We start from the raw sequence: 220,546 nt of genomic DNA, 5'->3' as shown, positions 1-220,546 counted from the left end.
TGCTGCCAACAAAGCTGCCTACTCACAACCAGATGGGCCTTGTCCGACTCTGATGCTGGGAGATGCCACTGACAGCAACACAACAGCAGGGAGCGAAAGACCCAGAGGCTCTGGGACCACACTGCCGCAGCATCTTACTTGCTCAAGAAAGCCTTCCTACCGATCAGGGCTTGCAAGCACAAGCGCCCTCATCAACAACACTCCTTGCTCCCAGGAACTCTTCACCAGGAACACACAATTCCTGGCCATCACTGACACAGCCTCACGGGGAAGACTTCTGCTCCAGCAGCTGCACGCCTCTTTCACAAAGGCAGACCCTCCACTGCTGCCTGCGGCTCACCTGCCAGCTTGACTGGAGACGTGTTCTTCAGCCTCATCTGGCAGTTCACTTGCCGTCCCGTCTTCCTCTTGGAACTCCTCTGCCGGGCCACCAGCTGAGCAATTGGCTCCGTCTCGCTGCAAGCAACAGCATGGCAAATGACCTGGGGGAGCAGCAAGGGCACAGAGGGAAAACAGTCAGTAAGGCCCAAGCTCATCCACAGCCTGCACAAGGATTTTCAGCCGCTTCCATGCCTCAGACTGCTGGATCATGCCAGCCAAGGCTTCAGCTGCCAACAAAGACTTGGAGACCTCCCTCTCCTTTTGCAGCAGAGATCAGCAGAGCAGCCAGCAGAGCCTCTCTGTCACCTTCCCACAAGAGCTTGGGCTCTACCAACAAACAGCCTGCTCTGTCACTCCCATCCCACAGGCTGACCATCTCCCTTTACAACACTGGCAAGCCACAGCCTTTCACCCTGCCATTGCCCCTCCTGCAAAGGCTCGCCAGGGCCCCGGCACCACCCTGACCCTGAGGAGCTGCCTCTGCCCCACTGACCCAAGAAACAGCACAGTACCCCTGGCTGCACAGATTGTCCTACAGTCACTGGGCTGGGCCCCAACAACAGCCCCACCTTGGGCAAGCCCACGGCCACCTCCCTGGCCTCCTTCATGTTCTCTTGCCTTGATCTCCCCTTAGCACAGCCCAGCGTTGCTGCCGCAGGCCATCCATTTACTGGGTGCAAGAACCTGGCAGTGGCAACCCCCCAAAACACACACACTGTGTGCGCTTTACCTCACAGAGGAGATGCGAGCCCAAGCTTTTGAGCCATTCAACTGCTGACAGCTTGAAGGGGCAGCTGGATGCATTCTCCTCCAGGACTCCAAGGACACAGGCAGACACCCAAAAAGCCCTGAGTAAAAAATGAGAGACTGTGGTCTCAGGAACTCTCTATGTGGGCCTCAGCCATGCTCCGTGGTAGTGGTACAGGCTGGAAAAGGGGTCCTCAGGCACAGCACTGTTACCCTCATCACCATGGACCCCAACAGGCACAAGGGTTGACAGCTGAGCACAGAAGAAAATCAGGCATTTGGCCAACACCAAACAGCAGCTCCAGAAATGATCTTTGCTCTCAGGGTAACCAAAGCAGAAAAACCAAATGCCAAGAAAAAAGCAAGCGATTGCTAAGCAGCAACAACTTGCTTCAGAGCTCTCCTCAGTCTCTCAGTCTCTCTGACCCAAACAGCCCCGGGAAATATTGGCAAGGGATGACAAACTTCAGCAACAAGACAACACTCTTGCCCTCCAGCAGTGGTCATCCTTCCCCTCCTCTTACTCCTCCTCTGCACACCCAGCATCTGCACTGGGCTGGCTCAACATACAGCCACTGGAGGGAGGCCCTCTCCTTGCAAGGGACAGCTCTGCCGCCTGAGGAGCTCCTGCTTAGGAATCAGACAGCATACCTGCTGTGCAGTCAACACCTATGCAAAAAGCCCACCAGTGGTGTCAGAGTTTGGATGGGCAGCTTTGTCTGTGCTTAAAGGCAAATCGGCACACAGCAGATATGCAACATCACCTGGGGAGCCAAGAACCCCTCTTCTGCCTCAGTGATTCACAGAGGCACTCCAGATGCCTAGGAGCAGTCCCGGGCTGAGACAGCCCATGTCAGTCCACAACTTCACTCACCAGCCCTGCTCAGCATCTGCCCCTGTGCACTCCTTCAGCATGTGTTTCAACAGGAAAAGGCCTTGGCATATCTGAGACTGTTGTCTAAAGATCCCCTCAGACAGGAAGATGCTGTGTGTGTGATCCTGTAGCACATCCTCAGACAAGGAGACATGGCTTGGTGTGACCTTCCTGTGTACAAACCACACTTGTCTGCCACGCAGCTCTTTTGCGCTACTCAGCAGTTCTGTATGTGTCAGAGCCCACACAGCCATACGCACCATGAGACTCCCAGCAAAATGCAGTGTCATCTCTATTATTCAAAACTAAAAGCTTTATCAGCCCTTTCATCACTGCCACCCTGCTGCTCTGGGCCCCAAAATAATTATGGTCTGAGCTGAAAACCTCTGCAACACCCATCACTCATACTGATCCACCTGCTCTTTCTGCAGGAGCTCTGACACCTCAGGGCACAGGGTTGCGGTCTGTCCCCAAAGCCTTGCAGTAATTGTTGTCTAACAGGACAGTCTTGATGTTGTTCCCATGCACATGCCTATGCCTTCTTTATGGTCATCTCAGAGAGTTCTGTAGTCCTGAGGTACATCCCAACTTCTCTGTGCCACCTTTTAGGTGCTCCCCAGACCCAACAGGTCAATACCTTTTGTGCAGCCATGCAAAGTGGAAGGCCTGAACCTGCATTTTACTTTTCTTAATTACATTTTATAGACTTTTAATTATCCATTCCATTACCTCAATGAAGTCTGGTCTCTATATTTTACACCTATTTTACAGTTATAAATATTTAATTTCTATACCTCTATACGAATATATCAACATATCTATATATAAATAAAAATGCATATTACTCTACCCCTTTACACACATATTTCTAACTATATACATATTGTGTGCATTGTACATAAATGTATATATTTTTGTATCTGACCACTTCTTGGTACCAAGAAAGAAAGGTTGCAACATTGAACAAAATGGCAGCTACCTCACACAAAATGAGGGCAGTTACCTGCCAGGAGGTGAACAGAGCTGCAGAGAGTGAGAGGAAGTGGTGGTTAGAAGAAAAAGACCCAGGAAGTCCACTGCACCTGTTTGGACCCACTCACTGTGGATACGTTATGTGCTGGACAAATGTATAAATCTCAACTCGGTATTAAAGGTTTGATACTAAAAGCATTCAAAGTCCTCTTCTGCATTTGCGTGCCCATCACCCATGCTGAAATAATGAGAGGACCTCACGAACACTGCAGCATTAAGGGAAGTGTGCCAACCAGCACTGCCCTGTGGCTGACAGCAGTGTTGGGTACCTGCCCTGCTCTAGGCATTGGGTTTAGCCCTGTGTGCTCCAGTGACCGGCAGGGGTTAGGGGGCTGGGAAAAGGAGCTGCTCCCACAGCTATGTCGAGTGCCCTTCCCACAGCAGGAACCTCCTATCAGTGGAAGGTGGTGTAGCTGATTACCAAGGTACCTAAGGTCAGTGTTACAAAACATGTTTTGTCTGGGTTTTTGTCTCAGTCCTGGAGATGCGAGAGACTGCTCCTTGGGTGAACTTGTACATCCACCTGCTCGCACTGACAGAGGGCCACTGCAGCCTTTGCAAACCAAACCCTACCTTAACCTGCAGGCATTTACTGATTTTCTTGTGTGTGTTTACTGAGAATTGTGAAAACATTTCAATGTTGGGGGCAAATACAGGACCCTGTATACTGTGTAGTAGTGCTTGATATTACCCAAGATAGTGAGATCTCCCCCAAGTTTCCACTGCTCTTCAGCTGTTTGCACAGGACTAAGGAACATGCAAAGTGTAACTAAATCATTGTGAACAAGTAACTGTATTTGTTCCTCGTGCTAGGCTTGGTCTCCAGCATGCTGCACAACCGAGGGACTTGCACAAAGAGATGTATTCCCAGAGTTCAGTAGAGCAAGACAGCTCACCAAGCTGTCCCTGCCTAGCCCTAATTATCCCAGCCACCAGACCATGGTTCAGGCGAGGCTGAAGGCAAGCTTTCCCAGCTCTGTGTCTCATTTACCAACAGCTGAGAAATGTCCAGGAACACTTTCCTGAGATGCCTCTCAGCTGTTGAGGTTTGTATACTACAAGCATCCTCTGCAGTTTGCCTGGGTTACTCTCCATCTCATGCTCATCTTCCAGGAAAGCACTAGAAACAGAAGGTGAAAGTGTTCAGTTTCTGCTTCATGCCCAGGGCTTTTACCACCATAACCGTGTGCACATGCCCAGAAGAAACAGAAACAATTACTGCACTGCCTGGTGTGACTCACAAAGCAGCAGCTCTGTTCCCAGCAGCGGTCCAGGTTTTAACTCCTCATGTTCATCAGGACAGCAAACTTCAGGAGAGTTGCTAGTATCCCATGGGCTCCAAAAAGGCTCTCAGTTCCTGCTGCAGTCATGGGGCTGTTACCAGTTCAAGGACCTCTTTGCCCCACCACCACACACATGCAGCGGAGTTATGTTCTGAGGAGTTAAGAAGAGGCTCCATGTGTTGGGGATAATAATGGAGTGACTGACCACAGCTGTTGCAAAGGAAGCCAAACTTATTTCAATACCAAAGGAACCAGAGGATGTCTTTGTTTCAGACAGACTGGCTGAATCAGCTCAGCTCAAAGAACAACCTTAAGCAGATCAGTATACCCCTAACTTACCCCTGTATTAAAATAATACAGCTTGTGAGCTTGTGCGTGCATTAGCTCTGTTTAATCCTATCACCGTATGATTTCTGTAACTGTAAAAGGTATTTAGCTTATTTTGCACTTTTCTGTAGAGCCATGTCATTCTCTTAGCACAGGACTTTGCTGTGGCTCCATCCACCTGGTGCAAACACCACAAACTCTGAGGCAAGCGACAGGAGCTGAGCTACCTGTCCTGCCAGAAGAACCTCTTTCCACAGTGGTTGTACCTTCAAGTTCCATGTATGTATGGCTCACTTCGCCAGACCCAGAAAGTGAGAAGGGAATAAAGAACTTCCCCACCATGGTGCCTGTTGGACAGGTCTCTTTAGCTGCACGTGTTTGCAGCTTGGCTGTACTCCTCATCATAGTAAATTTACAAGTATAAGAGTTCTGTTATTTAAATGATCTATGTGAAGCATTTAACAAGTGATGGCTCAGCTCTGTACTGACATTACAAGGCCTCAGGCTGGGGGCTGTGAAGGCTGCTCTGTGTGAACTTTTCTTGGCCTGCCTGCAAATGTATTTGTTTTTGCTGTGACAACTAGATGTATATGGTTGATACGGCTGCTTGTTTTATCTTTCCTTATCTTTGTCCAGTGTGACCATAATTTATAAACAGAACAGTTGGAACCACTTGTTCTATGTCAAATGTGATATTTGCAGCACTAGCACAATGATGTCATGAGAGAAGTACAGGCCTGGCATGATACTGAACCACTTGAGAAGTTACAGCAAGAAGCGTAGAGTACAGACAGGAGGTGGGAAGAGATGGGACACAGAGTTCACATTGCAGACTCCATGGCAATAAACTCAAGCAGACCAGCATAGGGAGTGTGTATGTGCCTTACTGCAACAGTAAGTACAAAAATACCAAAAGCAATGAACAAAGGACCGCTGTAAAGAGCTCCAGGCTTCAGCTGACTGCAACCCACAATTAGGAACAGCCAGTGTTGTGACAATTAACATATTCTACAGACCAGTGATGAGATTGACAACTGTACTGTAATTCCACAGTATACTGGGAATGCAATAGTCTGCAAAACGTAATGTGTATTTATACTATGATTACTGTATCACCCTACTAAATGAAACCCCCTGAAAATGCAAATAGTCTCAAAGAAGTAAACTCTGCATTAAACACTGGACCCTCCATGTATGGACCATCTTAAAAAGCCTGGTCAGAGAATACTGGACTTTTGACAGGTTGCTCTGGACCTTGGAGGCTGTCACAGCCTGTGGCTGTCACCAAGTCTTTGTGGCAGGCATCACTGGGAGCCTTTTGCAGGCACACCTGAAGTAAGGTTAGGCATCTCCACCTCAGCATGTGCCCTTATAGTCTCCCTTTGGCTTGTAGTCTTCCCTCCCCTTGTAGTCTCTTCTCTGGCTTGGCTTTAGCAGCCCTCCATCTATCCACAATCAGGCAGCTTGACCTGATGTTGCCTCCACTCTGGCCCTCAGAAGTGGACATCTGCAGAAGACAGAATGCTGCTGCAGGATGGCAGGGCACCCCGATGGCAGGATGGTGAGGGTCTTTCCATTGCTGGCAATGAGTAATGGAGCAGACTTCATAAGGCCTGATGGCATATGGCTGGTGACCATCTTCTGCCCCTGTGTGTGGAACACTCATCAGCCATGTGGAGCGCTGGAGGACACAACGGAGGCCAAACCTCTGGGATTTAAAGGTCTCGATTATGTAGCACTGCCTGAGGTACCCATGTAGATACTGTGCCTCTGCAGCTCCACAGCTGCCTGAGTACAGGCTGAGGCAGGCACAGCCCCACCAAGAGGCTGACATGGAGCCAGGGACACCTGCACACTCACAGCCCCTCCTCGACAGAGAGAGCACCTGTGTTCTGGTTTTGTAGAGGAGTCAATAGAGAGATCACAGAAGTAAATTCAGCTTTCTGTACTCAGAAATTGAGGGAATTAAGTGAATTAATTTAAAACCTGTGTTCTCTGCGGAAGAAACACATTTACCTGTCATTACTTACTCCGTCACTCAAGCAGGCGACTTTAGCTGCTGCCTTGCAGCAGGACCAAGGTCAGAGTATTGCCGCAAAAGACTCGAAGAAACTCTGTAAGACTCGGTTTGGTATTTTAGAAAGGAGGCATCCTTTATTGCAGTGCTGGGTGCACATGCAAATCATTTCACAAAGGTGAGCGCACCTCGAGTCTACAACAAACTTATGCCCATTTAGAATCATAGAATAGTTAGGGTTGGAAAGAACCTGAAGATCATCTAGTTCCAACCTCCCTGCCATGGATACGGACACCACACACTAAACCATGTCAGCCAAGGCTCTGTCCAACCTGGCCTTGAACACTGCCAGGGACGGAGCATTCACAACTTCCTTGGGCAACCCATTCCGGTGCCTCACCACCCTAACAGTAAAGAACTTCCTCCTTATATCTAACCTGAACTTCCCCTGTTTAAGTTTGAACCCGTTACCCCTTGTCCTGTCACTACAGTCCCTAATGAAGAGTCCCTCCCCAGCATCCTTATAGGCCCCCTTCAGATACTGGAAGGCTGCTATGAGGTCTCCACGCAGCCTTCTCTTCTCCAGGCTGAACAGCCCCAACTTTCTCAGCCTGTCTTCATACGGGAGGTGCTCCAGTCCCCTGATCATCCTCGTGGCCCTCCTCTGGACTTGTTCCAACAGTTCCATGTCCTTTTTATGTTGAGGACACCAGAACTGCACACAATACTCCAAGTGAGGTCTGACGAGAGCAGAGTAGAGGGGCAGGATCACCTCCTTCGACCTGCTGGTCACGCTCCTTTTGATGCAGCCCAGGATACAGTTGGCTTTCTGGGCTGCGAGCGCACACTGCCAGGTCATGTTCAGTTTCTCATCAACCAACACCCCTAAGTCCTTCTCTGCAGGGCTGCTCTGAATCTTTTCTCTGCCCAACCTGTAGCTGTGCCTGGGATTGCTACAACCCAGGTGTAGGACCTTGCACTTGGCATGGTTAAACTTCATAAGGTTGGCATCAGCCCACCTCACAAGCGTGTCAAGGTCCCTCTGGATGGCATCCCTTCCCTCCGGCGTATCAACCGAACCACACAGCTTGGTGTCATCGGCAAACTTGCTGAGGGTGCACTCAATCCCACTGTCCATGTCACCAACAAAGATGTTGAACAAGACCGGTCCCAACACCTATCCCTGAGGGACACCACTCGTTACCAGTCTCCAGCTGGACATCAAGCCATTGATCACAACTCTTTGTGTGCTGCCATCCAGCCAGTTCTTTATCTGCTGAGTGGTCCACCCATCAAATTGATGTCTCTCCAATTTAGAGACAAGGATATTGTGTGGGACAGTGTCGAACGCTTTGCACAAGTCCAGGTAGATGACGTCAACTGCTCTGCCCCTGTCCATCAGTTCTGTAGCCCCATCACAGAAGGCCACCAAATTGGTCAGGCAGGATTTCCCCTTAGTGAAGCCATGCTGGCTGTCACCAACCACCCTGTTGTTTTTCATGTGCCTTAGCATGCCTTCCAGGAGAATCTGCTCCAAGAGTTTGCCAGGCACAGAGGTGAGACTGACTGGTCTGTAATTCCCCGGGGCATCCATTTTCCCCTTCTTGAAAATGGGGGTTATATTTCCCTTTTTCCAGTCGTTGGGAACTTCACCTGACTGCCATGATTTTTCATGGATTTCATCAGGTCCCATGGACTTGTGCATGTTCAGGTTCTTAAGATGGTCTCAAACCAGATCCTCTCCTACAGTGGGCCTAAGGTCTTCATTCTCACAGTCCTTGCGTCTGCCTTCCAAGACGTGAGTGGTGTGGTCAGAGCATTTGCCAGTGAAGACTGAGGCAAAGAAGTCATTAAGAACCTCAGCCTTCTGCAAATCCAGGGTAGCCAGTTCTCCTGGTAGCTTCTGGAGGGGGCCCACATTGTCCCTAGTCTGTTTTTTATTTGCAATGTAACTATAGAATCCCTTCCTGTTATCTTTCACATCCCTAGCCAAGTTCAATTCTAACTGGGCCTTAGCCTTCCTCACCTGGTCCCTAGCTTCCCGGACAACATCCCTGTATTCTTCCCAGGCTGCCTGTCCTTGCTTCCACCTTTTCTAAGCTTCTTTTTTCCCCCTCTAAGTTTCCTCAGCAGCTCCTTATCTATCCAAAGAGGTCTCCTGGCCCTCCTGCTGCACTTCCTAAAATTTTCACAAGAGGAGCCGCACACACACTACTGCACCTTCAGGTCTTATCCCAGCTCTGAAGCACTGCAGTGGTGCCAGGAGAGCGTTCCTGCTCTTCCCATGGGTGAGGAAATGATGTTCTCCCACCCATCCCCTGTATCAACACCAAGAAACTTGAACAGAGACAGGCAGTGACTACCAGAGAAACAAGGGATTTACATTTACAGATAGAAAAACCCTCCCACAACTCTTAAAAAAAGAAGAAAAAGTGTATTTTAGGTTCTACAACTGAAGTTTCTTTAGGAAGTGAATGATCTGCGCTGTGAGGATGCTCTGGGCTATCTCCTGCTGCTATTTTAACCCCCAACAAAAAGATTAGAAGAAAATAAAATAAAAAATAAAATAAAAATATTAGAAGAAAATAAAGTTGTCCAGATGAGTTCTTCAGCTACACATCACCTGGTCCCTGCTCTTTACAACCTTTCTGTGAAATATTTCACATATTCATCAGATTTCCTACAACTAATTGCAGTATTTGTATTTTTAATTACACGTGCGCTTTCTGAGCGGTGGTCTCAAGGGGTCTCATGGTGGCTGATAGCCTTCCTCACTGTGTTCACTGACTGACCTCTGTGCTTGCGGATGTGCAAAAGACTCTTAACAACTGCTTAACAATTGTGTCTGCGGTTTAGGTCAGTTTGTTCTGATTTGCTCCTTATCTTGGAGAACCGGCCCAGTCTGTCATGGTCACTCCTTTCTTATCTTCACACCCGGTTGTCCACGGAGGGGTGAACCTCCCCATTTGTCACGGTTACTCCTGCCTTATCTCCAAAGGCTACCCTTGCGTTACACATACCCCAAGGCGGCACCAGCCCTCCTTGCTCTCAACAGAGCGGGCTCGTTACAACTCAGCATTTAGCTCATAGGAAAGCACGGCGACACCAGCCCGCGGGACTGCCCGCCACCCACCCCCGGAGCTCCGCCACACTCCCCACAGCCCCCACCGCCTCAAGCCCCCCCGTATCCCCCCGGCTTAGCCGCAAACCCGAACCTTGTGGGCGCGGCGCATGCGCCGCTGGCTGGCTCGGGCGGGGCGGCTCCGCGAGGCGCATGCGCGCGGAGCGCGGTGGGCGGCTGGCAGCGGGCGGGCGGGCGGTGCTGGGCGGGGCCGGGAGAGCAGTGAGTGTTGGTGCGGCACCCGCCGCTCACAGGGAAGCGGCGGTGGCGGCGCCTGGTTTGGCTTCGGCCCGTGGCGGCTGCGACGAGGTGTTGGTTGGTGTCTGAGAGCCCCCGGGGTGAGGTGGTGGTAAGGAAACAGGGCTTAAGCCGTCCCGTGCTGGGGGGAGAGGCAGTGCGGAGGCCCGGCTTTGCCTGTCAACGGGAGGCTGCTTCTCCTCGATGGCTCCCTTGTGAGAGAGAAAGTGTCCCGGCTTCAGTGGGTTAGTGACTGCTTTGTGCCTTCCGAGAGGACTTGTGTTCCAGAGGGTTGTGTTTGTAGCCTTTTAGAAGTATAACTATTAGGGAGTTCATCCTTGTCAGCAGGAAAACTGTCCTTGCTTTCTTTTCTGTCCGTTAGACGGAGTAATGATCTGCAGCACGGAGGCTGTTCTGGTCATCTGCTTTAACATACCGAAAAAAATTTGAGTTCTGATGCCGGAACAGACTGGTTGGATGTGCCTTGCATTATTGGTAGAGGCTGCCTGGGCTGTGTTTTCATTGCAGTGTCCTCTGGTCTGGAGGCAGCCAGCCGCTGGGTGCGAGCTGTAGCTTCTGAATGATCTAACCTTACATCAGCTGGCCACAAAAACGTGTAAAAAAGGCTTCATGAGCCACTCCGAGCTGTGAAGGTTTCTGCTAATGTATCAGTGACTTACTGTCACCGTTACTGCACTGCAAGCGTTGTGCGTTATTGCTAGCTGTAGGAATGGGAGTGTCATTCAGGTGTAAGCTGAAGACTGCATTCAGTTTAACCTTTGTACTGGAGTATTTGTCATCTCGTTTAACTGAGTGAATTGCCATCATGACTGTTCCTTGTTATGTAACTTAGGAGGATATATTTTATGGTATCCTGTTTGCTCTTTCTGATCTAACTCCGTTCTTTAGCATTAGTGTACTACAGAGCTATCTGATTGTGGGTTGATGTAATTCCCCCATGTTCCTACCTTCTTTTTTTATTAATGTTTCTTCTCTTGAATCAACTTTTTAAGTTGCCTTTCCAGGTTATTGTAAGTTTTCTTCATGGTCACTTTTGCCCAGCAGTAATGTCTATTGTGTTAAATTCTCCTGAGTAGTTAATTTCAGGTAGTTCAGGTAGGACTTTCAAGAGCAGTATTAAGTAAGAATTTAGGTATATTACTTAAAAGGAAGACAAGGGAAAAAGGTCCCCAAACTTGTTGTAATTGAATTTTCCATGTCTCTTGTATGTCTCCGTCTTGGAACACAACTGCAGACAAAACTGCATATTTTGGTTTGCTTCTCAGTATTCAAGTGTCTGTGTTTTTAACGTGATCAAAACTTTAAACCAATTACACATTTATTCAACAGATGATGTCCCATGACACTGAGTGGGTATGGGCTTCCTGGGTCTTTTTCTTCTGGCAGGTGACCACCAGCTCATCTCACTCTTTGCAGCTCTGTTCACCAGCTGATAAGTTTCTAAAAGGAAGAGGGAAGAATCCATATACACAGCATAGCTTCTGCCCATTGTTGTCTGGAGGTATGCAAGTACATGTGTTCAATGTGTGCTTCTCCTCCTGGGTGCAGTAACGATGTGGGCTGTAGTTGAGCAAGAGGTGCTGTGAAACTAGCTATGGTAAAGGTTGTTCCAAAGTCAGTCAGTGAAACACACAGCACTGGGAGGGCAAAAATTGCTGAGTCAATGTAACATGCATGTGTAAATACACGTATACGCAGTGCTGGGTGTACAGGTGTAGGTATGTGGGTGTACCTGTGGGAGACACACATGTACACACACAGAGATATGGTCAGGTTAGTAAAGTCCTGTGTGTGCATAAAGTAAAATTGCTCAAGGAACAGTGAAGAATAGGACTTAATGCTGTGCCTACTTGCCTGGCACCTGAGCTGGGCTCTTGTGAAGTTGGATGCAGGAAGGTAGAGACACTGTTACTGTATGTGTACGGACTGAAACATGTGGAATGGGTCTGAAATGGCTGGGATTGGAACTTCTATTCTTTTTGAACTTTGTGTGTTGCCCAGGGTGATTTCACTTAAAAAAAGGGAGGCAGATGGGAGGCAAATTCATCAGCAGAGAGCAGCAGAGGCTAACTTTATGTGGAGTCCGGCATAGCAGTCCTGCATTTCTAGGCAGCTCTCTGGTGCTGCTGCCATTTGGAGTGGCAGTTCCTGGCCTTCATGTGCTTGGTGGTGAGGGACTTTGCTGTTGTGTCTGAGCTAGAGAGGCTTGAGGAGAGCAAGGTCACGTTGTCCTGATCCACTGATTCCGCTCATGTTGCACACTACCTGCTGGAGTGTTCAGATGGGGTGTTTCAGGCACATGAGCATGCTCAGTGTTAGGACTTGCAGCACTCGTTTTGAGAGCAGCAGGGTTGGTCTCGCGTTGTCCGAGAACTGTCAGGCTTAGGTCTGCAGTCTTGGTGGGGAGGTTTCTCTGTTGGAACTGTCCCTGTGGTGAGTGGGCGCCTCTGAGAGGAACGCCTGCTCAGGAGCACAGAGGCTGCCTGCAGCGCTCCGGCTCCCAAGCGTTCTGTGAGCATAGCTGGCAGCCCCTGGAAAAACACTGAGTGTGCGCACACCTGTGAGCTGAGGAGGTGGGAGGGCTTTAGGTAGCTCTGGCACCCGCCTTGAAACCGCCTCCTGCCATGCGCTGCCTGGCTTTCCCAGGCAGGAGCCCTTGCTGCCAGCGCCCTGTCAGCCTGTGGCATTGTGGAAGGTGCTTTCAGGGATGAAGCAGCAGGCTGCTCGCACCTTTGCCGTGGTGGTGGGCAGCATTTCTCAGGATGGGGCAGTGTCAGCACTGGCTCTGTGGCGCTCCTGCTGTGTGCAGCCCCACTTCTCGGCAGTGGGTTTCACTTCTGTTGGGTTTTCTCTTTGAAGAGGCATCTGTGGAGGTGAGGCGTCATGCACCTGTGGTAAGATGTGGCATGGCCTGCGTGCATGTGGTTTCCATGGCAGAGCTGACATGCCCCCATGGTCACTGGTGCAGAGATGCTGGTTTGTGTGAGAGAAGGGCTCACCACCAGTTTCTGGTGGTGAGCCACCCAGCATCACTGTGGGGCACCAGTGGAGGGAACTGGGCACCAGGATGGGGTGGTGGGTCCCTGCCCCACTTCTGGTGGCAGTCCTGGCACTGCAGGCAGTGATGTTGGCTAGTTGCCTTGTAGCCCCGCTCCGCTTCTGGCCACATGATCTGTTTTGACTGACCAGCAGGGCCAGCCCATGCACAGGGACTGGTGCTCCTTCAGCTGCTTTTTCCACCCATGTCATGCCCTATATGTCTCATACAACCCTATGCTTGCATGGCAGGACCAGGATTCTGCAAGTCTACCCCAAAAGTATCAAAGCCTGCAAAGATGAGCCACTGAACTGCTGAACCCTTGCTTGTTTGGGAAGGGAGATTGTATAGTAAAAGCCAGTATTTTTAGCCTGTCTAAAAATGCCTTCTTTTTTTTCCTTTTGGGGTGGAGAGGGCTATAGGTGAAGATGCAGGAGCCTGAGCTTATTGCAAAAACACTGCGAGCTGTTCTTCATCCTTTTAAAAGTGGCGTGCCTTTGTCAGAGCTTCAGGGTGAATACAAATCCCTGACTGGTGAGTGGATTCCCTTCAGGCACCTAGGATATGGCACATTGGAAGGCTACTTGGAGAGCATCCCAGGAGTGGTCAGAATGGAAGGGAGCAAAGTGGGAGAGGTAAGAATCAGTTACAGTTCAGAAGTGGCTTTTGTGTTTGTAAAGTGTGCATGGTTCATAACTTTAGCTCTGCTGGTGCCATTTCTGGAAAAAAGTACTGTGGCATATGTGTGGTGCAGTCATCCTGGGGAAAGTGAAAGCTATGGCATAGACCAAGTGCCTCTTATTTTCCTGCTTTTCTATGCCAGCCGTGAAGTTGTGTTTGCAAAAGGTGGAAGGTTGTAAGGCATTTCCTGGAAACATGAATTCTTGCCTGAAAGATGGTTTTGGGATACTGTAGAACTCTGGTCCCTCTCTCAGCATTTCTAATTCTGGAGGGGATGTTAACTTGTATGTGTCTTGATCAGCTCTTCAGGGTGGGGTTTAGCATCACCTTTTTCTTACCGTGAAGCTGTTGTGAGTACGTTTTATAAGCCTGACAACTCTTGCTTTGGTTTTAGCAGTCTTGTTTGTCATGAGTTTCAGTGCCACAGAACTGAAGACTTGCTAGTGTGAGGAAGAGCCCGTGCAAGTGAAGTGCCTTGTTTCAAGAGTTGCAGTGCTGCAGCTTAGCAAGTGTGCAAGGGACAAGGACTCAGCACAGAGGTCAAGGAGAAGGTGCAGAAACTATTAGTGTGGGAGAGAGTTTTCTCTTATTTGTTGGCCTTGCTGCTGTAGCCTCTATCTCCTGGTGGCTGCCAGCTTGGAAGCAGCTTGCCAGGACCACGTTCTTCCTTGTCCAGTAGCGGTTTAGTTTCCTGGTTTTGAGTCAGAGGCATTCTCTTGATGGTTGGTGTAGCTGTGTGGCCTGTAGATGATCTGTCTGAGTAGAGAGCTTGGAGCCTCTCCTTCACTGGAACCATGTCTGGGTTCCTGAAGTCTATGTAGACTGTGAGAGAGGAGAAAGCTAGCAGATGTTTGGCACAATGTATTACTGTTAAAGCAGGTCTGGCGAGGCAGGACTTAAGGCTGAACTCCCTTGCTGGCTCAGCTGGATTGGGGTGGCTTCTGGGAACTCAGAACTAGGACTTCTGGTTAGCTGTAAGGAGCATGATGAGAGGTGTCCTGGGTTTTGTGCTGATGTCTGGAAGTGCGGCTGCTTTTAAGCAAGAGATTCCCGTGCTGCATTTCTACAACTGTCAAAATCTGCCCTTTTGCAGCAGGTGTGAAAGTTTGGGGTTCTTCTTCACTTTTCAGCTGCAGCTACACCAGTAACATGAATGCAGATATCTCTGGGAGCATTTGTGATGCTGCAATTTTATGCTTCCTCGTGCTGGTTCTGGCAGGTAGCCATCTCTTTCTAAGGCCCTGCAGGGTGTAATCTGGTATCCTATTGCCTTGAGAGCTTTGATTATCCTCTAATATGGTGTTTGCTGAGAGCCTTGAATGGCGGTAGAGATGGACTCTTGGATGGCAGTAGAGGTGGCAGTTTCTCTGTGGCAGGTATAAAGAGAGAGCAAAATGTGCCTTTAGGAGGTGGAAAAGGAGAGAGCTACTAAACAGGAGTTCTGAGGTAGTTGAGGAAGTCTTGCTTCGGTTTAGCAGTGCTGACTATGCTCTGTTTGACTGAAGCAACTGAGAGCAATCACCCAGCAAACCTCTGGGGGGCAGGAGAGTCTTAAAGATATTTTTAGTGATGGATTTGTCAGGGTTAGGTTAGCACTCGAACTTGATGATCTTAAAGTTTTTTTCCAACTTGGATGATTCTTTGCAAACAGCATTGCTGTTTGGTGACCCTCCTGTTGCCGCTGTTCAGAGCCCCCTGGGTAGACACTCAGCCAAGAGTGGCAGTATGGTTATGCACTGGTGTGGGCTGATAACTACCTGGGCTTTCCTTATTGCTAAGGCAGCCATCCAAAACATACCACAAAAAATACAGTCAAGAAGCAATCCTGTAAAGTGGCCAGTAAATAATACAAATTGATTCCAGAGTGCTACATGTTAGAGGCTCCTTGAAGGATTTGTGTGAGATGAGTATTGCCTGATGCTGAAGAGTCTGGTTGTCTTGGGAAGGCAATGATATAAATTGTCCCCTGTTCCTATGACTGCACACTAATTTAGCCTTCTTGAATATAGGAAAGATGAACATTGACAATTATTCCTTTACACAACAGATATGTTCTCTAGTTTCCACAAATGATAAGGATTAATTTAACTGTACAGAAAATACTGCAGGAGATCTAGAACTGAAACACTGTGCACCTGCAAGAGATGCTTGTGTCATTTCAAGGAACCCTGCTTTGCCTTGCTTCACAATCAGTTACTAGCAGCATACAGTTGCACCTTTCTCTAAGAAAACTTTGACTTCTGCTTGAATAACTAGGCCTCTGCAAAAAGAGGAGTTTGAAGACTCTCTTGCTGTGCTGCAAATGAATTCATCCACCTCATCTCTTTTTACATCTGAATTCCTTCAAACTCAAACCATCATTTCCACTAAAATCATTATGATGTGAAAACAATGGGGAAAAATGCTGCAAATAATTTACATTAGTGACAGGAAAAACCTGAAGTGCACGAAAGATGTTAAAATGTGCATTTATGAAACTGATAAACTGTATATGAACCAAAAATCTTTTATGTTGAGATCTTGAGAAGAGAGAAGGGCTGCAGGTAGTCCATCCTTCATGGATGTGCAACCATGTTATGATTAGGAAAATGCCAGTTAGCCAGGAAATATGAGGAAAAATATCATACCCTTCTCTGGAAATGAGCACAGCTAGGCACCTCTCTGTTGTGACAGCTTACACCACTGGTGTGCTGCTGTGGATAGATGGCTGCTGAGGAATGTTGGGCTGGAAAAGAAAGGGAGGGGGCAGTTTCTGTGAGCCCCTCCAAATGTGAGAGCAATGGTGACACTGAGAGCTCTGCCTTGGGATGGATGATGATACATCAAGAGCTTGCAGCTTATGGGTAGTGGACAGACCAGTGTATGGGCAGCATGGTGGCTGGCTCTTACACACACCCTTATCAGGAAGAAGTGGTAGATAAAGCAGATGATGCCTTCTTACAACAAGCCTCACATTTGCAAGCTTTGGTCCTCACGGAGGACTTGAGCAACTGTCAGATCTGCTGGAGGGACAAGACAGCCAAGCATGAGCAATCCAGGATGTTTCTGGAGTGTGCTGATGACAACGTCCTGACACAAGTGATGAGTTGATGAAGGGAGATGGTCTGCTGGACCAGATTATTACAAACAAGGAAGAACTGCTTGGGAATGTAAAGACTGGGGACAGCCATGGCTGCAGGGATCATGAGAAGGTGGTGTTCAGGAGCCTAAAAGGAGAAGAATAAAGCAAATAGCGGTATCAACAAGCCAGAACATCAGGAGAGCAGGCTTTGGTCTCTTCAGGAATCTGCTTGGAACTCTTATGGGATACAATCCTGGAGCGAAGAGTGGTCCAGGAGAGGTAGTGGATTTTCAAGGATTGCCTCCTCCAATCTCAAGAATGGACCATCTCAACGATTGGGTCTGGGGGGAAAGCAAGGTTGCAGAAGACACGCATGGATGAACAAGGAGTTCGTGGCTTACCTCTGCCATTAGAAGCTTGTGCACAAGAGGAAGAAGCAGAGTTGCGTGAGGTGGAAGCAATGTAGAGATGCTGTCCAAACATGCAGGAATGTGGTTAGGAAAGCTAAAGCCTGTCTGGACACAATTCTGGGAAGGGACATGAAGGGCAGTAGGGAAGGTTTCTACAAGTACATAATCAGCAAAAGGATGACTAGGGAAAATATATGTCTGCTGAGAAATGGCAATAGAGACCTGGTCTTAAAGGACATGGGGAAGGCTGAGGCACTGACTGCCTTCTTTGCCTTGGTCTTTACAGGTAAGACAAGCTGTGAGTAATCCCAAGGCCACTGAGATCAGTGGAGACGTGCTGGGCAAGGAAGATTGACCTACATGTGGAAAGATTAGTTTAGGGAACATTTCAAAGAACAGGAAGTGCACAAGTCCATGGGTCTCTTGCAGTGTGCTCACAGGTGATCAGTGAGCTGGCTGCTGTTGTTACAAGACGATTCTTGATTATCCTGGAAAGGTCATGGTGGTGTTTGGGAGGTTCCTGAGGACTGAAAGGGAGCAGATATCTCCCTTACTTGCCCAAGGTGGGGCTGTTGTTGGGGCCCAGCCCAGTGACTGTAGGACAATCTGTGCAGCCAGGGGTACTGTGCTGTTTCTTGGGTCAGTGAGGCAGAGGCAGCTCCTCAGGGTCAGGGTGGTGCCGGGGCCCTGGCGAGCCTTTGCAGGAGGGGCAATGGCAGGGTGAAAGGCTGTGGCTTGCCAGTGTTGTAAAGGGAGATGGTCAGCCTGTGGGATGGGAGTGACAGAGCAGGCTGTTTGTTGGTAGAGCCCAAGCTCTTGTGGGAAGGTGACAGAGAGGCTCTGCTGGCTGCTCTGCTGATCTCTGCTGCAAAAGGAGAGGGAGGTCTCCAAGTCTTTGTTGGCAGCTGAAGCCTTGGCTGGCATGATCCAGCAGTCTGAGGCATGGAAGCGGCTGAAAATCCTTGTGCAGGCTGTGGATGAGCTTGGGCCTTACTGACTGTTTTCCCTCTGTGCCCTTGCTGCTCCCCCAGGTCATTTGCCATGCTGTTGCTTGCAGCGAGACGGAGCCAATTGCTCAGCTGGTGGCCCGGCAGAGGAGTTCCAAGAGGAAGACGGGACGGCAAGTGAACTGCCAGATGAGGCTGAAGAACACGTCTCCAGTCAAGCTGGCAGGTGAGCCGCAGGCAGCAGTGGAGGGTCTGCCTTTGTGAAAGAGGCGTGCAGCTGCTGGAGCAGAAGTCTTCCCCGTGAGGCTGTGTCAGTGATGGCCAGGAATTGTGTGTTCCTGGTGAAGAGTTCCTGGGAGCAAGGAGTGTTGTTGATGAGGGCGCTTGTGCTTGCAAGCCCTGATCGGTAGGAAGGCTTTCTTGAGCAAGTAAGATGCTGCGGCAGTGTGGTCCCAGAGCCTCTGGGTCTTTCGCTCCCTGCTGTTGTGTTGCTGTCAGTGGCATCTCCCAGCATCAGAGTCGGACAAGGCCCATCTGGTTGTGAGTAGGCAGCTTTGTTGGCAGCAATAGTGGGCCTCATAGTTTGCTTGTGTTCCCCTGTTCTTGCGTGTAAGGAGGGGTTTGCTTCCTTACAGAAGGAAAGGGGGGGAAAGAGCAGCCTGACCATGGGTCCCACCTGAAAGGTGAAAGGATGTGGCATCTCACAGTAAGTGTCTTTTCTGGGAGTGTCAGGGGAGATGAGTCTCCAGCCTGTTTCCATGCTGCAGTGCAGTGGTGGAGATTGTGGCTTGTGAGTCCTTGGGTGCGAGCCACAGTGCTGAAGCAAGGAGACCCACAACTGTGCTTGGGGTCATCCTTTCTGACTGTGTTTTGGAGAAGTATGGATTCTGTGGGGAGAGTTACCTGCTGTGCTTGAAGTCTGTTTGGATGGGTGGAGGAGAGCATGAACTCACAGCTACATCTGCAAACTCCTTAGGAAAGCCCAAAGGAACCTTGAGACAGCCCAGGTCTTTCAGCGTGCCGGAAGAAGGCAGCAAGAGGCCTGTTCCTCGGTTGCCACGAGGCAGAGGAGTGGCGGGTGGCATGGTGAAGCCCGCTGTGGAGAGTGGCCGTCTCGCCTTGTCACCAGCTGCTGGGAGTGGACCACCTAAAGAGATGCCCATGCAGAGGCACGTCACTGTGGTCAACAGGTCAGTGTATGTGTGTGTGTGAGGTGAAATGAAGTGTGGTGGACTCTGGCTGGTGCCATGCCGGCAGTGTGTTTTGGGACATGGGAATCGAGGCACCTGCCTTGCAGAAGTTGGAGTGTGGGTCAGAAGCCAGGAGGGAGGCGGGTGCCCTTTGCCTTTTGGATGCTGCCGTAGCCACCCTGTGCCCTCGGCTGCTCCCCTGTCTTCCGGGGAGCAGCGTGGCCAAAGGTGGCCCTCCAAGGGAAGGGGGAGGTTGCTGTTCCCCAGGCTCAGGAGGGGGCTGCTGTGGCCAGTGTGATGGAGCACGGGAGGAGGTTTGTGTGAAGTGACGGTCGATGCTGTGTGTTGAGGGTTGGGGCTGTCTGCAGGTGGCTGCTCTTTATGTCTCTGCTTCTCGGTGGCAGCACTGGTGTTTGAGACCCTTCTTGGGGCGCTGGAAGGCAGCAGCTGCCTGCGGGTGTCTGGGTGAAAGAGGCGAGGGCTGGAGCTGTCATTGTGCTGGGTTAGCGGTACATGGTGCTTCCAGCCCCTTTGAGCCTCTGTAATCCCGGGGGCTTACCAAGTGCTGCCCCATCAGCTCTCTGCTGTGTTGTTCTGTGCTGCCCAGGGCCATCAGCTGATGGTGGTGAGAAAGCGTTTGCTGTTCCCCCATTGTGGCTGTGCTGAGCGTGCTGGAGCCGTGATTGTGGCAGTAATCCTGTGCCGGTCACCGGGCTGGGTTGGGAGCCAGCCTCCAGCTTTGCCTTGAATGGGAACCACGGCGGAGCTCACGGGGCAGAGGGATGGGTTAATCCTGCCGCGATGCCGCTTGTTCTGGAACACCCCCAAAAAGCAGACGTGTCCTGTGCCCGTTGCCTGCATGTGCCCGGTGTGCGCCAGGGCTCTGGGTGCCCGGGGGGCAGATGAGGATGTGCTCAGAGCTCTCATGGGAGCAGCAGCCACGTCAGGTTTTGGTTTATTGTTGACTGGTAGCACTGCCTCATATCCTCCTGCTGCTCCCCAAAGTGCCCTTTGCTGTGGCTGTTCTCTGCTGGTGGTGCTCTTTGGGCAGTTCCCGGTGGTGCTGGTGAAGTTGGCCGGTGCCTTGGGGATGAGGAGCAGCCTTGGGGCTGCCAGGAGGATCTTCAGAGCAGGGCTGCTCTCGAGGGCAGGAGACGCTCCTGTGTCGGTGGGTACTTGGACTGTGGCTGTGGCAGACGCTCTTTGGACTTGCCCAGGCAGAAATCTGGAGGAGTTAAGAGGCGGGTGGTGTTGGCAGCCTGAGCCAGAGGCTGTGGAGCTGAGATGGGCGAGAGGGGAGGAAGCCAGAGGAGCCGGCAGTGGCCCTATGAAGAGCGGAGAGTTTGGAGGTAGGGGCCAGGGAAGAGCGCTGTGCTGCATGTGGCAGGTGAGGGGAGCGAGGGACCCGGGAGTTGTTGCGAGGCTCCAGATGGGCCTCTCTGTGTGCAGCAGAGCTCTAATGACGCGAGTGTGGACCAAGCTGCCCCCCTTCTGTTGCTCCTGGGTGAGGCTGCAGGGCAGAAACTTGTCAGCAGCTGTGTGCCCTGCTTGGTTGAGGAGGCTGCTGTGCAGAGGGAAGAAAGGCCAATCTGTCCAGCTGTGCAGGAGAGATTTGTTCCACAGGTCCTTCTGCCTCAGGTCCCCTTCGAGCCAAGCAGTATGAGACTAATTGCTGAGATGGTGCTGACCCTGCCCCACTTAATTCCCCATGTCTGAGCACCCTGGGGCCTTGCCCTTTGTCTGTTGAGGTCTTTGTTCCCCACTGCTGACTGCTAGGCTTGGTCCTCATGCTGTGACACGCCATGATCTCCATGTGCTGAGTGCTGTGGAGTCTGGACCTTTTTGCTGTGTGAGACATTGTTCCTCCAGCTCACCTCAAGCTCAGCACCATGGCCCTGGCTGCTGGGCCATGCCTTGGGTTGCCCTGTGTCCCTTTGCAGGCAAGTTTCAGAGCCAAATTCCCCGTGGCCCACCAGGGACTGTGTTCCTTGTGCCCTTTTCTGTGTGGCCACATGGACAGGTGGGTCACCCCCAGGGCACAGCTTGCCAATGCTTCTCCAGTATGTGTGCCCCCTTCCAGAGGGGAATGGCACCCACACCTTCCTGCGGCTTCTGCAGCAGCGGTCCTTGGCAGGGCAGGACAAAGCAGGAGCCTCTGGGGACACTGCTGGGAAGAGGCTCAGCTTTCTCTCTCAGTCAGGGACAGCCCTGTTGCCTGCTTCCTTCTCGTGTAGGAGCAGAAGCAGCTGGCTGCCCCACACTCTCCACACATGGCGTGGCACCACTGCTGCTCCCAGCATGTGTGGTGGGTGTCTGGGTTCAACAACATGTCCTGGTGTAGGGAAACACCCTGTGGTGGGGATGGAGAAAGGTACCGTGGCAGAAGGCAGCATGAGGGGCCATCAAAGAAAGCTTTGGAGACATTGGGAGAGTTGCTACAGAAACCTGTGCCCTCAGCACCCCACATTACTGCCTTTCTTGTCCTCCCAGAGCTGATGATAGTTTTGGAGGAGGATGACTTTAAGGAAACAGAGCAAGGTTTTTTGTCTGTGAACCAGTTATGGCATAAGCATTTTTGCATAACTACAGCACACCATTTCTCTTACAATAATTTTTAACCTGCAGCAATAGCACATCGAGCAACTGGGCAGCGGGGTTCCTGAAAGCCTTTCCTGATTCAGAGGCTAGGCTTGGCCCTGACTGAGACTTCAGTGGCTTTGTGGCAACAATGACTTGATTAAGTTCATGTCATGATCGTGTTCTCTTATTGCTGCTGTGGACAGGATGTCTTCTGCTGGGAGCCATTTCTAGGAGCTGAGAAATTTGAGGCAGCTGAGTTGTCATACCTTCTTAATGGGGAGAATTGTGTTGGCTGGGCCACTGTCTGACTGTGTTCCATCCCATCTTTGGAGGAATAAGACCACATGGTCTGTGTGAGCGAGCAGCGTGTTACAGGATTCTTGTCTGATTGTAGGGCTCAAAACTGATGATAACTGAGCTCACTGGTAATATATCACTGCTTTGTTCCATGGGGAGCTGTTGAGACACAGCAGGAAGCATAGGAAGATAGTCTGTTAATACTGAAAGTATCCCAAATCCAATTAGGTTTCACATTCACCATAAAAGAATCATCAGTCCTCTGCTATAAGTTCCTTTCTGAGGTGTTCCAGATAGCTCGAGAGGGAACATTTGCCCTCTTCCTCACTGAAACCTTCCTGCAGTTGCTGCTGGCTTACCTTGCACTCATGGCATCCACATCACGAGTGGTAAGGTGGTATAAATGGTGTGTGGACACTGAGGACTAGAACACCGCTATGGATTCCTACTGGGAAGCAGCAGTAGCAGGACAGTCTCCATTAGCTAGCTTATGGGATTGTTTTGTTTGCTGCTTAGCAAACAAAACTGGTGGTAGTCTCTTTTGAGTCTGCTTCCCTTAAGGGGACTTTCTTGTTGGGTACCTGTCCAGCTTAGAGCTGTCCATACTGGTAAATAGATGTATAGGGAGGTGAGATCCTGGGTTTCTTATGGGGTCTGCATGGCAGTCATACTTTCAAAGAGGAGATTGTTATGCTGCTTTGTGTGGGGATCTGAGTTGTGCCCAGGAGGTAGAGGGTTTTCCTGTGAGGCAGGTGGAAGAGTCTTTTCAGATACCCAACAAGTGCAAGGTGTGAATGAGTATTTGGGGTTTGTGTGGATGAGTTTTGTACTTTTTGGGTCTCATCCCATTTGTGTTTCATAAATGTGCTTGTGTTTATCTTCTGCTCAGTATTTCTGTGCATGCTTTTCCTGCTTTAGAAGATGCTGTCCTGGGTAGTGGCTGTCATCGCTGCTAAGGCAGTGGGACACAACACAGATAAGAAGTATGATTTTTGGTACATGTGGTGCCCCATAGCTGATGGAGAAGCAGTAGTTTCTTCTTACAGCGACAGTAAAAAAGCAAGGGAGACAAGTTCACAGCAACCTGCCATGCTTCTGTGGAGAGCTGTTCTTGAGCATTTGCCACCCTGACTTCTCCACTGCAGTTCTTCCTTGAGTGTGTCTTTGGGAGGTGCTTTGTCCTGGTCTTTGAACTCTTCTCTCCGACTCTTGTTCCCTTACGCTTGCAGTGTATGTAATTATTCCACAGCTTGTTGTTTCACTTGCCATGTACGTAATTATTCCATAGCTTACTGTTTCCAAAACTGTTGTAGTGAGCTACACACTGCTGTGACTTCTTCATTGTCAGGAGCTAACTGTGCTGCATGTGCTCCTTGCATAAGCTACTCCTCTCTGAGGGAGCTCAAAAGAACACCTGTGAACGTGAGATTTGTGTCCTTTCTATGGGTGACCATTTAAGAGGGGAATCTGTTGAACAGTGTAGCAACAGCATCCACAAAAAGACCTTGGGTTCCTGTGTAGTTTTAGGTGTTCCTCTGACTTCTGAAGCCGGGTACTTTCAGAAGACTCTGTCATGATGCCCAAGAAGGTGAGCATTGTCATGTTCAACAGCAAGACTGAGTTGCCATCCAGACTAACAACCAGAAGTGAGGCTGAATGTATCAACTGTAAGACTTCAACTGTCCTATTAGACCTAGGTGCTTTCCTTTTGCTAATGTCTCTTTACTGTGTGTTTTGTTTCTTGCAATAATTGGGATAATAAAAAATTAGAAACCACCTGTTGATCTGTCTTGTTACTTCTAGTCATCTTGTCTTCTAAGCCAGGACATTGTGAGTACTGATCTTGCGCAGGCAGCCTGCTAGAAGCTTGTGAAATAAATTTTATTTCATGTACAGGTCTTGGAAGCAAATGGAATGCCATTCAGAGCCAGGAAAATGATTTAAAGCAACTTTATTTCCAATTGTAGGCCTGAGAAAAGACTAACTGTCCCACCACGGTTTCAAAAGGAGTTGCAAGTCCACCTGTCCAGAAGCTCTTCTGTAGATTCAAATGGTATGTTTGCCCATTAAGAAATTTTTTGTCACCTATTCACATTAGATTGGGTGCCATCTTAAGAAAAAAATCCATCTTGGTACTTACGCTTGAGTGAGAAACCAAGTTCTGTGAGTGAACTTTCTCACTCTGGATTTCATGGTGCTGGGGAAATGTGTGTGTTCACTTGTCTGCCTCTGTCTTCTAGGAAAATCCTTGTGTATTGAGTATCAAAGCTAATCATAAAACTAGTGTGAGTAGATTGGAAACAGGAGGAATATGCTTAACTTCACTGCCAGGGTAGGGATCTGGTATAGAAGAGTGAAATCCTGGCTTTTAGGTGTAAGCAACACACTTTTGGACCTACCTGTCCAGAAGATACTCTTCTGTGTGCCTGGTTCCTAGAAGTTGTGCAGTTGCTTTCTTTGATACCTGTCAGACTGATCTGTGAAGCTTCAAGTCTGGTAGCAATTATATGCCTCAAAAGGGAGGAGAGGAGTACTGATGAGGGAGCAGTGATACGAACTTCCAGCTGGGATAATGACTGCCCTGCTCCTACACACAATGTTATACAGCTGTCCAAAGCAGCTGAATAGTTGCTGTCTCTTTCCTTGCTCCACTGGCAGGTTTCCTTGGATGCAGTAGCACAGGAGGTCTGGATCCTGAGTTCAAACTTTTCTTCAGGACATATATCTTGGAATGAAAGCCAAGTCTTTGGTCTGTTTTGTATCTGTCTGCATTTAGAACAACATCCTTGGATGTTTGCCTGTGTCTTTGCTGTGGTGTTTGTACTTGTAATGATATTATCTTAATTCCCTCTTGGGAAGATGCCTCAGTGCAATCTCTCAGCAGCAGCATAAATGAGAGTTCTGTAACCTCTTCCAGGATCCCATTAGAAGAAAGTAACTACAGGAATTGAAAATTCAGCTTCAGGTCAGTTACTAAATGTCTCAGGTTTCCATGGCTCTTTCCAATAGAAAGTGACTGAAACAGGCATGCTGGGCAGGAGAGATATGTTTTGGTGTGATGCTGGGAGCTCCCATGTTTTATTTTTAAGTAGGTAGGTAATCATCTGTATTTCTCCCTGCTGATGAGCCTGTGTTTACTTCAAGGCTGTATTTTTGTTTATCAGATAGCTTGAATACATCCAATGTGGAGACACATACTGTTGCCTCTGGCCCTTCTGCTGCTTCTGTCAATGAAGTTCAAGGTCGCATTAAGGAGATTCTGAGCAAGTGCAGCAGTGGTGTCTGGGTGTCAAAGATGCCACAGATCTACCGGGAAACGTACTGGGAGGAGCTCAGCACAGCAGTGCTCCGTCAGCTTGAGAACTGGCCTCATGTGTGCACAGTAAGTATTGGTAGTTTCTCCTTCCCATGCCATTGTGTTTTGTGCTTTTCATTGTTAGTGGGTTTATCTCCTCTTAAATCTATAAGCTACCAGTAAATCCTGCATGAAAAATCTTATGTCTGTCTGCATATAGACTTTTCCACAGGTTTTTATCACATCTGAGGTGAAGGTTATGGAATTTGCTGTGCAAGTTAGGCTTATAGTATAATAATAGATGAAATATGATAATGCTGGGGAGAGAGATTACAGCTCCAGAACCTCCTGGCCACCCCCACCCTGATGTCTGTTACCCCTTGATCATCAGAAGTGGTTTTGTCCTTCGTATTAGGAGCTGTGCTTTTACATCTTTTTCTGCATTTAAGGCATAATGCAACTTTGCATCAAGGCTTTGTTTAGCCTTATTTTAACAGGACAGTCGTATCAATGAACACGTAACTTCATCAGCATCTGTCAAACTGTGGCAACTGAAGGATACTGAAGTAATGAGAGTATCTATCTTCTTGAAGTGACTTTTTGTGTACATAAAAATACTTGTAATATTATGTAATAACTTTAAACGCAAAAAAAATTCACTGTGATTGAATAATTGCTCTTCAGCAATAACGCCATTTGCATGTGTGTATGGTATTGTGCATGTGTATGGTATTCAATGCATACATAAAATGTACCAGTGACATGTGACATCTTACTACAAATATCAGTAATGTGTGCAGACAGCAGTAATTTGTTTTGATGGTTGATGAGCAGTCCCTGTGTTATCCCCAAAGTAAGCTATTATGTTCTCAGTTACTTAATTCATGCAGCAAATTTTAGTCTTTTTTGTAGCTCATGTTGCAGACAAAATGTTGCTGTTAATCCAGAATCTTTGGTCTGTGTTCATTGTCCATTTGATTATTATCTGTTGGGTCTACCTCTTCTTTCTAGCAAGCAAATAGTCATTTTAGTGCAAATAAGCAGGCCTTAAACCTGTGTAAACATTGTAATAGAGCAGGCACAGCACAACAGTAATCAGAATGATCAAGTTGTCTTGGCACAGCCAATCTTATTATAGAGAGCTGTTAATGAGCCTGTAAGGGCCACCATCGTTTTCTGACTTATGTAAACTATAGTCATGGGTCTGGCATTGAGAAGTTTGAACAGGGACCCAGGCCTTCTCATATGAAGGCTATCATATGTCTCTTAAATACAATCAGTGTTTATTCCAGGTTCAAACATATTGTCTGCAGGTGCACAGCTCTGTAGATCCTTTGAAATGCCAGAGGGCAGACTACTGATACTTTCAGTATCAGTAAAGATGCTTCCATGATTAATATTTGAATTAGTTCTGTCTTGCTGGGTACTTACATGGGAGTGGCTGCCAGCCTCAAAACAGGAAAAATGCCTGGTGTTTCTCTCAGTACCTTCTCAACGAGACAGCATTGAATGCATGCTCATCAGTAGTAGCTTAGTGGCAAGCCAGCAGTCAGTAAACCTTGCAATATGCCTTCAGCATCACCAAGCCCATCATTTGAGGATTTTCCTTTGGACAGTCATGTCTTGAATGACTTGCATCCCTAAAATTTGATTATTTTACATCTGAGAAATTATAATCTCTGAGTTTAGGTTACAATCACCAGCAATTGAAACTTCTATCTACTCAGCTGGAGGGAAAGAGAATATTACAGCAGAGATATGAGAGTTGAGAGGAATGCAGACTTGTAAACAAACAAGGTTTTTGGGTGAGGATGTTAAGGGGTTTGTTTTTGTTTTGGAAGTCACAAATAACCCAAAAGCCATGATAAATTTACTTTCATTACTGGCAACGTATATGGTGGTTCCCTTTGCAGTCTAATTATAAACTCCCTTACTGAATTGTATGTATGTTTAAGACTTTTTCCTTGTACGTGCTCAGGTTTTCTCTTTTTGATAACTTGAACTCTGTGAGTGATTCAGGAGATGGTGATTCAGATATGGCAATTCAGAAGAACACTAAATTCCTACTTCTTTTCTCAAAACATTTACTTGAATTTCCAGACTTCTTTTTGACAAGCTTTTAGAGAATTAGGCAGTCCTAGTCCTGGGACATCAGGGAAGGTGCTTGAATGGATGGGTTAAAAGATCGGAAATGGAGCAAGACTAAAATGATTTAGAAATGCCTTCAGACAGGCAAAAGTCAGGGTGCTATTCCACAGGGGGGATATTTGGGCAGCTGCTGATCAGGATTGTACTAAATATACTAACACCACTGCCATGGTCAGGGACACCTCCACACTAAACCATGTGTCCAGCCTGGCCTTGAACACCGCCAAGGATGGAGGAGTATTCACAACTTCCCTGGGCAACCCATTCCAGTGTCTCACCACCCTTACAATAAAGAACTTCCTCCTTATATCTAACCTGAACTTCCCCTGTTTAAGTTTGAACCCGTTACCCCTTGTCCTGTCACTACAGTCCCTAATGAAGAGTCCCTCCCCAGCATCCTTATAGGCCCCCTTCAGATACTGGAAGGCTGCTATGAGGTCTCCACGCAGCCTTCTCTTCTCCAGGCTGAACAGCCCCAACTTTCTCAGCCTGTCTTCATACGGGAGGTGCTCCAGTCCCCTGATCATCCTCGTGGCCCTCCTCTGGACTTGTTCCAACAGTTCCATGTCCTTTTTATGTTGAGGACACCAGAACTGCACAAAATACTCCAAGTGAGGTCTCACGAGAGCAGAGTAGAGGGGCAGGATCACCACCTTCGACCTGCTGGTTACTCTCCTTTTGATGCAGCCCAGGATACGGTTGGCTTTCAGGTCTGTGAGCATGCACTGCTGGCTCATGGTAAGTTTCTCATCGATCAACACCCGCAGGTCCTTCTCTGCAGGGCTGCTCTGAATCTCTTCTCTGCCCAACCTGTAGCTGTGCCTGGGATTGCTCTGACCCAGGTGTAGGACCTTGCACTTGGCTTGGTTGAGCTTCATGAGGTTGGCATCAGCCCACCTCACAAGCGTGTCAAGGTCCCTCTGAATGGCATTCCTTCCCTCCAGCGTATCAACCGAACCACACAACTTGGTCTCATCGGCAAACTTGCTGAGGGCACACTCAATCCCACTGTCCATGTCACCAGTAAAGGTGTTGAACAAGACCTGTCCCAACACCTATCCCTGAGGGACACCACTCATTGCTGGTCTCCAGCTGGACATCAAGCCCTTGACCACAACTCTGTGTGCGGCCATCCAGCCAGTTCTTTATCCACCAAGTGGTCCATCTATCAAACTGTTGTCTTTCCAATTTAGAGACAAGGATGTCATGCGGGACGTCCTAAAGGCTCTTAACTACATCATCGCTAACTGTAAGGGCTGTTCAGCCAAACCTCTCCTTACATACTGTGCAACTCCTCCACCTTGCCTGCTCTGCCTGTCCCTCCTGAACAGCCTGTAGCCTTTCATCCCAGCACTCATGGGACTCATTGCACCAAGTCTCATTAATACCATTGGCATCATAGCTCTGTGAACTGACCAGCACATCCAGTTCACCCCACTTGTTTGTCATATTGTGTGTGTTGGTGTATGAGCATTTGAGATGTACTCCTGAGCCCTCCATGCTCCCAAGAGCAGTATAAATACTCCTGCTAGCATGGCCACCCTTGGGCAATGCCGTGACAACCCTTGGCTTACTTTCAGCTCTCCTGTTGGCATCCCCTTCCCTCAGTGATTCTAGTTTAAAGCCCACTGTCAGTCCAGCCAACTTATAGCCAAAGATACATTTCCCCTACTGGGACAGATGGATCCTGTCAGGCTCCATCATACCTTGTACCTCAGAGCACAAGGTTATAAACCCTGAAGTTCTGATGGAAACACTAGACCTAGGGCCAGCTATCTGTATCTTTGGCTTGTCTGTTTCTTCCAAAGTCTCGCCATTACTAGGAGGATCGAGGAAAACACTACCTGTGCTCCTGAATTTTTTAGCATTCTTCCCAGGGCCCTGAAATCTCTTTTGATCAACTCCAGACTTTTTCTTGCAACGTCAGGAGTATCCACATGAAAGAGCATGGGTGGATAACAGTGCGAAAGCTGTACTAAGCTACTCAAGTCATCTGGTGACATGTCTAATTTGGGCCCAGATAGGCAGCAGACTTCCCTGAAAAGACAGTCCAATCTATTCTTATTAATAGAGGAGAAGAGGACAAACACTGCGCTACTGGAGAAACATGTCAAAATTGGGTGTGCTCCTCCCATCTCTATTCAGAAAGTACACAAACAAAAACCGAGAGATCAAGCAGAGTGAAATGGTGATTCAGAAGGTGATGGGTAAAGATGAGTAATGGATTCTGTATGGGCCACAGTTAAGTTAAATTATTTAAGTGGGGAAAGATACGGTTTATAAAATAATAGAGACCTGGGGAACGTAAATGGAGAATTATCATCATCTTGAATTGAAAAGAAATACTGACGAATGGATGATCCCTGGCTTCAGTCATCAGGATCTTCTTCTTTACCAAGAAACTGTCACTAACTGATAGTGCCTGAAGTATGGAGTGTCCAGCACGGGAGGAAGAGGTATCACTACGTTTGTCTTACCCACCAGGCTTTTTCCTAGGCACCTGCTGTTGTCAAAGAGGATGTTAGGCTAGGAACATCTATGTTCTGACCAAGTACAGCTCTTCTAATGTGCTGATTCAAGCTGCCTTGTGTAATTATTCCACAGGTGATCCTTTCTGACCAGTCTTGGTACTAGCTTCCTTCTAATAGTAGCCTTTTAAATGCTTGTACATCAATATGGGAAGACGACAAAATACATCAGTCCTGTGTTGTTTGTCAGGTGAAGCTGTCTGCTATTATCTTTTTCTCCGTTTGTCTTCCCAAGTTCCTTCTGTAGTTGGAGAAAATAAGAGGCAGATATCTTTTAAGTGGCAGAAAGAATGGATGCATTCTTCTAGAGTTTTCTTGTAGTAATGTCTGTCTTGGTCCTTCTGGTTTCTCAAGGAGATGGTAGAAAAATGACACTCCCACTCTGAATTAGGAAATTAGTTATGCTGGAAGAAATATACTAGCTTTTCAGCAGTTCTAGAACAAATAGGTTCTCTTTTATAAAACATCCTACTGCCTCTGGCTGTCAGTCAGCTTAGACATTATCTGGTGTTATCAGAGGCCACTTTCATCTCCAGTAATCCACTATTCCTCAGTCGGTTGTCTTAATGCTTTTTAATAAGCATATGGCTGAAAAATATGTAATACCTGAGCATATTCTTTATCAGTCAGGGTCACCATGAGCAGCTTGCCCAGAGCTGTATCCAGTTATGTTTTAAAAACAAACACTCTACAGCCTTTCTGGGCAACATATTCCAGTCCTGTTCCTGTCCTGTTCCAGCTTCCCAGATGGCAGGAGGTTTGGCTGAAGGCAAGCCTTTTAGCGTGTCGTTTTGGCATTTGGGGTAAGAAGCTGGGTGTTTTAGCTTCCCATGCAAAACAGCTGATTGTGTATTGGACTAGAAGCTGTAAAAGCTGAAGTGTGAAGGATAAGATTGGCAAAAACAGTGGGACTGGGAGTTCTAGTGGTCACCTCTGACAGAGAAAAGACAGTCAGCCAAATTTATAGAGCAAGATTCTGCTGATCAAGGCCAGGAATGCCTTTCTTGCTGGTTTTAGCTCCAGCTTGCTGGGAGTTGAACTTCAGGTACTATTGAGGAAAGTCAGAAAGATGAGAGCTGCCTTCACACTGAAGCATTTGTCTAAGGTACCTCAGCAAAAAATGTGCCTGTATGCAGTCTATGTATGTATGCCAAGGTAGCTAGCTTCTGTGTTGCGTATTTAAATCAGATCTGAAAGAGTTAATGCATTACACATCTGGTGAATTATTCTTACTGAATCAGAGTGATAGTTCTGATCAGTGTGTTCTAGAGCAGTTGTTGAAGACCCATTTGGTACCAAGAATCCTGAAGCCAAACTTCTGCTGTTTGCCACGTATGGTGACTCTGCCATTGACATTCAATACCAACTTCCACTGTGTGTTTCCTTTCCCTACCTTGCTGAAGAATGGCAGAAAATAGCTGCATGTGTTAGTTGTGAATGTAACAGCAAAAATGAAGGACACCTTTTCTGACTAGAAACTCTAATTTCAAGGAGTTGTCTTCTCTACCTCCTTCCTGGAAGATACTGATGCTGTAGGAATTTTCCAGTGTATCTGCTCTTTCATCATCACTGTACACACAGTTAGACAGGACTTGCTGTTATCTTGCTCATTCTGGCATCACAGAGTGGATCCTCTCTTTTGATTATATGTATTAGTGTAGTGGTTTACTTGTAAGTTGTCAAGCACACGTATACAAAACTTTGTCTTAACAACACACACAGGATCATGTCTGCCTTTGTCCTCTCCGTATATGTATGCCAAAAAGAGAAAACTTGCTCTCTTTTTGCTTCCCACTGGATTTAATCAGTTGCAGCATCAGTATTTATCTTGGAAGTATTTTTTCACTTGAAGCTTTACCTTTTTGGGCTCCACATTTTTAAGAGCTCATTCTGTTACTCAGGCCCAGAACAAATGTGTTTTCCTTCTGTGTAGAACAACATAAGTCTGTATTGCCTTGGTAATACATTCTGACAGCTGTGGACTTTGCTTTGTCCTCTCTAATGAAGAGGTGACAGTAGGCGTGTTGTGCTTGCAAAGCAGACATGCCAGCCACACTAATAGGAAGTACCTTGCAGGCAAATCTGGAAACCCAACTGGAATCCAAGTTGAGATATTTGTACTAAAAAAAGGGCATCTGCTTTGAAGTGCTGCTCACAAGTGAAACTGTTTGCTTCTAATTAAAAGTTTCTGTAGTGTTGTGCATCTGTGAAGGTGTCTTGGCCATAGCACTGTTTGGAGGAGTCTGTTGCATCTTGAACATTAACTTGTATGGAAGAAACAGTAGCTTAATGATGTACATCTGAATTTATTTGTACTTAAGCAAAATGTACTGAAACCATGTACTGAAATAGCATTTTGCTGTCTCTTAATGGTTTGCTCAGTCAGCGTCTACAGTCTCTTCTAAACAGAGCTTCAGTGCCTAAAAACCCTCAGAGCTATTATTGGAATTAAGAGGCTTAAAGTCTGTAAGAATCTTCTCTCTTTATTCTGCTGATAGTCTTTAGTGTGTAAGGTTTAATACTCCTGTCAGCTAAAATTTATTCATCTCTGTTGCAGCACTAGTTAAAAGGAGCTATGTAAGAGAAAAGATACATAAAGGTAGGCCTCTGCTTGTTTCAGGATGAACTGTGATACATTCCAGCACAGCCTTCTCAAACAGATTTTTGTCCTTATAATGCCAGTATTTTCTGAAGCTATACGTTTCCTTGGCTGATCATTTAAACAAGTTCCTCAGTCTTGTGTATGGACACCTGGGACATCCTTATCAGTTCCTCTGTATCTAGCATGTCATTACCTGCCGAGGAGTTGTGCCTTGATTTTTTCTCTGGGCCAAGTGGTATGCTTTGGTCTCTTGACTGTGTATCAAAGCACATGTAAGGCCTTGATAAGTTTTTGTTTGTTTGTTTTTACCAAGCTCCTCTGTCTGTGGTTCAGGAGGCACAGTAATATTTCTTACAACACAGGGTACAAATGTAGGTTCTTCCTGTCATGAATCATTGAAGACTTTTTGGTCCTTCTAAGTTGAATGGCCAGACATGTTTTGTCACCTCTTATATCGAACTGATCAGCAGAGGTGCTTGAGAACTTGGTGAATGTACATTGAAATCCTTTATATGATTTATTTATATTTTGTCCTATAGTAGATATGTATCCTCAGTAGGTGGATGTCTATAATGCACTATCTCTCCCCTCTCCCCAGTTAAGAGGAATGTCTCCTTGGTTTAGTGAGCCTACCTGGAAAAACTCAGTCTTAAAGCTTGTGAACTCTTTCACATGAATTCAGGGAGTTGAGGGTTGTTAGATATGTTTGTTTGCTTTCTAATGTCTTATTCTTGCAAAAAATATTACTACTTTGTTTTTCGTTGATAAAGAAAGATTCAGACATGCCACCATGAATATATGAGAATTCTCTAATGTGGTTAAAATTTTTTTATCTATGAAAACTGTTCCCTTTGTGTCAATTTTAGATAGCACACATGGCTAATGTTCGTGGCAGTTGACCAAGACCTGTTGCCAAGAACCATTTGATAGTCTTCTTTTGCACCAGTAGACGATGTAATGAACAACAAGGGTATGGATGTGCACTTGTGTGGTAACACTTAGGTGGTTTTGCCAACTCTAAACTCAGATCATCATGTGGCAATTTGGGATGAGTGTGAAGAGATGCACATAGGAAAAAGTACACGGTTCTTGACACAATAGTGACCTTCCCCCCTCCCATTTTTTTCAATGTATTGTAACTAAATATATTTGTCTCGTTTGTGTTATCTTGATAATGAGTTATATGTATTATTCTTGTTATGTAAGGTAATAGTCTTCTTTGTTACACTTCCATTGTATGCTGCTAAGACAGAACAGCATAGAATGGCTTTAGCAACCTTTATAAAGTTCTAATGGGTATGGACATCAATATCATAAGGTAAATGCTACCCTTGAGCAGTAGCAAGTATTTCAGCTAGTCAGTGTTTTGTTCAGTGGTCTGCCTTGGAGAAGGCCTTTGGTGTGATGTACATCCAGGAAACTGATGAGAATTGTTTCTTCTGAGGAACATCAAGGTGGAGGTACATAAACCTTAATAACTTTATTGTAAGACTTGTTCTTGCTTTGAAACCAATGTGGAAACACTGAGAGCTTTTGTTATCTCAATTCTACATAGATATTCCTGCTAAGCTACAAGTAGGTTGATCTAGGTTGAAACTGCATAGCTGTAGGAATTTGAATTTATTGTAAGTTTATTTCTACAGTTCTCAAGTGGTGCTTTTAAGGATGTAAAGAAGTTAAGGATGACTTCTGATCATGTGAGATGCCTATAATTGAACTTTGCGAAGGGTAGAAACATAGACTGGCAAAACATAGGGGCCTGAAAGGAGGACGTGGGTATAGTTTAAAGTGGCCTAATCGAATTTATAACAAAATTTATTATGAAATTTATTCGTTAATTTCAGAACCATTTTAAAGAAAATAAATTCCTTGAGCATGTCAGCAGATAGGCTTTCAACACTGCCTGACAGGTATCCTCTTGTTTTGGAAGTATACCATCAAACCCCCTTTCCCTGAGTAAGCTGAGACAGAAACTTTCATTTATGATCTGCTTACCTGTATGGATGACCATGACAGGGAGGTGCTAACATGCAAAAGACCTAACTTTGTGGAGTGTGTCGTCATCTTCTTGTCCTTCTAGGAGGAAAGAGAGATGAGACATCTTTGGAAGCAAGTCTGAGTTGTATTATATAGATCAGATATTTGCCCTGTACTGATGTGGTCATATGCGTTTGGTATCCTTCAAAACGGAGGTGAAAGCATTGCAAGAAATACTACTCTGTAGTAACTACCTCAAGCTTACTTTCCCCATGGATACCCACTTCAAAGTCTGTGTTATAAAATGTAACTGGCAAAATGGATTACACTTAGAGATGCAACTGATTATTGACTATACTTTTTGTTTCCAAGGTGGAGAAAGTACACAGAGGTGATCAGGTGGATGGGCTTCTTTATCCTGCTGAGAAAATAACACCGATAGCAAAAAGTGATACAGAGCAGCACAAGGCATCTCAGAATGTTACTTCTTCAAAAGCAGACCCTTTGTTAAAACCAAGTATGGAAAGCACGCCTGCATCACTTAGTAGTGACTTCAAGCAGAAAATTGTCAACATTTTACTGAAGTATTCTAGCGGTCTTTGGGCTAATGCACTTCCCAAATTGTACCAGGACACCTACCAAGTAAAATTTCCAGAAGACATTCTAAATAATCTAGAGCTGCTCTCAGATATATGTATAGTGGACTATGTATCTGAAGTCCCCAAAAAGGCCATCCTCTATGCAAAACCCCAAAGATTCATTGACGCAAATCTGAATGTCACTGAGAGAGTCCAGAGGCATGGTGGTATGAAAGCTACAGCTGAACAACAGTATGAAGAATCCAAGGACCATTATCCAGAAAACATAACTGTTCCTCCTTTAACCATTCCATCGGAAGGATCTGTGTCCATCATGGTGTTGGAACTCAAAAACACAAATGAGGTCCTAATTAGGCAAGTCTGTACTTCAGAAACTCTTTTTTCTTTATTTATGAATTCACATATTAATATTGTGCAGGTCTGCTGTAAGAGGACAGATGAACAGGAGGTTGCAGGACTTTATTTACTTATTTTGATAATGCAAATTAATCCTTTTGTTTGGGTGCTTAAATGAAAATTTTCTGTAACTTTTTCTCTGCTGATCTGATCTGTTCTATCATTTGCTTGTCTGAGAATCAAAGCAGATTTGACTTGCCATTGGAGACGACTTAAAATAACCCTATTATAACACATAGTAGTATTCAGATATTGCTGCAATACTCATATTTTTTATTTCAATAACTAACTTACTACTGACTAAGCATGACTTGAATGTATTCAGATTACACTACAGTTTTCACTTCTGGGGACAGATGAGCTTCCATTCAGCAATAAACTACTAGTGATTTTTGGTTTGGTTGCTAATCAGCCCAGTCTTGGAGGACTATATAAAAGTAAGTTGTAGTGGCTGTCTTATGTTATTGTACTGTTTAAGGAAATACTACGATAAGCTTTCTATGCATCATTGCTGGGATAAAACACACAAGTCCTAGCAGTTATTTAAAACTAAAAAAACCCAAGCAATCAAACAAGAAAAAATCCCACAAAGGTTTTTTCATAGAAAATACTCCTTTTTGAAAATCGTTTACATTGGGCCTAATCTTAAAAAGTTCTATATGTCACCTCAAAGATGAACTGAGCAACTGTGGGGTAATACACTATATTGACAGCAGTCTGTTTTTTCCTGCTAGTCTCTGCAGTTTCAGCTTTCATTAGGTAGTTTCAGTCATTCAGAGGTCCTAGTTAGGATCAAAATAAGTATGTGTGGTGTTTAGTTACAGATCCTTTCACTATGAAACTAATACCCTGTTGTTTATTACTTGTTGACAGTATTCAACGCACTGGCCTTGAGGCTGAAATTTAGATATCCTTTTTCTCTCTAGCTATGAGTAATGTATTGGAATACTCAACCTTGAACTTTCTTTATGTGCTATTCCATTGTTCTAGTTCCCAATGGTGATAACCTGTAATGAAAATCCCCATATTTGGGGGTTATGAGAGACATTCTCATTTGAGAATGTTGCCATCTTTGTTTCAGCTGCTAACAGTATTCCTATTTTGTGCTTTTTCTCAGATAAGCTTTTTTTGTACATTACTTATACACTGATTTTGTATACTGGTCTTAAAAAAACCATAATTTAAGGCAAGGTTCCTCATCCATCATTAACATGTGTACTGTCTCTGGCTGGATAAGTGAATCATTTTAACAAAGAAGACGCAACTGAAGTTTGTGAGTGAGCCTAAGCTTAAAAAGAGAAATCACAGGAAGAACTACATCAAAGAAAAGAGAGGCTTTATGTTTTATGTTGTTCCTGTGAGAGTTCTGTTTGAATTTAGTCAAAGACATGGAACATGATGAAGATTAATAGTGCCAGGAAAGGCAGCCACTTTAAAACATGTAGTTATCTATACTTACAGACAGTGAAGTAGACAGGATGCATATTGCATGTTTTGTGTTGGGAAGAGCAGAAACAAATTATCTGGGTATTAATTCTGCAAAACTTTTTCCTTCTTACTATACACCTTTTAATTCTGGCAGCTTTGATGACTTGCTCTATATGTGAAGTAACGAATCTTAGCTTTATGATGCTATTTTAAGGATGTTTCCGCTAATTATTTGGGGAAATGCCTCAAGTCTCATGGATTAAAATACCAAATGACACAGATCAGATGAGGTTGATTATGTTAAAATTTCTCTAAATCAGCAGTTCCCAAATTTTGGACCAAGGTTCTTGGACAATATTAAAGTTTCTGTATTTGTCAGTTCTGTGTAGGTATGTGTTGGTGATTACTGGTTTCTTGGCACTAGATACAGAAGTGACTCCTTAGGGTTATGTATGTACTACATGAGCAAGGTCATTTATCTTCAAGATGAAACTATCCCTGAACTGAGTAGTTCACAAGAAAATGTTCATGTGGATGGATGTATAGGAAGGAAACAATGCATGGACTCGTCTTTCCTGTGCATGAAAGGTCCTGAAGGTGACCTGCAGTCACCTTCTCGTGATCCGCACAAGAACGGTGTAGCTGTTTTTCTGTAGGATCAGTAAACTCAAGATTGTTCTTTTTGTCTTGGGGATGGAGCAATATCTCTTGATTTTTTTTGGTATGTGGCTAAGCATCGTTTGGCTGAAACCTTTCAACTGCAGCACTAATTAAGACAAAGCTGGAAGATTTGGTGCTATTTCAATTCTGAGACAGTACAATTGTATAAGAATTCTGATGTAGTCAGAATGAAAGAGAGGAAATGAAACACTTCTAGATATGTGCTGTACATCTACAACAGTGTGATTGGAGAAAAAGATAATCTAGGTGCTACATTTGAATTCTCACAGGAATTTACTATAAGCTTTTATTCTCAACTACCTTGAGCTTCTGTGCTACAGGTCAGATGCTTTTTTTCCTCTTTTTACCTTTTTGAATAGACAGAATTTTATAGCTTGTTTCACTATGGAAGCATACCCCTCTGTTCCCTTCACAGTGAAGCTGCAAGCCTTACTTGACATGTGAATTGGTTCCAGCTAAGGGTAAGAGTGGTGCTGAATGCACACTTGCAGTGTCTGGCCACCTGCACATAGGTTAGTCTCTAACATATTTTTTTTTATGTTGCTTTTGAAGATTATTTTCTAAAGAATCTGAACAATATTTTTTCAGTTGGTTTTGAGAGGCTGAAAGCTTCTTCAATGCAATGCTCAGCTATTATCAGAAAATAGCTAGTGAGGCAGGAAATTTTGAACGATTATACTACTTTCTGTTAAGATACTCCTACTGTGTGTTAAGTACATCTATAAAACAAATGTTAGGAAATAAATTTTTAAGTAGCACACAAGTGATTGTTGCCCCACTCCATGTCCATTGAGAAGTAGATGAGTGCTTACATAGAAGCGAAAGGGTTGTTATTCTGAAAAGCGATATATAGTTGGATGGTGAGGTAGTAGGCTGTCTTTAGGAGAATGAAGATTCCCTTGAATATGATCAGATTTAAGTTAATCTTTATAAAAAAGTTAGCATAGTATGTCATAGTACAGTATCTGCACTAATTTTGGGCATATATCAAACCTTCAGAATAAACCCAGATTTTTATAGGATGATAATCTGTGTGGGAGACATGAGCAGTATTAATCACTCTATGAACAATTTAAAATAGTAGCTACTAATACAAATTTGGGATTAAGTTTTCCTTTTGTCTGCTTTAATCAGACTTGTTTCTGAAGCATTCATCTTCCCAGTTGGAGTTTTCAGTAAGTTTATATACTTTATTAAAGAAGATCTATGCAACACAAACTGCTTCATTATGAACCATTAGGTAGCTTAGTATCAGGATTGTTCTGAAGGTGAAGAGTAAATAGCACATGGTTTGACAGCTGGTGGTAAAGTTATTTTAGATACCTTGGTTTTGATCAACCTTAGTGAAAATCAGATTAAGCTGGAGTTTGTATATGACAGAGTTACTTCAGAGATGACATATTAGTCCTCTTTTATACTTGGTCCCAGGTACTACTGTGCTCTTGTGGTCAAGTTGCTCTATATGATTGTAATAATCAAGTAAGATGTCTTAGTAGAAATCTAGTGTAGCATGTTGGATTCTGAAGTGCTGAACCACATTTACCTGTCAACAAAAGTACTGAATTTTATATCAGTTACTTTTCAATAGCCCTGTTAATGGAAAAAGAGTTTGGATACCTCTGTGTTTAGAAAATATATATATCTCCATAATTTACTCATATTCAAATATGCATATATATGTTCTTAGGTTTTTATTCAGCTTTTTGAAGTTGCTTCCTAACTCTTGTGGTGGTTTGTTTTGGTTTTTTTGTTTTGTAAAATACTGTAGGTATGTGGGCAAAGATTATTCTTCTGCCCAGGAGCAAATGGAAGATGACATGAAAGCATACTATAGTCAGAATAGTAAAGTGTCACTAGCTCAATCTTTGAGCATTGGGCAACTTGTTGCAGTACATGCTGAAGAAGATGCCTGGTTGCGTGCTCGGATAATTTCTCTAGAAGACAACAGAATAAAGGCAAGCAATTACTTCTTTTGGCACTTGGAGAAAGACTTGGAACAATCTTGGCTTTTAGATATACAGTCAATTCCTAAATTTGCTGCACTAGGGTTTTAATATGGGGCTTAGCCTTAGAGCACTTGTGTGCTGAAATGTACCTTTAATAGTCTTGCAGGGAATGGATGTAATAGCACTATTTGGAGTGGGACAGAGGAAGGAAAAGGAAAGAACAGAATCCACTTGCTGGTAGATGTTGTTTGAAGTCTTATACTGAAGTATCTATTACATACACTAGATAGCAAGACAATTAGAAACATACTTGTGTTCCCTTCCATGTAGATCTTGCAGCTCTGGGAGTTATATGTAGATTATTTAACTCCTGTGTTACACTTTCCTGGGCCAAATAGACTTTACTTGCCATTTGCAATGAAACTTGACCATAGGATAGAACTTTCAAACTCATCAATTATTTCTTGCTAGTCAAACATTTAATGATATCTTTTCATATTTTGTTTCTTCCTCAAGTTACGTGACTTTTGACTCAGGTCTGCTTAACATACTTCTAAAGTTGCTCCAGTTCATAAATACTTAAATAGCACATGTATTAGAATTGAGAATTTTCTGAAAATTAGTGTGATAGCCTTCAGCTAGAACTTGAAGGGGAGTGTCAGAACTCAGTTTTGTGAAACATTGTTGGATTTAGAGGAGTATCAAGGACAATTGGTAGTAAGTTTACCTCTAATTTCTCTCTAGCTAGAGCTATCAGCCAAAAGAAAGCCACTGCTTTATTGCAGCATTTGCTGATTATCCTCTGATGCAGTGTTCAGGCTCCCTTTTCAAGTTTGTTATGCATGATACAGTTTAGAAAAAAAGTTAAAAATCCCTGTCAAAGCCTTCTTTCACTTTAGCTCAAATTATTTGCTGCCAATCAGCTGTTTCCTTACTGGTTTGCTGCATTGGCTGTGGTATTTGTATCAAAGTTAGTATAAGCATAAATCAAAATTATTGTCTTTACAGTGTAAAAACAAAATGCAAAACATAGAATGGCACTTAAGTGGTGTTTGACTTTTCAACACTTTCAACACTTTACAAATAAAAATCGCTGCTCTATTACCTTTCTTCATGTAGTTGAGGTAATTTGTGCTGTTCCACTACTGTTCCTATTAAAAACTGAGATTCCGTGGAGCGGTTGGAGAGGATGATTTTACAGAGATCTTGAGAACAGAGATCCCTGAAAATACAAAACATTCAAGCGGTGAAATAAACATGAGCTAAATGGTGTTGCGTAGTAACAAAGTGATTTGTTTGTGGCTGCAGAGAGAATGTGGTAACTGAGTACATTTTCCCTGGACTCAGGAAAATATATCTTCAATTATAATCGTGATCTTATGCTTTTATTCCCTTTTTCATTACCAGGTATGCTATGTTGATCATGGCTTCAGTGACTTTGTTGAAAGCAACAGTGTGTACGAACTACAGAAACAGTTCCATTCACTTCCATTTCAAGCTGCAAAATGTAAACTGGCAGGTAAGAGAAAGCCAGTGTTGACTATACAGCTTGCTTTTGCACAGTTTACAGATTGAAATAGCTGGGAGTTATGATCCTTGTTCGTAATACCTGTATATATGTTAGATTTTGTTCAAGACAGCTAGTCTAAACAGATGTAGGTTGGCATGGAAAGAAAGGAAGGAAGGGAAAAGAAAGAAGGAAGGAAGGAAAATTAGAAAGAAAGGAAGGAAGGAAGGGAAAGTAAGAAAGGAAGGGAGGGAAAGTAAGGAAGGAAGAAAGGAGGAAAGGAAGAAAGAAGGAAGGTAGGTTTTATAAAGAAACCTTGATATTAGAAGACATGTATTTCTGTAATAGAGCTTAGTTGTTTCTGTATTTGGCTTGAATGTCTTTTGTCCCTTTAATATATGTGAGAAAAATAAGGAAATGGTTGCTGTTGTGTGAAGCAATATATTAGCACAACTCCTTTTTCCACAGATGAGGCATATCTGTTGTAGCCAGGTCAGGCAATATTCCTAAATATGATCCTGTTGTAAAGTGATCCTTCTCCTTTTAGTACTTTAGTATTTGCAGACTTCCTAGACTCTACCGGAAATTATTTAGCTTCCTAAAGCTGCTAAGTGTTTCTGATTTTTTAGAAATACTTTATTTTAAATATATAAAATTGCCATGAATTAACTTCGATTTTGATTGGTTTAATACTTGGATGCATTCCTTTTTTCTCTACCCATTTGCCTTGACTCTTTCTGAAGAGGGTCGTCTTTTTTTTTTTTTTTTTTTGATTCCCTGAAGATGGCTTTCTGTCTTAAAAAGGTGGAAATTGAGCAGAATACAAGTAATGGTGCAGTACAACTATCCTGTTACATCCTGATTCTTGGAAAGATTCCTGTTGCGAACACAGACCTGATCATTATTTTTCCTTTTGAATAAAGTGATACATAAAAAGTACTGTGTGTCTTACAGGACTGGAAGTCTTCTGTGATGATCCTGTCCTAGTGAAGGCTGTGGAATTGCAGACATGCTCCAAGATATTTGCTGTGGAAATACTGGAAAAGAGTGACGTTCCTCTTCTTGTACTCTATGACACTTCAGGAGAAGATGATATCAACATCAATGCTACTTGTCTGAAGTCATTGTATGACAAGTCTCTTGAGTTGCACCTACAGGTACCATTTTCCTGTTTCCTTCTAAATTCATTAAAAATCGTTGACTGGTAAGGTCTTGAACGGACAAAACACAGTACTCAGAAATTTGCTAAGTCTGTGTATGTGGTTTGCCCCCCAACTTTCTTGTCAAAATCTTACCATTGCAGGTAGATGCACTATATACACATGTCAGAGTAACCAGCGTTTTCTCTGACGGAAGCCTGTATTGCCAAGTGCCATCTAAAGGCATGTCTAGACTTTCTGAAATCTTGCAGAAACTGGAAGACTATTTCCGTTACAAGGTAGGTTCTATGGTGGGAGAAGTGGCGAAGTCATGTAGCCTTTCTTCAGAGTGTACCAGTAATTTTCATTGCACGTAAGTTGTACTGAGGTAGCAATGGACTATTCTAAAAGGATACAGATTCTCTCTATATTTTTTGGGAGGGCATCCGTCAGTTTAAAAAGTGTCTTTTGATAATTTCTTGTTCACAAGCTGTCTTTAAGGCTTGAGTAACTTTATGACTTCCCCTGAATACTTAGAACAATAACTATATGGCTCATAATGGGAAACTCCCAATGGAAACTGCATCAGATTGCTACAAAGCCTGTGGAGATCCTGCTATATTTTTTTCTGGAAGTTTTACTTAATGCGGTAGATTTAAGGCACATAAGCATCCTGTCCCACAGCACACTGTGCAAAGTGACAATAAAAGCAATGTAACCACGATCTGTCCTCTTTAGCCTGGCTTCCTTGGAAATTCAGTGGCTTTGATCTGATCTGTCGCATATCTTGTCCTTGTACCTTAGCTTTTGAATGTTCTGATTAATTTCAACTAGAACAGATGCATAGGAGTCATTTTTAAAAGTCTTAAGTTGCTTTAAGATAGGCATGCGGCAGAGAAGTATGACATTCTACCAGCCATTTACAGACGCATACAACAAACCTTAGTGGACTCAAGAGAATTTATGCAAAAGAGAAGAGAATCTGATTTGTTCAACATGCAGCTGAGCCATGAAACGCAGATCTTTAAAGGTCTGTTAGAACTGCTGCTTGTGAAACTACTCTGTCAAAGTGGTTTTAGGTATAGAAGTTGAGCTTTAGACCTGTTGTGGAACACACACCATCTGGAAATACTTTGTTGAACGTGCCTCAGTTATCAAGATAACAGTTTCAAGCAAGCTAAACACTTAAGGAGGGTGTATAGAGTTCTGGTTGTGTTAAACAACACAAAGGTAGGCAGCCAAGTAAGTATTTCAAAAGCTCAGTTTTTCTGGACAGGGTGTATGTTAGGCTCTATTAAAGAGAGATCTTGACTCAGAATCTTTAATATCAATCTCTCTATGAGGGTGAAAAAAGCAATCTTGACATTGCAGCTTATCATGAGGGTTTTTATTTTGCCTGAGAATTTAAGCAAAGTAAGGTATTCATGGGTCTTCATATGGAGTTTATTCATGTTTTGTGTAGTGTAACCATTCTCATGTTATTTAGGAACATTGTGGTGAATGTCACCTCCATAAGACTTTCATTTGAGTCGGTATTAAATTTGGTTTGTTAAATATCTCAACAAATGTGTTCTAGAATATAAGGTAGGAGTTTCTCCTGTTGTCTATCACAGCTCTGAACTGCTCTGCATTTTTGAAACACTGAAGTCATGGTCAGTAATTTTGTATTTTGTGTTTCCAAATGTGGCTTTTTTTCCCTGCCAGTTTATATTTTCTTAGTTTCTCAGTGTAAGACATGCTTGGAATGAAAACTTTACCGACTGGGGAAGCTTAAAACATGGTAAGAAATGCTTCTGAGGCTGGAAGGAGACTCTATATTTGAAACAATTTTTGCTTTACAGAACAGTTTATTCCATGTGTGGCTTTAGAAATGGTTAGTGGAATGTCAGGTAGTAATAGCTCCATGCTTTTTATCTTCTGTTTTTATATTTGCAGCAGGCATCTGAGTTTAATGTATCGCTGCCTTTCTGTGGCAAAATCTGCTTGTTTCCTTCTAAAGGAAAATGGGCACGTGTAGAGGTAAGAAGTATTCAAAGAACAGCTACAGTTTTCTCACATACAGGTGGCTCTTCTTTTCGTTCAGTTAAATCTGAACCCTTAGTTTCCATGAAACTTGCTATTGTGTATGTGTCCTTGTGTTTTTAGCCTCAAAATTATACTCTTGCTTTCTTCTTTCAGATAAGAATTATCCACACTAGACGGGCACTTGATGTGCAGTTCATGGATACTGGAACAGTTGCAACTGTAAAAGTATCAGAGCTTAGAGAAATACCACCACAATTCCTGAGAGAAGTAATTGCAATACCTCCTCAGGTATAAAGACATGATAAAGCTAACCTATGCTGGATCTCTTGGCAATGTTTGTAGTGCAGCTGCTTCAAGGTTTATGAAATTAAATTTTGTTTTGTTTAATAGCATTCAACATTGGGGTGTATTTAATTGTGCATCTTTGCCTGAAATAAATCATAATGTAGTCCTGTGTATCGACAGAGTGCTGTGTATGAGTAATGGTAATGGTTTTGCATGTTCCTCTGTCTCTTTATGTTTGTCATATATTATTGAATCTGTCAGAATTAATGAAGTTTTTGTGAAAAAAAAATGTGTGGACTAGTTTCCTATTACTAAATTATACTTTGTGTACTTAAATCTGTTCTTAGGCTTTAAAATGCTGCCTAGCAGATTTACCTCCTAACACTGGCATGTGGACTCCAGATGCTGTACTGTGGCTGAGAGACACTGTAATGAATTGTCCTGAATTTAGCATGAAGGTAAACAGTCAAAGTGCCTGTGTGACTTGAAATCCATAGGCATGTGGAAAGAGAATTGAAAGAACAACTCTAGAAGTTTAACCAGTTATCAAATTTAATTTTGTTATAGAGGTTAAAAAGTTTATAGCGGGCTCCTGGACATAAATTCTATACCAAGTCCTTTTCTTAGGACATTTGGAAGAAAATTTACTTGCTTAAGCCTGTTAAAAGCTTTTCTTTCCCCTCTTTTCACATTAGCCTTTCACATTTTGCTGTCCCAGTCCAAATATGCAGCTACAGTTATTTTGCCAGCTGGTAAGAAGGAAACACATTTGTTAATGTTTCACCACAGAAAAAGATACAACTGTTGAGTTAATCTTAAATTACTTTTATGCCTCCTGTGACATAGCTTTTTCTCCTTCTGGTCTTGGAAAGCAGGTTTTTTTTTTGTTTGCTTTTTTCTAATCCAGTGTGATTTAGTATATGCTATTGAATACATAGAATTCCTGAAATTATCCTTGAGATAAAATTGTTTCTGCTTGCAATGTATCCTATCCAGTTTAATTAACTGTAAACACTTTTCTGAAGGAAATCTGTTCCTAGCTACAGACTAAAGAAAGCTAATTTCCTCTTAAAAATCTGATTCTAGATACTGTCACAGCACTTTGAAAAAGTGTTTTGTAGCTCTCACTACCTTTTTCCTTGCTTTAACACTGGAGACAATGTAGTTAAAACATTGCTCCTCTAATCTGGGACTTAACAACTGTTTCATCTGGCTTTTCTAAACATACTCTTCCAAGATAGTTTGAGTTTGTTACTAATTTTTGCTTGATTAAATAATAGACAACAGTTGTATGGTTAAATTGTGGAAAGTTTTTATTCCTAGCTGGGAAAATCAACAAAATAATCTGTATAGCTGCAAATGCTCTTTTTAGCTGTTGTGAGTTGCTTACTATCCTACAGCTTCATTAACATACTTAAGACAACCTTGAAAATACTTCTGTGCATGTAGAATGCAATGAACTGTTGCCACTTTTCTGTTGAAGGCTTTAGTCTTCTGTACAAAATCAGAGATGCATTTAATAGTTATTAACTGGAAGTTAAACTGTATTTTGTTTTCCAGGTGGTTAAACAGGATGGTTCAAAGGGAATTGCACATGTTTACTTGTTTGCTCCGGAGGATTTCCCAGACGTGGATCATAGCATCAATCGACAGATCAAAAATGCAGATTTGTGGAGACATCAGAAAGATGTTTTCTTGAGTGTTACACCCAGTGGCACTAGCTCCCCAAAAGTGACAAGTGATGCTGTGTCAGCTCTACGGGTAACTAGTGGAAGGCTGGAGAAGAGTTTCTCAGATTCACCCAGAGAACCCAGTAGTGCAGTGTCCATGACTGATATGCCCCCACCTCTACCTTTGTTAAAGACTGGTGAGCTCATGGATGTCTATGTCTCAGTGGCCTGCCATCCAGGTCACTTTATTATCCAGCCTTGGAAGGAACTACATAATCTGGAAGCCCTAATGGAAGAAATGCTCTTGTACTACAGCCGGGCAGAAGAGAAACCTGTGAACATTGAAAAAAACAAGCTGTATGCAGCTAAGATTGAAAATCAGTAAGTAGATACTTACATTAAAAACAAAATCTTTGAAGGAAAGCTTACCTCTGCTAAGCTACACAAGCCTAGCTCTGCTTTGTCCACACTGTTAACAAGATGACCGATGTTCAGTGATACCTGAGGGATTATGGGAGTAAATGAGGTTGCAGTCTCTTCCATGCTTCCAGATTTTAACTGGAAGGGTTGACTTTGATTCAGATTATACCAGATCTGGGAAGCCTCAGACATATTGGTTAAGATCTTTTGGTCATGTATTATTTTTTCTGGTGCCTTGATAGTGTGTGAATATGAATTCAAATTGTCTGTTCTTGTTCTCCCCCCTTTTAGATGGTACAGGATCGTAATAAAAGGAATTCTTAGGAATGGGTTTTTGTCAGTGTATGAGCTGGACTATGGTAAACTTGAGTTTGTCAGCATAGAGAAAGTACGACCACTTGTGGATACATTCAGAAAGCTACCTTTCCAAGCTATAACAGCTCAGCTTGCAGGTAAGTAGTAAGCATTGACAATTATTTTTTTTTATTAAAGTCTTACATCAGTGGGGATACCGAATGAACAGAAATGTTCACGTGGACAAAGCCAAAGGTTAGTGATGCAACTGGGTTTTTTTGCTGAAGTAAGAATGTACCTGCTTTCAAAAACATGCTTAACAAATTCATGTTTGTCATTAAAGTAGCTCTACTTTTCTTCTTGACATGTGTGGTGATGATAGTTTTACTACTTGCTTATTTAAATGCAGCAGTTTTAGTTACCATGTATAAAACTGAAGATTTCTTAAACAGCAGCTGCTTTTCATTGTCATAAATACCACTTAATGTGTGTGATGTCTAATGTGCAAAGGACACAGGGACATCAAAACTAAATGGTTTTTGGATCCTTAAACATAACCTATTACAAAGTGTGAAAGTTATGATACACCTATAGATAAGAACTTAGGTTCTTATTGTCTTAATCTACATAAATTTAGGAACAAGATGCTGAGTTTCTGGAGAAGTTTTTCCTATATATCTTGCCCCTGTTGTAATTCACTGTTTTCCAGTGCATATTTGGAATCCAAAGTTGCCCAAAATATGTTGGTGTTCTCAAACAAACAAGCAAAAAGTTCCACATGGGGGTGAGGGTCTTCAACAGACTTAAGTGAGATTAATTTCCTTGAGAATGTAGGGCACAGAGAGTGTGCAGACATCTGATAGAATTAAAAAACCAAAACTTGATCTCTGCTTGATTTCCTTTCTTTCTTTTTCCAAATTTTTCTCTCATTTCTGCATTGCTTTCAGTTGTATTTCAGAATGTCTCTCATTGCTGCTTTCTGCCACTGTTTGGTCAGCACTAGTTTAGTCTTCAGTTACAGAATAAGCTTGCCTGAAGTGATAGGCCACAGAGCTGATGCTCTGATCTAGGTTCTTTTCTGTGGATCTGCTCTCCTGCATAGCCTTTGGTGTGACCTTGGGGGGTTTTTAAACTAGTGATGATGGATGTGTTACCAACAGGCTGGGGTCGTAGGAATGCATTGCTGAAATGAAGCTGATTTCTAGCTATATCTGTCTACTGAGGTAGTACAGGATCCAGCTGAGCAAGCCTGCAGGTCATCCAGTTTACCTGCTTCACAGAATTCCAGGTAGCTAGTTAAGTTGGCCTCTGAGCTACTTCATATTATCAAAGCACGCCAGCTAAGTCTGTAAGACTGGTAACTATTATCTTGCTATTCTTCCACTTTTTTCTCTTTTTTTTTTTTTTTTTTCATGTCTGCTACTTCTCAGTCTCTGGTCAGTTTCCTTGTAAAATACCATATGCTTCTTCACCAGCCTCTTCCAGCACTAATTACACTTACTTAACTGTTGACTTCTCATTCCTCCTGTGACCTGCAAGGAGCTCTGTTCCTGTGTTGTCCTGTCCTATCAGCTGCAAGCTGCTGCTAACAGTAAAAGCAAAGTGGTGTCACTTTGCTATTTTGCCTGTTTTATCCTTAAGTTAATGCTTGGGTATCCATGCACAATATTTGAGCGCCTTTGTGTCTAGATGCTGCACACCAGCAGTGGTCTGGGTAGACTGAATTTCATGTCTGCAGGAGCCACTTCTTTCATGGTAGATTTCAGCCCTATTAAAAAACCTGTTTGGGTTCTAACATTACATTCCTCAGCAGAACTGACCGTGTGAAATACTGCTTTAAAAAAAATAGCAGCATTTGTGAGGCATTTAGGTGGCATTTCTCTTTGTTTCTGCTCTCTTCAGATCTAGTTTGGGACTTTATGGTTTGGCAGATGTTTTTGTACCTGATGCTTTGAGATAAAGAAAACTTCATCTAAAGCAAGGCTAACAGAACAAATAATTTCAACACTCTCAGGCAGAAGTCAAATTGTTTGTTTTGAAAGGACCTTTAGTTTCCTTTGTGTCCTATTTCCTGATATGCCTTGATCGTGAATGACAGCTGATATACGTTGGATTACTCAGTGCATCAGTTCATTTGCCTTTCACTTCTGCAAACCTGTCCATATCTTCAAACTTCAAGAAAAAATTCTAGTCTGTGTAATAGATCAACTTGTTTGTGCGGGAGATGAGTGAGCTTGTGTTTCTTTTTTGGAGCTAAGCTGCATTTTGTAGCACTTGAACACCTGTTTTCTCAAGTATTTAAACTCCCTCCACTTACTTATAATCGTTCAGATTGGTCCGGTTCATAAACAGTCTCTTTTGCTTTATGTTTGTCTTAGGAGTGAAAAGCCAGCAGTGGTCAGAAGAGGCATCAATAGTGTTTCGGAATCTTGTAGAGAAGAAACCCTTGGTGGCACAAATACAGGCAGTTAACGAAAGCACTAACTCTTGGGATCGAAAGATAGTGACTTTTCTCGTGGACACATCTCTTCCAGATACTGATATTTGGATTCATGATTTTGTGTCTGAAAGTCTTGTGGAATTTTCGAAGGATGATTAATCATCACTTCTGAAATGTAGCAGCTCAGATTCTTTAGCAATAAAATAAATAACAGGCTTTGAAGAGAAGTATAACTATTGTATGGCCTTGAAGACATGAAGGTGATGAAAATTAAAAATCTGTGTTCTGTGAAAAGGGTTTAACAAGTTTAGGTTCTGTTGACTTCAGCTGACTTTCTGACAATTTGCACTTTGTTTACCATTGTAACGCTAGAATGTTTGGGTGAAAATATTAAAGAGTTATTTATCAATAAAATAATGTTGACTTTTGTTCTTGTGAACTTTCCCTAAATGGGGGGAGAGAGACTTTTTTTATCTCATAGCTATTACTTAGAGCCATTACTCGAGTAATTACAGGGTACTCCTCCCTTTAACTAGCTTTTTTATTACTTGGCAAACATGGAAGCAGTTCTTGGTATTTCTAAATTTAGTGTCAGAGGCATGCATTATTGGTGTATTTCTCACCCTTCCTTAACTTTTCATAAGAGCTGAACAGTTGAAAGTGTCTTGTTTGCTAGACCACATTAGTGGGGCTTAACTTCCACAGAAGGGTATGCAACTTTGTGTGTTTACTAATCTGCTTGTTGTTCTTTAGCAATGATGCCACTTTTCTGAATTCTTCGCTTCCTTCCTCACGCCACTCCCCCAACCAGGTGCTAAATTAAGGCATTCCTTTCCTTCTTTTTTGATAGCTCATTTTCATGTATGCTTCTGAGAAAACTTTCCAGGACCATTGCTCCCTGGAGACAGGAGCAAGCAATGTCCGTTAACCATGTGGATCGGTGCTTAAAGTGCTCTGAACATGGTATTTTCAGCCTACTTTAGAGCCTGCTTTATTTTTGGCCTTAGAAAAGTTTAGAGGAGGTGTAGACATGATTATGTTTCATAGTCTGCTGCCTAGATTTGAGTTTGTTTGCCATAGTCCCTTAAAATTGTTAGAGTATTAAAGGTTTACACAGTGAATGCCAGCAGAAGGAATTTTTCTTCACATCTATATGATCATAGCTATATGATCTTTCCAGGAATACATAAGCTGAGCTAAGAAATTCTGCTGGCATGCTGTCTGCATGGGTAAAGGGGGCTAGGTAGAAAGGGAACCATGACTGGAAGGTGCAGACCATATGTAACATTAGAATGAGAGAAATTCATGCAAATACTCTGAGTAAACAAGCTGTGTAAGCACGGAAGACTTAGATTCGCACCCTCATGGACTAATTCTGATGTAGTTCTGGAGACGCTCTGAGGTCATCAGCAAGGAGTCCTTCTGGAAGCCTGGCAGGTGTCTCTCTGCCTGGACTGTACGCAGGATATAGCAGACAGAGCCCTTGTGAATATACCAGTCGGTGATAAACTAAGAACGGCTAATCTAAAGGAATTTGCTGGTTAACGTGGTCCTGTCCACATTTAAGTATGCTGAGGTGAGACATTCAAATGTACTTTTTGAGAGAGAAGTTACATTAATGCCCAAAATTTTTTCCAATTTAATAAATTTCTCCTTCCTCAGCAGCCAGTGCAGAGAAGGTGAAGAATGAAGGTGAAGGAGTCAATGTGATGACAAACTGCTGTACTGTAGGATAAATTTCCATGCAGAAGCTTTCCTTCTGTGTAGGACTGCTTCAGAGCCTGAAGATCTGAATAGTGCAGGCCATTAGGATGAAGTAATCTGGAAACGGAGCAGGCTTTGGGACCCTACACCTCCAGTGTTAGGGAAAAGACCCTCGCAGATGCTCAGGGTGCTTTTTGAGCTTGTCTGCTCCTTTTGAAGTATGACTCACCCTCCCCTTGGTTGTCCGTGGCTGCTCCAGAGTCTAAAAAGCCCCACTGAGAAGCAAAGACAATGTTCATACAGTCTCAGGCATTTGCACAGCTCAGTACTGGAGTTCACGTAGGCAGCTTTGTGTGGGGGTAAAACAGTGCACCATCTCCATGTGATGAGTCATTTTCTGCACGCATTGAGCATACATCCAACCCAAAGTTAGTAACACAAGGCTGCGTTCAGTTGACATGCTGTATCCAGAGGCTGCATTGTCTCCCTGTCCTCACACCCACTACCCCCTACCGCCCCTGTCCTAGCTAGCTCCATTACTAGTGCATTACACTACAGGTGCTGTGCTGCTAGTTACTGATTGTCCTGGTTCAAGCTAGGATATTGTTAACTGTTTCAGCCAAAACCAGCACATTTAGCTACTGTCTCCTTACACCCTCTGGGATTTTAGTTGCAGAGCTATGCTTTTACAGTGGCTTTTAATGTTAGTTTGTTAGCTGGCTGACCAGCCTGTAAGTTTTTGATAGATTGTTACCTGCTAGGGCTGTTTGAGTATATTTTGTGCTCTGGCTTTGAAAAACGTGCAGAAAGTGTTGGCTGCACACCAGTATTGAACACTTTGAGTTTGCTGAGGTTCATGATCCATGAAGTAGTTAGTATAATTAGCAGTGCTAGGAGGCATTAGACCTGCCTGCTCTGTGCAAGTTGTGAATTCACACAGAATGCTGTGTGGTTATTAACTTCAGTTTTAATGTATTTGGAGTTGGTTGTGAATGGTTTCTCTGCTGTCATGAATGCATGGCACCTCACCAGGGGTGCTGCCAGTGTCTGAGTTACGGCTTCATGTGATCTTTCCATTTCAACAGCTGTTAGAAAGGCCTCCCCAGGAACCCTGCATGCAGTTCCGGGTGCTGTCATACAAGAAAGATACGGATTAATTTTAGAGAGTCCAAATGAAAGCAAGAACAATGAAATTCTAGAAAACCTGGCTTAAATTAAATGATTCTGGGTAGGAGAAGGCTAAGGAGGGGAACGCTTTCAAAAGTTTTCACTGATAGAGAATCTGGGTCTGTATGTAAGGAAAACAGGACACCTAAGGGTTTGAGTTACCTGGAAATTCACTGGAACTCCAGTTTCATGATAAATGCCAAAACCAGGTAGGATGTATCTGCAGAAACCCACCTAATCCTCCCTTGGATGTGGAGATGGAATGTGTAATTCTTGGAACCCCATCCAAGATAGGAGAAGGCAGCATTGTTAGATGTGTCTTGTGGATCACTGTGAATTTTATGAACTGCAAAATGAGCATTTGTTACCTAGGGGAAACAGACAACACTGACATAGTTGAAAAAACTAAGCGGATCTCTTACATTCCCAAGGCTGTGAACAACAGACTCTTTCAAACCATCTCTTCTCTGTTTATTCTGTCTCAGCTGTATTTGTTACGCTTACAAAGTTCAAGTTTACCTGTTTTAATCCCCAGTGTTTTTATGCCGCATCGTTTTGAAGAACTTTGTCAGAGAACACAGAATCACAGAATTGTTGTGGTTGGAAGGGACCTCTGGAGAAATGCAAGAATGCTCTTTTCCATCCCAAAACGAGTTCCTATCTCCAACATTTCCACTCCTGGACTACTCTTTTCCCATTTTGGTAGACTTTAGTTGCAAAGCTCTCTTGTATGTGTGTCCTCTGTTCTCACAGTTGCTGTGCATCAGGCAAAACTTCGAGAGCCTAGATTCTCATGTAGTGATTGTGTTAGACAAGGGAAGTCAAAAAGAATCATGCAATAAAACCCCCTTACTTTAAATGTTCATAATGCCTGAAAGCTTCCTTCTGTGTTCGTTTGTTCATTGTGGGTATTTTTGGACTGGAAGTCTTGAACAGAAGTTGTCCTGCTCTGTGAGGTTAGAACTTGGCATGGGCAGGTAGAGGCTTCTGACCTGAGCGCTCATGTTTCCAGTGTGCCGAGCTGATGCACTCTCAAAGGCGTCTTGAGAGCTGTTTTGAAGAGAGGCTTAGGTGTAGTTGGAGTTAGCAATACTAAGTGTCTTGTGAACAGTGCTGCGAGGTATGTTACTTGCAGCATTCATAACTACCATGTGTTATGGTAGGCAGCTAGAAAAGAAGCATCACTGATACTTACACTGAAAACGAATGTGCTGAGAAGCTGGGTTAATGTCTTGCCTGATGGAGACAGGCTCAGTGCATCCTAAGGGGAGTGCAGCACTCACCTTGGATGAGACTGTGGTGCCCCCAAAGCTAGACCTGATCAGCAGACAGATGGGATAAAAATGAAGTGTCTTGTGCATATCTCAGGGAGCAATGCCAACATGGGCACGTAGGGAAGCTTGGTGGTGCTGGTGGAACCCTTCTAGAGCTGGTCACAGCTTCCACACGCTTAAGAAAGACAGTTAGCAAGCAGGTAGTGTAGATAGTGGCATCTGGGTTTGTCTGATCTGGTATCCATCAGGCTTCTTCAGCCTTAAAAGACTTAGACATTTGTGCCAGTCAGTGGGTGAACTAGGTGGCTCCAGGTGCCCTTTTCACTCCTGCTAGAAGCTGGGATGATGCCAGTGTCCAGGGCCGTAATCCTGCTCGTATCTGCCAGGCATGCACAGAATCCGGTGCTCAGCAGTGTCCCCATTTGTATCCTTCATTTGACCCAGCCGTGAGTGGTATTTCCAGGGTTAACCACATAATGTTCTCCAAACACCACGGACAAGGAATGTCAGTGCCAGGCAGGTCAGGGGTATGACAAGCTGTGGAAAAAAAGCCAGGTACCATCTCACGGAGACTGGGGCCATTTCAGATGAAGGGCATTACTGGGCCTGCAAAGTGAGAAGTGTTCATGTGGGCTGACAGACCTGGGGCCCTCTCTGCTATTGGTGTGTGGCTGCTGATGGAGAACAGGCAGCAGAGAGAAGGAGAAGCTTGGGATTGACACTTTATGGGGGAGTTATTAAAACAGATTACAGGACAAATCCAGGAGGGTTTATGGTGACTCAAAGGTGAGAGGGGGACAGGAGATTTAGCAGCAACAGTTAAAACTGTTAACTGTTAAAACCGTTGACACCATGAGGTTGAAAGGCTGATGGCAGGCTTGGAGTTGCCCTAGGGTGTGGCTGTCACTGGATGTATGGGGCAAATTGATAGGGAATAAAGTAAGATGTGGAATTAGCAGGTGCATTGATACAGATGGCATCTGTGGGCAAGGAACTTTTTATAAAGTGCCCATGCAGCTTCAGTGCCCCAGCAGCGCGGGTGGCTGGGCTTGGTGCGGCTGAGTCCCGAGACCCCAGTGGTGCGAGGAAGGAGCCTCGGGGTGCTCGCAGCGGCCTGTGTCCCCACGAACCGAGGCGCGCACGCCTTAAGGCGCTTGGCCGGGGTACCTGGCTCTGCGCTCTGAAGGAAGCTGCTGCGGGACAAGGGGCAGGCTGCGGCGTTAGCACCGTTAGCAGCAGGGCAGACCCTCTGGAGGATAACGGTGCCTGCGCCGTGCGGAGTCGTCTGCGCGCACCGCGCCCTGCGCCGGTCCCTCCGAGCGCGCTGTGCAGGCGCGGGGTCAGCACCCGCGGCGGGGGCCGAGACGGGCACAGCTGTTGGCGGTCGGGAGGGGCGGCGGGGCCGGGCCCCGCTGAGTGACGGCCGGGACGGGGCTGGGGCAGCGGCCGGCCCCCCGCCCCCCGCAGCGGCGCAGCCGGCGCGGGCAGGACGCGCCGCCCGGGCTCGGCTCGGCTCGGCTCGGCTCACGGGTGCGGTAAGCGGGCGGAGGGGTGGCGGGCCCGGCCCGGCCCTTATCTGGGCACAATTATTTGGCCGGCACCGGGCTGCACCGGCTCGACATAAATAGCGGCCGCCTCCGCGCTGCGAGCGACCGGCAGCGCGCACGGTGCCCGGCTGCCCTGCCTGCCTGTCCGTCTAGCTATGTATCTGTCTGTCTGCCTGCCGGGTGGCCGTGCCTGCAGGGTCTGGGCGCCGCGCTGCGCCGGCATGCGCGGAGCCGCCAGTGCGGTTGTGCCCCGGTGCAGCCGCTGGCACCCCAGCGGGACGCGATCACTTGTATCCGCGGCCGAGCAGCGCCGGGAGGTGCGCGACGGCCCGGAGCGTGTTGCTGAGGGCGCCGATAGTTGCATTTTGTTGCTGTTGCGTTTGTAACCCTGTGAGCCCTGGTGGGAAGTAGTTCTCCAGGGCATGGATCAGTAGAAAGCTGTGCTGCTTTTGCACGGGAAAAGTGGAAATTAGCGGGGAGGGGGCAAGATTCCTTCAGTCCTTCCGGCGTGTTTTGCATGGGTCGGGCTCTGTCTATCTTGCGTTAGTCACTGACTTGCTTTGGAAGGTGCTGCCTATCTCAAAGATAACTTTCCTTCACTCTGCTGGACGCAGTCTCTGCCCCCACTCGCGAGCCATCCTGATGTACTCATCTGCTGGCTTCTGCTTCTGAAGCCTATCCGGCATGATTTGTGAGGCAGAATCCATTGCCCACTGCCCCCTGCCCCCTGCTCTGGACCCCTAAGGAGAGGTCCTGTCCTTGTTGCTTTATATCTTTTCTTGAGAATTGGGCTTTGAGCCAGAAAGGTGCTCAGACACGTGACTGCAGCTATTTTTAGGCCTCTATAAAATCCCTTCTTAGTGTGTGACTCGGCAGCTCACGTGGGAATGAATTCTTCACTTCTCATCAAAGAGACAAGACCTGCGCCAAGAGGTGGCACCTTCTGTCAGTCTGTCTGATAGAGGGAAAAATAGTGAACAACCTTCTGAGCAAGCCAGCCCTGCTTCAGGTTATGGTAGTGAGCCCTTCCTCTTTTGTCTGCTTGGAAGGACGAGCTGGCACACAACATTAAAGCCAAGCACTGTCTCGCCAGCACCGTGGTGCCCAGAGCCGAATGCCTTTAGCAGTGGTGTAGAAGAGCCTGCGCTGTTGGCTCTTGCACACTTTCTACCTGTTAGTTCCCTAGCGTACATGTGTTTGGGCATTCTGACAGGCATGCTGTGTTGTATGCTCACTGTTGCTCATTTCAAGGTCTCTGTTTTCCTCCTGTCAGGGATCTCTTTTTTTACTGCTGCTACTTTTCCCCTTTCAGGATTGCTTTGTTTTGCAGCCTGTCTCATCTTGTTCTCTTCTCCACGTTTCTCAGCTGTGATAGTAGAGTCTGCTGGCTTTTCTCCAGATATCGTTTTTGCACAATATTAGGCATATATTGCTGCCTCCACTCCTGCTCGTTGATTTGGGAGGATCCAACAGATGTGGAGATAGCCTGGTCTGTCTCGTTACTGATTTCCTTTGCTCATGTTTTACTTTCATTCACCATAAGGATAGTTTGATTTACCTTTTCAGGAGATCCTGAATGATCCCTTTGTAAGAAGCATCTGTCCCCTGTTGCTTGGTGTGTAACTACATCCCGCAGAGCGATGTGCTGCTGAACGTGATGTTTGCAGATGAATTGTTTTTACTTTCCTGTTTGCTGCTTCACTGTTTTCCAAGCATGTGGAGTTGTTGTGAAAGCCCAGTGCAGCCCAAGGCTGGGATCTGCTTTCTGACTTTTTTCCTCTGTAGTTGATGACCACTTGTGAATTGTGAGCGAGGAAGACTCTGCCTTCACCTCTCTATTCCAGGAGGGGCCTTGTAGTCAAAGTTTACTTTGACTCTTGGTAGAAACAGGAGATAAAGATTGTGTTCCATAGCTCCGTGTTCCTAAGCCGCCACATGTGTTGTGTCACAGAACCGCATCACTGCTGGTGGCTCAGTGGTTCTCAGTCCATCCGCGGCTCACGGTAGATCTCTCCTCACCCATGGAGGTTGTGGCTTCATATGGCCTATGTTTAGAAACCTACAGAGGTGGAAACCCCCACTTCCCCAGTGCCCCGTCTCAGAGCTGCATTGCCCTCCTGGGAGGGAGTTCTTCCTACTTGTTGATGGTGAATGAGATAAACACATATCAGAGGCTGTCCTGGGTCGGACCAAAGTGGGTCCAGTCCAGGATACTCTCTGGCTGGCAGAAGTGGGTAGCAGATGTGCTGGGAGAAGTGTGGAAAAGCAGGAACGCCTTCCCAGAGCTCTTCCCCAAATCAGCAGTGGCTGTTTATTACCTCTCATAGCTGGAGGTGGTGTCTTTGTTTCTTCAAGCCTTGGAGGGCTGAGTAAGGGTCCCACCTCTGTTAAATGTCTCATTCAGATTTGGTGCTTAGTGTACACCACATGCACATTGCTGCTGGAATGGTACTTGTTTTGTTCCAGCGTTCATTAAGCGTCAACGTATCTAGGGCTTATTAGTGGCACCTTGAGGGAGCATTTTGCTTTCAATTCCCCCGCCTCAGCTGCACTAGCAGTAAGGTGGGATCAGGAATATGCAGATGTAAGTGTGTTACTAACAGCTCATTGTGCTTTGCTTCGGGCTGTCTGACAGGGCCTTTGATTTACAGGACATTGCCATTGCCTGTGGAAGTGTCCAAGTGCCTGCTCAGTGCAAGACAGAAGCCTTTCTGCTCCTGTGTTCACGTGGCATCCTTAGGTTCAGCTGCTCTCTTCAGCTGGAGTGTGCCAAAGGGGCAGGAGTCCATCTGAGGAGTAACAGAAGTTCAGGCAAGGAACCCAAGGATCCCTTTTCAGAGAAGGCTGGCTGTGAAATTTCCAAGTGGAAGGGATCAGTTACAGAGCAGGAACTGGTGTCACTAATGACTCAAATGTACCCACACGCCTTTCATAGGGATTAGTAGTTAACCGAATAAGTACACGCCAGGTGCATCAGAGAACCTCACCCCGAAGAGGAGAACCCGTAACTGTGTTTACAAGTGTGTGCCTTAAAAGTATGCACGCGTTTCTATACGGAAGGTGCAGCTGGGATGGCTTGTGTTTGTGCTTGGGCAGGGTTTGATGCCGTTATGTGTGGCCTGCTCACTAGACAACCAGGTGATTTTCTGGATGGCCCTGATAAGAAAGACCATGTGGTAAGAGTAGCATTGAGTTTTGTGACTTGCAGGCTGCAGGAGTGTTGAGGAGAGGAGGGCCAGGAGAGTGCAACCAGTGTTAAGACTTCCCACGGCACCAGAGAGTGAAGGGAGAGGTCACAGAATCATTAGGGTTGGAAGGGACCTCTGGAGATCATTTAAGTCCAATCCCCACCAAGGCAGTGCCAGGCCACTTTGGTCAAGCACAGGGAGCTTTCCCTACTGCATGCATGACCTCGAAGAACGATCTATTTGCTGTGGGACTGCCAAGTACAAGGATGGGAATGTCCACACTGGCATGGGAATGAAGCTGCAGCATCAGTAAGTGTTGTCTACAGCATATTGATCTTCACTGTTTTAGGCTTCTGGGTGGTGACAGTGACTCCAGATAGCGTTACGTGTTTTGCGTGCCTGACACGTCATCTAGAGAGGCAGAAGTCACAGTGTGCTTTGATACATCCAAGATGTCTCCTTTGAGACGTTTCTTTTCAAATGGAAATTCCACTGTGTCTTAGGTTGCTGGTTGTGAGGTTTTTAACAAAACAGAGGAAATCCAGATCTTCCTTGGAAAAGTCCTGAGTTCCTGAAGGAACAGCGGATTCCCTGTTAGAATTCATTAGACAGGAGCCTCTTGCAAGGAGCTGAGATGGCCTCAGTCTTTCTAGTTGATGGCTGGCTTGCCTGGCACAATGAGGGTGAGTGCTGAGCTCTGTTTTCTGCATCTGATGTCAGAGCTTCTCATTGTTTGGAGCATTCTTTTCTCTGTCCACTCTTCTCATCCAGGGCATGAATGTGCTGGCACTCCCCAGCTCTGGAGAGGAAAGGCTAAGGGACAAAGGTACGCCTGATGGGCACTGCTTGCTGAGCAGGGGATGGGGATATCAGCCACCTCCTGTGCTCTGTTGTATTGATGCTTGTCTATTCTGCAAGCTGCACAAGGGCTTCTCAGTGTGAGAAAACTGCAGAGCAAGGTACTATCATGGTCTGGAGGTTGAGCGACTCACTCTCATGCTGCAAAAGCAAGGGGCTTAGCCAAGGTGACCTTCAACCGTGCCTGAGCTCATGATGGTTTAACAACAGTTTGCTTCAGGGGAAGGCAGTTAAACCCCCTTGTGTTGGACTAGAATCAGCAGTGAGGACTTTGCTTCAGTTGGGTAAGTGAAGTGAGTGTGGAAACCAAGCGTTTGAGAAATGCAGGGGATCAGGTTGGAGCCAGTTCCCATCCTGGGAAATCACCTCTGGGCATTCAGAGGAGGAGCCTGCCAGTTGAACAGACCTGTGCATTCTTCTGGGACCACATCACAGAAGGTTTAGATGGGCAAGGGACCTCTGGAAGTTTGTGGTCCAGTGCTTTCCTCTGAGCAGGAGGAGAACCTGACCCAGCCCCACAGCTAGGTTGGGTTGCCCGGTGCCTTGCCCAGTTGAGCATCAAATACGAAGGATGGAGATTCCACCACCTCTGTGGTACCTGTACCAGGGTCACACCACTCCCGCAGAAGGCAGTTTTCCTCTTGCCGCAGCTCGCTCCCATTGCCCATTCCCCTCCCCGGTGCACCTCTGAGGAAAGCCTGGTTCTGTCTTCTCTCAAAATCCTTTCCCTTTAGGCGGTGGATGACTGCAATTACATCCCACTGCATCCTTCTTCAGGCTGAAGAAGTCCAGTTGCCTCCATTTCTCCTTGCAACTTCTGTGTCTCTTCTTCCTTGCCCATCCTGACAGCCCTGCACTGGAGCCTCTTCAGCTTTATCAAGACCTGTCTTCTTCTGGAGGGCATTAAGCTGGACTTCAGTGGTGCTAATCAGAGGGGCATGCCCTATGTGAACCTCCTGGCTATATGCTTTCTAGTTCAGCTTGGACTGCAAATCCAGTGCAGAGTCTGTAGGATGTCTCTTGTAGCTTTAACAAGACATTTCAACATCTCGTACGTTCAAGGTGGTGATGTAGGGTGCAAGCTTGACACTTCAGCCTGGTCTGTGTTTATGGCTTGTTAAAAAGACTGTTTCCCCTCTGGCTGACAAAATGAGATCAGCCTAACAAATAATCTACAAAAAATGAGCAGGAGACCATTCCCTTAAAAGGGCTGTGTTTAGGTATCTATCTTCCTTTTATTTCTCCATGCCGAAGACTCGACATTTAGCGAGAGCAAAGTGTGTTCATTTGCAGTGGGGTAAACTTCTGAATGCCTGTACTGCAGGTATGGGGCACATGGTTACCTGCGAGGCTGCTGCTGGGCTCTGGTTGTGTCTTCAGAGAAGGGACCATTGGCTCCAGTGTGATGCTTGTGCCTGTGTGCTGGGAGGGGAGCATTCCTGTACCAGCACACCTGCGTTCGCTTCCCCTGTGACCAGGGGAGCTAGTGGTAAGAAGCACTTAGCAGTTAAGCCTTTGGATGTGTAAGGCTGTGTGATGACACCGGGGACAGATTTAGCTCTTCCTGTACCCTGCTCTGGTTTCCTACTGGGTTTTGCAGAATTGGCGTAGACTCACATGTTTAGATATGGTCGCAGAAGGAGCCAATGTGCAGCTTTCCCTCTGTTGTGATTGGATCTGGCTGTAGTTTGTTGTTCCCTTCTTGGAACTCCTGAGAGCTGGGGATGTTGGAGTGCTCAAATATGCTGGGGTGCGAGCCCAGGGTTTGCAAGTTGTCCCATGAGCAGCAGAAGCATCAGAGACTCACTTTTTGGTGTATTAATGTCCTTCATCCCTACATCCCCACTGTATCTGCCCCAGCACTAACACTTGTAATGGATCTCCCTTCCCCAGGTGCTTCTCGTACTCCCTGCCCATACAGCTCCCTGCAAATGGCCCAGCTCTTACCATTCGCTGTCAGATGAAGGAGATGCTTAGGCTTGCTCCAGATCACACCTCTGCTGATGGACCCTTTGCACACATGTGCACCTTGACAAGGAATCAGGGTTTGAGTCCTGCATCAGATTTTATTGGAGTTAGCTGATGGCTTTGAGGTTTATCAGAGGACTGGGAGGCCATGTGAAAATACAGTCATCGTCCAGGAAACCGGCTGCACCTGATTTGCTCCCCTTACCCACACAGCATGCATCTTGGATTTACACCTGGGTGAATCACGGCGGTCTAAGTGTACGCACAGAAAGCACTTAACTTCTCTTGAGCTAATAGGAGATGGTCACTTGAGGGATGTGCAGTTTCTCAAAAAAAGCCCTGGTGTTTGTCTTAGAAGTAAAAATAAAGAAAAAAAAAAAGAAAAATAAGTTGTGCAACTGCAGAGGGGCTGGTAGAAATCAGTTTGTTATTTTTATACTGTAGAATAATCGCTCTGAACTTTGAGATTTATACTTCAGCTATGAAAAAATCTCAGATATAAATCTCATAAGTCAAAACCCTGCATGAGTCAAATAAGAGCTCTTCTTGAGCCAGGATACTCTCACGAGGTTGACTCCTGCATCTGAGGATGCTGAAAGACAGCTTCCATCCTGAATACCCTTTTGTCTTCAGACTTGGCAGAAGAATCATCGATACCTGTGCTGGTGACGCTGCTTGGCTGCCTCCTTGTCTGAGACACCAACCCCTCAGCAAATTCAAAGCACTTTAAACGTTTCCTGGTGGATTTGAGGGTTGTCTGGGGTGGGGGATGTGCATTTCTTTAGCTGTGGCTTTCACTGGGGGCAGAGTACACAGAGTTCCTGTCCTTTATGCCTTTTGCTGGCGATTCAGTGTGGCTGGTGTCTTGGGATGCACCAAGCCCTCCTGATGCTGAAGCCTGCTGCAAAACACTGAAATTGGGGGTTGGCTTGGACTGATAACAGAATTTATCGCCAAAAAGCCCTGTATCTTGGCTGAGATTTGTTGCTCTTCCTCCCTGTGCGTGTATGGAAAGGGCTTTCTGTAGTTTCCATGCTGGTGCACATGGGAGGTTGTGCAGGTAGAGGCTGGGCTTCCCAGCAGGAACATGTGTGAGCCCACCATCCCCACATTACACAGCACCCAGGGGAAATCAGCCTTCATACTTGCTCTGTGACACCTTCGTGTTTTCTTGGACTCTTGTCTTGCTCGCTGCTGTTCCTGTCGCTTTACCCAGTTCTGCTTTCTCATTTGTTCTTTTGCCCGGGGTTGTCAGAGGACTGGGGGATGATCCTGCCTATCTCCCGACTTGGCGGTACCTGTGCAGCTCTGCAGCCTCCCCAGGCAGCCTCTTGCAGCCCGAGCCCATTGCTGCCCCGTGCTGGCCCTCCCTGCGTGCACACCTGAGAGCCATGAGCATGGACATGAGGAAAAATTCCTTACAACGAGGGTGGTGAACCGCTATCGCAGGCTGCCCAGAGACGTGGTGGATGCACCATCCCTGGGGACATTCAAGGCCGGGCTGGATGTGGTTCTGAGCAACCTGTTCTAGTTGAAGATGTCCCTGCTCGTTGCAGGGGAGTTGGACTAGATGAGCTTCGAAGGTCTCTTCCAGACCAAACCATTCCATGATTCTATGGCCGTGTCCCTGTGCCTGCTCTGTGCTGTGGATGGGACACTCTGATCCCATGTGGATCACCTTCCCAGATCTCCACTGGTTCCCTGCAGGCGGGTCGGTGCTACTCTCAGTGTCCCAGAAAGGCATAGTGCTGTAGGGGGCTGTACAGCTGTAGAGCAGTGAAAGGAGTATTTCCAGTGTCACATGGGATGCTTTTCATTTTCACTTGTTCTACAACACCCATTTGTTCAGTGGGTTTGGATCCTTCAGAAAGAAAGTGACCGATCCCCATCATAATCCCAAATGTTGTCTTTTTTTTTTTGCTGTTGTCGATTTATTTTGTCTTCCTATATTCATGATAGCAACAGTCTTCCGTGTAGATGACTTATGGTGTATGTTCATCTCCCACATGATTTAATTTCCCTCCTTGAACCTTCTTGTTGGTCTTCATGTGTACCAACTTGTGTGCTCTTCAGTCTCACCAAGTGCAAGTGTTTGGGCTGTCTTCTCACATGTCTGATGAATACTTTGGACAATGAGACCTAATACCTTGCTGTCTTTGTAGTCAATATGAATTTCAATTTTTGGAGGAGTTAAAGTTGTAATAACATCAGTCCTGTGCAGCTCCTGTATACTACATATATATTTTGCTGTGATGCTTCCTTCATTGATTGAATTAAAAGTGTAGTGGTAGGTTTAATGAAAATAGCAAGAAATACAAGCTGCTGTCTTAGGAAGGCATTGATAGTAGACTTGATGGAACAGATTTGTGGTGACTTAGGGTTAACTCTTTTGTGAATGTCCTGGATTTCAAATTTGGATATGATATTGAGTTGTGCTGGAGGTTTTGGGTTGCTTTGGAGTGCAGGTGTGGGGCAACCTGTGTTAAACCCTAGCAGGGGTCAGGAAGAGCTGTTTGTGGCAGTGGCTGTTCCAGCACGTTGTATAAGTGAAAACAGTTATGCTTAGGCAGAAGTTACCCGCTTTATTATTTCTGGCAGTACAAAGCTGTCTGGCCATTTACAGCAGATCATAGAATTGTAGAATACCAAGTTGGAAGGGACCTCAAGGATCATCTAGTCCAAGCTTTCCTGGCAAAAGCACAGCCTGGACAAGATAGCCCAGCACCCTTTCCTGCTAAATCTTAGAAGCACGCAGCAATGAGGAATCCACCACTTCCCTGTGGAGATTATTCCAATGGCTGATTGTTCTCATTGTGACAAATTTCCAAGATAAAAGAGTCTGGACTATTTTGATGACAAAAACTAGAAGAGGAATAAAACTTCCACATGAAAGATGGTCTATTTCGTGTTTTCTCCCAGACTCCTTAGCACGAGAGTGTAGGAGAGGCTGGGGATGTGGAGATAAGAGGGAGCAAGTGAACATGCTGATGCTGGAGGCTGCAGTGCTGAGCCAGCAGGGTTGGTCCGGTGGCGTGGAGTGGTACCCGGTACCCTGCACCATGGCATGATGTGCTCGCTGCGGCAGCTCTGGGGTTGTTGGCACTGTGTGGCTGCACCAGTGAGGCTGCGAACCCTGTCGCATCCCAGCAGCTCTGCTTGGGGTACATAGGGAACAAAACTCTCCCCTTGGGGATTTGGGCCATGCTTCAGCAGGCTCTGCACCTGTCCTCACCCCTCAGGGCCTTTGCTATATGCAGCCCCGGGTTCATATCTCTGCAGGATGCTTTGAAACCCGAAGCGCTTTCCAGAAGCGTTCCCTGTGCACCCTGACATCCGACGTCCGTCCTGCCTTTCGCCTCTCGGTGCTGACAGTCTCCGTCCTTCTGGCAGGAGGCAACAAGGTCAGCGCTGCCGAGCTCCGTCCCAGCTGAGCCGCCATGGCTAGAAAGGGGCTGGGACTTCCTCAGGAGTGGTTGTCCACACATCACCAAGATGGAGGTTGCCATGTGCATGGCAGCTGTGGGTATTTTAAGCCATTACAGGGAATTTATCAGCCCAGGGTAGGTAATTCGCTGCTGTCCTGCCTGCTCTTAGCTCCTCCGGCTGCTTCCACAGCAAGGGAGACAAAACTAAGACTTGACTATGCAATACAGGCTAGTAGTGGTTTGTGTGCTTTAAGCTAAGGTTGCAGTGCGATGGCACATCTCCAGATCCAGGTCCAGGCTGCTTTTCTAGGATCTCTCACATCAGAATAATAAATTGCTGTAATGACAAGCATTTGTTCTTCATAGAATCATGGAATGGTTTGGGTTGGAAAGGACCTTAAGATCATCCAGTTCCAACCCCCCTGCCACTGGCAGAGGCACCTTCCACTCAACCGTCTTGCTCAAAGCCCCATCTAACCTGGCCTGGCCTGGCCTCACTGGGTAATCGTGATAAAGGCTTTGCTTTTCTCTATGCCAACCAGAAGGGCAGCCCTGCTGGGGTTGAGCTGCTGGACGTGGCTCCTAGCCTGACCCATGCACTGTTGCATGGCTGCTGTGCATCAGCCTCGCAGCTCGAGGTGCCTTGCGCTGACTGCTGCAGGGATTGGTAAAGCGCAGGAGTGCTGGAGTCCCCACTGCCTTGCTTATCGAAACCCACCATAGCTCCTGCTTCCTCCTTCACCCTCTGCTACCCTTGACCCTGCTGCCTGCAGGTTGACTGTATGGAGCAAACCATCCACAAAAAGCTGGTTTTTACCCTCTGCAGGAGCCTCGGAGGCTGTTCCTCCCATCGAGGAGGCAATGTTTCCTGGCACTCCACCTCCTAAGTGGTGAGTGGTAGGAATGTGAGTGATGCAAGAATTGCCATCACACCAGCGGGACACCAAAGGTCTGACCAGATGACAGCTCTAAATTTAAGGGCTTGCTGGCAGGCCATGTGTGTGTTAGTGTGCCCTTTTGTGACCAAGCTAAAGATAATTCTCCTATCTTGACCAGCAGCTGCGCTGTAAGTGGCGTAAAGAGACTTCTCCGCTAATGAAGAGCGATCATGAAAACATGATCTGCCCTAAGAGTATGGGCAAAGCTGGAGAGATGTGCCTTGGGGTAGGGCCCTGACACTCTGCAGAAGCTGAAAAGAGGCCATTTATTGAAACTCAATTTGGCTCCTTGAAAAAGTGAGCAGGCCTTGCTGTATTTTAATGTGAATGCCACTTGAGAGAATAACAGGACTTCTTTAACCTGTAGGAAAAGGCAGTTTAAATTACTCAGAGTTCAATACCCTCTGCAAAAATGGAGCCAAAGACCCCTATATGTGCAGACTGTTCAAAGCAAATTTCAGCAAAAAAGCGGAATTGAACACGTTTTTGTGTGTTGTAGTGAGTGTATGTTTAACCCACTCGCATATTTTAAACACATTGACCTTCGTAGGTCTACTACAGTCTTTTAGAGCTGGCAGAGGTCCAGTTACGTGCGTGTGATTTTGTATGGCATTCTATAGTAGGAGGCACGGGGTGAACCCCTGGGTCAGAAGGGCTTATCCAGATAGGTCAGTTAGTACATTACTCCTGCTGCTGGTCTTGAAGGGTTGGTTTAGATGTGCAGTAACGCTCGGGTCAGCTGCTTAGCTTACAGCAGCACAAACACGTGTTCTCTTGGGGAAGGTGGGTCACTAAACAGCACGTTCAACTGGCAGCTTCCTGAACACAAGTGGATAATACTTCCTGATCTCCTTCTGGCCTTAAAACATGAGGAGGAGTGCTGCACTGCAGCCTTGTGGAGGCTTGCAGGGCTCAGAGGTACTCAGTGATGCCACAAATCTGTTTTCCCATCTGGTGACTATGTTATCTGGAGTGCCATGTGCAGAGAGGTGTTACTGGGGGCTTGTAAGAGCATGACAGCTGCAGTCTATGGTTTCTCATTTATTGTCTTTCAAGGAAATAAATGCCCAGGACACTTTGTTAATACCTCGTATCATTTGACATCTGTAGCCAGGGTCCTGTACGAAGTACTTCTCCAGTGCTGCCCTGTAAGCCTGTGTTGGGGCAATGTGCTAGTGAAGTTGTGCCACTCTCAAGAGCATGGGCTGTTACTTGCATGTAGGGTATGGATGGGGGGGTCTGAGCAATCCTGGCTTTGAAGTCAGCCACGCTTTAGGCATAAATCTTCTGCAACTCTGTGGTATTTGGCATTCCCCAGCCAGACGGGCCACCGAGTCACGTTTCATGCACTCAGTGTTATGTTTCTTGTTTTCTTTTCAGGTCCTCTTTCAGCATAAAAGTGAGATTCACGAGACTCCTCTAAGATGTCTTACAGAAAGGAGCTAGAAAAATACCGAGACCTGGATGAAGACAAGATCCTTGGAGCTCTGACAGAGGAGGAGCTCAGGAAGTTAGAGGATGAACTGGAAGAGCTGGATCCCGATGTAAGTAATTTTTACATGGGATTTCTAGGTGATGCATCTCTGTATTTGTAGGGGAATGGGCTGAACTAGTAATCTGTATCTAAGAGGGATCCTTTGCAGAGCCTGTACTCAGTGCAAGGATGGAGGAGACTGGCCACAGGTGAGCAGCAGTTTTGCTATCACAAGCACAGGCTACACGTGGGACTTTGTTTCTGTGATACTCCTCTGCCCTTGCCCCAGTGTGCACACTCCGCTGTGATTTACAGCATCAGTGTAAGCCAGTACTGGTGCAGCGTGTTAAACCTGCAGAAACAGGATCTCTTGTTTCTGATCAGGCCACCCTGGAAGGAATGTTTTGGGACTTGTGGATTGTTTGGAGGTCGTTTTCATAGAAAACTTCAAACAGTCCGTATTTTTATCCATTTAGGCAGAAATCCAAATTCCAGAGTTTTGCGAAAAGGGACAATTGCTTTTTAGCAATCTCCCAACATTAGCAAGAGCTGCACATGTGCAAACACTGGGCCTGCTGGTGCCAAGCAATGAAAGCTGCTTGGAGGTCCTGTGGCCCCAGCAGGGGTTGCGCAGAGCCAACTGGCAGGCCCCTGCATTACGGCAACGTTAGATGACGAGGCTGGGCACTGCCAAGTGAGAGATTGTTCCTGCCACAAGCAGTTAGTGTTCCTGGGGGAAATGATGGGCAGTGGTGATTGCATCATCAGTATTTTTAATTGCAATGCAGGAAAATAATTAAGAGGAGCAGGCTGCCTCCCGGGACTCAGTGTATGTATGGGCTGATGGGTTGGTTACAGCTAACTCGGAAGACGCAGAGTCAGGCAGTGTGCAGTGAAGGGTGCGTAAAGGTAAAAACATCTGCCACTGGAGGTGTAGCCTGAGTACAGGAGTTAAAGCACAGATACTGCATGCTCATCCCTCGCAGCATGAAGCCTGAGGAAACAAGCTGTTTCCTACACCTCCTTCCTTGTGCATTAGCGCAGTTCTCCTCTCTTGCCTCCCAAGGTTGTGCAAGCCTAATTGCTTCCTATTAGTCATTGTCCTTCCCAGGATTTTCACTGATAAAAATTTTAATTATAATGAATTACTTTTATTAGGCAGGCTTGGAAAGATCAGTGTGGTGTTCAAAATCACCTTGGATGTCTTAAAAAGTAAATGTTGACTTCTATCCAGTAAAGCTTTAAAGAACATGCTTAGTGCCAAATCTGGGAATAGTCTTACTTACCGCATTAAGGCTGTTCTATATTTACACATAAGCAGGTGCTTACGTGCCGCATGTGTCAAGCACAAAGCAACTTCCCATGGTGGCTCATGTGACTGAATAATGAGGCAGTTTGCAGAAGGGCTGAGGTTTGCAGGGGTTTTATTCTGCATGGAGTGACCTTCTCTGTAGTTTTGTGATGGACATGAAGGAGAGGAGACCACCTCAGCTGTCTGCTTTGCTCTGTGAAAGACCATGGATTTCCCTGAACCGTTTTTTGTTTGGACGCATGGGGCATGTGGGCCCTCCGGCGTGCATGTATAGGGAGAAGATCGCTTGAGTTCAGCAGCTCGGTTCTGATGCTGTAACTGTTGTGAAGAGGCAGCAGAAATGGTGAGGGTGGGGAAGAGGATAGGAATAGCAGGAGGTGATGACTGAGAGCTCCCAGAGAAAGCTGCTGTTGTGGAGGAACGCCCACTTGGCAGCATGGAGATCTTGCAGTGGAGCCAGAATTTGAAGTCGTAGGGGGGAAGGAGCATTGCATGTCTTAAATTATGTGATAATTGGTTAGATCAAGATAACCTTCCACGGAAGGACAAGGAAACTGGAGAGGGGAGAGGGTTTGATGGATGAGGCCTGCAGAGATAACCTGTGTTTCTCCCCTCTCTGCCCAGAACGCACTGCTGCCGGCAGGGCTCAGGCAGCGGGATCAGACACGAAAGCCACCAACTGGCCCATTCAAAAGGGAGGAACTCATGGCCCACCTAGAAAAGCAGGCAAAGGACGTTAAAGACAGAGAAGACTTGGTTCCTTTCACTGGTGAAAAGAGAGGTATGGTCGTCCTTTACACCACACTCTGTGTGTTGTGATGGAGGGACAGCGTGTGCACAAGAAAAGGGCTGTGTCTGACTGGCATTGCTAAACACGACTTCATTTTGACACCACTGGGATGGTGGGTCTGCTGTGTACCTTCAGCCCACATTGGCTGATAAACTGGGGTGTGCCCAAGAGGTTGATGTACTTGCTGATTTGGGTACCATCTGGTAAGTGATGGACAGAGGCTGTACCACTGTGCAGCCTCTTTCCATCCCCGTCCCACTGCAGCTGTATCAAGCTCTGGGGTAGACATCATCTTCTGTCCTCTCTTGTTCCTCCTCTGCCCTGTGAGCTCTGGAGGCTGCACTCCATCTCCCAACACTACCTTTCATCCCCCATTCTTATGTTCTGAACTTCATCTTGTTATAGAGAAACCCCACAGCTCCCCTCAGCTGTGATGATTCCAACAGTTCCTATCTAGTCTTCATCACCTCTTGACAACCCCAGCCCCATTTCCCAGTCTTCTGCAGTTTGCTTGTTTCTGTCTCCCTGCACCATACTCTGCACCTCTACCCTGTGGTCCTGGGGCTTTTGAGAAAATGGTTTTCTCTGCCTCTTCTCTTGCTTCTCCTTCTGGCATCTTTTTCTGTTCTCCTGGGACATGTTGCATTATCCAAAGGACTTTCCTGCTCTCGTTAGCCCTGTGGATACCATCTGATGTGAGACATGGTCCAGTCTAATCCTTGCCTCTGGGTTCCTCAGCAGCTTTTTTCTGGTGTTGTCTCCCCCTGTACCATGATCCCCCTGCAGCAGATTTGGTTGCGTGCTGCTCTCACTACTGGTTGCCCCATTTCAAAAAAGAGGTGCATGAAAATTTAAGCATGTGAGCATGCTTCCCAGTTGTGGTGTTTCTCAAAGCTGCCTCCTTACTGATCCACATAGCTTGCTGTGAAAGAGCTTGTGTTAAATCTGTCCATTTAAATAAAACTGGATGTAGTAATTGTAGGAAAAAAAGGCAAGAATAAGAAAAAAAAAAAAAAGAAAAGTGCTTTCCTTGAAAGAAGTAATTGAAAAGAGTAAATAGAGTGCTATCAGGAAGAGTGATTTAGCAACTTCAAGCGTACCCTAGCCCAGCAGGTAACAGCAGCGCTCAGCAGGAGGTGAAGGTATTTCAGGCATTTTCAGCCTTCAGCTCCTGGTCTGAGCTAATCATATTTCAATCTGATGTGATCTCGAACACATTAAATATATTTTACTTGTAACACACAGTTGAGTGAAGACGTTACTTACAGTGACTGTGAGACAGAGGTAGTAAATTATATGTTCACAGCTGTGGAAATAAATCACCACATTTGCAGTTCATAGGGTAATTTACTAGCTTGCCGTGGGAGGTGCTCTCCCTGGCCATGCTGCTGGACAGGGTAGGAGCTGGCGCGAGCATACGTGCTGCAATATGATATATAATGCCGTGTTTGAAAGCGCCTATTAATTTAAAGTTCAAACTTGTAATGAAGCATGACTGAGATACGAAACTTTCCACAATTAAACCCCGTAAGTTTCAATGGCGCTGAGACGTCAAGAGGAGTTGCTGTGTGATGGCAGAATTAAGCTGCCCTGTTTTTCCTGTTCCCTGCTGAACTGACCAGATGGTGTGCAGTTTGCTGAGCCACATGTCTGGTGGGACAGTGGCTCCGGGTCCCCACACCACGGCAGAGCTGAGGGTAACAGCCCTTCACAGGCAGGGTACCAAGAAGGTGCCTGGCGGTGCAGGCACACATGACACTGCCTATTTTTGTGAGAGCAGCTATGTCCCAGGAGTCAGATTCCTGCCCTCTTCATCAGGGCGGCAGTGCGCAGGCAGGAGATGGGCTGTTTTGGATAAGGCTGTTTATAGCAGCCTCTATTTCAAACCGGGGGAGCCTGAAGCACAGTTGCTTCTTCCTTGAGGCTAAATTTAGCCCCTTCTGTTTCTGCACATTCCTGAGTAGCAGGATCTTTTTTTTCTCCCCTTTGGCGCTGCTGACTCTGGTTTCAGAGGGTGACAAAAATAGTCCTGGCTGGTATGCCAGGCTGAGTGCTTTGCACTCGCTATCTCCCTGCAGTGATCCTGGATTATCTCACGGGAGGGAACCGCTCTGGGATCCCTCCTCCCACCTGGCAGCAGCGCTGGGTTTACCCAACAGACTGCTCCCTGCTGTGGTGGTATGAAACACCACAAGCTTCATCCTGTGCGTTCTTCAGTGGCAGCACGGGCAGGCACAGATAGGTGCCTTGCTGTGAAATCTCAGACCTTCACAAATAGATCTGCCCACCCGCTGGCACTGCGAGCAGTGAGAACTGGGAGCATTGCATGCAGTGCTGTGAACCATTCCCACTGCCCCACGACTCCTTGGGATGCAGCCAGCTTTGGCAGAGAAAGCGTTGTGGCTTGCCTGGTGATCATCCTGGGCACGGGATCTGCCAGGAGCCCACGGCATTCAGAGTTGGGCTGGAGCTGTGCCACTTGCTGCACAGCCCCTTATCCAGATGGGCAGGCCCTCATAGGAAAGGTCCTCAAACAAGCATCTGAGATGGCAGCTTTATGTTAAAAGCTGTACCTGTTGCTTTGCACCTCTGACCTGTTACTGTCCAAGGAGATAGAGCATGGAGGTCTTCATCTGGCATGCCCTCTGTGTCTCTCTCCCCCCTGCCCTAATGTCCTCTGCAGCAATGTTGAGCTCAATGAGCTGACCCAAGCCTGCTTCTCTTTGCACCCCATGTGCTTGCCCGGCTGCCATCCCTGCCTGCTGCCAGGCGCCCTCCACTACCTCCTTTCCATCCTCTTCTGACTGATGTACCATCTGCCCAGTCACCATGCGTTTGGAGTTAGCAGCAGGAGCTGTCTCCCTGGCAGGACTGACGCTGCACAGTGCTGGACCCAGGCCCCTGGCGTCTCTGGTCCATGTGAGTGCTGGCAAATCTCCATCCCTTTCATGCAGCCTTCAAAGAAGTGAAGGCCAGGGTAGGGCTGTGTGTGGCTTTCTGACTGCTGTGTGTTGAGCCATCATTGTCCTGTACAAACGGACTACTGGGCTTTTGTAGGTGCAGCCTCTGTGCTGGTGAAAGAGTCCAGCTCCACAGTTGGAGGTGCCTGGCACGTGCCTCCTGGCTAACACCACAGCACGACTCAGGCCAACCTAATGGGAAGGGATTCAGTGTTTGCTCCAGTTTTTCTCTAGGTCTTTGTGCCTCCCCTGTCCTTTCCACTGTGCAGATCTCACCCACGGAAATACATCTGCACAGCTAATTGTAAGACAGGTGCTATAGCTATACTGAGAGTGACCTTGTCTTGCGTTTACAGGAAAAGCTTGGATTCCCAAGCAGAAGCCGATGGATCCTGTTTTGGAAAGCGTGACCCTGGAGCCGGAACTGGAGGAAGCCCTTGCTAATGCCTCTGATGCAGAGCTCTGTGACATTGCTGGTAAAATAGTTTCGCATGAATTGAAGATCTGTTTGAGTACTAGTTTCTTTTTGTTTGTTCTTTCGTGGTAAATGAGCCATTGAACGTTTTGCCATTAATCTGAATGCTGGCAAGTTCAGACAGGATTTATTTCTTCGTTAAAAAGGAGAAGTGTATGTTTAAAGTTGCTCTCAGCTCTTGTAATTTAATCAGGAGCATAGACCAAAGCTGAGGAGAGAGAAGAATTGCAGAATCAGCTAGGTTGGAAGAGACCTTTAATGTCATCCAGTCCAACCGTTACCCCAGGACTGCCAAGACCACCACTAAACCAAGTCACTGAGGGCCTCATCTACACTGTTTTTGAACATTTCCAGGGATGGTGACTCCACCCCTGCCCTGGGCAGCCTGTTCCAATGCCTGATCAACCTCTCTGTGAAGAGATCTTTCCTAATATCCAGTCTAAACCTCCCCTGGCATGGCTTGAGGCTGTTACCTCTTGTCCTACCACTTGTTACCTGGGAGAAGAGACCAACCTCCACCTCAACTACAACCTCCCTTCAGGCAGTTGTAGAGAGCAATAATGTCCTCCGTGAGTCTTCTCTAGACAGGCCATACAACCAGTTTCCAGCCCAGTAAAGACTGGAAAGAGTCCTCCTATCCGGGCCACGAGCAGCCAGTTTCTCCAGGAGAACGCTGTGGGAGACAGTGTCAAATGTGTTACTAAAGTCCAGACAATGTCCTCAGCCCTCCCCTCATCAACCAGGGATTTATCACAGGAACAGAGTGTGCTCTTTGATCTCTTTTCCTGACTCTGCCACTGAATCTTGCAAATTGCAGCCTGTCACCTTCAGGAGCATAGCTTTTTTCGAGCCAAATCTCTGGGAAACAATCAAGCAGACCCAGTGAGAATGTGGATTTCTTGTGTAACCTATTACAAGAGCTGTCTGGTTAGAGTCGACTTGCAATGGATGTGCGGGGATGTGACTTATTAAGAAGCTTTTCCAGCTCATTGTAAAGCCATGGTTTTATTGTGATTTGTGTGCTCAGTCAGTTTTGTGTTAGTTCACAGGTGGGAGAATCCAGCATTGAAAGGTTGGTGCACTTGACAACTGAGAAGCAGGTTGAAATGCATAGTAAAGCTGGAGATGGTGGCAAAGCAATTTCAGGTGCCCCATTCAAGCCCTGACAGTGAGCTCTCCACCAAGAGGCTCAATGAGCCGAGGCTGGGCATGGTCCCTACCTACCTGAGGGGCTTACACCTCCATGCTAGGCAGGTTCAAGCAGTGTCGCATTGCTGCTTTTCTGGCACTGTTGTCTCAATGGAGGTGACCTCCTGCAAGCCTCTTTGCTTTGCCACTTCAGAGATGACAGTATTGGTATCTTGCTGAAGCCAGTAGCGTGGACTTAGCTCTGTGACTGGGATCGTATATGTTTTGGCCAAAGGAGCACGTGAACACCCCTGTCGTGGTTCAACGTTATTCTCAGGCTAAAGCCGGCACTGTACCAGCTGCTAGGGAGAAAATCTACTCTGTCTCCACCGAAACCAGGACAACCTCTTCGTGCTTTACTGAGCTCACACGTCCCTGCTGGTGTAGCAGCCAATGAGTATTTCGGTGCTACTGGTTCTTCTTCCAGTTCCATTTCCCAGGTTTCCATACTCTCTAGCAGTATCCTCCTTGCCAGAAGTCTGTAAGATAGCCTGTAGAGTAACCACCCCAACTAGACATCTTCTACGTAATAACACCACATTCTGCCTTAGAAATGCGTTCCTGCATTAAGGCGTCCAACACATACCCTGGCCACGCACTGCATCTCTGGGTTTTGCTCTGTACTTCTAGAGCCCTATGAAGCCCTGTCCTATAAAATCTGCCTTTCTAAACTCCAGATCTGTGCAGCACTTATTTTCACAGAGAAATGCTGTTTTAGGGCACCTTGTTCTACGGTTGTTGGGAGAATGCACTTGAAGTGGCAGCAGGAGAACTGATGAGATATAAGCTGTGCTGAAACCTCAGTATTGACAGTGGCAGTGTTGCTTCTGCCTGTTTAGCAAGGCTCACTTATAGGAGGTTGTTTTGCTCCTGCCCATTTAGCAGGGCTCATTGTCAGCCATGATGTATTGGATCCCTTCCTTGGCAAGGCCAGTCGGATAGCTTTTGTGGGTGGCTCCCATTAGGACCTGGAAGGCCTCCCGGGTCTTTGGTCAGCTGGGGGAGGCAGAAATTCTCCCTGAGTTCTTTCGGATAATACACAGCAAGCACCAGACTTCAAACAGCAGGTCCCTTTTGTCTACCAACACGAGCTCTAGCCCACAAAACCCTGCATGGTCATAACAGCAGATCCTTCCCTCTGTTCACAGTCCTGGCTGGTGGAGAGATTCTGTTGTCAGAGTAAGCTATGTTTGGGGCATATGTGTGTCCCCAAAATGCTGAGCCTGCAGATTACTTCTGTGGGCTGTTTTGCACTCTTGAAAGCTTCATCTGTGAGTACATGGCAGAGAAGGGGTCCAGCTAAAATACAAACAGCAAACCCAAAGTGCCCAGCCTCACTCAGACTTTGAGACGGAGGCTGCTGGGCTCTGTGAAATCCAGTCAGGGTTGTGCTAGGGAGTGAATGGTGGTGTTTGTTCACATCCTTTGCAGCCGACTGTTCTGCTTGTGCAACCCAGCCCTGGAGTTACAGTGAGCTGACGCTATCCCAGATGTCATTCATGTTATGGGCCTCACGAATGGCCTTCTCCTGCGACTCCTGGCCCTTCTTGGCCAAGCATGGAGGAAACGGTGATGGACTGATGCCAACCAAGCATAAGAGGCGCAGCTCATGGGAAAGCAAAGTGCCTTTGTGGTGGCATGTTTGAATTTTAGGGAGTTATGTCCTTTATTTATTTTAGCCACTGTGCACATCTGGAGGCCAAGATTTCTTCAAATGTGTTTGTTTATAGCAAGTGTTCACAAGTCTGCATTTTTCTTTAGAAAGTCATATAGTTGTAAAAGAAAGGTTGATTAAAAAGCCAGTTTATTTTCAAACATGAGCTTCCTGTGAGTAGCAGAATTATTTTTAAAACAGAACCTTTGCCCAAATGTTTCTAAGCCATTGGCTTCCCACTGCTCATTTGCAGGTGGCACGAATGTCAGCAGATCCCCTTGGGCATGTTTCAATGTGCATTTGCATATTGGTTTTGCAGCTATGAGACCAAGGTACACAAACTGGCAGAAGTTCAGCTTTTGGTCTCCTACAGTCTTCGACTTTTGTTCATACCATCACTTTCTTCATTTTGTCTGAGCCAGCAGAGCTTCAGCTTCTCACACTGTCAACTTCCAAGCTTACACAGATCAATTCAAAGCACACTACCACCACTGCCCCGCTCATTGTTGAGTAAAAACCTAGCGTGCATTGCCGTGCTTCAGGTGGCAGTCACCACCTCGTATGTTGCTGCCTGAGGGGTCGGTTTGGCTCTGCATGGGAAGCAGCACATCTCACACACTGACTGTCACAGTGAGTGGCACGTGCCCAAGGGGGATGAGGATGCGCGGGCTCCTGCTGGACTGGACCCCTTAGGCTAAATCCTACCAATGGCAATTTTAGTGTTTTATTGTCTTCCCCTCACTATTTTTGTGTGATGCTGAATCTAGTTGGCTGCTCAGAAGCCTTGGCTGTTTGTCTGTTTGTTGTTCACAAGACGATGGTCCTCTTCTCCTATGAATTGTGCTACATTAGAATAAAAAAGGGAGCATATCTGAGCCCTGTTGTGTATTTATGACAGCTGGAAGGCTTGGTCCCTCCTTTGTATGTTGTTCTGTGCTTGTCCAGGGAAAGGTAATGTGCTACAGACCCTCATCCCAGGAAGCACAGCGTGTATGCATCTTTTCCTGGCTTTGGAGCCTGTAGTAACTCATGTTCTCCTTGTCTTTTTCTGTAGCCATCCTTGGTATGCACACCTTGATGAGTAATCAGCAGTACTATGAGGCACTGGGGAGCACCACCATCGTGAACAAAGAGGGGCTCAACAGTAAGTGTTTTAGAGTGTCAGCAGGCTGCAGCATTTGGCTTTGAAGCTGCTAGCAGAGGCAAAGTGGGAATGATTTTTAGGCTGAACGCCCTCCATCACCCGGGTTTGGACCCGGAGAGCACTTAGCAGCAGGCACCCTGTCCTGTGCCAGTTGGCCTCAGGGATAGGCAGCGTTGGTGTATATACGTGAGCACAGGTGGAGCTGATGAATGCTTGTTCAGGCTCTCATTTTGCATCTGTGTGTCCAGTCATGCTTCCCTCTCCCAGCACTGCTTCTGGAAGAGACCATGCTGCTGCTCAGAGTGCTTTCTGTTTCACGTCTTGCTTGTCACTTGCAGGTGTGATTAAGCCCACACAGTACAAACCAGTTCCTGATGAGGAACCAAACTCAACGGATGTGGAAGAAACTCTGAAACGAATACAAAGCAATGATCCTGACCTTGAGGAAGTCAACCTTAACAATATTATGGTATTTGCTCCTTTCTAGTCTCCTTAGTAGCAGAACCAAATATTTGATGCACAGAAGGCAGAAACCAAGTGTATTTTGCTGCACAGTGATACTGTAACACTGTGTGTAGCCAGACAAGGAACGCCAGTGCTTCCTATCTCTGTTTTGGGCAACAGGGATTGTTACCTGCTGTGGGGCAATGGTGTGGGGTTGGTAGCAGGAGGATTCCTGTAGGTGCCTGAAAGCATGGAGCTGTGTTTACGGTAGTCTGGGAGACCCATCTCCAGCCTGTCTGGTTAAAGGCATTCTAGGTTGCTTTAACGGTTTAGTCAGGCACATTTTGAGGGCAAGGGGCTCTTTCTGTTGAGATAAAATGGCGTGAGGAAGAAGGAAAAATCCCGACACTTGCAATAATATGAAGAAACCTCCTTTCTTGCAGATAGCCCTGTCCATCTCCTACCCATCCCTTCTCTGGGACACCTTTACTACTTGTAGAAGGCAAATCAGGGCACAGCACCAATTCTTAGTTGGCTCTGGGACACATACACATACTAAAAAATAGTTCCCATCTGTCCCCCCTGACTCCAGGACCCCCATCCCGTGAGCAATGTTGAACGGTGATGACGTATTCAAATAGCAAGAATGTGGTTAATTGCACAGGTACATTAAAAACACTTGTGCCATGCCACCTGCACCTTTCTGTAAGGAAAAGATTTTTACTTTCGTGTACTTGATTCTGGCTAGTGACCCTGAAGGTCCCTTGAGGACAGCAGGTTGAGGATCTGGCAGGCAGGCACTTTTGTGTATGCTGGACTCATGACTGTGGGACACGGTTTAGAGAACTGGGGAGCAGTGGAGATGGTAAACTGCTGGCCCCTGTGTTACAGCTTTGACTGTGGGTGATTCCACACAGTGAGATCCAGAGGGTGTGGCAGGAACTCCAAGGTGAGGATACCACTTAAAATTTTAGACAGGGAAAAATTTGTGCATCTGAAAAGGGCATCTGGAGCACTGGGTAAGTGAAAAATACTCACTTCGCAGGAACCACAATAAGCAGCGTAGGTATATTAGCCTGAAAGAAGTTGTATAAAGCAATCAGTCAGAGGTGTCTGTGGTCTGTACTACAAGGAGATGGTTTCATATCTTTCTGGATCAAGCCCCGTAAGTGGAAATTTTCCAGAACATGACGTTAATATTGCTCAGTGCTGTCATTTGTATTAAAAAGTGCAGGAGCAGCACTTTGTAGGCTCATGGATCTTAGTTACATACAACCCCGCAGCACCTGTGCTCCTAAGTAGATGAGTTTCTGGGAAATTAAATTAAACAGCAGGGCCACTGTAGCTTCAAATCAAAGCAGTGAGCTATCAGCAGAGTGGGAAATTGAACTGTAGAATCACAGAATGGTTTGGGTTGGAAGGGACCTTAAAGCTCACCCAGCTCCAACCCCCTGCCATGGGCAGGGACACCTTCCACTAGAGCAGGTTGCTCCAAGCCCCATCCAATCTGGCCTTGAACACTGCAAGGGATGGGGCAGCCACAGCTTTGCTGGGCAACCTCTGCCAGGGCCTCACCACCCTCACAGGGAAGTACTTCTGCCTAAGATCTCATCTCAATCTCCCCTCTGTCAGGTTAAAGCCATCCCCCCTTGTCCTGTCACTATATGCCCTTGTAAAAAGTCCCTCGTCAGATTTCTTGTCAGCCCCTTTAGGCACTGGGAGCTACTCTAAGGTATCCCTGGAGCCTTCTCCTCTCCTTGGCTGAACAAGCCCATCTCTCTCAGCCTTTTTTCGTTGGAGAGGGGAAGAAATTGCCGTGCTCCTCAGGCAATCCTGATTATAGCAATAGAACTTGTAAGAACATTTATCAGCCCCTTCTTAAATTACTTCCTTGCATTTGGTGATTTGACTTGGGTAAGAAATTTAAAGTATGATCTAAGGGTATCACATGTTTCTTCATATGGCTAATGGCCTAACAGGTTTTCTGCACTTCTTTTCACAGAATATTCCCATACCAACTCTAAAGGCTTTTGCGGAAGCTCTGAAAAATAACACCTATGTGAAGAAGTTCAGTATAGTTGGGACACGGAGCAATGATCCTGTTGCTTTCGTAAGTACTGTTGGCTCATCGTCTTAAAGTTGTGACAGAAGCTGTTTCAGGGTAAGGTATTTTTGAGTTACTGAGTGACTGCTTTTGCACCTCATGGCACGTTTGGCATGTTCCACGCGCCTCTGGTGTTTGGTGCTAGTGGAAGCCAGTGACAGACAGGACATTTGTGGAGATTTGGGACAGACCTGTGGAGGTTTCAGGACACAATTCTTTAATCCCATTCGGTCTCATATTTGTCCTCAAGGATCTCCCAGGAGGCAGGTGGGAGACAAGAACTGATTTCCTACCGGCACTTTGTAAAAGCAGTGTGTCTCTTATCCTACCACACCAGGGCCACCCCTATGGTTTCTGTTGGTACAAAGCCGTACACTGCTGTGTGCACACCATCTGTCCAGCTACTCCAGCTCTTTCATATATACCTTTGTGCAGACCTGTGCAGAAGCAGGACTGCATTTCTTCTGTGGGTGATAAAGGGTCTTCCTGGCTGCTGCAAGTGGTCTTTCTTAAATAGTAGGGATGCAGGGAGGTGCTCAGCTTTCTGCCTGTCCCTTTTGCTGCCTTCCAAGCTGCATCCTTGCACACACCTCCAGCACCATTGCAACTGATTTTTGCTCTTCTTCACCCTACCTACCTCCACAGACACATGTGCACACAAGTTGCCTGTTAGGAAAAACCCTTCTTTTTGGAGGGCAAGTGTAGCCCTCACAGTATTTCAGGCACTCTGGACTGGGGAAGGAGCTTGCGCAGGCAGCACTGGTGCTGTTTGAGGGCCCTTGGAACACTGTGCAGGAGCCAAGTGCTGTGTGAATAAGTACAGGCCAGCCCAGCTACTTGGACATTACCTGCTGGTCCTTCTGCTTCATGGCATAGATGGGTGCTCCCATGCAGCTTATGAAATGAGATTGTCAGAACAGGGGTTTGGGAGTGTGCCAGCCCTCTTCTGGTCTTACCTGCTGAGGGAAGCAGAAGCGGTTAATATGATTTTGATGCTATTGGGAAGATACCTTGGATGTGGGGAATCCCTTGTTGTTCAAGACAGATGCTCTTTACTCCGCCTGCTGTGATAGGAAGTGTCTCAGCCCCACACAGAAGGAGCAGTGCAGAGAAAGGAGGCAGGGATGAAGCTGGACAGCATCCCTGCCATCACCATGCTGGCTACAGAGAGGTGAAGCTGTCACAGGGCATTCACAGGTGTGGACTGTTGCTTTTTGGGGTGGCCCTAAGGGTTTGTCCATACAAGGTTTGGCTGTGGCCTCCCACATGCTCATGTTCAGGAATCCCTTTCACCCTACACAGAGCTCTCCCATCTGATGGCGGTGAAAATGCACAGCACATGGGGTCCTCACAATGCCCTCTGGAGGCAAGGTGAGCTGAACCCCTGCTGCTGAACCCCTGAACTCTCACTGCCAGCTCTTCCTGCTCCCCTCTGCCCGCAGGCACTGGCAGAAATGCTGAAGGTGAACAACACGCTGAAGAGCCTTAACGTGGAATCAAACTTCATTTCTGGGTCTGGGATCCTGGCTGTTGTGGAAGCGCTCCAGGGCAACACCTCTCTGGTAGAGCTGCGCATCGACAACCAGGTAAAGCCTGCGCCAGCAGGAGCTGTGAACAAGTGAACGTGTCCTGGGTGCAGGAAACTGAGTGGCTGGTCAAGGTGGAGGGTGGCAGCCCACCACCACTGCCAGGCTGCACTGAAGATGTTTCAGCCCCTTGTTCCTGCTCCAGTGCCTGGGCAGCATCTGCTACTACACACAGTTATCAGCTTCCCATGGTGCTTGCGTTGCCCTGGAGAGCGGTAATGCAGCTGTCCACACCTCTCCAGTATCACACCTTGCTCTGAGCTCTTGCAGAGACTTAATAATGTCTGTTTAGTAAAACTGAAATGTACAATGGAAGAGAAAGAGAGCTCCAGTGTATGCAGTGAGCAGGTGCTGTGGCATGTTTAGGTCCCCCAGGGACTATGGGGTGGTAGTAAACCCATGGGGTGGTAGTCAAGCAGCTGAGCTACAGGGAGCTCAGGGGCAGGTGCCAGAGTTCAAAATCAGTTTCTCCAGACATCTCTTAGCTGCAGATCTGTCCAAGTGTTTGGGCAAGAGGACTTAAGGGAACGCCTGCTGCGGCAGTTGGAGCCACTTGCTTGCACAAGGAATAGGCCAGTGGTTTGTTTCACCAGCTCCAAGTCAGGAATGCCAGATGGACCAACAGGTCTAAAGAGGGAGGGAAAAGATGGAGATGGCAGATAAAAGTGCTCGCTGTGAATTGCCCTCTGACCTGACCAGCTTGCTTTTCTGTTTTCTAAAGAGCCAGCCCTTGGGCAACAAAGTAGAAATGGAGATTGCAAGCATGTTGGAAAAGAACACCTCCCTGCTGAAGTTTGGGTACCATTTCACTCAGCAAGGTCCCCGGCTCCGCGCCTCCAATGCCATGATGAATAACAATGACCTAGGTGAGTCGGGCTGCAAGCCAGGGGGCACAGGAAGGTCCTGTGGGCAGTTCCAGGCGGGAGAAGGGCAGAACTGCTTGCTTGAAAGCTCTGGAGAATGCGCTTGAATTAGGAACCACCTCCTGAGGGGTGTGACGATGCCTTGCCTCTCGAGAAGGAAAGCAGCCTTCACTGACTGGTTCTCTAATGCAGCTGCTGTTGGAAAGGGTTGTGGTCCAAACCTGGAGATACTGGACAGCTAGATTTCCCAGAGGCAGCGTTTTTGGCAGTAACAGTGAGTCTGGTTGGGAAGGAGTGAGAGCTGCTAACGTGCTTTGGCATAGCACATGATACAGCATATGGCACACGGATTATGAGCTGCCAGCACTTGTGATTCCTGCCAACTGCTTGTCTTCCTGTAGCTTCATTCCCACTTTAACAAGGAGATGAAAAGTAGTAGAGTTGAACTTTGAAGGTAGCGAGCCTTGCCCCATCCCCTTCGGCAAAAAAAATTGGAAGTGTTTCTAAGGAGAGGTGGGAAGCCACATGGCTTTGAGTTATCTTTATACCCTCAATGAAGTGATGGGAACTGCTTATGAAGCAAAATGTGGGCAAGTCTGCAAGCTGCCATTTCAGCCGATGCATGCAGCAGGGCCTTTCCACTGCTTGGCTACAAGCTGCTGTAGAGCACTGGGAATCAGTCCCGCAGAGCAGTACTGAATGCAGCCAACATTCAGTACCAGCCATGCTGCTTACAGACTTGACAGCACCAAACTCCTTCTCAGCAGCAGCAGACAATGTATCTGGGAGAAATAAGAAGTTTGCAGATATTCTTTTTCTACATGAGGAAGAATTGTGCTCCTAGGAAGCATGGCCAAACATAGGAGTATGTGCCAGTTCTTCAGGGACCACACTGAATACTCAGTATTATGGTTCACTGCACATTTATTCTGCCTGTGGCTGCATTCCTGGTCACTAGAGAGCTGCACCAGGAAAGGCTGGCTATTTTTTGTCCTTTTGAAGAGAGCAAGGTTTTTAACGACTGTGCAGCACCTGGCATTCAAAGTAATCAGATGGAAGATTTGAATCCAGTTCCTGCTGTTTATTTATTGTTCCTGCTGTTAAAGGGAAGAATTCAGAAGTTGCCTTCCAGGTAACAGTTGTGAAATTTGCCTTTATTTCTATTAAGATCTGCATTTTTTTGTCTGATCTGGTTCTTGTTTGCAGCTCGTACTCATTGGTCTGATGGTCTCTGGCAATAGCATCTCAGCTCTACACCTGGACAATGTATAAGTATAGAAAAACTTTATTTTCCTCCCTGTCATCAATAGCTCTCTGCTTGCGCTCCACTCCAGTGCTCTTGCCTACCGTCACCTGATGCTGGCAGAACTTGGTTTTGGTCTCACAGCTTCTGTTCTCTAAGATGCTCTGTATGAACCAACTGTGAAGGCTTTTACATTCATCCTCATGAGCTAACTCCTCCATTCCTTTATACCTTTTTTTCCCCTTTTTTCCTTACACATTTCTTGAAAAGTTGTTAGTGTAGCTGTTAGAGCTGTACATCAGCTTTAGAAGTAGATATGAGGCTGCTGTGACTGTGTTAACTGTGATCAGAGGGCTGGAGGCTGAAGGCTTAGGATAAGAAAAGAAGATTTTTTTTTTTTTTTAATTTGAAAGGGCAATCGAGAAAAACTAGCAAAGCAAAAACTGTGACATCCATCTCTTGCTTTTACATCAGTTAGCATCAGGTGATGCTTTGGCCAAAGTCACATTACAAACTGTGTGAACTATAGTTGACTGTAGAATAAGGGAAGTAAGGCTGAAAGTAGCTTCTGGCCCTAAAAATTCATTGGGATGGAAACTTCATCTTACCTTCCTTGATTTTAAACTGTGTAAGGCTGTGTTTGCTGCTTAATGTAGGAATTCAGAAGCTGATGCTATCCTGTTTCTTTCCTGGCAGAAAGTAGGTCTCTCGGCTCCTTTCCACAGCGGGTAAGCCAAGCCTGCCATCCACGTCTTCCCATTGCCATGACTCATTCCCCTTCTTCTTTTTCAGTGAGGAAAAGAAGACTTGCAGAGTTGAACGGGCCTATTTTTCCCAAGTGCAGAACTGGAGTGTAAGTCCTGGCTGTGGAGGTCATTATCGGTAATCTGTTCTACACTGTGGAAATCTAAAGGCAATAAGTGCCTTGACAGAGTATTTGTGGTGCCTCGGTCCTGTTTTATGCACTATCAATCAGTTTAAATTAACTAGTGGCTGTAGTTGAAGATTTTACCCAATAGGACTGTTGATGTTTTCTGTAGAGTTGGAAACTATTCAAGCCAATTTTATGCAATCTCAGTTTAGAGTACATCCCAGTGTAAAAGTGATTCTTGATTAACCTGGGACCTAATTTTTCTATAAACTTCCTGCACAATGTTTCATACAGTCAGGATGTGGTATGCATGAGTGAAAGAAACAACTGCTCCACACAAATTACAGAAGTGTTAAAAAAATACTTTATTTTTTTTCCCCCAAATTGATCTCAAGCAACTATGGAGGAACAATTAGTTTAACAAGCACTTCTACTACCTGGAAACATGGCTAATTTAAAGAATTGTGAGTTACAGGTTTTTACTGACCTTTGCTGAGGCAATTTGTTGGAGGTGCTGTTTCAAGCACATCCTCATGTTTCATTTTCTCCACCCCCTAATTATAAGGAAATTAAGGCCACCAATTATTAAACAAAAGTCTCAAAAATTGAGTGGTTTAGGATTGGCTAATGACTCTTCTACCCTATCCATGCCTGAAGAAAACAGTCACCTTTAGAGAAGTGACGCAAATCCTAAACCCACAGAGATGGCCAGACTATCTAATCCTTACTCTTTCAGTTTCCTAATGTTAAAAGTGTGTGTCCAAATACTCACTGGAAACAAGTCACATTCTTTCCCTTTGCTGTTTTGTCTGGATGACCATGTCCACTAATTAAATTTTGTTCTGATGGGGATTTTCTTTTACTGCCATTCCTAATGTCTGCATAAGTGCAACAATAAATGTGCCCTAGAAAAGCTGGTCAGTGAAACAGCCCAACTCTGAACTTACACTGCATACACTCTGATAGCTTTCTGTCAGACAGTCTACCGCCCACCATCTAGCCTGGGAGGAATTCCCCACAGGCTTGTGTAGCTCCCAGAGATGCAGTGGACTCAGCCCTATCCCATCCAAAACTCCTGCTATTAACCTGGGTGGGATCCTGCTCTGTAGGAAGAGTCTCCTGTTAGAAGCACTGCCATACTAAAGCCTTACTCCTGGTCTGATGACATGTCCTAGAAAATGTTTTCACTTGCTAGATATCTGTCTGTACGCATCTGTTAAGAGTGAAGTTTTGCAGCCTTTGACGCATACCCCTGCAAAGTCCCACAGATTCCTTTAGAGCTTGTGGACAAATACCGCCTGTGATTTAGCTCTGACCAGTGAAACAGAGCAACACTGTACTTTCAGCAGTGTGGGAAACGTGTGTGTTGCTCTTCAAAGCTTAATAAATTCACCCATGGTGTCAAATAAAGTGCTTCACTGTAGCTTATTCCCCCTACCCTGAAAGTTCCTATGAGAAAATGAAAAGAATACAGCAGAAAAATACTTGAAAACATATTTAAGAAGAAAAAAAAAAAAAAGAAAGAAACTGGCAGACAGCCTCTTTCTTCCATATGCACTGCAAAGACTTCAAAATGGTCAACTAAATCATCAAACCCAAGCCACAGTTTCAGTGGAGCCATCCACTCAGATCTGCATGGTACAGGCTCAGCTCTTTCGACAAATGTAAATACATCTTATCCTGGGAAATCCTGACAGTGCTAAGATATGCAAGGAGACTCATCTGCAGAGCAAAGAGCACTACATGGATACCACAATGGCATTTTTTCCTAAGTGAAAAAACCCTTGAGAAGGAAAAAAAAAAAGGCAAAAAAAAAAGCAAGAACCTTGTCCTGTGTTTCACTATAGCAGCACCTAAATTAACCATGCAGCCCAAACCTATAGTAAGGTGGAAGGATTCCTCAAACTGATTGATTCTTATAGAGCCGCTTTGCTGAAAAATGCATGTGAGAGTTGTGCGGAGATGGGCTGTGCTGAGAGGCATCAGGTTTTGTGGTGAAAGGCATCAAGCTGTGCAGTGATGGAGCTACAAAATGGTGATGCTTGGGAGCAAATGGGTCACTGAGCCGGGAGCTCTCCAAGAAAAGGGATAAGCAGCATCTTGCTGACTGCAGTATCTGGCAGTCACACCCAATGCTGCTTAACTCTCACCTCTCCTGGAGCTAATGTGCCTTCTCTCAGGCACTACCCCTGAGTTGCCTGGAATCCACCACAGAGCATTTCACATGGCAAATTCTTATTTGTTTTAATCTGACGAAACTAACTGATCCAGAAGCATGGTAGAGAAGCTGCTCATGGGCTAACTCGCAAGAGGGAAGCTAGGGATTTCTCTTATCCCACTTCTCCCCTCTCTGCAGCAGAGGGCACCTGGCTTTACGAGCCTCCATTTGTACACCTCAAACACTTCTCCTCCCTTGCCTTAGTGCAGCAAGGACCAGAAGAGGTCCCATGGTTCCCCTCTGACTTTGAGGTAGAATCTCCAGCTGTCAGGAACTCTCAGAATTGTACCTTATAGCCAGGTCTACCACATGGCAGACAGCTAGCTAGGCTGCAGCATTTATTTCTGCAAAATTAAGCACCTCCAACATACCAGTTGAAATATACTTGTGCAGTACTTTAAAAATTACAGTGGAAGCACTGAAGGTTATTTAGCATCATAGGAGTTTACATATAAAACATAGTTGTTGCCATTCTGTACTGACAAGTGGTATACAAACAGCCTTCCAAATAGATTACAGTGTTCCAGCCTTGCTGACAGACTGAGTTATAATCTTGTGTTCTTTTCAGCCTACTACATAAAGAGGGTACAGTATGCAAGCTGGGCACTCCCAGCAGCGCTCTAGACCAGGCCTGCATGTACAGTTTGCATATTTTTCCAAAAGTATTCCAGTCCTCAAAGACACAGAGGTTAACTGGCCAGCAAAGCTTGGCAAGGAAGATCCAAGGGGACCTGCTTAGACTTCTGCTGAAGGTGTCTACTGATGGGAATTTTCCACTTTCTTCTCCAGTATAGCTTGTGCACACATTTACTATTAAATACCATCCTAGAAAGCTCTCCAAAGGAGATATTCATAAGTTTCAACTTTGCTTCATGAAAGGAAGGGTCATAAAAACAGTTGCTGAACCACTGATTTCATGGTAACAATACCGGAAGTCAGAAGAAATGCTTGCTATGGCTTTAATGGAACCAATGCCCCTGTCTGTAAGTTGCCAGTTGAGCCAACAATGAGGCTGAATTAATAGCACTGAGGGAAAGGTTACAATCTGCATGAAAATAACCTTGCCCTAATTGTCATTAAAGAACTGCAGAAACCTGAGTAAACTGTTTTCTTGCTTTGAAAAGCAGTTGCAAGTAAAAAAAAACCCAAAAAAACCCCAGCAGTGTGATTTCGCTTCCTAATGACTAACTGCTATTCAGTACCATGAATGACAGTAAGTTTCTAAGAAATTTTTCAGTCTGGATGTATCTTCTGAACTATTAATAAAACCTTTCTGTACATTCTACGGCATGAGGCACACAAAGCAGCAGGTGGACAAGTACTCTGAGCTCATATGCTGTGGATCCCTTGAAGGACAATTTCTTCACTCACAGGAGCTAGAAATCGCGGACATCTCTATGGGTTGAGTTTTTCAAAAGCTTAATTACAAAGCACAGATGCTCCCCAAATCTTGAATTATTTAACTTGAATAAAGGATCCTGTATTCTCCTTATAGTCGCTACTGACATTTATGCACACGTCAGCATCACTTCCAGTGCCACAGTGTGTCTCGGTTCCAACATGCTTCAAGCTGTCATTTTTTTCTAGTGCAAGCAGAGCTGAGCCCTGGATATTTGATGTACAGACAAGTTGAGGAAAACAACAGTTCCCGGGGAGACAGAACACTGGAATGAGGATTCCTTTTGCTGCTCATCCTATAGGTCACACCCAAGAAGTATGATGGGACAAGACACGCGGGCCTTTGCTCCAGTTACCGGAAGGATCCTTACTCTTGCCTTCAGCCAGTTTTAGGCAGGAGTCAAGTCAGACTTCATGTAACTACTTCTTGCTTCTCACTGGTATAAACCAAGGGAGGCAGGCAGATGGCATGTACATGGAAATATCTTCAGCTCCAATCCAGTCACGCACCCACACCAAACTGACACCAAACTGACACATCTGCTGTTTTCACACCCTAACTACTGAAGCAAATGCACGATCAATGGAGAGGCTTGGACAGATAGATCTCCATGCAGGAGGGAAAGAATGGAATTCTTCTTATGTTCTTTCAGTTTCTTTTGAATTGTGAGCATCTGTGTCCCATCACACAAACTCTGCTCCAAAATCCCCATGATAGAGGCCACACTACAAGACCCACGAAAGGGAATCCTGTAGTGCTAGTGGTGGGTTGGGCACACTGGTAATTTATGGTCAAGTAATGGATGGTTTCAGCACATACTCTAGGTTTAAAGGCAGCACATGAACAAGACTTTCAAAGCCAACACATTTTCATGATTTCCAAACCTAACTGAGGAGCAGGGATCTGGTTATAGAAGCCCTTTGCATTAACACGTGTCAGATTAGATAATGAAATGGCTTAATTTTTTCCTGCCACCAGCGTCCTTTGTGAGACATCTTCAATAGGTATCCTTAGCCTTCTCCTTGTACAATCACATTCCTCCTTAAGTATCTGTCTTGAAGCCCTTGAAGTCAATTTGAGCTCTTTCTCTTGACAAACAGGACAGCAGGCTGTAAGACCTTTGTTGCGACAACTTGGACATGCCAAGACAAGCTGCCGGCAGTGCTGGCTGGAACAAAGTTCATACTGGTCCCACAGCTCCCCACAATATCTGCATGCTGGAGGGAGGAGGAAAAGAAGAGGTTAACACCCACACTGCCCTATCTGTTCCCCTTGCAGAGGGTTCTCCGTGGCACATGGGGCTGCCAACTGTCATTTCAGTGGTTATCTATTGTCTTCCAGGCTTTTAATTCCTAGTTAGCTTGATCTTCTAGAACCTAGCTCATTTTTAGACTTCTGATTTTGTTGTAAGGTCTTTGTTGCCAAGAAGAAGAAAAATATACTGGTGGTAATTAAGCCAGCATGCAGGAATGTTGACTGCTTGGGAAGGCAGTGCCATGGGACCTTCTTCCACCTAAAAGCAATGGCTTGTGCAAATGTGGTGTCATTTGCAGTCCTGGTAGTATCCTTCCAAAACATCACAGGTTTTAAGCCTTTCACTGAAAGCTACAGCCCAGTTTAGCTGTACCATCAAGAAGGTGCCTACCCCAACACTTCCCCTTGAAATTTCCACAGGGATGGCTGTGATGTATGCAGAGAGCATTCTGTTTCTACACCAAGACAGGCACCTTCAAGATATATATGGTAACTGCAGAGGAGGAATGGGAGGTTAGGCTCAAGAAGCTACCCACTCAAAGGAAAAACAGCCCTGCTTTATAAAAGGGGTTGGGGCAAATTCCATCTACTTGTAAGTGGCAACTGAGAAGAAAAAAAAACCCAGGTAATTCATTTGCAGTATCTGAAAAGTGACCCCAGCCAGAAGTCCACGCAAAGATCTTAACAGCTTCAACTAGAGGTCCCTGAAATTCTACAGGCTACAGGAACTTTTAAAACATGAAAATAAAGTGCTGTAGAGCTTAGTGCCCCAACTCTTGAAGTGCCTGGCAATCAGTGCTGATGTTCAGTAAGATTACAGACAACAGAGGAGCAGGAACAGCTGACACCAGGAGAACTATTTAATGCTTCAGTCACTCAGCCAACCACAGGCTGATCAGCACTGTGGGCAACAAGTGGGTAACAACAGTAGTAGTGCTTGATGTATGCCTCCATTGCTGCAGACAGCTTGTTACAGCAGCTGTTCTGCAGAGGATGCTTCCTTTTACTGCTCGTTTTAGGGAACTCTGTTTAGTGACCCCCTTTTCTCTCATTTCTGTTTTACGTATTAAAGCCATAGAGCTGGTAATTATCATGAAAAGAGATAGTACTAAAATGAGAAAGCAAGTATCAAGAAGAACACAGGCTACTACTACAGGCTGTCCCATCCTGCACATCTCTGTGGGAACCACTGACATAGCTTCCCCACCTTCTGCACTTACGTTATCTAGTCCTACCTGAGATGATATCTTCATTGGAACAAATGGCATAACGATCATCAAATACAAACAGCTTCCCCCTGTAGAATCCATCTGGGAACTCTTCCAGGTATTTGTGAATTCCACCTTTTAGCTGGTAAACCTCTCTGCACACTGCCTGTTTAAAGCATATTAGAAGAAAAGCTGAAGGACAGATCACTGGTGGTGTGCCACCATTCCCAAAACAAATGTTTTAAATGCCACGGATCAACCAAAAGCAGCAGCTTCTCAGTGATCATCAGATGATCTGTACCACGTGCACTCACAGCTCCAGGCAGTGCCACCAGAGATTACATGGCAGCTCCACAATGCTGAACTGTTCACATGAACCCAAATGTGCATTTAACGTTACAGTCAAAAAAAAGGCTTGTAACCTCCTCAGCTGAGGGAGGTTTAATGCATCACAGATCAAATGCTTTTGAAACTCTGTGAACCTCTGCTTATTTTGCTTTTATGTGACAAGCTGTCAGCTGGAGCAGCATTTCTCAGAGTTCATACTAATGCAGCATAATAAAAAAAAACTTAAAAAAAAAAAAATAAAAAAAATCAAGGTTTAAATCTCCAGAGAACATTGAACAATCTCTGGAGCTGTTCCCTTGCACCTTGAAGGAAGGATCCAGAAAAGTGGGACGTAAAGCGCAATTAGAACAATGTAATGTGCTGGATTTAGTTCCACAGCACTGCAAAAGCACTGACTGGCCGATTTTCACCACGCTGAGGTGCTCAAGCTGTGCAGTAATGACTATAGAGCATAACCGCATAAGACAGAGCTTGTGGAAGCACTGTAGAATGCTCTCAAGCTCTCCTAAAACACTGCTACAATAGTTAGGGCAGACTTAACGTCTTCTCACCAAATGGGTTATATAATTATTTTCACAGAGCAATCACTGCTGTGACACTAGTCCATGCAAATCATCCTGAGCTGCATTAAGCTACCCATGTCCTTGACAGACAGCATGAAGCAAGTGTGCGTCAGAGACATTTATCTCCCCACCTGCTCACTGAGCAGTTTGTGCTCATTAAGAATTTACCAGCAAAAGAAAAGACAGCTGCTCTTAAAGCAGTCTCAACTACTTGACACTTGTGCCCTCAGAACGGCTTCTCACCTTGCTCCGTAGATAAGCAGAGCCTCTTTCACAACGAATCCCTCCCGTGCAGTACATCAGGACACGCTTGTCTTTAAAAAGCTCCAGGTTTTCATCTACATAGCTGGGAAAATAGCTGAACTTCCTGATATCTGGAGCCAAGCAGCCCTGGAAATGTCCCTGCAATAACAAGATGGCCATGTGACTGGTTATAAAGCAGACTTGCATGGTAAGGTCTATGCCTTGAACTAGAAGAAGTAACAAACATTTGGGCCACAACACTTTGTTTACTGCAGGTGCTTTAGGCTGCATTCATGCATAAAAATACCTGTTGAATCTGTAAGAGGATTCCAGGGACAGCGTGTCTCCTCATTCAAACATAAAAGAGGGTGCTAAGCAGAGCAGATCTCTCTGGAGGATAAGCCACACACTGCAAGAGGATTGGTGGGTGTGACAGCAGGATGCCCCTATTCTTTTTGACATATGGGGCAAGACAAAAATGCTGGGAAGCATCTTTACATGTTATTCTACTTTTAGTTCAAACTATATGGTATTCACTGCTAATGTTGTATATACTGCTTTGTCTTCTTCCAGCCCCAAGCTGTACAAGCACTTAGCCAGGCAATCGCCATAATGAGTTGCAGAGCAGGTCCTCTGCTGCTTGTCTCAAATATTCATTACTGAACTGAACTTTGCACATATTACAGTCAATCTGGAATCCAGTAGGGTTACATCCCCACAATGTAAAATGCTTCTCACCAGCCCCTGTAACGCACTGCAAGAAGCAGGCAAACAACACTTACTATTTTACTTTCATAGAAGTTCCTACAGTCCAGCAAGATGGTATCGCTTTGTCCTAGACTGGCCTGAGACAAATAATGTTCAACTTCTTTATGAAATTCCTGAGGGGATAAATGGATTCCTTAAAAAAGGAAAAGGAAAAAAAGGGGGAGGAAGGAAGGAAGAGAAAAGGATGTGAGAAGCGGAACTACAAAACACTGTTATGTATGATCTTGCTGATACAGATTCTCCTCAGATTTCCAAACAAAAATTTTCTATGACAGTTCACAGGCTTTTCATCCCAACTCAACCAGCCAAGTTTATCCATGTTTGGCTTCCTATTGGCAAAAGAAAGAAAACACAACCCTGTTCCACATTACAGAAGCAGCAGCAGACAGGCGCCTGTCTTTATGATCTTTGTTATATCCCCTTAGCAACTCTTACGGTTGCAAGAGTGAAAAATGTCTCCCTTCCCTTTGCTCATCTTTCATTACATTTGGAGGCACAGAAGCATACAGAAATGCAATTTTTTTGAAGAAACTCTGTTGATAAAAATAGAAAATTTCCATAAGAATGTATTAAAGTTTCTCAGCTTTCAGGATGCTTAGACTTAAAACTCCCAACTTACTGAAAACCAAAAAACCGGACCCACCAAATCCTTCATTAAAAAATAACCCTACAAGCAACCTGACAGAGTAAAGGGAACCATCTCCATAAACCACTCTAAAATAGAAGGAAAAAAGGGGGGGGAAGAAATATCCAAACATACCTCCCGCAAACTGCCAAGAAAAAGGGGAAAAAATAATCCTCTGCTAAAAACACAGAAAGATATTGTAGAAATTTACCACCAACAAAACCTGTTGGTGGAAAAAAGGCCAAAACTGCTCGTTAATTGCTACTTGCTGTGCTCCCGCTTACCACCTACGTAAGTGCCCTCATAGCATAGCCAGTAACATCTTACTCGGCATAATCCATACTAAGTAGCTACAGGTAACAGAAAACGTATGTGGCTTGTGTTAGGGTGATGGCATGAACCTGACACGGGAGGTCAAGTTCCTTTTTACTCTGAAAGGCAGGAGCATGGCTCTTAATTCCAACACAAGTAAAGTAGTCAAGTCAGCCATAAAATAACATATGTTATGTCCCTAACGTATGAACACGGATCCACTATAAGACTCCAGGGAAAGCACTTCCTATCCAACTTGGTTCTCACTACAACCTAACTACAATGAAAGAGCATTGAGGCTCTTTATATGGTGTCACTTCCGAGCAGTCTAAGCACACACAGAATGTTTAGAATAAATATAAATATATTCAAGCATTGAAATATCTTTCCTAAGCATCACACAGTTTTCACTTTACATCTTGCCTTTAGCAAGAGCCCAATGACTTCTCCCTGACTAAAGTACAAGGTATTTCTCTACCCCAAAATGAAGTAACTGCTTGACATACATTAAAACTATTACTGTTTTCCACAAAACAGAAAGTTAATCCCAACATTTTTCATGGCAGCTCACTTGGCAAACCAAAACCTGGGCCAGCAAACTCCCTGCACCAGTAACTTTTGACTACTAGTAAGAAAACCATTTCTGTATCTGCTTCTCCTGTGTCCTGACCACTGCAGAAGGCAATGTCTCTGATGAAGGTACTTTATTCTTCATTTACCTCTCACTTGGATGAGAGGCTTTATTTTTCATTAAATGAACTTACCAGTTTCTTTATAAGACACTATCTTTGGATCAATGCCCATAGGTACAATTTCTTTGAATACTCCAACTCGAAGGTCTGTGAAACAGTGAGCTCCTCCTGCACTGCTCTAGGAAATCAAACACAAAAATAATCCACCAAACTTTGTCAGGTGTTAAGATTAAAATTACCCATTCATTTAACTTCTACAGTTCACTAGAATATGAGTGTGTCTTGGTGGGTGAGGGCAAGAAATGTCTCTCCTGCTGAAATCCACACTCTAAATCCTGAGATTTAGGGAATGGACCCCTACCATGCACTGCAGGCAGGTGCTTTAGGCTACAGCGCAGGTGAGACAGGCACCATTTGGCATGAGGTGCAGACTCACTGTGGAGTAGGAAGGAGAAGAGATCTTAGTCAGAAACAATGTCACAAGCACTGTCACAAGACAGTCAAGGCCCCTGAAGAGCATGCTGCAAATAGAACTGTGTGGAGAAGAAAAATGCTGTAAGAGCAGAGACCAGTACCTACAGTGCTGAGGCAGCAAAAGCCTACCAGAATGCCGTATGGTGTCAGCCACAGCTGCCATCACCATCTGAAGACAGCAGTATGCACATATGCTTAGGCTTAAGCAAAAGTTAGCACTTCTCCCTCCAGTCAGGCACTGAGAAACTCTTGACTCTGCCTGTGTATTTTCTCTAGAAGACATCCAATTCATGGAACACCTAAGTGTACACCAAGGCCTGCGTGAACGTAAAGCAGTAGACTTCTAGGCAAGCATCTCAAAATAGGGCTAAGAGGAAAGTGTGGAAATACTTTGTGCAGGTAAGCATACATTGTGATGGTTTTGGTAGTCAAGCTGGAGTAAATGCTTGTTGAAGAATGATGGAGATGCAGAACACCCCCTCATTCACCTGTATGGGGGCTTTGCAGCTGCACCCATAGCAGCCAAAGCTTGTAGCTGGTGCTATCACTGCTCATGCTAACTGCTACTGCTGGTGAAAACTGGCAGAGATACCTAAACTAAGCAAGGTTAGGAACCCTAGACTTAGATCAGTGCTGGGAGATCAAAGTAGAAGTAAGGCTATCGTGAAGCAATGTGCTTATTTATCAAAAATTAAATGTCCTACATTAACAGTGCCTAGGTAGGAATTATATTTTCGTACCTTGAAATCCTCTTGGCACAAAATGTCTTTGAACAGAGGATGGGAAAGCATAGCTTCAACGTAGAGATTAGTAGCTGCTTTGCTTCCACCAACTGTCCCATTAATCCCTTCTGAAGCAACTCGTACCTGGGAGGCAAGAGGAGAAGCTGAGGCTAAGGCTTGGTAACAGCAAAAAGAGATCACAGTGAAATTAGCAAAATATGCCTGGGTGATGAAAGGCAGACACAGAAGTATGCTCCAAAAAGAGACTACTGAGGAGGGGAGAATAAAAGATCGTTATACTGGAGCTGAACATAAAAAAAAGACAGTAAATAAAACAGGAATAGAAACTTAGCAATCACTTTTGAGCAGTTTCAAAAGAATCACGTTAAGACAGCCAGAAGACCTTGTGCAATAAACAGCTAAATGCTAACCAGTTGACAGGCAAATCCTGCAGTCAGCATTAAAATCCCCACTGGAGGTCTGCCTCAGGAAGAACAATAAGATTGTGCCCAATGACTCACACAGCTCACAGCAAAATGTGAATACGCATAATATTGCATGTAATATTAAATTTCAGTGAGTCATTTTATCTCCTGCACTGACAAATGAACAAAAACTCTGAAGTGGTAAAAAACCCAAAAAGCTTTAATATAAAATGCAAGCTAAAAACCAACTGGTTGATAAGGCAAATGCTGTACCAGTCTTGGAGATGAGAAAAAAACCATTGAAACTGAGAAAAATACCAACCACCAGACAATACAGCTGAGCAAAAATTCAGAAGTGACTGAGTCAAGACACTTCACCCTCAGACCTGTGCTGGTATAGAACAGGGTATGTGCCTACTGTTGGCAGAGAATAAAAAAAACTACTTAGGAAGACAAGTCAAAGATAAAACTAATCTCCTGCTTTGAGTTGCCCCTGAAAAAAAAAATCCTCCTTTCCACAGACAGCTTTGTGAGGCTGAAATTCACCTTTGCACACATCTTCAAAATGCCAGCTAGATGGAGCCAACTACCTTCTCTAGACTAGTCTGCCAGAAAAGAACAGACTGTGAGGGATGAGCACTGCTATTCTACAGTATGGTCTTCGGTGTCAGCTGCTTTTCTCTCGCTCCTGAAGAGTACAGATTACATCTTGGTGTAGTGATTCTGACTGGAAGACGCATTTAGGAGTTAGTGATACACATAACACATAACAGTTAATCACAGCCAGCCTAGACCTGTGCTGTATGGCACTGCACCTTCAGCTTGACCTTCAGGATGCATTGTGCTGCACGTATCCTTTAGCCACAGGACAAACCCAGCCCAATAATCCTAACAAAGACACACATGCAGCTCCCTGTTGATACACTGGTGATTATGCCACCTGTGCGTCCTTGCTTTTATCTGAAGCGCATCAAGAAGTTCTCTTGTGTATGTCCTTTCTGTTTTGACAGTACGAGTGATGTATAAAAAGTAAGTCTTTGACTTATTTGACTCATAGTTTGAGCTATGGAAATGGGATAACACTTGCAAGGAGAGGTCTGCACGATGTCCTGTATGTGGATCAGAGGTTCACTCAGTGCTGCACAACCTGGGGCTCCCAGCATCAAAAGGGATCATAGAATCATAGAATGATTTGCCTTGTTAAAAAGCTCATCCAGTTCCAGCCCTCCTGCCACAGGCATGGACACCTTCCACTAGACCAGGCTGCTCCAAGCCCCATCCAACCTGGCCTTGAACACTGCCACGGATGGGGGAGCCACAGCTTCTCTGGGCAACCTCTGCCAGCGCCTCACCACCCTCACAGGGAAGAATTTTTTCCTAACGCCTCATCTAAATCTCCCCTGTCAGTTTAAAGCCATTCCCCCTTGTCCTGTCACTACAAGCTTTTGTAAAAAAATCCCTCTGCAGATTTCCTGTAGCCCCCTTTAGGCACTGGGAGCTGCTCTAAGGTCTCACTGGAGCCTTTTCTTCTCCAGGCTGAACAAGCCCAACTCCCTCAGCCTGTCTCCATAGGAGACATGCTTCAGTCCCCTGATCACCTTCATGGTCCCCCTCTGGGATCGCTCTTACAGGTCCACGTCCCTCTTGTGCTGGGGACCCCAGACCTAGACACAATAAGACTGTCTGTATTACTTTCTTTATCTTTGTAGCATTAGCTCTTCAATAGTTAATAATAGTATAATTTTAAATTATACTTTACAGAGCGTGAGTGCCTTTCTTAATGGATCATAACAGACCAATACCTTCTACTGCAAAATACTTGGTTCTACACGTCACATTGCCCTGCACTCAGCAAAGAAGATGTTTCTTTAATAAGAACATAACTGTTGCTTAAAACTTTACCTTGCCAGTGAGATGCAGATGCTGGCACAGAGCCTTTTGCCAAGCACAGAGTTCCTCTGGATCCTTCACCTCACAGTAACAGTAGTACAGAAGTACTTCTCCCACCTTCCTGTCCATAGCATGGCAAAGATGAACAAATAGAAAAAAGGATGTTAGGGCTGAAAACCATGAAAATATACTATTAGCAGTAACCATTCAAAAAGCCAGTTTTCTTCTAGCAGACGGAGGGAGAAAAACAAAGCACTAAGTAAACGTTAGACGAATTAGCTCTGCTGGGTTTGATTTCGGGACTGGCTACAAAATTAACTCATCATGGCCAGCGGCCTACTCAAGTTTCTCTCAACACAGGACACAAGAACTGCTTGTTTTTGTGTACACAAGTGTCCCATTAAATGCTTAATTTGACAAACTTGCAACTGACAATTTAAGCACTTGCACTACCTGACTTTAAAACCCCAAAACTGATTCTGAGCAGCACAAACTGAATTCTCTCACAGTCAGAAACATCTTTGTGAACCTACTCATAAGTAACAAATGAGCTCTTAAAGCACTTTGATGAGGGACCTGCAATTCCACTCTTTTCTGTTACGGTCCTTCCTTACCAGTAGACCCTAAGCCATCAAGTAACCTGCACAAGTCTGCTTTAACAACAGGGGATGATACGGCTCTGATAACTCATTCCTCTGAAGTTCCCGCCTTTACCCCTTTCCCATGAAAAGACAAACGCAGGGTATCTACTTCTTTGTGAGAAAAGCAGTAATTTGTATGTTTTGTACAGGACTGAGCAGTTGTCACGGTTTAAGCCCATCTGGTAACTCAGCACCACGCTGCCGCTCCCTCCCCTATCCCCCTATACTCCAGGTGGTATGTGGAGGAGAATCAAAAGAATGTAAACTCCACAGGTTGAGATAAGAACAGTCCAGTAGCTAAAGTATAATACAAAACTACTACTGCTACTACTACTAAGGGAAATAACAAGGGGAGAGAATATAAAACTGAAAAAGGAAAGGAAAAAAAACCCCAATAAACACAAGTGATGAATACACAATACATTTGGTCGCCACCCACTGACTGATCCCCAGCCCGACCCAAGCAGCCATCTGCCCTTCTGGGTGACTCCCCTCATTTTATATACTGGGCATGACGTGCTGTGGTATGGAATACCCCTTTGGCTAGTTCAGGTCAGGGGTCCTGTCTCTGCTCCCTCCCGGCTTCTCGTGCTCCTCCTTACTGGCAGAGCTCGAGAGACTGGAAGGTCTTTGGTTAGAGTAAACATCACTTAGCAAAAACCAAAACATCCGCATGTTATCAGCATTATTCTCAGACTGAAGCCAACACACTGTGCCAGCTACTAGGAAGGAGAAAAATTACTGTTACAGCTGAATCCAGGACAGCACTTGTGAAATGAATTCAAATAAGCTAAGTGACTCCTTGAGTCACCTACACCTGCTGATCTAAAGAAGTATCTCAGGAAGGTATCTAAAACATATGCTGATCTAAAGGGGTATCAGGGAAGACTCTGTATCTTAAACTGAACTTCCTAAAAAGTAGTACTGGCAGAAGATCACATAGAGGTCTCTACAACTGCCTGAAAGGAGGTTGTAGTGAGATGGGGACTGTTCTCTTCTCCCAGGTAACAAGCGACAGAACAAGAGGTAACAACCTCAAGCTGCTCCACGGGAGGTTTAGATTGGAGATTAGGCACAACCTCTTCACAGAGAGGGGATCAGGCACTGGAACACGCTGCTTGGGGAAGTGGTGGAGTCACCGTCCCTGGAAGTGCTTCAAATCCCGTGTAGATGAGGCCCTCAGTGACATGGTTTAGTGGTGCTCTCGGCAGTTCTGGGTTGGACTTGATCATCTTAAAGCTCTTTTCCAACCTAGCCGATTCTACGACTGACGCTCTGATTTTAAAGCGTAAGCAGCCCAATACCCCGTACCCGACTCCAAACGGCGGAGGGCTTTTTTACCTTGTCAGATCATCGTGGCCAACGTGGCTGGTGTCTGGCAGCACCCAGGCGATCTCGGGCGGTCCCTGGCAGTGCCCCTGTGTCCCGTCCGCGCTGCTCGCGGGGTCGGCGGGGCTCCCTTCAGCCGCTGCGCTCTGCCCGACGTCCCCGCCATGCTGCAGAGCCACATGCCGGTGAATACCGGACAGCTCCTCAAAGCCCTGCCGGCAGCACCGCCACCGCACGCCCTCTCCGCCAGCGGCACACCGGGCTGCGACCGGCACCTCCTTCGCTCTGACGAACAGGGAGAACGCCTGGAAGGCACCGCAAGCGGAAACCACCCGTTAACAGTGCCGCCTGACGGCCCCCCTCCGCCGCGGCTGCCCCAGAGCCAGGCCCCCAGCCTGGCTGGGTCCCGCGGGTCCCTCGGGAGATGACCCACCTTCCTGCGGGCGAGCGCGCGCTGCTTCCTGGCGGCGGCGGCGGCGCCGTCGGGCGGAGCTGCAGACCCGGCCGCCGGGGCCTCGAGCGGCACCATCTCCGCCTCGGGACGGGGGGGGGGGGGAGGGGACGACACCCCCGCCGAACGGGAGGCGCCCGCGAAGTTTCTGGTTCGCACCGCCCCAACCCCCCCCGGAAGTCCCGCGGCCTAGCGCGCGCACCGCCGCGCGGCCCTGGTCCCGGAAGAAGAGGGGCGGTGGGCCGGAAGCGGGCGGTGCGAGGGGAGTGTGCTGGAAGCCGCCCGCGCGTGGTGTCCCGCGCCGCTCATCCCGTCCCGTCCGGTCTCCTCGCGTCCCCCGCCAGCCGCCATGTCGCGGCGGCGGCACAGCGATGATAGCGATGGTGAGCGCCGCCGCAGTGCCGCCAGCCCCATTTGAGGCGGCGGGGGCGGCGCGGGTTGGGCAGGGCCGTCCCGCCTTGGGAGCGGGCTTTTGGGCGGGATGGAGGGCGGCTGGGAACGGGGGCTCTCCGACCATAATGGTGTGCTCGGTGTATTGGAGCAGGGCAGCCGCACAAAAGGCGGAGGACGTCTGAGCCGTCAGAGATCGAGGAGAGGCTCGAGTCACTCATCTGCAGGGTCGGGGAGAAGGTAGGTGGGCCGGGTAGGGGCCAGGAGGCAGGCAGAGTTAAAGTGGCTTTCGGGTGGGTATTTCGGCGGGGAGGTACGGCTAGTGGTGTGCCGTAGTCGTCGTCATGCCGTGTGTCTGTTCTTCTTCCCCCTCCGCCCCGTGTGTTCCATGCGAGCGGTTTGAGTACTCACGGCCCAGAATTTAAAGGGTTGCTTTATAGTATCGTTGGAACGTTATCAACTCTTGCAAAAACGTGCGTTAGAGCGGACACTTTTGTAGTCTTATCTGCCGAACAGCGATGAACGGCCAGCGAATAGTTATTGTTTCGCATCTGCGGTATATTGGAGCTCCTTCTAGAGTACCAGAGACATGGAGGAGTTAAACTTAGACTGCATGCTCTTCGCGGTTCAGGCGCTGGCGGGATCTGAGGCTAGTACAAAGAGCATTAAATGCATGATGACAAAAATGATGGAGTGCTGAAAAACAAACGGCAAAAGTGCTTTGTTTCGTGCTGTATTGTTCATTGAGTCTCGGTCACCTTACCGTGGTGACCCTAAGGTATTGTTAGATCTTTAATCCCGGGAGCGCACTGGGAGCGTGGGCAGCTGGGTGATCGGGTGCAGCTCGTCACAGGAGTGGCTGTTCCTTCTTTCCGGCAAGCCAGCACGGTTCTTCCCTGCTAACAGAACTGAATCGTCGCTCTGAAAAAGGTGACATAAAAGGATGCTCTTGCTCAACTCCCTTGTTGTCCACTTGAGAGTCAGGGGCTGTTTTTTATTGCTTGGGGGGTGATGAAAATTCGTTTTAATATTTTTTATTTTATTATTTTAGAGTAATTCATCTTTGGAGAGCAACTTGGAGGGTCTAGCTGGTGTTTTGGAAGCTGATCTGCCAAATTACAAAAGCAAGATACTAAGAATACTATGTACTGTGTACGTATGCAGGGTCTGGGCATGTGGGAGGTGTTTTTTTTCTCTGTGCGTAAGTTTGAGCTTTTAAGGTAGTTTAAATTCCAGGAACGGCCTTAGTTCCTGAGTGTTATTATAGGGTTACTACAGACAAAAAAAAAAATAGAGGAAAAAGGTTTATTACGTAGCAGATGTAATTGAAGAAAATACCTGTTTGCATAATTTTCACTTGAAATGTGTACAAAGGCTCAAAGCAGGTAGAAGAAATTTAGAGCTGCTCTTCAGTAGCAGTGAGAGTGCAGTTGATGCTGGGCAATATCCTGTTTCCCAATGCAATGCATAAGAACACCAAAGCTATTGCTGCTAACACTTACTTAGTCTTATCTGTGCTATTTTCCTCTTCTCTGTTGCCTGTTCCCCTTCTCTGGCATTGAGATGACCTTGTCTTATGAGCCCACTGGCTCAGGGAGGGGAGCTGGGAACACAAAGAGCTGAAAGCAGGCTCTCTGGCAGCTGACAGCTTTCTTTCCTCCCTAGCAAAGTGCAGGAGCAGAGGTGCCCTGTGTTGAGGTCACTGAGCGGTGTCTGAGGGAGGGATTGTGCAGGTAGTAGGGAAGAGAGGTATGAAGGAGTGGTGTGGTGAGGAGGGAGAGTGTTCCAGCCCTATCCTGTGCTATGGTTTTGCCCATTCTTTAAATCTGTTTTGTAGCAATGTTTAATATAACACAAAGAGTATGGGTTTTTTTTTCCTGTTACAGTAAGACACTTCTGAAATTTTAGGGTTAGCTTATATGCATGCAGAAATGGTAGTGGAATATTAAGTGTTTATAGCAGGACCTGGCCTTTCCTATGCTGTGCTTAAAATCAGTTACTTTGACTTGAGACTTGGAATAAAAATTAGTAGTCTAAAATGTATGTGCTTTTTGTGTAATTTGCTGATGCTGTATAATAAATGTATTTCTAAATTATGGACTTAAAGCAACTTTTTACATCCTTGCCTAAGTTCTGTCAGTTACTATTTGGTCAGTCCTCTGAAATACTCAGCAATTAGGTATAAATAAAAAGCAAATACCTTAAATGTTCTTGAAAGTGGCACCTGCCACTTCTAAGTTACTGTAGTTAGCAAAAAAAATTGTCTGTAAAATTTTAACCATGGGGCAGAGTTTTAAGATCCCATTAGCGATTTTTTTCTTAACTTCCTCCTGAGGCAGTTTTAACTTACTAGAATTGTAGAATGGTTTGGGTTGGAAGGGACCTTAAAGCTCATCCAGTTCCAACCCCTGCCACAGGCAGGAACGCCTTCCACTGGACCGGGTTGCTCCAAGCCCCATCCAACCTGGCCTTGAGCGCTGCCAGGGATGGGGCAGCCACAGCTTCGCTGGGCAACCTGTGCCAGTGCCTCAACACCCTCACAGGGAAGAATTTCTTCTTCATATCTGATCTAAATCTATCCTTTTTCAGCTTAAAGGCATTCCCCCATGTCCTGTCATTCCATGCTCTTGTAAAAAGTCCGTCTCCAGATCTCTTGTAGCCCACCTTTAGGTACTGGTGGCTGCTCTAAGGTCTCCCTGGAGCCTTCTATTCTCCAGGTTAAACAGTCCCAGATATCTCAGCCTGCCTTCATAGCAGAGGTGCTGCAGCTCTCTGACCCTCTTTGTGCCTGTTTATGTATATACTTTTGCTATATATATGTATATGTATATGCTGTGTGAACTAACACATTCCTTGCTCTCCTCTCCTGCAAAGTAAATTCTTCTGATTCTGAAAGTAAATTCTCTCAAAGTAAATTCTCAGATGCTAGTTATGCTGTCATTTATTATGACCTAGGGATTTTCCTTAAAAAACTGGCAATTTGGGCCACTACACTGTTACAGCAACTGTCTTGCTGTTCAATTTCATTAAGACTTACCAACAGAAACACGATTGCTCCCTGGCTGAAGTACACCCCACACCCCCCTCCAATGCAGCACAGGCTTCATTCCCCAACTTAGGGGATTCTTTTTTCCTTAAATAGTTTACACACTTTTAATATGGCCTTCGTATCACTAAAACTCCTTATTGCAGATTTTTTCAGCAAAGTTAATACAAGCTGCCTCATAATCTAGAAATATTGCCTATTCACTGCGTTTGCATTGTAGTTGGGATTTTTTCTGGTTGGGGAGATGAGGTGTGGAATATTGAATTTATTTGAAAAATTAAACCATTCCCTTGGTTCCTTGTCAGTCTGGCTTTTACCACAAAAAAAAAAATACCCTCTTTTTCCTTACTTCTTTTCGTTTTCTTTTTTTTTTTTTTTTTTTTTTTTTTAACAAAAGATGTTACTGGGTTTGCTACTGGTACTGCTGTCTCCCTAAAATGATTTAAAACAGCACTGTGTTAGTTCAGCTCTATTACAAATCATAGAATAGAGTCGCAGAATGGTTTAGCTTGGAAAGGACCTTAAGATCATCAAGTTCCAACCCTCCTGCCATGGCCAGGGACACCTCACACTATAAACCATGTCACCGAAGGCTCTGTCCAACCTGGCCGTGAACACCGCCAGGGTTGGCGCATTCACAGCTTCCCTGGGCAACCCATTCCAGTGCCTCACCACCCTCACAGTAAAGAACTTCCTCCTTATATCCAGTCTAAACTTCCCCTGTTTAAGTTTGAACCCGTTACCCCTTGTCCTGTCACTACAGTCCCTGATGAAGAGTCCCTCCCCAGCATCCTTATAGGCCCCCTTCAGATACTGGAAGGCTGCTGTGAGGTCTCCACGCAGCCTTCTCTTCTCCAGGCTGAACAGCCCCAACTTTCTCAGCCTGTCTTCATACGGGAGGTGCTCCAGTCCCCTGGTCATCCTCGTGGCCCTCCTCTGGACTTACTCCAACAACTCCATGTCCTTTGTTGAGGACACCAGAACTGCACACAATACTCCAAGTGAGGTCTGACGAGAGCAGAGAGGCAGGATCACCTCCCTCGACCTGCTGGTCACGCTCCTTTTGATGCAGCCCAGGATACGTTTGGCTTTCTGGGCTGTGAGCGCACACTGAAGCCAGCTCATGTTCATTTTCTCATCAACCAACACCCCCAAGTCCTTCTCCTCAGGGCTGCTCTGAATCTCTTCTCCACCCAACCTATAGCCGTGCCTGGGATTGCCGCAACCTGGGTTGCAGGACCTTGCACTTGGCTTGGTTGAACTTAAAGTACGCAGATTCAAAGATGCCAAATAATGTGATGAAAAAACTAACACCGTGTCTTTTTCTTTCTGCGTCAGCGCACGTCTCTTACCAGAAAAGCTTACTGTTTACACGACACTGGTTGGGTTGCTGAATGCCAGGAACTACAATTTTGGTGGAGAGTTTGTAGAAGCCATGATTCGTCAGCTTAAAGAATGTCTGAAAGTCAATATGTATAACCAAGCTGTGCATTTAGTAAGTGGCATTTGTTTCTTTGGTTGTTTTGCATTTTTCCTTTTTTTCCTCTCTCTTACTACTTTCATCACTTGTTTTATCTTTTTGTTCTGGAAGAGCTGGGCCTGTCAGTATGTATTACAGCCCCTTTTGGCATCAACTTGCAGTGCACTGAAGATATACCAAGAGGAAATGTGTGTTATGTGAGCAGTATTTATTTCCTCAGGGGAGAGAAAGCATATTAGAGTTGCAAAATTGACTTCCAATGGTGTATTTTCCCAATGATGAATTAAATCTGCAGTAAACTGACTGTCCTGCTGTCATGTAAAAGACAGACAAAAGTCATGCACTTCTATTGTGTTCAGAGGTGTATGATCTTCCGGCTCCCTTGGGGGGAAAATATAAAATAATAATAAAAAAAGAACAGTCTGGTTCTTAAAAGCTATTTTTGATGGCTGTTATCAGGCCTGTGTTTTCAGTCTGCTAAGGAGGGATGGAGATCAAGCAGGCGGTTTTAAGTGCTGTCTTTGAAACCATTTTTGCAGCTCTTGCTGCTTACAGATTTTGTTTGTAAAAAGGTATTAGGGCTTCAGAGATGTCTGATTTGGAAGCCCAGTGCCAACCTCCCCAGCTTCTTTTGAAGCCCACTGATGAAAATTAAGATTGTAAAATTTCAGTGTATTTTGTCAAGAGAATGCTGTTCAGCTGTGGGATGCTATACTATTAAAATCCTCAGCAGAACTCTTGAGTGTGCTGTTTCTTGTCTTTAGTTTCACCTTTGGTCACGATTATATACACATGACTTGTGAGAGTAACAGCTAAGGGAGTGGCAGTGGAAATCGTTCCTCAGTTTTGTCAAAGACTTTTCAAAGGCTCTTCACAGCAATGAACATCTGGAGTTTTTTGCTTTTCTCTACTACAGTTGCTCTTCGAGTACTGAGCTGGCTGCTTAGCCCAAATTGCTTTCCCAAGACTTCTTCCCAATGATCTGCCTTCAGATCAAAATACCTTTGTTGGCTTTTTGGAATACTTTTGGTGAATGTGCCCTTAAAAAGAAAAGAGCTTTTAAGAAAAAATATGCAATATTTTAATTGCTTAAATTTTTGTCTATATTGTCTGTTAAGGCTGTGGTGATACTGGGAAAGCTTCGGTCCTACTAGTGCCTTGTCTAAGTCTGAAGGCAGAATATAAATCAAAACAGAGGGGAGAGGCATAAAGAAAAAAAGGGCACCTACTTTTCGCCAGGTGTTTTCTACTTAAATTCCCATTTCTGTCAGTCTGCATTTCTTACTAGAGTGCAGCCAAATCGAAGATATATTCCTGTCATGGAGATTTCTTTCTTCCCAGGCTAATAAGGCCATTTGATTCCCAGCATACCATCAGTCTGTCACATTTCTGAAACCTGGAAAAGCCAGCAGTTTTTAGATAAGCTCTCTGTATAAATAAGTATTTATGAATAAATAATTACAGAAATTAATCATCTGTAATTGCATACAGATTTGGCACTGCTGTTTCCTGGTGCACATCTGGACTCATGGCGCAATGGATCAGTCCATCTTCACCTTTTACGAAGTTTTTTCCACCCACTTCTGTACTTTCAGTGTAGATAGAAGCACAAGGGTTTTTTCTGTAGTATCAGTTTGCACGTCTTTAAATCCATACTGGTGTTTCCCACCCTTCCTTAATTAGATATATTATCCTTGCAGTGTTAATGCAGGGAAACAGACTACAGACATTATAATTAATATGTTAAGCAGCACTTGTGACACTTGTTTCCCAGGGTTGGAAAGTGGATCTGTACCAGTGTGCAGTATTTCTCCCCTTGTAGTACTGAATGAATATCATGTTTATACTGATGATTAGTTTTAGTTATTAAAGTAATGCTTATTTGTTCATGTCCGGTCAGTTTAAAAAGTTTTCATTTAAACTTTTTTTCTTGTCCTTTTTAGGTTCGTTTTCTATCTGATCTTGTGAATTGTCATGTAATAGCTGCACCTTCAATGGTGGCTATGTTTGAGAACTTTGTGGGTGTGACACAGGAGGAAGATGTACCCCAAGTAAGCCGAAGATCTGTAGACTTTTCTAGTGCTGTTTTCACCATTGTTCTGTACTGTTACTCCTGTATTTATGCTTAGAACAGGAAAGCTTTAGAGAGAGCCAACTAAATGGACTGTCATGTGTGGTTTCCTTAAGTAGTGAAGTTTCCTTAAGTGAGTAGAAGTAGCCTGTGGCAGTTAGAAAAAAACATACATACACCAAGAAAATGCCATCTTTTTATATTGAGGTAGCTGAAGTGGATATATTTTACTTTACTTTGGCAAGTGCGTAGTGCCTGGTTTGTTCTGCTGTATCAATAATCTGCAGAAGGACTGTGAAAATGATACTGTTATCTAAGTCTGCTTGTCACTGTCCAAGTTAAAAATGGTACATTTCAAGCAAGAATTTTTTTTTCATGGCTTGTCAATCTAGTCTTTAACTTTTGGTATTTAGATCCCCCAAAATAATAATTTTGCTAATGTTATAATTTAAATTAAAATGGGGTCTATGTTCAAAAACTTTAGGAACTTTCTTGTCTACTTAGATTTCAGTGTATTTCTTCCCTGTAGGTACGATGTGACTGGTACATATTTGCATTTCTGTCATCTTTGCCATGGGTTGGAAAGGAGTTATATGAGAAAAAGGATGCTGAAATGGATCGTCTCTTGTCTCAGACTGAAAGCTATTTGAAGTAAGCTGTAATCCGTTAAAAATACTCTGAGTGGTATCTGTTCAATTAGGGATTAATAGATTTTATTATTGCTCACTTAAAAGTATTCTAAAGTCTTAGGACTGAACCATCCTGTGGGGGTAAAAGCCCTTGAAAATAGAATAGTTGGAGAGAGTTTTGAAAAGTTTTATTGACTTGTCTAGTTCTAGGGTATGTTGAAGGTCTTGTTCAGCTCACACTGGAGCAGGTGCAGTTGTAAGTGTGCTGTGAATACAGATAGGTAGTTGCATCAGTGCTCTGCAGTGTGACTGCTTTCTATCTAGATGCTTCAGTTTAACATGGCTGTCAAGATACGATAATAGATATATTTCAAGTAATCACAAACCTGGTTTTTCTATACTGTCGTCTTCATCAGCTGAAGAGATCAAATAGTAGTATGCTTGTAGTAAATTTAAAAAAAAAATAATGCTGCCCTAAATTAGTCTTTTAAAAGTCATTAACAGTCAGATTTTCTTTCCTGTGTAAACAGACGCCGGCTGAAGACTCACGTACCCATGCTACAAGTTTGGACTGCTGATAAGCCACATCCACAAGAGGAAGTGAGTGAACTTTGCATTCTTTATGGAAATTTTAAAGTTTTTGTTAAGATGTTCTTTTATCATGAAATTAAAAGGAAGTCCTACATGAGAAATTCTGTTTTTAACTTTTGGGTCTAAATATAAGGTTGTATGGGGTGAGTATTTTGTTGTTTGGTGAAAGACCCTTGAGGAAATCTTATGACGTGAGGAATGGTTGTAGATTGTACTGTTTGTTTTGGAACTGCAAATACAGGGCTTCATGTTAAAAGGACCTTTGTGAGAAGCAAAATGTAATTCCTTACTTATCCCTCAGTGTTCTCCCTCTTCAAGAAAGAAAGCTTTGTAGTGGCTTTGGTTTCTCTGCTCTGGGAAGTGCTAAACAAACACATAGAAACTGTGTGCAGTAGTCACTGTACCACTGTTCACAACTGAGCCAAAAATACTGGAGGGGAGAGGTGGCATCTAGCTGGTTTGGGGGGGAATTTGCCTTTTCAGATATTCCTGGGTTGTTTTTTTTTCTTTCCCCTAAGTTTGAGGACAAGCTTAGTTGCAAAGAGAGATATAAATTGATCTGGAAGTTTTGGAACATGGCCCTTTTACGTGTTGTTCACTGTTCACATTAAATCACAGTCTTAATAATTGTCCTGTTAATCATAATTTGGGGAGATAGGCTGCCTGATTTTGACTGATTTGTCAACATGGGTATTCTGCCTGCCCAGTATCTGAATTTCCTTATTTGGTTTAGTAGAAGAGAGATTAGCAGAGTGCATTTGAGACCATGTGTTACCCAGAGTACTGCAAGTATGACTGTTCACTTCAGGTGCCAGTTGTGACTAGTTTTATTCCCATCTTGTACAGCGATAATTTCAGTAAATGCAAAGCACTTCGTGCGTCAGTTATAACTTGAAACTTGTGTTCAGTAAGGCCACAGGCCTCTAGAGTTCTTTGACTGCTTTTAGCGAGAGAGTAATTAAACAGAGCAAGACCATTGCCTGTTTTCACAGGTGTCTGTGCCATCTCTGGGAGAATGCTGGGACTCAGAATTGTGTTGAAAACCATGGCAAATATATTTCATATTTGATAGCATTATATGTGGCTTGAATATGCTGATAGTTTTGTTTGTTCTGGGAAAAGCATGGCAGTCCTATGGAATAACTTTCCAATGTAAATGTTGGTATTATGTCTGGTTTAATACCACCAATGAGCAGTGATGGAAGTGATGTTCACTGCTGCAGTTTCGCCGACAGATTCAAAGGATGCCCATCACGCTAGGACTCCTGGGTGCTTGGTGTTTAAAAACCTGCCAGTGGTTGAGTGGAACTAGAAGCAGCTCTAGTGTTTAGAGTTCTTAAATTATTCTTGGTTTACTGAATCAGCAGTTTAAGACTTGAGTTTTTTTCTGAGTAGAATACTGAATTTAAGAAACACGTTTCTGACAGTTCATGGGGCTCCCAGCTTGGTTACATGATTTCTCACATCTGATGTTTCTCACCTTTCTCCTTCAGTATTTAGACTGCCTTTGGTCTCAGATCCAGAAGTTGAAGAAAGACCGCTGGCAAGAGCGACACATTCTGAGGCCCTACTTGGCTTTTGACAGTATTCTTTGTGAAGCGCTGCAGCACAATCTGCCTCCGTTTACCCCTCCACCTCACACTGAAGATTCGGTGTATCCCATGCCAAGGGTTATTTTTAGAATGTTTGACTACACAGATGACCCTGAGGTATATGATTGCTGTGGGGTTGGTGAGTGGATCTCACAGCTGGGTTCCTAGGCCAATATTGGTCAAAATGTGATGTCCTGTCTCCCAGCATAGTGAGTTGTTTGAAGACATGCAGCTGTTCTGCTTTGATACTTCTGCGGAAGTGAACTAAGAGACCAAGTTACTGTACAAAGTAAATCTGTGAGGAGCAGAATTTAGGGAGTGGGGTGTTTTGATGCTTTCATTTAGAATGACAATGTTGATTGATTTCTCTAATGTCTGTAGTAAAACTATTGAGAGAGTCTTTCCTTCCATACAAGTTGCTGACTTTTCCAGGCTAGGTGTTTATTGTAATGTTTAAAGATTGTTGTTTACTCATCTGTTAAAATTTGTTGATGCATATTGTGGAGCAAAGGAGTGCTTAATTGAGGTGGGTGAAAGATCTGTCTATCTTGGCATTCTGTCTCCAGCATTGTTCGACAGCAGATATATGGACAGAAGTGTATAGGAACAGGAAAAGAATATATGCTGCTTTCCCCGAGTGCTTTTATACCTCCCTTTAAGTCTGTTGCCTTTTACCTTCATTTATTTGCCCCTGTTTTTTGGTTTTGGGTTTTTTTTTTTGCAATGAACAAAACCATGACTGTTTATTCTTTCCACTCTGTTCTGGCCATTCCTGGCTTTATTTCATCATCATACTCAACTGTGATTTTGTTTCTTTTCCAGGCTGCATTGTGGTAGCCTTCCTGATGGCTCCACAGAGCAAAGGAAAGAGTGGATTATCCATGAACTTACGTTCTCTAATTTTGACACATTCCTTTTTGTAATGAGTCCTAGTATTCATTTTGTTTTAAACAACAATCTGAGCTTTGTGTAGAACTGTGTCACACCAGCTTTTCAGTCCTCAGCTGAGACCTCACTGTATTTATGTGGAAGTTGGGCTATTTTTAATATCTTTAGATGTATGTAGGATAGCTTGTTACCTGTACTACCACTGTATTTGCAGTGATCTTCCTTGAGTTTTAATTCTTTCTTACCAGGGCCCTGTCATGCCTGGCAGCCACTCTGTTGAGCGATTTGTGATAGAAGAGAACCTTCACTGCATCATCAAATCCCACTGGAAAGAGAGAAAGACTTGGTAAGAACAGCTTAGCACTATGGGGCTTTGGCACTTTTCATATGCTACCATGGATTTGGTGCCATCAGGGATATGCAGAATCCTGCACTGGTTAGATAGGGGCTGGAGAGTAAACGTTTTCTAGAACATTTGATGAATCTTGATTTACTGCATTTAACTATCTTAAAAATGTTATCTGGAATATCCAGTAATATCCAGATAATAGAAAGTTTATATGATGACAGTGGCTGCTTGAGAAGGGGTTCCTTGACAATACAGGTTGTGCTGAAAAAAATACACAGACATACCTTATTCATGGGAGCACTGTGGAGAGTGTGGCTGTGTTATGCTTCATGGAATTGTGAATCAGCTCATCTGTTGGGGCACAGCAAGCCTTGAGGTGGTGCCTTGCAGCTGACTGCACCAGTGTTTATGAGCACACTTCTGCTTCCTACTCTTCCTCTTGCATTCATCAGTTTGGGGTTACACAGCAGACATAATTGAGCGCTCTCTAGGGAGTCATTGCAGGACCAGCAGATTTCGTTAGTTTAAATTCAGCCGTGTCAGGGAACAGTCAGGGCACTTCATTTCTGCCTCAGCAATATCTGGTTTGGGTAATCAATAACTGAGGTGGTTTGCCACAGGTAGTTGGCTGAGTCATGCTTCCAAATAAAACCCACCAAACTTCTTGCAGTATGACAAAAAATTGGCAGAAACAATGATTTTGGTTGCGGCATATGATAGATTTTTTGTTATAGCTGGCTGATTTGGCGGAAATGAGAAGTTGAGGATTGTTGAAGTTACTGGGATAGCCTTTGTTAGTTCTCAGAAGAGAGTAGAAGTCTAGAAGAAGATAGAAGATTTGCCAGAGGTAGCAGTAAAATCAAGGAAGTAACATTTGTTTGCTTTGTAATAACGATAGGTGATAATGAGCTGATTAAAAAGGTGAATCACTTGAAGCCTGTGAGTTTCTTTTATAATCTATTAGCTTAATTGTGCTTTCAAGTCATTCAGAGCATCAGTTATTTGGGGTTTGTTTTATTTTTCCTTTTAATATATCCATGTCATAATTGCAGATCACCATGACAATGCAAAACTATTTTGCATAGCAGAACAGTGTTCAAGTGATGTAACTGCATAGAGATAAAATACATCATTACGAATCATACTTCAGGCGATGCTCATTGTGCTGCTTGCGGTGTTCTTGTGTTGCTTCTAAATGTTCTGTGGATTGATGAATAGACTTCAGAAAGATTTGAATTTGTGCTGCTTTTGTCTCAACTTTTGCCCAGAATTATGCATTTTATGTAACTTTGTTACTCCATCTTTGCATCACATTGCTGCTTTATGTTCTGAGCTAACTTAGTATCTATGGTTTTGCAGTGCTGCACAGCTGTTGAGCTATCCAGGCAATAACAAGATCCCCTTGAACTACCACATTGTAGAGGTATGGATTTTATACATAACCTTTTCTGTAGCTCAGTTATTTCACAAGTAATATGTCCCAGTTAGTTCCTTGATAAGTCCCTTAAATTGCAGTTTGACTTGGGAGTCAATAGAAGCTTTGTTAAATTCAACAAATGGCTTTTAAATGAGTGGGTTATGTACAGTTGAAAGTTGGAAGCTTTTTGCTGCAGCTTTAATTCAGTGCATGGGAGGTTTGGTCAAGTACAAGGTTGTGGCATTTCTCATCCTTTTAAAAATTTACATGTGATGGTTCTAATATATGGTGCAGTCTACAAGATGGCTACATTTAATTCACTTTTTGTTAAAAAAAAAAAAAAAAAAGAAACAGGAATACAGTTAAAATACAAAAGAAAATGGACACAAATCAAAATACATAAAACTCCATTTAAACCTAGTGTCGTGGTTTAAGCCCAGCCGGTAACTCAGAACCACGCAGCTGCTCACTCACTCCCCCACTTTTTTACCCCCAGCCCCTGGGGGGATGGTGAGGAGAATCAAAAGAATGTAAACCCCATGGGTTGAGATAAGAGCTGTCCAGTAACTAAGGTATAACACAAAACCACTACTGCTACCACCAATAATAATAATGATAAGGGGAATAACAAGGGAAAAGTTAAAAAAACCAATAACCAGCAGTGATGCACAATGCAGTTGCTCACCACCCTCCAATCGATACCAAGCGTGGCCCATGCAGTGATCTAGGCCTTCTGGGTAACTCCCCCCAGTTTATATACTGGGCATGACATGCTGTGGTATGGAGTACCCTTTGGCTAGTTTGGGTCAGGTGTTGTGTCTGTGCTTCCTCCCAGCTTGCCATGCTCCTTCTCACTGACAGAGCATGAGAGACTGAAAAGTCCTTGATTGGGGTAAGCATTATTTAGCAACAACTAGAGCATTGGTGCATTATCAGCGTTGTTCTCAAACTAAAGCCAAAGCACAGCACTGCACTAGCTACTAGGAAGGAGGAGAGTAACTGTTACAGCTGAACCCAGGACACACAGGAAAAATCTTTTTTTAGTGAGATGATAAAACACTGGAAGAGTTTTGCTGGAGAAGTTGTGGAGACTCTATCCTTGGAGAAGTTCAAAACTTCAAAGAACACAGCCCTGAACAACCTGCTTTTGGTGATGCTGCTTTATGTAGGAGCTGTTGACTAAATGATCTCCAGCCAGACTCAGCAGTTCTGCATGGTTTTATGTTTGGATTTTCTAAATGATATTGTTCTGCTGGCCCTGGAAAGAACTTGCTGTGAAATAATGGTGTTTCCTCTGGGGCATCTTCCATATTAGAGAGTTTTAAATACCTGTAATGTGTATCAGAATTGCAGCATAGGTTTTTTTTTTGCTGCCTCCTTTGAAGGGGCTTGTTTCCAGCATGCAGAGCTGTACAAAATTTCATTAATTTCCATCAAAAGTTGAAAGGGATAAGAGATTTCAGTAATAATGACAACTTGTCATATAAAGCCTTTTTGAAGAAGTAACTAAGTAGGTATTTCAGAGCTAATTATAACAAGAAATAACCTTATGTGGAAGATTTATCTTGATAAAAGTGGAATTGAGAATTCCTGTTGGCACCAAAGTGTCAAATATTCTGAGTGCTGTAAAGTTTTGTTACCTTGGATCAACTTGTTCTTTTTGTGCTTTCAGAGCAGAGGAATCTTAAATTAACAGAAAAAAATCTGCTCTAAGATCGAAGTATATTCATTGGTCTTATCTTCAGTATCTTAAGGTGCTGTATATGCCTATGTGTCTGTGTGCTTTACGCTCAGCTGTACACTAATGCCAACAAACAGTTGCTGCAATTCCTGATGAAATAAATTACCTGGGGCCCCTGGAAATTCTTTAGAAACTTGAAGGATGTGAAATAGCAAAGGTTTGTGTAGGTGAAATTACTGTAAAGAAGGGCAAGATGGTCTCTGCCTATGGCAAGGGGGTTGGAACTAGATGGTCTTAAAGTCCTTTCCAACCCAAACCCTTCTATGATTCTATGGCTGAACTTGAACATTGTACATTGACTATTAATGCAATTATTTCCCTTTTCTTGCAATTTTGAGGTATTTTAGAATATTAATTTCATTACTTGTCTATGACTGTTTACTTTTAATGAAACTCCAGAGTTTTTCAGACTTAGCATGCTTTTTTCAGGCTTCTGTTCATGTTACTTCTCTTAACAGTCAAGTTGGTGATACGTTGCTTTCAACCAGATTTTATCAGTTTAATCTGAAATTTCATGAACTTGTCAGTAAGTCTGTAGAACTGTGGAAATAATATGGTCTAACAAATAAATGATAGTGTTACATAAGGTTCACACCACTTAGGTGGAAGTAAATGTAGCCTGTAAGTGGTTGTCAGTCCCTTCCCAAGGGTGCCTACTTCTGAGGTCCCTGAGGCTCCACGTTGTAGTTTGTCAAGCTGAGCACAGAATACTCCATGCAACCTGGAATCTGTGTGAAACACTAAAATGCGGTGCCTTCCTCTCAGTTGCTTCTTATCGATGGAACGTAGGTATTTCTGGTAGCTGTGAACAAAGAATATCTGAGCAGCACCATTGGCTTGTTGTGCTCCTACAGCTTTTGGTACAACTTGCATTTATCAGAGCTCAGACATTCAGCTCACCAGGGTTCTAGTCTTTCTTTGGCCTTGTTATTTTCATAAACTATGGTGTGCCAGTTTGAAACACGTGTTCATTATCTAATGTTCAGACTATGTGATGAATATCATAAATACACTTTTATGATATACATAAATACATTTTTATGTATCTCAAACAGATAATGACTGCTCAACCAGTTGTTATTTCCTATCTTGAGAAAAGGAGCAGGTTTCTACCTAGTATTTTACTTAAAGAGGGCCTCCCCTATTTGTCTTAACAGTATGTCCAAGTCATACTGTCATGGAAAGGTTCTCCAGCTTCTTATAGTCTCTTCATGCTTGTAAGTCCTTCCTTAAAATAACAACTTCCAGTCAATGTGTTTTCATGTGCTGTTTGTCGAGTCTATAAATGCCAAGTAATACTGTCATGGAAAGGTTCTCCAGCTTCTTATAGTCTCTTCATGCTCGTAAGTCTTTCCTTAAAATAACAACTTCCAGTCAATGTGTTTTCATGTGCTGTTTGTGGAGTCTATAAATGGATGTTGATTTCTTACAGTAAGATCTTCTAAAGCTTACTTATTTAAACTTCAGTTCTTCTGTGTTTATTTAGAAGTTTAAGGAGAAAATTGACCAACCATAATGAAATCCTTTGTTGTATTTTAAATCTAGTTAAGAATGGCATGCAATATAAAATGAACTCAGTGATGGATGTTGTACAATGATATTGAGGGCTATTTCCATAGACCTCAAAGGCTGGCATGCTTTTATTATAGGCAAACTCAAAAATAAAACCACGAATGCTGACTGCGGGATTGTTTTCAGTTTTCTTGGAAGGATCCTCTACCAAGGGGTACTGAGCATGAATTTTTGTTGTGTGAAATGCTGGTTGAAGTTTATGGTTGAGAGTTGTGGCTTTATTTATGTAAGGTTTTATGTAGGAGGAAAGAGAATATGATGGAAAAGGTAGAGATGTAATTTTAATGTAAACAATCTTTCATACTACATGCTTAGCTTCATTTGATATGCTTGTATTTATTACTTAATGAGATCAGATGTTTTCTGCTTTTCTCAGATAGTGGTAGCACTGCAGTAGGTTGTATTGTAACTATGCCCATTTCTACAGTTACATGGTGCATTTGTTAGACATATGTATAATGCTAGTGTTGTGTTAGTATGAAATGATAAGGGTCGTTAGAGTGGATGGTGTTAGTACAGTGAAGGGTTACCACTACGTTTACAAGTTTCTCTCCCTTCTTCCTGGAACATGCATTGGACAGAATATTTTGGGGGTATGTAATTATTTAAGATTGATGGCCAATGTTGATGATTGTGCAGGCCACATTGGGCCATGCTATGATTCTGTGCCTTTCTCTCCTGCAGGTAATATTTGCAGAGTTGTTTCAACTTCCATCTCCACCACACATTGAAGTCATGTACACAACGCTCCTGATTGAACTCTGCAAGCTTCAGCCTGGCTCTTTGCCACAGGTTGTATCCTTTCTGTGCTGCTGGAGAGCATTTATAAAATGCAGTCTTTATTTTGTTTGTTCTGTAGATGATGGGATAGCAACAAATATTGGCAGTGGTAGTATTTTACAGTAGCAGCTTGAAACTCTGCCTGTAACACCTATGTGAAAGAATAGCACATCCCGCTTAGCATAGGACTAGACTTGCCAAGTGGGCAAGACTCTTCAGCTTTCTGATTGGTGTTCTGATACTTCTTCTGAGATTTCTAAGAAGTGCTGTCTTGGTGGGGGGATAAAATACAATACTCCTGTTCGTCCCTGCAGCCTAGATAGGTCTGGGCAGTGTATGGCATGGTCACAGACACATGAAAAGCTGAGAAAGAAAGGAAGTGACCAGCTTTATCTTTTGTTCTAAAAACTGTGTGAGTATTCCTCTTTTAGTAAGAAGTGTAGCAGGTGATTTAGAGGAACTTGTCGAGTTCCCACTCAGTGTTCTCGCTAGGGAGTATTCAAAAGGTCAGTAATCATCTCTCAGCTTAGGGTGGCCAAATGCTGAGGAAGGAGGCATGACTCCCATCTATTTCTGGCTATTACATTGTCCCTACTTTGCTGCCATTTTAGAACATGTTAGATCATTGTCTTGGATCAAGTGACAGATTGAGAATGAAGGGCAGTTAACAGATGCCTCTCCACTGGTAATTTCATGCCCAAATTTCATTCTACTTCATAATACCACTCACAAAATCTCAGTGATTAGAGTAAGTCTCTTTGTAGAATTGGGCAGACATCCATGCAGAAAGTTTTTTATCTTAATAGGGACACCATAAGAAAGATAAAGGCCTTGTGGAGTAAAGTCATTTAGACATACTCTCTCAAGCCTTTAGTGATGATCACAGGTTGTCTGTGGATAAGCATCAACAGCAGCCCGTAAAGGTGAGATCACGGAAGTGCTCCATAAGGACATCGGTGTCTTTTCATATCTGTGCAATTTTGCTTGTTGTGTGGTGCAAATTCTGGCTTTCTGTGGAAAAAGCCAACAGTCTCATTGCAACAATGGAAGAAAAGCAGACTGGGATTAGAGGGTGGCACTCACAATATGCTGCTTCCCTCATTCCCCACCACTGTGGATTTACTGTGATTTACCTGATTTTGGAGTTGACAAAGGGAGCTTTCAGTAACATAAAAAAAAAAATTGTATTCTATTAAAAAAATGAACGTCTGTCTCATCTAGTTCTTCTCTGTGAACCTTAATAAGATACTTCCAGCTTGCACAAGCCACTGAAATGCTGTATATGCGTTTGGATACGATGAATACAACATGCGTGGACAGGTAAGTGTGTTCTGGAGACAACGGAATGAATATCCAGTGTTCAGGGTATTGAAAGGCTGGGAAAAGAGTAGTCAGAAATCCTTGTTAGATTGGTCCTATTCAGAATGATCTCCAGGCTCTGGCTTTAAGAAATCTGAAGAGAAGGGTGGAGGACTGACTGTTTGCCTCTCCTTCCCAGCATCACACCCCCAAGAGGCTGCAAGTCTAGCTGTCTGTACAGGACAGTTTTGACTAGTGACACCTTCTCTCTGTTCAAGGTGGTTCATAGTTCCATAGTAGTCCTATCTGGTACTATGCCTGCTCCCTAGTGATCTGGGGAGAAGACTTGGAGTGCAGTTAATGGTGCATGTGCCACTAGAAGAGGAGAGTAGTGATAATTTTTCCCTTTAAGTGAGGTCTGCATTGTGTAGGAGGGCTGTTAATTACTCATTGAAAAAATGAAAGTAATATATTCACAGTAAGTTTACGCTTTAATTGTTAGTTTAATAGGTCATATTTTTGTATGAAACAGGACATGAGAGGCTATTTACCCATAAAAGCTTCTTCCTGAATCTCTGAACCCAATCTTTTGATTCTGTCAATATAAATGCTTGTTTAATGCTGTAATAGCTTTAGAGTTTATGTTTGCCTTTAAAAAGTAGAATGCATTTGTAAGAAAATCTTGGAAGACTTTCTTGCTCTTCTTACATTTAATGGAGCTTTTTTCTTTTTGTTTTAATGAAGATTTATTAACTGGTTTTCTCACCACCTGAGCAACTTTCAGTTCCGTTGGAGCTGGGAAGATTGGTAAGTTTCTCTTCTTTTGGTTCGAACCTGATACTGCAAAAACCTTGAAATGTTAAGCTTATTCAGGAAGTGTCACAGCATAGTGGCCCTATTGCTTTCCTACAGCTCTTCAGCAGATACCTTCTTAATCTGTTCATCACTGCTCAGTGGTAGATTATCTTGATAATGTCTTTAGGCACTGTATTGTCCCTGGTGAACTTTGTGATAGATCTTGTAAAAGTTCCCTAAATAGGGGAGGCAGGAACGTTATTTCTCTTAATTTGTCCCACACCCTTAGTCAGTTGCCAGCAATTCTAAAATGACTCCGCAGTTTACGTTCAATAGTGTGCCCTGACTCTTGTTTCCTATATTCATAGTGAAATCGTGCTCCCTGTCCTACCCTAAACCTTCATTATAATCTTTATCCTTGAGACCTTGTGATCTCTTTCCCTCCTGCCAAATCCTAGCACCTGAAATTCTGTCAGAGCTGGTCCTACCATCCATTCTTACCATGCCAAATCATGGACTTGCATCTTTAGCAGGAGCTCCTTGGACTCCCTCAGTGTCTAACCAGAGGTTCCCCTGAGCTTTCCATTCCAGGCACCATGTAGAAAGGAACATCACCTTGGAGTTAAGTCCTCCCTACTTCCACAGCCTGCTACCATTTATGCTTTCTGTAGCTGATCTGCCAAAGTATCCTGCTGGAGGGGGAGTGTAACTCTTTTTCATGATAATATTTTTGTGGCTTTACTTCAGTTTCTTGTCTTGTCCTCTTGTGCAGTTTAGTGCTTGCTGGCTGTCCTAGTATATATCCATGTTGGCTGACCAGGCAGCAGTTCAAAGAACTGAATTTTCTTTGCCTGGATGTTCCTGGATGGCAGTGCTTTGGTGGGTTTCGCTCGCTCACAAGCTGCCGTTTTCCACAAATCTCACACGTTACTGTATTTGAGACTTCTCTTCATCCGAAATGTGTTTGTAATCATCCGTAAGTTCAAAAACTTATGGAGGGAGGAACAGGGTATGAAATCACATGAGGTTTCTTTCCTAAGAAGAGGGAAAGCCAGGTAACCAAAAGTGCAAATTATTTTTAATCTGGTCAGGGAAGGGAAGCCACTTGAAAATACTTCCGCAGAGATGAGATTCCAGGAATGCTAATGGCCAGTAAGAAAATATTGATAAACTTACCTCATTGTCTTAAAATTGCCTACGCTTTAAAACTGTCAAGCACTGCAGTTGGCCTTACACCATGATTGGTTTGTACCTATTAGAAAATTATTAGCCAAAAAGAAGCTAAAGCAGAATTGTTTTGCTAAAAGCGATCACATTCTGTCTTTCAATAGGTCAGATTGTCTTACTCAGGACCTTGAGAAGCCCAAACCCAAATTTGTGAGAGAGGTTTTGGAAAAATGCATGCGGTAAGTAAGATGTTTTGATAGTTGGATTCAAGGCGGTTTGATTTTTATTGTTTGTTTATTTGTGAATAGTGATAGGACAAGGGGTAATGGGTTCAAGCTTAAACAGGGGAAGTTCAGGTTAGATATAAGGAAGAAGTTCTTAACTGTGAGGGTGGTGAGGCACTAGAACAGGTTGCCCAAAGAAGTGGTAAATGCGCCATGCCTGGCAGTGTTCAAGATCAGGCTGGACAGAGCCTTGGACAACATCGTCTAGGGTAAGGTGTCCCTGCCCGTGGCAAGGAGGTTGGAACCAGATGATCTTAAGGTCCTTTCCAGCCCAAACTATTCTGTGATTCTGTGTGTCCTGTCAGATTCCTTTTAATTTGGCTTGTTTTAGGTACATCTGTTCTTGCAATTCAGTTTGTTATGAGGTGGGTGTGTTCCTGGCATGATTTTAGTCTGGTTTGCCTGCTGTAGGACACTTAGGACAGTACTTCAGAGAGAGGGATAAACAGGTGGAGCAGACAATAGGGAGCTGCATATTCAAGGTATGCACACCTATAGTTACGTAAAGACATGCTTCAGCATAGGCGTGGAAAGAAATAAGAGTTTAGGCAATGTTCTTGGAAAGTATTCAGCATTCACAGAAATGGAGGGAACTGATCATAGGTTATACTAAAAACTGATAATCTTGATTTTTCTAGGTGCCTCTGATGTTCATTGACCTTAAAACAAACAACTAACCCACTCTCCAAGCAAGGAAAACAAACCCCCAGCCACAACAAGAGTAGGCAGTCAGGGCTGGACTTAAATTTGTTGAGATAGATTGATACAGGAAAGAGAGTAAAATGTTCAAAAAACCTGTGTTCAGGATTGTACATGAAAACATTCCTCCAGTTCTCAGTGAATTCAGCATAGAAAGTGTGAAAGTCTTGTGCTGCAAAACAAATGCATTTTTTCTGTGGCACTCTTCCATTAAAAACTCTGGTAGCAAAATTAAGCCTTTGTGGAAGTGAAATAAGCTGAAAAGTAAAATGAAGATACCCAGTTTAGTATTTTTTCTACTTTGAATACCAATGTCTTACTAGTTTTCTGCATCGCATCTTCAACTCTTGCATAAAGCATCCTACCAAGCAGCCTCTAAATCTTTTCACAAGCTAAATTAACTGTATTAGGTTGAAACTCTAGCATCACAGGCTTAAAATAGAAAGCATCTAGTCATAAGTTTGGTTTACCTAAGCTCCTGCTACCCAGCAGAAACTATCATTCTGTTACTGATGTATGAAAGTTAGATACAGGGAAAACATTGTAACACAGTCACTTTAGAATTAGCCCTGATGTTATTCCCATTTTAACTGTACTGCTGTGGAACTTGTTATTTCCAGACTCTCCTACCACCAGCGAATAATAGACCTTGTTCCTGCAAGTTTTTCTGTCCTCAGTCCTGCTAATCCAGTGTGCATGTACAAATATGCAGATGAAAGTAATAGTAAGTATGAAGGTTACTGAGGGATCAAGTTGAAAATAGTGTTTCAGAGCAAGATAGCACACTGTATTGACACTAATATCAGTTGCCATAAAGAAGGATACGGCTGAAATAAATATGCATGATTTCTATATGGGTAAATATGCTTCACGTGAGCAATTAATATATATTAAGCCTGAATCTCTGTAATAAAATCATCTTGGTTACTTTGTGAAGAAAAGAAAATCCAGATACATGAAGTTACTGTTGCTGAGGTGGTTGTGTTGGTGTACAGCTTTGTTTGTGAGAAGTCTAAAACTGGAAAATCGATCTGTTTCCCCTGTTTGGGCACAATGCAAAAGTAAGCATATGAAGTGATAATGTGAGTTTATTTTTTGAACTTTGTGTAACAGTGGAAGATTTTACCAGTAAACTTGGTTTAATGAAGTGTACAGAGGCAGCAGATGATGTTAAGCTTGAGGTAGATACCTTATTATTCCTTTTATTACTCAGTGTAAAGACAATCCTAAGCATAAAAGTGTTATCAAAGATTCAGTGAGAACAACCAAGAAAGTATTGTATTTTTAGGAAATAGGTGGCATATGGAGTAGAGGTTTAGAGTGATTAGCTGAGCTCAGCTGTAAATACTCTGCTCAAGGTTATGTATTAAATGTGGATTAAATTGTGCAAACAAGGAAACGTGTTGAGTGATGTGGACAATGATACTGAACACAGCTAATCTTAGGTGTAGGTGGGAAGTGCGCTTGTTTCTCTGAGGCGCAAGCTGATGTTAGAAACAGTCGCTTGCCTTCTACATGTTTTTGACCTCTTTGCTTTTGTTTAGGGTCTCTTCCTGGATATACTGTGGCGCTCTGTCTAACAATTGCCATAAAAAATAAGGCCAGTAATGATGAAATCTTCGGCATTTTAAAAGATGTGCCTAATCCAAACCAGGAGGATGATGATGGTAAGGTATATGCTGCTAGGCTTTGGCAGGTTGTGATTTGTTTTGTGTGTAGACTGTCTGCCATCCTTTGGAGAGCTATGTATGTGGTGGTTAACAGAACTGTATGCTTTTCCTTCTAATAGTTGGTTTCAATTTGTCAGTAAATGGAAATAATACACCATTGTTAGGGGGTTTTGTAAAAATATTGCATCCAGAGTCAGCCCTGGTTTTCTTAACATAAGCAACGCAATGACATGCTGTTACCCCAGATTCAGTGCTTGTATACCCCATCCTAAGAGCTTCCTTCCCTTGGTGTAGACCCACAATGGATAAGATAGCCAACCTGCTGGCTGTAGCCTTCTGTGGATATAAACTTGCGATGGGACTCCACTCACGTCCTTTCTAACTTTGCAGCCACAGACAGCATTGATTCCTAAAACCCATGTGGTTTAGGGAGTGAGGAGTGCAGGACAGAGAATTAGGAAGTGACTGGAACAGTTTCCCAAAGAAGTGGTAAATTCTCCATCCCTGGTAGTGTTCAAAGCCAGGTGGGACAGAGCCTTGGTCTAGAGTGAGGTATCCCTGCCCATAGCGGGGGGGTTGGAACTGGATGATCTTAAGGTCCTTTCCAAGCCAAACCATTCTATGATTCTGTGGTCTACATAATGGGGATGGCTTCGATATTTGTGTAATATTTGCACATGTTCTGTTATGCAAGCAGAAAGCAGCAACAGTCTGGGTTTGTTTTTTTTTCCGTGGGATCCACCGTCATGTTTCCTGATTTGCTTTAGACATCACCCACTAAAGCGTGCTCTCCCTCCTGCCAGGTAGCTGCTGCTATGAAAGGGGACTTGGTACCACTCACCCTAGTATCCATATTTGCTATTCACACTTGCTGGACCCTTCTCCGATGTCATAAATAGCCAAACCTCTGTATTCTAATTATCCTTACCTTCCCCTCTCCTCATCCACTCTCCCTTTTATATGATTTGCTAGGCCTTCAGCTTGATGCAGAACTCTGCAGTTTCCTTCTCTGTCTTTCTCTGCTGCTGTCCATCAGCGCTGTTACACCTTGATAGGCTAGCTGTGTCTCTGATAGTTTCTTCACTGACCTGGAATTCTTTCTGTGCATTTTCTCCATGGCAAAATGGGAGCCTGAAGATCTGCACATTTTGGAATCTCTGTACTAGCCTGCTGCTCAGGCTTGCAAAACCCTGCTGATGAAACTTTTTTGTAAAATGAGTTAAAACCATAAGTTATCTCTACAGCTAACTTATGCTTTCTTTGGAGTACTTAAAGTTTTAATTTTAACTTGCAGATGAAGGATTTTCCTTCAACCCTCTGAAAATAGAAGTATTCGTTCAGACTCTGCTCCATCTAGCTGCAAAGTCTTTCAGCCATTCTTTCAGTGCCCTGGCAAAGTAAGTGTAATATGTGCTTTATTTTGGGGCTGTTTAATTCCGACAGCATGAGCGAAGAACTGGAATGCAGGCTTCAGCAATGTTTTAGGTGCTCCACAATGCAAATGATTAGGAGAAGAATGATACTGCTTACTGAAGGAATGGTAGTATAGCTCCTAAGTTGTAGATGTGAATGGAATCAACAGAAATGCGTACCTTACAGACACATGATGTAAATCAAACAAATGAGACGGGTTTGGAACATTACTTCATTTTAGAATTACTCATTTGCTGATCATGGTGAGGAACAAGGGTTTCTCCTTACATTCAGATGACTGGGTAGCTCCCACCACAATACCTTGTACTGTAAATATGACTCTACAACAGTTATGTCTGTATAAAAAGTGAAGAAAGAAAAAGGAAACATGAAACTTCAAAGCAGTCTGCTGTAAAGTTCTGTCTACTAAAGCACAGAGAGTGCGTCCCTTAAAGCGTATCTTTAACTTCTAAAGAATTTACTGCAAGAATTTTGCTACCTTTTAGCAAAATGAGATAAAATAACTGGTTGTTAATCCTCTGTGTTTTGGTGTTGCTTTTAAATGGCCTTAATACGTGAAAGGTAGTCACATGCATCTTAATTATTTTTCTGTCTGTCCTTAAAGATACATAAACTATTACAAAACTTGTATCTGGGAGCTTTAGAGAGGCAATGTTGATAAAAAGCTGTAGGTAGTAACCTTCAATCAGTAGTATAAGAGGCAGGGTAATATGAATACTTAAAGCCACAGTATTTTCACTGTTGCATGCCAGCAGTGGCAGCCGTGAGATCAAAAAGAGCCTCTTGCACTTTGTATGACAGTAATCTGGGTTATGAATGCTGTGTAGCAGTCAGTATAACTGCTAAAATAGAGGCTTTTAGAAGCATTTCCTTCAGAAAGAGGCAGACTGGATAAGTGTACAAAGTTACAGAAACACATATCAAGAGGAAGGTCTAAGGCTGAAAAGGCAGCAAATTTTGCTCCAGCTGTGTATAGATAAGCACACAGAGCATTGAAAGTGCCTCCTGCTTCTAAGAGTATGAGAAATGTAGCCCAGCCTCAGGGAGTAGGTTCACCACTAAGATTTATTTAAGTTGCCTTTAGGAGTGGAGCTGTCACGTCTTTGTAGCCTATTTTAGCTCATGATAGTTATATTTTCCAAGGAATACTTGTTCAAGAATTGCTGCAGGTAGCCCAGAAGAATTTTTGTTTGCTATCTGAACCACTTGGGTTGTGTCTGCTGCTCTTGTGACCTGATCCCAACCCCTCCACTGACTACTTGCATCTATTAAAAGGTTTCATGAAGTCTTCAAAACACTTGCAGAAAGTGATGAGGGCAAACTCCATGTTCTGAGGGTTGTATATGAGGTTTGGAAGAATCATCCACAGGTAAGAGGTTACAGTGTCAAGAATCTTTGTAAGTTCCAACTGACAGTGGTTGTATTTAATAAAACCCATTATATTTTGCTTAATAGCCTTTAAAAGTAAGTTGTCTGTTGGCACCTTATTTGAGGGAAAGTTCAGATTTTATTTAAATAAATAAACTGGGTTTCCCAAGGAAGTTGTGAATGCTCCATCCCTCGCGGTGTTCAAGGCCAGGTTGGACAGAGCCTTGGGTGACATGGTTTAGTGTGAGGTGTCCCTGCCCATGGCAGGGGAGTTGGAACTTGATGACCTTAAGGTCATTTCCAACCCTAACTATTCTATGATTCTATGAGCTGTATTTACTGTTGTTTCTGGTGCCTGAAATGAAGGATGGACATGAAATATACCCATCACTGAGGCCACCTCGTCCTCAGAGTTCATTGTGAGAGGGCAAAGGCTGTCATTCTAACTTGGATTTGTATTGAACTGTTTGTCATACAAGAGCATAACTTCTGCTAAAATCATGTTTCTGTTCAAGATTGGAAAGCAGTGTAGATTTGTAGATCGAAATAGGATGTAGATCTCTTATCAAAAGTAGGTGACATTCTTAGAAATGTGGAAAGCTGGGGAGGGTTTAGGGATTTTATGGTGGGGTTTTTTTGGCCTTTTAATTGCTGGTGAAAGCCATACAGTTATTGCACAAAGCTCATGTTGGAGTCACTGTGTTGTGTGTGAGCAGGGGGAGTGGAGCTGCAGTCATTTGCTGTTCAGAACAGATCTGTCTGACAGTGCCATGATTATGTTCATTCTTGAGCCAGGAGAAATAATGCCCTGAAAGGCTGGTGAAAAATGCGTCAATTGTTTAAGCTGTTCGGTTTCTTCACAGCATTTGTTTTCTGCCTCAGCTGTCATTCTTCTATAAATAGAAATCGATAAGGAACTCAGGATGAATTTGCCTGCATTAATTATTTCATGTGTTCCTTGCTGGTGTGTTGTGTTGCACTTCATTGTGCTTGAAAGTGGACTGTACCTCACAGATGCATAGGCCAGGCTTTTGGAGGTCATGCTGCTGAGGACAGGGGGTAGTCCGTGCATCTGCTACTGGACCTATGATCCGTTCCGTATGGGAAAAACTGAGCACTTAGAAGATAGCTATATAGATGTCACCTCTCTTCTAAGTACACTGAAAATATTGAAAAAGCAGGATTTTTTTAAATATATTAAGCTTTCTGCCCAATTTACTGACCTTGAAAATGTGACAGTTACAGTCTGGCCTACTTTTTACTGCCATTTAACTGGATCAGAAGAAATTACATTACTGCAATCAGATATCCATATCCTCTTCCTTTCTGTTCCTTTGTATTGCAGCATGACCAAACTGAGATGGAGGTTTCAGACTCAGATAAACAGCCATATTAGATTTTTATGAATAAATGAAGATAGCTTTAAAGAATACCAAGTGCAGAAGTTGTGAAGGCTGTTCCACTTGATCATGGAACTTAAAATTTTCCTCTCTTGCATTTATTGCAGTTCAGTCTTTTGCTTCTGCTCAAGCCTTTTATTTTTGAGTCCACAACCTCCCTATCACACTGAAGAAATGGTGCCTGGACAGCAGGACACTTGTCCAGAGTCTGCTTTCATGCTGCTCATCCTGCTGCCATGTCTATGGGAATGTCCTCTGATGTGGTTCAGAGTATCAGAAGTATTCACATGGCATATAGTGCTAACGCATGATGTATGCTGCAGGTAGTGATTTAGCAATAGGAATTGGTAGTCCCTGGACCAGCAAGGTTGTGAGGGTGACTTCATAAAGAGAAGCTTTTAACATTGAGGTGAAGTGTTTTCTCAAAATCCTGGGTCTGTGTGTGTTGGAAGATAAGGATAGGTAATCAGAAAATCTTCCTGGCAATACAGAAAGAAAAATAGAGCATAGGATGCTATCCTGGGACTTGAAAGTCAAGTGCTGAGTCTTCTGTATGATTCATTCAGTTATTTTAATTTTCTTTCCTTAAAAGGAGCTTTGTTACACTTCCTTATTTGACAATGGGTGGTTGTAAGGATAAATACAGGGCAGGCTGTGATTCTTAGATACCGTGGCATTCAATCCCATCAGTAACCAAGATAAGCCTTTTTTCTGAACAGCTTGCAACAGCTTTAGTCAGTAACTCCCCTCTGCAGTTGCCTTCTACATTGCTTGCAACCCCCAGCATCACGACAGTACCTGCACCAAGTGAGAGCTTCCATTGACTGCACAGCGCTGGCTCTGTGCTGAAATGAATGGGTCCTGTAGAGAAGAGCTTACTGTTACATTTGAAGGCTGTTGCACTTCAAGGAGAGCAGGCTAACAGTAGCTCCTTCTATACCATTATCTGACAGGTAGATATGCTCTGGTTTGAGTACTTTGTTGTCAAGGACTAGGACTGTGTCTCTAAGACCTCACTTCCATTGATGCTTGTACGTGGCTTCTGTATGGAAGTATGTATGTTAACAAAAAGTGATCCATAACTTTCACAAGAAGTAGAAGAGGTTGTTAAATCAGAATGCTTTATGTAAATTGGTAGAGATTCCCTAATACAAGCAGTTTCAGGCTAGACTGTCCAGCTTCCTAAAGTATTTGAAATCACCCAGTAATATTACCTATGTAGAGTTGCATCAAACTATCTCTGGTTTTATCAGAGGCTGGAATATTGTCCATAGATTGTATGTGTGATGTCTTTCTCAAAATATAGATGATTGCTGTGCTTGTGGACAAGATGATTCGGACACAAATTGTTGACTGCGCTGCAGTTGCAAACTGGATCTTCTCTTCGGAGCTTGCACATGATTTCACTAGGTAACAAGAATTTGTCTTAGATTGTTACTTGTCTCTGAATTAGTATTTTAAGTGGCCAGTACATAGTTTAATCTATGAAAGCTGAGCAGTAGAAGGAAAAGGTACAATTAAAGCTTTTGCTCCTTCTACAAGATACATACTTTAGCATTTTCCTTTCTGAGTTGGGATATGCATGTTTATATGACAGTTCCAGGGTTGTTCTGCTTTGGCAGGCTTAGAGACTACTTGCAAAATCACATGCTAGCAACATTTTTGCACTATTTCTAGACAAAATCTGTTGCTGTGTGTTACAGAGCTGCTAGCTTAGTGTGGTGTCCTGGTCTTTGGTGGAGGTGTGTAGCTCGTACCACCATTGAGAATGGCAGAATTTGATGTTAATAGTCTTGCAGCGTATGAAATATAATGCTGGTTTGGAAGTGTACTGCAAAAAATGGATAAAGAAATTACAGCTAAGCTTTCTTACATTGCACACGTTCCTGTGTGTTCAGTGTTCGCTCAGTGCAATAGATGTTCAAGTATCATCTGAATTTTTTAAATTGAGTGTAGTGTTTTGAGCTTTATGTCTTTCCTAGGTTTTATATCTGGGAGATCTTGCATTCCACGATTCGTAAGATGAATAAGCATGTTCTGAAGATTCACAAAGAACTGGAGGACACTAAGGCAAGATTGGCCAGGCAGCACAAAAGAGTGAGTAATTTGTTTGTAATTTTTAATTGTGTAAAGCTATCTTACACAAACCTGCCTGCTGTCAGACTGATGAATATAGTTGGGTTTGGGAAGGATTGAACGTACATGTTTATCAGGAAGCATCTTGGCGGACACAGTCACCTGTAGCCCTAAGAGATCAAAAACTGGATGCATTTTGTGATGGTAGTAATAACCTGGCAAAATCTTCAGTGGAATTCATTTGCTCTGCTCAAGTGCTCTCTTGCAAGTGGCTCTCTGAATACAAGCATGTTTTCCACTTGCCTTATAATCTCAATTCCAATTACCCTATTAGATAACAATAAGAACAGTTACAAATAATAGTTGAAGAGTACTCTCATGGCTTCTGTGCAGAAGGGCACTGAAATAGCTATTTGCTATTGAAAAGTTGGCTGTTCCTGTGCTTCTCAGGGATGCTGCTGTATTCTGACACTGGCAACTGTCACTTCCTTCTTACACCTTAATTTTCTGAATACCGTTGAGTGATCTCGTTTACTATATACAATAAATAGATGATCAAGCAGCTGCTGTGGTGTGCTGTTCTCCCAGGCAGGGCAGTAGAATGGGGTGAGAGAGTACCTTCTGTGGCAGCTGCAAAAGGCAGGGCTGAAGGAAGCTTGGCTGAATGCACTGCTTAGTTGTGATAGAAGGAAGTCAGTTTACAAACATGTCGAGATTTGCAGAGAGCGGGAGAGGATTTCCATGTTTGTATGTGGTCTGTGAGAATGATCGCCTGCATAAAACCCTCAGCTAGCTCCAGAACTTTGAACAGAGACGCTGGCACATGGCATTGAGTGAGGCTGCTGATGGTTTTTGAAGAAACGTGCACAGAAGTCAGTCTTTTTCCCAGACGTTCCTGTTGAGAGGTCACTAATACCTCAAAGTTTGCCAGTGCCGGTTCATCCCAGCCCCTTCATTCCTTCACTCCCAGCAACAGCCATCCTAGTTGCTTGCATCCTCAGTCCACACTGATCAGCAGTTAATAAATGGCTGTGATTATTGAAGACCTAGATGCAGTCATTGATCTTACAGTGAGGCAAAATGCTTCCCTGGCATCTCTAAACAAATACACCAGTGTTTTCATTTCTGTACTTGTGTCTTGCTGCAGCTCTTTATTACTCAGTACTCTAAATTACTGTCGTGCCAGGAAGAAGCATTTGTATGCAACAGTGAGTAGTTCTGCAGCATGACCATTCCTTCTAGAGGAAGTAAGCCGTCAAGTTTTGATGTCCCCAGCATGAATTGGATTGCTCTACTATGGAATGAGTCCAAGGCTTTCTCTTAGGTCCTATTGATCCTTTAACATTTTGAGTTTAGGAAATCCTTGTAGATGGGGAAAAAGCAAGTTTCTATAGAGAGAATGCAATTAAATTCTCACTTGCTCTGGTAGGTCATTTCTATTTTTCATGCTGATTCAGAGCTGTAACTAGGTTTTGATAGTTTTATGTGCTGTGCATAGGCAAGTGAAGATGTGGCCATATATTTGTCAGATGTTACACATGTGACAAATATTTGAACTTTTGAGCTGCTAATTTATGGGGATTTTTGCACAGAAACAATTCTATGAGACTGAATCACTATACGTACCATAATTCGTAAGATTCTGCCTTTCCTCCTGTATCCCTTATAATCTTGTGTAAGACTTTTTTACCTGAGCTCCCAAGTCTGGTACCGCTGTGTATTTTGTATTTTTGTTGTAGTTTTGCTTTGGTTTCGAGGCCATGAGAACATGGCCATGTTCCTAGTTAGTAGTTCGGTTTCCATGCTGACCCTTTGTAGTCTGAGAGCATCTCTTTTGATCATGCGTATAGAGGGTCCCCACTTGAACACAATGCTCTGCATTTTCTCATCTTCCTTCTGTGCTAACCAGCCAGATTCATCTGAGTTCTTCGACAGAGTGTTTTACTTTTTGGAGCCCTGAGATCTCAGAACTGTTCATTGAATGAATTATCTGCCCTGCTGCAGTAGACACAATTTTAAAAATCTATGCCAGATTTCTTTTTTAAAGCTGTTCATTATCTGGTAATGATGAAGTCAGCAGGGGTATTATTACCTTTTACTGTGTTTCCACTAAATAAAGGACTGATCAATCTTTTAAGCTTTGTTACTGCTAGTTTTTTTTCCCAGGGCTTTCCCAAATTGGCATTTTTTCCTTCCAGATTTCTTCCCTGAATTATGTTCAAAGTACATGTCCTTCAAAATACAGTACTTTCCCAAGATACAGAGCAGCTTCAGATGCTGCTCTTAAGTTGCTTTGCAGACCTCTTCCGCATTCCGCATGGAACCATAGGGCATTAACAGTTCCCATAGGTAGCCAGGTTGCTTAGTTAGTCCTGTGTTGTTGTCCGTTACAGCGAGACAGTGATGATGACGATGATGATGATGACCGCAGCACTGATCGGGAGGATGGGCCACTGGAAGAACAAATAGAGCGCCTGCAGGAAAAAGTAGAGTCAGCGCAGAGCGAGCAGAAGAATCTCTTCCTTGTTATCTTCCAGGTGATGGGTGGTCTTGTTCTCCCTCTCAAGCTTTAGTGTGATGGGATTTATAAGCTTTCAGTGTCACTGGTATCTCTTGCATCTTCTTGGAGTAAAAACATGGGAAAGGGTTGAAGGGTTTACTATGGGTTAGAATCAGTCCAGATCATCCCCTTGCAAAGACTGCTTCTGAGCAGGACCTGCTCAGTTTCGAGTGCTGGGGACCAGGTGAGTTCTACTAGTGTACAGTTTCTGGAACAATCAGAAGGTAACTGGATTGTAGTTGCTTACTAAATTCGGTGTTATCCAAACAAAATAATTAAAGATAATTTTTCTCACATTGATGTCAAAGCTGCTATCGCCCGTATCCTCTTAGCTGAGTTTAGGGTCCCTCATTTTACAGGACTTAAGGTTTGTTTTTCTTTTCTTTTTCCTCTGCTGCAGCGTTTCATTATGCTGTTAACTGAGCACTTGGTGCGCTGCGAGACGGGTGGAATTGATGTATTCACACCCTGGTACAAGAGCTGTATAGAGAGGTTGCAGCAGATCTTCCTACAGGTAGGTGTGTGGAGGGCTGCGGGCAGGGGATGCCGACGGAGAGCGCCGTGCCTGGAGCAGTGCGCGGCGCCTGGGAGCTGCAGCAGGTGGCAGTAGCACGCTGCTGTGAGGGCTGGTGTGGGGTAAGGACGTGGCTCTGCCTCTGGCCACGTCTCTGACACAGATTGGTGGAGAAACTGATTCTTGATCCGTTCCCACACTGTGAGCGTGCTGCAAAAAGGTACCGACGTGTGATTAGGAATTTTGCCGAGCTCCTCTTAACTGTGTGTTCATAGTACGGATAAAATGGAGAGTAACCTAGGATGCCAAAATAGATGTCTTTAAAATAAGTGGATTAAAGTATTGCAGAATTCCTTCTAGTAAGATGCATAAATATCTATTAAAGGTCATTTTTGAATTCTTGGCTCTGTATTAAATCAGGTAACAAGCACAGGTGGCTGCATGAAAGTGACAGGAATGTAAAATTGCACCTGTATGAGCAGTGGAACGGTAGAGGAGTGGGACTGGTAGTGTAGTCCCCCTCTGAGCTGAACCCTTCATGGGTAGTAGGTCTGTCTCCAGAGGAAAGCAAGCATCGTGATTCTCTTAGGAATCTCTGCAGTTGCATGGGATCCTGTGCACAATTCAGGATCCAGGAGTGAGGAGCTACAGGGAGCTCTTCAAACAGGACTTCCACACTTGCTTGCTTCTTGCAGTCAGTGTGGCTCATTGTCACACTTGCCTTGTGGCTACTGTGCTGTGGAAACGAGATGTGCTTAACAACTTCAACGAAAACATTTGACTTGTGATTGTCTTGACCTCTCTGCATGTTCTTACACAAATACAAATGAAATGTGTTTTGTTTGTTTTATCTGCCAGCATCACCAGATCATCCAGCAATACATGGTTACCCTAGAGAACCTCCTGTTTACAGCTGAACTGGACCACCATATACTGGCCGTGTTTCAGCAATTCTGTGCTCTGCAGGCTTGAGGATTATTCACGGGCAAAGTCTTGCCTGCAGGACTTTAGTGAATTTAATGTTTGGTTTTTTTACATTATAAAACTTGATATGGGGATAGAAAAATTTTTTGACTAAAACTGGCTTTCGTGTGCTCCAATATAAAACAATACAATACTCTAACCAACAGCAAACTGTGTAAGCATCATAAGCCTTATAAGAGATGGCTGATAGGGGATAGACGTGAAGTAAGAACTATTTTCTTCATCTTTTAACTTGGTTTGACTTCTGACTTTATGATAGTATTTTCGTTTCTTGGTTTTTATTTGTATAAAAATCATGAGAAAAAGAAAAGCCAAAAAAAAAAAAGCCCCGACATAAAAGCCCACGAACAATGGAATTTGTTAGCCTGGCCCTTAAATCATAGGAACTACAGAAATGAGAAACAGTTGATTACTGGTTTGTGAGTATGAAAGGGATGCACCTTCTCGGTGAAGTGTGGTAACTTCTCTAGTATGGCATAGAAAAAGTGTCTTAACTTTGGGGATGTGAAACACTTGAGTTTAAGCTTTCAAAGTAGTATAGAGCATTTGGCTTTGTTACCAAGCCAGCTAGATTTTCAGTTTGGAAGAACATGGTTGTAATACAGTTGGAATATGTGTTTTTAAATTTATTATGTAGTGTCTTGTTACAGCAGCTACAAAGAAGTGGTAGAGGAACTTCATGGGCAGCATCTGAAAAACTCAGCCCTCCTCACAGTGTGGTCGAAGAGTCATAAACTGCTCCTGTCAGGAGTCTTTACTGGTACACAGAGACAGCAAACCAGGGCTGGAGTGGAACAGACCAGGGAACTTCCATGCTTCAGGCCCTACCTGGGTGCTGGGAGCTCCAGCATCTGGTGCCAGGGCAGCTTCTGGCAGGACCTGCTTCAGCTTCTTCCTGTATTTCAGCCTCTTGGGCTGCCACACTTGCACTAGGCTGGACCGCAGGGATGCCAGAAATCTTCCCAGTAATGGTGCTGGATGAACCAAGTACTCTCCCTTTATCTAGCTCAGTAACCGCAACTTTGCAGTATCTGCATCTGCTGCCGTGCCCTTGGTTTAGACATGCGATAACAGCACGCAGTTCCTGTGTCTTCAGAAAACATTTTAGTGCTGAATTAGGTGGTATCTCACAGTGGAGGCAAAACAACCCGAGAATAGAGTAGCCTCAGTTTTGAGTTACACAGATAACATTACGTACATAAACAGCAAGCCAGCGTGGTGTCTATTAGGGTAAGCAGTGACAGATGGTAAGGCGCTGCCTTAGGTGCTCCAGTTTGCTAGCATACAGGGCATTTCCAGGCTGCTCTTAGCCTCTTGATTTTTCAGGTGAATATTGAAAGGGTTGCATAGCCATTGCTGTTTAGTTTAAGCTTAGAAAGAGATGAGCTTTGAGCAGGTCTGTTCCTGTATGATTTATTTGCTTTCTAAGCACTGTACCTATTAAGGTATTTCAGCAATACTTCAGGATCAGCTGATCTCCTGATCAACCAAGGGGGTTAGAAACGGAGCTTCCTATTTTTACCTAAGTTTGTAAGTGGCCAATAGCATTCTCATATATCCTCATAGACTTAGATTTGTTACTTCTTTCTCTGCTTTACCTTTTCTGGTTTGGTTCTTCCTTCCATTACTTCAGGGTATACTGTTACTTCTTGTAAATTTGCTTTATGCAAGGGTTTTGCCAGCCATGCACAGACTAATACTTCAGATATTTTTTTGTTACTGTTCTTGAATAATCAAATAGTTGTTTGGGTCTTTTTTAAAGAAACATTTAATACTGTAGAGATTTTAATTGGGTTTTGATAGTTTTTTCACTGGCTTGGACCAGTGTCAGAGTTCTGATACTAGCTAATGGTGGGGGTCTGACTATAAATGTGACTTCCATAAAACTGATAATGCAGTTAGTTAAAACTTGCGAACCTGTAACTTCCTCTGAGCCTTGACAAATACGGGTGCTTGAGATCCAGTTGCACATGCCTGAGCGCATAATCCTACAATTTAAAACCACCTAGCACTGTCTTTCAGAATCGATTTGATTTACATTGGCGTTCATGGGCTGTGATGACATTTCCTGCCACCTTCCCCTCACTATGGGTCCAGCGCTGTACACCTGACTTGGCCGGCACACTGGGGACGCTCACAAAGCAATACCAGCAGCTGACTGGACAACCCCGCAACTGCCGAAGCATGGGGGGTGGTGGGTAGTGTAAAGATGCTGTAGAAATGTGGTGCGGTTGGGGGAAAAAATGCACAATTAAAAATAAATGAAGGTGAACCAGGTTGTTACTGCAGTGTCTGTCCTGCTTCTTCTGGGGGCTCTGACACAACGATGATGGGGGGGGTGGGTTCTGGTTTGGGGTTCATGAGGCCGGGGTGGAGCAGTTTCGTTTCCGCGGGGCCGTGGCTGGTCCCCTGACTAATACACCGCCAGCGCTTCTCCTCCTGGCACCACGGGCTGCTCCAGCAGCCTCCCTTGTCCTCCTGCGGGCCGGGCGAGGCAAGTGTGGTGCTGCCAGTGCCGCGGGGGCTGGCGGGGAACCCTCCTCTGCTTTCCGCCTCCCGGCTGCAGGGCGGACGGGCCGGGCCGGGCCGGGCGCCGGTGCTGCGGCATGCCCGGCGGCCGTGAGTCAGCGCCCAGCACATACCGGCCCTGCAGAGGAGATACACGCGGCCCAGCGCAGCGCCGGGACCGGCCTTCTGCCGAGGTGCCCCGGTCCCAGTGGTGGGGGAGGCGCTGCCTGCCCGGAGAGGGCAGTGAAGGCTCGTTCAGGGACCACCGCCGCCTGCCCACCCCCCACTCCGGCACCTCTGCCTTTGGCGTTTCAGTTCACAGCAGCAGGGGCCCGGGCCCCCGAGCCTCCGGAGACTTCGCAGGTTTTTGCTATGTGCATAATGGCAAACAAACGCAGAGCGTGTTCCCTCATTTCCGTCACTTCCACCAGCATTCCACGACAGCTGTTAAGATCCGAAATTTGCACCTGAAAGCAAATCCACCCCCTATTGAAAGCAAACGGTTGGGTGCGCTTAAGAGATCTACCTTGGAATGCCACTTCCCTCCTGCCCCCGAGGAAAGGCATTTACCCTTTTCAGTTGCAAATTTCGGACAGAGCAGCGGTGTGAGAGTAGCCTTGGTCTCCGGCCCGAAACTTAGGGGGGGCTGAAACGCTGCAGAGGATACTGCTAACAACCCTCCCTTATGAATCACGCCGAGACGTGTCAGAACCTCCCCAGAGCAGGCGCCGTTCCTCTTGGGAACGCTCTCCTTCAATGGAGCCGAATCTCCCAGCTCAGGTCTCCCACCAGCAGGGAAGTTGCTGTATCAGCCAGATGCCCCCTCCCCCAGTAACAGCAAACCGGACCAGCCAGATCGAGCGTAAAACCCAACGCTTATTGTTCTGTACTGAGCTTCTCACAACCAATGAACCCCATTCCTCACAGAATTCGGCAACAGCTTGTTCATAATTAGCATTTATTTGACTTCGATACAAAATACCATTAAAAAGATAATTAAAGGGTGTGTGGGGGGAATGATTATCACTACATCTTCTCGTAAGTTAATTCATGGCCACATACAGTACATGTCTTTTTATAGGTAGATTCGTCAATGCTTTCTTCTGGTCCATACTCATGTTCGTGGATACTGGTTTTTTTCTTCCACAGACTACTCCTCACGGCACGGCGGAGTTCTGATGGGAAATACAAGAAAATTTTAAGGTTTTGGTAAATCTTTAGCAATAGTTAATAACACTCGAGCTAACCAGGGCTACAGATGCCAATCTGTCTGTTGCCTGTCTTCCATGCATTCTGGTGAGAATCTGCTACTGCAGGAACAAGCTATGACTTGCCTGGCAACCTTTGCCTTGCTTGCATCTTTTAAAGGAGGAGAACTAGCCTAACAACGCTGTCTCACACGGAAAAATTTTCCATACGAAGTACATATACATTGCCCACTGCCTTTTTACACAGAGCCATTCCAAGGTATCCAAGAGGGGTCAGTGCAATGCAGAGTTTTCGCAAGAACACCCCATTTGTTTTACCCGGGCAGGGCAGAGCACATCTCATTCTGGTCACAGCAAGCCTCTTGGATGAGCTGGCACTCTCAGCTCCAGGCCCAGTGCTGCGAGTTGCACCACAGCAGCCACAGTGAAGCCGGTGGGTTCCAGGCGAGCAGGGCCTGCCGAGCCCGGGATGCTTCTCCGGACGTTGCTAGCACACGGAGCAGCACAACGCCGCCACGTCGGAGCCAAGCTGCTCAGGCTGCGCATCCCGTCGCGTTTAGGCCTGTGCTTGTACTCTGCTCCGGCATCTTGGCTACACCCGGGCCCGGTCGCCCCATGCGCCACAGCCAGCACCGCACAGCACAGCACGGCACGGCATGGCACAGCACAGCATAGCCGGGTTATTTGCTCAGCCTCATGCTGGGCCGCTGCCAGACAATACCAGTACAGCCAGTCTGAGCTCTGCCCTCAGACTGCCGACCCAGAGGGAAGCACAGATGGGTGGCACAGACACCATGGTAAGCCACAGCTCTTATGAAGGAGCACGTGGTCTTCCTTAAGATTTCAGCATGTCTGTGCTCAAAGTATTTTTAAAAAGTTCCACTCTCCTAAATAATAATTTTTCAGGAAAAAACAAGGATAATGAGCAGTAAAACCAGCAGCTGGGGATGCTGTTAACAGTGGGAAAAGGCATTTTCTACTTTTACATTTACTCCACCTGAAAGCACATGCATGACAGAATTATAACCCATTGCCACAAAAATCCACAGTCTCCCCAAGTCAGAAAACATAACAGAAACAATCTATGGCACATTCCGGCTCATAAGAAAAAAACATTTAAAGCATCATAGTGAACCATTGTAGTTGATTTCTCTCACACCATGTCCACAGGACAACAGGCTAATTCAGGTTGGAAAGGACCTCAGCTCCCTACCAGAGGTCCAACCCTCTGCCCAAAATAGTCAGCTATGAGGTCAGACCAGGCTGCTCTGGGCTTACCCACACAGCTCCTGAAAGCCTCCATTTTGCCACACTGAAAGTATTCTGAATACTTTCATCAGATGCAGAAACAAATTCAAGCAGAACTGTACTTCACTTCAGGTACTGCAGTATGTAAGTTTAACTCTTTACCTTTAACTTTCTTATCAAACTTCTTCTGTTTCATCTTCTCTCTGTTACCACGGCGCAGTTCCTTTGCTTCTTGCAATGATTCTTCACTACCCCAGACCTCAAGGGAACGCTCGATGACCTACAGGATGGACAGACATATGTTTCTTTTTGCCCTGAAATTATAAAAGTAAACTATTCTAACTCACAAATGTAATTCTTTTCCCCTACACAAGCCAATCCAATCTTGCCTCAGCCTCCCATCTGTCTCTCAGCTTTTGACTGCAAACATGCATTCCTTCCACAGTAAAAGGCAACACTGATTTTTAGTATTAGTAGATGCAACAAGTCAAACCCATCTCTAATTCTGCACATATTCAACTAAAGCAGAAGCACACCTACAAAAGTAGCAAACAAGACAAGTGCCCTAGAAAACCTACTTGCCTTTCCTGCTGCCTCTGAGGGGAGAGCAGCAAACACGAGGCCACAGCTACAAAGGACTGCGCACAGCAGCAGCTGCCCCACACCATTTCAGTGTCACTGAAAGGCCATGTGCTTCATGACCTGCAGCTGTGCACACCGAGCTGTGGGCCATGAACATCTTTACAACGCTCCCAAATCATGGACACTTCCATGAGTTTGCACCACAGCTCTTTAACGATACAGAAAATTTACCCCAGCTACCCAGAATATACTTGGATTTGACAAAGTCATTCAGAAATCAGAACCAAAGCGCCAATATTTTGGCTAACAAAGTTGTAAGGAGGTAAAAAGAGTTCTGGAATATACTAAGTTTCGGTACCTGTGGTTTTAAATAAAGTTTCATGTCACCCCATCGTGAATTATGAGGGTTTTTCTTCACAATGAATCTGAGCACTGGTTCCCTCTTATCCAAATCACAGTCTTTAAGAAGATACTCTTCTTTCGCTTCTGTCCTTGTTATAAGCTTATGCTTATCTTCTGTGTCTCTGGAAGACAAAAAGCTGCACCTAAAAGTCCTGTTATTAACATCTAAGTCCCCACCATTTCTAACATTCCTGAAATACAGGCTGCCCTCATCCTCTCAGTTTTTTATGTATGCAAATAACTTTGGATTCTGACCATCTACAGCTAAACTCCAGGCTGGGTTTACAGAAATTAAGTTCAAAAGTTCTCCCATTTGAGCACACGTAGGCCGAGAAGCCTGTTTTTCTAGAAGTGCTTTTCTTACATATTCTTACAAGAGGGAGTAGCTGAAACTTAAAAAGCATGAATAATTTTAGGTATTCGCCTAACCCAGATGCAACTCGAAAGGAAAAAAGCACAAGCCTGACACATGGTCAAAAGAGAAAGAATACGTAATGCAAGACAGGTCAGATCACCTGAGAATATACACACTCCATATGCTTCTAGATCCCAGAATCAGATTAGCAACACGGGCAGTGCACTCGCTTCCAAATGAAAATAGGTGGAGGAACCGTGCAATAAGGACTTTAGATTTTACCAGTCAGTGAAAAGCTCTGCAGCCACAGCAGCGTTTGTGAGTTAATGAAAAAAACCCTACATTTACGCAATCCTGACTGAAGTGTAACTTGAATTGCGAGCCGGAACAATCTGCCAAACAGTAATTGCTAGCAACGGCCATCAAGGAAGCGCTGCTGCCAATGCAGCTTTACTAGAATTCAAAGTTCACCGTAAAAGCTAATGCAGCAACGAATCGGTAGTGCTCAGCTGCAAGACCTCCGACAGAAAACCACTCCTCAGCCTCGGAGCCCTCTGCTTGACAAGCTCCATCCACCCACTTTATCTTGGAGACAGCACTTTGCCTCTAATGACTGAGCTGCCCACACCATGTGCACACCCTGGCCACTCCCTGTAGTAAGCAGGGAAGCTCTCAGAACAAACTCCCAGCTGCTATCTTTGTTTTTTTTTTTTTTCCTCCCCCATTCATTCTGACACTAATGGCTGGCTGGCTGCTGCTTCAGAGTCCGTTTCACTACCCCGGTTATCTCTGCAGCTTTTGGAGCGTTTTCTGTTTGAGATAAGTGCCTTCTGCCCAAGGTCGAACTCCTGCTTACCATGCAGCTCAACCCGTTAACATCACACGGGGATTCTGCCCTTTGGCTCCCTGCTCTCTTGTGCTGATCAAAGTACTAACTTTGCTCAGGTTAATTCCCGAGGACTGCAAATACTCTCTTAATCCCCGCACTGCTTCAGAAAGCGGGTACTCTGCGTTCTATCAGCATTTTGCGTAGCCGTGGTCTGCCACACCGAACACACTTCCATGCCGACAAGCACACTTTATCGCCCTCTAAGCCACCATGTTTCCACCACGTTAACGCCAAAACCCCACTGATGTTCCTTAATCCCGACACAGACTCACGAAACAATGCGCTGTTCTTCACTCCCATAAGGGGAAATACAGGTAATCCCACAACCCCGTTTACTTTTTCAGTAAGTATTTACTGATAAAGGTCTCTCTGCCGACAGCTTCTTTGAGTAATCAGCACATTTATAATTAACTCTAGCATAGCCAGCAATCTTTAAAGCTTTCTTCTGCTGATTATTTGCAATACCTGCAATTATCACATGTTGCCCAATCAAAGTGCTGCATAAGGTACGAATCCATGAATTCTTTGCCACAGTCTCCACAGATGAGATAGTCAAATTCTAGCACAGGTGCTAATGGAAAAAGAAATTTTTGTTGTTTTTTAGGGAACTGCAACATTAAAAGCCAAACATCTGGAATTGGTATTACAGGAGACTTTACTAAAATTCACATTATAGAGGTATTTGTTACAGACTAGTTTCACTCCTCTACTGAAGTTGTCCCCAACAGATACAAGTACAAATTCAAACCCATTATCATTTAATCCCATCTCTGCCCCTGTATTTTTTTTCTTGCTGGAAAGTTAACTGTACAAAGTATTCGATTTCAGCATTGAAATGCACACATTTGTTTCGACTTAGCCATTGTTAAAAAAAAATAAAACAAACAAAAAAACCCCAACAAAACACACACACACAAAAAAAAACAAACCAAGAAAAACTCTCTCAATTTCCTCATGAAGTGCTTCATATCCCCTCCTCCTACAGCTTCCTCCATTCTGGCCCTCCAAAATACGCCCCGATTTAGAGAGGACGTGCAGGCAGTAACAGGAGGAAGCAGAGAAGGGGATGCAGTTTGAAGAGGGTGGCGTGAGCAGGAAGTGGCACTGGAGCAGCACTGGTATCATAGTCCTCTCAGTCTGCTCCAGTTTTTTTCCTAGCTCAGCCACACCTGCCTCTCCCCTAAACGAGCTCAATGGAGGCATGAGATGGTTGCAAAAGCTCTTTCTTGTCTGTTCCAGGTGGCAGAAACGGAGGAGGATGGCCAGAGAGCTGCTAGGAGTGGAATGGGGATGGAGCTCCACTACAATCCTCTCCCCAAGCCCTCTCAGCACTGCTCCAAGCCCAGACTCATCTCACTGCCGGCTACCGCTGCTGGACGCATCCTCGCCGGGCAGATCACCTCCAGCGTCATCGCCATCCGCTTTACGTTCCGTGGGACACCGAGAAACACCGCAGCTATGAGAATCGCTCCTCTAGCAGTAACATTGCAATTCTAACAAAAATTCTAACATTTTTATACAGTTTCACGCGCTAGAAGTGAGGCAATGCCGCAGAATTTTAACAATACCTGAAAGATAAGATTAATGCTTGATATGCAGCACCATACATTTTTAATTACGGTTGCATTTATAGCAGATTCGATCTAGCAAACGCGACATTTTATGCCAATTCAGCCCCGCAAGCGACAGGGGGGGATGCTCAGTACTTCACATAGTCATGCTCTTACATCACGTTTCATCATTTCAGGCAGTACTCCCGACCGTAGAGGCATTTTATTAAGACAATGACATCAAGAATTACACAGCAAAAACCACCTCCCCCCGTGCAAACGCATCCCAGATCCACTTAATTTATTGTTAAACATTTATACCTCAAAAGAAGTAAAACTGCTCATAATTTACAAGCCTAATGAATCTGGTGGCGATTTCTAACAAAGAGATACTGCACCAATAGCCCCGCAGCCGATTCAGAGCAGAACAAAGCAAGACAAAGGCAATCCCAGAGAAGAAATTGGATCTATTTTGGGATCCTTACTTCTCCATTTGCTTTTTGGAGGGAGAATATCACTAGACAATGTGTTGAAATCCTCCACCAACGGATCAGCAATTTGGCGTCAGAGTACGTTTTATAACGCTAAAAGCTGGCACTGCAGCAGTGCTCTCATCTCAGCACAAACGCCATCAACCTCTAAATTCCCAAAACCAACGAAATCCCGCGGATTCACACTTACTTTGCTCTTAAAATTCCAATTCCCGAAAGAAATCGTAGAAATAAGGTTTATCGAAGGAAGAAAAAAAAAAAAAAAAAAAAAAAGAAGAAACGTGCTATATATACCCAAGGGCACTGGCTGTGTCCCACTTCCGCGGCTTAAAATTCTCCATTTTTAATTACCGCGTGCTTAATGCTGAAAGAATTCGGACGCGCCAGGAATTCAGCACATCCAGAAAGGGGAAACGAAAAGAAGGAAAATGGAGGGGAGGGAAAGAAGCGAAAAAGAAAAAAAAGGGAAAAAAAAAGAGGGGGAGAAGAAAGGGTGGGAAAAAGCCCGGGAAAAAGAGAAAGGCGCCCTCTCTCCCGCGCCCTCCCGCCCATGCCGCCGCTCGCTGCTGCCCCCGCTCCTTCCTGCCCTCCCGCGCCAGCCCCGCGCACTCGGCGCCGCCTCTTTCCTGCTCCGCTCCCTCCCCCGAGGGTCTCTGGCTTTTTTTACCGGGGGGATGCACGATTTTCCCGGCGCCGCCGCCGGGCCCTTCCTCCAGCTCCTCCTCCTCCTCCTCCTCCAGGAAGAAGCCCCCTCCCGTATCCACGACCTTGGCGGGGGCCCTCACCCGCTGGCCGCCTGCGGAAGACAAACGAGGCGCCGCGTTAAGTGCCGCGGCTGGAGCCGCCGCCAGCAGGGGGCGCGCCTGCGCACCCCCCATCTTCCCCCACACCATTCCTCTCTTCTCCCCCCCCCCCCCCCCTTCCCTCCCAACCCCCCCCCCCCGGGCGCGCGCGCGAAGCCGGGGGCCCGGCGCGCGCGCGCGATGGACCTCCTTTTCCCCCCCTCCCCCCCATCCAGCAGCGTGGGGGAAGGGAGGGGGCCCTCGCGCCTCGTGGTTTACCCCCCTTCCCCCCCCCACCTCCTGCGCTCCCCTTCCCCCCCCCCCGCTCCTTCTCCCGCCGCCTCGAGGAGCTCCCACCCCCCCCCCCCCGCCCCCCAAGAAAAGAAAGAAGGGCGCGGGGAGCTGCCCGGCGAAGCCGGGACACTCCAGCGCCGTCCGACCTGCGGCAGGATAGGGCCGAGCCGCCAGCCGCGCCTGCCGCAGTGCCAGCGCTCGTTGCCGGTTCCGCTCCATCTTCGCCAGCGCTGCCGTCGAAAGTGACGGTCGCTCGCCCGATGCCGCCGAGGTCTCCACTTTCTCAGCCGCCGGGACGGGTGCTGGTGCTGGTGCCGGTGCCGCACCCGCCATGGCGGCGGCGGAGGAGGCGCGGAGCGCCGCGGATGCCCCCCTTGCTCCGACAGCCGCGACTCGCCCTTCCCCTCGCACGAGTCGCGCCGCACTGCGCCGGCGCACAGCGCGAGGCGGGGGAGGGGGCGATAGGGGCGAGGCCCCCACGCATGCGCGCAACCGCCGCCTCGCCTCCCCGCACCGCCACGGCGGACCCCGCCTCTCCGCCGCGCGGGGCGTGCCGGGATCCGCGGCGGGTGGGGGGGGTTGCAAGGGGGGGGGGGGGAAGGGGTGCGCGGGGTCTGGCGGGGCGGGGGCCTGCGTGGCGTGAGGCCACGAGGGGCTGGGGGGTGGGGGTGTCCGGGAAACGGACGGGGCGTTCGAGAGAAGGGGACGAAGAGCGGGGGTCGCCGCAGCGGCGGACCCGGTTTTGGGTCCCGCTGCGGGTATCGGGGTGGGGTAGGGAGGGGGAGGGGAGCCATGACCCTGCGATTTCCGCGCTGGGCCGCGTGTGCCGCTTCGAGCGCTTTCTGCAGCACCCCCCGCTGCGGGCTTGGGCAACCCTGTGGAGAGAAAAAAAGCAGACACCGCACCGCCCGTTCCTCCCTTCCCCTTCCCCCCCGCCCGGCGCGGCGGCAGGAATTCCTGAGCAGCGTCACCCGCCAGATCCCCCCCTTTGTCCGCCTCCCCGCGCCCGCCGCAGCGCCGCGCCGGCCGGGACGCCCCGGTTTTCCACACGCGCGCCATTCCCCGTTCCTCCGCCCGCAGAGAGCGCGGCCCCGGTTCCCCCGGGCGCGGCCGCGGCAGCGCCTCGCCGGGCCTGCCCGAGCAGCTCCCGAGCACGTTTTTCCGCCCCGAAAAAAAAAAAAAAAAAAAGACACTGAACTGGTTCGGCGGCTGCTCGGGGCACCGGGTGACCCGCGCCGCGCTCAGCATGGCACCGGAGCACTCGCTTACCGACATTCCCGCCGCTACCTTTAATGGTTGCGCGTGATGCGAGAGCCCGGAGAGAACAAATGCAGCCTGTAGCCTTCCTTATTGATGAGATACACGTAAATGGCTTTGTCATGCAAATGTGGCTCTAAGCCACTTTCATATAAAGCCAGCTTAATGCCCAACAGCCAGTGACCCTCCCTCGTCCGTTAGGCAGCGCCTGCCCCGTCCTTGAAGAAACAGGGACGGCTGCGCTGGGGCAGATGTTGGCTCCGGCCACCATGCCGAAGTGGTGTGACCTTACAGCGCTGAAAGGAGTCGTGTCCCCGTAGTCTAGTCCTCCCCACCCCATCCCCCAAAATAAGGCCTCTCTCTTCCACGAAACGAGATTTCCTGCCAATCCGTCCCCGCTGCCCTCAGAAAACATCCCCAGTGCTTCTCGGTCCCTTTTCTCCCTGCTCGCAGCGACTAGCCGGCATAAGCCGGGCTTCTGCTGTGCCGAAAAACACATTTTGATTTCCTTTGCAGGCTGGTACTAACTTTAGGCAGCAGCCGGCAGAGTGTGCTGTGAACGCTGCGGAAAGGACACCCCGCTTCTGGGAATTTTTTAAATATACGTACATATATATATATATATATATATTTAAACGCGGATGAAGACATCTTAAGTGGTTCAAATATCTGCATGAGCAGTTGGTAGTTCCTCCTGTCAATTACAATACTGGTCTCGTCACAGATCACAGAACCTCCTCCTTAAAAATTAATAGCCGAGTCATACTAAACTGCCCGCTTCCAGCAAGATTGCTTTTCAGTGTTTGTGCAAAGTTGGAAACTCGCCACAATGAGCATGTCCGGACACCTTTCACGGTCACAGAGAAGGGTCTGCAGCACGAGGTGTTTAATAGATGAAAATTCAAATTGTAATCCTGGCCTACCGGAAGCAGCTTACGAAACGGAGCAGCATGAGCATACATTTCTGCAGCCTCATTACACTCTCCTTTGGAATTACCGACGGTAGAGTTACAGAGAGATTAATAAATGCGTTAGAAGTAAGTAAAATAGCAGTAGTTTTAAGCAAAATGTTTACTACGTGGCTTGGAAAGTTTCTGCTTGAAAAGTAAACACAACTTATCTGTGGATTCCTGATTTTATTCGGGTGTCAGTCTTTTCTCCCTGGCTCTCTATGAGTGGAAATTTCGGGAATAATGAACTTTCGAGTTGTGCTTGGGGATTAACAAGCAGTTCATTCACAAACCAAAAACCGAAACTGCGTTAAATTGAAGTCAAGTTTGGGACACTCTGTGAGCGGTTTAAGTGCAGAAGGTCATTATTAATTACGCAAACAAACTGAAAATGAGAATTAGAAGGAAATCAGAAGACACAAACAAAAGCAGATTCAGAGGCAAGGCACTCAGACAGAGCTGGCGGTGGGCAGCAGCTATCTGTGCAGTGCACTAGCGCTTTATTGAGTGAAACCGTTTTAGAAACGTATGCTGAAGGGCCTCTTTTTTTTTTTTTTTTTTTGGCTTTTTCTCAGGGTCAGTATGACTGGGCAATCACAGCAGAATATTCTCCCCACCTCTGCTGCAACCAGAATGAATCAAATACAGCGCTTTTAATTTTCATGGTCATGAAAAGGTAATAAAATAATAATTATGCGTTAGCAAGGGGTAACAGACTATCTTCCATGTGCTCCTCTGCTCATGGAATAATACCCATATTTAATACTAAACACACATCGCTCAGTGGGTGCACATGATTTAATAATCATAATGTTACCTGTGTTTTCGGTAGTTTTTCAGGTGCTGCATGCCAAGTAATACTCGATATTACTTGGCTGCTGGTAGCCATGAATTAAAATGTAGCTTTCATTAATTGGCAAGTGGAGACATGCATTATTTCATAGCCACAGAGAACAGCATCAGTGTGAGTAGTTGGGTGCAGGGAGGCAGCTTAGCAGTGCTTGGCAACTCATCCCTCCCTTGGAGAAAATGGCGAGCAGCAAGACGAGAATGTTTGCTGACTACACAAAACTTTCTCAAGTTAGCAGGGGTGAGGGTCATCTTTAAAGAATGTGGGTGACTCGGCATAGATTAAATACAGGGTAGATGAACGCAAGATGACGTATGTGCAGAAACCTAGACCTAACTTTACAGAAACAACAGCGATATCTGAAATGGCTCCTTGCTCCTCAGGAGGGGGACCCTCTGTGGCCCGCAGAAACACTAGCTTGGTGTTTGGAAAAGCAAGGCACGTTTTAAGGAAGGGGACAGAGAACAAAACAGGGAGCATATTTATGGCATTCTACAGATCTGTGGTGAGCTTGCACCATTAGCGCTGTGCCTGGTTGTGCTTCCTGCTTCTTATAAAGGAAACACTGGAACAGGATAACAAGGATGCTAGGCTATCTGGCTTTGTGTCCCTTAAAGGGAACAATTAAGCAGGCTCAGAGTTTTCACTCAAAAGAAATTGCTGAGGCAGGATATGCCTAAGTAACTTGGAGAGGGTGGGCAGCAACTGGCTTTTTTGAGTACAAACCATCAGATTTGTGGTAGTGGGAGAACAAGAGGTGATGGTTCTTCGAGCAGTCGCATGGGAGTGGATGTGAACGGTGCCTTTCCAAATGGCACGCGGGGTACAGGGTGTTTCTCTGGGGTGCAGGGGAGATTGGCCATGTATTTGGGAGAGGGCTGTGTTGAGAGTTAGGGAGCCAACACCCCCCTCAGGCTCAGGAAATACCCAGAGCTAAGAGCAGTTGGAGGCTGTGGGAGTGTTGCAGAGGAGGTATCTCATGTATTTCCCTTGTATTCCTTCTTCCCTTGGTGTTCCCTTGTGAAGGAAACAGGAAGTTGGACTGAACCAGTTTGCCATCCCAGGCAGTACACCTCTTCCTCTGTATTCACACGGGGTCACACTGCAACTGATACTTAAACACCTGGAACCACATAATAGGAAGTAGGCATGTGTGATGGGGTCTTTCAAACCAGATTCAATGTTCATCTGTACCAGGAGTTACTTACAGAGCAGCTGCAGGGCTGTGTGTTTTTCCATTTGGCCTCATGATACACTTACTTCCCTGCGTCCGCAAAGTCTTAACAGCAATCTGCATACAGTTGCATTGCCTACAAACAAACCGTCTTTGGCCTCCCTCAGTAAAAGTATTTGTTCCATGAGAAACAGATCTAACAAAGTCTTACTTTTCTATAGGTTTGTCTTCTGCAGGGAGTGGCCATGGAGAAAAATCTCTTTACTGCTCTCCTTCCCCACCCACCTCCTCCCTCTCCTTTTCCCTCTCCTTCTCCCCCTGATGGCTCAGATGGTAGCATCAATTTTAGCCGCATTTGAATTCTGTAGCCAGCAACTGACCATCCAATACACTCAGGCTGTTGGCTGCTGCCTCTCAGCATGACTAAGACATTGGATTTTGCCCAGTGATTTCAAATGCTTTTATGGGAGAGAAGAGTTCAGTTGCATCCTTAGAGATGCAAAGCAAAAGACACCGTGTCCTTTGTGATTGTATTCCCATCAGGTTTTTAGTTTGATACACCCATTTCTTACATTACCTTAAACAAATAAATTGCAAAGTACTGCTGGCTTCATGGTGAAAAAGAAGCATGTGACCTGGGAAAGATGAAGGAAACTTGTTAAAACCAGAGAGTGCACCTGCTTGGATTTGTATGTCCTCCTCCTAAATTCACCTATGCTGTAGCTCATGGATCAGAGATACACATGAGTCATCCTGTTGGGCAGAATGGGACATGCAGAGTAAATTAAGTTTGCCATCTCTGTGGGATTTTCTCTTTTGCTTACTACCTGTAGGAGGGGATTTTCATGGTAATGTGACCTGTCTTCACGCTCCATTTATGATCTCCCAATTGATGTATATAATCTTGGTTGAGCAGGTAGATAATGGAGAAAACACGTGAAGTGTTGAATGCTTGAGCAACAGATCTGAAAAGAACAGGTAGGCAAGAATTGAAGTGCAAATGATAAAGACAAAAAATTGGCATTCTTCCGTGGCAGAAGGTCTTAATGCAAGTTTGTTATTGTTTTCTTGTTATAGGAGATGTCAGAATGTGAAATTACAATGTAAATATCTTTTATTTGCTAGCATCATATATGACTTTTGTGTTTTATTGCTTTTACTGAATAGTACTTTAATATGTTTGCTTTTAATATAAATAGAAAACAGTGGTTTCACATCTGCGAACAGGAAAATGTCAAGGCATGATGAAAAAAATGCTGCTTTTTACTGTTTCAGAGATCGCCACAAAGCTGCAGGCTTTTGTTGTTGACTGCCAACCCAAAAAGAGAAATCCTCTTTCACTGTTTTACCAGGAAAATAATCTTCCTCTTCCTTGTGCATAAAGGGTGGCAAACTGTGGCAAAATGACAAACATGTTCTGTAACTGTGGCGTAGCAGCCTTTGACGGTTCAGTATCTTCAATGCAAGGAATAAGAACACTGTAGGAAAGTAGGAATGTATGTATTTTTTTTCTGAAACTAATATGGGGGGTAGAGGGGGGAGGGGAGTAGCCTTCTTGCCCCACTGGTGGCTGGTAGAGGAGGTGTTACAGAAATGAGTTTGAAGACTTGTCTCAATTGTCATGAAGCTGAGCTCTTCAAGCTTTGGGGCTTTTTCTTCCAAATGTGCTAGGCTTGTCATGTGTAGGGATGTTTGCATATCAATAAAAGGGATGTGTGTATTGGCATTTTTTTCTTCAATATTCGTGTCTGGCCAGTTACTTAACCCATGCAAGAACCTTTCCTGTAGCAACTTAGAAACATTAAGAAACTGACTAATGCTTTAGTGAGTATTTTTTCTATTAAGAGGATCTTGGGCATTTCTGAGACAGAAAACTCGTACATCATAGAATCACAGAATGGTTTGGGTTGCAAAGGACCTTGAGATCATCTAGTTCCAGTCCCCTGCCATGGGCAGGGACACCTCACACTAAACCATGTCATCCAAGGCTCTGTCCCGCCTGGCCTTGAACACTGCCAGGGATGTTGTATTCACTGCTTTTCTGGACAACCCATTCCAGCGCCTCACCATCCTCACAGTAAAGAACTTCTTCCTTATATCCAATCTAAACTTCCCCTGTTTAAGTTTTACCTCTTGTCTTACCACTAGTCCCTGATGAAGAGTCTCTCTCCAGCATCCTTGTATGCCCCCTTCAGATATTGGAAGGCTGCTGTGAGTATTTATTATACTAATCTCCAAGACATGAGATATAGCTGCTATTGATGGTAAAAGGCTGAGCATCCTGGAGAAAAGTGTAAAATCCTGGTCTTCCTAAAGTATTTAAGGAGATAGGGAGTGTAGGTATTGAAAATAAATTCTTCTTATTTCTGCTTTACATCATTCAGTGTATTATACTTTTTTCTCTTTTTCTTCTTTTTTTTTTTTCTTTTTAATTTTGTTTAAGCAATACCATAAAGAGAGATTGCTTCCAAGTCAATCTGACTTGTTCCTATGTGCAGAGTAAGTGGGATGGAAAACTGTAAAACTGCTGACCAGGTCTGCTGTAGCAAGACAATCATGTCCCATTTACCAGCATTTAAGCGAGATGTATCTCTTCCAGTACTTGCAGATCTCTGCAAAACATTTTGGTGCCACTGTCCACAGGTTTGGTCAGATCTCTCTCCAGAATTTGTTTTCCTTATGTTAGCTGCAAACATGCGATGAGAAGTTCATCTCACAGTGCTGGCTATGTGCGCCTCCAGGCTCCAGTCCTGCTCTTCAGGGCCACCAGGAAGGGAACTGCATCTGGTTCAGTGCATTGAAGCACAGGAGAAGGAGGATGTGGAATTGATATTAATGACTGGACCATGCATTTTAGCTTCACACCATCCTACCTGTGAGAGAAATGCGGGGCAAACCTATGGCTTAAGCCTCCTAGGAATGCAGGAGCAGCAGGAGGTACTTCTGAGGCAAATGCCATCCACAGCATTTGAATCTTGTAGGTGATCTGAATGTATCCTCTCAGCATGACCAGAAAACAGTTTCTCATCAGGGTCTTCACTTACCTGGATTCCTTCAGTTAGCAGATTTTGTTGTCTGAGTTTCACGGGTTTTTTTCTCCCTAGGGAAAAACTTGGCTTTGCCGTGCCGGAAAGGTACCAGTGACCATAGCAATTTAACATACGATATGAATTAATTTCTCTCTTTGAACAGAAAAAAATGTGTTCCAAGGGTTTTAATACCCCCGATTTAGTTGAAACCGTTCATGAGAGAAGGAAAATGAAAAAAGTTCCTGATGTCCCTGTCTCTCACAGGTGTGAGACACGTACTAAATTCCTGTGTTACTACACCGTCATCCAAATGGTTAGTCTGTTCAAATCAAACTTCTTCATAGCAGCGGCAAGGTAAAGCCAGATCCGTTTAAGATTGGTTTGCTCTATCGGAACTGTTTTTCGTTGCGGTACACATATGCTGAGCTTTGCCGTTTGCTGAAACCCTTCTGAAGAGCATGGTGTGTCCAGTTACTGCCTAGAGCCTGATAAGTAATTTGTGAAGAAAAATTAGAAAGAAAGAGGGAAAAAAGTGTTTTCTTTTTGTGACCAGATTCAGGATCTAGTTAGCGAATGATTTAGTGACGCGGCGCTTTTGTTGCAGGAGACCGCGCTTCCTCAGGTTTTGCTCAGAGAGAGTTTTAATTACAAGGATGTCAAAGGCATTAGAAGGTAACGAAGTGGTTTTTAAGGAAAGCATCCTTACCCGTGTAGGAAGCGTCCTGTCCAGCATCTGTCCCTTCTCTGGTTGGAGCTCCGACACGTGCCGCACCAGTCACTGCAGCCGATCCACCGCGGATGCCTTCCCGTGCTGGGACGTCAGAGCTGCGTGTCTCCCGACTCTGGTCCTCCTCTGTCTCTCCAGGGGGTGTTGGCAAGGATAGTGTTAAACTTAACTGGCTTGGATTTTGACATGTCAAAATTTGGATCTTCCCGACGTCACTTTTTTTCCCCCGCATCTTGTTTTTCCCATTTTGGAAGAGTATTTGGTGGTTTGGGTTTTGTCGGTTGGCTGGTTTTTTTCCTTGTTTGTTTGTTTGTTTGTTTGTTGTTAGTTTGTTTTTCCTGGAGATTTTCGGGAAGCTCTGTATGTTGCACATTTTCCTGGGCTACGGTTGAGGTTTTTGTAGGAATTTCACCTCTCCTTTCTACCCCCCCACTTCCTCCGCGCTTTTCGGGGAAGGCAGGAAGAAAAAAAACCTGGTGGAGTTCCGATAATGTCTCATCAAATACATTAACATTTAGGTAGACTCGGTGTCTACCAAAGTCTGAAAGCACCTCAAACATCCATTGATGAGGACCATTTATCTGCAGTAGCCACTCCAGCTCTTCCCTGAGCAATGTAATTCCTCATGGACATTCAAAGGCACTGGAATGCTTTGTCCCAGCTTCTTTGTTTTCTGAGCCTGTCCCTCCTGTTGTCCATAGGAGTGGTCTCCAGGAACATTTAAGTGCTGTGATGTTGCAACCTGAGCTTCTGCCCTGATGCCATAGTAATTTAAATACTTCCCTTTTTTCTGTTGTAATTTCATTAATTCTCTTGATAGTGTGAAACTTGCTTTCTTGCCACTTCTTACCTTTCCTAAAGTGGTCGCTCAGGATTAGACACTGCAGTAAACCTCTCTACAGCACAAAATCGTCTTAATTTAGGCAGAATCCTGGTTGCAAAGTTCATCACACAGGACGTCAGTTCTCTTGATTCGTACGTTTACATGGCAAATCCCAGAGGACCCACCCGGTAAGTAGTATACTTTCATGGCAGCAGATAATAACAACTTTCTAATTTAATCATGCAATAGAATGATTAAATGAAGACCAGTGTGATACTAATATGATATGTCAAATTCTTGCGCTGTGGTACATGCCTAGGAGGTGCGATTGGAAATTTAATGCAGATAAAGCATGCTTGCTAGCTACTTGGCATTCAAGATATTCTTTCTAATCTTTTGCTTCTGGAAAGACTCAATTCATCTATCCCATACATTTGACGATTTCTGATGTTCTAACTCCTGCTTAGTCTAACTAAAGCTAACTTGATTGAAGCTGCCCGAAGTTATCATCCATTCCAACATGTACTTATGCTCTGATTCTGGTTTTTATGTTTAATGATAATCAGATACTAATTTCTTCATTATCTTACGGTAAATTCTATACTTATACATCCTTCAAAAGTTGTGATTAAATGTTTCATGATTGCTTGAGAGTACTGCAACGGATCTGTAAAGTAATGATTTGTAAATCATTACTCCCTCTTATGGTAGCCGCATTGCTTTCCTCTTAACAGATCATGTTTAGCCGGTGTACATTAATTCCGCTTTCTGTTATAATTTTTACTAAGGTTTCCTTCATACTAAGGTACAGAGACCAGACTTGCTGCTCTGTCAATTTTTTTAACCCTTCCTGAGGGTTTCCGTGACAGTTTTGAAAATTGCAAATAAAATAACTGGTTTTCACGAAGCTACGGAAAGTTTTAAAACGTTTTCATTAAATGCATAGCATTTTTGATGACCGAACAAGATAAAACCTTGTAGTTGTGTCTTTTGGACTGATATAGCGTGAATAACACACAGCGTATTCACTTGTAAATGTTAATAAACTTTCTGGGTACCTTGTTTGCATGAGAAAGTGGATATGCAAACGGCTTACTTAAAAAGGTTTAATTAGGATCTGCGATAATGACCACAAGAGGGTGCTCTTATTACTGTTCCACGAGCGCCGTTGGACTTTCCCTCCTCCCAGCTAATGGGACAACCTATTTTAGCACTGCAAAAATGCGAGTGGATTCTTAGTCGGTGGAATCGCGCTAAGTTATTTGAAATAAGCAACGATACTTGTCTGTATAATCCCCACCCAAATACGCACTCCTCCATCTTGATGCCGATCCAGACAGTATTTTCAGTTGCGCAGCTTCATTTAATGCACTGTGGTTTTTCACATTAACACAGCTGCAAGAATGGCAAGAATCTTTGTTTACCTTAGTGACAAGTGTCACACCTACAAAGCGCATATTAGAGAGTTTCATATTTGGTGCAAAAGTTAATACCTCTTTGCCTAAAAAAGAAGAATTTACATGCACGGCACTGCAAATACTGCAGTCAAATTTTTGCACTGCATAACCTACAGAAAAGGACTTGATTTTGCTTTCCATCTTGTTAGCAATTTGTCCAGTGGAGCTGGACAAGTAATTTACTGCCCTCTTGGCGAAGGCTCCTCATTTACTGCCTCCCAGAATTGACAACTTCGGGTGAGTTGTATGCTGCTCTGTGTGTAGAATGAGAGTGTGTCCATCTTGGTTTTACAGCGCCGCTTACATTCCTAGCAGAGAGTGGATGCTGTGTTCACGCGGCACTTCCCACTTGACTGCCAGTTGGTGAAGTATGTGTGCTAAACACGATTCCATTCGCGGGTAAGCCACTTGGCTAACCTGTTTTCAGATGCGGTGGTCAGACTGCTGTATTTGCACACACATCACTGATCTTTTGTGGTGGTTTGTGCTGACACCATAACAGCTTCCAAGCAGACCACCCACCCTGCAGTGCAGGAATGCTTTTTACACAATTGACAGACCTTTGGGTTCTTTCCTTTCTTTTCATTTTTTAAATCCCGTTCCTCTGAATCTGTCATTTATCAAACAACAGATGCAAACAGTGGTAGCAGCGTTCAGTTTTCTGTGCGCTCGCGCTGCTGACAAAAGAGCATCGAGACTAGAGGAGGGAATTTTGACTCTGTACAAGCTGAAGCCGATGAGATTTACTCCCTCTGTAAGTCACATTGTGCAGTTTTGAATGAAGCAGCCAGCTTCTGGCTGATTCTTTTTTCTCTTTCGGAAACTGAAGGGAGGTGGTCCTGAGAGATACAGCAACTGAGGCAAAAGCTGCTGAGCTGCTGAATCAACCCAAACCACAGCTATGCCACTCTGGAGTCAGAAGTCCAGAGGCTTGTCTGCATGCTAGGGCTGCCACCCGGCAGGGCAGTGCAGTGAAGCCCCTGTCCCATCCTTGCGAGAGGACCTGCAGCAGTACCAGGTTGGCTCTATAGGAACGGCCGTGCGTGTGCTAGGGCTAGCAGTGTGGAGTTACTCTGCTGTGTTAGAAATGGACCTGCTGTCCCCATGCTACCTCAAAATGTCTATTCACTGAAATCAGTACTTTCTGATCTTTTCAGCTGTAGTTGGTCTAAGTGCATTTCCTAAACTTTCCTAACTAATTTCCTATTTCCTAACTGCTTCCTGACTTCCCTAAACTAATGATTAAAGATACAGGTCTCTAAGACAAACAGCCAAGAAAAGTGCATCCTTTCCTTTGCCCAGGGCAAACAGTGGTGTACTTCTCTGTATTTAATATGACTTTCAGTCAGCATAAAGATCATATCTAAATCATGGGCACGTTACAGTGTCCTCAAGCCCCCAGTGGTATCTCTTCAATGGACTCTTCAGAGAGCATGACTGGTGAAGACAGCTGCTAGCAAGATGGTACAAGACCACATAAAAGATTAGGAGGACCGTTCTAGTAAAACCTCCTGGGCACTTACCAGAAGCAAGGAACCAGTGAATTAAACAGAGCCTGCTCCAGGTGTCCTCCTGCTGGCGCACAGGGTCTTACAGCACTTGGAATCCTTACATTAAAAATCATCTACAGAAAGAGGCTCCCTGGTGGACTGTCAGGCATGATTTGTTCCTCTTCGCACCCCAGCTCTGCTGATTGGCAGTGTGTAGTCCAGCTAGGGAGGAGAAGAGGAGAACCACTCAGGGTGAGCTAAGTACGTATAGCTGTTCTTCAGTTTCGGAGGCCTCAGTGTCAAGGGAGTGGCTCTGGAACCAGGATTCCTGAGCCATTTTTCCCCATGCAAAAATTTTGTCCAAGCCAAACAACAGAATCTGGGCTGTTTTTTCAGTGTTTCTCAAAGTCTGGTAAATCTACTCAGAATAGAGAGCCGTGCTGTATAACGCGGCAGTAAGCATCTCTGAATTCACAGTTACTATCCAGTCATCCTGAATGGCATCCCCAATACGTCTGCAGACCTATATTTTCTGTGTACAACCAGGGAGTCCAAAACAACCTGAAAGCTTCAAAACCTTGGTTTTCCGTGATTTCTATGGTAAGCCTGCTTGTGCCCAACCAATCCTGGGTGTTCCAGGCACACCTGTAGAATCATCCTCTGTGTGTGCTCAGCAGATCCAGCACATGTACGTAGTGCTCACTGTGGAACTCCTGTGCAACACACATTCGTTGAGATGTCATCTGGTAGAAATATGGGAGCCTGGTACAAAAGTGTTTGTGGTTATTATGTCATACTAACATATTATTATGCCATTACCCCAATTGAGAGTCTGATGCAGGGTGAGAACTCCTCTGTCAAATTACTGCTTGAGATCTTTTGGCTTCAGCCACAATGTGTGAAGAATCTTTCACAAGATAACATTTTATCACTGTTGTAAGACATTGCTGGGTAAGGTTTTATTACTTTTAGGCACTCCAGCTCACAAAAAGAGTGAATGATTTAGGTTCCTTGGTTGCAAAAGGGAGAAGGCAAATGTACATTAGAGTTTGCCTGCTTGAGTAGTTAGATCTGGCCCATCTCAGTGCATTCAGTACTAAACAATTGTGAATTTGCTCGGTAAATACTGAGATGTGTCAGAAACTGGAGAAACAAGTGAGATAAAAGAGGGACAGGGACATGCTTTGAATTGCTTTCATGCCTGTATTTTCAGCCAGTAAACAAACATGTGGAGAGTGTTTCCAGGTTCTGCAAAGTTCTTCTGTCAGATGCATGTTCTGCTTCCTAAGGTTTGCTGTTAGTGACAGAAGATGCTGTTCAGGCCTTGTGGGTGTTGCAATAATTTACACTTCCTTTCTCTTCCAACAGGAAGAGCAAATTACAGATAGAAGGGAGACAGAAAGAGATAAAACTGGTATTGTTGTTATTACTGAATTCTTATGAAGGAATTCAGCTAGGGCTGCAGATCTGAGCTCTCGTGTGTGTACTGTACCTCTTTTGTTAGTTCCAACAAGTGTCTCTCTGAGTGATGACCTTCTTCATCTCTTACAGCCATGAAACTGTCTGTGACATTAGCTGGGTCCATGGGAGACTGCTCCAGAGGACTTGGACTTTGAGTCTTAGGTCTCAAAGCGAACCACTCCCCAGTGTCCACCTGACCCCAGTTAGGACACCAAGGTGTAGTGCATTGCCTCTTCCCACCTTTTCTATCTGGGCAGTGGAGCTGGTGCTGTAGAACCTGGCGTGCTGGGCTAAAGGGAGCATTGAGCTTGGGTAGAGCCGGTAGGTGATACTTTGTTTAAAGAGTAATTAGGAACAAAAGAGATACTGCTTCTGTTTTCTTTAATACCTTCAAGTATTCCCCAGAGGGCACCACATGAAGGCTGCTGCATGCAGGATCATAAGGATGACTTTTGACGGCTTCCTACCCTTATCGGGAACAAGGCGACACTTGTGAGATTTGTGGGAATTGCTATTACACATAATCCTTCAATGAGATAGTCAGAGAAGTGGCTGAAGGTGCTTCAGCATGTGTACAGCTCCTCCCTCACGCAAATCCTTCCCAGTCCTGCAGGGCAGGTTGCAGTGCAGAGGTGTGGTGTGAGTCAGAGGGCTGGTGGCTGGGCACCGAACCACCCAAGAAGTCTGTGGGTTGGTGTCTGAATTGTGCATGGAGGATGTAGTTCCTCTGTCAAAAAGACGTATTTGTTTAAATGTGGATGATCAGTCCTGACTTGCAAGGCTGGTCACACCAGCTGTGATATGGTTCCCAGAATCTGACAAAGGTGTATGTCTGAAGGCATCTCTGGAAGTTTCTATTCCAACCCTGTGCACCCAGCAGGGCTCATCCCAGCGCTAGGTCAGGTAGCTCAGGCTTTCATCTGGCTGAGTGCTTGCTATCTTCAAGGCTAGAGATCCTAGCTCCTTTTGGTGCCTGTCCCAGGGCTGCACTGCTCTCACCACAAACATCCAATTCCTCTTGCAGCTTGTGCCCCCAAGCCTTCTGCCCTGTCACTGGGCACCTCAAGAAGAGTCTGGCCCAGTCTTCTCTGTAATGCTCTTTAGGCAGTGGGAGACTGCAGTTAGGACCCCCTCAGCTGTCTCCTCTCCACACTAAGCAAATCTTCCTTTGTACAAGGCATACCTTGCATTTTGCAGAATGGCTTCAGCCGAGAACGTCTAACACAGTCAAGAATACATTAATCTTCAGTCAGGAGCTGACAACGGGCAGCGTGAAGGCAGGGCATGTTTTCTTTAGATGGCATGAGGCAACACACTGGCAGTCAGGACAACACACCGTGGCCAGTTCCAAATGACAGTAGTAATAATTTAATGATGCGAGGGGATGAGGCAGGGCAATAGAGAGGTGCAATTCCCTCTGTGTGGCATGGTTCGCCAGACTTGGCTGCCCCTGGACAGGGTCTCATGCTCCTCCTTACTCTGCATCGCAGCTTGTCCGTGTTTGCTGGGTCAGGGTATGTTCCTGCTGACCACAGGACTATTTGCTTTGGTAGCTTTTCTCTTCTGCTGTTACTTTGTCCGTCCACTTCTGTGAGGGGTTGCCTTGTGGGGTTTTATGCCATGGAAACCTTCTGGGTCTACTGTAATGAACAGTAGTGGGTCACACAGCTGGATTGTGTATGGTAAGAAGAAATACCTCCTCTGGCTGAATGTGAAGCTGCTGTCTGCTAGTTTCATTCACTGCCTCTTTGTTCCTGTAGTTATTGCCTATGGACCTTCTTACCTCTCACCATTGATGTGATCTACTTTCTCCCTAGTCATCTCTTTTCTAGACCACTGTGCAGTGATATAGTTGGCTGATGAAGAAACTAATACTTACTTATCATCATCTTCCCAATATCTTTATCTCCTTTTCCAGTTCTTCTTTCTAAGCCAGGGAGATAAAGGTTAAATATCACTTTAGTGGCATTATAAGAGGTGTGTGAAAGAGGAGACTTAAAATGAGGTGTTTGGCTATGTTTAGCAAGGAGAGAATTGGCCGGTTGCTTGATGTTTATCTGTTGTTTTCTCTGGTTGCCTGGATGCTTCTCAGTGATGTAGGCAAAAATTATGACTGGACAAACTCTCAGCAGCATTATTGTTTGTCTTTTGTCCAGGCCTTGGTCCTTTAGGCATCTCCAGTAAAGGTCCCAGTGGTGGTGTAACCGTTTCCATGCTGCCTAATTTGCTGCCTGTCAAGAGACACTTGAAAACAGCGACAGTCCCTTCCCTTGCCCTGAAGGCAAGAACTGTATTGTTATGAGAGTACTTTTGGAAAAAAACCCAAAACTGCTCCTTTTATTCCTCTCCTTCCTGTCTACAGTGGTCAGATGGTACTGTTTCAAGATGGCACCTGAAAACATCCTCTCACTCCTTTGCTACTGGGAGGCTAACACAGATTGTAGCATGGCTGCCCCACTGATGTTATCTAGAGATGGTTTCCACATTTGTTTACTGGGCTGGTTTCAGAATCCAGACCAACCTGGTGTGTGGAAATGGCTTTGTCAGGTCCAGGCTGGAATGAGACAGGGCATTTCAGTGACAGCCTCTAAGGCAGAGGCACCTACAAGAGTGACTCTGTGATGGAACTAGGAAGACTGGAAAATGGTGATGAGAGATGATGTGACCTATGAAGTAAGGCCGGTGGAGAAACATCTGACAGGAGGGGAGAGTTCTTGCAGTGACCTGCAGTGGACCCTGGAGGCCCCTCAGCAGGTAACACTGCAGTTGTTCCCCCTGTTTCTTGTGTGACAGTCACAGCAGAATCATCAAGCTCTGAAAGCAATGCGGGTCAAGCTAATACCATAGTTATTAAAGCAGCTGAACCCATTGGTTTTACTGTGAGAAAATGGCTTCTCAGACAGGCCTGGAAGCAATGGAGGTATTTTCTGCTCTAGGTTGCCTTCTTCAGAGGAAATAGCCATGGGAGCAGGGTGTGTGTGTGTGTTTGGAGAGAGGAGTGTTAAAGCTCAACTCATGAAAAGCACTCGGGATTGCAGACGGGGTCAGGCTGGCAGGATTTTCTCTCTGCTTTCAGTCTTACTAAATATTTATAAATACATGGGTCTAGATTTGGCCTAGAAGTCAGCCCCCATTCTTGCTGGCACAGTTCAGTTCTCAGAAGCTTGTTGTGCAGGGTTTATGGCACTCGGAGCAAAAGCTGCTGTTTGTGCAAATGTGGCTGTCTTAAAGTAAGCAACGGGCACACAGGAGGGCAGCAGAAGAATGGATGAAGCGGTAGTCTGTAATTTTCTTCTAGGAATGATATGCTAGTTAGATACCCTTTGCTTTTTACAGGTATTGTCTCTTGCTGTTGGAATATAAAATACACTTGAAAAAAACAAAAAAAGGCTGCTTTAAGAATAGCCCGAAGAGCAGCAAAGAGTGGACTTTTGCAAAGCATTTTTTCAGACCATTTTTCCTCGTCTCCTTGCCCACAAGCCATCCCCACAGTTCAAGGCACAAGTTCTTATGTGGTAAGAGAAGACATGCATGCTGCTTTGGTCTTAAATCCCATGGCATCTGCCATTCCACATCCCCAGATCTTCGCCTAAGTACCACCTCTATGCGTTCCTTTAGCTTCCACCAAATCCTGCAGGGGATCTTGTACGTATGAGAGCTTCCTCCTCGGGGTGCGTACCCAAGAAAGGGTTTTAACATAGAAGATGGACAGAGGTATTGTTCCCACTTTTTATTCCTTACAGTAAATGCATGCCCACTAGGGGAATCAGGGTGTTTTCTTGTTCAAGAAGTCTTTAGAGATAATGGGAGTCCTGGCAGGACGAAGCTGCTTCTCCTGGCAGCAACTGAAACACATGCCATGAGGGAAACACTGGGGTATGTGACATCCAGACTCCCAGGGGTGGAGGAGAGCTGGTTGGTGCAGGGAGACACATACTCATGTTCATTGCAGCATTTGCATGGATGTCTATCTGACCATGTGTTGTAGCACCTCTGCCAGCTTTTTCCAGTCTGTGGAGATTGCTGGGGGTGGAGGAAGGAAGAAGAAGCCCCACTCTCCAGGGTATGGATGTTTTATGTTGTGGGTACAGTGCTGCTGGGGAAGTGTCATGGTTTAAGCCCAGCATTAAAGGACCATGCATCTGCTCGCTAACTCCTTCCCTTCTCTCCCTGCTCCCAGCGGGATAGGGAGGAGAATCAAAAGAATGTCAACTCCATGGGTTGAGATAAGCACAGTCCAGTAACTACAGTAAAATGTAAAACCAATACTGCTACAATTAATAATAATAATGATAAGGGAAATAACAAGGAGAGAATGTAAAACTAAAAAGGGAAGGAAAAAACCCAATAAGCGGTAGTGCTGCACAATTGCTCACCACCTGCCAACTGATCCCCAGCCCGACCCAAGCAGCGATCTGAGCCTTCAGGGTAACTCTCCCCAGTTTATATACTGGGCATGATGTGCTGTGGTATGGGATACCCCTTTGGGTCAGGTGTCCTGTCTCTGCTTCCTCCTGGCTTCTTGTGCCCCTCCTCCCTGGCAAAGCATGAGAGACTGAAAAGTCCTTGATTGGAGTAAGCATCACCTAGCAACAACTAAAATACCGGTGTGTTATCAGCATTGTTCTCAGACCGAAGCTGAAACACAGCCTTGTGCCAGCTAATAAGAAGGAGAAGAATAACTGTTACAGCTGAACCCAGGACAGGAAGATGGATAGGAAGATGCCCTGGCTGTGTCAAGGCCAAGCCATGTCTGCACTTGTCAGTGCAACAAGAGCTGGGTGCTGCTCTGAGCACAGTACCACCATCCCTTCTGTTCCTCACTGTCCTTGCTGCTGCTTTGGCTCAGGCACCCCCAAACAATGCACAGGCCTGGGAGAGCTCCCAGTCCGCGCTCGGGACCTGGCCATATGGTGTGGTGCAGGAAAAGGGGGATATAACCGCACAGACATAGGCAGAGCTGCACCAGCTGGCCCCCAAGGTGTGGAATGGTCCTCGATCCTTTGGGAAACTCCCATAACCATCCTCACCTGCATCCCGTCAAAGTCAGTCCAAGTTCAAGCACACAGGTGTCTCGTCACACTACCTGTACTTCTGGCCTTGGGCACCGTTTTTCCTTCACCCTTCATTCCACTGTCCGAAGGCAGTCCCAAGTTCCCAAGCAGCAACACTGGGAAAGCGGACAGTGTGAATGTCTATACATATTTAGGTGACACATCACTTGAAGGGGTGCCCTGCAGTCAGCATCACAAAGGAGCTAGGACATATTCCTGCCAGGGCTGTGGGGAGCAGACCTACACCAATTTGCAATAACATAGAAGAACATGGCCTGCTGCAGTGCATCCTCTGTGGGTATCCCCTGGAGCTGTCTGAGTGCCTCTTACCCTGCTGTCCATCAACAGGGGGTGCAGCCACCAAGGGGAAGGGAGTCTGGAGCCTCTATGCCCTTGCCCAGGTAGGGACAGCTTTGGTACCTTCTGTAGACATAAGAGTTGCCACACAAATGATCCAGCTCCCAAACGGCTTTAGCTCTTCTGCCATGTACCCCAGCTTTCGGAATACACAGGAAACTTGAGGATAAGTTAATGATATGAGAACAGGCTTGTTCTGCTGGGAGGCCCCAACAACCCCTTAAAATGCAGGAACAGTGCTGTGCAGAACTGGCCCAGGGCAGTTGCTGGCTGGCTGCTTGGGCAGGCAGAGATGCTCTTCAGCTGTGCCCAGCAAAGAGAATGCAGCTGGAAACCGAAGAGAGAGGGAGCTTGGGCCAGCAAGGGAGAAGAAGGGCCAAGGAGGATATGTATTTCCTTGATACTGTACTCTTTGCTCCTGGTGAGAAAAACAGTCATGGGAGTCCTGCCATGCTGGTGCAGCCGAGTCTGTCACAGCGTTCATGAAGGAGAAGCAGACAGTTCTCAACCTGTCTGATTGCTGCTGTGGGCATGGTTTGTACTTGCTTTATTTCTGCCTGTCTCACTGCTTCATGGTTCATTTGGCTGAATTCTCCATACAAAATAACGTCTTAGACGAGCTCTGTGCAGGGAACGTTGCAGGAAGACACTAGCTGTCCGGGGAAGAGATGGGCAAAGGGGCTCTGCTTTCAGCATCCGTACTGACCGCCTACCGAGCAGTTGTGCTTGTCTGCTTTGTCAACCCATCGAAAATAATAATAATAGTAATAATAATAGCAGTAGTAGTAATATGTTTCAAGTCAAAGAAACACACCTACAAAACTAAACCTTTCTGGCCAGTGGCTGTGCCCCCGAGTCTGCCGCAGTGCGTGCTACCAGCTTGTTCCAGCTCTTTGCTTTGTGTTAAGCAAGGAGGAGCGAGACTAGCACGTGCCTGGTGTTTCAGCTGAAAAAAGTTCAGCTGCAAATGAGTGGCAGAGGTATTTCCTTTCCAGGCCTTCAGTTTTGGTCCCCTTTCAGGGGTGCCCTTAAGTGGGTTAACAAGCTTACCAAACCAAAGGGTCAGTTGCTGCTTTGTTCGTTCCGAAAACAGCGTAAAGGGGTGCGTCTGCCGCAGCAGGGCACAGAAATACATGAGTGGGTTTGAGGGAAGAGAGAGAGTAAGGCCTGCGTAAAGGCATGGAGCACAAAGACTAGCAGAGATATGGGGAGGGATGGTGCTGCTTCGCGCTGCTGTGGTGCACCTTGTCCTGCCTCACTGCTGAGCATCTGGGCTGGGGGGCACTGGGGTCCCTGTCCTGGTCTGGGCAGAGGCTCTGGGTCTGATGGCAGGCTGAGGTGCAGACAGCCACTGCAGAAGGCAGGGACTGGAGCCAAAGATCAGAGGAGGGCAAACAACTTGGTTTTCTAGTGCTGTTAGAGGAAGGAGTGAGCTGAGGTCTTTTAAACTTGTGTCTCATGTCCGGTATCACTCATTAAGTTCTGGCTCTGAAAGCCTTAGGGCAAACAGGGATGATGGCTAAGTGAGAGGTACCTCACAAGGGATGCTTAGACCCTTACTGAGTTCAGGCATGTTAAAGCAAACCGTGTTTCAGTTACTCCAAAGGCTATGATGCTGAATACCTCCTTTCATCCCCAAATCCAACAACTGTAAAATCCACACCTGAGGGTCATAAAAATAATGGAAATCATTAGAAGAGGAACACATGGAAGCCCTTGGTCCAACCCCCTGCTCAAAGCAGATTCTCACCCAAGCTGGGCCAGGATGTTCAGTGCATTGTCCTGTGAAGTCTGGAATATCTCCTAGGCCCACATCCCACCGCCTCTTATCTGAACCTTATGTGCACCACTGATGGTAAGCAATTTTTTCCTTATATCCAACCAGAATTCCCGTCTTGCAACCTATGCCTGTTGTCTCACCCATGTGCATGTCAGAAAAGAGTCTATCTCTGTCTTCTGTCTTGCTCAAGTAGGCAATAGTGGGCTGCAAGTAGATCCCACTGCAGCCGTGTCTTCTTCAAGCTGAACCAGCCCAGTTCCCTCCACTTCTTCCCGAAACGCGCTGCGCTCACGTCTCCAGGCCACCTTTGTGATCCTGTGTTTGAACTCTTCAGTTTATCAACACCCCTCCTGTCCTGGGAAACCCAAAATCTGCCTTTTAAGGCACGTGCTGAGCAGAGCGGCACAGTCGCTATCCACAAGGTCTGGGTATGCTTCATGCTAGCCAGTTCTCAAGACGCGTGCTGACGTGGTCTTTTGTTGCTGGGTCTAGAAGCTGTGCAGAAGGAAGGTGATGGCACATCCACACAGTGCATGTATGCCTTTCGCTGCTGGGCACTGTCTAGATGACCTGGGGACAGTGGAGTATGCCTGAGACTGTGCACTAGCATGAGACTGTCTCAGAGCTCTCACTGTTTGCGGCCTAGCTGCAGAGGACTACATTGCTCTCCCTATTAATCTGTTCCATCCTACAGACTAATACATGAACTAATACTGTTTTTAAATACCCTCTGTGGAAGTTCAGTACGCCTGACATAATCCCTCTATCCTCGTGTTTAGAAGCATTCCTTAAAGGCTTTGTATCATTTGATATTTACATCATTTCACTCTCTGTTCCTGCAATTTCCAACCGGTGTTTATTTACAGAACAGAGTGCAAGAAGTACTTTTGACAAGCACATGTAGTGACTGGTTTCAGAGAGATGGGGCAGGGCTCACCTTACAGACATTTTTAGACTTAATTAGGAAAGGTTGTGGGGAAGAAATAGCTGCACCTACATTCTTTTGTTCCCCACTGGTTTTAGCTGCTCTAGTGTGGGATACACTTTCCTGTGCACACGGTCAGTTTGACTGACTCTTCACAGGCACAGAGGTCCAACACACTGGAGTCTGCTCCCAGCTTTCAGTTGGGCTGCTCTTCCTCAGAAGAGCACAGCGTGAGGAAGAGGAGCACCCCAAGCAGTTGTGTAGTCGCCGCACCGTTAAAGCAACAGATGCTGTACCAGAGCCAGCAATTTTAGCACCCAGATTTTACACAGGCACAGTGGCCTCCTTAACCTCTGCCTAGGAAAAATGGTCTTTCTGCTTCACTGTGTTGTGACAAATGGGTTGTATGAAGAGATAAAAACAGCCTTTGAACAGGGGTCTTGCCTTTTCATACAGCTTTCAGTTAATTTGCTCCTGTTCCTGCAGCAGTACAGGGCATGGAAAACACAAGGTTCCAAAAGATTCAGCTGTCTCTGAAAGGCGAAATGTTGTTCATCTGAGCAGAAACAAAAAAGAACAAAAAGGATCCAGTCACTTTTACAGCCTTCCTGCTCCCTTCATCTACCAGAAAGATTGTGTTGGTTTTTAATGCAGAAAACTATTTATTGTCTAGCAGAAACAGCGTAGAGATTTGACTCATCACTTGCACTCCTCCAAAACCAGAAGCTGCTCCTGTAAGCTGCTAGCTGACTGAACTCTGTGTGCTGCTAAGCGAGTTTGCATTTCCCCAGAGGTGATTGGAAGTGATCTTACTGAGCTCTCCAGTATTAGACTTGATGTGTACTTCCCTGCATCCAAGGTTTTTTCCAGGATTGCACAAAGAGGCAGAGTTTAGGAGCAGCTTTATTTCACCTTTTGGAAATGAATGACTTCTGGGTTATTTTTAAGCTCCTTGTTAGTCAGAATAGCACATTACTCATCTGTTCTCGTTAAACAGATTTCAGGAATGGCTGAAATCCCAGGAGCTCATGTACTAAGAATATATAACAAGTTGATTCTTTTACTTCCTTGTGCTTTGACACAGTGCATTGTATCACTGAATGGCTTTAAAATGGCAGAAACAGATCAGATGTCCAGAGGACAGGCATGTCAAGCTGTGCATGTGTGTCTGGGGTAGTTAATTTCTATAGAGGCAAGCTTCAGAAATAAGAAGCAAAGGCATTTAGGGTGAACTTCAGAGCTATGCATCTTCCCAGCAGAGTGGCCACTTACACATAATGTAATTGCTTGTAGTTAGATTGGATGTGTGTGTCTACTTTGTAACGTAATGCACAGGCATATCTGATTGTGGCATTATGCCCAGTAATGCCTTCTATGAAGTATTAACAAATTGAAAGGCAAGGTGTTGTCTTATAATAGTGAAATTTTAATGAATAATGAAAGTCAAATTCCTTTTCCCCAAAAACTTCGGGTTCAAATGTCACGTATTTTCCCTGCTGCCATTACTGCCATTGTTCTGGTTGACAGCTGAGATCCTCCTGTAATCTATATAATCTATATAACCCCATCTGTGGAAGCAGAGGTTTTTAGAAAAGAGTAGAGCAGATGTAAGCCTGAGATATCCAAGGGAGCCTGTGGCAGCACCACTTCCCCATGCTGGCTGCCCCAGTGCTGCAGCACATTTTGGTGGTTGGGTGCTAAAATGAGCTGATCCCCACTGAGAGTCACTCAACTCACTAGAGATGTGCCAGCGCACAAGGAGACATCATTTGCAAGTGATCTGGCTCAAGCCGTAACTATCAAGGTGCAGAAATCTCTCTGGGGAGGGAATGGACGCACACTGCTGGTGACTCTGTTCTCAGGTGTGCAGCAGGAAAGGAGCTGACCTGCAACCCCAATCTCTTACTGAGAAAGCAAAGGCGCTTCTTGTGCTGAGTTTTGCGTGTTGGGTGCTGCACACTAAACAAGACCTTGCTGCTGTTTGGATTGGACATTCCAGATCACTGTTAAAATCCCATGAGGCTTTATCTCAAAGACAATGGTTGCCTCAGGGTCAAGAAATTCCTTTCCTCATGCCTTTCTGCCACGGTGGTCCGGGGATAATACTCTAATGATATTACCAGGTGGACCTTAGTAGAGGCGTGTGAGCTCTTCGGGACCTAAAGATTACTTCTCAATCCAGGACCATGCCTCTGCCTCTGGGGTATGACGCTTGCACCTAGCAACATTGCAGGCACATTGTAAGAAAATATTCACCATGGGTTTTGTGTTAACTTTTGCCTGCAGACAGAGAGGAAGGTAGTGCTTGGCTCATGCCTATAACTATTCAATAATCGCTAGGTCTTTGTGACATTTTTGTGTCATCTTAATTCATTGTGAAAGTGCTCTCATCTACATGCCTGAGGAGACAGACAAAAAAAAAACAGGCAAAAGCTAATTTCCACCTGTCTGGTTACAAGTATTTAGCTCCTGGTGTTGCTCACTTGGCTCCTTTGCATTATGGTTGCAAAATTGAGTGAGGATTGAATCCCCTGATGCTTGAGATCCTCCCTCTGTGTGCACCCAAAAGAGCCTTCCCAGAATTGCTGAGCCTCAGAGCTATTGCTCATTTTGAGGAATGTGGGGTTTTTTTGGTGATACACCAAACCCCCCACATTTATTAGGCAGAAAAAGCATGGAGGAGTAAAACTCCTAGGCTCACAGACCATGTTAGCATCCTGTCCTGAAGACTGCCCAAGGGAAAACATCATTTCAGCTCAAACTTTGTTCACTTGAAGAATAGGTTTAGTTACTCCAGGGTGGGTTGTTTGTTTTTTAAATACATATCTATCTTAAATATCTGTTATTTTATGCATCTCTTAATAGAAGCGGGTTGTAGGTACACCAGAAAGGCACTAACACCTTTTCCATCATTGTTAATCCTGTTACAGAGTAAGATGGGCTACCTGCTGTTCTGGACTCACCAGGAGTGCAGGGCAAGTTGTAAGTGCCTGTCTGCCTAAGTAATCCTCTCTATTCTCTTATTTGATTGGTATGTTCTGGGCTGTTTTGTTTATGAGACATATATAGTATCGCAAATACAAAAGGCTGTCAAGAGGGAGTGGTAAAATTGCCACGGAATTACAGTCCTTCAAAATTCTAATAGTTAATGTGACTGCTCAATGCTTCGGAAATGGCTTGGGCGTGATAAAGCTTTATGTGCACATGTTAAGTGCATATAAAAGATAGAATCTGGATGAGAGGAAAAGGGTGCAGCTCCCTCGTTTTTGGCGTAGGGTGTCCAGGACAGGACAGGGCATGTCCTGCTATTTTCTGTTCTGATAGATGTGAACTTGAAATCAAAGCCTTCAAGCTGGGGGGAGGGAGGACAGGGGGAGGAGGAGGAGGAGGAGGAAGAGGAATGCTTCCAAAGATAAGCAAAAGAGATATTTCCACTACAACAATTAAATCTGTTGAATGTGGTAAGCTTAATGTACCCTTAAAAGTCATCACAGCCCAAGTGCAGGATCTGGCTGGGGTGTGAACTCCTCTGTGATCTCCGGCTGCTTTTGTGGCCATGCATCACTTCCCTGATAGAACCTCACACACAGAGGATCACTAAAGCCAGTAAGCTTTGCCTTTTATATCTTCAGTTCTTGACTGTCCGAGGTGGGATTCCTTGCTTCTAGTCATCAGGCACGTGGGAGAGCATACATCTCACCTGAAACCAGCAGGAGCTGCAGCCCATTGGTCTGCAAGGGGCCAACAACTGAATGACTTGTCTGTCCTTGGGCAGAGGAGCTGCCTACCTGTCTACCAGCAGGGCCAAGCAATACCACGGCTGCTGAGCACAGGCAGGGCAGTTCAGTGCTTTTCCCTGCAATAGGGTTGAGCTTGGGGCCTAGAAGAGAGAAACAAGTCGAAGCTTACTCCGGGATGTTGGCTGGCTCCTGGAAGATGGGGATAAAGCTTATCTGCTTTGTAGCCGAAGGGTGTCTGCCTTTGCAGCTGCAGCTCTCTCCAGGTGAAGGAGCTAGGTTCCTGGTAGCTCCTGGAGGACTGAGTAGCAGCAAGTCTGGAGAGACTTTCTTCTCCTTCCTGCTGGCCAGCATACCGCAGCCACAGCTTTTAGGTGCTTACACGGCTTTTCATCAGCAGTGCGGTTATCACCTGGAGATTCAGCATCACAGTCACTCCACATGAGCTCCACCTTAAATCAGCACAAAAGTTTAAGTTGGGGCAGGATATGGCAGCTCCTTGCTAAGTTGGGTATTTTCCTGTATGCACATGACACCATAGCGTGCTTCTGGTTTCAGGGTGGAGTTGGAAATGTGGCTTCTGATCATCAAAGCCTTTGCACCCTTCCCGTCTCAGATCTATTAAGTAAGTGTTCAACAGAGAGACAGGTCTTTTGGTTTGGTAGGGGTAAGCTGCTCAAGGTCTGTGTCCTGCAAACAGCTCGACTTCACACCTCTCACAGCTCTGGGATCTGAACCAGCAGAGCTCAAATCTGTGACCCCAAAAGCATGATACAGAATTGGGGTTGTGATGGCCTCACTGAAATGTGGGGTTGGCTGTGGGGCGAAGCAAGTCAGGAAGGCCCATCCACTGGCAGGTGCAATGTTCCTCCTGCATCCTTTCACCAATATGTTTTGCACTGGGATAACATATACGCTTCATTGATTTGATGGTAAAATAGATTCCATTTAAAATACATGCCTGAGCACTCCAGATTCTGTCCTGTACATGCCAGTAAGTGAATGATCCGAGCAATCCAGGTCCTGCCACTCCAGGCAGCGGAAGAAGCAGAGATCCAAAGTTGACTCTGCACTAGAATTACTTCTTTTCTGAGAGCGATTGCAAGGAAGTTCCCCATTTGCTATCAAGTGGATTTGAAATGTGTTCTACCCAAGCAGTGACTGAGCCAATGGTTTCATTTTGTCAGCCTGTGAGCACTTTTTCAAAATTAGAATGTGCTTCTTTTCTGAGCTGTGAGGATGGTATGACAGTACCGTATCTATGGTGACACAACTCGTTAAGTTCCCACAGGCAGGAGCTTACGTTTGGTGTTTAGCTTGCAGTGGAGTCATTCTAGGTATGATTAAATGTGTTTGTCTTTTAAAATAGGTGAAATTCACAGCCTTTAGCTACTAGCAGAGATTCCTAGCTATTAATGTCGCTCACACAGCGCTAACAGCTTGTTAAGGGAATAAAGGTGACAGAAGTGAGAAACTGGTAGGAAAAACCCAGCAGAAGGACCCCTCCAGGAGGGAGATGGTGCTGGATATTCTCAAGATCTCCTGCAAAGGATTCTTTGAATGCTGATGGGGAGGGTCCCCTGCCCAGTAAGCACCAGTGTGCACCAGTAAGCACCTAGAGAAAGAGCCAGGTGCAGAGGTAACCTCTTCTCTTAAGCTTTATTGTGCTGTAAGAACAATTCTGCATACATTTCCTTTAAAGCTGAAGTAAAATTTTCATATATCTCACTCGGAAAAGCATTTCTTGGTCCACATCTAATAACTTACAGTGCTCACTAGTTATTTGAGATACAAAGGGATTTGCCAGTGTAACGCTTTTTGCTCAGAAAACAGCAAAGCACTGAAACCTGAGCTTTTAAAGAAATGTGCACAGAAACAGTGTCTGAATTTCCCCCTTAATACTTCATCATTATGAAGAAGAGGGCAAAAAATCCCTCTTAGTAATACATGGAGGTGTGGGGTCCTTCTGAGAAAGATGAGTCAGTTTCTGTGCTGAAACTCTGTGGTGGGCAGTGAACTGCAAGTGCCCTGGGAGTTTAAGCATGTTAGTTTCTGTACCAGATCTTTAGCTAATCCCAAGCAAAGAGCAGCCACCTCTTTGTCTGCATGTGTGTGAGCTCCACACCTGTAGTAATAGGGAAGGAAGCATCAACTCTTCCCGACTGTAGCAGCCAGATGCAGCAGGCTGTGTGGTGCCCTAGGGATTAGTGTCCTGCTATTCATTTTGGGCCTCTTTGGAGTGACAGGTAGAGTTGTGCTTTGGCTGCAGAGCTTTGGCAGGCATACTCCAGGTATTACTCACCATACGGCTTTGTTAGGATGTCAGATTAAAGCACACCCAGACTAAGCACAAAACCAGGTTTCTTTGCTACGTGTAACTCATTCCAGTAGCTCACTTTTTGTCCCAAGATAAGAGCATCAATGGTTCTTTTTTCTAATTAGTAAGACTATGTTTACAAGACACTGTCAGTCCATTTCCTTCATGCTATCTGTTTTATTGTCTGATCAACAGTACATGAACTTTCTAACTCTGGGGGTTTACAAAAGATGGATTTCCCTGCTAGTTTTCACATATGACAAAACCTTTTTGCTGGTGCCAGTATGAAATTACAAGTGGATGTTCTTTCTTACAATAACAGGGTATTCAGAACTGCAGGCACAATACCAACGTGCTGATTCCCAGGTTGGGCCAACAGCAAAGCATCAAATTGGTAAAAAAGAAAAGTTCCTGTCTGCAAATTGTGATGTTTTAGGAAGGGAAATAATTTTGCAAGAGTTATTTTTGTTTTCAAGCACTACTTTTGCGGCTAAACTCATGAAATTACGGATTTCAAAGGTGAACTACAACGTGGGTGGAGAACTGGATGGGCCAACAGGTTCAATGGCAGTGGTCCATCAGCCACAGAGTAGCTGGCCTACAGTTACAACTGCCATTTCTCAATGGTCAATACCAGGCCATATCAAGAATGCAGAAGAGGAGATGTAGAGCACTGAGGATGGTACCACACAGGGGGAGCAGCTGGAGGGGAGCACAGTCTTTCAGAGGGGCCTCAGACAGGTTGCAGAAATGGGCTGCCAGGAGCCTCCCAGAGCACAGCTCAGGCAAATGAGCCCAGCAATGGTGCAGGATGAGACCCCAGTCTGAAGAGCAGCTCTGTAGACACAGAGGGACAGCAAGGGGCACAGGCATCAGCTAGAAGCCCTGTGGCCACAGTAGCTGACCAGGGCGTGGGTGGTCCTTGGAAGCCAGTGGAGGGAAGGGCTTCCCCACTGCTACATGGGACTGATGCTACATCAGGCAGCATCCAGAATTAAGACCAATTTTGGGACATCCAGTCCAAGAGAAGCTTTGAGAAAATAGAGGCAGAACTTCCCCACAAGCAAGGCGCAGCCCTGGGACAGGGCTTTTACTGTGAGGGTGGTGAGGCACTGGAAGAGGTTGCCCAAAGAAGTGGTAAATGCTCCACCCCTGGCAGTGTTCAAGGCCAGGTTGGACAGAGCCTTGGGTGACATGGTTTAGTGTGAGGTGTCCCTCCCTGCTCATGGCAGGGCCATGGAACTGGGTGATCTTAAGGTCCTTTCCAGTCCTAACTATTTTCTTCTGTGATTCTATGACAAGGCCTAGAGAGGAGATAGGATCTCCATCCTTAGAGATAACCTAATACAGCTTTGTGATGAGCCCTGCTTAGAGCAGGTCGTTGGACAAGGGACCTCCAGAGTTGCCTTCCATTCTTTGTTTTTCTGAGCTCCTTTAGTTACATTTCACAAGACTTTTGTAGCAGGACTGAAGTTGGGATGGAGAATTTGTTTCGACTGAATGCAGCTTCTTATGCTGTACCCAGGAAGCCTGTGCTTATACTAGATGGTGACTTACCAACAAGAGACTTATATGCTCTAAAAACAGGAGGATGGCAACAAGGTCCCACAACACACTTGTGCTTTTCCTCTTTCTGATACCTTAAGAATCCCAAACCAAGAAGAAGCGCTGAAGTAAGCAGAGTTCTGAGGCAAAACTATCAGCCTGTGTTTATCCCCAGATCCCAGAGAGTACACAAGACCTGCCCAGAAACCAGCTTACCATCAGCAATCAAGAGGGGCCCAGGAGGCTCAGTGGGAATTTGGTAGCTCGCGTCCCTCATTCACTGTGTCACCCCAAGTGATCCTGGCCAGATGACACCTCTCTGTGCCTGTGAACACATAGCTGTCAGGGGGTAGGGGAGATCTGTGAATGAGTAAGAGCAAGTGAAACCAGCTTTGCTTAAAGTGGCTTTCCTGCTCCTTAAGACCTGCGGCAGATCAACTGGTTGCAGAGGTGCTGAGAAGACCCACTCCCAAGAAACTGCAGAGCTGAACTGAGGATTCCACATCTTGATAATACAGGGATCTGCAGGAGGTCCGTGGTGTGAAACTTAATTTCCAGCACTCCTCTAACCTGGAAGAAGTGAAATGAAACTGAAACGCACACTGAAAATAGACCTGAAGACCTTTCTTCCTACAGAAACACATGGATAATTGCCTGCCTAATTGAATTGTTCTCATACATAGCTACACAGTGTTGGAGAAAGTGCTGTTTCAGAGCACTGTCTGAGAAAGAATGGATGGAAAGCGTGCATGCCCATCTGCCAGACACTGTTGCAGTCTGAATAATCCCGCTGGGCTGCTTCGTTTAGCTCTTCAGTTATGAGCAAGTCCAACACTTGGTACTCATGTGAGTAAGCCCCAGGGTCACATAAATAATCCTCAGGATTACTCAGAAATTAATTTTTAAGACGCGATTAACACATGACTGGGAGCTGCAGGCTTTGTGCACAGGATCACGGAAACACTCAGGTGGGAAGGCACATAGAATTGTAGAATCATAGAATAGTTAGGGTTGGAAAGGACCTTAAGATCATCTAGTTCCAACCCCCCTGCCATGGGCAGGGACACCCCACACTAAACCATGTCACCCAAGGCCTCATCCAACCTGGCCTTGAACACCGCCAAGGATGGAGCATTTACCACTTCTTTGGGCAACCCATTCCAGTGCCTCACCACCCTCACAGTAAAGGTCTTCTTCCTGATATCTAACCTGAACTTCCCCTGTTTAAGTTTAAACCCACTGCCCCTTGTCCTACCACTACAGTCCCTCATGAAGAGTCCATCTCCATCTGGAGGTCTTTGCTGCAACACCCCTCTACAGCAAACCTGACTTCAAAGCAGGATCAGGTTGGTCAGGGCCTTGTCCAGCTAAGTTTTGGACAAGTCCAGCAGTGGAGATCCAACCACCTGTCTTGGCCCTGTCCCAGGGCTGCCTTGCTGTCATGAGAAGGAGTTTTTCTCCTTATGTGCAACTGGAATTTCCCATGCTGCAATGTGTCCCTTTTGTTCCTTATGACAGGGGACTGAACAAGACACTTTAAGACAAGACGCCTCTGTGCACATCCAAGAGGAGGTTGGTAGCCACCTGTGAGGCAGTGGGTATCTGCAATCAGATCTACCCTGAGACACCTCTCCTACAGGCTAACAAAGCATGGTTCCCTCCATCTCTGCTCACTACATCAGGTGCTGCAGCCTCACCAGCCATCTCCATGGCTTCACACGGAGCTTTCTCCAATCTGCCAACAACTGATGTTTGCCTCTACTCCGACATATACATAGGAACTGTGGCTGGCCTGAGAAGACAAATGCTGTTTGCCACGCAAGGTTTTAAGAAACACAGTGTTGACAGCGCAGGACCTTTTGGTCAGCTGGTGATGGCCCTCTGGACTCTGGCTAGGTTAGAGGATGCTTAGGGGCAGGATTTCACCCAGCACTTTGGTATTATCTTTGGCTGAGAGCCCAGGCTTTTTCCATGTCAGTACTGAACAAATGTGTAAATAAAGCATGTTACATTTCTGTTACGCATGTCCTGCTATCTCCTTTATTTGGCTTTTTATCTTTTTGCTTTACTTTCTTTTTCCTTACAAAATGTCTTGCCTGTTTTTCTTTAGTAAGCATTGACTATTGGGGTCATGATGCTCTGGCTACAAGTACTGTTCAGCCACACAGAGACCTGTCTGGTTCAGACAAATGGCTATTTGCCTGCAGTACTGGTGTGTATCTGGGACTTTCCAGTTATAGGTACAAGCCGCAGACAATGACTGTTGAGCAATGCTGCAAAATCCGTGGGCCAGATCTCTCCCAGGGCCTACTCCAGCCATGCCAACAGCAACAGTCATCGTATCAGATACGAATCCACATTACCATTTGAGCAAGAGTACACTGTGACACTCTGAAATACCTTAATACCACTTAGTGTCTAAGGGATGAAATACTCTGAATTGCTAAGGGACAAAAACATTTAGCATCAGCCTTTGAAATGCCACATAAACTCTTGCCTATTCATGAAGCTCTTTGTGCTCATCACAGCGCATTCACTGCTCAGGGGTTCACTAGCTGGGGTATGGACAGTTTTAACCCTAACGTGCTGGTTTCAGCTCTCACTCTCAAAATCACAGTTTAAGTAAGCTCACCACACTGCAGCTGTGTGCTCCACACAGCACATAACTGCAAGTTATTTACTCCTGCTCAATGCTGCATCTTCAAGCCTTTTTGTTAGGCTCAGGGCATTGTGACTGGAGCTCTGCAGACCACCCTGGGGTTACGCTCCTTCCCCTGAGGCTATGACAGGAGCAGTCCACCCTGCAGGAGAAATGATTTGCACTTCACAGCACCTTTGTGACTTCCCGCTTAACCCAATGGCCTCTTGGAGAGATGCAGCTGGAGTTCTTTGGCCTTAGATATCTGCTGTTAAAGACGCGGGAGCTCACACAGTCTGATTTTGGGTTACAAGCAGCTCTTTGCAGTACTCAGCTGTGCTTTATGTAAAAGGACAAGCCTGAAGCAGGGTGTAACAGTAAGGCGAAGTACACGTTAAAAAACACACCAGCATTTCTGATTTCGACGTGAGGTGCTGGGGAGCGTGCGGGTGTTGGTGGTTAACCCAGAGTTTACAGGAATCAAACAGAAATGTACGTCGGAAAAACAGGGCTAGCATGGCTGAACCCCCAGGAATGCTCCGGCATTTGTTTCTCAGCCGTACTTGTTTAGGCAAACCAGACAAAAAGTACCTGGTTTAGTCTGAAGAGGGAAGCTGGAGTCCAAGGTAAACATGTATGGGCAGCGCTTCTGAGTAGCTTGACTTTCAAGTTTCCTGAGAGCAGTCATGCCCACGGAGTCAGTAATGAGAAGGAATGTGTTTGCTGAAGGATCTCTGGGGCTCAGTGCTTCTTTTCTAGGTGGGGGCATTCAGACAATTGATGAATGAAGCGTTTTCTGTCTGGGACAGCAAATATTTAACTGGAAAGTTTAGAAAGATCTGTGCTTCTGTGTTTTCAAGGCCTCCTATAGAAGGTGTCTTCCCTGCAGTCACAAAACAAAAAACACAAACAGGAGGACAAGGGCTGGGAAATGCAGGGAAATCGAAGAGCTGTGCCCCTCTGTAGTGCACTGAAGTCCTGCATCACATTCTCTGCAAGCATGTGCAAGAAACCTGCTGCAGATGCTCCTCTTGGAAGTCTGCAGCGTGCTGCAGAGCATTTCTGCCTCCCTATTCGTTTTATTTAAGCACCCCCAAATCCCATTCATCATATTATATCTAATCACTGACTGTTCAGTGCTTTTCTTTCCTTGGACATAAAACGTGACTTGCCTAGAAATCCCAAAGTGATGAGAAAAGTTTTTGCATAGAAGTGTCTTTCTCAGGTTTTTCCAGTGTTGTATTTGGCAGCTTTTGGACATGAGAGAGGCATCAGCAAGTGCCCAGAACTTTTTGGCACGCAACCTTTAGTGGCAACGTAGCCAGGCTGCCAGGATGCATCCGGATGGTTTGGTATCGCATCTTAGCATGGAAAACAGCAGGCTGTGTGTGGAGGCCTGATCCAGGTGACAGCCCAGTTCCAATGATTTCAGCAGAAACCGGAGTTGGTCTCCAACATCAAACCCAGATAAATCTTCCCATTTGCTACCTAGGTTATATCTTATGGTTCACCCTGGAAACGTAGCTCCAGACAAAGGGTCTTAAGAGTTGCTCTGTGACTGACTTCACTGGCTTCAGAAAGACTTCACTTCAGAAAGAGCTGGGTCTGCCGTTGCATTCTGAGATGTCGCAGACGTGAGCTGTGCACGCTTGAGGCTGCGGCACATTTGGCAGTCAAGCACAGAGTAAAAAAGTGGTCCCTGAGCTCTGCACGCTCCAGAGCTGCAACCGGCACAAGGGCTTCTCCTCTCCAGCAGGATGCACACGACGTGGCGGGTGAAATGCCTGCCCAGCAGAGCTATGACAAGGAGGCTTGAATCCACACTTAACCACTCCACGGCTCGCCCAGGTGGAGACTGCAAAGAGCATCTGCTGGGGACAAAGTGTTCTTGGCCTGCAATCCAGCCGGCTGCCCTCAGAGCAGCGCGTCTTGTCAGAGCTAAGCACCGGCAAGAAGAGTGTGGGAACGGCAGGAATAAAGGAGCAGAGAAGAGGTCTAACAGGGAGGTGAAACGGGCTTTCTCTTGGGATTAGCACTTCTCTGGAGCACATCTCTGCCAGTCTTGACGGCAGGATGTTAGCTGGTTCTCTGAGCTGCTTCTGCAAGGTGATACACTTTCTCATTGAAAGTGGTCAGAAGTGGTTTTCTGCACCACCAGATCTTGAGTGGCCCATGGTGGGAGAGACATTCAGGAGAAAGCTGTACAAGGAAGTGGTGGCAAAAAAAAGAGAATACTTTGGTGTAACAGAGGGTATGCCCAACTTAGTAAGGGGCAGAAGAGAAGGATGCTGGGCTTACTCAGCCTGGGGATAAGAAAGTTGAAGGGGCACTTCGCTGCTGTCATCCACTGCCGCACAGAGTTACAGGGAGAGAGACTCAGACTATTCTCACTTGACCACAGGGAAAAGACAAGAGGCAATGAGTGCAGGTTGCAAGAGGGAAAATTTTGGTTGGATCTGTGGAAAAATTCCTTCCACGAAAGTGATGCAAGTGATGCACCAGAAAGGTGGTGAGATCTTTGTCCTTGGGGATTCTCCAGACTGACAGGACAAGGCCCTAAGCAACATGGCCTAGCTTTGGTGAGCCTAGCTTTGAGCAAGGAATAGGGCTGAAGACCATCAGATGTAAATCTTTCTGTGATTCATAGAATCACAGAATCACAGAACAGTTAGGGTTGGAAAGGACCTTAAGATCATCAAGTTCCAACCCCCCTGCCATGGGCAGGGACACCCCACACTAAACCATGACACCCAAGGCTCCGTCCAACCTGGCCTTGAACACCGCCAAGGATGGAGCATTTACCACTTCTTTGGGCAACCCATTCCAGTGCCTCACCACCCTCACAGTGAAGAATTTCTTCCTTATATCCAATCTAAACTTCCCCTGTTTAAGTTTTAACCCGTTACCCCTTGTCCTGTCACTGCAGTCCCTGATGAAGAGTCCCCCCCCAGCATCCCTGTAGCCCCCCTTCAGATACTGGAAGGCTGCCATGAGGTCTCCACGCAGCCTTCTCTTCTCCAGGCTGAATAGACCCAACTTTCTCAGCCTTTCTTCATACAGGAGGTGCTCCAGCCCCATTTCTTCAGGAAGCTCCACAGTCATCCTTCTGAAACACAATTATGTCATGTATGCTAATGGTGTTTGATTTCTGTAGGGTGAAGCCTGTCACATCTCTGATCTTTGGAGAAAAGGCCATGCCATTGCTAAAGTAGCCCTAGATCTCAGCTGCTGGCAATTTCTCCATGCTCTGCAGCAGCAGGCGGGGAGAGGCATGAAGGACACAGGTAAAGCAGGCGCAGACAGGGGCTCAGCAGAGTGGGAAGGGCAGTAATGAAGTTGGAGAGCATGGATTGGCTGGAGGTGCCCATAGACTTGGGAAGGATCTGCTGAGCTATCAGTGGGATGCTGCACCAAAATCTGCATGGAGATGACAAAGGAAAAGCTCAGGAAGCCTAGATGGGTTTTGGCTCTGCTCAGAGACCCCAGAGAGAAGTTGCTCTCTGAGCTAACCGGCTAAATGGAAAACCTGGTGGTAGGCATGTGCTTGTGCCCCTCCACTCCCTGAAAAGGCCTTGAGTCCACAGACTGCTTCTGAGCAGAGGAGAGCCCTTCCCGGGCTCATGTGGTATGAGAGGAGCTGGTGGAGGGGCCAAGCTTGTCCCTCCTCAAGAGGGAACTGTGTGAAGTGCTCTTTCCTGGAAAGACCCTTGGAGACCAGATGTTTAAGTGATGGGGCTTTAGCAGCAGACAGGGCAGCAGGGCCATCACTGCACACCACTGGAAGGATGGAGGCAAGCTGAGAAGTGGAACTGGGAGATCTCAAGCGTGGCTGGGAGCATAGGTGGGCTCTGGAGACCTGAGGAGATGGTCTGGAGGTGAAAGGGGCTACCACCGGCTGAGTATTCCTCAGTACTTCTGCTCCTGTGGCTGTGAGTCACCAGTAACTCACAGGAATCCCTGCACCAGGAATCCCCCCATGCAGCAGTGTGCGAGCAGTCCCTGTGCAGTGCAGAGCACGGCTCCATCGGGATGTCATTGGCAGTACCTGGTTGCAGCTGGCTCTGCCCACCAGGAAGCAGCTCTCTGTGGGTGTGTGAGCCTGCTTCCGAGCTCCACATTTTTCAGTGGAAAATTGCTTCTTTTTTCTTAGTCTTTATACGTTTGTCTTTCAGCCATAAATGGCTTTTAACAAATCCCGCACAAAATATCTCCATTATTTTTCAACAAAAAACCCCAACCCATATCCCCAAATTTTCTCACCTTTTAACAAAGGATTTGCTATTTTTGAGAGGAGCTCCCCTCTTGCCGAAGTGACAGGTTTCTCTCCCCACCCCCCCGAGCTTTTCCTAGACCTATCTGAATCTCTGTTCCTTCCTCGTCCTAGCAAGGGAAGCCAGGCAGAGCTGTGGGATGTTAATCTGAAACATGTTATGATCTCAGCCTTATGAGACAAAAAGGGGAAGTAGTTTTGGGGGTCATTTTGTGGTGTCCTGGTGCAGCAGAAAAATGGGATACAACACCACTGGAGATGGAGAATGGGACATGTGGAGACCTTGCCAGGGAGGCCCAGCACATACAGCAGAGCCTGTGCCTTGCCCGAGTGAGCTGGTACCCCCATCCGTTATGCGGATATAATATTATATCCGTATTATAATGGAGGACTCTGCGCTTGCTCTTGGTGCACCGCAGTGATGCCAGCAAAGGCCAGATTGTAGGACTGGTGATGTATGCTGGCTTCAGTATCCACTCAGAGGCTCAGGGAAATTAAACTCAAAAGTTTTTATGGCACTGTGTCCCAGAAAACACAAAGGAATTGGACAGCAGAGAGACAAGACAAAATGAGTATCCGCTAGTCCTGGGATCAGCTGTAACAGTTGTTTTTCCTAGTATCTGGCACATTACTATGTTTTTGCTTCAGTCTGAAAATATTGCTGATAAGACACGGATGTTTTGGTTGTTTCTAAGTGATGTTTACTCTGACCAAGGACCTTTCAGTCTCTCATGCTCTGCCACTGGGGAGGAGCACAAGAAGCCGGGAGGGAGCGGAGACAGGAAGACAGGACCCCTGACCCAAACTAGCCAAAGGGGTATTCCATACCACAGCACGACATGCCCAGTATATAAACTGTGGGGAGTCACTCGGAAGGCCAGATCGCTGCTTAGGTCGGGCTGGGTGTCTGTTGGTGGGTGGTGAGCAACTGTATTGTGCAGCACTTGTGTTTATTGTTTGCTTTTCCTTTTCCCCTTTTAGGTTTATATTCTCTCCCCTTGTAGTTTCCCTTATCATCATAATTATTACTATTATTAGCAGCAGCAGCAGTAGTCTTGTGTTATATTTTAGTTACTGAACTGTTGTTATCTCAACTTGAGGTTTCTACATTTTTTTGATTCTCCTCCGTATCCTGCTGGGAGCTCGGGGATGGAAGGAGGAGGTGAGCGAGCGGCTGCATGATGTTTTGTTACTGGCTGCACTTAAACCACAGCACCAGTCCTCTCCTGAAGTTTAATAACTCCAGTTCTTGTCACCTGCTTCTCCCGACTCCTTGGGGCAGGATGCTGTTGCATCCCCAGTTGCTGCTCTGGCTGGTCATTGCAGATTTGCTGCTGGTTTCTTTTCTGCAGCTCTGGCACAGGGGCACACACAGTAGTCATTACCACTACAAAGGGTGCATTGAATAGATTATTTCACTTCTTTTGTTTTTTAAATGTAGGGAGTTTGCACCCAAGGCAAAGGTTAGGGGGGCGACCCACCGAGAAGTGCTTCAGTATATCTAGCAGGCTTTAACTTCTACATGTTATCACAAGCACAAGCTCCCTTCTGCTTCCCAAGATATCTCCCCTCGTAACAGAAATGCCCCCAAAATTACGATGACAAGCTAAATATACTGCATGTGTTTGAGGCCTGCCCACCAGCTCGTTTCTCTTCTCTCCAGCATACATCATCTGAGCTTTTGAGCCTCGCTCTTTTTAAAGCCCAGAGAGCTTTTGCCAGCAGTCCTTATGTAAATGGAAAATGTATGCACACACCCCCGTGGATGTGCAGTCAGTCCTTCTGCTTGCTCACATACCCTCACTCTCTCAAAAAGGCCGTCAGGCACCTCAGTTTTCCCAGTCAAGGCCTCTCTTTCCAGATGCAAACTTTACTGGACAAATTCTAAGGACTCATACATCTATCTGCTAAACCCACCTCTAACAAGGCCTAGGTGGAGCTTGGCACCAGTCTTGTGCTGTTCTTATCCCTGCTGTATGTCCACTGATTTTAAGAACTGCCTCCCAGACTATATCCCGTTGCTGTACACCCACACAGTACCCTTAGGATGGTAGAACGGGGACTACATCCATGCGCTACAACACCATCTCCTTTTAAGCTGAACTGTGTCTTAGCATGAAAGATATTGGAAGCTATAATTTAGTCTCAGTGTGCCATTTTCCATCTCCTCACCCTGTCATATCATCTGACGTCTCTGTTAGAGTGGGCTGACTCTGAAGAAAATTGTATTCAATATCTGTTATGCCATGATGAGTGATGTTTTACTCACGTAGATTGAGCCAGGCAAGTGCTACCTGAGGTTATTCGCAAAGCACACTCTTCAGTGGGGTATGAGATCCCCATCCTTTGAAAAGAAACTGCAGCTTTCATACTGCAGTGAAGGCAGCCAGCAGGTCACATTTGAAGACGGACAACAACCCCAATGACATATAAGCTGCCCGGAAAGTGCTGAAACATCTTGCCTATATAAGAGGGGCTGGGTTGGAGGAAGCAGTGCTAAGCTTCCTCCCCTTTCTGCCTGGCTCCCATGTGAGACCTGCAGCAGCCATACAGGAAACCAGGGAAATGTGACTAACCCTAATTTACACCCATGAGCGATCCTGGATTCTCACCAGTCCTGCCCAAACTCCAGCTAAAGGCACAGCGTAAACAGGAGAATGGTAATTATAGCAGTCAGATGGCTTTGCCAGCATCTTCCACTTTATCTCAGTTTAGGTGCCTAATTAGTATCCCTTGAAGATCTGTGATGTACTTGTCACGTGGATTAAAAAGCAAGCAGCTGATAAAAAATAGCTCTCTGTGGAAAGTCCTATTTCTGACTATTCCTGACACAGATCCAGCAGGCATCTGTTCTCAGCACATCACTCCAAAGCAAAGCAGAATCACAGAATCAAGTAGGTTGTGAAAGACCTTTAAGATGAGTAAGTCCAAACTGATGGATAACCCAGGATTGCCAAGACCACCACTAAACCATATCACTGAGGGCCTCATATACATGTTTTTTGAACACTTCAACGGACGGTGACTCCACCACTGCCCTGGGCAGCCTGTTCCAATGCCTGACCACCCTCTCTGTGAAGAAATCGTTCCTAACATCTAATCTAAACCTCCCCTGGTGCAGCTTGAGGCCTTTACCTCTTGTCCTATCACTTGTTACCTGGCAGAAGAGACCCACCACACCTCACTACAACCTCCTGTCAGGTAGCTGTACAGCAATAAGTACCCAAAGATCTGGAAGATGCCCCGAAGATCTAGAAGATGCCGTTTCTTGTGAGGTTTACAGCCAACAGAGGCACAAGTGAAGCGGTACCTCCCCAAGCACACAGTGCTGTGCCCCATCTCCCACTTGCACATGGGGCATGCATGGCTGTCAGCAATTTTTAGAGAGTGGGGGACTCACTGAAACGCATAAGAAAGACTCAGTGAAACTACCTGAGCACCCCACAGGGGATCAGTGACTGGGAGAGTTAATCACCACAGGCAGCCATGGGAATGGGTGGTCCTCTCTGTGCAGCTGCAGTTAAGAAGGCATCATGGTTTGGCTCTTTAGTGCAGATAGGCCAGCCCACTTGTAACAACAAGGGATTGCAACCAGAAACTGCATCCCTCCAAGCCTTAAAGAAATTAGCAGTTAAATGGGTTTTAAAGAACCATTTCTACAAGCCCCTGCCTGAGGGGTGGTGCACCCATCACCCTGCTTCTCTGGAGCTCCGTCCTCACTGTGAAGAGAAGACCCATTCACCCCAAATACCCAGCGAGGCCAATTTTGTGGCCATGCGTAGCAGCTGCAAGCCAGAGCATTCGTTCCACTTCACCTGGACCAGAGGGAAACCTCCCTCTTTCTTCTTTTTAAAGAGTTTTCATCCAAACTGAAAGCTCCTCATGAAACAAGAAAGCAAAGGAATTCACTTGGAAAATGTGAAAACGCGCTGTTTCCGCTTTCAGGAACTTCTGCTACCCTCTTGTCAATTAAAGCTGCTTGTCAGTTTGGATCAAATTCAAGAAATAATTCAGTTTGCTACCAAAGCACACCTTTACCGGCCAAAGTGTGCACCTGGGAACTCCAGCCACAGTGCTAACCCTGTCTGTCTGCCACCATGGTGTTCCTGTGTGCAACAAAGGGGTTTGTGTAGGAGCATCACTGTATGTGAAACTGTACAGTACAGTACTACCTTTACCAAACCCATCCACTTCAGCTAGAGCAGATCTTTCAGAAGAATCTGAAGGCTGCATAATGACATTACTGACGAACTGGTAACCAAGTCATCCATGGCATGATTCCTTGCTGACAGACTTCTGTCTCAAAAATGCAAGAAATCCTTAAGTAAACAGTGCAGAGCTGTCGTCAGATTTGGAGATGTGTAACTTTGAAAGTTACAAGGAATTCTTTTGCTTGTGTGCAAAGGCTGTAACAAGTCACTTAAGCCTCCAGTGTGAAAGCCAAATCTGGATAGCACTTACCAGCAAAGCAGAGGTCCCACCAACACTGGCATTGGTGTTTATCACCAACTGGGCTTAGTGTAGGTGCATGAAGTCAAAAATCCTGGGGTCCTTTATGCAGTCTGTTGAGCTGAGAGCATGGATCCCACCCACTGGGCCTCCCCTGCACGCATCCTTTCCCCTGTGGCTAGGGATCCTGAGGGATGCCCTGCTCCATGTAAGGTTGGTTTAGAGCAGTACCAGATTCATCACTAGCATCTTCTTCATCCCCAGAAAAATAAACTGAGTTCTTTTCAGTGGCAGAATCACATCATGTAAACATCAGCCTGTTTTTTTACTTTCTGCTTTTATAATGCTCTCAGCGTTTGCCTTCTCAAGAGATAGCTGACTGCCAGCACAAGGCAGCAGGTATTCTGTATTTATTCCAATCAAATCACAACAGATGTGTTTTGCCCTTCTGGGTAGGAAGGAGAAGCCCTGAATGGTGTCAGTGCTGAGCTACAAGCGCTGCTCTCACTGGTGAGCCCTCCCAGGCTGTTTCTGGGGATACCCTTCTGCAGGAAGTGTTGCTGCTGGAATTATGTGCCTGCAAAAACAAGGTAACTAGAAAGGACATGGCAGTCAGTCACTTTCTGAATGGAAACGGGGGAAAGGAACAGCCCTGCTTCCCTTCTAAGGCACCGTTTCGTTTTTATTTGCTGTGTTCAGCTCCTGCATAGAGATGTTGACAATGCTGATGAGACCTGTGATTAATTATTAATACAACACTTAAAAGGCTGAGCTGAGAGGTCTGTCCAGGGAACAAACACAGAAGAGAAAGGTGGAACAAGCACTGGGCACAAGGAGAAAGCAGCCAGAGAGCTTTGCTGAATTGATAACTCTCAACTACTGTTCATGGATTTTCACAGGTACTTCGCACATCAAAGCTCTAAAGGGAAATCAGGAGGAGAATGATAACCTGTGAATAAAGCATTGAAAAGGGAGAACGATGCTTAGCCAGTATAACAGACGGAGATGTGGAATATGTTTGTTTCCTTTTCTCAAGTGTATCTCCTAAAAGGGAACCCTATTTCAGCTTGATAGAGTCAGACATTTTAGAGTTTGCATAGGAAAACTACCTCTGCAGCCCTGGACATGTCTGCAGAAACATCCTGCAAGGGTGGCTGGGCTGCTTTTAAAGGTTTGGCCTTAAATTTTTTACTTTGTGAAAATCACGAAGTTGAGCGAAGCCAAAATTCACAGATGGGAGTGAAAATGGCAGCAGTCTGTTCTTCAGGGAGGATTACTCTGTCATGCAGGACACAATAGAGACCTCTTCTTTTACTACTTTTAACAAGTTTTGGTTCATGCTGGCATTCCTGCTTCAGAAAGGCACTGTCATGGGAAACAGATTCTGGCCAGAGACCAGACATTGTTCAGGATATCCCTTCCACCTCCGCGTGCTATTCAGCATTAAAAACCCTGAGACTATTGAAATTTCTTTCTTCGTCCGCCCCTTTCTCTTTGACAAATGTGTGACAAGGATGCAATTGTTTGAGAGCCCAGTGATGGAGAAAACAGAGCGCGAAGCCTTCAGACGTGCCTCGGTAATTTAGAATCCTGCCCCCAAGACTTGTGAAAAAGGTCACCAGAGGTCTTCCACAGGGTTCAGCTTCCCAGCAGGTCTCTGGATACCAATGTAAAGGCACTTAAATGCCTCTAACAGCTGACCCTTTTGCGGATGTTTCCACCTAGGATTATCCTGGCTCTTGGGTTTAAGAATAGCCCTTAGCCAGCTAATGGATCGCAGGCTCTTCTCTTCGAATATCTGCAGCTTGTGTTGGGCAATCGCACATCCAGCCAGCAGGAAGTTGTTTCTTCATTAAAATTGCTAAAGCTTTTGAAACATGAAGATAAGGGCTCTTCTGATGAATCACTGCAGGGCCGCATTTGGGGAACAGTATTTCTTGTTACCCAGAAGTTACTCAGCAGCTGGCTGGTAATGGAGCATGAAAACAGCGATGACGCTCAGGCATTGATCGGTGAATACATTCCCCTGTCAGAGTGCAGCCTAGCCCCAAAGCCAGGCCTTTTTTCCTGCAGCTGCTAGGTCACATTGTGCACGATGTGCATGCTGGACCTTTGGCCCTTCTGGGTGTGAGCAGACATGCTTGGACCCAGCCTCTGGGGAGCACTGGGAGCACATCCCAAGTGGAAACATGCATTTACCCTGCCACATGGATGCCATGCCCCTCTCTCCTGAGGGCACTTTTGCTCTGCCTCCTAAACACAGAGCACTCTGTCTCCTGATGTCAGCTGTCAGTGAACTGGGCTCCCCATACCAACCCCTTCTCTGTCTGAGGGATCACTCCTCCTCCCTCTACAGAGTAACTCCTGCTCCTCCAGGCTACACGCTTGCCCTGTGATTGCGAGGGTATGGGGAGAAGGTGTCCGAGTCCATTCTGCTGTTATTTGAAGATCAGTAGGGCAGAAAGAGGCATCGAGGGTCAGCATCACTTGTGTTCCTGCTCAGAGGAGTTTTAATGTGCTCACATATTTTACGCATTGGCTGTTCCATGTAACAGCCCTCCAGAAGCCCATGGAGCAGGACAGGCACAACGGACTCCTTCCACCAGGTGACCCTCTCAGAGTCCTGTCCTGTTTTGGCTGGCACCTGGAGCCCCTCCAGGCTTAGAGCCACAGGCAGCACAGCCCGTGATGGGGTGGCCTAACTCTTGTGCCTCTGTGAACACTTGCACCGCTCAGGAAGATGCTGCTGGCTCATCCAGGCGAGTCACTGATGTACCCCACCAGCACCATAAGGGACTTAACACCTCCCAGCAGTGCTGCTGTGGTCAGTGAGCACACAGAGCAGTGCTGGCTGCTGTCCCCATGCCTGCTTAATGCCAACAGCTGAACGTGTTGCCGGGCTCATCTTTATGCATATGGGTATGTATTTCCTGCTGCTGCCCTGGATCTATGTGGACCCCAGGGGCCATGGAACCTGCCGGCCATCCATCCTACCTACAGTCTGTGCATAGGGTCAGAAGCCCCAGTTAGCCCAAGCGTCTTGTCTTCTAGTCCTTGTTCCTGCAGGTTCAGGGCCGGGGGCTGCTGGCACCAGGCACCCCCAGTAGACTCAGTCGGAGCACTAGGAGCAGAAGGTCTTTCCTGGCTCATCTGTAGTTCAGTGAGCAGTGGTGACTTGCCCTTCATCTGCCTGAGAACTGCCCTGAACGGTCATACAGATACAGATACAGCCCAGAAGTGAAATGCCTATAAGCTTCAGGTGCCTCCATCACTGGGCCAAGAGTGGTGTTTGGGCAGCAGACATAAGATCCCAAGTCCTTTCATGATGTCTGCACCAAGCCTCCTACTCTGACTCAGAATAAAACCAGAAATGTGTTTGTGCTGCCTCTCTCCCTAAGTGACCCCTCCTGAAAGCTTTCCAGGCTTCTAGAACAAACAAGCAAACAAACAAACAAACAATATCGAAGAAGTGGAGTATGATGAAAACCAAAAAAAAAAAATGAAGAACCTCAGGCATCACTTAGGAAACACGCAGTGTCTTGCACCATCTATGCTCAATGCCTAGGAGGCTGGGAAAGGTTCTGGGAGAGAAGTCCACTGCACTGGAACACTTCAAGGGCCTGGGTGGTAATGAATCAGTGCTAAGGCCTGGATTCAGGTGTTTCCTATCTAGTACCTGCCAATGTGCCACACCTTGCTGGGGAGGACACAGAATATCATTATCCCTGGTTCGCAGAGAGGAAACAGGAGGTGAACAGAGGGAATATGCGCCCAGGATAATCCCAGGAATCAGCCGAAGGTCTGGGATGACAACCATATGGATTTCAGGCTCCCTGGGGCATACGATGCAGGAGATAGAAGACCATTCCCCTCAACCCCATAGCTGTTGCTGTTCTGTTGGTTTGCAGGATAGGCAAGGTAGGGTGAAGAAGGGAAGTGACAGCATGCTTCTGATGCAGAACCAGTTCCTAATGGTGAAGGAACAAGGGCAGAGCAAAAGAGCAATGCTGGGCCCCTGAGGTCAGTCCACACCCTTGGGGACCATCCTAGTCCCTTGCTCAGCCTCTCTGTGGCCTTGCCCCAGCCCTACCAGGCTTTCTTCTGCATGTTGGTATGAATCAGCCTCTCTTTGGCAGTGCTTGTCAGGCTCGAGGGCCAGGGACTTCAGTCCAGCCTCTTCTGTCACCAACAGGTCTCAGGGACACCTCTGATGGCGGGTGCTTCAACACAGCAGTTGCCCTGTGTTACCAGGAAGGGAGAAGGACCGCACAGTGTTCCTCCCATCAACCAGCGATGGGAATGGGAGTCCCTGGTCTGCTGCGGCTTTTTGGTGGTGCCTTCAGACCATCCTTCCTTCTTTTCCCACCTCCTTCTCAACAGGTTCACCTGCCCCCAACGAACTCTTTGTGGTGAACAAAGAGCTGGTGATGGTCTCAGCCAGATCATGAGCCACATGTGCAGGTTTCCATCTCACAGGGTCTCCAGGCTATTAGCTGAGACTCTGCCTTAGTGTTCAGCCACCCAGACAGAAGCTGGGCAACTGAGCCAGATCTCATCTGGCCCCATCAAGCAGGACGACAAGTAAGCTGAAAGCCTCCGGTTCCCAGAACATTTAATGCTGGACTAACTCCTGTGTCTCTGCTTTATATAAGCTGCAGGACAAGCTATAAGCTTGGTTAGCCCCATGCAAAGCTGGGTGCTGCCAGGAATACACCTGCTGAACGGCCAGCGATAAGGGGAGAGCATCTCTAGTCATTGTAGTTGGGCCTGGCTGCCCTTCCAGACAAGGAGCAGGAGCAAACCCCAAAGAGCTGCTCCTCAAGAAGGCATTGCCTGGTAGCTGGACCGGGACAAATGCTACACCTGCCACATATGGCGGCTGCCCCTACAAGGAGGTTGAGCAATAATCCAACAGGAATTTGATCAGGAGTTAAATCCCAGTTACCACATATGGGTTGCATCGGGCCAGCATGTGGGCGCAAACCCTTTTTACGCTCCGTTTGCCCTTGTTCTGGCGCTGACCCCACCATGAGCTCATCGGAAAACAGCTTCGTGCACGGCAGCCCCACGGGATGCACTTCCCTCCACACCCAGGCACAGCCCCGGAGGCTCACGCAGTGCCGAAACACCCGTCACTCAGCGGGGAGGCGAGGCAGCACCTCTGACTGCCATGCGAGCTGCACGGCGCCTGCGGCTAGGCAAAGGTTTGGGATCAGAAAGCCGGCTGTAGTCATTTCCCTGAGCCAGCACCATGGGAAGAGGATGAACTCTGCGATGGAAGCAGTAAGGACAAGCATCAAAGCTTGACCGAGTTTTACTCTGGACTCCCTAGCAGTGACATGAGCTAACATTGCTTTCCTGGCCACGGTGATGGCCCTCTTTGTGCAAGGGGTGTTGTAGGAAAGGGCACACGGCAGACACACACCTCTTGATGCCACACGCTGGTGACTTCAGAGCTTGGTCAGCATCTACACTGACAGCTGTGCCAAGCAGCTGGATGTAAGAGGGAGCGAGGAGGGCCCTCAAGCCCAGAGTGCCAGAATGAAAACCCATTTCCCCATAACCAACTCTCCAGCTCACTCTGCAGAGGCAGTGAGCCTTGGTGACACAGACGTACCAGGAAATGAACCCCAGCCTGCCAGCAGTGCACTCACCTGGGATCCCTCATCCCTGGGGGATGCTCCCTCCAGCCCAGCCACACAGCAGTGCAAGGCCACCACTGTGGTCCAGGTCCCTTGGAGTCTGGATGCCTGGACAGCATCCCCTGTGACACAGCCCCATCCCAGCACCGAGGGGTCGTGGTGCTGCTGGAGATCCTTTTGCAGGTCAGATCGGCCCACCATGAGGTCTGAAGAGTGGTGAGACACCAACTGTGTCTGCCGAAGCCCTGCTGCAGGGACTTCAGCGTTCCACTGCCTGCCAGGTGTACGCACCAAGAGATGTATGAGATCTCAGCTCATCCGTAAAGGCTGGCTGGTTTTCCCCTCTCCTGGCTTACAGAACGCAACCTGCATCTACTGAAAGGCTGCAGCACTTCTGCTAATGTTCTGGCCATTTAGCATCATAGAAGCACAGAATAGTTTGGGTTGGAAAAGACCTTAAGGTCATCGAGTTCCAATCCCCTGCCATGGGCATGAACACCTCACACTAAACCATGCAACCCAAGGCTCTGTCCAACCTGGCCTTGAACACTGCCAGGGATGTAGCATTTACCACTTCCTTGGGCAACCCGTTCCAGTGCCTCACCATCCTTATGGTAAAGAACTTCTTCCTGATATCTAACCTGAACTCCCCCTGTCTGAGTTTTAACCCGTTACCCCTTGTCCTATCACTACAGTCCCTGATGAAGAGTCCCTCCCCAGCATCCTTATAGGCCCCCCTTCAGATACTGGAAGGCTGCTATGAGGTCTCCAAGCAGCCTTCTCTTCTCCAGGCTGAACAGTCACAACTTGCTCAGCCTGTCTTCATACCAGTCCCCTGATTATCCTCGTGGCCCTCCTCTGGACTTGTTATTTTGAAGTAATTTCCTTTAAAACTTCTTAATGTTTTATGCCTCGTAGCATATGATCTTTTTTAAGTGATCGCTTCATCTGAGCTCAACTTTTCAGCAAGTGCCACATCTCTTTTAACAAAGAGGTGTGGGAAACGGTGGGATGGAAAAGCATCCTCTTCCCTGTGACTCCATGATGCTTTTGCTTTTTGCTGTTACCACACCAATGTCCTTATCTTACAGTGTGAAAAGTTTTAAATCATAATAACATAATGACCTTTAATCCACACTCCGGAGGTGAGCTCTCTTTAGCTGCTCTGCAGCCAGCTGGGTGTCTTTGCAAACATTTCAGGTGAAGAAAGCAAGGTAAGTGGTTAAAAGATCTCCCAAAGGATGCAGAGAGAAATTGTTTTTAAGTCTGCAGCAGCTTCCAGAAATCCAGCCTCCCTTTCCCCAGCCCTGATGTTTAGACTGAGCTTGTGCTTTCCCCCAACTACCAGGTTGTCACCACGGGTTGCAAATAGCCTTAAACCCTTGTCAGAGCTCCAGTGCTGCTCTGTTTCGACTTGGCCAGTGTAATCCCCGCTAAAAAATGCAGTGAATATTTCAAAGTCAAACTTTAAAGGGACAGCCATTGTTTTATTTGTGTTTAATTAAAAATAATAATAATTGTTTTCCAGTCCCATGGTAATTAGCAATCCAATCTGCAGCTCCCATGGGAAAGAGCCTCTGCTTCTGGAGCAAGTATGCTCGAACATTGACTTGCTGTAGACATTGCCAAGGTTTTGAGTACAGCAATTTGTTGGGAGGGGGTTTCCAACTTTGACTCCATAGCAGTTAAACTGTCATTCTCCAAACCGCAGAGTTTTACTATGGCCTCCATTTCCCTTTGTTTTACCTGAACTTCTCGTCCCGCTCTGCAAATCCTATGCCAGAATGAGTCATTCCTGCAGGATTAGCTCTCATTTTTCAACTCCTCTGTCAGTGTTGCCCGGACTAGTTCTGAGGAGAAAAAATTGACACTCCCCATTCAATAAAGCTGTGTAACAAGTGACTGAAATAAATTACCTCCAGTGCTCAGCTATTTACACTGAACTGGCAAGGACCACCCCGTCTTACTGGGGTAACCAAGCCCTCCGCACAGCACAGCGTTGCTGGCAGTGAAGGGGATGCAGCAGCTCCCCACTCCTGTGAGCCATCCCTCTTGCTGCTAATGGTCCACGCAGGAACTGTTGGCTTGCTTCTCACCCCAGAGGGAGGATCACCTGCAAGGACCACCAAGGAGGATCAGGGCCACCACGTGCTGTCCACATTGGCTTTGCTGTCTGAGCACCGCGGGGCTGGGCTGAGCCCATCTCTGGTCCTCCTGCCTTTGAGGTAGACATACCTCCTGGAGGCACCCTCTCTCTGCTCATTGCCAAGGTCAGTCCTGTGCCTCTTGTATTAGCATGTACCTCAGGCCAGAGAGTCTTCTGCTCTGGGACTTACTTGCTGGAAGCGGATCTTGGCCTGTCCATGTCCTATGGACCTTTGCTTGTGTTCACATCCAAATAAACACTTGTTACAGGAAAAAGCAACCTTTTTTTTTTTTTTTTAAATTTATTTTCACAGTTCATTTTCCACCTTTCCCTTGTTCTCTATTTTTTAAAGTAATAAAGATGCTCTCTGCCATGGTTTAACTCCAGCCAGCAACTTAGAACCTCACAGAGCCACTTGCTTACTCCCTTTGCAGTGGGATGGGGGAGAAAACTTGAAGAGTAAAAGTGAGAAAACTCGTGGGTTGATATAAAGACAGTGTAATGGGTAGAGCAAAAGCCATGTGCGCCAGCAGAGCAGAACAAGGAATTCATTCACCACTTCCCATGGCCAGGCAGGCGTTCAGCCATCCAGGACACCAAGGATCTGTCACACTTAGTGCTGGCTTGGGAAGGCAAACGCCATCCCTCCCAATGTCCCCCTTCCTTCCTCTTCCCCAGCTTCTTACGCTGAGCATGATGCCGTGTGGTGTGGGATACCCCTTTGGTCAGTTGGGGTCAGCTGTCCTGGCTGTGTTCCCCCCAACTTCTTGTGCACCCCCCAGCCTGCTCACTGGTGGGGTGAGGCGCGGAGCAGGCCTTGGCTCCGTGTAAGCACTGCTCAGCAATAAGGAAAACATCCCTGTACCATCAGCACTGTTTCCAGCACAAATCCAGAACCCCATACTAGGTACTGTGAAGAAAATTAACTCTATCTAAGCCAAAACCAGCACACATTCACATAGCTAAATTGCATTGTCTTGCAGCAGAATAAAGAAGAGGGACACCTGAATGTCTCAAAAAGATGCCTCTCTCCTTCCCTTTTCCTGTCCAACACGTGGGCCCAGAAGTGATTGTTTAAATAACTTCCAGAAGATCTGTTTTCCGGTAAATGGCCCAGCATGGTGGCAAATCTCTGATTTGCATATGAAGACCTGAACTGCATAAGCAAAACTATCAGAGCCAGCTGGGAGAAACAAGATCTGAGCACCTGGCATTTTGAGAAGGCATTTTGCTTGTTGTTCATGGGTCATTTTCCTACAGTATCGACAGGACTTGAGCTGACTTGACAGAAACTCCTGGAAATCATGTTGCCCCCACAATACCAGACAGAACTGCAGAAATGATGAGGTTTCTGGCCCAGCAAAAGCTCAAAGCAGGGTAGTGTCACAAGTTAGATCAGCTTCCTCAGGACCACAGACAGCCCAGTTTTAAAAAGCCCAAAGGAAAGAAACCCCACCATCCCTTTGGGAAACCTGCCCCATAGCACAGATTCACGCTTGAAATGCGCACTGATCACAGCACAATTAAAACCAGTCCAAAATGGAAAGAGATTGCTGAGACTTCCTGCTGTCCCTGGAAATACAAACAGCACCTTGTGCAGTTTTAATAGCACCGTGGAACTTAAAAACAGTTCTTTCTATCCACACTACCATGAGCTGCACGCTTCTGGGAACACGTATGGCTTCAGGTAAACCCTGGGCAGATGCTTGTCTAGTGTAAATCCCCACAAGTCTGTCAACCTCATCAGCACTCCAGCTATTCACAGCCTTTGCAGTCTTGTTAAAGAAAAGTTCAGAATTTAGAGAAATAACCTGTTTCTTCATGCGGGCCTAGACATTTTGCTATGGGATGTCAAGCAAAACTCCAGTAGATTTCTGTAGGCACTTCTAAATAGGGCATTACGTGGTAATTATCATGGTGATTGCTGAAGGATCTGAGAGAACAATGAGCAATGAGAACAAAAAGGCCAAGGGAAAAAAAAGGGAGCTTTCTGTGAAAGCACTCAGATTTTATCTGCCAGTGCAAATAAGCTTAAACTACCCTCACCTTTCATTTTGTTTTTAAATAAAAGCTATTTACACCCTTCACACATGGTATTACAGCAGCTGGTAGCCTGGATGTCACCAGTCCCTCATCAGTGTCTACCCAACAGCTGAATTCACCGATGGCAGTGGTGCTCTCCATGCAGCCTGTGCCCCTCCTCACAACCCCTGCTGTGGACCCTGATCTGCCTCATCGCTGCGGACTTCCCCAGGAAACTTCAAAGCATCAGAAATCTGACACGAAAGTGCTGGGTGCCCGGACCTACCCACTATAAGAAACACCTTATTTTTGTTAATCAAGTTGTGCGAAGTGTGCGGAAAGCTATGGATTCCAGGGTAGGAAAGACAACATCTGCTGTGTTTAATAATGCTCAGTAATGCAGTTTAATCAGTGATTTTCCTTGGTCTAAAGAAAAAAAAAAACAAAAAGAACCCAGCAGAGCAACTCACAGCACTAAACTGCTTTCATGATCTGTGTAGGCCAGTCCTAGAAATCTGTGACATTACTTTTCATGTTTATTGGATTGTACCAAAGTGATGCTGACAGTAAAATTCTTTGATTCCAGGCTGAGACCTGGAGGAGAACACACTGCGGTGGGCACAGGTATTTTGTCCATCCCTTCAAGATGATTCTCCTGCATAAAGCAAACCTCCCAACCAGCCTTCCAGAAAGGCTCTTCATCTCCTTCCAGCTCCAGCCCAAATCCTTCCTCTCCCCATTGCCTGCTTTTCTGTGGTGCTTTTCCTCCTCTTTCTTCTCCTGCTTCACATGTTCCCAATCTCCCTCTGCCGCTCCCATCTACTCGCTCCCCAACCCTTTTCTTTCTTTGGCCTCCCTCCTTGGCTGACCTACTCTCTGTAACCATGGAGAAAGTCCTCTGCAAGGACTACAGTGCAGAACATGTAATGGGACAGGAAATTGGTTAATAAATTATAGGACAACTCCACTGCAATCTGTTGAAGGACTTTGCAATATCCATATTCGGGTGTAGCAACATGAAGAACATTACCAATATGAACACCACCAAGAAATTTTTGTGGCTGCGTTGGGAAATTAATCTCCTAACACTAAGGTTTGGCCAAAATGACCTGTCGCCTCTCCCTTCCATGCTGAAGTGCTGGTCAGAAAAAGACAGCGTCTAGGACAATGTGGTTCTGTCTGCAACAAAGGAAAAAGAAAACAAATAGCATTTCTTTCAAATAACTTACTGAATTAAAGCAGGATATTTGCAAAGGTGTTTTGTTCACAGTAAGCCAATTAATTAACTTAAATAATTCTTCTTGGATTAAATTCCCAGCTTCCAAAGCAAGCAATAAACCATTCTCCCTAAACTTAATGCTGTGTCCTCCTGTTGTCCACCAACCATCAGTTTCACCACTAGCTGCAGAGGGATAAACCAGTGCTGCAGCAAGCAAAATCTGGCTTCAGATAACAAATGCTCCCCTGCCAGAAGCCTCAGGGTCTTTATGGCCCTGTGGGCTCCTGTCAGACACCAGTGATGCCAGCTGTGAGCCAGCAGAGCAGACCGATCCTAGCAGGGCACCTGAGAGGCACGGAGTAGATGATGCTCATCCCGCAAGTCCTGAGCCACCACTATGTCCCGCATGTTTGTCTTTCACCTGCCCTACCAAAGTTACGGCATGGACCAACACGGATGACAGTGGCCCTGCATGCGGAAGTTCTTGCAGCTGGCTGGCTTTCCTACCCCTGCCTTCTGAAACAGCCTTGCTTCTGCTACCAACCAGGACACAAACAGTGGAAACTAGACCCAAAGCTGCCTGCTGTGACCACGGAGGCTGCGGGTGGCAGGGAAGACTCAGAGGGGAAAACTGAACCTCACTACAGGGAGTGTGAACACCAAAGAGGTAGGCCACCCCTAGAGGGGATTAAACCTCTCGAAACTGTTGAATGAGTGGCCAAATAGGGCATTTGATAGGCAAAACAGAAAGAACTTATTTCCATGCCAACAGAGCCTGATGGCTATTCAAAGATACCCATCCGGAAGATTTTCATGAGCTCCTGAAATGCATAGGCTCTGGGGGGGGGGGCAAGAGCCATGCAAACCTCGCAACACCTGCAGGAGAAAAAAAGGCATAGCAAGTGATTTTTGGCTTACAGAAGACAGCCTGACTCTGCTTTGCATGTTCCCAGAAAAAGCCAGCTCCTCCTTTTACAGCATCTGACAGATCTGCTCAACTCCCAGTGATTTCTTGGCAGTGCAAAGGCAAGAATGGGCAGCTTATCCTCTTGCAAACCACCTCTAAAAACTGCCTGAGCAGGAGGACAAATTAATGTGTCATGGCCCACCCAGCTCAGGCTGGATTTGCTCCGCTTCCACTGTGGAGGCGTCTGCTCCTCGCTGCCTACATCACATGCAGTGTTTTCTACTGCTTTGGCTTGTGGCTCTGTATCTTAGCTAAATAAGTCTCCCGTTGCCAGTTTGCACAGCAAGGTTGCATGTCTAACCTGCTGTTTAGGCAGTGCTGGCACAGACCTAGGTGTGCATGACAAGCTGTGCTCCTCCTCATGAGACACAGGACAGAGTGTGCCTTACCCACAGCAAGAGTCACTCCTGGCGTATGTTCAGTCTCATGCACACTGTGCCCCAGCTCCACTGCAGCAGGGCCCCGGCTCTGCTGGTTGCTTCCCAGTTGGGACCAATGCATAGGGTTATCTTGCGCCATGTCCTGCCCCACCAGCACATTTGCTGGGCTTCCTGAGCTTCCTGCACTGCTCCCATTTCTGGTGTCCCTCCAGGTTGGGGCTCTGCTCTTGTTATGTCAGCCACTCCCTCAGTGCATCACCCTACGGCACCAAACTACATCTACAATACCTACATCCCCCCCATGCTGTATGCCAATTGCTCTGCTACTGCACTCACACCGAATTCCCCACCATGGGGCAGGGGATCCCAAGAGAGCAGGCAGAGGTGATGCCCTGCTCTGAGAAAGCCTGTCACAGCACGCCCTCTGCAGATGCTGCTCGCCCTCCATCAGTCAGGAGACACGCTGGGCTGTCAGACGGGCATGCTGTGTGGCATCTCTTGCTGCCCTCCAGACCAGCCCACGTGAAGCCATGCTGGATAGAGAATGAGGTTCCCAGACCTCTCTCCCCAGTTGCATTTTGTCTTCCAAAGCCCGTGGTCATGGCCTGTTTTAAAACCACCATGGGTTTTCTTTTGATCTACAGAAGAATGACCACAACAGCTAACTCAAATGTCTCTCGTGAACCTGGCTATATCCATGGGATGCTCTCAACAAGCAATTCTCTCTCTTGCAGCCCCAAGTTCCCATAGAAAACTCAACCAGGGCATGAAAAGCAGCACTAATTTGGAAAACCAGGATGGATGATAAACAACCATCCTGTTGATTAGGTGAAACATTGCTCTCACAAGACAAGGCATGTGAACATCTGACGCAAATATGCAATGGACACATCTGCTGCTTTCCAGCCCCTCTTCTGCCACATGACAGGACTCCATGCGGCAGCTGCACACCGTTTCTCCCCTCAAAAGTTTCATCCGGGTCCCCATGCCACACTCTGGGTATAAAGCGTTTCCAAAATCCATGCAATCCCCTCTCTGCTTTTGCCTCGCACTAACTCCAGTCAGGTGTGAGATGTCTTAAGTTAAGTAGCTTGGGACATTTTTTTGCAGACACATGCTCTGAAAGTGAATGAATGATGTCCCCATCATCTGTCTTGTTCCAAGACTCAGGCTTGTGGTCCCCTCCCAGATCTCAATCTTGAGCTGCAGGGAAGGCTCCTTTGTCACAAAGCAGCATGATGGGGTGGAGACCATCTGTCCTTGATGGTCCTGACACATGAACAGCAAAGTCCTTGCACCAAACACAGAGCCAATAAAAAATAGTAAACAAACAAACAAAATAAACAAAGCCCCAAACAAAAAAAGCCCTTGCCATCCCACTGCAGGGGCAATGAGCCTGCGGTGAAGGCTGTGCTATGGGGTGTGTGCTCTCACTTCATTTGCATTCACCCAATCTCATCTCAAATTTTGGCTCTACTTAGCCTTCGACTTGGAGCACATTAAAGACAGCTCTGGTCTTCCTGGGACACAGAGGTAAAGCAAAATGTTTCCTCTCTTCAAAGAGGAGAGGAGTCCTGGTGGTGGAACCAAAACTATGAGTGTGCTACACTTAATGTGCAGTGTGATGTGTCCACACATTTAATGTCCACTTCCCTCTGTTTGGTTGATGTGGGAGAAGCAACTCAGGTCACAGGGCCAAAGGAGAGCAGAGCTTTCGAGTAGTGTACTCTCAAGGAATCTCAATGGTGCAGTTTGTAATATGGGAACAACTGTGCAGGGAATGAAGCCTAAAGGACTGGATTTTTTTCCATGAGTGGAAATTGCTCTTGGAGATCCAAGCAGATGGGGTTTTGGCTGGGCTAACTCTCTAGCACCTACTGGTGCTCACTCCAGTCTTGAGAGGCCAAGGCACAGTGCTCTCATGCAGGGTACATTCTGCAGTGCCTGGTCTCAGAATCAGTGACCATTCTGGTCAGCTGAAGGCTGCAGAGCTCAGTGAAGGCAGCATCTGAGCTGGGAAATATACACAGGAAAAAATGCTGACTCTGGACTTCATCCCAGAGACCGAAAGAAAGTCTGAGCTACAAAAGAAGTAGCTTTTATATTTTTAACACTCCTGTAGATACCATACATTTTCTGTTGCATTATGACCTCAAAATATTTAGTCAATGCATGGCATTTTCTATTTTACTTACCTTTGTTTCCCCTCCACTCTGACTGAATCAAAAGAGAAAACAAAATGTTCACAAGCATGGAAAGCACCAACTCTTCTGCTCCAGCAGCAGGCAACACTTTGATTTACAGGTGGAAGAGATTTGCAGTCTAAGATCCACCTGGGTGAGTCTGAGTTTCACATTTCCCATAGTTCTTTCCCCACAGGAGATGGTATTCAAGAGAAACATGAGTGCTTAAAAAGGGATGTATTCCTGCTTCCAGAGTGCAGAGATGAGAATGTTTTTAAACAGGCTGATGATGTCAGCTTGAGGACTGTCTCCAGGCCACCACAGTATACAAGTCCCACTTCACTCACAAACACTGGCATTACAGTTTTACAGTTTAACCTGCCTGATGAGGAAATGAGAAGGCACAAGAGCCAGCACTTGCTGCTTGGATATCCATTTCACTCTGCTTACACGCTGGGGTCTGCCAAGGAAAGCGTTTTCCTGGAAAAGGATTCTCATCCCCAGCAGGGAGGGCAAATGCAGCCGCTCGGCACACCATCCCGCTCCAGCGCGCACCTCGCTCATTCTCATCCTTCTGCAAGCGCGAAGTGAAGCACGATCTGACTTTGCCCTCTGGAGGCACGGAACTGGCATGGCGCAGGCAGGCACACAGCGCCGGAGGCGACTGAACCACCGCGCTGCTTCTTGGAAAATCTGATAGGAAAACCCATCTCCGGCTGCCGCGTCCCGGGAGCCAGAGGGCAGAGCGCTGCCTCTGAGGCAGCTCCGCTGCTCACCTTTCACGCTGAAGGAGGCGGTTTCTTGGTTCCTCCAGGGTATCGCTATCCTGGTGTTGAATGTACTTCAGGAGCAGCAGCGTCAGAACGGGAGGCTGATTTTCCTTTCGGCACAAACTGTGCAGCCTGCGATCTGAAATCTGCATCCAGCTACTGGGACTGCAAGGACGGGTCCTCAAGAGTGCCGCTTCATGGCTTATTCTGCTAGCTCCACGGTTTGCTCGATCGCTGGGAAGTTGCACAAATAAGCAAGTGGCAAATACAGTTCTGCGGTCCCCTTATTTTAGGTAGAAACCAGGGCTGGGGTTTGTTTGCTGCATGCAAATAGATCCTCACACCCCCACCCCCCAATTTTTTTCCAAGCAGAGAGAAAACTTTGTTGGGAACCCTCAAGGGAGCCCTGTTTCACTTGGATAAACATCTCCCACCTCCCTTTACTCCCTTAAACATCCATTGTGCAATAGGCAAGGGGGCTTTGGGAAAGCTTTGCCCGCAGAGAGACTCAGACCCAAGCTCTGGGAGAACTGACAGAAGGCACTAAGACACGGGCAGAACTGGCTGTACAGCCACGCACAGAAGCTGCACACGCATGCACATCCACCTTGCGCACGCAGCTGCCCATAGCCGTTCCTGCACACCCGTGGACACTCATGCCGTGGATCCAGCACACTGGCACATGTTTGTACACACGCTCACGTGTCAATGCACGGCCACAAGCTCTAATGCACATCCTCAACCCCACACTGCCCCTGTACACCCATGTACCTGTGCATGCTCACCTTGCCTGTGTGCTCACCCTGCCATGCACACACATCCCCGTGCACACCTGCATGCACTGACCCTTTTCATCCCACTTCTAGGACCTCCTGCTGCTCCCTTTATCCCGGGGCTCCCAAGGATGACCATGACAGTAGGTAAGGAGGTTGTGCTGCCTCCAGCCCCGCGGGTGGGTGCTGCAGGGATATAAGCCCTGGCCAAGCTTTCCTCACCAACTGTGTGCACTTACAGCACTTGTTCTAACCCACAGACCGAGGATCTAACCCTCAGCCCCAACTATCTGAGCAAGCAGCAGAGCTGGCAGGCAGGTAATGTCCCAGCCACAGCCGGTGGAAGGATCCTTCCTAGTTGGAAGGATCATGTACCTGGAGATCCTGTGACACAAGAATCAAGTACAAGGAGGTCTGACCAGGGGTAAAACAAGGCACGAGAGTCCAGCTGTGTGCGAATTGCTGTAGGGGACCGGAGGTGAGAGCCCCATTCTGACCGAATCTTACATAGCAACTCAGTACTCCAATTGTGCTGTGTAAGCCCACACTTACTGTCTCTCCCCACACACATCTGTCACCGGGTTGAGCGGGTAGCAACGTTTAATTCGTTTCTGCCTCTTCACTACCGTGAAGAAGCGCAGGGCTGCGCGGGCGACCCTTTCCAGTGCCGCGAACCGTCAGCATCCCCGCGGAGAGCGGCGGCCGCGCACCGCTCCGCACCTCGCCTCGCCTCAGCCGCCGGCCGAACCGTTCGGAGCCGCCCAGGAGAGGGTCTAGAAATGCCCGTGCCGAGACACCGCACCGGGACACCGGAGACCCTCCCGCTCCGCCCGCTGCTTGCCGCTCCGCCAGAGCTGAGCGCTCCTAACGACAGCGGGAGGGATAGCGGCGCCCCGATGGCGCTGGGGATGGGGACCGCGGGAGGGGAACGGGGACCGCGGGAGGGGGGGCTGGCGCTGCCCCTGCCCGTGCCCGCGGCGGCGGCGGCACGCCCGGCCCTGCCCGCGCCTCCCGGGCTGCGGGGCGTTGCAGGGGGAGTGCCGGCCGTCCGGGCGCGGAGCAGCCGGACACGGCCGCATAAAAGCCGCAGCGGCGCCGAGCTGCACCTCTTCGGCTCGGCCCGGCGCGGGGCCGCCCCGACGGCCGCATGACCGCAGAGACCCGGCTGCCGCCGGGCCCCCCGCCGCTGCCGCCGCTGCCGCCGCTGCCCCCGCCGCTGAAGGCGGACGCTGCGCCGCCGGGGCAGGAGGCGGCGGCGGCGGCGTTGGGGGCGCGGGGCGGCCGACGGCGGCGCAAGCGCCCCGCGGAGCGGGGCAAACCGCCCTACAGCTACATCGCCCTTATCGCTATGGCCATCGGGCAAGCGCCCGAGCGGCGCCTGACGCTGGGAGGCATCTATCGCTTCATCACCGAGCGCTTCCCTTTCTACCGCGACAGCCCCCGCAAGTGGCAGAACAGCATCCGTCACAACCTCACCCTCAACGACTGCTTCGTCAAGGTGCCGCGGGAGCCCGGCCGCCCTGGCAAGGGCAACTACTGGACGCTGGACCCTCACGCCCGCGACATGTTCGAGAGCGGCTCCTTCCTCCGTCGCAGGAAGCGCTTCAAGCGCAGCGATCTCACCACCTACCCGGCCTTCCTCGCCGAGCGCCCCGACGAGTCCTGCCGCCTCTTCCCGCTTCCCGCCCCGCCGCCCGCCGCCGACCTGCCCCCGGCACCCGCCGCTGCCTCCTGTTCCTTCGCCGCCGCCGCCGTTGCCTTCCCGGCGCAGAGCTGCGCCGCCGCCCTGCCGCACGGATACGCACCGCTGCCTCCCGGCCCCGCGTCCTACGCGCCGGGAGGCCCCGGTCAGCTGTACGCGCCGTCGGGGCGCATCGTGCTGCCCCCCTCGCCGCCAGCCCCCGCCGGGCTCTACGGCCGCCGTTCTCCCGTGCCATACCCGCCGCTGCCACACGTCTACGGAGCCAGCGGACAGCTGGGCGCCACCGATCCCGGGCCGCGGCACGGAGCCTACCCCGGCGGCCACGACAGGTTCGTCCCACCGCTTTGACGCAGCGCCGGAGAGGCCGGGCGGCCCGACGGCGGGGACCGGAGCCCGGGAGAGAGCCGGCTGCGGGGTTCGTCTGGCGCTGCTGGACCCGCGGCCGTCCGGGAAGATGCTGGAGGACTTTGGTCTGCGGCTCTGTGTCACGCCACCTGCCCGAGACTCCCGGCGAGGAGCGCTGCCGCCAGCAGTGCGGACCTGCGGGACCATGTTCAGCCCTGTTTGCTCTCTCCAGAGAAGCCCTAGGGGCTCCCAAGTGCCTGGATGTGGCAAACAGCCCTTTCCTTTTCTACTGCCTTTTCTGGGGCAGGTGCCCAATGCTTCCTGACAGGTTCGCACCCTTCCAGCACACCCAGCTGGGCTCCCTGATCTGTCCAAGAAGATCTCACTTTTACCAGCCTCTCCGCTGTTAATGATTTTCTTTACAGAACTAAATGTCTGCTGTAGTGGGGGACGAGGGAGGCAGGAGGAAGCATTCCCCAGCCTTGCATAGCCAGAGTTGTAAAAGCGGGATGTGTGGCACTAACGTGGTGGCTTGTCCCTGATGGTGTGCAGGGCTATTGTGGTAATGCCAGGCTCTGCACCAACAACCAACAGAACCAGGGCTGGGAGAGGTTTGGGTGCTGGGGTTGCAGCCAAACACAGGACGTAAAATCCTGACGGGAGTCATGCTCTGTGCTGCAGTGGTGGGACAATGTGGGACTGGAAGTATAAAAGCTTTCACCATGAGCATGTTCAGACCCTGGGAAGAGGGACCCAGTGAGGTCCTGGGCTCTCTCTCCTTCAGGGTCTTCCCAATGTGATTACACAGAGCCTGAGTGACCTGACCTGTCTTTGGAGTTGGATCCAGCATTGAACTTGGACCTGCTTTGGAGTGGAGACCTAGTCCACAGGTCTGTGGAGGTCCATACATCCTAAATTACTTTGATATTAAGGTCAGCCTAGCTCTATCTGTAACCTAGAGAAATCAGCACCCAGGGGGAAACCCTTCCTTCCTGAAACAAGCGAGAGAGGCAGGACCTGGTGCCTTTTTGTCTTTGGTTGCTCCCTTGTCAAGGGATAGCTGGAAAAAAGGCTAGGGGAAAACATGGAGAGGGGACAACTGATAGGAACAGCTGTGAAGGGCTTGAAAATAGATCCATGGGGAAGCTCATGAAAATCCCTCTCAACAGATCCTGCCACCCTGAGAGGTTCTGGCGAGATGGTGGATGCCCCGAGGCTCTGTCAGAGCCTGTGAGCGGAGAGGGGCAGATACAGTGCTGCTAGCGTCCAAATCTCTTTAGACAGCTACTTTTTCCTGTGGAGGTGGGACCACGTGTGATTGGGGCCAGGAGAAGGTTGGTGAGGGGTGCTGCAGAGTGGTGGGATCAGGAATGAAGAGAGGTAGGTGGAAAGTGCAGCCAGAGCCTCAGCAGGGGCTTTGGAAGAGCAGTGAGGGTGCCCATACACCAGGGTCTCTTCCCAACACAAAAGGCTACAGATCATATTTAACTCGGATTGGGAGAGGCGTTGGTTATTTTCTGTTCCATGCTTGTGTTCAAAGGACGGTCAGCTATAACCTGTATAGTTTGCTCAAGCCCATCGAGGTGCGTCCTGAAAACATCCAGGGATGGAGACAGAACTGTTTCTTCAGGCAACCTGACTGCCCTCATGGGGGAGAAGTTTCTCCTTTTATCCACTCAGCACCTCTCTAGTCTGTTTTCCTGTCCACTGTCTCGTTCTGCTGCTATGCACTGCTGCAAAGAGCTCCGATCCCATGAAGACACCTGTACTTTCTGCTCCATGGAGAATTTTTCACATGAGCTCATCAGCAGGATGAAATCTCTGTAGACGGAGGTTCTTTGCGTGCTGTACTCCAGGTATCCACGTGGGACATGAGAGGGAGGAAACGGCGTGGGGTGGGAAGGTGTTTGGGTGTTCCCTCAGAACAGTTTGGGGTGGGGGAGGCTAAATTCCTCTGCAGTAGGCGGACAGGAGCAGTTGTCTCTCTGCCTTCCCTGGGGTTCTGAAGTAGGAAATGAGGTTTGGATTCAGGGCACCCACCCCTCTCTGAGAGAGACAGGCACGGCACAGTCTGGGTGAGCTACCTCACGGGCTGGGAGGCTGAGGCTGGGCTGGTGCTGCTGACCCTAGTCCATCTGGACCTTTTCTGTGGTACTGCAGGAAACTGCAGCCTGTACACAGAGCTGGGGAGGTCGTGTTGCATTGCATTGCTGCCGGGGGGGGGGGGGGGGGGGCCACAAAGCGGCAAGCACAGGCATTATTCCCATCCTCGGTGCGGTGAGGTGAATGAGACGTTTTCCATCCTTGCTTTCCCTCCTGAAGAGCTGTATTGTCTCTTTCAATGTCCTTCCTGGTCGTGGCTTGTCTATAAGCTGCTTCCACCCTGGGTAGAGCAGAGTCTTGCCTCTGCAGCTTGGCTACCTCAGCGTGGGGCAGGTCTCCTTGGCTGCTGTGCCAGCTCCTCTCCCAGCTTCCCCTTTCACCAGCTGGAAGAGAAGCGGCTCTGCCAGCTCATAGTTTTGTGACAGCTGCCTGCTGGCTCTCTGCCTGTATCTCCTGCAAGGACTGCACTGCATCCCTTTGTTGGCAGGTTTGGTAGCTGCTTTTGGGGGGTAGCCAGGTGAGGAATTGTCCTGCCTTAACGCCTTCCTTTCTTCCTTCCTGTCGGAGCAGCTATCAGTGTGGACTGGATCATTTCCCTGAGTCTAGAGGTCTTCTGGCCCTTATTCCCTGTTATTTCAACCTGGTTTTACTCTTTGTACCAGCCCTGGTGCTAGTCTTAAGTTTCAGTCTAAAAAAAAAGGCACCACTGATGATACAGGTCTTGTGCAAGCTGCTCCTGAACTCAGCATCTGCAGCAAGTTCAGGGAGCAAAACTTAGTGTCTGGAGGACATGCATGATAGAACTTGATGACTCAGAAGGCACAAATTGGGTAGGTTCAGTTGTGTATTGTTTGTGGATAAGGTTTAGATGCTTGTTATTTCTCTCCAGACCTTTTATTACCTACAAGCTAGGGAAACCAGACATACACAGGAAGCATGCTTTCTGCAGCAGGTACAGTGGTGAGCCTGTTGCACAAGGACCTGAGACACATGGCCACAAACTGCTTAAACTTCAGCCACAAGCAGCTGTAAACCATGGATAAGAGCTTTGTGCTTAGTAATGAGCTATATGGACCCTTTGAGGGACTCCACGTCTGCACGAGGTCTCCCCTTTGGGGATTTCAATATGAAAATTGACCATGCTATACCTGCCCTGTGCTAGTGCTGGCAATGCTCCTTCCTCCTGCTTGCGGCAAGCATGGAGGCTCCAGAGATCCATTCCCACCAGCGCCGCTGTGGTTTTGTGGCTATTGCAAGCTCCCCAGGCGGCCGTGCAGGCTCAGGCGCAGCGGGTGCGCTGAACATCACACGTCTGTCCGGGCTCTACCCTGTGTCAGCGGGATTCGCTGACCCTGTGCTGGTGCATGTGGCTGTGTGTCTCCTGCTTGACCACTGACAGAGGAAGATACAAGTTGTTGTGTCCTTGGAGAGCCATGGGGCTGAGCCTGCCTGTGAGGATATGGGGATATGCCGTGGGGATATGTTGAACAATTGCATCTCAATGTATGCTTGTGCCACGGGGATATGTTAAACATTTGGATCTCAATGTATTTTTGCCTGGCACTTTGCTTGTAATTTTCAGGCACTGTCCAAAATCAGGAAAATTGTGATTTCTGGAAGCTTTATTATAAATATCTGAGGGCCTTCCTTTTAGCACAGTTAGTCTAAGTTTCAAACTAACCTTTTGATTTTTGGAGTAAGTGTCCAATAGGTTTGGGTTATAACCCTGTAGGAAACACTAAGTGTAAGCACTGATGAGAAGAGAGAAGGGCCTTGAAAGTGCTCCTTCGTTGAAGAACAGAGCCTCTCGGTTCCTGTTCTGCCTGAGGAGTTCTGGTGTAGTCAGGCCCTCTGCTGACTTTAAGAAAGGGGTGGATGGTTACAGCCTAGGAGAACATTTTATTATGTATCAGAGGTTTGTTTTGTATTTACTCTTCTACTTGCAATGGAAATAAATCTTTTTGTCCTGTTGTTTGTAATAAAGTGTCTCTGGGAGTTTTTTCCCTACACTCCTAAGACCAGGAGGAGAGTGATGATACAAAGCGAGATGCGTGCCACATGCTGCTCCTTGCATTTTGCTGTGTCTGCTTTGCGTTGGCTTTTCTTGATCTGCTGGGATTGCTGAAGATACCGGAGGGAGGGGATGGCAACACCAGGCTGGAGGTGGCTTACCGAGCTCCTGCAACCACTCAAGTCGCCAGTCTGCTTTCCAGTCTCCCATCAGGCAGTAAGTGTGCCCCAGACATCAATGCATGAAGCTGCAGCCCTGCCGTGTGCCTCTGCTAAAAAGGGGCAGGTATGGAAGCTAAGGTTGTTACCTGCATAAGGAACACAAGCTGAGAGGTGGTGAGGGAATTGTGGTTCCTGTTAATGTCTTTCTGATTGCTCCAGCTTGGAGCCAGGCCAGCGGGAAAAGATTTACTGCTGGAAACAACGTTGTGTTACCTGTCCCGTGGCAGCAGCACCAAAAATGCTTGGTGTTCCTCCCTGCACCCCAGGCCTGTGAGCTTTGTTGGCTACAGAGGTGCAGTTCCTGCAGCTGCAGGCTGACACCACGTTCACCTTGTGCAGCAGCAGCATCTGTAGGAACAATTCACCAAGCAATGACTGTAGCTAATGCGGCGTGCAACAGGAGCAACTCCACACCTTGGGGCGATGATCCGGCTTGCACATGGCTAAGATACTGGCAGATGCTGCCCCTTCTCCTGCTGAAAGGGTGGTGACCAGCTTCCTGAGGGGTTTTGGGGAAAGCGAGCTCTGCAGCTGCTGCTCTGTCAGTAGCCCAAGCTGCCTGAAGGGTTATGAATGAGACAGAAACAAGTAGTTTAATCTGCTAAGTGATCAAAAAGCAGATAGGAGTATCTTCTTCAATAGCTGTAGGACCCCCAGGTATGATTTATCTACCTTTGGAGGAAGCCAAGAAGTGCATCAAATTTATGAGAAGGAGTGTGCAGGGAAGGCAGCTGCCATTTGTCCAGGAGGAAGTATCTTGGAGGGAGTCCAAAACTCTGTAAGTTGTAGTTGGAGGTCAGTCTGGAGATGAGCTTTAGCTGCATGCTTTGACTGCATCCGTTACCAAGGACTGCGATGCGGGCATTAGTGGTGGCATAGAGACGATGTCCCACTCATGCAGCACCTGGATGTGAACTCATGTGAGCACAGGAAGGCTGATGCCCTCTGGGAGACTGAATGTACAGAGTTTGGTGTATGGGGGTACAGTGGCCCAGGCTAGCACAGAGAATAGCTTTACACTCTTGTCTTGACTTATGCCTGGAGCCCAGATTCATAGGAGGCACCATCTAGACAGCAAAGCTGATTTCTCAGCTCACTTTTCCTGTTTGTGTTTCTGTCTTCTCCCTGTCTGAGGCCAAAAAGTCAAGGTGGGAGATGATGGCATCAGCTATACTTGGAAGCCGGAGTTATTTCTGGGAGCTACTTGAAGATCTGGAGCAGTCACCTCAACATCTGTGTGAGCACACTGAGAGGGAAGGAACAGGCACCTTCTATTCCTCCCTCAGGAAGAAGGAACATGCAGTTTAGCACCCTTCATCCATGGAAGAGGAAGGGCATCCACAAAGGGGACAGGACCCACTTCCAGTGGGATACGGGTCTCAGGGGCTTTTAAAATCCAACACCAACATTATCACCAGAGATGCTTAACAGCTCTGGACCACGCTGAAATACTGATTCAATATGAATCTTGGTCTTGGGTTTCACTCAAGTTTGTTTCTGTATGTATGTTGTTTTTCAGTGGTTCCCAAATTGGTTTGGTTTTTTGGTTGGTTGGTTGCTTGGCTTGGGAGTTTGGTTTGGGTTTTTTTCTGTTCTTGTTTTCAATCAAATTGCCTTTCCTTGAATAACATGGGTTTGCACTCCTACAGCAACAAGTGACTGACCGCTGCAATAGGCTGGGACCCATGCATTTGCCGTGGAGTCAGAGGCAGTTGAAGCCATGAAGAATAAATAATTGTTATCAGTATAAAAGAAAGCAGATATAAGCGCTAGTTATCTGGTCACTGACTGCTGTCGTAGCCAAGAAAGCTAAGCTCAGCTCAGGCCACGACAAGACCAGTTAAGTCCCAGTCCTCTGCACTGTGAGGTCAACACAAAGCCATAGCCTCTGAAAAGCAATATATTTGCAAGCTGCATTCAAGACATTCATCCTGTGTACAATGACAACCAAAGACTCCACACCAGTGGGCTGGGAGAGGACTGTCTCTTAAGATGGGCCAAGTTTATTCTTCTTTCTGTTGTGTCTCAGGGCTCTGTATCTGTGTGGCCTGGTCTGCTATGCTGCAAGCAGCAGAGCTTGGGGATCTAAGTGAAACAGATACAGCCCAGGGACGGTGCTTCTCTGCTGCGGCTGTGTCCGTTGGCACCAACCCAGACTCTCTGCTGTGAGATGTAGGCTGGGAGCAGGGCTGGAGGCTGGGAAACACGGAGAGGCAATGGACATCTCAGCTCCTCTACTGTTACTGTGTGTTTTCTGCTGACCAGCAATCAGCTACGTGTGATTTTGCCGAAGAAAGGGTGGGGGAAATCTCAGTGCAGCCCTGTATGTGAGAGCTCCCACCAGTGTGGGATCCTGACAGCCTTAAACACCAATGCAGTGGGAAGGAAAAGCAGAGGAGAGACACAGAAGTTCTCTGAAAGACCTGCCTGATCTTGTGGTTGCTGAGGTTTAATCACAGAAAGGGCAGGCTGGCCTTTTCTTTCACTAAGTGAGCTGCAGCTAATGTAAATTCTTTGGCTGAGCACAGTCAGTGGCACAGCACAGCCTGAATTGTGCACTTGAGCACTTGAGCAAAAATGCTTTTTAGCAAGCTCACTTTATATTGACCGGGGTAATTATCCTAAACGCAAGAAAAATTGCAGCAGCAAGCTGTCCAAGCCCTGGCCCTTTGCAATGCACGTAGCACCTCAAGATGCTCTGAGGGCTTTAGCAGGTGACGTTTGGCTGTGTGAAAGGGAAGTGGACTGGTGGTCACATGAAAATCCCCTATTCTCCAGGTGTCCTCTCATAAAGGCTGACCTCACCATGGCCCTGTTCTCTAGGCAACAGCAGAAATGACTCAGTTGGCCGCAGATGCAAAGTGAGTGGTCCCACTCTGTGTGAGAGGCTGTGCCTGGAGTGCTGTTGTTAATACTGGTGGCTTTATTCATGAACAAAGCAGAGGAATATTCACGGCTTGGACTTTTTATGCAGGGAATTATAGAGTCACAGAATGGTTTGGGTTGGAAGGGACTTTAAACTTCATCCAGTTCCAACCCCCCTGCCATGGGCAGGGACACCTTCCACTAGACCAGGTTGCTCCAAGCCCCATCCAACCTGGCCTTGAACACTGCCAAGGATGAGGCAGCCACAGCTTCTCTGGGCAGCCTGTGCCAGGGCCTCACCACCCTCACAGGGAAGAGCTTCTTCCCTATATCTAATCTAAATCTACCCTCTTTGAACTTAAAGTCATTCCCTCTTTGTCCGGTCACTACATGCCCTTGTAAAAAGTCCCTCTCCAGCTTTCTTGTAGGCCCCCTTTAGGCACTGGAAACTGCTCTAAGGTCTTCCCAGAACCTTCTCTTCTCCAGGCTGAACAAGCCCAGCTCTGTCAACCTGTTTACATAGCAGAGGTGCTCCAGCCCTCTGATCATTTTCATGGTGCTCCTCTGGACTTGCTCCAACAGCTCCATGTCCTTTTTATGTGGGGGTCCCAGAGCTTAATGCATTCATTTAAATTGAAAAAAAACAGAAGTCATGTTGTGAAGAACAGTTTTCCCTCTTGGGTGATCTCTTTCCTATTTTGTCTCCATGGAGGGTGAAGACCCCTTTTCTTCTAAATTAAAGACAGAAGAAAGCCTCACTTGAAGCAAACATGGAATCGTAGAATCATAGAATAGTCAGGGTTGGAAAGGACCTTAAGATGATCAAGTTCCAACCCGCCTGCCATGGGCAGGGACACCTCACACTAAACCATGTCACCCAAGGCTCTGTCCAACCTGGCCTTGAACACTGCCAAGGATGGAGCATTTACCACTTCTTTGGGCAACCCATTCCAGTGCCTCACCACCCTCACAGTAAAGAACTTCCTCCTTATATCCAGTCTAAACTTCCCCTGTTTAAGTTTGAACCCGTTACCCCTTGTCCTATCGCTACAGTCCCTAATGAAGAGTCCCTCCCCAGCATCCTTGTAGGCCCCCTTCAGATACTGGAAGGCTGCTATGAGGTCTCCACGCAGCCTTCTCTTCTCCAGGCTGAACAGCCCCAACTTTCTCAGCCTGTCTTCATACGGGAGGTGCTCCAGTCCCCTGATCATCCTCGTGGCCCTCCTCTGGACTTGTTCCAACAGTTCCATGTCCTTTTTATGTTGAGGACACCAGAACTGCACACAATACTCCAAGTGAGGTCTCATGAGAGCAGAGTAGAGGGGCAGGATCACCTCCTTTGACCTGCTGGTCACTCTCCTCTTGATGCAGCCCAGGATACAGTTGGCTTTCTGGGCTGCGAGCACACACTGAAGCCGGCTCATGTTCGTTTTCTCATCAACCAACACCCCCAAGTCCTTCTCTGCAGGGCTGCTCTGAATCTCTTCTCTGCCCAACCTGTAGCTGTGCCTGGGATTGCTCCAACCCAGGTGTAGGACCTTGCACTTGGCTTGGTTGAGCTTCATCAGGTTGTCACCAGCCCACCTCACAAGCGTGTCAAGGTCCCTCTGGATGGCATCCCTTCCCTCCGGCGTATCAACCGAACCACACAGCTTGGTGTCATCGGCAAACTTGCTGAGGACGCACTCAATCCCACTGTCCATGTCACCAACAAAGATGTTGAACAAGAGCAGTCCCAACACCGATCCCTAAGGGACACCACTTGCTACTGGTCTCCAGCCGGACATCAAGCCATTGATCACAACTCTTTGTGTGCTGCCATCCAGCCAGTTCTTTATCCACCGAGTGGTCCACCCATCAAATTGATGTCTCTCCAATTTAGAGATGAGGATGTCGTGTGGGACAGTGTCGAACGCTTTGCACAAGTCCAGGTAGATGACGTCAACTGCTCTACCCCTGTCCATCAGTTCCGTAGCCCCATCACAGAAGGCCACCAAATTGGTCAGGCAGGATTTCCCCTTAGTGAAGCCATGCTGGCTCTCACCAACCACCCTGTTGTTTTCCATGTGCCTTAGCATGCCTTCCAGGAGAATCTACTCCAAGAATTTGCCAGGCACAGAGGTGAGACTGACTGGTCTGTAATTTCCTGGGTCATCCATTTTCCCCTTCTTGAAAATGGGGGTTATATTTCCCTTTTTCCAGTCGTTGGGAACTTCACCTGACTGCCATGATTTTGAAAATGATGGACAGTGGCATCAATCGCTCAATAATTACTCAATAATCAAACCAAGGCAAACGGTTTCAAGCCTTCCCACACGTGTGGGTACAAAATAAGCCACCTCTGCCACATCAGGTCTGGAGTCCGGTGCGTTAACACTACCAGAAGCGCAGCGATTACCGCTGTTAGGAAGGGAATCCTCCCGTCCGCATGTCTCACAGCGCCCGGTGCCCTGGGTGCGGCGCTGCCGCTAGAGAGCACTGCCGGGCCGCGCTGGGGCCGGGTCCGGGACGCAGCCTCTCGTTCCACGCTGCGGCTTTGGTGCTGGGTAATGCTGTCACAAACCGAGAGGCTGAGGTGTGGAAACGCGGCGCTACAGCTGCGCCGCCGGTCTGCAGTTAAACGAGGGGTGATTTCCAGGAATCATGCAACTCCGTGCTCAAGCCACGTTCAGTGCTTTTGCAGACGACGTGGAAGATGGTGTGTACAGAAGAGGGTTGAAAGTAGAATCAAAGAATCACAGGATCAACTAGGTAAGTTGGAGAAGAGCTTTAAGATCATCAAGCCCAACCATCCACCAACCAGCACTGGAATTAGACCACCACTAAACCGTGTCACTAGGGGTCTCACCCACACCGTTTTTGAGCACTTCCAGGGATGGTGACTTCCCTGGCCAGCTCTTCCAATCAGCTTTTAGTGAAGTGATCATTGGTTTTAACCAGTCTAAACCTCCCCTGCTGCAGCTTGAGGCCGTTACCTCTTGTCCTGTCGCTCGTTACTTGGGAGAAGAGACCGACCCCCACCTTGCTACAGCTTCCTTTCAGAGGCATTATTAAGCCTACAAAGATCAGATCGCACTGTTTACCACACGAGCCACGGCTTGGTTTCTTTGTTCTGCGTTTTCTGTGTTTTCTTTGTGAAAACCTCAGGCATCTTGGGGGTGACAAAGGCACACTCATGCTCAAAGCCCCAGATCCAGACAGATGGATTGCCTTTCAGCCAGTGGGCTGAGGCAAATGGCCATTCCCCCTGCTTGATGTGTACAAGCCCACACCTGGAATACTGAATCCAGTTAGGGTAACCTGGTATAAGAAAGACATTGTTATTCTGGAGCCCAGCTGAGGCCATGAGATAAAGATCTGGAGCATAGGGTAGGCTGAGGGAATCAGATTTATTCACCTGGAGAAGAGAAGGCAAGTGTGAAGTCTACTTTGCAGTCCCAGAGAGTTACAGGGAAGATGGAGCTGGTGAGATCTTCTCTGAAGTGCACCATGGGGGGGCAAGAAGCAAAGAGCGAAAGCTGTGATGAGGGAAACTCTGGCTGTACTTAAAGGAAAACTTTCTTACCTTGCAGTGCCTGGGATGGGCACTTGGGGATAGTGGTGTCTCTAATGTTGGAAATGGTAGCACTTCTTTGGAAAACCCTCTGAGCAGTCTGGTCAGAGTTGGACGTGCTTTGAGCAGGGGTTGGGTTCAAGATCTCCAGGTACCTCTTCACACTTAATTTTGTCCTACTTCCCTGATGAAACAGGAGAGCCAGGCCAGCAAGAGCAGCACTGCTGAGTCCGACGGGCACACAGCTACAGTCCCGGCTGTAATAGAGACGTGTTTATTCAGGTGGTGAACACTGAACAGGAAGGATCAGAGCTTGCACGCTCTGAACAAGAAATGATGCCCCCAAAGAAGGAGTGGGTATTTGCTGTCACCAGGATTTCCTACTTGGAGTCAATATTGGTAAATCAACCAGAAAGTTTTCTTATCTCTGCAAGACCAGGTTCTTGTGGGGTGGAATGGCTTTTCATTGACCTCTTCTCTAAGTTGCTGTCCCACTCTTTTCTGCTCAGGCTTACCCATGACTTCACTTCTGCTAAGGGCCAGAAAATGCTCCCAGCTCAAAACACCACCCATGAGCAACGGCCTGCCACAAATCACTGACTGTCTGTGAATGCGGGGGACTCTGTTTCACAAGAGCAGTTTGAGAAAGCAGGAAGCAGGTTGCACAAACCAAACAACTTCTCCCAAGGAGCTGGAAGCACTTTTCCTGGGAGGATATCAAAGGGTAGTTAGCTGTGGACAGAGAAGACTCTGATTCTCTTGAGTATGATGTCGACTTCCTTCTCCTTAGATGTCCTGTCAGCCCCCAGGGTGGCTCCCATGCTCTGCAGGACATGGGGACATGATCTGCAGCCCTGAGATGACCTCACAGCATCATAGGCAGCCCAGCCCATTGACAACACCAAGTGTCATGAATAAGGAGACAATCACAGTGGTCATACCCACTGCATATCACAGCATGCCTGCTTTGGTCTGTGTGGCTCAGGCAGCAGGTCAGCGTATCCTGGAAAAGCCTCATGCAGCCCTCTTACACTGCAGTACAGCACAGCAAAGGAGGAGAGCATTGTGTCAGGCACTGACCCAGCTCTCTGTGCTTGCCCCACAGCTCAGAAGCCCTGCACCTACTCTTCGTCATCAAGAAGGCCATAGTCCCAGCCTTCACCTTCAAGTCAGACCCGCATCCTGTTTGTCATCCCAAAGGAAGAAATATTCCTTTATTGAACAGGTAAAGACATCTGTCTGGGTCTCAGGAAGGAGGGAAGAGAGGAATAAAGTAATGCACTGCTTGTGAGAAACAGCAGCCTCCTTCTCTATACACAGATCCATTCAGAGAGCAGGACCTACCTCAAGGATGGATGCACATGGACCTCTTTGTGTCCAGCTTTGCACCTGCACCCCATCTGTATACCAAGAGCTCTTTTACCTGCCCTCTTATCAGAGGAAGAAACTGTGTGTTGGAAGTGAAACTGCTGTTAAGGAGTGCTTTATCTTTCCCTTGTTTATTTTGCGATAAGGTTTGTTGCTTGTAGGCACATCCTTCTTACTGGTTGCCAAAGAAGCCAGTTAGAGTGAGAGCAGCTCTAAGTCAGCAGGACCTGGGGTGACTGCCATCTCTGCAAAGGTGCTTTCTCTGGTTCCCGGGAGCCTCTGCTCCCAGGGAGCTCCCCAGCGTTTGTAGCGCAGGTCCATGTGCGTTTCAGCAATGATCATTGCCCCGTGTTCACCCTGCCTCACTCTGCCAGGCCTTTGCCACCTCCTGCACCTCCACTTAAACACTGGAGAAGGAAGGCTGTGATAGTTTTGTGCTCTCCATGACTGACAGGAGGGTTAATTTTCTTCCTAGTAGCTGGCACAGTGCTATATTTCAGCTTTAGTCTGAGAACAATGCTGGTAACACACCACTAGTTTAGTTATTGCTCAGTAGCACTTACCCTGATCAAGGGCTTTTCAATCTTTCATGCTCTGCGAGGGGAAGTAGAAGGAAGAGGGTGTGTGAGTGACTGCATAGTGCTGAGTTACCAGCTGGGCTTAAACCATGACAGTAAGAGATCTTGCTCTTTTCCCAGAGGTATAAGTCACTCAAGCTTGCGCTAACTGAGATATCTGTGGAGACTGAAACATCACCAGGACACCTGTATAGGGAGACCTATAGCTCCCTCCAGGAGCTGCCTGTGGGGAATGGGCTGCATTTGCTTTGTTATGGCACTGCTGGGTGCTTTCTGTTTTGACACCCACCAAGTGCTCTAGAGCTTCTGGTGGTGTCACTGCAGGGGTCATCCCAGGGTTTCAGACTGGGGAGGCTGTGCCAAGCACTTGCCCCTCAGTGTGACATCCCGGGGACAAAAGCAGGGGCATGTGTCAGTGATGTCCATCCTGTCACTGGAGAGACAGCATTGCTGGTGTCACTGGTGACATGTCACATCTGCTGAGACACAGAGACTTGCAGGGCTCTGGGACTGCGGCAGTGACATCCCTGGAACCACAAAAAATCCTTAAGTCTCCCAAATGGAGGCCTGGCCAGCATGGGAAACAGGCCCTTGGTAAGCCAGGTAATGGCAAGAGACCTGCATCCCACCCCAGGAGAAGAAAGACCCCGGTGTCAGGATGTTACAGGAACATAAGAGAGCCATTCCCTCCGGCCACGCACAGAAGAGAAGACCACAAGATTCGAAATGTGGGCAGAGAGGCACCCCATTCCTTCCTGGTTTTAGGAGAAACCCTGGATGTGAGGCTGAGGAGCCAGGGGCACAGAGAGGCTCCTGTCTTTGCCCCAGATGCCACTTGCCAGCCTGTTGCACTCAGATATTTTCAACCATCTTTTGTTTGCTGAATGCAGTGTCTCACCAAGGTTGCAGTGAAGCTGCCCAGAAACTGAAACCAAAATGGTTTCCAGGCTTTAGGAAACGAAGCTGTTGGCCGGGCGGGAAAGAGACTGTAAGAAAGACTTCAGACTGAAGATGATGAAACATGTGCCTGTTTTATTGTGTGCAGGAAAAAGCCCAAGCTGAGCAGCTCCAGCTAGGTAAGAGTGCAGTGAGCACATTTGCCCTAATTCTAACTTGAAAGAAGAACGAAAAGAAGAGTAACCAGGAGCGTATGGGCTTTGTTACAAGGAAAGAGCAGGACAAAATCACTCTGCAGTACCTATTGGAGTTTTTCAGGCAGGAGTCAAATGTCCTGAACAGGAAAAAACCTGATCAGAAAACTAAAAGAGAAAGGGAATGTGTTCATTATCCTGGCAGAGGCTGTCCAGAGGAGCATTCAGATTGTCAGGTATCTCTGCTTCGGTCAGATTCAGCAGCTCCTCATCACCTGTAAGACATGTAAGAAACAGCTTATTTCATACTGCAGTGTTCTCCTGTGTTACCCCTCCGTGCTGTGCTAGAGCTCCCATGGACAGGCTCCTGAGATTGCCTGTGGTGTTAGGCAGCTCCTGGTGGCCTGCCAGCTTTTCAAAGGACACAGCAGCCCAAGGGTAGTGGAGTTAAAGAGGGTAAAGCCCCAGTGGGTTTCAAAGGGGTTTCTGCAGGAACCTGTTGCCCTAGTGACAACCTTCCCCCCCGTCCCAGTGTCACCCCTGAAACTGGGTGGATTGTGGATGGAGTGTGCCTGGATTTTGGCCCTCCCTTGCTGACCAGCACTGGCCTGAAGAGACTGCATCTTCTCTGCACAGCATCTCTGCCCTAACCTGGCTTTCGGCAGAGCTACAGAGGTGCCTGCAGGACAAGCAGCCATTTAGGACCAGGGACCACAGGCCCCATGCCAGAAACTCTACTGACAGTAATGGGCTTTTTATCACTCCCGATTACTTGGAGTGTGGTATCTGCCTCTACAGCCCCAGTATCTCCCCAGTCATTCACAGTGTCGTGGTTTAAGTGCACACACAGCTACCCAGGTCATCGCATTTGGTGGGGCAGGGACCTGTGCCCTAGTGGTGCTGCAAGCTGGCTGTTGATAAGGTGGGTAACCTTGGCTGATAGTCCTCAAGAGGTGGCTCTGCACTGCTTCCTGAGCCCCACCGAGCCAGCAGCTCTCCAGCAGCTCACCCACAGCATCCTGGCTACTGGTTACCAGCTCCCCATCCATACCTCCCATTGGTATCCCAGCACCCAGGCCCTGGGTGGTCAGCACAGGCAACTGCTCCTGTTGCACCGGCCCAGGTGGTGCTGGCTTGGGTGCCACTGGCTCAGCCTTCTCCTGCAGCTTGGGCTTGGGCTGGACATCTTCCAGTTCTTCCACCAGTTGTTCCACTGGTCCTTTCGATTGTCCTGCCTGTGGTTCTACCTCTGGTTCTGCCTTCAGTTCTGCCTCTGGTTTGAGCTTCACCACCGGCTGATGTCCCGTTCCTTTCCTGTCTCCTCTGGCTCTCCTCTGCTTTTTGACCCTCGGCTCCCTGCAAGGGGATTTCACATGCATGAAAGCTGGGTTTGGGGTGGAGAAATTTGCCTCCTTCCCCAAGGCCTCTTGCTGTGGTTGTGTCCCAGTCCATTCCAGCAGAAGCTGCCCTTCCCCAGCCCTGCACAGCAGCCTCCTGTGGCTGCACTGGCAGGTGGGAGCTTGGCACCAAAATCTCCCCCAGCTCCACGCTGTGGTTGAGGATTGCTTGTCACCCAACCGAGCACCTACATAGCCACCCCCATCTGTCTCTGCCCCCCCAGCGCCTGCCTAGACCTTCTTCACCTTTCCCCACCGAAGACTGATGGGGCCCAGCTCGACTCTGTCCCTGTGCAAAGATCGAGTGGCTAGGATGCCATGCCTGGGCTCAGGTTAAGTGCACCAAGAAAACAGCTCCACAGCATAAGCAGGTTTTTACCTATAGATCCAGTAAGCTGAGTTCTTCTCCTGGGCTTTTTCCTTTCTTTTCCGGAGCATCTCACGGTCTCTCAAGCGGTAGGAAATGGGGATTTCTGCAAGGAAAAATTGAGTGGTAACATGACAATTCAACACCTCCCTGCCTGGTGACAGAACACTGGTGCAAGAAGCCATGCTCTTTTCGTCATGAAGCAGGTCTTGATGTGAAACTGCTTGGGTGCTGTACCTCCAGCTCAACCTCAGTGGGCACGATCTCATGACAAATCTCACCCCCAAAGCTCCTGTGCTCCTGCACTGGACGTTACTCTAAACTTCTTGTTGCAGTTTTCCTGCTGTTGCTGCAGCTCTGGGATGAGGAGAGGGTGAGCCAGAGGGCACAGGCTTTCCTGTAAACAGATGCTTGCGTGTATTAGGATCAGATGTTGTGAGTGATGCTGACCGAACCAGAGACCAGGACAGGGCTAGTACACATTGCTGGGAGTGAGGAGACTGATCCCTAAAAACACAAAAGCTGCCCCAAGCTGGTTTGCAGCTCTGAAGAAGACCATGTCAGGGCTGAAGACAGGCTGACTCTTGTGAGTCAGACCGGCTCCAATGCTGACTTTACCATTTAGGCAAGGTGTGCAGGTTACCTACGGCCACCAGGAGAAAGGGGCACCCCCCTGCATCCCCATCTCCCCATGCAGGGCCAACTTTAAAATTACATCAAGCAACCCAGGCCCTTGTCCAGGGAAGCAGGAATACCTCAAAGCCCACATATCCGATCTCTGCACCACTCTCAACCCTTATGTTTTTTCTGCTTTTCTATCCAGCCGTATTTGCAATGTGGACAGGGTGCCTCCTGCCTTTCCCTATGCACCCCTAAAAGGAGTATGACTCTCCCTTCTCTTAGCCCCTGTTAGACAGAGGATGACTGCAATGAGCTCTCCTCAGTTATGTTTTAATTCCTAGGAGCCTGTTCAGGGCTATGTTTGGTTTCAGTCTCAGGACAGTGCTGATAACACACTGATGTTTTTGTTGGTGCTAAGTAGTGCTTGTACTTCTCAAGGACTTTTCATGGTCTTGTGCTTTGCCAATGAGCCAGGGAATTAGCCATTCTAGAGATGGTTTACCACCTTTTGCTCTGAGCACAGTAGTGCCATACAGGAAAAGAGGGCTCCTCTCCTAAAAAAATTCCAGCCTAACAAGAGAAAGGGCACAGCAGTATACACAGTTCTGAAGGCAACATGCAATGATAGTGCCAGAGTCTCTTAGTGATGGCAAGGTCACCTCGGCATCACCAGAGAGTGTGTCAGCCTTCGAGTGCAGTCCAGCGCTGAACTTGGTATGCACAATGCAAGCAGATGTTCCTCAGTCGTGAGGCTGTTCCCCGACACGAAGCAGTGTAAGAAGCAACAGGGCACAGGCAGCACGAAATGACCCTGCCATCCACACAGCAAAAGGCAGAAAAGAGCCTGGAAAGATGAGGTTACAAGGTACAGTAGCAGGATCTGCTTCAGTTTAACTACTAAAGTACTTAATCCCTTGCACACCCCTCGCACAGCCAAGGTAACTAACTCTCCCTTTCGATAGGTCCTGTGAGCCATAAAAGCACTTTTGGCTGCTTGCAATCAGTTTCCTTCCCTACCTGTCCTAAGCAAACTCTTTTTCGTGAGTGGCAAACACCCCTCACTCATTTCTCACTGCTCCAAGGGAGCACTCCCACAGATGCTCCAGAGCTGTCAGCTGTTAACACTAAGCAGGAAAGATCACAGTAAAACATCTGTGTCCTGGTGAAAAAAGATCTAGGTAAGAACACAAAGGTAGAGTTGAAATTAAAAGAAAAAACATCCATCAAGCTAAAAGAGCAATGAGACAGTATTGCCAAGTCTGCAGATAGGCATTATGTTGATGCTGCCAGAGGGATTTTGAGTTAGAAAGAGTTTGTAGGTGCTTCTGCCTTTGTGATCTGAAACACGACACAGAAAAAACCACTTATCTTTGTAGTTAAGTGTGCATTCTCCATCCCCCAAGCATAAACTGTTAATTATTAACTCCTTTTTTAGAAACCACTGGTGACAAAGATCATCCTCTCTCCTCCCCAAAAACTCAAGTTAGGAGTGTTCTCATCCTTACCTTTCTCTCCATGCTGTTTATGGGCCACAGCGGGTGGATCAGAAGGATCCAAATTAATATTGTGTTGTTGGGAACTAGCCATTGCTCTTCACGGTGTTGAATAGGAAGCAGCCTAACTCCCTCAGAAGAGCATCTGGAGATACTGGTGCAGCATAATGAGGTCTTGAAAAAAATGCAAACTGCCCGCCCAAAACCTCTTATCTGGCCTGGCCACTAGTAGGGTAATAATGTTCTCCTTATCAGAGTGCAAAGGTATAGAGAGTCTCTGCCCGGGATCTACTGTGGATTGCAAAAGATCCACCCAAAGTTAGAGCAAAAGTTAGTGCTTTTATACAGAAAATAATTATAGTTCAGATAAATTTACACTCATTGCTGCTAAACTGTGACTCAAATGCCCTCCTTTATAGTGGACAGGAGCTGCATGGCAGGGCAGGATGGAGCACTGCCTTTCTACTGGTTTCCAGACTGGGGTGCAGGGAACTGTTAGTCTTTAAGGACCCCTTACGAGGTCTGAAATGGGATGTGTGCTATTTGAAAGGTGTTTGCACAGGACCCTAGTAGTGCTGGTGGGAAGGGACCTCTGTCTCCACTGCAGCCCTTCTCTCAGCAGGAGTTTCAGCTGCACAAGGTTAGAGCCCTTGTGGCATCGTACGCTTTGGAAACCCCTACGGATGGAGACTGCCAAATTTGTGTGACCTGTACAAGGACTGCACCACCTTCCTGGGAAATCCAGACAGAATAATGAATCCAGATTGGCACTCCAGCCAAGGGCCTGTGTGTGTTAAGGACTTCCCTATGACTTGTTGGTCCAGGCTATGAGCAAAGCACTTCTCTCAGGAAGCAGGATGGCAATGGGTAGCCCCAGTAGAACCAGTGGGAAGACCTAGCTGTCCCCTTGTCCACTGCAGATTACAGGTTACCTCCAGAGAGGTGGGGCATGTTTAGCAGCTCCAAAAGGAGCAGCAGGGTGGTGGCAGCAGAGCAGATACAGGAAAGCTCTGATATGAATGGGTGGGCCAGGATGGCATAAAGAGATGTGAGGCTTCCAAGTCATTCACAGGGAAGTTTCTTGTTGCTCAGTCACAAGTGAAGGTGCCCTGTGCTGGTGAGGATGTCCATGTTCCAGTACTGTATGATGATGCTGCACAGCACCGGAGTCATGCAGACTTCTTGAAAACTGTCTTGCAAGGTGCTCTACCATGCAAAGACAGAGCTTGGGGAGGAAGAAAACACATCACATCTCAAATGCTGTATTAAGTTCTGGGCCTCTCACTACAAGGCAGACATTGAGGTGTTGGTGCGGTTCCAGAGAAGGGCAACAAAGACGGTGAAGGGTCTGGAGCACAAGTCCGATGAGGAACTGCTGAAGCAACTGAGGGGGGTTTAGTCTGGAGAAGAGAAGGCTCAGGCAGGACCTTACTGCTCTCTACAACTGCCCGAAAGGAAGTTGTAGTGAGGTGGGGTTGGTCTCTCCTCCCAAGTAACAAGCAATAGGACAAGAGGTAGCAGCCTCAAGCTGCACTGGAAGAGGTTTAGATTGGACAGTAGGAACAATTTCTTCACAGAGAGGGTGGTCAGGCATTGGAACAGGCTGCCCAGGGCAGTGGTGGAGTCATCGTCCCTGGAGGTATTTAAAAGATGTGTGGTGTTTAGGGACATGGTTTAGCGGTGAACTTGACAGTGCTGGGTTAACAGTTGGGCTTCATGATTTTATGGGTCTTCTGCAAACTAAATCATAGAATCGTGGAATCATAGAATGGTTTAGTTTGCAAAGGACCTTAAGATCATCCAGTTCCAACCCCCCGCCACGGGCCTCACGCTAGACCATGTCACCCAAGGCTCTGTCCAACCTGTCTTTGAACACTGCCAGGGATGGAGCATTTACCACTTCTTTGGGCAACCTGTGCCAGTGCCTCACCACCCTCACCGTAAAGAGCTTCTTCCTTATATCTAACTTGAA

At 46.4% G+C, this 220,546-nt stretch overlaps 7 protein-coding genes across 11 annotated transcripts; 4 read left to right on the top strand and 3 right to left on the bottom strand.

Moving 5' to 3' along the window:
• Positions 1 to 10,012: 10,012 nt before the first annotated feature.
• Positions 10,013 to 50,034, top strand: TDRD7 (tudor domain containing 7). Of its 5 annotated transcripts, XM_080638698.1 has the most exons (17): positions 10,272 to 12,913; positions 13,490 to 13,712; positions 18,261 to 18,402; positions 19,153 to 19,366; positions 24,211 to 24,296; positions 25,408 to 25,625; positions 35,166 to 35,746; positions 39,666 to 39,852; positions 41,251 to 41,362; positions 42,305 to 42,507; positions 42,654 to 42,788; positions 44,425 to 44,508; positions 44,668 to 44,802; positions 45,147 to 45,257; positions 46,360 to 46,850; positions 47,181 to 47,341; positions 49,562 to 50,034. In XM_080638698.1, exons 2-17 carry the CDS (start codon positions 13,506 to 13,508, stop codon positions 49,780 to 49,782), a joined length of 3,288 nt encoding a protein of 1,095 aa, XP_080494824.1. In that variant the 5' UTR covers positions 10,272 to 12,913; positions 13,490 to 13,505; the 3' UTR covers positions 49,783 to 50,034. The 5 variants fall into 5 exon arrangements, with proteins under 5 accessions (XP_080494820.1, XP_080494822.1, XP_080494823.1 ...); XM_080638694.1 differs by lacking the exons at positions 35,166 to 35,746; positions 39,666 to 39,852 and adding an exon at positions 10,013 to 10,264 and having other exon boundaries at positions 11,457 to 12,913; XM_080638696.1 differs by lacking the exons at positions 10,272 to 12,913; positions 35,166 to 35,746; positions 39,666 to 39,852 and adding an exon at positions 10,013 to 10,264.
• On the top strand, positions 47,219 to 88,318 carry TMOD1 (tropomodulin 1). The gene is made up of 10 exons (XM_080638700.1): positions 47,219 to 47,341; positions 67,073 to 67,236; positions 69,103 to 69,259; positions 72,585 to 72,704; positions 76,600 to 76,689; positions 77,028 to 77,158; positions 79,136 to 79,243; positions 80,680 to 80,823; positions 81,545 to 81,689; positions 83,722 to 88,318. Exons 2-10 carry the CDS (start codon positions 67,117 to 67,119, stop codon positions 83,784 to 83,786), a joined length of 1,080 nt encoding a protein of 359 aa, XP_080494826.1. The 5' UTR covers positions 47,219 to 47,341; positions 67,073 to 67,116; the 3' UTR covers positions 83,787 to 88,318.
• A 52-nt stretch (positions 88,319 to 88,370) lies between these two features.
• On the bottom strand, positions 88,371 to 99,440 carry TSTD2 (thiosulfate sulfurtransferase like domain containing 2; the record flags this gene model as incomplete). The annotated part of the gene is made up of 9 exons (XM_080638699.1): positions 88,371 to 88,634; positions 89,907 to 90,045; positions 91,034 to 91,192; positions 91,816 to 91,934; positions 93,503 to 93,608; positions 94,645 to 94,770; positions 96,954 to 97,062; positions 98,924 to 99,216; positions 99,345 to 99,440. The coding sequence occupies 9 exons, from the start codon at positions 99,438 to 99,440 to the stop codon at positions 88,375 to 88,377; spliced, it is 1,407 nt and encodes a 468-aa protein (XP_080494825.1). The 3' UTR covers positions 88,371 to 88,374.
• Positions 99,441 to 99,587: 147 nt separating this feature from the next.
• Positions 99,588 to 134,290, top strand: NCBP1 (nuclear cap binding protein subunit 1). The gene is made up of 23 exons (XM_080637165.1): positions 99,588 to 99,745; positions 99,907 to 99,992; positions 100,804 to 100,904; positions 104,137 to 104,293; positions 106,222 to 106,329; positions 106,879 to 107,000; positions 107,509 to 107,578; positions 109,063 to 109,278; positions 110,298 to 110,395; positions 111,758 to 111,821; positions 115,813 to 115,923; positions 117,164 to 117,228; positions 117,952 to 118,014; positions 119,334 to 119,408; positions 120,773 to 120,876; positions 121,697 to 121,819; positions 123,117 to 123,219; positions 124,532 to 124,625; positions 127,331 to 127,434; positions 128,007 to 128,121; positions 130,494 to 130,637; positions 131,061 to 131,174; positions 132,033 to 134,290. The coding sequence occupies exons 1-23, from the start codon at positions 99,712 to 99,714 to the stop codon at positions 132,144 to 132,146; spliced, it is 2,385 nt and encodes a 794-aa protein (XP_080493291.1). The 5' UTR covers positions 99,588 to 99,711; the 3' UTR covers positions 132,147 to 134,290.
• A 1,342-nt stretch (positions 134,291 to 135,632) lies between these two features.
• Positions 135,633 to 143,002, bottom strand: XPA (XPA, DNA damage recognition and repair factor). The gene is made up of 6 exons (XM_080637658.1): positions 142,614 to 143,002; positions 142,059 to 142,187; positions 139,816 to 139,921; positions 138,063 to 138,228; positions 137,285 to 137,402; positions 135,633 to 135,841 (listed from the first exon to the last, which is right to left on the bottom strand). Exons 1-6 carry the CDS (start codon positions 142,798 to 142,800, stop codon positions 135,693 to 135,695), a joined length of 855 nt encoding a protein of 284 aa, XP_080493784.1. The 5' UTR covers positions 142,801 to 143,002; the 3' UTR covers positions 135,633 to 135,692.
• Positions 143,003 to 200,006: 57,004 nt separating this feature from the next.
• FOXE1 (forkhead box E1) lies at positions 200,007 to 200,909 on the top strand (the record flags this gene model as incomplete). Its single annotated transcript, XM_080637689.1, has 1 exon — positions 200,007 to 200,909. The coding sequence occupies one exon, from the start codon at positions 200,007 to 200,009 to the stop codon at positions 200,907 to 200,909; it is 903 nt and encodes a 300-aa protein (XP_080493815.1).
• A 13,702-nt stretch (positions 200,910 to 214,611) lies between these two features.
• HEMGN (hemogen) lies at positions 214,612 to 218,782 on the bottom strand. Its single transcript, XM_080637784.1, has 4 exons — positions 218,587 to 218,782; positions 216,473 to 216,566; positions 215,748 to 216,052; positions 214,612 to 214,971 (listed from the first exon to the last, which is right to left on the bottom strand). The coding sequence occupies exons 1-4, from the start codon at positions 218,666 to 218,668 to the stop codon at positions 214,865 to 214,867; spliced, it is 588 nt and encodes a 195-aa protein (XP_080493910.1). The 5' UTR covers positions 218,669 to 218,782; the 3' UTR covers positions 214,612 to 214,864.
• Positions 218,783 to 220,546: the final 1,764 nt, after the last annotated feature.

This window comes from Psittacula echo, assembly GCF_963264785.1.
Source record: "Psittacula echo genome assembly, chromosome: Z".
NCBI lineage: Eukaryota > Metazoa > Chordata > Aves > Psittaciformes > Psittacidae > Psittacula > Psittacula echo.
This window is presented reverse-complemented; position numbering and strand designations above follow the sequence as displayed.

What these genes read in the sequence shown, in the direction of transcription:
- TDRD7 (XM_080638698.1), top strand. Translation starts at nt 13,506, where the DNA reads ATGCAGGAGCCTGAGCTTATTGCAAAAACACTGCGAGCTGTTCTTCAT. An exon ending in CTCTTGAGTTGCACCTACAG is followed by an intron (nt 42,508 to 42,653) that starts GTACCATTTTCC and finishes TTACCATTGCAG; the next exon opens with GTAGATGCACTATATACACA. An exon ending in GAAAATGGGCACGTGTAGAG is followed by an intron (nt 44,509 to 44,667) that starts GTAAGAAGTATT and finishes TTCTTCTTTCAG; the next exon opens with ATAAGAATTATCCACACTAG.
- TMOD1 (XM_080638700.1), top strand. Translation starts at nt 67,117, where the DNA reads ATGTCTTACAGAAAGGAGCTAGAAAAATACCGAGACCTGGATGAAGAC. An exon ending in TTTCACTGGTGAAAAGAGAG is followed by an intron (nt 69,260 to 72,584) that starts GTATGGTCGTCC and finishes TTGCGTTTACAG; the next exon opens with GAAAAGCTTGGATTCCCAAG. An exon ending in GCAATGATCCTGTTGCTTTC is followed by an intron (nt 79,244 to 80,679) that starts GTAAGTACTGTT and finishes CTCTGCCCGCAG; the next exon opens with GCACTGGCAGAAATGCTGAA.
- NCBP1 (XM_080637165.1), top strand. Translation starts at nt 99,712, where the DNA reads ATGTCGCGGCGGCGGCACAGCGATGATAGCGATG. An exon ending in TGGAAAGAGAGAAAGACTTG is followed by an intron (nt 110,396 to 111,757) that starts GTAAGAACAGCT and finishes ATGGTTTTGCAG; the next exon opens with TGCTGCACAGCTGTTGAGCT. An exon ending in ATATGCAGATGAAAGTAATA is followed by an intron (nt 120,877 to 121,696) that starts GTAAGTATGAAG and finishes GCTTTTGTTTAG; the next exon opens with GGTCTCTTCCTGGATATACT.
- XPA (XM_080637658.1), bottom strand. Translation starts at nt 142,800, where the DNA reads ATGGCGGGTGCGGCACCGGCACCAGCACCAGCACCCGTCCCGGCGGCT. An exon ending in TCGGCCCTATCCTGCCGCAG is followed by an intron (nt 142,188 to 142,613) that starts GTCGGACGGCGC and finishes TGTCTTCCGCAG; the next exon opens with GCGGCCAGCGGGTGAGGGCC. An exon ending in GTTTGATAAGAAAGTTAAAG is followed by an intron (nt 135,842 to 137,284) that starts GTAAAGAGTTAA and finishes ATTTCCCATCAG; the next exon opens with AACTCCGCCGTGCCGTGAGG.
- HEMGN (XM_080637784.1), bottom strand. Translation starts at nt 218,668, where the DNA reads ATGGCTAGTTCCCAACAACACAATATTAATTTGGATCCTTCTGATCCA. An exon ending in TAAACAGCATGGAGAGAAAG is followed by an intron (nt 216,567 to 218,586) that starts GTAAGGATGAGA and finishes TTTTCCTTGCAG; the next exon opens with AAATCCCCATTTCCTACCGC. An exon ending in TCAGCTTACTGGATCTATAG is followed by an intron (nt 216,053 to 216,472) that starts GTAAAAACCTGC and finishes ATCCCCTTGCAG; the next exon opens with GGAGCCGAGGGTCAAAAAGC.